Source organism: Eumetopias jubatus, unplaced genomic scaffold (genome assembly GCF_037043125.1).
Source record: "Eumetopias jubatus isolate StellerSeaLion01/CBP00866 unplaced genomic scaffold, mEumJub1_p1.0 scaffold_4, whole genome shotgun sequence".
Classification (NCBI taxonomy): domain Eukaryota; kingdom Metazoa; phylum Chordata; class Mammalia; order Carnivora; family Otariidae; genus Eumetopias; species Eumetopias jubatus.
Window position 1 is genome coordinate 90,943,884 of NW_028274810.1, and position 242,118 is coordinate 91,186,001.

General features: G+C 50.8%; 6 protein-coding genes and 1 pseudogene across 9 annotated transcripts; 3 read left to right on the forward strand and 4 right to left on the reverse strand.

Moving 5' to 3' along the window:
* Positions 1–16,019: 16,019 nt before the first annotated feature.
* CDC42 (cell division cycle 42) lies at positions 16,020–64,505 on the reverse strand. 4 transcript variants are annotated; one of them, XM_028090772.2, is made up of 6 exons: positions 64,421–64,505; positions 33,321–33,475; positions 30,762–30,834; positions 22,770–22,879; positions 22,227–22,424; positions 16,020–17,557 (listed from the first exon to the last, which is right to left on the reverse strand). In XM_028090772.2, the coding sequence occupies exons 2-6, from the start codon at positions 33,423–33,425 to the stop codon at positions 17,468–17,470; spliced, it is 576 nt and encodes a 191-aa protein (XP_027946573.1). In that variant the 5' UTR covers positions 33,426–33,475; positions 64,421–64,505; the 3' UTR covers positions 16,020–17,467. The 4 variants fall into 4 exon arrangements, with proteins under 4 accessions (XP_027946573.1, XP_087878699.1, XP_087878700.1 ...); XM_088022573.1 differs by lacking the exon at positions 64,421–64,505 and adding an exon at positions 63,572–63,588; XM_088022574.1 differs by lacking the exons at positions 33,321–33,475; positions 64,421–64,505 and adding an exon at positions 33,031–33,060.
* A 13,096-nt stretch (positions 64,506–77,601) lies between these two features.
* Positions 77,602–82,022, reverse strand: LOC114199064 (SCAN domain-containing protein 1-like). The gene is made up of 2 exons (XM_028090830.2): positions 81,879–82,022; positions 77,602–78,531 (listed from the first exon to the last, which is right to left on the reverse strand). The coding sequence occupies exon 2, from the start codon at positions 78,497–78,499 to the stop codon at positions 78,047–78,049; it is 453 nt and encodes a 150-aa protein (XP_027946631.2). The 5' UTR covers positions 78,500–78,531; positions 81,879–82,022; the 3' UTR covers positions 77,602–78,046.
* Positions 82,023–89,010: 6,988 nt separating this feature from the next.
* Positions 89,011–95,159, reverse strand: LOC114199048 (proproteinase E-like). The gene is made up of 8 exons (XM_028090791.2): positions 95,087–95,159; positions 93,889–93,974; positions 92,712–92,809; positions 92,455–92,589; positions 91,188–91,324; positions 90,666–90,808; positions 89,906–90,058; positions 89,011–89,028 (listed from the first exon to the last, which is right to left on the reverse strand). Exons 1-8 carry the CDS (start codon positions 95,157–95,159, stop codon positions 89,011–89,013), a joined length of 843 nt encoding a protein of 280 aa, XP_027946592.2.
* Positions 95,160–119,693: 24,534 nt separating this feature from the next.
* On the forward strand, positions 119,694–119,942 carry LOC114199067 (cytochrome c oxidase subunit FA4 pseudogene; annotated as a pseudogene).
* Positions 119,943–122,552: 2,610 nt separating this feature from the next.
* LOC114199035 (uncharacterized) lies at positions 122,553–123,398 on the forward strand. The gene has a single exon (XM_028090770.2). It carries the CDS (start codon positions 122,553–122,555, stop codon positions 123,396–123,398), a length of 846 nt encoding a protein of 281 aa, XP_027946571.1.
* A 9,885-nt stretch (positions 123,399–133,283) lies between these two features.
* HSPG2 (heparan sulfate proteoglycan 2) lies at positions 133,284–230,870 on the forward strand. The gene is made up of 109 exons (XM_088022859.1): positions 133,284–133,346; positions 148,979–149,071; positions 149,326–149,511; positions 150,685–150,692; positions 153,961–154,026; positions 160,009–160,107; positions 162,495–162,606; positions 166,235–166,370; positions 166,925–166,969; positions 172,823–172,932; positions 173,036–173,094; positions 173,376–173,536; positions 174,630–174,680; positions 175,084–175,212; positions 175,471–175,725; positions 175,820–175,939; positions 177,687–177,818; positions 177,966–178,110; positions 178,205–178,356; positions 178,452–178,598; positions 181,266–181,429; positions 181,873–182,052; positions 182,149–182,345; positions 182,454–182,601; positions 183,317–183,444; positions 183,912–183,998; positions 184,090–184,148; positions 184,328–184,395; positions 185,276–185,437; positions 185,555–185,728; positions 185,898–186,077; positions 186,199–186,317; positions 186,971–187,082; positions 187,262–187,375; positions 187,455–187,582; positions 187,925–188,011; positions 188,477–188,526; positions 188,855–188,949; positions 189,259–189,399; positions 189,786–189,977; positions 190,983–191,021; positions 191,534–191,635; positions 192,199–192,381; positions 192,978–193,061; positions 194,919–195,011; positions 195,326–195,406; positions 195,605–195,835; positions 197,426–197,539; positions 199,267–199,394; positions 199,502–199,588; positions 200,582–200,640; positions 200,833–201,000; positions 201,152–201,262; positions 203,228–203,328; positions 203,432–203,612; positions 204,371–204,496; positions 204,662–204,814; positions 204,895–205,037; positions 205,388–205,523; positions 205,612–205,766; positions 206,001–206,151; positions 206,865–207,031; positions 207,119–207,266; positions 207,686–207,837; positions 208,017–208,152; positions 208,250–208,401; positions 209,139–209,274; positions 209,423–209,574; positions 209,999–210,137; positions 210,235–210,386; positions 211,009–211,144; positions 211,262–211,413; positions 211,666–211,804; positions 212,495–212,646; positions 212,862–213,009; positions 214,050–214,201; positions 214,641–214,782; positions 215,040–215,191; positions 215,578–215,719; positions 215,840–215,980; positions 216,292–216,426; positions 216,672–216,853; positions 217,640–217,835; positions 218,093–218,272; positions 218,583–218,843; positions 219,040–219,244; positions 219,776–219,873; positions 220,274–220,540; positions 221,080–221,189; positions 221,390–221,537; positions 221,627–221,743; positions 222,110–222,127; positions 222,399–222,510; positions 223,207–223,351; positions 223,441–223,540; positions 223,699–223,808; positions 223,933–224,041; positions 224,580–224,678; positions 225,027–225,248; positions 225,545–225,789; positions 226,086–226,257; positions 226,349–226,471; positions 226,588–226,632; positions 228,335–228,410; positions 228,501–228,579; positions 228,724–228,794; positions 228,971–229,054; positions 229,434–229,537; positions 229,706–230,870. Exons 1-109 carry the CDS (start codon positions 133,284–133,286, stop codon positions 229,876–229,878), a joined length of 14,256 nt encoding a protein of 4,751 aa, XP_087878985.1. The 3' UTR covers positions 229,879–230,870.
* A 352-nt stretch (positions 230,871–231,222) lies between these two features.
* Positions 231,223–238,929, reverse strand: LDLRAD2 (low density lipoprotein receptor class A domain containing 2). The gene is given in 8 exon segments (XM_088022860.1): positions 231,223–231,440; positions 231,571–231,738; positions 232,741–232,816; positions 232,819–232,874; positions 236,461–236,507; positions 236,509–236,779; positions 236,782–236,877; positions 238,866–238,929. Coding segments are annotated over 8 exon segments (996 nt in total).
* Positions 238,930–242,118: the final 3,189 nt, after the last annotated feature.

The window sequence follows — 242,118 nt, forward strand, 5'->3', positions numbered from 1 at the left end:
CTCACCCCCATCCTGGACAGCGGCTGGAGCCACCTGGGAAGCTTCAGGAATGGCTGATGGTTATCGCGGCCAGGACAGGGCGAGTTGCTGCCCCTCTGATTCAACACAGAGCTGGAATAAATCCAGAGAAGTGACCAAGAGGATGCAGGGCTGCTGCCAAGAATTCAGACCGCTTCAGTCTTGAAAGAGGGAGGCTGAGAGAGAGGGTAGCTCAGTCATTCAAATCAGAGGGGGCTTAGGGGAGAGGACTTTAGGCTCATTCCTCAGAAGAGCAGGCACAGCGTGGTGCCAGAAGCCTGAGCACCAACACTACACTGATCTGGGAATGAGTCTCTTCAGGCCTCTTGTGTGCTGGGTGACCTCAGATAAGTTAACCCCCATTGAGTCTCCACTTCCCCTCCCCCCATGCCATGTCAAAGGCTGCTGTGGGAACTGAAGCGTAATATAGGCGGTGTCCAGTAAACAGTCGCCTGTCCCATTCCCCACTTCTGCCCTAGGACATGCACGCTCCCCTGCCCACCTGGCCAGGCAGCATAGCCATATGCCTGATGACAGCACCCCCACACACCCCACCCCTCTCCACTCAGCAATATGGCATCTGATTCTTGGTCCCCAAGCTGCTCAGGCACCCACCTGCAACCACAGCGAGCTTCAGTGGGATGGGGGGCCCCAGCATGGTGAGGAGAGAAGCAGGTTACTCCCCTCCAACTTGCCCTCAAGGGTCAGAACCCCCGTCTAGCTTGCCCAGAAGAGGCATCAGTTCATTAGCAGGAAAGGGGTTCTCAACCTTTAACCTATACCTCTTGCCTTCAGAGACAAAGCCCTTACTTTATTAGCTCTATCTGACATTTCAAAATAAATCTGGTTATCTAAAATAAGCCTTTCAAATTACATATGCTATTTGTCCACCCCAAGGGGGTCTAGTGCTTAAAAGCCCTGGAGTCAAGTAAGCCCAGCTCTACCATGTGCTAGCTGTGTACCCTGGGTAAATCATTCCACCTGCTTCCTCAGTTAGAAATTGAGCTACTGTGACAATAAAGCACGAAAAGCACTTAACACGCTGCCTGCCACACGGCTGGTACTGGGCCATCAAGCAAGCACTACTGCCGTGAACGCCACAGAATGCTCCTGCGGTCACTCCCTCGCCCATGATCCTAAGCCTGGCCAAGGCCAGATGTTTCAGGGTGGAACCCCCAACTTCCGCTGGGCAGAGGACACACTTTTCAGGAAAACAGACAGGCACCCCTTTTGCAGATCTGCGCTTCCCCTGAAGTATATGGCACACTGGGCCACACACACTACTGCTTACACTTGCATATCCTCCTTCTCAGACTAGGAGCTCCCGCAAGGTAGGATCTGGATCTTCTAGTTTATGTGGGCAAGGCGGGGCAGGGAAGCTTTATCATCTCCGATGTCACCAAATAAATTTCAAATGAACCAAGGCATACAATCCAGAAAATAATGCAATGCAGCCATCTGCTGGGCACCAGATGGGCGCAAGGTGGACTGCCTACCTAAGGAAGGTCTGCGCAGGAGTGGGCTCAAAAGCTCTCTACCACCACAGCTCTACGGCTGTTATTCTGGACTCCTTCTCCCGAACAAAAGAGTCAGGCAAAGAGACGAAACCATCTTCATCTACCACCCATGCCTGGACTGCAAGACCCCAATCCCCTTTCAAGGACCCAGAGAAGAGCCTCAGCCGGGGGTCCACAGTCCTGGTCCCTGCACAAGGCCTCCCCGGAGGGCCAGCCCATATGGCCTCATTATAAACGGTGCCCTGGACAGCCATCTGACCCACTGTCTCCTGGTCCCCTCATCCCTGAGTTCCTGAAGCCTCAGCCAAAGACAACAGTGTGGACTCGTTTCTTTGGGGCCCAGAGCGGAAGGCTCCCCAGCACCTGGGAGCAGCTGGAGGTTGGAACTCAAGGACTCATCGCCACTGGTCTCCCCACCCCGTGCCAAGTGCATCTGTAAACAAGCCTTCTCAGTGGCTCCCTGCAGCTGTTCCCAAGAGGACAAAAGGGGGAGAAAGCAGCTAGAATCAGGGCAGCCCATGGCTTACAAGTAAGAACTGAGCCAGGCGGAGCCTGGTCTGGAAGATGCTCCCAGGGCGCTGCTGGCCCTGTGCCCAGAGTCTCAGATGGATCCACCATTGCCCAGCATTGCTGCCCCAGCAGTGCCAGGCTGCTGGGACCCCCAGAGGCATGGGGCCTATGTCACACTGCTGTAGGTCCCACTGTTTTACAAGCTGGCGGAGAGAAAGAGCTTGCTGGGGTGGAGATGCCTGGATGCTGGGCTGTTGTGCGTGATCCTGTTTGCTATAAAACAGCCAGACATTCCGAGGACCTGGAATCGTGCCGAGGCCACAGAGCTAGCTTTCCCGGCCATATATCTCCAGGCAGGGACAGGCCTGAGACATCGGAGATAATAAAGACAGGATTGTCTCAGCCCTGGGGCTTGTCTCCCCTTTGTCCCAGGGCCCAGCAGCCAACATGAAGTTTAAAGACATCCTCCCCCTTCTCCTGGGAAAGTACAAATGCATCAGATTCTATCGCCCCTGGGGTGAGCTTCCCAAGAACCAGGCCTGGGATTCCTGCTCTCAGCTCACCAGAGCAGAAGGCAATCAAGGGTCCATCCATCGGCAGCACCCAAGAGAGACTGCAAATAACTCGGACGCACAACAGCCACTCGGGGACATGCTTCTCTGTGTACACATCTCTGACTCTCCCCAGCCCTACAACACAGCAACTGTGCCGCTTTAGGGATGAAGAAACTGAAGCTGAGAGAGGTTAATGGACTTATCCAAAGTCACAGCTGTTCGATGGCACAGATGGTTTGAAACCTAGATCTGTTCTACTCCAAAGCCTGCAACTTCCTTAGTAGCTCTAAAATTCCATGCACACACGCTTTTACATGTTCCTTCTTCCCCAGTGTCCTGCTTTTCAACTCCAGAGGGGCTGGTTTACCCTTTAACATCTGAAGAGAAAAGTGCAGGTGACTGAAGCAAAATGCAGACTCCTTAATCTGGAAACCAAGCCACCACCGCTGCCAGCCCACCTCAATATGACCAAGTGACAGCCAACAATTTGCCCCAAGGGTGCGTGGCTTTGCAGAAGGAAAATGGACAGGAGAGGTGCTCAGATGAACCTTACCCATTTTGTGAATTAGCGGAATGCCAGTCCCAGCTTTCCTAACCACAGAAGCCACTCGGTAGAAAAGGGGCATCATCCACGTAGAGGTAAGGTGCTCAAGCAGAGAGGGAGCACTGGACTCTGAACCAAAGGCTCTGATTTCCATCTGTGAAATCTTATAGAAGCTGAACTCTAGGCCAGTTTTCTCACTTGTAAAATAAACACCTGCTCTACTTGCCTCACGGGCTTTTCGGAAGATGAACATGAGATGGTATTATGACCCATGCGTTATTTTTTCCCCTGCTGGATTCTTCTGCATTCCTGACTTCCCCTCTCCTCCCCGCCTCTCTTCTGTTCAGTCATCTGAACTCACTATGTGCTTCACACCATGCTGGATACAAGGAGAGGCTCACACACAGGTTAAGAAAAGATGACAAAAAACATACGAAGATTAGACGGTAGGAGACCAGAGCCAATTGCCTGCCAGTGAACGGCTGAGGCTGGGCCACGGTCTATTTAAGCCTCAGCCTGACCAAGGCCTCTCAGCTATAAAGCCCCATCTGTCCACAGGAAAGGATATGGGCCACATGATCTTTCCAGGCTACCTTCCAGCCCAGGGTCCCATCAATCTGCCTCTCTCTACTTTTTCCAACCTCTACTCACGGGCCCTTGCAAATTGGGGAGCCTCAATTCTATTAGATATAAAAGTTCCCTCCTTGGAGGCAAAAGGGGGCTGGGAGAAACCAGTCAGTAGGAAATCTTTCTGAATGAGCCAGGAAAAAGCTGAAGATTCCCTGTGCTCACCTTTCCTGGCCATCTAGGCTCAGAACCGTGAGAAAACATGGAGGTCGTCTGGCCTAATGGCCCAGTCCCAGTGTACACCTGTAAGAGGACTTCTCTGCTTGCATACATTCCAACGAACCCAAATCTTCTCCATAGCCCTGAGGTAAACCAATTCCCTACAACTCCCACCCCACACATGGACACTTCACCCTTCCCCGGCAGCCTAAACTTGATGCTGCTGCTTGGAGGGACAGGATGTGTCCGTAACAAGAGATATCTTGGTCTGCAAGTTCCCCAAACACAGAGTCTGCACCAAAGCTTGGCTCATGATCCAGTTTTTTAAATGGGGAGAATAAGGACTGATGCTTGGCTGCAGGTGAACTGAAAGACACTCATTTATTTGAGAAATGGAAAGCAAGATCACTGGTCCTGGAGGGTGGTAATGGTTCTAAGAATTATAGTACAGGCTACAGGTAGGTGGGGGTGACAAGCGACTGCGGACCAGTGGGCTCTGTTCCCAGCAGTTTGAGTGTCTGTGCTCTTTTTCCAGGCCAATGAGAAAGACAAACTCAAGAAACCTTTCTAAGTCCCAGGTATACAACCAACCAGACTTTTCTTGCTATTTTTCTGCCATCTAGTGGCTCCTCTGGAGCATTACAGGTCCACCTCTGGCCATTTTCCTCTGCTCCTCCATTATCTTCCTAAATAATAGGAATTAGCCAATCAGGCATTACGCGGGGTGCTTCACCTCCGTCACTGCCGCTCTTCATAATACTGCAAGACAGGCATTAACGCCATTTCTCAAGTAGGAAATCCAAGGCTCACAGAAGTCAAGTCACCTGTCTAGGGTTGCACTGAAGGTCAGTGGAAAATGTGATACCTAAGTCCATCCTCATGTCCTTGCATTGTTATCACCTGTCCTGGAGGAACCGAAGGCCCCCAAACTAAAAATAATCTCAGCTTCTCCACAAGTCTCTACATGCATCAAACTCCTCACAGTTAGCTACCATCCTGGTCAAACAGATGACACCACAGCCTCCTCCAGCCCCAGGATACACTGGGAACAGCAGTGAGAACTGGGCAAACCACTCCACTCAATTTCTCCATCTGAATACTGGAAGGCCACACAAAAAAACATGTACACAACTGTTCGCAGGAGCACTAGGCTAACAGCCAAAAGGTGGCAACAACTCAAGAATCAATCAGCTGATAAATGAATTAGACAAAATGTATATCCATACAATGGAACATTTAGCCATAAAAAGGAATGAAGTTCTGATATATGCTAAAATATGGAGAAACCTTAAAAACATTATGTTAAATGAAAGAAGCCAATCACAAAAGACCACACACTGTATGATTCCATTTATATGAAATTTTCAAAAGAGGCAAATCTACAGCAAGACAAAGTAGGCTACTAGTTGCTTAAGGTTGGAGGGACAAGGGGCAGGGGGAGGAGGGTTTAGGAGGTGACAGCTAAAGGGTATGGGGTAGGTTTCTTTCTGAGGTAAAGATGATGTTCCAAAATATATCGTGGTCATAGTTCCACAAGTCAGTGAATAGATAAAAAACACTGAATTATACACTTTAAATAAGTGAATTATATGGTACATGGATTATATCTAAACAAAACTGTTGCACCCCACCCCACCCCCAAAGAAGTGAAAGGGTTGGGCTAAATAACCTCTAAAGGTCCTTCCCAGTTGGCTTTTCAACGGATGGAGCCATCCATCGTGTCAGTCCCAGCACTGGTGACTCAGCCTGAACCAACCCAAACTGGTATTAAGACTAGTCCCATCAAAGGCCACCTGAGTAACTCTGCTCCACGCCCTCCTCCCAAGCCCCCGGGCAGCCTCTGCCTCCAAGAGGTGGCTACACTGTCTTCCTACATTAAGGAACCCAAACCACCGGCATCTACACACCCACTGACTCTAGGAAAGAAAAACAGGGCAGATGCAGCCTGCCTCCAGTTCTGGTCTTTTCTCTTTTTACAGAGGTCTTCCTAAATTTAGTGTGGCTCCAGCCTGAGCTCAACCTTTCTAAGAATATTCATTCACATTTGCGGGGGGGGGGGGGGGGGGGGGGCGGTGGGCATTCTCACATATGGTGAGAAACACACTGGCTTTTGGAATCAGATAGATCTGGAGCTGAATCATGATTTCATCATTTTGAAGCTCTGACTTGAGCAAATTCCTCTGAGCCTAAATTTCCTGAAAAATGGTTATGCATAAAGCTCTCATTACCATTATGGAAACAGCATGTATATCATTTGGGGATAATATTATCACAAGTCAGACCCACTGTCCAAGACATCAGGAATACACCCTTCTCCCGTGAGCCCCGGCTCAGTAACTATATATTCTTTGAAACAACCTACTGGAAAGCGCCCCCTAACTGATTATTCCCCTCACTTACAGTCTTCCAAGCACTTGGGTAGAAAGTGTGATGGCCCATAACCTGTGGGGAAAAACTCCGTGTCTGTAGACTTTGTTTTCCTATAACGTATTAAACACTAAGTTTTGCTATTATTCTTCATTAACAAGAACTGCTCATCCAGTCATTTAAAAAAGTGAGTATAGGGCGCCTGGGTGGCTCAGTTGCTTAAGCAACTGCCTTCGGCTCAGGTCATGATCCAGGAGTCCCGGGATCGAGTCCCGCATCAGGCTCCCTGCTCGGCGGGGAGTCTGCTTCTCCCTCTGACCCTCCCCCATCTCATGTGCTTTCTCTCTCTAATAAATAAATAAAAAATCTTAAAAAAAAAAAAAAAGTGAGTATACTCTGGGACAGTTGGGTGGCTCGGTCGGTTAAGTGTCCAGCTCCTAATTTCAGCTCCGGTCATGACCTCAGGGTTGTGAGATCGACCCTGTGACGGACTCTGCGCGGGGTGTGGAGCCTGCCTACGATGCTCTCTCCCCCTCTTATCCCCACACCCAATGCTTTCTCTTTCTCCCTCTCAAAATTAAAAAAAGTGAGTATCCTCTGTTGTGAAATAGGAACAAAGTCCTGGACTGTATATACTGATCTAGGTTGGTTCTGCCACTAAATGTGCTTTATGTGACTTTGAGTAAGCACCCTCTATAACCTTAGATCTCTTCTAGGTATGTAAGACCTGCCCTGAAAACCTGTGATCGCTAACATCAATCAAACAATTCATCTAAGTAAGGTAGAAAAGATGTCTATAACGAGAAAAATGCTGTCAGGGTTAGACTAGCCACTTGCTAAATTTTTAGCCATATCACTGGTACCATACTACCAGACCCCACTCTCTGTGTGCTCTAAATTTTCCCCTTCTACAAGACTCAACACAGATTTGTCATTCTACTTTTAACGAACTCCTGAAGGGTGCCCTGGGTGGCTTAGTAGGTTAAGCGTCTGCTTTTGGCTCAGGTCATGATCCCAGGGTCCTGGGATCAAGTCCCACTTCAGGCTCCCTGCTCAGGAGGGAGTCTGCTTCTCCCTCTACCCACCTCCCCCTGCTTGTGATTTCTCTCTCTCAAATAAATAAGATCTTTTTTAAAAAATCAAAAATAATAAAAAAATAAACTCCTGGGATGCCTAGGTGGCTCAGTTGTTAAGCATCTGCCTTTGGCTCAGGTCACGATCCCATGCTGCTCAGCAGGAAGCCCGCTTCTCCCTCTCCCACTCCTCCTGCTTGTGTTCCCTCTCTCGCTGCCTCTGTCAAATAAATAAATAAAATCTTCACAAAAAAACTTTAAAATCTTTAAAAAGAAAAACAGTAACAAAAAAAAAAAAAACACCTCCTGAGCAGGTTAGTGTTACTATTATCCCCACAAGAAATATCAAACTTAAGTAACTCAGCCAAGATCACACAGCAGGTAAACAGTGGAGCTAAGATTTAAACACAGGCAGTCTGGCTTTAGAGTCCTTGTTCCTAATTATTCCTCTATACTGCCTCTTGCAAATGGACAAGACATAAACAAATGTTCCCTGAAGTGAGCAAACACCAATGAGTAAATCACACGAGGTGACTTACCTTTTGAACCTACTAACATAAAACTGGATGCTTTTCCATGAGAATTCCCTAACAGACCAATCTTGGTCCTTCTGTCTGACTGTATGTTCACTGGAGGTTGAAGATACATTATCCCCTAATCCTTATGACAAATCTGCAAAAGGTTAACAGGTATTACTGGCTCAATTTAAAGATGTGTAAATCAAGACTGAAAAATTAAAGCAGTTTGTTCAAACACAGCTAGTCAGTGACAGAATCTAATTCAAATTTACATCCCTCTACTCCAAAGTATATATACTTATCTTACTATTCAGTATTCCTAAATCCCTTAATATGAAACTGGCACTAGAATGATTCCCAAAACACAAACAACAGCAAATGTTCTATCTGCTCTATATAAATAGTGGAGAATGCCAGGATACTTGTAAGAGAGGTATCTGTAAAAGCATCTAGTTTCACTACTGAATTATATTAATGCTTGGATCGTACGGGTATTCCCAGAAGGAAGTGATACCTAAGAGAGGGAAATACGGTATCGGCCACTCTTAATTATTTATCCTACAAGCAAAACTAAGTCAGTCTTTACTGGACATTGCAACATATTAAAGCATTACAGACTGAACCAAACTTTAGAATCTCTCAAATATATCAATGAAAATCTAATTCTTCTTAAAGACTCAATAGTCTACTTGTACATTTCATATATACATTTTACAGATTTTTATTAACTACCTGTCAACAGCAAAAAAATCCTTAGAGCTGTAGAGATGATCCTGTACCAGTGATGTTCACATCTCTTGGTAGAGCCCCAGAAGTCCCACAGGGGGGCACAAAGCGTGTACATCTGCATTGGAGACAAGGAAGCAGTGGGAGAGCAAAACTGCTTGCCTGGCTTCAACCCCAGCATCTCTGTTCCGTAGGACACCTTTTCTATTCCCTTCATGGGGCCCTCCGTAAGATTTTATTTGAAAGAAAAGAGGTTTACTGCTAAAAAGACACAAACCAAAAAGGAACAGAAAATCAGTTTTACCTATACATGGGGAAACTGAGGCCCAAAGAGGTACAGCAACTTGTCCAAGGAAACTGCTGCCCCAACTAGAACCTGGGTTTCCAACTCCTAATCCAGAGAATTATATTACTATCAGGGAGAAACGGAGAGAACATCAGACACCGTAATGCAAGCTAAATGCAAAAACAGGACTCCATTTAGTCACGCTACATTTACCAGGGGCCAAGATCCCTGTGGGCTAAGGAAAGACTAGTCTTAGAGCACACTGGCATCTAAGACAGGGAAATTTCTGCAAACTCAGCGCCCTGGGGTGAAGTCATTCTCACATGAGGCAAGTGAAGAATTCACAGTGCCTACACACCCTTCACAAAGCTGCCAAGGGATGCACCGAACTCCCTAACACCAAAACAGTTGTAAAGTCCTCAAGTTATGGAGGAAAGGGGGCAGCTCTTCAGGGAGTAAGAGATCCAGAATCAAGCCCAAAATCTCTCTCCCATCAGACCAATGTAGACCTTCCAAAGCTTTACAAAGGAGGTTCAGAAAGCTGGAAATGAGGCTCCATTGTGGGTCTGGAGCTCCAAACAAAGGGCCAGCCCAATCACAGAGTTGGTTAAAGATGAGATGTCAGGGAGAGTAAAACAATACTCTCACACTCCCTAAAAGTGTTTTCCTATTCCTAGCAGGGGGTGCCGAGGGCCCCTCATTCGTATAGCAGCCTGAGACCCAAAAGCCAGCAGGGTTCTCTGGCCCTAGTATGAAGAGAGTTAATGAGGATGAGGATGACAATGGTGATGACACCTTCAATCCATTTCATTTACTGCCTAGTACCTACTACTTGCAAGCACTGTAAAGCTAAGTGCTTCACATACAGCATTTCATGTAACCCTCACAACTCACAGGTAAAGTTAAGTATAGCTATTTCCATTTCACAGAGAATGCAAGGCTCAGAAGGTTTAAGTTACTTGCCTAAGGTCAAAGGGTCAAATTAGTGACAGAACCAAAACTCAAATCCAAAGCCAGTTATGCATTTTCTATCACACAATGCCAAGTTGTCTAACCTCAGTCTTGCCATCTGACAAATTGTACCATCTATCCCACCTCCCTTACAGGGTTGTATTAAGGATCAAGTGAAATCACTAATACAAACATGATCTGAGGTTTCTGAGTCTACCACCTGAACTCCAGTGTGAAGACCCCTGACCTTTGTGGAAAGATGATGGAGATCCAGAATCCCAATCACTTCACTTTATTTGGGTCAAGCTAATGAGATTTTGTGACCTAATAATGAGGTTCCTTTCTCCTACTCATCAGGCCCATATTAAATATACGGAAAACAATGGTGCTTTTCTAAAGGCCATGCCATGGGATGGTAAGGAGAAAAAGGAAAGGGTGCCAGATTTCAGAACTGGCACTCCGATCATCCCCTTGGCCTTGGGTACTCACTAAGGTCCAGCTTTCTCATCAACAAACCCTCCTCTGCCAACTCACAGAGCTGCTATAATGAAAAAAAGAAGGGCAGTTGAACAGTTGAACTTTTCTCTTTCTACAAGACTCAACACGGATTCGTCATCCTTCCTGAGGAGGGCCGGGGTGGCTCAGTCGGTTAAGCGTCTGCCTTCAGCTCAGGTCATGATCCCAGGGTCCTGGGATCAAGTCCCGCTTTGGGCTCCCTGCTCTAAATTCTTCCCATTGCAGTGCAAATCTGGTAGCTGTTAATATTTTCATAGCACTTTCGCATTTATAAAGTATGTTCACCTATATGATCCCACTTAGTCATCACATTCACCCCTGAGATGTAGATATTACCATGATTCCTCATTTACAGATGAAGCAAAGGAGCTTAGGGACATTCACTGACTTACCCAAGATCACGTGGCTAGTAAGGCCAGAGTCAAGACTCAGGGCAATTATTTCACTACAGCAGACACCATCCAGAATTTTAAATTCTGATTGACTGTAAAGCCTCAGGCTGACCCTAAGAGCCTCTCCTAGATAATTCAGTCTCCCCAGTCCATCAGTATACTGACTCAGCCTCTACTCCTTTCTACCTCACCACTTTCTCCCCACCCTTCTGCCATCTATCAAAACCCCATAAGGAGTGGTGTCCTGATAGCAGGTACAATGTACCCTAGATTCAACTGCCAGTTTTAACTTAAATTTACCACTAGGTGGAGCTAATCTCAACAATCCAAGAAGCTCATGGGTTAGCTTACTGGCAAAGAGCAGAAGGGGCCAGGGTAAAATGTAGCTCAATAAATTGTTTAAAAGCAAGATATAGATGGCATGGTACTGGCACAAGCTTGCCCACCTTTTTGAGGTTATGCCCCAATAGCCCATGATCAGGGAGTTTAGAAAGAATTGTGCTTATGGCTCAAAAGCACTGAATTATCTGCAAACCCCTCTAATTCCTGCCTCTGAGACTGGCCATGGGACTCCATACCAATTTACAGCTCAACCACAAACTAAGACCCTATCCAATCAAATGTTAATTCATCGGTATCAGGCCAGAATACAAAGGGAGCCACTACCTGTTTAATCACTCAGACTTTGTTCAATCCACCCAGAACTAAATATTCACTAACAAAAGGGGGAAATAAAGCCACGTAACACTGGCCCACACCCTGCCAAAAAAGGTTAAAGGTTTGACGAAAGTGTGCACATGTGTGCTGGGGGGGCGGGAGGGGGGGCAGCGATGACGACACACAACAGAGGACATCTACATCAGAGGAACAAAGTGACCTTGCCTTGTTTTTTAAGTTAGCAAGAGACTTCATCTCCTACAAGTCCAATTTAGTCTGTTGGAATAACTTCAATTTCATACTCATTTCTAGTACTAACTTTACACTATTTGGAATATGGTTTGGTGTACTCTCTGCAGGTGAACTGGAATATTCGTGAGGGGAATGAAAAAGATACCCATCTCCAGTGAAATTACACTTGTCTTGAAATTATCAGGGAAATATAGCTCCCTACATTCTAGCTTTGAGTTAGAAAACCTTAGCTGATCTCCATAACTCAAGTAACTGCTCTCTCTCACACTGCTGCCTAAGAAATTTAATTACTTAGGCGTCTGCCCAAACTATCTCAGTGCCAGTTCACCAATAAATTATATGACAATGAACTCTCTACACGTTCTTTTCTGGTTAAGGAGTCAAGAACTGAATGCTGGTTGGAACCACAAGTTTGGAAAATCTCTTTCCTCAAAGAACAGTTAAACTGAAGACTTGCGACCCAAGATTACTCTAAAATTCATGCCAGATATAAATGAAACCTTAAGAAATCATTTAGTGACATCGTTCTCAAACCTGGAGGAACACTAAAATAATCTGATGAGATTTAAAGAAATGATGCCTCTCAAAACATAATGTGGAAAAAAAAAATTAAGTGATAAATTTAAGTGACCCTATCTCCAGAGATTGCCTAAAATGGCCCCAGGCATTATTTTCCTTTTTTAAAAAATTAGCTGCCTAGGTAACATTCACACCACCAGAGTTAAGAACCACTGAGGTGGGGCACCTAGGTGGCTCAGATGGTTGAGCGAACAACTCGATTTCTGCTCAGGTTGTAATCTCTGGGTCCTGGGATGGAGCCCCGCTTCACGCTCCATACTCAGCAGGCAGTCTGCTTGAGATTCTCCCTCTCCCTCTGCTCTCCCCCCCCACCTCCCCCACTGCATGCTCTCTAAAATAAATAAATCTTAAAAAAAGAAAGAAAAGGAAGAGAAAACCACTGAGGTGTGCACTGATCCCCAAACATATCTAACCAAGGTTCTACCTGGGAAGCTTTTAAAAATTAAATTGATTCCCAGGCCCCACCCCATACCTAGACATCAGAATCTCAGAGGAATTTTTTTTTTTTTAAGTTTCCCATTAATTGTTGACTAAGCAGGCAACGGACGTGTATCTGAGACCCCAATGATGACTAAATGCCTAATTATTTCACAGATCAAGAGCCTGGGAGAGTCCAAGCTCCCCGCCGAAGGGCGCACTGGCTTAGGGCTGTCCTGCCCCCCTACCTCCAGCGCCCAGGACGGACCAAGCCGTCTGACGACTGTGTGCCACGGGCAGGCACACACAGACAAGACTTTCACTTTCTCGAAAGCCATTCCAAGGGCGAAGAGACCAAATGGTTATTCAAAAATAGCTATCAAATTTGCAAGGAAAATTCCAAGTAGAAGTCAGGATCCCACATCTATTTTATTCTCTGCTATATCTTCAGGGCCTTATTAAGTGCTTTAAAAAAAACTGTTTTTGAATTTACTATATATGAATGAATGAATGAATAAGTGGTACAGACTTTAGGCTTGGCTATATGGAATCTTCTGCACAATGAAATATGAGAAATTAAATGTGCTTGACCTTGCACCCCCTTTGGCTCACCAGGCTCACCATGAGAAGTCCACTGTTAGGTAACTACTGCTCTCTGGAACCAGGCTCCAGCATGAGAAGCTTGGAGCCAACCTGAGCCAAAGCTGAAACCTGGAGGCAAGGCCCAACTGACCCATTAGTGAGAGAAAAACAAGCTTGTGGTAAGCCAGAGGGTTAGGGTGCTTTGTAATGCAGCATTAAGCAAAAGCTAATGAAATGAGGCTTAAGAAAAAGGGAAGGCACTTTGGAAAAAACTCAAAAGTAATATACTGTATAAACTTCAAAGTATTTAAACAGTCCCAGAAAGAAAATAATAAGGCAAGGTCTTCTGTTGTTCTACGTTGTTAAAGGATCATGCTCTGAAGTTGGGGGAACTCGGAGTAAGGCCTGCAGACAACAAGGAGATCTGAATTAGGAATGTGATTTCAAGCTACTTCCCTCAGATGTCATTCAGAGTTACCCTAACCAGGAAGAGCTCAGCCCCTCCCAAAAGATAATGAAGTCCACTTCCTGGCGAAATGTTGTCCCTTCCCCACAGGTTATACGCCAAATCTCCCAACAGTAGGTTAGCTGTACCCCGGGGGACTAAGTTCCAATCCTCCTCAAGAAGCAAGGTCCTCGTGCACCAGAGTTTCTTAGCACGCAGTACTCAAACACTACTACTATCAAAACGGGAGGAGAAAAAAATAGTGCAACCCTAACAACGAAGAAAAAGAAATACCGTTATTTTTACCCATTCTACAAAGACAGCAACTACGGTACCAGCAGGTTTAATGACAGCTTTTCAAAACCAAAAAAAAAAAAAAAAAATACTACATTAACTGTACAAATTTTAAGAGGTATTCTGACTACAACACGAAGACTGAGGACAAATACACCTTAGAATGAAGGAAATACTGCAACTGGTGCTTTCATACCATCACCCTCCCTTTCCCCTTGGAACATGCTCCCCTGCTGGCACAAAATCCAGCTCTAAGGGTACAACTTTAACAAAACACAAAACCTATTTCTAAGACCTTCAGTAAAACATCTGGTATTTTAGAAAACCAGTGACGTATTAGTGTCATATTAGCCTAAATGTACATTTTGCCACAAGCTAAGCCTGCTAAGGATTGTTTTAGACAATCCTTTTCCAACCTCTAGATCACACTCCCTGAGTAGTAGTAGTCACTAAGCCAAGATGACAGACAAGTCTGTTAAGTCAAACAGAAAACAGTATTTAAATACAAAACAAGGTTAACTTCATCCATTTGCCACACACGTTCTTCTGATATGTGGAAGTCAAATTAAAAATGTTTAATTAGGGAGGCCTGGGTAGCATCCCTAATTGATTTCAGCTCAGGTCCTGATCTCAGGGTCATGAGATCGAACCCCATGTCAGGGCTCCACACTCAGCAGGGAACCCGCTTGAGATTCTCTCTCTCCCTCTCCCCGCCAGCTCATGCTCTCTAAATAACAAATAAATAAATAAATAAAATCTTTATAAGAAAATATTTAGTTAGAAAACTGTTAGCTTAAATCAATCCCCTTGTCTTTGTTGTTGTTCTGATACATGGATGTTTCACTGACACAACCATGTGACCTTTATTTCACTCATTCATTCCTGAAATCATGAAATCATGTACCATCCAATGACTGTTTTTATTTTTTTAAAGATTTTATTTATTTGACAGAGAGTGACATAGTGAAAGAGGGAACACAAGTAGGGGGAGTGGGAGAGCTTCCCACGGAGCAGGGAGCCCAATGCAGGGCTCGATCCCAGGACCCTGGGATCATGCATGACCCAAGCCAAAGGCAGACGCCTAATGACTGAGCCACCCTGGTGCCCCCAATGACTATTTTTAGAGCTATCTCTCATGTGTCAAACACTACGCTAGGCCAGGGACACAGCAATAATCAGGATGGACCTATGTGCCACTGTACTAAGAACTAGGGATATACGGTCCCTGATCCTAGGCTCTCAGAGCACAATCCCAGTACCTCTCCCTAGCACGGTCAACAAGGAGCAAGAAACATTAGTTAAAACAGTAAAGCTTAGATCTGCCTCTTCATAACCCCTTCCCAACCAAGCCACCCAGCTTAGCTCCAGCACAGCACGGAATCAAGCCAAACTGATTCCACTTAGAAAACCACCAAAATGAGGTTACACTGTACCAACAGCTCTTAGTTTCTAAGGCTCTCTTACAGATCAGTATAATGCCCTTAAGGTAAATGAAAATGTGTCCCATATTCAGATTCACAGCACAGAATCTGGAATCTGATGGAAGCAGTCTGGGTAACAATCTAGGAGCAATGGTTCTCCAACGTGGCCGTGTTCTGGAAATACATGGAAAGCTTTCAAAAACTCATTGCTCAAGCTGTACTCCAGTAAGCAACAAAGTCTGAAAAGCACTGATACAGAAAACTTGAGAAAACAACTGGCCGCTTTCCACCTAAGCAATGGATGAGAGAGGTGTGCTGCCACTCCCTCCCAACAACATGAGCAGTGAGCTTCCTGAGCATCACCTTCACTAAGGACTGCTATGAATCCACTTGCCAAACTCGGGAGAAGGCACAAACCTGAACATACTGAGGGGAAACCACCACCTCAAACTGAAGGCCAGAAAGGCAATAAAGTACATAAAAAATAATAATAGTAATAATAAAGTTTTAAAATCTTATCCCAAAATTTGTTAGAAATTGATGTTACGAAGAGTCAAGTCCCCACTCCTAGGTATCTAAAGAGGCGGAGGGAAAAGAACAACCCCCAGGCTGGCTTGTGAAGGGTTTTTTGTTTAATACATCTGAAAAGAATGCATATACAAAGAATTGAGACATGAGAAAGCATTGGTTCAACACTAATGAATCTACAAGAATTAGGATTTGGGGAAGGTGGAGATTACCTAAACATTTTTAAAAATTGGAAACTGCAACCAAAATAAGTGGATAAAATCCCTATTAACACTTATGAAGAGTCTTCATAAGACTCCGTGATTTTTTTATTAAACTAGAGAGCCTTAACCAGCTACTCTAGGGTTCCTCATATGCAAAACAGAAATAAGGGGATTCCCCTGACTGGTCCCCATGTTGTTAAATGTTCTCCCCACCCCCACCCACACCCCCAGCTTCTTCATGAAGCAGGTCTCCATCCTCCCAACTTGAAAGAGGATGTGCATCATTCCATAGACATCTGTCTCCTAGCGCCACCCCTCACATTTCCTCAATTTACCAGGTCTTTAGCTGTGTTCTAGGAACACCGTATCATACACTATTAAGCTGGACATCTATGCTAAGCATATAAGACAATGACTGACAGGGAAAAAAAAATGTTTTTTAATTACGTACTCAATCCATTTGGTGTATTTCAAAAGGTGCAATACTTTTCTTCATTTATCAGTGAAAGAAGTTAGAAATTAACTTCAGGAAAAAAAAATCAGCAAATGGCAAACAAATTTCCTTGAAAGTCACAGTCACATATATAGTGCATCCTAGAAAAAGAGGAGGGGCAAGACAGGTTCCACCCACTTTCATGAGTTTCATCAAATACTGGGCCTACTCAAGGGTGGAGAGAAAAGGCAACTTTCAAAAAGGAGTATGTTATTAAATGAGGCATTTACTATACTCCTTCCTAAGAGCACCAGGTGGGGAACAAGTTTTCTAAACTAGATCTAGGAAGTGGAATGTGGAATCAATCCGTCCTCCTCCCCTTAAGGGCTGTCCAATGGTTAATGAATTTAAAAAACATGACTAAATAAAAACAAACCCCACACACACTCCCCGCACCCCACCTCCCTCCCCCGCAAAAAAAAAAAAAAAGAAAAGAAAAAAGAAAAACAAAACAAAACCTAAATGTCCCAGATCATTCTCCAGAGTGGATGGAGCCCAGGAGCAGCTTCAACAACCTAAATTAGTCTGTTACAGAGTCATCACAAGCATGCCTTGCTTTTAAACAAAACAAAACAAAAAAAAAAAAATTGAAACAACAAAACAAAAACTAGTACTAATCACTTTTCTGACAATACACAATTACTCAAATTAACTAGTAATGAGAGGGGGAAGGGGACCATACCTACGGGCCTTGTCTCACACGAGTGCATGTGGGTAGGTGCAGGGCATTTGTCATTATTGCAAAAACGAATTTTAATCTTTAATCTTTAGTTTGATTTAACATTGCTTTTAGTACGATGCTGACACCAGCTGTGCGGAAAGGGCTCTGGAGAGATGTTCATAGCAGCACACACCTGCGGCTCTTCTTCGGTTCGGGAGGCTCCAGGGCAGCCAGTATTGCTTCGTCAAATACATTCTTTAGGCCTTTCTGAAAAGGGGTAGAAAGAAAAAAATGGGCAGTCTGATTTTCAGTATAATAAAGCTAAGATCAAATTAAAAACATTCAAACCCCCAAGAGTCGGCAAAGAACAAAACGTTAAAACTCTGAATCTCAACACAATCATCCCACTTCACCAAGTTTTGTCCAGGAAGGACACTGGAAGGATCCAGCAATTCAGGAGCAGAGGAATGGATATTCATGAATGAGACAGTGGTCCTTCAAGAAAGCTTTTTGCAGACCAATGTATGTCACAAGAAGCGAACAAGCCACATGTGTCATTTGCTCATTCAATGAGTTGTGTAATATGCCGCTGAAACATTTTACATAAAAACAAGTGAAGCAGCTCTGCATTCCAATGAAACAGCGGAGTATGGAACAGGACCGAGGGGCCAGCAGCCGGCAGCGGCATCCTTGTTACATGGAAGGCGCAGGCAAGGATGGAGAGCGCAGCTCCCCCGGCTGCGTCAAAGACCTTCACTCTGAACTCCCTGCATCCCACCGATCAGAGCCCGGGGGGGGCTCAAGGAAGCAAAATGCGGGCACCTGATACATATGTAAAACTAGAACCAGTCAGTGCAACAGGAATAAAGCTTCATCAGGCATTTATACAAACAATTGTATATTTTTAATTTCAAAATTTGAAGGTAACCACAATTGTATGTTTCCCTCACAACAATAAAATCAGAAGCAGGAAAATATAAAGGTGGCAGCTTTACATCTCAACATTAACAAACCTTAAGTCAACTGTTAAAATGGATGCTATTCTTAAAAGATATGGTAACAAATGATTTCATAAAGCAGTAGCAGATACATTAATACCTTTCCCACCCCAGACTGACAAATACTCCACTACAGCACAGACAGCCAAAGCAATAGCAACACAAAGTTTCACTGCACAAAAGAAAACCAGAGAAGAATCCTCCCTTCCCCGTTACACTCTACTAGCAGGTCACCCTTTTTCCATAAAGTTTGTCATGCAATTACAATTACAATTGATCATAAGAGTAAAATGATGTTTGTGTTATTTTCTCCATCTAGAGCTAAGTGTTAAAACTCTTATTTTTTCCAAGAGAACATTCTTAATGCCACACCAAGTTCCCTTTTGCAATAGTAATCCAAACCAAAAAGCTCTGAGCATCAGGCAACTCAAGAAGCAGAAAGTTAAACAAGTCCAACTTGACTACTGATCACAAAAAATATTCTATAAGATATTGCATTCTTGATCAAAAACTAATACAGAGGTTGCTCTTAGGTGGTGAGTAAAAAGACGCAGAGGCTTTCAAACAGGATGGTTTTATTCCTTTGTTTTTAAATGCTCTTTCTACAGTAGTGGGACAGGAAGCAGCAGCATAGAGGGGAAGGAGAAAACAGTTTAGAATATACAGCACTTCCTTTTGGGTTGAGTTTCCGGAGGCTCGAGGGCAGCTAGGATAGCCTCATCAAACACATTCTTCAGACCTCTCTACAAGACAGAGGGGAGGAGAGAGAATAGCAGCCAGGTTAGAGGATTAGAAAGACCAGCAGATACAACAGCAGTCTGGATTAAATGGGCTGAATTCACAGAAGCAATGCGCCTTCAGAAAAATACATGCCAGAAAGCTAGATCTTAAGCCCATTATCAGGACAGGAGATAATTGAACAGAAACTTCTTACATAAAAAAGGTTAACTGAGCAAGAAAGTAATTTTTATGGAAATGCTGTATGTTGACTTCTAAAACAATCACACTTTGAAAAAACATTTTAATGAAAATAATGCCTGGAGAAAAAAATGGATATGTAAACAAAACACAGATGGCTTGGATAAGCCTTGTAGAACTCCTCAGTATTTCCAATGAGAAGAATGGCACACACATTCTGGAACTAAATCGATTACAATTTCAGACTTCTGTGAATTCAGCCCCTGAATAACTGAAGGACACAAACAGACTTACAGGCATGCTACATGTTTCTAGATTCAATGACATATCTGGATGGGATTAATCAGGATTTAGAGTATATCAGTTTCCCAGAACAAAATGGTTCAGACATTTAGAAAGAGTGTTAACTGTTCAACAGTACCACGTGGGAGAAGTTTAAGGAACAGACTCTAGAAACAGCATACACTTCAGTTATTCAGTAATGTTATTAGAGCAAGTAACCACCACCCAAGTCATAAGAAAACAAAGAATGGGGTCCTTGAATGAGTTTTAGCAAGCAGTCCAATGCTTTAAGATGTCTTCATGGATATCAGAGCATAAAGCATGGAGTGAAAACAAAGAATATTCTCAGATCTACAGGGATTAAGATGCAGAAACACACTTACACCTCAGGCAGAACTCCAACGTGACAGTGTGACTCAGTAGCACTGGTACCTTGGGCCCAGGTCTACAGACTCACCTAAACTCACCTAAATCTGAAGCCACAGGTTTACCACCCAAAGAGGTTTCACGTGTTCTTTAAGTCAATTTGATCCCAAGTAAAAATCTCCCCATAAGTCCCAGAACACAGCTCCAGTAACAAGTACCAGGTCCCAGACTACCCCAGGTATTTCCACCTCAACCCTAGGCATCCCAGAAGACTGGCACCCACACATCCCATAAGGTACAAAATAAATAAGAAATAACATTAAGTACTTAAAAAGAAGCAAAGAAGTTAAAAAGTTTTCTTCTACGTCTTTTACAAAGTAGAGATGTTAAACAAAAGTAAAGTTCCTATGAAATTCTTTCTACACATCTCAGGGCAAACTCTGGTAGTCAAATATAAAAGGAAAAGGGGAGGGTGGAAAGGGAAAAGCATTTTATAAAGGAAAAAAAGAAGAGGACCATGAGAAACTAGGGCACCCCTTCATAAAAAGCAAATCCTTTCTTGCTTACTGACAAAGATAATCCCCTAAAAACAAAACAAGTATTTGCTTTACCCATACTATCTGATACAGAGTTCAGTTTTAGAGGAACCAACAAACAGAATCTGGAGTCCTAAAAGTTCTATCTCCCAAACACAACCAGACACCCCATTTTCTATCTTCTCTTTTGACTTTTCCAAACGTCAAAATCTGATAAGAAAAATGTAGTTGCTAAGACCTTTTCAAATTCCTACTGTCTGCAAAATGAGTGACTTACTATATAAACCTGTTCATATTGTAAAAAATCTTAAATGGAAGCATCCAATTCTTTAAACTTCACCAGTGACCTAGAATTGGGTCCACATGGTCTATTTGCCTCCATTTCCCCCAAAGGCAACCCATACTTGGAGGAGAGGGGTATGCAAAGGATGCATACAGTTAGTTATAATCTGACGCACATGTTCAACATACATCCTTCTCCAACACACACACACACACACACACACACACACACACACACACACACACACTCTCTCTCTCTCACTTTACTGATGATGGTGTCAAAACACAAGCATCAGGCTTTTTTTCTTTTTAAATCTCAGTCAGTGCTGTGTGTGAGAGGATATAAGATCTTCTGAACTTTAAAATGCCTGCTTTTGCAACAGAACTGAACTGCCAAGGAAAACTGGCGGTGGGAGAATGATTTTAGACCTGAAAGTTATCATGTGGAATACCCAGCTAAGCATAAAAATGTTATCTTTAAATATCCAACCTAGCACTGAATTGGAGATTATTAAATTATGTCTAGGCCATACATACTAACACCTAGTACATACATAATAGGTTAATTATATATGCCATTTGCCTTAGTATACATATAATCAAGAATCCAGTAGTGTTTAAGAAAACTTAATAAAAGAAGCAATTACCTAAACAAGTAAGCATGATAAATATACGTGGATTTAATGTAATTATAAGAAGCCTCTTTAGCCCTACCCTATTCTAATTAGACATGTTTACTCAGTGTTCAAATCTCAAAGCACCAGTACCAATAGAATAAAATATTTCTGTGCTATTTCGATAATTTTTTCCTTTGCCCCCAGAAGAGTACTCAAAGGGGAGAATCAGTCAGTAATACCATGAGGGTGGAAAAGATGAAACCACACAGATCAGTTATAGCTCCCACTCTTAATAAATTCTAACACTGTTCCCTATCCTCAGCATCTGACGTTTCCCATCAAACTAGGAGAAGAGCTCCAGTTAAATTATTCAGAAATGGACAGAAGGACAGAGACGACCACACGAGGAAGGAATGTCTCCAAAAACACAAGAACTGATGCTTTTATAAAGCATGCTTGAGAAATAGCCAAGGCAGCTTTCTCTAAAATCAAAGTCTCAATTACTATGACTAATTCCCTATGTCATTTGAATTACCCCAGAAACTGTAGCATCAGTGGTCAGAACTGATAAGAAAAGATTCGATACATTTATATAAAAATTTAAGTGTCTGGGGGGGAGGGGGAACCATTCACATAATCTCTTGTAAATTAGTGCTAATCTGGAACCCTCCCATACAATTTAACACAATCCCTGACTACTACAAATGAATCAGTACAATATGGGAGCTCACCAACACAAGAGTTTTACTCAGAGCTTAATAATTTTCTCCATAAACACAGAACCTCTAGCAAAAGAGTATATACTATGCAGCTGGTCCGAGTCTTCCTGGGCAGCTTTCTTGAGCACTGCAGACCACTGTTAAAAATAACCCCGGAATCCTAATACTCTTAAGAAACTACCCAACTGTAAATAAACAAGGGGCTACACAGTCCTCACCTGTGTGAGTGCAGAACACTCCACATACTTGACCGCCTTCAGGTCACGGGCCAGCTTTTCAGCAGTCTCTGGAGTGATAGGCTTCTGTTTGTTCTTGGCAAGTTTCTCAATCGTAGAGGGGTCATCTCGGAGATCAATTTGGGTCCCAACAAGCAAGAAAGGAGTCTTTGGACAATGGTGAGTTATTTCAGGCACCCACTAGAGAAAAAGTATTTTAAAAAATACATCTGCATTAATCCACAAGCCTCTAAAGCTTTTATTTTTTTTTAAGATTGTTTTTATTTATTTATTTGACAGAGAGAGAGACACAGCGAGAGAGGGAACACAAACAGGGGGAGTGGGAGAGGGAGAAGCAGGCTTCCCGCTGAGCAGGGAGCCCAATGTGGGGTTCGATCCCAGGACCCTGGGATCATGCCCTGAGCCAAAGGCAGACACTTAACGACTGAGCCACCCAGGCGCCCCAAGCCTCTAAAGCTTTTTACAACAACTCAACAGAAGTTCTGTGGTCAGCTTTTTCAGGACAAGAGTATCTGACCAACTCACCTTTTCCTTCACATTTTCAAATGAGGATGGAGAGACCACTGAAAAACAGACTAGAAATACATCTGTTTGTGGATAACTCAGCGGTCGTAATCTGTCATAATCCTCTTGCCCTGGAGGGAAAAAATTGGAGAAGTCAGCAACTGAATCTCGGTGTCCTCACAGCATCAAAATCACGAGTCAGTCAACAGATTAAGCATGCAGCCAACAGCACGCTGACCATTACTGAGAAAGCAAGTTACTAATCTAATAAAATGTAATTTTATTTTGTAATAAAATACTTGATGAACATTCTTACTCAGCTAATTCTGTTTAGTATTTCAATCCCTGAAAACAGCAATGAATCCATTATACATTAGTTTTTATTACCAATTTGTAGTTTTCAATCTTTGTGTCCATCAGCAACCCAACGACAATGTAGTAAAAACAGTAAGCTATTGCTACACAAATGGTTAAAATCAATCCTACTCAGATTTGGTTAAGAAATAATCACAGTGAAACCATCTAAGGAAACAAAAATCTCAGTGAAACCCAGGTGACAAAATCCACTGCCCATCATGATTACCAAAGCATATTCACAGGCTTAGTTACTGTGTGCATTAAGACCAGTATATGAAAATGAGAACGCCTAAGAAAAAAAATAACTTGGCAAGAATCAATGGATGCCACATCTATGTGAGGATTATCCTAGTGAAAATTAGGATATTTGTATGGTCTTACAGACTGTTGATAAACCGCAAGGGGAAGAACGGAACTATATTGCCAAGAAACTGGACATCACATTGACTGAGTCATTAAAATTACTATCATCAGTGAGTGGCAGATGAATATCGTGTGCCCCTAGATTTATATCCTGAGAAAGACACATCCCTAATGTACTATTCCATACATAATCTGAACCTAATCATGAGAAAACACAGACCAAATCCAAAGTGTGGTATGTTTTATAAGGGGAGGAAAGGGAAAGATGCGCCTGTATCCTATAAAAATAATGTCATGAGACAAAAAGAAAAAAGGGGGGGGCTGAAGAACTGATCCAAATTAAGAGACTAAAAAGACATGACAACTAAATGCTATACGTGATCCTGTACTGAAAGCAGAAAATACTGAATTCGGCTAAGCTGACAAAGCTGGAATAGAGATGTTGGATTCAAGTTCTGTATCGATGTTAAATTTCCATAAGTTGTTTACTGTTAGACCAAGAATGTCTCTGTTCTTAGGAAATACATATTTATTTAAGACTAAATGGCTATGCTGTCAACTTACTCTCAAACAGCTCAGGGAAAAACAATTCATGTGCATATTGTATTGAAAGAGAATAATAAAGCAAATAGGGCAAAATGCTAATTGGTAAATCTGGTTAAAGGGTGTATGGAAGCTCCTGGTATAATTCTCCCAACTGTTCTGTAGGCTTGAAAATTATTTCCTGATAAAAAGTTTTTAAAATATCTATATACATTTCCAAAACCATGAGGGGAGGGGAGGAGTTGCCAGGACAGGGTTTAACACTCCAATTTCAAAAAAGGGCTACAGCAATCCTATGTTTTAAAAGAATGGTTAAGTACTAAGTGCCACTGAACTGTACACTTAAAAATGGTTAAAATGATAAATTCTATATTATATATATTTTACCACAATAAAAAATATTTAAAGGGGAGAAAAGGAGAGTTAAATATTTTGTATGCCAGTGAAAAATTTTTTTTGCCAGCATTGAGAGAGAATACAAGAATTTAGGGTAGCTATCAAAACATGATAATTAAAGATATTACTATTAATTGCCACTTGAATAAGCAACACATTGTGAGTAGACAATAAAGGATCTATCTTCGGACAATAAAGAAATTAAAATAAAAGTTAAACGAAAAGGGAAAAGGAAGGAGATTACAAAAAAATAAAATCGTCATCACCACCTCTAGTATTGATCGCAAGCTTACTCTTAATATTCTAGGGTCAGAGTCAAAGGCTTTAAAGGTATGCACTTACAAGTGTAACTTTCACTTCTTAAATTATAATGTAGAATGTATAATTACAGACATGGAAGAGATTTAAAAAGAAAAGAATGGGCTTAAAGAAAACAAAATTAGCCAAAACTCCGTAACTCTCTCAATCTAAACAGCCTGAGCTCTTAACACTGGCTGGAGCTTTGACACACTGCATACCAAAGCTCCAATAAAACAAAACAAAAAATAAATTTTAAAATAAGAAAAAGCTGGTAAGAACAGATACTACACTAAAGCAACTAACCAAGCCTTATTAAAAAAAAAAAAAAGTACATTCACACTTTTCTTAGCTTTATTCTCTATTCGAATGGAATGAATATATTTCAAAAAAATTAAGCCTAATATAAACTAGAAAAGGGCTTCATTTTTAGTCATTCGGCTGCTGCAATCAATCCGTGTTTGTGCACATCAAAAACAAATGCAACTCTACATTCCTGAGCACCACTAAGAGCATCTAAATGAGTGTCCAATGTGTTACATGCAATGAACCTTCTACTCAGATGAAGACAGAAAACAAATAGCCATTCTTTTTTGAATACTAGGTTCAAAGCAGTATTGGTCAGTCTGTTTATTTGTAATAAACAAACCCTCAAAGCTAGAAATTTCTTTCTTTTCCTTTCCCAAGGAGGAAAAAAATCAGAAATGAAATTGTTCAATAAACAGAAAGGAGGCTACCTTACCTCTACTTCTGCTTCAAGTGCTACATTTTTTTTTTTTTAAAGAATGTTAACTTCCTCAAGAAGGCAGTGCCTGGATAGGAGACTCAGTAGATAGTGAGGGTAGAGGGAGAAATTCAAGGCTGAAGGAGAGTTATGAATTACTGTGTTTTGTTCAGAGAACCATCAGCGTTTCACTGTTGTCAAAGCTGAATTAGGAGCAATAAGACTGGAAATATGACAAAGGGCAAGTTCACAGCACCCCTCGGATGTTCTGTTCCTCTGAAGCTGTAACACAGTTTCTCAGGACACCATTTTATATCCAGTGTGCATTTCTTCAAAAAAATAATAAATTTTTTTTCTCTTCATAATGCAGAAATTCCATGGTTACAATTTTTTAAAACCAGGTGCTTTCTTACCTGTTCAATATGGCTACCTACTAAGCCACCCACACACAGTCTGCCTTTACCATCCTTTCATATGTTAGAAATAACTATTGCCATATGTAACATGATGAATTACTTTAGACTTGTTGAGCTGGGATGCTACCAAGCTCTAGGAAGCCTTTGGATGAACCTAAGCCCAGTCTTCGAATTTTACTGGTTCTCTCTGCTTCCCTTTCTTGTAACCATTCTGTTGCCTTCCGACCTTTTCAAACCCCCCCCTCCCCTTTTTGGTGTCATTTCCCCTTGTATTATTCGTAGTGTAGTCGTTTTTCACTGCATATAGAAGAGGGACAGAGTATGGCAGTGTCAGTAGGAGCAAAGGCATGCCTGGGAGAGTCTGGGTGGGGGCACACAGCCTTCAAAGGGGATTTAGCATAACTGAGCGTGACAGTTTGAAAAGCTCCCAAGATGGTAAGGCTCCCACCCTTCCTTGACTTCCCCGACCCCCCTCACCACCCGCGAACCTTGAAGTCACTCGGTATGTTTGAAGTATGCCTTTACTGCAATCGTTTGAGGTCCCTGTGCGTGTGGTTAAGTGGCACAAATCTAAATGCCCTTGCTGCTTCTCTCCCCTCAGCCTGGAATCTCCATTTAAGGAAAAAGAATGAATGTAGTCCCTTAATATGAGCAAAATTCATTATCCAAGCATAATTTATCCAGCTAAAATTTATCCTCTAAGTATGTCACAAATAGCTGTTATTCACTTGATAGAGTCAATGTCATCACTGAGCATCCTTTAAGGTACACAACATGATCAAGAAAATTTCACTCTACGTCCCAGTCAGGTCTTGACTACAAGTCTTAAATTATACCTACTCCAACAGCATACCAGCTCACTGCTTAACTTCCAACATTTGCCAAAAAAAGCAGGGATACATCTCATGGGTTGCCGACCTTTCCCTTGTTTAGAATCTCATATTTAAAATGAAATTCAGGGGCGCCTGGGTGGCTCAGTCGTTGGGCGTCTGCCGCCGGCTAGGGTCATATCCCAGGGTCCTGGGATGGAGCCCCGCATTGGGCTCCCTGCTCCGCGGGAAGCCTGCTTCTCCCTCTCCCACTCCCCCTGCTTGTGTTCCCTCTCTCACTGTCTCTGTCAAATAAATAAATAAAATCTTTAAAAAAAAAAAAAAAGAACTGACAGTGGGGTGATGATTATACAATACAACAATTTAACAAGATAAACATGTTGAGTAAAAAAAAAGCTAAATACAGAACAAAATACACAATAGTACAACATGTGAAGGAAAAAAAAAGAAGAAAATAACTGTGGGGGGAACTCATGAACAAAAATTTAGTGTTGTGACCACACAGACAGAAATAAAAGCTGTGAGACAAGAGACAGAGTCCTGTCTGTGATCTTTTTTTTTTTTTCCTTTTAAGTAGGCTCTAGGGACACCTGGGTGGCTCAGTCAGTTAAGTGTCTGCCTTTGGCTCAGGTCCTGTTCTTGGGATCGAGTCCTGCATCAAGCTTCAAACCTGATTCTCCCTCTCCCTCGGCCTGCTGCTTCCCCTGCTTGCTCAGTGTCAATCTCTCTCTCCCTCTCTTTCTCTCTCTGACAAGTAAATAAAATCTTAAAAAATTAATAAAAAAAAAATATATATAGGGGGTGCCTGGATGGCTCAGTTAAGTGCCTGCCTTCGGCTCAGATCAAAATCTCTAGGTCCTGGGATCGAGCCCCATGACGGGCTCCCTGCTCAGCAGGTAGTCTGCTTCTCTCTCTCTCTCCCCCTCTGCTCATTCTCTCTCTCTCTCTCTCTAAAAAAAATAAATAAATAAATAAATAAATAAATAAATAATAAATAAATAAAATGAAATAAAATAAAATAAAATAAAAATTAAAAAAGTAAGTGGGCTCTACCCCCAACCTGGGACTTAAACTACCTTGAGGCTTAAACAACCCTGAGATCAAGAGTCATGCTCCACTGACTAAGCCAGCCAGGTATCCACCTATCTCTGATCTTAAATGGTATTAAATAAATCTGTCAGAGTTGCAGCCAGCACCTCCCAAACCTACATAAGCCATTAGCTTTGTTTAGAGACTTTGTATGAGAAGTATAGTTTCCCCTTGTCAGTTTTTGTTTCACACTGAAAAAAAAAAGAATTGTAGCCAGAGGTGAGATAGGAATGCTATAAAGAGAATTCAGAACAAAATGACAAAAATTAGGGGAAAATGACAGCAGATTAGGGGTGCCTGGGTGGCTCAGTCGTTAAGCGTCTGCCTTTGGTTCAGGTCATGATCCCAGGGTCCTGGGATGGAGCGGCGTTATCAGGCTCCTGGCTCAGCAGGGAGCCTGCTTCTCCCTCTCCCTCTGCCTCTGCCCCTGCTCATGCTCTCTCTCTCTGTATCTGTGTCTCAAATGAATAAATAAAATCTTTATAAATAATAAATAAATAAATAAAAATAAATAAATAAATAAATAAATAAATAAATAAATAAATAAAGTCAGCAGATTAAATACAACCAAACAGTCCGAGGCCATCTCAGTGGGGATGAAAGCTTTAGCAGAAAGAAAACTAAGTTAATGGCATGACTTGAACCAGGGACAGGGACTCTGAGATTAAGGCGTCTGCAGAAGGATACAAGTCTCCCCTTAAGTGTATCAAAAACAGAGACTCACTATGGATGCCTACTGCCCCAACTGTCCAATGCTTGTCAAAAAAGGAAAAAAACTCTGGCTTATAGTAACCTCAACAATGAAGATGGAAACCCCCCAACTTGCCTGGGCTGGTAAAATCATTTCCTTAGTGAATGTTTTTTAACCCCTAGAAAGATTCAGAATCTAATATAAAGATGAAATAAATCAAATACTATTATTGTTAATTTTCAGTTACATTTAGGAATAATCTATCCTTATTTAACACCCAGTGCCTATAATATTTAAAATAATCTGCCATATTAAAGAACATGATAAGATTTGTTCTCTGATTCCAATTTAAAATGTGTAACTGAGTAACTGATCTTAACCTTGGGGCTTTTTTGCTGAAAAATGTTAAGAATTTTATAAAGGTTATAAATAATACTGTTTATGATAAATTAAAACATAAATACATGAAATCCTAACTTATCAGGCTAACTGAGGCTATGTATATAAAAGCCTGGGAATGCTTCACTTGTCAGGTCAAACAAACTGAATTAAAACAGAAAACTGAATATATTAAATTTATAAATGCAGTTTAAAGTGCCAGAAGATATTTAACACAGTTGTAAATGAGGCTGATTGGGATTCAAGTCTTGTCAACATAAGCTAAATAAACCAATATTCATCAAAGGACCCTCGGCCACCTTGAGAATGATTTCTTAAAAGTGACTACTGTAATAAAAAACTTACTAAGTTGTACAACTAAATTTAAAGGCTTACCCACTCCAAAACTAAATACTGAAGAGATATAAAATATGTCCATACAAAGATTTGTATACAAATGTGCACAGCACCACTATTCACAAAAGCTTAAAACTGGAACCCAAATGTCCGTCAACTTGTAGACAGATAACCAAATTGTGCTAGATTCACAGTATGGACTACTACACAGCAATCAGAAAAAACTACTGACACATACAAATAGATGAATCTCAAAAACATGATGCTAAGTGAAAGAAATCAAGCACAAAAGACTACATATTATAGGATTCCATTTATATGAAATTCTAAAAGAGCAAAACCACAATGATAGAAAGCAAAGCTGTGGCTGCCTGGGGCCAAATCAAAAAGGGATTCTTAAAGAGCACAAGGACATTTTTTAGGTGATAGACATTGATTATGGTGGAGGTTACATGACTATCTAGTCAGTAAAATTAATCAAACTGAACACTTAAAATGACTGAATTCTATTCTATTTTACTTCCCTAAAGCTAAAAGAACAAAATACTGATTAAATACTGATTTGAAATTTAAAAATAAAATTTAAAATTAATTTTCAACCCCAAGAGGCCATAAATTATCTTTTTTCTGCATATAAATTGCCTCCAAGGGTACACATAAACACAGGAAAATCCCTCACCTATCATGAAGTACAGGTCATTATTTTTTCTATTTTCCAAGTTTCCTCCAATACACCATTACACTTATAATTCTTAATTCATAAACATTTTAAAGGCCTAAACCACCATTAGAAAGCCACTGATCTCTAAAATGAACTGCTTACTACTGTCCTACTTCCTCTCCATTTCACCTTCCCAACTAAATCTAGACAGTTCCTCAAAATGAGCAGTGTAACATACTCCATAAGAGCAGTATGTCAGCTGGCGGACAGGGAGAGAGTAACTCATAAAAAGTGAAGCACTTAAAATTCCTAAATACGAAAAGGTTACCTTTACTGAAATTTTCTTTTGGCTAATTAAGCTGATAATAACAGAGACTGCAGAGAGAGAGAAGTCAGAAATTCAGACGCACAGCCACTGCTAAAACAATGAGGAAATAACACTGAGGAATTGGGTATACTTAAGGAAGAAAGCAATTTATTCCTTTAATTTCAAAAGCTGACCACAAATGTCAATGTGAGCTAGGTATTGGTTCATGTTCAAAGCATTTTCAGATGTAGTATAAAATAACAAATTATCTCTATAAGAAGCATATATTATACAGACACAAATCCTAAATAAGCTTTCAAATTTCAGAGAGTGATAATACAGCCCTCCTAATATACTCTGCTCTCACCCTACTTTATTTCCTTCCACACTACCCACCCAAGGAACTCCAAACTCCTATTGCGACTCCAGGTCTGGGACTGCCTCTTGAGTCAAGCATCAGCCATCATAATATTCAATCCTACTAAGTATTAACAAAAGGCAAGTGGTTTGCTAATATGCTAGTTTCCCAAAATGTCCACAAAAAAAGACAACCAGCAACTTTAATAGTTATAGACTTAAAACACAAAAGACATCAAGTTTTCACCTGCAGTATCAAAAAGTCCAAGAGTATATGGCTCTCCACCAATCATAACTGTGACTGCATAGTTGTCAAAAACCTAAAAACATAAAAATACAACATCGTTAGTGTGCAAAGGGATGGTCAAAATGGGCTAGGACAACTCTTAAGTAAAGGCAGTATTTCTTCCCTAAAACTTAATCCTCTCTTAGTCATATGGTTCTTATATACACCAACCTTGCCAACTAAACCCTTGCATGAACTAAATGATTCTTGGGAAAAAGTGACAGGGGATGTGTTCTGGGAGGTCCGCTCTACCCCAGCAGCATGGATTAAAAGCCACAAAAAAGCTAGAGGTGTCACAGAAGCAGAGTCCCTGAGCTATACAAAACGATCCTCTTCAAGTTTAAAACTTTGAGACAATAAGTTTATAGTTTACCTTAATGCTCAATCTGATTTCTAAGAAATTAATTCTTCACAGACCATTTCATTTTAATCTAGAATTTAAATATCCTAGATCGATGATAATCTTCTTCCTTTCAGGGTTCAAGACAAGAAGCACCTTGTTACAAACAAGCCCATTAGAAAGAGAAATAAAGGGAACCCTCGAAGTCAAGGAGGTGTCCAAAACAAGAGTGGGAGATTATTTGTTGAGATTTCATGAATAAAACTTATGTTACTGGATACAAATCACATGACCGAAGAGATCTTCTGTGACTAGATGCTTTTATTTGCGAATACTGTAAAACCCATGATGAACTCAGTATATACTAATATTGGTTGTGCTAAATCATTTGTGAAAATGGGAGGTAATGGCGCTAAATGGAAAAAGACCCAACACAATGGGTTCCTCTGAATTGAAAATGAAAAGCAATCTTTCCAACTAGAAGAATGTTACATTTTCAGATCAGCCCAGCTTCATCTAACTTTCTGGCTCAGGCTTTAATGGATTGTTTAAATGTAAACAAGAGTGGAAGCAAGGGCATGGGGTAGTTAAAGGAAAGTCAGTTCCTGATAAGAACAAGAAAGGGGCACCTGGGTGGCTCAGTCAGTTAAGCATCTGCCTTCGGCTCAGGTTATGATCCCGGGGTTCTGGGATGAAGACCCGCTCCCTGCTTGGCAGGGAGTCTGCGTCTCCCTCTCCCCCTCTGCCCCCTGCTCATGCTCTATCTCAAATAAATATTAAAAAAAAAAAGAACAAGGAAAATTATAATGAATGTGGTTAAGCTCTCAACCACATAGATTATTTTTTTAAGTCATACCTAACCCTCTTTCAGAGACCCACATACAAACACATATATGAAACACCCGCTAGCCCCCCTTAAATAGAACACCTCATGACCAAAGTCATAACACAGACTCAAATCATGTTTACAAGAAAATAACTTTAATGCAGACTGAAATGCCAAAATTCCGATAGCTCTCCTCTGAAACAAGATTCATGTATCTCTGAAAGTCCCCTAAAAGTCCTTCACAACCTCAGAACTTTTCACTTACCATGTCCCCAAATGGGCCAACACAAAAATATGATTTTAGATTTAATTATACCTTCAAATTCTCCCCCTCCAAGAAACCTAACCTTCCTGCTTCCTACAGCCTTGGCCTACCTCAATCACTTAGTCTGCTTTGGGTTATTACAGATTGTCAATTCTAATTAAACATAATTACCAAACCCTTAACCTGTATTCACCCTCTTAACAATGTTCATGTTCATTAAGATTAACCTAAAGTAACATTTTCTTCCTTTTTACTTCCAAACAATACTAATCCCATATTAATTATATATACGTTCTTCATAACTCCTAAAATAACTCAACAGAGGTGGTCACTGCTGCAAGCCAGACCAACCCTAGCTCGGCCTGCATCACCGAAAGAACATCTGTGTTTAACGTAATTATACCACGGGGTTGGATCACCCAACTTGGGACAAACAGTGGATCCCCAAACACATTCTTTCACAAGTGAGTGTTACTCTAACTCTTCTCTCTCACTTCATTATCTTTATTATTCCCATTTTCCCTCTACTCTTCTAAGGAGCTGATAAAAAGCATTTGTGGGAGAGGACACCCAAAGGCTTCTGCTAATGTTCTCATAACAAAAACGGGTCTCTGCCCGTAAAAACCTATTTGGAGCTCCATTACTGCTAAGACAACAGCTCTATGAGATCCTCTTCTATCCCCTAAGGAGAGTAAGTGGAAACACATACTACTTTCTCTGAAGTTACAAGACCCCAAAAAGCATCCCAGACCTCCAAACACTGATGACTCATTGGTCAAGTTATCAAGAAAAAGGTCACCTCATTCCAAGCCATGGAGCATACTTCTCCAAACTGAGACCACCACTCTTTAGAATCTTGTCTATTGGAGTTTGGTCTCCCAGCACTTCTTGCATACCCTTGTATCACCCTTCTGACTCTTCACTGATTCTTCAGCTGTTAATTTTAAAGTGTGTATGATTTACCCATGAGAAGATCTTTAAAAACAGGACACAAAGGCAAACAACAGAAAAATTTCAGTACACACATAGTTTTCAAAAGATTTCCAAATAGAATACATTTCACTAACAGATGGAAGCCTTTATACTTACAGTTGGTACATACTCAGATGGAAATTTGTTTGTTGTGTAGGATATCAGAAGACATGTTTTACCAACGGCACCATCGCCCACAACAACACACTTAATTGTCTGCATTGCTGAAACAGTTTTGTATCCACTTTAAATATTTCAAATTCGATGATGACCTACAAAAAGATGAAGGATATTTGTTTCATTTGTAGTGATATATTTTTTTTTCTTCTACTAGCAGGAGATTCACTCATTCAGAGCAAGAACAGAACTAGCACCATAACTACTGTGGTTGAAAGAAACTAAAAAGAGAAATAGTGACTAGCTCAAAGTCACAAAAACAAGTAAGAGTCAATTTTCTAAGTTTCTGATCCCTGGCTGTTTTCAACGTGTTTTTTTAAAAGTCCAAAGTAGTGTATTTCTATAATGAGGTGCGGGGCACCTGGGTAGTTTAGTCAGTTAAAAATGTGTCTGACTCTTGATTTTGGCTCAGGTCATGATCTCAAAGTTGTGAGATCAAGCCCTGTGTCGGGCTCTGGGCTGACTGTGCAGCCTGCTTGGGATTTTCTCTCTCCCTCTCTCTCTGCCCCTCCCCCACTGCACATGTGCTCTAATAAAAAAATTAAAAATAAAAAAAGAAAGAGAAGAGGCTATTTCAGAATGAATCCCATGTAGTGTGCCAAGTATGACGGTGTGAAACTTTTCCTTCAGTTGTATGTGCACACATTTGTACATACACGTTGTATGTGTCCTAGACTGCAATACAGAAGTCACTGATTTAAAGAAATGTCCATTTATCCAATCTTAGAGCTATAATTACTCAGGTTGGTTATAGCTACAGAGCACCACCACCAACCCCTTGTAACAAAAGAGCAATATGAGGAATTGGACAAAGATCAGGGTGATCCCTGGTCTCAGCAGCTATTTTGACACCAGGTTGCCTAGTTACTAACTCAATATTCATGGCATGGAGAGGCCAAAACCATACATTTTTATAATAAAGAGTCAGATAACTCTAAAGCACACTGACTTATAAGCAGATATAATTAGTTTCTCTTATTATAGTCCTCCACTCTAAGAAGCTATTGACTACAAATGCACCAAAGATTTATTATATTTCATCAGTTCAGAGATGCTTGCTTTTACATTTAAACATCTCTAAAATCAGGACGCCTGAGTGACTCAGTTGGTTAAGCCTCTGCCTTTGGCTCAGGTCATGATCCCAGGATCCTGGGATGGAGCCCCACATTGGGCTCCCTGCTCTGTGGAGAGTCTGCTTCTCCCTCTCCCTCAGCCCATCCTCCTTAATGTGTGCCCCCCAATAAATAAAATCTTTTATAAATAAATAAACTTCTCTAAAATCAGAACATGTCTTTACCGTAGGATTCTTAAAATCATTAGCAGTCATTTTTTCCCCACATTTTGACATCTAAGAAATCAGAATAAATGGCATCTTAGAATCAATGAAAACTTTTTTTTTAAAAGATTTATTTATCTTAGAGAGTTAAGAGTGTGCATGCAGGGGAGGGGCAGAGGAAGAGGGAGAGATCCCTCAAGCAGACTCCCCACTGACCACAGAGCCCAACACAGGGCTCAATCCCAGGACCCTGAAATCATGACCTGAGCTGAAACCAAGAACCAGACGCCCAACCAACTGAGCCATCAATGAAAACTTTTTCCAGAAAAGTTTTCCTGGAAGAATAAAAAAGAAACACCATGCCCTGTATACCTACATTTTAAGATAAAGCCCTATCTCAATTAGAATTCTGAAGGGGTTGCAATTTCTTGTTGGCTAGAGCCGCCACCTTATTAAACATAAAAATGTCAGAACCACCTAACTGGGCTGGATGCCATGCCTACTTTGTCCTACAGTACCCATCACAACTCTTAATCATAATGAGTTATAAATGCCTGTTAACATCTCTGTACATATATTAGGAGTGACTTAGAAAATACACACTCTCTCATTCCGCATCAAAATCATCCTGATTGTACTTCTCTTTATTTAACCTCCTTTTATCTTGTTCCTTCCCTTTTCCTTATAATGCACTAAAGAAGCACTCATACTAATACAGCATTAAAGGTTAAAGATCTTAATCCCTAAACTAAATCAAAATTATTTATCAAAATAATTAAGCACACTGAGTACTAATTATACAGAATTACTCCTAAAGAATGTCTTTTACATAATAATAAAGATGAGGAAAAACTTTCTTCTCAGGGTTCCTGAATCTACCGCTGAAAAAAAGCATAATGTTCTGGAAAAAAAAAAATAATAAGGTCTTCTGTAGAATTTCTTTTCAATTCACAGTGAAGAAAAGAAAGGTAAGCAGAGAGTTCTGATCATTCTACAGAATATTTTCCAGGTGCCTACAAATCTATTTCAAGTTCAGTTCTTACACCTTCTATTTCTCCTATTATTACTGCCAGGTGATTTTATGTATAGTTTAATCATAAACACTGGGCAGAAAGTAATGGTTGACCACTGTGGCAGAGACTGCTAGTGGTCTGCCAATTCTTCCTTTCTTCTTTGGTAACAGAATTTTCACTTAAGCATATGGTCCCCAATAAAGACAGACTACATTTCCTAAAGTCCTCTGCAGCTGGACTGTGACCACTGTGATTAATGGAGTGGAAATGATGGATGCAACTTTCAGGACTAGCCTTAAAAGCAAGGGGAACAGTCTCCCTGTTCCAACCTGTAGGATGGAAGGCAGACATGATGATGACAGCTGAAGCAGTCATACTGAACCACAAGACACAAATTACATGTTAAGGATGAGTAACACAATAGGAAGGGCCAGCCCTGGATTGCCTCCAGGACTCTTAACACAAGAAAGAAACTTCTCTTTCATTAAAGTCCCTAGTATTTTGGATTTCTCTGTTACAGCAGCAGAACTAATATCCTAACTACTATATTTCATAGACTCTAAGAAGCCAATGATTTTTAAATACATCCTAAATTTAGAAGTGTTAAATGTGGGAGAAAAGTGTCTTAGAATCATTGAAATTCTAGTAATATCTATCAAGTAACTTTACAGTAAAGCTGACCACCTTTGAGACTGTCTCAAAAACACCTAAGATAAAGGTTCCTTCTAAATTTTAATTGTGGTTGAAATCAAATTAATTGCCACCATAACTATGAAGCTCCTTATCTTCATTCTATATCTGGTATTCACTTTTAAGACTTACAACCCATATTAACAAGCAAATACAAAATCAACAGGCCACTTAAAGCTTGAAACTTCTAGTGGAGGAAGAGCCACTGTTTCTCAAAATTTTTTTTTTAATTTTATTTATTTATTTGAGAGAGAGGGAATGAGAGACAGAGAGCACGAGAGGGAAGAGGGTCAGAGGGAGAAGCAGACTCCCTGCCAAGCAGGGAGCCCAACGCGGGACTCGATCCCGGGACTCCAGGATCATGACCTGAGCCGAAGGCAGTCGCTTAACCAACTGAGCCACCCAGGCGCCCTGTTTCTCAAAATTTTCATTAAGATTCCCTAGGGAATAAGAAAGAAGAAACTGAGAACAAAAAGTTCCCATGATCAGAGCTATGAATATGACTGCCTCATGTGTGAAATAACAACTATGACAAGCTGTGATGGACAAGGCTGGAGCTAGTCTAAAACATTCCAAAGAAGAGCTTTCATTAATAACTGTATTTAAAAAGAATAATTTAAATCTGATTCACACTAAATTCCCTTTTTTATATATTATAAATATATTTGAAAATTCCACCAAAATTAGCTGTCTTCAGCAGCCCATTCACAAATAGCAGTCTTAGAATACTGGTTCTTTCTGTGGAAACCTTAAATGTAGTACCTCTCTCTGATACCAGCAAGAATAAGGAAGTGTTAATGAGATCATTCTTGGGGTACCTGGGTGGCTCAGTCAGTTAAGTGCCCAACTCTTGGTTTCCACCCAGGTCATGATCTCATGGATTGTGAAATCGAGCCCTAAGATGGGATCCGTGCTCCACTAGGAGTCTGCCTGAAGATTCTCTCCTTCTGCCTCATCCCCCTGTCTGTCTCTCTCTCTGTCTCAAATACATAAATCTTTAAAAAGAGAGAGAGAGAGATCATTCTGGCCACCAGGAAACTTCCAACTGTAAAGTAAAACATATGGATACAACACAATTTGTACTAGAAAAATCTACAATGTAAGTTTAGGAAAAAAGGTAACACTATTTCAAATGGGCTCACAAATCTCTCAGCATTTTTTTTTTTTAAGTAGGCTCCACTCCCAGCATACCCAGGGCTTAAACTCACGACCCTGAGATCAAGACCCAAGCCTAGATCAAGAGTCAGACACACAACCGACTGAGTCACCCAGCTGTCTCCTCTCTCTGCATTCTTAAGCACAAATTCATTAAAACTAAATGACAAACTTTCTGAGGGCAATCTTTACGATTTTCCAATGGAAGGTAACAGATTCATGTAACAGAGATGTGCTCTGCATATAGTGTGGCTAGATCACTGAACAAACATTACTACTTTGAGATCTTTTAGAAGTCTGTATCTTTTCCTGTCCCAGCAGAAGAAACAGTCCCCAAGCCAACTGGGCCCTTCTCTGTGTGACCTGCCTAAAAAGTTGGAAAGAATATCCAAAATACATAAACTTCATTTATAAGTAATAGTAATTTTCTTAACTTTGAAGTCAGGAAAACTGGGTTTTAATCTCTGCTCTGCACTTACTAGTGACCCGGGCAAGGTTCTTAACCTCTTTTTGCCTTAATGTTGTCATTTGTAAAACAGAACTAATTATGTCAACACCTTGCACAGTTGTTATAAAGATTAAATATAAAAGGACCTCACAGCACATACTCAATACACATAAATTCATCTACCAAGTGTGCTAGTTAAATCGATCCTACTTCACACCTATTTTCATCCAAGTGGGTCAAAACTTACACTGGTGGATTAGTACCTAATCGAAACTTTTCACACTCTGCACATAATCGGTATGCCAAAAACGTAAGTTAAAATTAACTGAATGTATCTATTTAGCTAATGAAGCACACACAAAAATAAATGAAACAAGAAACCCACCCAAATATTTCTTCACCTGAAGACTTCTGTATTATTTCTTTTTATAGTTCCTGTATCTTATTTCTGTATTTCACAGAGTAGTTCCTAAAAATAAGTAACCTAACAGGTGTTAACAAAATAATTTAGTATGAGAACAGAGCCGATCACTATTGTTAAATGACGAATTAAATGTTTTTAGTTTAAAATCATCACTGCCTACATGTTTGAATTCAGCCTCTAAATCAGCAACTCCAAAATTATCAGACCCCCAGAATTACCTGGAATGGGTTTAACAATTCAGATTCCCAGACCTTCACCCCAAATCTAATAAATCAGAACTCAACACTCTCTACATGATCCTAACGTAAAATGAAGCTTGAGAACTACTATCTTACATGATCGCAAGACAAGGAATACCAGTTAACACAAGAATCTAAGCTAAGATAAACATTACTGGCATTTTAGATCACCTAGAAGTGAATTTCCTCAAGTAGAATCAAAATTACCAACATGAAATAGCTGTATCAACCAGGCATTTTACATATTTAGTAATGAAAAACTCACGTTAGATATTGAGAGAGCATGAACCAAGATACTTCAGAGGTGCTTCAATTACTAGTTTAACCTAAGTGTTCTCAAATAAGAATAACAGGAGCAAATACTTATATAGCACTTACAATGTGCTATATACTGTTCTACACATATTACACATTTTTGTACATTTCATCCTCTGAACAACCGTACGAAGTATATACTATATTATCCCTGTTTTGCAGGTAAGAAAAGTGAAGCTCAGTAAAGTTAAGCAGGCCAAGATTACTCAGCCAGTTAATGAATTTAAACCCAAGCGGTATGACTGCCAAGCCCCTGCTCTAAAACACCATAATAGTCACTACCTCTCCTGAGAAGTGACAGTGATTAAAAACAAACATGATCGGGCGCCTGGGTGGCTCAGTTGGTTAAGCGACTGCCTTCGGCTCAGGTCATGATCCTGGAATCCAGGGATCGGGTCCCGCATCGGGCTCCCTGCTCGGCGAGGGGCCTGCTTCTCCCTCAAACCCTCCCTGCTCTCATGTACTCTCTCTCTTTCTCACTCTCTCAAAATAAATAAATAAATCTTTAAAAAAAAAAAAAAAACATGATCAGTGCAAATGGAGTGGCAAGTATGTACCTATGACAGCTGCCAGCACTGGGAAGAGGAAGGGAGAGGAGGAAGCAAGAAACAGGAGCTAAGTTCATTTCCTATTTCTTCACCCTGCAGACAACTACGAGATTTTATTAGGAGAAGGGAAGAAGAATTAGTAAGACAGAGTTTGCTCTTCTTCTTTCTATAGTCCCATAAATCTTTCATTTCTCAGGCTTCCTGACCTAAGCTCAGCAACCTGTCAGAAACTGGTTTTGGGTCCCCTGTTAAAAGCATTGGTTCAACAAGTCAGGAACAGACAGATGTTGGCGAGGATGCGGAGAAAGGGGAACCCTCCTACACTGTTGGTGGGAATGCAAGCTGGTGCAGCCGCTCTGGAAAACAGTATGGAGGTTCCTCAAAAAGTTGAAAACAGAGCTACCCTACGACCCAGCAATTGCACTACTGGGTATTTACCCCAAAGATACAAATGTAGTGATCCAAAGGGGCATGTGCACCCCAATGTTCATAGCATCAATGTCCACAATAGCCACAATATGGAAAGAGCCTAGATGTCCACCAACAGATGAACGGATAAAGAAGATGTGGTGTGTGTGTGTGTGTGTGTGTGTGTGTGTGTGTGTGTGTGTGTATGAATTTTATTGGAAGATAAAATTGTGTGTGTATATATATACACACATACACATACACACACACACAATGGAATATTATGCAGCCATGAAAAAATGAAATCTTGCCGTTTGCAACGATGTGGATGGAACTAGAGGGTATTATGCTAAGCAAAATAAGTCAAACAGAGAAAGACAATTATCATATGATCTCACTGGTATGTGGAATTTGAGAAACAAGGCAGAGGATCATAGGGGAAGGAAGGGGAAAATGAAACAAGAGGAAACCAGAGAGGGAGAAAAACCATAAGAGGCTCTTAATCTCAGGAAACAAACTGAGGGTTGCTGGAGTGGAGCAGGGTGGGAGGGATGGGGTGGCTGGGTGATGGATACTGGGGAGGGTATGTGCTATGGTGAGTGCTGTGAATTGTGTAAAACTGATGAATCACAGACCTGTACCCATGAACAAATAATACATTATATGTTAATTTAAAAAAAAAAGCATTGGTTCAAGAGTCAGACTGGGTCTGCCACTCTATGTGACCTTAGGCAAGTTACATAACTTCTCTGTGGTTGTTTTCCCTTCTCTAAAAATGAAATAGTAAGACCTTCTTCATAGAGTATGTTGATTAATACATGTAAGGAATTTAGAACAGTGCCTGGCATACAGTAAATGCTTACTAAATGTTAGCTATAACTCTTGAATGATTAAAGGCACTTTTAAGTCAATATAAATTTTAAAACATCAACAATTCCAACCCACTTAGAAAAGAGCACGTAAATTTTTTTATTTCCAAAATAATTATAGTACTCATTGTTCTACAAAGGTAGTGAAACTTAGCTGTAACTACAAAGGTAGTCGAGTTGCAATTTAATTAAGACTATTCTACAAAAGCATTTGACATGTATTAAAAAGTCAGCAGATCTTGACCAACAGATGGGGAGGGAGCAAGCAACCAGGGAAAAAGACTTTGGCTTTGCAACACATACAATGCCAGCTTCAGCAACATGGAAATAACTAGGCCAGACATGTCTGTATCCTATGTTAGCTTCCTTTTTAAAAAATGTCAAATCACTATAGCAGCAAAAAGGCTATGTAGTACCAATTATCGTTTTGCTATCCAGAGTGGCTAGAAAAGTTATTTTACATCAATAACTAAACACTCTCTCTAATACTGAAGTTCAATCACACCAGCACTTAGAACTGGGGCTGGGCAACTTTAAGCATAAAAAGGGAGTGTGCCAATCATAAGCAAAATAAATTGTGAAATAAGAGGTATCTTCCACATTCCTTCCCAGTACCCACAGTTTCACCACACAGCGACACCAAAACCTGTCTCCTAGGTTCTTAAATGCTTTAGAGGTCCAATTCCCTGTTGAGAATCTCAGAACTACAGCCCCTTTAAGTTTTCTGGAGTCCTTGAGCTCTAAATTTAAAGAAGCCATGGAACCCTTTCTGCATTATCATTATTACTGGCTGGCTGCCCACTAAACTCCACCAGACAATCCAGCTCCTAGGGAAAAGATCTTTATGGGGGGAAAGGAGGCTCCTAGCTAGATGCCCCAAGCCCAGTGGTTCATTCTAGGCATAAAGCACAAACAGTGCATGAAAAGATTTGAAGATTAAGTTTTGCTAATAATGAGCATCTTTCATAAAAAATGTATATTCTCAGATTATAAAACTATGTCAAATATTAATGGTAAACAACGTGAATGAAAAGCAAGTTCAAAAAGGGAAAAAGATAAAAGAAAGAAAGAGAAAGAGAGAGAGAAAGAAAGAAAAGCAAGTAAATTTTTTGGTAATTTCACTGTGGTAAAAATAAGTTTTGGTCTTTCTCCTGGGTTCCTGGTACAGAGCTCCTAAAACCCCTGGAATTTCCTAGATGATAGGAATGTCTTTTGTCTTTCATAATGACCCCTTCCAACACAGAAGGTTTATGCTAATGTAACTTAGGGCCACATTAGGGTGGGGCCCCCAGGCAGCTTTGGGAAGGGACTGCTCACCAGAAAGACCAAGTGATTAAAGGCCTTGTAAGTTTACCAACCTCAGGAAGGGGCACTGAGAAGCCCACTGGAGATTGAGCTCTGTGAAAACTCTTTAACAAAGAGATCTGGAGCAAGGTGGTGAACACAAGTTGGTGAACACAAGCATGTGGAGGAAGAGTGTGCCATGCCTAGGAAGGACACAGAAGATTTGTGCCCCAACTCCACCCCACCCCTTGTCCTATACATCTCTTCCATTTGAACTACTGAGCTGTACCCTTAACAATAAATGAGTAAATATATTTTCTTGAGTTCTGTGAGTCATTCTAGTGAACTGTCAAACCTGAGGGGGGTCAGGGGAACAGGCTAGGCAGAAGGGTAGACAGCCTGAGCACCTCATTCACAACTGGTTCCTGAAATGGAAGCAGTCTTGGGGGATAAACTGTGGGGTCTGGACTCACTCTTAGAGTCAGTGTCAGAATTGAACTGACAGAAGTGGTATCAGAAAAAAAGACACTGTTTTCACACTAATGTGAAATACACCAAAAATAATACTGTTTTCATTCTAAATACATTTCTCCCCGAAGTAACCCATTTTCATACCTATGATACAGAAAGAAGAGGTACTACACACAACAAGACAAATAGTGACCCTGAATTTCATAAGCCTTCCTTACCTATCTAATGGTGTGGCTGCAGGATTAGACATAACAAACAAAATCAGCACCACTTGTCTCTCAATCTAATCCAGTCACTTCAGAGAATACTTTATATAACCTTTTGCTGTAAATTATAGCAGCACACACAAAGCGTAATTTTTTAAAACATCTGCCCATGTGATTAAGTAACCCAAAACAAAGTACTCAAAACTACAGAGATGTATCCCATGCATTCACGTGTATGCAGGTGTTCTAACTCATCATTTTGTTTGGTTCTCCTATTACACCTCCATCATAATTACCTTTCTCCCCCACAACAAACAATACACTATAAAAGGAATGTTTTTAAACCTTGAAATAAATGTTAAGCTTCAAACAAAATTTAAGAGATTAATTATATCAGTTCACCCAATGTTACATAAAAGAACCAAAATATAAATAATAAATTTTTTTTTAGAATTGAACTTAACGCCATCATTTTGCAGATATTCTGGCCTAAAAGCAAAGGACTTACCCCAAAACCAGATTGTTAACACCCATGTATCCTGATATTCTTTTCCAACTCTTCAGACTTCAAGCAAATAAAGAACAAACCACATAAAGACTGTTCTTTTTGAACTTTATAACTTGTTTTCAGAGTCCTTAGTAAACAGCAAATAATCTTAGAAAACTTTGGCATTCATTCAAAACCCAAAGCAATACAGCTACTGCTCAAAGTTATTTGCCCTAATAAAAATCCAAAAGAAGGGTCGCCTGGGTGGCTCAGTCGGTTGAGCGTCTGCCTTCGGCTCAGGTCATGATCCCAGGGTCCTGGGATTGAGTCCCGCATCGGGCTCCCTGCTCAGCGGAGAGCCTACTTCTCGCTCTCCCTCTGCCTGCTGCTCTGCCTACTTTGTGCCCTCTATCTCTCTGTCAAATAAATAAATAAAATCTTAAAAAAAAAAATCCTGGGCGCCTGGGTGGCTCAGTTGGTTGGGCAGCTGATCCTGGAGTCCCGGGATCGAGTCCCGCATCGGGCTCCTTGCTCAGCAGGGAGTCTGCTTCTCCCTCTGACCCTCTTCCCTCTCATGATCTCTATCTCTCATTCTCTCTCTCTCAAATAAATAAAATCTTAAAAAAATTTTTTAATAAAAATAAATAAATAAAAATCCAAAAGAAGCTTAATACGATCAGCAGTATGCCTCAGTTTTCAGTAAGTGTTATCCATTCCATTTGAAAAATAAAATTAGAATTCTGTAAAATATCTTTCAATTACTAAAAAGTAGACAACCCTGTGTTGGTAAAGACAGTCCCTTGTGGGTCCCTTAGGCTCCTATACATCTGGCTGGGTATGCTAAGAAATACAAGGTCCTGACCACCCACCCAGGCCACACTGTAGAGTTATGTTTGCAGGAAATGACCTGGAAAAATACAGTAATGTCTCCCTCTAGGACAAAGAGCAGGCTTACTTCCTGCTTGCTATTAAACAGCTCAAGCTCAACTTGAGCTCCTCAGCTGTGACACAAACCCACTGCATCTCCCAACTGAAGTCTTAGGGGCAAAGAGAAGCAATACAGACACTGATCTGCTGCTGGCTGTGCCTTTAGTAATTAAATTCTTTGTCTCTGACCCAGGAGTCTCATGTCTTCAGCCAGCATCCATAAAACAGTATCAGGCTAACATATTAGCCTGTAAGGAGAGTAAAATAAAATCCCAGACCTATTTACTTGATTGAGCTTTGTGAGACATCATCATTTTGTTGTGATTAAGTGTTTTTTTCTAAAGATTTTATTTATTTATTTGAGAGAGACAGAATGAAAGAGAGCACGAGAGGGAAGAGGGTCAGAGGGAGAAGCAGACTCCCTGCTGAGCAGGGAGCCCGATGTGGGACTCGATCCCAGGACTCCAGGATCATGACCTGAGCCGAAGGCAGTCGCTTAACCAACTGAGCCACCCAGGCGCCCTGAATTTAAGTTTTGTATGTAAGTGATATAGTTTAGTTTCTTACACTAATTACTAGATACACAGTCTTATATTTTATTCATTACTCAAATTTTTTCTTTATAGAAAATCCTCCTGAAATAATCTTAAAGTTTTTTTCCACCTTCTCCTGCTCAGTCCCAAGCCAGCTAGCACATCTTCTCTAGAAATAGGATGTTTTAGTTTGTTTACGGTTCCATCTTCTAGGTGTCTATTCTAACAGGAAGAAATTAGTGAAGGCCAGAATCCTACCATCAAGAAAGGGGGTAAGGTAAGCAAGGTGGTTCCTCATAGTGAGGATATAAAAATGAGGGAAATTATGTATTATTAATTTGTTTTGCTTTAAAGTAATAAGGCTAATAAAATTTTTAGCTTTAAAAAAAATACCTTACTTTGTTCTCTTCTATCCTTGAAAAGCTGTGAATAACATTTTCCCCAAAAATCCCACTTATTCACCCCTAGAATTAAGTCATTACAGAAATCTAAAGGACAAGGTCTTCATGGTATGTGTCCAAAAGCCCTGTTGCTTTTCTCTTGATTTTTGACCCAAGACTGGTGCATATATGCATAATTGGTAGATATTTTACCAAAAAACCGTCAAAAAAAAAAAAATCAGAGAAATAGACCCACGCGGAATGTAAGTGGTAACAGCACTACTACAGCTTTTCACTGCTGTGGGGGCTTCTCCCCTAAATGTACTTTTCAGATCGTGCATAAAACAAAAGTACTTTTGGGTTTTTGACAAATAGCATCTCAAGTTCTCTGTGCATAGATCACTCCCACAGAATGGCTGCAAAACTCCTAGTATCTCCAGGTGCCAAATAAGTGCATTAATATAGGGGCACCTGGGTGGTTCAGTCGGTTAACGGTCCAACTCTTTATTTCGGCTCAGGTCATGATCAGATTGACAGTGTGGAGCCTGCTTGGGATTCTCGCTCTCCCTCTCTGCCCCACCTCCTACCCCCCACCCCCCCACCCTCCCCCCGCCACTTCCCCATACATGCACACACTCTCTCTCAAAAAAAAAAGCATTAATAAATACAGAGTGTCAGATGGCAAATATTAACCACTCTAAAGCAATTATTCAAATTCCTCCATTTTCTGCCACTTGTGAAAGAAACTGATACATGTGAAATCACAAACTACATAAGAGAAAAAGGTTCTATGGGTCCTCGGGTTGACAAAAATGATGAGTTCTATGGCTCCTCAGGGTGACAAAGATGAAGCCACTGTAAGGGGAAAAAGTGCTTGAGAGCAGCACTCATAAAGTAAAAGATTACAAGTCTACATGGTAAAAGATGATTTCCACAGTACTAGAAGTTTGTTGTGTCAGCTTCATTTATGAAAATGACTTCATTCCAAAATGTCTGATCCAATAAGAACGTCAAGTCCTTATTTTTACTATATTGAGTTTTCCTTCCTCAAACTGGCAAAAACAAAGGGATATTAACCAGAGTGATCATCTTATATTATAGTGACCAAAAAAAAAGTTTGAAAATCCAATTAGCAAATATTTAAATAAGATACATAATTTTTAAATTTAACATTTCCAAAAAATTTGGTAAAACTGAAGAGTATGTAATAATGTATAAGAGTACTATTTAATTAGAAGAGAACTGAAATTACAATGAGATTTTCCCTCAAAATATTCAAGATTTGTAAATTTGGGAAGGGAGGAGGGGGACATCCAAAATTTGTTCTCCAACAAAACAGCATCAGCAGGTAAAACTACAGAAGTTGTTCCATAGATCATACATTCACAAGGCATTATTTGCTTAACTGTGAGAAAGCCTCTGGGTTTGTTCTCTGTAACGAGAACCACTTCACAGTGTAAACAGGTACTAGTAGTATTGTGTTCAACTTACAATTCCAGGAGGAAAGGCATAACTTGACAAAAAAAATTTTTTTGGATCCTAAGGTCATGTGCAATAACACAAACTTTTGATAACAGTCTTGATCTACTTTTCCACAGAGAAGGGGACTTCACTTAAAACACCTAATACGTGCCATCATTGTCCTATACATAGCCATATCCCCCCTCTGCCTGGGAACAAAGTTCATGTCCTCTTGGGGCAACAGCCCTAAGTGGAGTATCCAGACGATAAACAATAAGTAACACCTATACCACCACCACCACCCCCAAACACACAGACTCTTCCTTTGTAACAATACTGACACCCTCACATGCAATTTTCCCATTCTGGTCTCTTAATCAAGGGCAATATCATTCTCTGCTCTTAAGAAAGGGCAAGGAAATATTAAACACATTCAAAGTTCCCCTCAGTTTCATGCAAAGGAACGGATAACTGGGCTCCTGGCTGGATCAGTTGGTAGAACATGAGACTCCTGATCTCAGGATTGTGAGTTCAAGCCCCACGTTGGGTGTAGAGATTACTTAAAAACAAATCTTTAAAAAACAACAACAACAAAAGAACTGATAACTAAAGATAAGGGCATTTTGCTTATCCCAAATCTCAAATGTGAGTTTGTCATAGTTCTGAGGTCTAGACAGAGAAAAAAACAGGGAAAAAACAGGACCAAAATTGTTTAACCAGCTTCCATGCATCTTATTCTGCCCATCTAATCAATTGCCAATTGCCTGGTACTATTTAAATTATCCATTCATCTGTTGAAGGGCAACTCGGCTCTTTCCACAGTTTGGCTATTGCGGACATTGCTGCTATGAACATTGGGGTGCATATGGCCCTTCTTTTCACTACATCTGTGTCTTTGGGGTAAATACCCAGGGGTGCAATTGCTGGGTCATAGGGTAGCTCTATTTTTAATTTTCTGAGGCACCTCCACACTGTTTTCCAAAGTGGCTACACCAACTTGCATTCCCACCAACAGTGTAAGAGGGTTCCCCTTTCTCCACAACCTCTCCAACATTTGTTGTTTCTTGCCTTGTCAGTTTTTGCCATTCTAACTGGTGTAAGGTGGTATCTCAGTGTGGTTTTGATTTGAATTTCCCTGATGGCTAATGATGAACATTTTTTCATGTGTCTGTTAGCCATTTGTATGTCTTCTTTGGAGAAGTGTCTGTTCATGTCCTCTGCCCATTTTTTGACTTTACTATTTGTTTTTTTGGGTGTTAAGTTTGAGAAGTTCTTTACAGATCATGGATACCAGCCCTTTATCTGTAGTGTCATTTGCAAGTATCTTCTCCCATTCTGTGGGTTGCCTCTTTGTTTTGTTGACTGTTTCCTTTGTTGTGCAGCTTTTTATCTTGATGATGTCCCAAAAGTTCATTTTTGCGTTTGTTTCACTAGCCTTTGGAGATGTATCTTGAAAGAAGTTGCTGTGGCTGATGTCAAACATTCAACAGATGTCATTCAACAGATGAATGGATAAAGAAGATGTGGTCCATATATACAATGGAATATTACTCAGCCATCAGAAAGGATGAATATCCAACTTTTACATCAACATGGATGGGACTGGAGATTATGCTAAGTGAAATAAGTTAAGCAGAGAAAGTCAATTATCATATGGTTTCACTTATCTGTGGAACATAAGGAATAGCCTGGAGGACATTAGGAGAAGGAAGGGGAAAATGAAGGGGGGGGGAATTGGAGCGAGAGATGAACCATGAGAGACTATGGACTCTGAGAAACAAACTGAGGGTTCTAGAGGGGAGAGGGGTGGGGGGATGGGTCAGCCCGGTGATGGGTATTAAGGAGGGCACGTACTGCATGGAGCACTGGGTGTTATACGAAAACAATGAATCGTGAATCACTACATCAAAAACTAATGATGTACTGTATGGTGACTAACATAATAAAATAAAATTAAAAAAAAATAATAGTAAAATAAATTATCCTATATGGTTTGTACTTATTTCAAAGTCCAAGCCTTTATTCACATCATCTCTAAATCCCGGATGTCTGGCCTTACAACTCCTCTTATTTCTATCCTAGCTTTCCACCCCCAGGTCCTACCTTATCTGAGACACCTTCCCTAACTATTAAAACTGCCCCCAATCTCTGAACCCCCATGGCAAGGCCCTTCTTAGTCCTTAGATCTCATTTCATACTCGCTCCTCTTCACTTCCCATGCTCTAACTACACAGGCTTCTTTCTATTCCTCCAATATGCCCTGTCCTTCCTGCAGGTCTTTATACTTGCCAGTACTGTTCCCCCTGCTCTTAAAGCTGCTGACTTCTGCGGATCTCAGCTCAAATCATCCTCTTCTCAGAAAAGCCTTCCCTGAGCACCCTATCCCCAGTAATATCCAGCTTCCTCCCTCCTTACTTCTCTCATATTACCCTGTTTATTTCCTTTATAGTATGGTCATAATCTATAATTATCTTGTTTGTTATACTGCAGTAAAGGAGACATAAAAAATAAGGAAATCTTTATAAAGGTAGGGACTCTGCTGTGTTGCCAGAATACAGTTCAATACTGAACACACAACAGGCACTCACCAAACAAATGAATCACACAACTCAGTACTGGATCATGCTCGTTTTATTCACGTGTTTATTCTAATAGATTTTAAGCTCTCTGAAAAACTAAGCTTGCACTTCCCAAGGGACCTAATGCAGTACTGACCTTATATTAAGGGGAAAAAAATTTTTTTAATTAAAAAAAAAACTTTTAAAAATCTTGCTAAAGTTAATAACATGAAAAAAGCATGGGATTTCTAAAGACAAGCAAATATAGGTTCAAATCTTAGCTCCACTTCAGTATGTGTGATCCCAGCAAGTCACTTCACTTGTACACCGTAAGTTTCTCATCTACGGAGTAACATCTAACTTACAAAACCGCCATAAAGATAAACGATGTATAGGGGTGCCTGGGTGGATCAGTCGTTAAGCGTCTGCCTTCAGCTCGGGTCCTGATCCCAGGGTCCTGGGATGGAGCCCCGCATCGGACTCCCTGCTCAGCGGGGAGCCAGCTTCTCCCTCTGCCCGCCGCTCCCCCCTGCTTGTGTTCCTTCTCTCACTGTGTCTCTCTCTGTCAAATAAATAAATAAAATCTTAAAAAAAATAATAATAAAAGGAAATGATGTATATAAAGCAACTAATATATCACTTGGCACAGAATAAACACCTAATATGGCATTCTCATCCCCAACTAAAACTTGCAAAAACCAAAATGGCCCTAACATAAAGATCAGAACTACAACTGTTAAATGAAAGCATCGAAACACTATAAATAAGAGGAAACTCAGAAAAATCCTCACTTCTCCTTGACAGGCTTATTTTCTAAATTAATCCTTTCTAAAATCCCCATACTCTGATCTTGAACAGTTTAAATGTCATGTCTGTAGTCAGAGGATTCGGAATCTTACAGTAAGGGTTGTAATCCGACTCTATTTTAAGAAGAGATAAATTAACATAAGTTAATTCTACAAGTATTTATCAGGTCTCTAATATGCTCAAGGAAGACAATCTACTTGTCTAGCACAGAGCAGTTGTCAAGCACAGAGGCTTTCAAGTCAAGCAGCCCTGAACTCATATTCCCCTTCTTGTGCAACTTTGGGCAAGCTAGTCAACCCCTCTTAAACTGTTTCTCCAGGGGCGCCTGGGTGGCTCAGTCGGTTGAGGCTGAGGCTCGTCTGCCTTCGGCTCAGGTCATGATCTCAGGGTTCTGGGATAGAGCCCCATGTCAGGCTCTCTGCTCTGCAGGGACTCTGCTTCTGCCTCTGCCCCTCACCCATCTCATGCTCTCTCTCTCTCAAATAAATAAAATTAAATTTAAAAAAAAAAGACTTTGTTTCTCCATCCATAAAACAGAAATAGTATTAAGATCATAGGTTGTAAGAATTAACTGAGTTACTCTTCTGTACAGCACTTAACACTCAAATATGAGCTCTTTTTTATCATTGTAAAGTAACTCAAATGAGCAATCAATTTAGAATCTGATTATCTAGACAATCTTGTATAGGGGTTGTCTTTATACTCCATCAAAGTGCTAGGTGAAAGCCAATCATGTACTCTTCAAAACAAAATCTGGTTTTAGATTAGGACATAATACACAAGGCAAATTTTTGCTTTCAAATCAACAGAAAAATAAGAAACAAGGCTTCCCCATCTGGGGCAACACCTACCAAATTTAACATGTACATTCTTTGACCCTGCAACTCCATTTCTCCAAGTATGCAAAGAGGTAAGCATAAGGATATTTACCACAGCCTTGCTTACAGGAACAAAAACAAGAGACTACCTACATGTGAACTAACAGACGACTGGTAAGTTATAACAAAGGAATATTACACAACTATTAAAAAGAATGAACCATAGTGCCTGTTATAGACAAAACTGTGCCCCGCCCCAGAATGTTTATGTTGAAGTCCTAACCCCCAGTACCTCGGAATATCTGACAGTATTTGGACACAGAGCCTTTAAAGAAGTAATTAAGGTAAAATGAAGTCATATGGGTGGGCCCTAACCCAACATGGCTGGTATCCTTATAAGGAGATTAGTACACAGAAAAAGAGGGAAGATCAGATGAAGACACTAAGTCAGCTATCTATAGGGACGCCTGGGTGGCTCAGCACTGGGCTCCCTGCTCCATGGGAAGCCTGCTTCTCCCTCTCCCACTTCCACTGCTTGTGTTCCTCTCTCGCTGTCTCTGTCAAATAAATAAAATCTTTTAAAAAAAAATTAAAATAAATAAATAAATGTCAGCTACCTATAAGCCAAGAGAGAAGCCTTCAGAAGAAACTAGACCTGTCAACACCTTGATCTTGGGCTTCTAACCTCCAGGACTATCAGGAAATAAATTTCTACTATTTAAATCATCTAGTCTTTGTTATGGCAGCCCTAAGCAAACTAAACAGTGCCAACATGGAAGACCCCCAAAATGTATTAAGTTTTTAAATGCAGGGGCGCCTGGGTGACTCAGTTGTTTAGCATCTGCCTTGGGCTCAGGTCATGATCCCAGGGTCCTGGGATCACATCCCGCATCAGGCTCCCCTGCTCAGCGAGGAGCCTGCTTCTCCCTCTCCTTCTATGTGCTGCTCCCCCTACTTGTGCTCACTCTGTCAAATAAATAAATAAAATCTTTAAAAAAAAAGTTTTTAAAATGCAAAGTACATGGGGCATCTGGGTGGCTCAGTCAGGTAAGCATCCGACTCTTGATTTTGGCTCAGGGTCGTGGGATCAAGCCCCACATCAGGCTCCATACTTGGTGGGGAGTCCGCTTGAGATTCTCTCTCTCCCTTCTCCATCTGTCCCTCTTAAAACATTTGTATTCCCCTTTAAAAAAATAATTCCACTTTAGACAATTTATCCAAAATGAATAGTTTATCAAGAAACAACAGAATGTTATTTACAGTAAAACAGTTAATGCAAGAGACAAGTGATTAAGTAATAATATACACAGGATGAAATGCTATACATATTAAAAATAGTTGTTAAGACTACCAACATGATAACATGGTATTATTAAAAACTATTATTGGGGCACCTGGGTGGCTCAATCAGTCAGGCGTCTGCCTTCAGCTCAGGTCAAGATCCCAGAGTTGTGGGATCGAGCCCCATGTCAAGCTCCCCGCTCAGTGGGGAGCCTGCTTCTCCCTCTGCCCCCCTCCCTCCACTCATGCTCTCTCTCTCTCTCTCAAATATTAAAAACAAACATATATTATCACTAATTGTTAAAATTCTGAGTTCTCATGTGTTTAAAAAAAAATGCAAAAGGCGTTAAACAGTAGCTATGTTGGGCATGTGTGTGGGGGTCAGCTAAAGAACAAGACCCAAGCACCTAACAGATCTTATCCAATCTTCCCTCCATCAGGACACAAGTTGGGACTTAAGAGCATGTTACAATAGGCTTCTGTTCTTCCAAGAAACAACTCTATTAACTGTAAGTCAGCAAGATATTTAAGTGCCTGTTATAGCACTACATTGGGTAAGACAGAAACCCTGCCTTTAAAAAGGCCTTCAAAACATTTCAATAATGTACTGAATGCCTACTCTGTGCCAAATACTATGCCAAACAGCTTTACATACATCATATATCACATCATATATTTTACTGGTTATATAAAGCATTACAGGGGAACACAGTTATAGTAGTCTTGCTAAAAAATTACACTATAACTACAAGTGCCACAGATTTTCAAGAGTAATGATAAATATGGGAGAGTGGTCTAGAACAATATGAGAATAAACCTCTAGTTAAATGGAATATGAGCAGAAAGAGTACAAGTAGTGCCAACCTGCAAAGTGAAAGAACCAAAAAAAACTGGCTAAGTCCAAGTCATAAAGACTCTGAAAGCTTAGCAGAGGAGTTTTCATTTAACCTGGATAGGAAACTCATGAAGAACAGCTTTGTTTTAAACTATCAATCTTGTACCTGTATCCTAAGATGGACTGTCAAAGGTAACAAGATAAAGTAACTCAGCTAAGAAATTACTTTAATAATGAAGGATATGCACTAGGGTAGAAGCACGGAAAAAAAGAGTAGAAATAGTTGATGGGTTTGGGAGTGGAGGATGGGTTTAGGAAGATGGCAAATTATGAGGAAGTTTTTTAGTTTAGAAAATTAGAGGACTGGTTTGTACCCACAAATGGAGAAGTTAGAAGAAAAAACCTTAAGGTCAGGTTATATGTTCTTAAAGCCCTCTTGTAAGAAAACACACAATAGCCTTTTCACAATCGGTACACAGTAATTTGGTCCTAAGTCTTATCAAGGATGAAATCATGTGCCAGCCTGTATCAGAAATCCCACATACAAGCACACATTTGCAGCAAAAAATAAGTCACTATATTACCAAGGCAACATACACTGTAATATGAATGACAAGCTGAGAAACTAACTTTCCTTTGAAAAATTACCAAGTGAGATGCCAACTACAAAACTAACCATGACTTCCTTTGTTACATCTGATGAGGCAGAGGTACCTTCATTCAGATTCTCATACAATCTGTCTTACAAACCGCAAGCCATATTTTAAAAGAAGATTACCAAGACTCTAAATCAAAAGTCTACCAATTTCGATGCAGAATTTATTGTTAATGGAGTGAACTCTGACAGAAGCATTCAACCATATACTTCAAGGCATAGTTTGACAAAAATAATAAGAGCGGCTGTAACATTGGCACCAAAGTCCGTGTCAGTTTGGTTGCACAGATTAAGTGTATTTTATCCACTCTCAGAGAGCAAGAGAAACAAAAACAACAAAGAAAGAGTTGCAAATACTCTGAAAAATAACCAGTATGTGTTGGCAACAAATCTGCCTTTTCAAAAGCACTTTGAAACCAAAGCAACACCATCAAAGCACAAACTTCTACTTTGACCATCAATTGTTTCCATGGTTAATATACCGGGAAACTAAGCTACTAAAATGGTACTCCAAATGCATTATGAAATACACTTGCTTCATGTTCATTTTTAAAGATTTCCTATAAACTTAAGCATAACAGTACTTGTCACTGATTAGAAGCGGTTACAGCTGTTCCCTCTAGAATGCTCTTGCCGGCCCACAGGTCTTTGCTTCAATGTCATTTTGGAGAACTTTTTTTTTTTTTTTTTAAGATTTTTATTTACTTGACAGAGAACACAAGCAGGGGGGAGGGGGAGAGGGAGAAGCAGGCTCCTGGCTCATGCCTCATGTGGGGCTTGATCCCAGGACCCGGGGATCATGGCCTGAGGCAAAATCAGATGCTTAAACCACTGAGCCACCCAGGCAGCCCTCCTCTATCTAATTTTAAATTGCAGCCCAAATTCTATCAAACTCCGAAGCACTCCACTGTACCTTACCACCAGCCCTCCCTGATCATTCGCCCCTTCGTTTCTCTCCAAACTGATGTAAATCAAGAGCGCACAGATTTGTTTGGGCCTATTTCATTCACTGCTTTATCCCCAACCCCTGGAACAGTGACTGACACAGAGCAGGCACTCAAAGAGTCGTTAAATTCATAAATTAATAAGATAGTATGGGTGAATGATTCAGCAGGTCAAAAAACATGTTCTTTGTATTCAGAATATCCCCTTTAACGGGTCCTCTAGGCTCCTAAACCCTCTTCTGTTACTATCTGGATAAAGAACCAAAAGCAAACAAAAATTTAATTGCTACCCTTCTGAAGAGAAGCCTTATAAGTCCACAACCTGAACTAGCTGGAGTAGTTAACACCAAGTGTTTGAAGCTACCCAGTATTACTGTCAGGGATACTCTGTCCTCTGTTCTGGGAATGCCCAATTCTACCAACTTTTAAGCTAGCAAAAAAACAAACAAAACAAAAAACAACAAAAAACACCTCCTAAAAAAGCAGCATCCCTAAGAATTAGGTGTATCACATTGTGACTGCAACTGTACCGCAGTGAAATAGTTAACGTACATCTTACACTCAGTAGTTTTAGATAATGAAAATATGTCTAGTCTAATTTTGGAACAATTCACTTAGATTTAAATTAACTGAAAGTGTATAAGGAACTTAAGGAATCACAAAACTGCCAAAAAATTATCTCTAGGATTTAGGTCTTCATAAAAATCTTTACCATTAATTAGTCCATTTTAAAAGCTGCTCCTGGGGCGCCTGGGTGGCTCAGTCGTTAAGCATCTGCCTTCGGCTCAGGTCATGATTCCAGGGTCCTGGGATCGAGCCCCGCATCGGGCTCCCCGCTCAGCGGGAAGCCTGCTTCTCCCTCTCCCACTCCCTCTGCTTGTGTTCCCTCTCTCACTGTGTCTCTCTATCAAATAAATAAAATCTTTAAAAAAAATAAATAAATAAAAGCTGCTCCTATGTATTGTTTTTTTTAGAAAAATTTTTACTTGGTGTTTTTTTAAATATTTGTAAAAAATCATCTCATTTTCATATTAAAAACAGAGACTGAAAGCAAGAGAGACAGATTTATATTTTATAAGAGCAAAAATGATACTAATTTCTCCAAATGAAAGTAGCAGAGGTGAAGAATCTGGTTTCAGCAGAAAACAAACTTTTGTATCTTTAACACATGTCACATCCAGGACATGAATTAATCTTGTTCCTGAAGAAAATGTACTCAATTACTAAAAAATAGTGATTTTTTTAAAGAAATACCACAGCCCAACCTAAGTATCTAAACCTGACCTGGATATATAAAGTTATGTCTAGTTATATCTTTCCCCTCTCTCCCATCTCTGGTAGAACTAGCAACACAGTTGTAAGTGAAATGATTTTTCCTGACTCTGATTTAACTAGAACCACGGACAAGTTTTTAGGAGAATTTACCTTCACTGCCATGTAACAGGTCCAACACACACAAAAAAAAACATTCATCTAAAAGATAGGATCCGAGGTAGGAGTTTTCTTGGGGGCAGGGATGAGCAGTATGTGTGACAAGGAAGAGAAAGCAAAAGAAATGTCAAATGGTAAAATACAAAGACTTTATAGATTACTGTACAAGCTCCTAAAAAAACTTAACTTCTCATATATGTGAACAATTATTTTTTAAAAACGTCATAGAATTCTTTGAATCACAAATAAAAGTTATGAATTCTATGACTTTCAGGGGGTGCCTAGGTGGCTCAGTCGGTTAGGCGTCTGCCTTCAGCTCGGATCATGATCTCAGGGTTCTGGGATTGAGCCCCACATCGGGCTCCCTGCTCAGTGGGGAGTCTGCTTCTCCCTCTCTATGCCCCTCCCCCTGCTCATGCTGTCTCGGTCTCTCTCTAATAAATAAAATCTTTTTTTTTTTTTAAGATTTTATTTATTTATTTGAGAGAGAAAGAGCACATGAGAGGGGGGAAGGTCAGAGAAAGAAGCAGATTCCTTGCTGAGCAGGGAGCCGGATGCGGGACTCGATCCAGGGACTCCAGGATCATGACCTGAGCTGAAGGCAGTCGCTTAACCAACTGAGCCACCCAGGCGCCCTAAATAAAATCTTTTTTAAAAATAATAATAAAAGTTATGAATCCTATGACTTTTACAACATTAAAATGTTGGCTTTGAAATAACTGCAAGCTTTTCAGAATACTGGAAAACAGTAAAATACTCTAACTACGATCACTGATCCAAGAACAGAAGAAACTGGAGATCATGACCTCCATTTCAGAGGATTCACTTGCAGCCACTGGACAATCACTTCTCCAGTTCCTAATATTGGTCTGCTTCTCCCTTCCAATGCCCTGCCCCAGTTTTAAGTTGAGATGGAGCTACTTGCCCAGAGACCCCAAAGATGTGTTTTATATATAACATACTCGGTTCAATCCCAAGAAATTGCAAATTAGCAATTTCTATGCAACACCTCTTGAGTGGGGCTTAATAAACCAAAAACAGATCATCCGTGGCCTCTGCTGAAGTCTCTGTCACTACCATTCACGTGCCTCAGGAACTTGAGAAAATTGTTCCCATTTTTCTATCCACAGCAAGCATTGTTTGGCCACACCAACAGTCCTTCAATCTAATGGAGATTAATAAACCACCAGACACCATGCCTCCCAGTTCATTTTCCAAAAACTTTAAAGGAGCAGGAAAAAAAAGGGAGGGCGGACTCCATCAAACAAGTTTAAGAAACACTGAATTAAACAGACTCCTAACTTTTCTGAACCTTTAATAAACTTATGTAGATTAGGAATTTCCAAGATGGAGATATAACAACTACAGTTTCCAACCTGATGCCACACCCCCTGGAAACATCCCTCAGGTATTCTGAAACACACTAAAAAAACACAGGCATTACTCTTAAAATTAAAATTATCCCCGGGCGCCTGGGTGGCTCAGTTGGTTAAGCGACTGCCTTCAGCTCAGGTCATGATCCTGGAGTCCCGGGATCAAGTCCCTCAGCAGGGAGTCTGCTTCTACCTCTGACCCTCTTCCCTCTCGTGCTATCTCTCATTCTCTCTCAAATAAATAAATAAAAATCTTTTTAAAAAAATAAGTAAATAAAATTATCCCCTACCCCCATTACTACTGGTTTAGGAACCCTAAGAATGATCTAACATTCCCTTTGGCCCCGTGGTGACCACAGCAAATAAATAATATGACCTAAAATAATTCAAACATTTCCATAGCTTATATTTTGTACTATTTATTCTATTTGGACACTTTCTGAAACAAATGAGGGCATGAGATATTGATTTAAACCCTAGCACTCTAATATTCACAGAACTATTCATTTTTTTCTCTAGTTATCCAATAAATGAAAATTTACATTCTAAAATCTAATAGTTTGAGGTGCCTGGGTGGTTGAGCTTTGGACTCTTGATTTTGGCTCAGGTCATGATCTCAGGGTGGTGAGACTGAGCCCTGCATCAGGCTCCATGCTCAGCGTGGATTCTGCTTGAAATTCCCTCTCTCTCCCTCTGCCTCTGCCCCTCCCCCCAGGGTCAGCTGCACTCTCTCTCCCTAAAAATAAAATATTTTTAAAAATAAATAAAATCTACTAGCTTATTTAAAACCCGTTAATCTTAAATTCCATAATAAAAATATGGTTTTCTGGGAATCAATGAGTGATATATAGATGGTTTAATTCCACTTCAAAAGATTCTAAAATCAAGCTCCTCTCAAGCAGCATGCAGCTAGTGAAATAAGTACTAGTCGCTACAAAAATAGGTTGTATAATGAAAATCCCACAAACACCAACAATTACTTGCTAAAAAACTTTATTGAATTACTTCTCATTCCTCTTCATCTTTTTTTTTTTTTTAAGATTTTAAAAAAGAGAGAGAGAGTTGAGAGAGGGAACACAAGGAGGAGTGGGAGAGGGAAAAGTAGGCTTCCCGCTGAGCAGAGAGCCGGATGTGGGACTCGATCCCAGGACCCAGGACCCTGGGATCATGACCTGAGCTGAAGGCAGACGCCTAACGACTGAGCCACGCAGGCACCCCTTCATCTGTTTTTATTTTTAAGATTTTATTTTATTTATTTTAAGATTTTATTCATTTATTAGAGAGCAACAGAAAGAGAGCACAAGCAGGGGGAGAGGGAGAAGCAGGCTCCCTGGAACCCTGAGACCATGACCTGAGCCAAAGGCAGACACTTAACCAATGACCCACCCAGGCGCCCCAGCTCTTCATCTGCTTTTAAACAGATTTCAAAGCAAACCAAAATATACAAATACTCTTAAACTGCCTATCAACAAAACAAATGGATTGTGGCTGAAACCTCACTTCTGCTTTCTTCTACAAGCAATCTTCTTCTCATAATCCTTAACAAGAATTAACAGCCTCCTTGTATTCTACCTCCATCTCTCCCCCCTGGTTTCCTTTTCTCTTCATTTGGTCTGTTCTCAATCTCTTCTGTTCCCACAAGGAGCAGCAGTGATAATCTTTTTAGCTGAAAAGGATGGCTGTGCCTTAATACCCAACACCAGACAGCTTCATATTGCCACCTGAAACAGAATGGACGGACACAAGAGTGCCTGAGACACTGCTCCCCCAACTTTCCTGGGGTCTGCAACATGTCTAGCCAGCCAAGAGAAGCCTCATCCATTCACTTCAGTGTGGCATATGAACACTTTTCTACATCTGCCTTGATCTGAAAAGGATTAGAAAACACTACTCTAAAGCATATAGTGCACAAGGATAGTACTGGTGGATTTTTCCTACACCAAACAGTTTAAGGAAAAGTTATTAGAGAAAAACTCAATCTAGTCCTTTAAAAAAAGAATGGTAGCTAAATAAGACTAGATTTTAGTTATCAATATTTTCCCTTGAGATTAGAAATATGATTTCAGGAAAGAAAACAGAAAAGATTTGTTATATTTCACCAGCTAAATGCCAGCTTTGTAGTTCACCTGTTTTCATAACCAACAATTACAGGAATTATCCTTCATAACAATGTTTTCAATAAAACGTCATTTGAGTTCAAAAGTGTAACTGATATTCTAAACTAGAACTTAAGATTAGTTAGTACTAAGCGGTAAACAGTACTTTTAACAACTTTACATTCCTGATAGTGAGCACAGACATGGGGCGATTCTACACAGTAGGCAAGACACTATAACTCACTTCTTTTTAAAAGCCAAACCGGTTTCACCCACTTTCAGATTAGGATCCTTGCAATACATACTGCTACAGTGCCTAAAAGAAACCAGTTCATACTTAAGTAGGAGGAAAAATAAAAATAAAGCACCCAACTGCTGTTTCTGAAATTCCTTAAGACATCACTCTAGCAGTCTAAAGAGGATGCTTCAAACTTTAATGTGCATAAAAATCATGTGGGTGTCTTATTAAAATGCAGATTCTGATTCAGTGGGACTGGGATGGAACTCCAAGGTGATCTTATGCTGCTGGTCCATAGTCCACACACTGTATCTGACTCTACACCCTCGTTTATGTAACACTCGTTAAGATAGCAGACAAAAACTTAAAGCAGGTAACAATCTCCATTTAATAATTTTTATGGTTTCATGAGATTAATCTGGGGGAGGGGTGGTTATTAAAATTTTGATTTGAAAAAAAATTTGTTTTAATTTTGATTTGGGGGGAAAACCCAGCTTCTCAAACATGAGGGCCTGAGAGAGGTTGTAATAGTAACAACACATCTATAGAGTACTTAGTATGTGCCAGTGAATTGTCTTAAATACTTTACATAGATTAACTGATTTGATTCTCATAACAACACTGTGAGGTACGGACGACTGCTGGCCCTATTTTACAGAAGGTAAACCTGAGTCACAAAGACATTACTTAGACTGCACATTGATAGTAAATGCAGGATTTGAACCCAGGCAGTCTGGTTCCAGAGTCTACACGTTTAATTATGATACTAGCAGTACAGCTCTCAAGAGAGAAATAAAATGGCAAATCACGGGGCGCCTGGGTGGCTCAGTCGTTAAGCGTCTGCCTTCGGCTCAGGTCATGATCCCAGGGTACTGGGATAGAGCCCAAGTCGGGCTCCCTGCTCGGCGGGAAGCCTGCTTCTCCTTCTCCCACTCCCCCTGCTTGTATTCCCTCTCTCGCTGTGTCTTTCTCTGTCAAATAAATAAATAATCTTTAAAAATAAATTAATTAAATAAAATGGCAAATCAGAATGGCTTGCTTTTGGAGAAAATGATGCACGAGTTAAAGAGCTGAGTGAGCAACAGAGGCAACCAACTGCCAATTACTGGTGAATCCCAGGACTTAACAATATACAGTTCTTTCCTATATTAGAAACTATTTTGGACTTCAGCTAATAGCTAAATATTTGAAAAATATTTCTCTACAGTATTTTTTGTCATGTTTTATTTTATTTATCTGAGAGAGAGCGTGTGCATGCACGAAAGAGGGAGAAGGGGCAGAGGAAGAGAGAATCTGAAGCAGACTGGGCACCGACCGCGGAGCCCCACATGTGGCTCAATCTCACCACCATGAGATCATGATCTGAGCCAAAATCAAGAATCAGACGCTTAACCGCCTGAGCCACCCAGGCGCCTCTACAATATTTTTTTAAAGGAGGAAAACACCTGGTTTCGTGGGGTGCCTGGCTGGCTCAATCGGTAAAGTGTGCAACTCTTGATCTTGGGGTTGTAAGTTCGAGCTCCACACTGGGTGTAGAGATTACTTAAAAATAAAATCCTAAAAAAAAAAAAAAAAAAAAAAAAAACCTGGTTTTAACTTCATGCAATAAGCATTCTGAGACCAATGTCCCAAGGGCAACTAGTGAAGAAGAGTTTTAACATCCAAGAATTATAACAGAAGCAGTAGCAGACATAACTGAAATAACAAGTAATGAAAACTGCTTTAGCAAAAATATCTTGGGCTGAAAGGATGAGTAACTAAAAGTAGAAACTGGTAAGGGACAAAGCATAACATGACCAGGAATTTGATACTGTTGAGCAGAGTGGAAAAAGTGGCAAAAATAAGCTGCTATAGCAAACAAAAGAAAGAGAGGAAAGAAGCAAACATGAAGGTCTAAATAAGAACTGGTCATCAGAAAAAACTTTCTAAGCTCTGGTGAACAGTCCAGGCAGTACAGCTATGGAAGACACTGGACATACAGATGGATAAGACCAAGCAAGAGTAGATTAGTAATTATCACTTCAATGAGCCTGAACACGGATGTGGCGACCAAGCACAGGTCTCGGGAAACACAGTAAACAAGCCTATGGAATATGCAGAAAGAGAAAATGTTAACCCTCAGACATCATTAAATTCATTCATTTGACAAACATTTCTTGAGACCTACTACATATCTGGCACTATTCTAGGTGGTAGGGATACAGGGGTGACCATGCCAGGTCAAAGTCCCGCCCTCATATCACTTACATTCTGGTGGGGGACACTAATAGTTTTGAAAGAGAACAATGAATAAGACATTATCATAAAAGCCTAGAACGAAGCCCTTTAATATAGGAGGACACATGGAACTACTCATGGGACCTAAGTTAACAAAATAGTAATCCCTCCTTAACCCTTATAGACTGAAGTGCTTCTCATTGTGTTCCTTATCCTCTCAAAAAGACCCTAAAAACACTAAAGAAATGCATCTAAAATGTATCTAGAAATAAAAGGACAATATGACTTTTACTCCCAAAAATGCCAATAAATACTACTCCCAGACAGGCACAATAAATTATACTTCAAAGTTTTCCAAATGTGACAGCTCTTGAATCAAAACGTTTTATTAGTGTAACCATCTTAAAAATAACTAGAAATGCTTTTCTAATAGACCATAAAGTTCTAAGCAGAAAAAGTATCTGAATAAAGGAAAACCAATCTTGAAATTAACAGAAAATGTCAAGATTTGGTCTCGTTGGGCTTTAAGAATTTTACAGATGTTTGATTTAAGCCCCCTGACCTCCGCTGCTGTAACATGGGCCTTAGATTCACGAAAAACTAAGTTTAACTGAGTACAGGTTTTGGTTAGTATCAGAAAACATTTTAAGAAGATGTGATACCTTCTGGGTCTTGAAATTACTAGAACACAGCTCATTTTTAATACTCAGTTAACTATATCAATCTCTTATCTCCTTGCCTCAGTTTAAAAACTGTAAATTAAAACCATTCTATGTATTTTTTTCCATTCTGCTGTATTTTAAAAGGAAAGATGCAAATTGATGTATGTATATTTAAACTTCTTAAATGTAGAAGTCTCAAGAAATAAGGCAGCAGGGAGTGTGTTTAAAACAAAATACCACATTATGACAGATGTATTTCAGAAGATCCAAGCTCAATACCTATCCAATCATCTACAACACCTACACACCACGAAGTTGATTTAAACCTACCACTTCTTTTAAGTGTTTCTTAACAAGCAATGTTCTCTCTAAAGAAAAACAATAGGAAAGTACTTGTTTCAACATGAACTACCCTTATTACAATGCCGTTACACAATGGGATCTCATTTGCTTTACAATGCTAACATTTTTCTGTGCTATAACCCTGTAATCAATGAAGGATATACAATTGAGGGTGTGTGTAATATTCTGGGGAACCAATACTGTGATCCCAAAAGTCTGAAAATGTTACTTAAGTGTTTTTGGTTAAAAATCCGAAATTCGTTTTTAATTACAAAATTAAATTATCTAGCAAGCAAAGGTAAGGCCTAAAATGAACTGATTCTCTTTCCACCACACCCTTGCCACAAAAAGCGCACGTGAGCCAACTTAGGTCTGTACTGTGCATCAGTTAAGTCATAAGGGAGAAGTTAAAACAGTCTGAAAAAGTCATTTTGACCAAAGATACACTCTCACAAATCACTTCCTTGGACTGCAACAAGATCTTTAAAGTTACTGCCTACACAAGTGGCTGTAGATGCTGTCTTATCCCTGGCACAAACTAATCTTGAGATTTTAAACCTTCCTGGCTTTTAGATGCCTTTGAGACAGCCAAAAGATTTCAAACACGATGCGTTGGGAAGCAGGCAGGATGTGCCACTGAGTGCCCAACTGAGTCTGCAAAACGCTGTCTTCATTCGGTGAGTCCCTGACTTGTAGGAGTTAAACTCTCACCCCTTATATTGAGATGACGTAATGCTCCACACTGCATTTCTCTTGGACTTAAAGGGGAGGAAAAAACAAATGAACAAAGAAAATCTCACCCTTATAAGAGGAATTAAGCAAGCGGCAGAACGACAGTTTCGAGAGGTGGTTAGGTAATTCCCTGAAAGGGAAGCTTCAGCTGAATAGGCAAGGAGAATTGGAGAAGCAAACGGAAATGGTGCTAGGAACTCAATCTAAGGCCGGAATAAAGGAGCCTGGAGAAACAGCGACCCGGTCCGCCACACCGCTCGCCGGGCCGCTGGGCTGCGGAGGGAAGCGCGTCGCAGGCACAGCCCGGGGCAGTCCGCGAGCCGCCCCCTCCCCGGCCGCCACTTCCCCGCCGCGCTAGCGATTCCGCTCCCCTCCCCCCGCCCGCCGCAAAATGTCCGCGGCGGCGCCCGGAGAAGCAGGAAGTCCAAGCCGGGGCGCAGGGGACAGACCCGGCCCGGGAGCCCGAGCCACCCGCAAGCGGCTCCGCGGCCCCGGCCCTCCGCGCCCAGACCCGCCACCCGTCCTCGGAGCCCGCGGGGCCGGGCCGGGGGGGGAGGGGGCCCCAGGCGGCCGGGATGGGTGTGACCCCTTCCTTCCGCCGCTCCCGGTGACAGCCCGGCCCCGCCCGCGCCCTCAGGTCGGCACCCCGCGCCCGGGCCGCGCACCTCTCGGCGGCCCAGCGCCCCCGCCTGCCCCGCCGCCACCCTCTCCCCTCCGCTCCCCGACAGAACCCGGACCCGCGCTCCCCGGACGGCGCCGCGCGAGTCGGACACCCTTCCCCGCGCCCCACACTCCCAGGGTTCCCGGGATCCCAGAGGCGGGGTGTCCCCGCGGACGGGGTGAGGCCGGGGACCGCGCGGCGGGGACGGGACGGTGGGGGAGCCGCTCCCGCCGGGAGCCTCGGGCCCCGCACTCACCTCAGCTTCTCCGCCGGGGCGTTGGCAGCACTGCGCGGGGTCTCCTCGGCTGCCGGACAGGGGCACGCGCCTGACGTCAGCACGCAGGAAACGCAGGGTTGGGTGCCCGCGGAAGTGGGCGGGGCCCGGAGGCGAGTCCAGGCAGAACGGTTGGAGGCGGGGCCCGAGTTCATCCCCCCGCCCTGGCTCTGCCCGGTTACCGCGCACGCGCCGATCGGCACGGCTCGCTAGTTCGCTGCTAAGCTTTGCCCCTCTTTCTCCGACGGTTGTGTTTGCTACAAACAGTTATTTGCAAAGCGCTGCCACTAACAATGCTTTCGTTCCTTTCAACCTTCTGAGGCAAAGTATTATCATCCCTATTTTGCAAAAAAAGACGGAGGCTAAAAAAAAAAAAAAGACGGAGGCTTTGACTTGCTTGCAGGCAATGACTTGCCTGAGATCACCCCCCTTCCAAGCCTGCATTGGGTCCTTCGTGGCGCGCCACGCTTCTCATCTGCCTACACCACACTGTCCCTCGCTCCAGTCACTTCGGCAGTCTTTTGGTTGCGGGACTTCCTCCCTGCTACAGGGCCTCGCACTCTGTTTCCCCTGGCTTCCTCTTCTTTAGCAGCCTTTGGTTGGCTCTCAGCCTTCAAATGTCTCTGCCTTCCTGATCACCCTATCCTCACAGCACCCGTTTATCATCTGTCTTCCCTGCTAGTGTGCAGGCTTTGGGAGAATAGGAACTCTCAATCTTAGTCTCAGATGTTTCCCAGTGTTACAGGAAAATCGCTTATCTTAATAATACTTCATTTATTGGTGAGTACCACAGCTATTTGGCCAAGAAAGACACCTCTTTCCAATACATCCGATATATTTTCTTCTGAGTTTTTCAATTGCACAAGAAAAATAACTACATTTTTGAGTGTTTACTATAAGCATGTCGCTAACAGCTTTGCATGTAATAGTAGCTAATGTAATGTTCACAACTACTCTATCAGTTAAGAACCATTACCATTTATTGATGAATGAACTGAGGCTCAGAAGTGTTAAGGAACTTGCCCAAAGTTGCCAAGCCAGGCAGTGGCAGTGGACCCAAGGGGCTGGCTCTAATTGATCATACTACCCAGAAGGTGATTATAGAGAAATCAGAAGATAAGCTTCAGCTGTGGTCCTATCCCTACTGATACAAAATATTAACATTTTGGTGTACATATTTCCAGATACATAGAGATGGAGAGAGGTGTATACACATTAATTGCACAAAAACTGTACTGTTTTTCTCTTTCAAAACTACATTGTGAATATCTTTCCATCTCAAATGAAACATCATTTTTAAAGGTCATATTCTACTGTATGGGCATTACAATCTATATCTAATCAATCTACTATTGGAATTTAGGTTGTTTTCGGCTACTGTAACTTTTTGACTATTGTAAAATGCATCAGCTTGGTTTTTTAAACTTGAGGAAAAACTGTTGTGTTTTCTCCCTCTGCAAGGCCAGTTGGCAGTGACCTTTCTTTCATCCCCTCTCACAATCCCATGAATGTCCCCAGACAATATCTGCCCTTTCTATTAGCGACAATATCTTGATGGGGTGTCACCCAACTGCTTGGCTTTTCCTGCCTTTATTCTGAGAACAAGGATTCACTTAGCACTTTGTCTTTTCTCTTGTCAGGTTTTTGTCAAAATGGTCCTCCCCAACCTTTTCACAGCCCCAAAAGACAGGAGCGTTACTACTAGACCCAAGTCTACCCCTTCCCTTGCGGCCAGCCTAGGCCCCAGACTCCCTAGGGCCTCCTCCCCACTGCCCCTCCATTGGCAGCTGACTCATACTAACGGCAGGAACAGCCCGTGGGTCTCCAGCTCCCCTTCTCCTGTGGTTACCAGACCGGCGTCCATTCCTCCTTCTGGTAACACCACTTCCATTCCTGCACCAGCCCCTGCCCCCAATTCTCAATCCCTGTGGCTCTAGAGGAGATGGCTCCACCCCTAGGTTCAGGGACAGACACGTGACCCAGGCTTAGCCAGTCAGAGAATTATAGCAGCATTTCGGCGATGGGCATATGACCTGATGAGAACCAGTGAGATTCAATTCTGGAACTTTGGTCAGAACTGTCCAGTTGATGAATCTCTCTGCAGAGGGCTGGATGTCACCATGGCCCTGCTGGCAGCCATCTTCCCACTGCAAGGAGAGAAATTCCCTGAGAAGGAGACCACAACAGAGGGCAAAAAGAGAGCAGAGAGAAAGAGACAGTCAAACCAAGGCTCACCGGCATTGTTCCAGCCCTTGGATCTAGTCTTACTTCAGTTTTCAGTCACATTACCTGATAAATTCCCTCTCCTGCCTGAGCCAGGTTGAGTCGGTTCCTGTCACTTGCAACTGCAAGATTCAGCCACCCCACCCCTCCATGTGTGCCCTAGTGTGGTACTTGACACCACCTTCTAGATGATTCCCAAATCTCTACTTCCTCCAGCCCCTATTCCCACCGCCAAATTTCCAAATTTCCAGTTACTCACAAGTCCCATCAGCGCCACTGATGCCTCCAGTTCCCACCTGGTTCGGGTTCCACTGTGCCTCTGTCTGCTTTGGGCCCCTGCACCCTTGTACATCCAGGGGCTCCCAACCTTTCTGCATCAGAGGTACCACACCTGCAAAGTTAATGTCCCATTTCTAGAGGCTTCCTTTGATAATCTCTGTTTTAATTCATTTTATACAGCACAACCTTCGCCTTCCTAGATCTCAGCTCCTATTAAGTCACCTTCGGGCTCAGGAACTCCAGTGTTTTTTCCTTTGCCTTCAAAATAAAAGTCAAAGTCCTTTAGCCAGGCATTCTGTGTCCTCTGTCATCTGGCACCAGCTTGCCTTTCCAAAGTTATTTCCCTTTCCCTTCTGTATTGGTCAGGGTTGTCCAGAGGAGCAGAGGCAACAGGAGGAACAGGGGGAGGGGGAGAAGGAATGGGAGAGAGAGACTGATCTGCATTGGTTTGTATCTATCTATCTAAAAAGATGTATTCTGGGATGGCTAGGTGGCTCAGTCAGTTAAGCGTCTGCCTTTGGCTTGGGTCATGATCCCAGAGTCCTGGGATCGAGTCCCACATCAGGCTCCTTGCTCAGTGGGGAGCCTGCTTCTCCCTCTCCTGCTGCTCCCCCTGCTTGTGCTCGCTCTCTCTCTCTCTCTCTCTGATAAATATTTTTTTAAATCTAAAAAGATTTATTCAAAGGAATTGACTCACACAATTATAGAGGTTGATAGGTTCCAAGATCTATAGGGTGAGTCAACAAGCTGAGACTCAAAAGAACTGAGGGTATGGGTCCAGTCCAAGTCCTCAGGCCTGAGGACAAGAACTGATGTTTCAGTGGCAGTCCAACAGTCAGCAGGCTCAAGACCCAGGAAGAGCCAATGTTTGAGTCAAAAACCAGGAAAAATCTCTGTTACTCGACGGAGGGTCAGCCTTTTTTGTTCTAGTCAGGCCTTCTACTGCTTGGATGAGGCCCACCACATTAGGGAGTGCAATCTACTTTATGTAGATTCAAAAACAATTCAAATGTTAATCTTATCCCAAAACACCCTCACAGACAGGTACACCCAGAATAATGTTCAACCCAGTATCTGGGCCCCTATGGTCCAGTCAAGTTGACATTTAAAATTAACCATCACACTTTCCATCACACACCTTATATGTGTGTGCTGCAGCAAGACTGAATTACCTAGAATCGTGCATGTAGGTACCATGATTTCTTGCCTCCATGTCCCTGCTTATGCTATTCCCCTTGCCTAGAACACCTTTCCCGCTCATCCATGCTACCTATCAAGTCCCACTCTCCTTCCCACCATAAACTGTACCTTTTGCCAACACTGACCTTGTGTCCTTTCCCACCTCTGTGCTTCTGCAGATCCAGCAGTTCCCTTCCCTATCTGCCAAAGTCCTATTCTTCTCTCCTTCAAGGATTAGTGAGGACCTCAGCTCCTAAGCCTTGCCTGACAACCCCAGGCAACCCATCATTCCTATTACACTGTGTATTTAAAGCATACTATATTAAAATCATTTGTATCTGTGCTAACTAAACCATTAAGCCATAAGCAGGCAGGGATCTTATCATATTCATTTTTGTATCCTTTTACCTAATTTCCTGGCTCACTGCCAGCCCTCAAAACTGTTTGCTAAATAATGCATGAATGAGCATACTGCCACTTCTTCCACAAAGCCTGCTCTGTTTCTGGCTGCTAAAGTAATCTCTGTTTCTTTGAAACTCCCATAGCATCCACCTGAGGATTTCTTCAGGCCCTCTCCCTGTTCTGTCATGTTTATCCATGCTTTCTCGGTCCTACTGTAAGCTCCCAGGGGCGGACTCAGGTTGGGGTGCATTTTTGCACCCCTCACAGTGCTCTTCAGGTGCCTTAAACATTATGAGGGAGAGAAGCCTCAAAACAGCATTCTCTGCCAAATGCCGAAGACTGCAAATCCGCCACCATTTCCCCAGAGCCTGCCAAGATTTACTCAAGAAGATGAGGATCCACATTAAAGAGGCTCTCCTTTGTGGTCTTCAGTCATAGGATTTACATGAGAAAGTTCCAATTTAAGACTTTCCGTGTGAAAAAAAAAAAGACTCTCTGTGTGATTCATAGGCAATAAAACTATAAAGAAAAGCAAGGAAGTGATTATTATAAAAATCTGGTTGCCGGTAGCCTCTAAAGGAGTTTGTAATCTGGAAGAGATGAGGGGCGGGTATTGGCAGTGGTTTACTTCACGACCTCGGTGATGATTACATGGACGTCTGCTTTATAATCATTTGTTGTACTATATATTTGTTTTATGTGCTTTTCTTCATGTGTAATATTTCACAAAAATAAAGGTTGGAAATAAACAAAAATAGTCTCACTGTTGTAACTAAAGAGTTGCTGTTGTGTAAATTCCTATCGCTAAGAGGCAAGCCTACCCTTCCCTCCTGATTTACCAGCTAGGTCTTCCCCTCATCTGGCTGGTCATGGTCATGGCTCAGGCCATGCCAGTAGCCCCACTCTGCTGCTAGGACTCCAGATATGCTCCCAATCTGGCCTGTCACACCGTAAGGGGCTAGGACTGCTGCAGCTGCAGCTCTGCTCCATCAGCTACAACTCAGAGACCTCGTCCCTCTGAGCCCCTCCTGCTGCTGTCTCCCTCCTCCACTTTGTGCCACATCATTATGCTTGTCCAGGGACCTGGACCCTTCTTGGAGCCAGAGAAGGGAGAGGAACTGACCAAACCTGTTTTCTACCTGCCTTTTCTCTAACTGGCCCAGGCTTGCCTCCTTCATCTCTGTTACGATCTCTGGTGGAGACAATCTGGGTCACTGAAGAAGGGTGCATGAGATAGGACAGGGGAGGGGAAAGTCTAGAAATGACTGAGCAACTCCATCTGCACTGGTAGATTTTGGTAAGAACCCAGAGGCACATGGTACGGTGATGAAGTTTTAATTTGAAAATGATCTGAGGCTCGTTCATGTGAACCAATTGGTCATGGGCGCGTTGGGACCCATATTCAAAAGTTAGTGAGTGCATTAGGTGCTAGGCACCTCAGATGCAAAGATAACTGAGATCCTCCTGATTAACCTCTTCAATGGCTTCTCCTGGCTCTTGTCCACCTCTCTAATGTCCTCAGAACTATGCATTCACTCACTGGACTCCAGCCATTCTGCCTTCTTTGTCATTCCTCAGACAGAACTGAGCTTACTGTGCCTGCCTCAGGGCCTTTGCACTTGCTGCCCTGAGGGCTCCTGCTCTGCGTGAGCCTGCTCCTTTTCGTCCTGCATGTCTTTGCCCAAATAGCAACTCTTTAAGAAGACTTCCTCCCCACCCAGCTTAGAGTAGCAGTTCCAACCCACTACCATGGCACGCTGCTTGCTTTCTTTCATAGCCTTATCACTCTCCAGAATGATCTCACCCTTTTAGTATTCTTACTATCTGTCTCTCCCCAGATTCAGTAAATTCAAGGGCTTCTTTCACCACTGTACCCTCAGTGCTAGAATGTAAATGTAGTATATACTTAATAATTACCTGTTGAAGAAATACAATGAATGAAGACATAATCTCTACTCAAGGAGCTAAGGTCTCATGGTGAGACAAACAATAATCAAAACAAGTGCTAGGACAAGGGTTTGTACAAGTATCTAGGAGAATCAAAGAAAAGCAGACTCTTCATAAGAGTTATACTTAATGTTTGGGGCATCCGGGTGGCTCAGTCATTAAGCATCTGCCTTTGGCTCAGGTCATGGTCTCAGGGTTCAGGGATGGAGCCCCACATCGGGCTCCCTGCTCGGCGGGAAGCCTGCTTCTCCCTCTCCCACTCCCCCTACTTGTGTTCCCTCTCTCACCTATGTCTCTACCTATCAAATAAATAAATAAAATCTTTAAAAAAAAAAGAGTTAATGTTTACTAAGTACTTCCTATGCTCCAGCATTGTTCTAAGTATTTAATGTGTATTATCTCACTTGAAATTCACAAGAATTCTGGAACATAGAAATTATTGCCTTCAACAAAAATGAGGCATGAAGAGGTTAGTACCACTTGCCTAAAGTCATATAGCTGGCAGTGGAAGAGCTGAAATTCAAACCCAGAGCCGATAAGGAAAGGTTTCCCAAAGGAGTGAGGTCTGATCTAAATCTAGAGAACCAGCACAGGCTGGCCAGGCCAGGGTGGCGCGTGCTGACCACTGGCAGAAAGAACAGGCATGTCCAGGTACACAGGCATGGAAAAGCAGGAGGCTCAAGAGGTAGATGAATCTCATCGACACAATGTTGAACACAAGAAAACAAACACGAGAGGGTATACGCGGTGTGATTCCATTTGGTTCGGAAACAGGCAACACTACTCTATGGCAGTAGAAATCACAATAGCTTACCTTTTAGGAGATTAAAGACTAGGAAAGGGCCTGAGGGAGACTTCTGGGATGCTGGCTACTCTGTACCTTCATCTGGACCATGGTTACGGGGATATGCTCACTTTGTACAAATTCATCCAGTCATACAATTTCCAAGATGCATGTTATACTTAAATTTAAAAAAATTAAAGGTCACCTTAGCAATAGTATTGGCCTAAAAACCAAAACACTTGTGATTTTTAAAGAGCTGTAGAATATTTGTGAGTCTTGATCGTGAGCTTTAATGGCTGAGGATAAGAAAAGCAAAGAGGGGCAGCTGGCTGGCTCAGTCAGTGGAACGTGCCACTCTTGATCTCGGGGTTGTGAGTTCGAGCTCCACGTTGGGTGTAGAAAAAAAAATAAGATCTTAAAAAGAAAAAAGCAGAGAAACGGGATGGAAGAAATGAGAAGCTAAGAACAGGATTTAATGTGCAGAAATTAGAAATGGGAAGATGGAGAGTTCAAGAGAGGGGCTCGGAAGAAAAGAACAAGATCAAAGGGTCATCTGAGAAAGAATCACTAACTGAATCTTCCCCTAACTGGGCAGATTCAGCTACATTAGCATCTACTGGATGTTTCTGTGCTTCCGGTGCTGCGGGAGGGTGACCCTCGATGGGAATAAGACAGGAACAAGACAAGGTGAAGCTCAGGGAGGTGACACGACTTGGTCTGAGATCACACACTTCATCACCACTGGAGTTATCTTTGCCAGAACCTCCAATTTGCGCTAAGACAGGCCCCACTTGGGAGGCGGAGTTTGGGCTCAGAGGAAGTGAGGGGGAGGCCCTGGCTGTTTTGGTGGTGTGGGTGGCTTCCTGCCCGAGACACACCCAGCTTCTAAATCACCATTCTGGGCAGTCAGGTTGTTGCTAGGCACCCAGGGGCCCCTTGAGTTTTCAAGCACAGCCAGCCAAGGGCAGTTAACTTCACCTCATTGCAAGGTCGGGTACAGAATAGAGAGGGAAGCCAGCCACCTGAGTGAAGCCTTTCCTTTTTTTTTTGTTTTGTTTACCTCCATCCCCAGCCCTCCCACATGCCTCCTCCCATTGTCTCCCGTGAATTCTACTTGTTTGTGTTTGCTAGAAGGAAGAGGCTTCAACCAGGCAGCGATCGGGTGTCTCCTACAAAAATCCAACTGTTCCTTGAGGATCCACCACAGGCAGGCCCTGCGTTGGAGGCCAAGCACATAGAGGTTCCCTCTTGATGGAGCTCAAAAATCTGCCTGGGGACACAGCCTGGACGCTGTGCCACAGTGATCCCCAGAACAGGGTGTGGCATATCGGGGACACCACATACATTTGCTGAATGAACAGGGACTGTAACTAAAGCTAAGGTGTTAGAGGAGCTCACAGGGGGGCTTCTGATGCCAATTTGAGGCACAAATCAAAGGCGGCTTCATGAAGGTTGACCATGCCTATTTGCATCATAAAGAATGAGTAGGAGTAGGCTGGCAGAGACTGGGGGAGGCACAGGGGAGAGGCATTCCAGGCCAAGGGGAAAAGTCCAATAAATGCCTGACAGTGGGTGGAAAATGCTTAGCAAAATAGTCAAGCCATTGTCAAGAGCATTGCACTGAGCTGCCTGTGAAAAGTGACCACGCACGATGCTCCTGGAAGGGCCAGTTACATTTGAGTGCTCCAGCCACCACCGCCATCACAGTGGACTCCTCATGGCCCCCACACCCCGCTGAGCTGGCCTCCTCCCCGGCAGCCAGGCCCTGGCACCCACTCACTGCTCAGGGAGTAGCTGTCCAATAGATGACAGATTTTTCCATGGCACCAGCCAGTTGCTAGGAATCTCCTATTACCTTGTGGTCCCAACACTGGTTTTCACCAGCAGCCATCTGGCAGGCGCATTTTTCAAAAACTAGATGAGATTATTCTTTTGCAGAACTTGGGGGTCAAAATAATCACAAAAGGAAAATCCAACACGGGACAGTTGAGAAGGACTTCCCTCGGGCTGTTCTGCATTTCCCTCCTCCTCTGTCTCACAGAATTAAAAGCGTTTAGGGTTCTTTAGAACTAGGCTCTAGATGGACTCAAGAAATGACAAACATTCGTGGTAGCTGGGTCGTGCCGACTGCAAAGAGAAAGCACAGGAATCCTCTCGGGAGGTGTCAACAGAGATAAGGAATTACTGTCCTCTCAAATCCCCGGAGCCCTTGAAACTCTGGACTTGGTCTGCTATTTGATACCCAGGTGGTATGACCTCAGGGCAAGGGCATGGGGCTGGAGCCAGATGAAATGGAGATGGACTCCAGCCTCACCTCTTCCTGGGTTTGTCTGGGGCAAGGAACCTCATATGTAAATTCACTTCCATGGGAAAGAGCTGGGACCATAGGGTTGCCAGGAGACCGTGCTGGGCAACTGTGAATTGTACCAGTTCTGGTTTCAGGATGTGGAGGTTGAGAGGTTGAGTCGTGGCTCTGTCACTTACCTCTCTAAACCTCTTATGCTTTGGAGGTTTGACCCCATACCTAAATCCTCTCCCTTGTGTTTGTTACTGAAAGTATAAGGCTAGGTATTAGCCATATAAGGAACTACTCTGCAGCTGCTTAAAAAAAATTTTTTTTAATAAAGCAAATCTCTGTATGTTGACAGCAACAGACCCCAAGACTTACTGGGCAAGAAAAACATATAACCTAAACATACATGTATTTTGTGTAAATAAAAAAGGGATAAATGTGTGTGCACACACGTATGTGCTTACATCTGTGTAATTCGTGTTTTCTAGAAAGATATGTAACAGACTATTAATGGGAAGAGAGTCTTTAAATTTTCCTTTTATTCCGGGGCGCCTTGGTGGCTCAGATAGTTTGGCATCTGCCTTCGGCTCAGGTCCTGATCCCAGGGTCCTGGGATTGAGCCCCACATCAGGCTCCCTGCTCAGTGGGAAGCCTGCTTCTCCCTCTCCCCCTGCTTGTACTCTCTCGCTCTCTCTGTTGAATAAATAAAATCTTTTTAAAAAATAAATGTTCCTTTTATTCCCTTCTATACTGTTGGATTTTTCTATCCACATGCAAATATATCTTTTGCTTCGAAAAATGTCAATGGGAGTTCCCTAGAAGTGAAATTATGGGACATTTTTGTTTTCATATTTTTTCTCTATCAAATGAAGCTAAGAAATGTTATTCTAAATTGTAAGATAAGGCTCAGGTCATGATCCCAGGGTCCTAGGATGGGGCCCCACATCAGGGTCCCTGCTCAGCTGGGAGTCTGCTTCTCCCTCTGCCCCTCCTCCTGCTTGTGCTCTCTGGAGAGCTCTCAAAATCTTTAAAAAAAATTGTAAGATGAAGATAAAAGGAAAAGCAAAAGAAGAAACATCTTGCATGCAGGAGATTCTCAAGAGACGCTTGTTAAATTCCTACTTCCAGACATAATAGAAAAAGCCCAAGACCAGGGGGAAAGAAATCCCAGGCTTAGATCCCAGCTCCACTATTTTCCTGGTCATCTTGTGTAACTGGTGAACCTCAGTTTTCTTATCTGTAAAGCAGGTGTATTTATATGAATAGGTAAAGCCAGATGACAATAAGGATTAAATGAATCATGAATGCATCTATCCTAGCACACGGTAAACCATCTCAATAGAATGGCTGGAGTTGGAGGGGTAATTTTAATCTTTGTATCAAAGAACTTAAGATTTGCCAGAGTTGGTGACATTACCCAGACACATACAGGGAATATGAAACCCAATTTTTTTTAAAGATTTATTTATTCATTTGAAAGAGAGAGAATGAGAGAGAGAGAGAGAGAGAGAAAGGCCATATGAGAGGGGGGAGGGTCAGAGGGAGAAGCAGACTCCCTGCTCAGCAGGGAGCCCGATGTGGGTCTCGATCCAGGGACTCCAGGATCATGACCTGAGCTGAAGGCAGTCGCTTAACCAACTGAGCCACCCAGGCGCCCTGAAACCCAATTTTTTAACATTTTAAGTAGGCTCCATGCCCAAAATGTGGCTTGAAGTCATGACCCTGAGATTAAGTCACACGCTCTACCAACTGATCCAGCCAGAGACTCCAGTATGAAGCCCAACTTATACCACTTTTCCTATAGCTTTCTGAACTCAACATTAAGAGACCAGGGATCCAAAGGTAATCTGTGGCATATCTCCGATGAACTCTAAATCAGTAGTTCTCAACTAAAGGCTAATTTGCCCCCAAGGAATGTTTGGCAATGTCGGGAGACATTTTTGGTTGTCTCATCAGTAGGGTGCTACTGGAATCTGGTGAGGAGAGACTAGGGATGCTGCTAAACATCCTATAATGCACAAGACAAGCCTCCATGAAAGAGTATTCTCTGGCTCCAAATTGCCCATGTTGAGAAAATCTGTGCTAAGTTCACTCAACTCAGGACACCTCCGTTATCAAACCATAAAATCCCTAAGGTGGTTAACTTTCGGGTCCACCTGGAAAGTTGGCTCCTTTACTTGCACACTATATTCCAGATCATCGAAGCAGCTAAGAAACTGGTACAGGTCAGGAAATTCTTAACACCAGGAGTTCCTGATCTTTGCAGACTAAAGGAAATACCTTCATAATGCTCTGAACAAACAGAAGTATTAGAGATACTCTGACCCTCCCACGGTCACTAACTCCTTTGCCACTGTTAAATTTTACTCTCAGAGTTAGGAATAGAAAAGCTTCACCTATGGGGCACCTGGATGGCTCAGTCAGACTATGACTCTTGATCTCAGGGTTGTGAGGTTGAGGCCCCCATGGGGTCTGTAGGGATGACTTCATAAAAAATAAAATCTTTAAAATAAAATGGTTTTAGGTGTGCCTGGGTGGCTCAGATGCTTAAGCATCTGCCTTCAGCTCAGGTCATGATCCCAAGGCCCTGGGATCCAGTCCACGTCAGGCTCCTTGCTCAACGGGGAGCCTGTTTCTCCCTCTCCCTCTCCCTGCTTGTGCTGTCAAATAAATAAAATAAAATCTTTAAAAAATAAAAGGTTTTAAAAAGTTTAACCTAGTTAAGAAAGGGCGCACACTTCACCCTTCCGTATGTTTGCTATTCCCCAAGCATTCCCACTTCCACTCAAGGTAGGATTCTGTCCGGTGATCTCCCACTCAAGTTCAATTAAAATCTCACCTAACTTGGCTATTTCCTCTCTCCTCTGCTTTTAATGTATTGTTTTTTTAATAGGAACTGTGTTTTTGGGGTGCCTGGGTGGCTCCATTAAACGTCTGACGTTAGCTCAGGTCATTATCTCAGGGTCCTGGGATTGAGCCTCACATCAGGCTCTGTACTCAGCAGTGGGGAGGTCTGCTTGTCCCTCTCCCTCTCCCACTGCCCCTACCCCTGCTCGTGTTTTCTCTCAAATAAATAAAATCTTAAGATGTATGCGTTTTCTGGGCGCCTGGGTGGCTCAGTCGTTAAGCGTCTGCCTTCGGCTCAGGTCATGATCCCAGGGTCCTGGGATCGAGTCCCACATCGGGCTCCCTGCTCCGCGGGAAGCCTGCTTCTCCCTCCCCCACTCCCCCTGCTTGTATTCCTGCTCTGTCTCTGTCAAATAAATAAAATCTTTAAAAAAAAAAAAAAAAGTATGTGTTTTCTTAGTGCTATCTCAAAATCAGATACCAAAAGGAAGACTAGTTTTACTGGTGATGGTACCCATAGAACTCAACATCTTCCTCTCTCTTCAAAAACTATACACTCCTCCTTTATACTGGGTTTTGTATTTGTATCCTAGCATCTAGACCAGTTCCGAAGGCACAGGAAGTATTAACACACCAGCAGAATAAACAGGAGTTCCAGCTTGGAGCTAACCAATCCCTCTCCCAAAGATTAGTTTCTGAATTGGCAGCATATGGTTACAGAAGCAGATGCACAAATCCAAGAGCCAGGCCACAGAGGCAGAATGGTTCCTCGAGACTGGGCCACGCTGAGGAAAAGCAGCTGCTGTTTGCTCTTTGCCAGGCGCAACCACAGCTACAACTGCTCTGTCTCAGCGGTCACCCAAAGCACAGGTCCCCACACACAGAAAGCCAGAGTGACCTGTTTCAGGAAGAGCAGCAGAGAATGGTCAAATGGCTTTAGCGAGTTCTCTTGCGGGGGAGACAAGAGAACACACTATGGACCCAGGGCCATGGAAACAGGGAAAGAAAAATCAAACAGACCTAAGAGTTACTTACCTCTGTGGACCCTGTTTTATCCCCTTCTCAGGTTTGAATTTAAATTCTGACCGCACACAAAGGCCCGGCCTGTTCCCATCTTATCTCTAGCTCACGTCTACTCCTGATAATCATCTCAACTTTCTCAAATGCTGAGTAAAAGCTAAAAAGGTAAATCACCACAGGACATTGTGATTAAGGACCAAACTTTAATATTTCAAGGACATCTGAGTTACCGGTGGGGTTACAGAAGCTTCCATTCATGCCACCACCGCAAGAATCAAGAATTCTGAAAGTTGAAGCAATTACCTCTTTGGATACATAACAATATATTAAAGCATGTCAGAAAGTGCAAAAAAGGAGGCATTCAGCAGAGCAAGAACAAGCAACAGGCTGATTGTCCTAACACGAAGGTCCTAACAGAAGCTCTTTCTGGAGCTCAGTCCCAGAATTAGAGCTGCCTCAGCCAGAGAGAGGTCCAAACATGGGTTCTGATGGATTCTTATTACAACTAGTTAAAGGCAAGCTAAAAAAAAAACCCGAGGTTCACATTTCCCCATGACCGTTGTTGGCTCTTGCAACAAAGAGAACGTTTGGTTACTTCTCACATGTAGGCTGAGCAAGAACCCTGTGACAGGACTTAGCCAGTGATTCTGACCCCAGGCTGACATCTCTGGGCCCGAGCTCTCAGCTCCTCCGGCAGGACGGCCTGGAACTGCTCCTGCACCAGCATCTCCACAATCTGCTCCTTTGTGTGAATATCGGGTCTCAGCCACTGTCCAGCAAGCTCCTGGAGATGTCTCAGGACATCCCTGGGACCAGCTGCATCCTCATAGCGGAATTTCCGGAACCTCTGCCTGGAGGCTGCCGCGTTAGGAGGATTCCTTCGTGGCATGGTCTCAAGGTCTTCAAGAGAATCTTCATCGAGGCTCTCTGCTGGAAGCCCAGAAGGCTCTTGTGGAGCCTGGACCTGGGGAGCCGATATTAGGACAACTTCTGGCTCCTCAGCCATCATCTCATTTGACGGTGGCCTCATTTTATCATTCTGGACTTCTCTATTTCTTTGTGTTTCTAGGTACCCTTCAGTCTCCATTCTGGAACTCTGGAAAAGGAGGCTGCAGACTCCTAAACACAGAGAAAAGACAGGCTCAGCAGAAACAGACCAGAGACTGTTAAAACCACCTTGACCTCATGGATCTGATCCAGACCCAAGTTCCATCAGCATTCCAGTCTTAACAGGGTTTCTTAATAAAGCTATTAGAAATTCTATTTTTGTTTCCTCTGGATCAATTGACACAATTGAGAAAATGGGTCAGCAGTTTACCAAAATGAAGAATGTAGACTCTCAAAGTAGAAAGAATGAAGAACGCTGGCCTCGCTAACCAGAGAATCTTCTAGAGAATCTTTCATCCATCTTCCCTGCATTGCAAAGTATTTTACATTATGTTAAAACAAAAAACTATGTATGCACATGATGGGAAATCTTTAAAATCACAGGTGTTTGCTTCCTCCAATGTCTTTTATGGAGTTGTGTATATCCAAAAGCAAGTTATGAGGAAGTACTAAAATTTAAGAGATAAAGGTCTGTTCATTGACATCTACTGTCTTTTCTAACCCCATCTCTTTCATGATGAAAGAATAACAAGTGTTACAAAGTACTTTAGGGGGTGCCCCTGGGTGGCTCAGTCAGTTAAGCATCTGCCTTGGGCTCAGGTCATGATCTCAGGGTCCTGGGATCGAGCCCCAGGTCAGGCTCCCTGCTCAGCGGGGATCCTGCTTCTCCCTCTTCCCCTCCCCCCACCTATTGCTCCTGCTCCCTTGCTCACTCAAATAAATAAAATCTTTAAAAATAATTAAAATAAAAAGTACTTATGAGCTACCATCAGGGTTAAACCTAAACCCCCTCTTCACAAAAAAGAATAGAAAAGCCTCTATGTTAAGATCAAGATCCTAAGTTCCTCTAATCAGTCTAATCAGGGCCGCCTGGGTGGCTCAGCTGGTTGAGGTCTGACTCTTGATTTCAGCTGCAGGTCATGAGCTCCACGCTCAGCATGGAGTCTGCGGGAGCCCCCCCCCCCACCCCTCCCCTTGCTCGCAGGTATGTGCATGCACGCGTGCTCTCTCTCCCTCTCCCAAATAAATAAAATCTCTAAGTTCCTCTATCAGTATACGGGAAACTGAACTAGTCAGAATCCTAGTAGCATACACGTCCAACTCTGGATGCTTGTCAGCTCTAGGATTAGCAAACCAGCTGTAGTGAGGAAGAGGAGGAGGGGCACACTAAATACCTGTAAAATGCCAGAAAAAAAAGGCTTTGCTTCATTTGGGTTAGGGCCCCAGTGCAAGAGAAAGGTTACATATAGGAAAACCACAATCTATGTTATTAAAAAAGAGAGAGACAGAGAGACTTCAAGTGACAGTCAGAAATGACTAAATTAATTTCCACCTCAGGGTATGTCCAATCAAAGAGTACAACCACTATGATGTGGTCAGTTTCCAAAGACCATCTCTTTTTTTCATTGACAAACCCCCTCCCCCGAGAACTAAATTCCTCCCTAGTCCATAAAGCAGTAGTGTTGACATTTAAAATCCCTCCCACCTCCGGCGCCTGGGTGGCTCAGTTGGTTAAGCGACTGCCTTCGGCTCGGGTCATGATCCTGGAGTCCCGGAATCGAGTCCCACATCGGGCTCCTTGCTCAGCAGGGAGTCTGCTTCTCCCTCTGACCCTCTTCCCTCTCGTGCTCTCTATCTCTCATTCTCTCTCTCTCAAATAAATAAATAAAATCTTAAAAAAAAATTAAAAAAAAGAAAAAGATTGTTTAAAAAAAATAAATAAAAAATAAAATAAAATCCCTCCCACCTCAGAGACTGTCTCAAATCTGTTTCCTGGGTAACAAATGACAGAGGCCAACAATCACCAACACTGACCAGCTACCTTGCATTAACTAGTACTCAGCTCCTAGTCACCTCTTCTTCAATGTTTCATGACCCATTTTCTAGAAATCTTGAATTGATTCCAGACCCTGCAATTTGGGTATTCTTGGAATACACTTATTCTTCTCATATTATCTGGGTTTTTGCTCAATCAACAGCATGTACTCTTCCCCAAAAGTAAGCTGTCACTAGAGTGATGAAGCCCAAAGCAAAATATCCCCTAACTCAGGGGTGCCTTGGAGAAAAAGGAAATATTTAGCCAAGGAAAGGCTGGATGAAAGTGAGAAAGCAAAATCCTGGGAACAACCTAAGTGACCATCAACAGGGAAATAATTAAAGTATTGTCAGCCATTCAGCGGAATTAAGTGCAGCCTTATGAAGCATGAACTCAGCCTGTGAGCGCTGATACAGACGTCCATAACACATCACCACCTAAGTGGCAGATCACTATGTGTAATATGATCCCACCTGGGGAAATTAAAATACATACACAAACATGTATGACCAGATCTATCCACAAACACTACCTTCAATTGTATTTACTTTTGAGGGGCAGGGACAGAAGAAACATTTTTCATTCCATCTTTCTATATTGCTTTCTTTTTAACTACAACTATGTATTACTTTCCTAATTCAAGAGGAAGCAAACATTCTCCTCCTGACCAAAACCTTTCTGGGTGAAAAGCCCCTAACACACTTAGGAAAACACCCTTTTATTAATTCTTCTAGCTCCTAGCCCGAGGTCTTTACAACCCCGACTTCTAATAGTCTCAATTGTCAGGCCAGTTCTCAAGACTGGATCTGAAAGATGGACCAACTCCACGATTCGCCCAGTGTATAAATCCTAACAGTTTTAGAAGACCAATGACCAGACACAATGCTTACCCTCATCCATTAATAATGCCGACTTAACTGAGCACTTACTTCCTAGCTGACACTGTGCTGAGCGTTTTCCACTCTTCTATGTGATCCTCTCAGACACTCTAGTTAAAACTTTCAATACGACTCTCTACTGCCCCAGCTGTCTTATTAACAACAGCAGCAGCCGATGCTATTTTTTCAGTTGTACACGCCAGACGCTCCGCGGAAGCTTTCCCTCACCCAATCCTCCCGATAACGCAGTAGGACAGTTACTGTCATTTCCATTCACAAACAAACTAAGGCTTGACGAAAGGGGATTTGCCCAAGGTCACAAGACCAGGAGGTGGTGGGAGCACCCAGCTGGGTAGAAAATTCCCGGCGTCTAGGCGGCGAACTGAGCCGGGCTCCTCCCACCATATGGGCGCGGCTCCGAGGGCCTAGGTCGGACCGGAAAAAGGCTTCTGAGGCTCCAGGCCAGGACGTCCTCCTCCCGGGCTGAAGCGAAATCCAAGGCCACGCCAGCCCGAGCGGCCCGCAGAGTCCCCGTGTAGGGCTTCTCCACTACGAGGGCGGCCGCCACCGCCACCGCCGCCGCGGGGCCCCGCTCCCACAGATCGTGCGCCGGGAAAAGAGAGGCGGTTGGAAGGGATGGAGGGAAGGAGGGAGGGGGTGTTCACCTGCGCAGCTGCCACCTCGGAGGGTGGAGGGAACGGGGCGGGGGCGCCTCGCGAGCCGACTCGAAGCCTCAAACCAACTCCGAAAAAAGGAAACCAACTATCCGGCGCAGAGCTTTGTAGCCCGCCGCCGGAACCGGAAGTGGCGCCCCGCCCGGAAGTTGGAAGTGAAGGGGGAAACAGGGTGGAGTGGGGCGGGGCCTCTCTAGGCCTCGGCGGTTCTTCGCAGCTTCGTGGTTTTAACCCGTGGAGGGCTTTGGGCCTTTCTCAGTCCTCAGTTCTTTCTACCGTGCGGAGCTGTTGGTACCGCCTAGGTAGCTTCTCCGCTTCGGGGAAGTTCGCTGATTTTTTTTTAAGCCGCAGTTTGCCCAGCTGCAAAGTGGAAAGAGGTCGAAGCGGGAATTGAGACGCTCCAGGAGCGCGCCCGCTGCTGACTCAGCGCCCCACCCTGAGGTTACACCCTTGAGCCTTTGCACCAGAGGAGAGAAACCAGAATAGAGGGCTGGGTGGCTGCTGTTGGGAAACAGTGGTCCTGTGTGGCGCCCCATGGAATCACTCCATGGGAGGCAGTGGGCACGGTCTATTTAAAGTATCCCTGCCTCGGTGTACCCAGATGGAAGTGGGCATGTGTCCACGTGGGTTTGACAGACTGTCTGTCCTGTGTATGGAAGGCTCAATCTTAGCCCTGTGTGCTTTTCCTCAAGACTTTCCAATCGCTGATGGTTAAGAACTGAAGATTTGAAGTCACGCTTTGCTGGTTGAGGCTGGGTTTAGCTTGGATTTGAGTCAGGAGCACACATGTTAAAATAGCACAGTCTGTGAGAGGAAGTGCAAAGATGCTAACCGAGGCAGCCCTTCTATGTCCTTGCTCATAACCCTGCAGGGGAAGGGACTTGGCCTAGGGAAAGGCGTTCAGGTGGCCCAGCTGTCTCTCCACCCATTGGCCCTATCTAAATGGGACAGGCTAAGGAATTAAGAGGGGCACTTCCAAAGACCCCTGCTGGGTTGTCCCAACCCTCCCTACCCTCCACCCTAACCTCCCACACCCACCACTCCACCCCACCTCACCCCCAGCCAATGTCCCTGGGGAAGAGAAGATGTGCCTTTTGTCTACACTGCCACTGCCGGTCAGTAAACCTCTAGATTGGCAGATACTCCAGCTGATGGTTGGATAACCAAAGCTCCTTGCGGTGCCCTTAGTCCTACCTCCACTAGTGACTGTGGTCCTTCTCGCGCTCACTCTTGCAGGGCAGTTTCCACCTTTCGCCTCCTCTCAGCCTTGGTTTCCCCATCTGTAAAGTGAGAGGGTTGGACTACATTAAGGACTTCTAGTTGCCTTCCCCCCACCCCCATCCAATTCTTAGGTTCCTCAGGAATGCTTCAGAAGACTGCTGGGGTGGGGTGGGGTTGGGAGACAGGGCAGTGCTTTAGGTCCCAGAGCAGCTCCAAATTTAAAGGTTTATAAATTTATATGAAAAGTATTTATGTTGTGGCTCTGTGTAAGGTTATCATATCATTCAGGATAAAAATGTAAGCTTTGTGCTTTGCCCCACATTCCTCATCTTTCCCCACCCTCTTATTCACTCACTCTGCTCCAGGCACACTGGCCTTCTAGTTATTTTGCAAACCCAAGAAGTTCGTCTTCACCTCTTTGGTGATCTCTGCTTGTGGTGCCCTTTCCTAACATATGTTCATCCAGGTTCCAGTTCAGATGGAGCCTCTCTCGAGCAGCCTTTACTCTTGTCCCCCACCTCCTTCTAAAGGCTTCCATGCAGTCCCTTTGTAGCCTGTTACTCTGTATTGTTATTATCTGTTTATTTTCTATCTCACTCACTCAGAGCAGTGGCCACAGGGCCAAAGACCTTGATTATCCCATCACCATGTCTCTGGCAACTAAAACTGAGCATAGGCTGGATAGACATTTATCGAATGAATCAATGAGTGAATGAATTAACAAAGAAGGCTTGAATTTCATGATAATACCCACCTGGTAAAGACCATGAGGGACACAGGTGTAGTTTAACAAAGTTAGGATTATTAACTTGATGTAGGAAGCACCCAGAGAAACCATGGGTGTCTCATGAAATAAAGGAAGAAACAGGGTTACTGTAGGATTTGAGGGAAGATTGGAATTTAGGTGAAATTGAAATGAAGCAGTGTTGATAGGCTCAAGGCAAACCTGGCCCTGTAGAAAGGGGTTAGCATCTAGTTTGAGATGAGAAGTAGACTCATTGTCCTGTATCCTTGGATACCACAAAGTTAAGATAAATATGGACTGTCGTGTCCAAAAACCTTTCATTGGAAACTCTGCATCTGGCTTGGTAATCCAAATCTGGCTCTGACCCACTGGACAAGAGTGGAATTTTTCATCTCACTGACATGATCTCAAACAGTTTCTCAGAACTATGCCTTTGGTGTTCATTGACAAAACAAGGTGTGACAGAGTCACATTTGATAGGAATCGCTTGATGCCTCAATCGTCTGGATGTAAGGGCCATCTAGAGCTCAAATCTTCCCATTCCAAAGTGACTCCAGCTTCTTAGGCCCCACATCACTCTAGGCCTTATTAGAATACCAAGTCAAGCCTCCACCCCTGCTTGGGTGTACCTATCAGATTCCCAGCCAGATTCCCAGATCATCAAGGGCCTGGCCCAAGTTGGGGTCATTTTCCTCTGTCCATGCCTGCCACAGAATACCCATAGCTGCTCTCTATGCCCATCGATCTAACTGTTGATGGGTTTTCTGAACGTAAAGAAAAGGAAGTGGAAGGAGGCATACCAAGAAGATAGCAATAGCTGTGTGAGAGATGAGGGAATGATGTGGGTGGTGGTTTAAAATCTCCCAAAGGGGAAGTTCGTAAAATGCAGCCAATATGAATGTTAATGAAAAAGGAATGGAAAATGGAATTGTTGACTCTTTTAAGATTAAAAAAATTATTGACATGTTAATTAGTTTTAAATGAGAACAAAATTATTGACACCTTGTGATTAAGGAGAAGGCAACACAGCACTGATCCTTTATATTCTGAAGGGAATTAAAGTGTTGATGGGGCAGGGCGCCTGGGTGGCTCAGTTGGTTGAGCAACTGCCTTCAGCTCAGGTCATGATCCTGGAGTCCTAGGATCGAGTCCCACATCGGGCTCCCTGCTCAGTGGGGAGTCTGCTTCTCCCTCTGACTCTCTCCCCTCTCATGTTCTCTCTCTCTCTCTCTCTCTCTCAAATAAATAAATAAAATCTTTAAAAAAAAAAAAAAAGTGTTGATGGGGCTCCTGGGTGGTTCAGTCAGTTAAGCATCTGCCTTTAGCTCAAATCATGATCCCAGGGGCCTGGAATCCAGTTGCATGGGGCTCCCTGCTCAGCGGGGAGTCTGCCTCTCTCCCCGCTCATGCTTTCTCTCACTCACTTTCCCTCTCTCAAATAAATAAATAAAATCTTTAAAAAATTATTAAAAAAAATAGGGTGCCTGGGTGGCTCCATTGTTAAGCATCTGCCTTCGGCTCAGGTCATGGTCCCAGGGTCCTGGGATTGAGTCCCACATCGGGCTCCGTGCTCCACGGAGAGCCTACTTCTCCCTCTCCCGCTCCCCCTGCTTGTGTTCCCTCTCTCGCTGTGTCTCTCTCTGTCAAATAAATAAATAAAATCTTTAAAAAATAAAAATAAAAAATTATAAAAAAATAGTGTTGACATTGTGCTTTTTCAAAAGGTAGATTTTCTTCATGATTTAGAAAACAAAAAAAAAATGTTGGCATTCACACTCTAATGATTACTCAAAAAATTAAATTATTGGGGCACCTGGGTGGCTCAGTGTGTTAAGCGTCTGACTTCGGCTCGGGTCATGGTCCCAGTGTCCTGGGATCGAGCCCCACATGCATAGTGGGGAGTCTGCTTCTCCCTGTCCCTCTGCCCCTCCCCCTGCTTGTGCTGTCTCTCTCTCTCTCTCAAATAAATAAAATCTTTTAAGAAAATTAAATTATTGACTATATGGTTTTTAAAAGATTTGAAGCATCAAGACTTGGAGATTAAAAAAAGAACACTGAAGGGGCGCCTGGGTGGCTCAGTCGTTGGGCGTCTGCCTTCAGCTCGGGTCATGTTCCCAGGGTCCTGGGATCAAGTCCCACATCGGGCTCCCTGCTCAGCAGGAGGCCTGCTTCTCCCTCTCCCACTCCCCCTGCTTGTGTTCCCTCTCTCGCTGTCAAATAAATAAATAGATAAATAAATAAATAAATAACACTGAATTACTGATCAAATTGTTGACACTTTTAAGCAAGATTTCCTAACTCCCTGTTGCCCACCTGTGAGGAGGGTGTCAGCAGTTAGCCTCCCTCTGAGGCTGGGTGGAGGGCCCCTGAGGGTCTACCACCCAGCCACAAGTTTGAATTTTACAGGTCTTACTGCCCTTTATTCCAACACTATTTCAGGAAACTGTCCAAGGGTCCTTCCCTGACCCACTGCGAAGAAATAGTGGCCTGCTGTGGTCTGAGAACACCTGTTACATGTCACCTGGCACTATCCGTCTGACTCTACATGAATGATGATCTTATGCTGTTTCCAGAAGTTCTCTCATCCTCCCCCACACCCTTGTGCTGCAGAGGTCTCTGCTCTGCTTGAATTATTTCCTCCCTTATCCTCACTCGGGCCTTGTGAGACCAGTTCTTGGGCTTTTGTAGGAGCTGGAGTGGGGGGTATGGGCTGGAGGAGAGTTTCCATGGCGGAGGGTTGAGAGTCCAGGAGTGGTTATGGAGAAAAGTGGGGAGTCAGTTGTAATGCGTGGGGAAGGTGGTTGGGAAAAGAAAAAAAGAAGAAGGAAAATTTTACTAAGTATTGTTGCTGTAATCACTTTGGAGAGCAACTTGGCAATTGGTGAAGTTGAAAATGAGCACACCCTCCCCCGTGATAAACTCCATTTCTTGGAATATATCCTAGAGAAACTCTCACACATTTGTACCTGGAGATAAGTCCAAGGACATTCACTGAAGCACTATTTGTAATCATGAAAAATTGGCCCTGCTGTGAATGTCCATCCGGAGGGGGGAAAGGATAAGTAAATAGTGTTGTGCGATAGGATACTCTTCAAAACTCGCAGCAGTGAGCTAGAGATATATAAAGTAGCGTGGGGAGACCTCCAGAGACAATGTTGGGTGAAAGAACCAGGTTGCGGAATAATACATACAGCATGAAGCCATGACTGCACTTTTTTTTTTTAAGATTTTATTTATTTATTTGAGAGAGAGCACGAGCAGGGGGAGAAGCAGAGGGAGAGGGAGAAGCAGACACCCTGCTGAGCAGGGAGCCCAACGTGGGGCTCGATCCCAGGACCTTGAGATCATGACCTGAGCCGAAAGCAGATGCTTAACCCACTGTGTCACCCAGGCGCCCCACCATGCATGTACTTTTAAAAACCAAAACAATGTAATACGTTGTTTATGGATATTATGTATGTGATTAAAAATATATATAACGGCATGGAGTGGAAGGATAAATGCCCAATTCATTTAATTAGTAAGGATAAGTTAGGTCAATGCCACTGTAACAAACACCCCAAGTCTTAGTGGCCTCTATAACAACAGAGTTTATTTCTTGCTTGTGCCACATGTCCATTAGGGGGCACCCGAGGCCCTGCTCCACATGTCCTCACTCTGGGACCAGGCTGACCTGTAGCCACCCCTTGCCATGGCACAGGGAAAGAGAGCTCTGCAAATGGTCCCACCTCTCAAATCTTCACCTTGGCCAGAGAGAGCCACATGGCCAAACCCTTCACCGGGGCAGGCAAGAATGATCCTGCTATGTGCCCCAAAGGGAAACGAGTATTACTGGGTGAACAACCCCACAGCCAAGATGATGTCCTCTGAGTACAAAGGAGCTTCCACCTTAGTAATGTAGTTATTCTTTTAGAAAATATGAAGTAAAAATGTGGACTTTGTTAATGCTGGAGGGAGGCTACATGGGTGTCTCTTATGTTATTCCCCATGCTGTATCTTTTTAAACTTTTTAAAACTAAAAGTACAATTTTTAAGAGGAGGGGCAATGGGGCAAGAGTAATATTAAAAATGATAAACGTGGGGCGCCTGGGTGGCTCAGTCAGTTGGGCGTCTGCCTTGGGCTCAGGTCATGATCCCGGGGTCCTGGGATGGAGTCCCGCATCAGGCTCCCTGCTCAGCGGGGAGCCTGCTTCTCCCTCTGCCTGCCGCTCCCCCTGCTTGTGCTCTCTCTCTCTCTGTCAAATAAATAAATAAAATCTTAAAAAAAAATTATAAATGTATATCCTTGCTGGGTTCCTGTTTGCTTTCATGGTACCCAGGAGGAACCCAAGTGAAGGAATTCAGTTGTTTTTATGTTGCTCTTGGCTGGAGGGCAGCAATCTTTTGGACCTCAACAATAGCTCAGTGGGCTCCGACCCTGTTTGTGACATTGTGTGTGCCTCTGAGTGTGTGTCTGCTCCTGGCCGCAGCAGGGGCTCCCAATGCTGTTCTCACATCTGTACTCCCAGCTCTGAACTTGCCACAAAGAAGGTGCCTTGTAAATGTTTAATGAATGATATGCTCATTTCTATCTGAATAATGAGCTGTTTCAGGGCAGGAACCATGTTGTCCTCCCTCTCTGAGCCCTCCTCAGGAACAAGGAATGGATGCTTGTTGAATGAATGAGTGAATGACCACAGCCTTCCTTCCCTAGCCCATCAATGGAAGCAGAAAACACGTGGCCCTTGCCACGCCACCACAAGCCTCCCGAGGGGCTGGCAGGGTCAGTTTGTCTGCAGACTCTACCATGCTTTCACGCCTGCACTGAAAAGCCAAAGGTTGTGTGTGGCTATATAGGATGACCAACTTCTTGGGACTCTCCTACATTCACCACTGCAAGTTCTGTGTCCTGGGCACTCCTCCCAGTCCCAGGCACGTCCCAGGGGACTGTTGGTGGCTTGATAGCAAGTCCTCTCTTCTCTCAGGGCCTCATGTTTTTCTCATTCTCATGAGAGGGTTGAATCTGGTCTCACCTCTTACATATCAGATCTCCAATTTTAGGAACAGCCTGGAAGTGAACAGGTGAGTCAAAGAAAGAGAGACTCATGGTGGGATTTTCTGAGAGATCTTTATTTTTTACAAAGAATGTGGATCAGCACTGCCACCGAGGCCTTGGTTCTAGTGGCTTGACATGACCTAGAAAAAGTGGAGAGACCCAGAATAATCTGGTTAGGAGCAGATTCTGAAGCCATATGGAACTGAGTTCGATTTCCAGCCATGCCACTCATCAGCTGTGTGACCCTGAGAGAGTGACTTGACCTCTCTGAGCCTCAGTTTCCTCATCTGTATAATGGGATGTAATCATAGTACTCAGGCGGGCAGTTGATGACACTATTAACTAAAGATGTTTAAGTAGTTTATAAATGGTGGCTATTACTGTTATCACGCACAGTATTAACCCTCCCTGACCACTCATTCCCAGATAAGGTTAACTCTTTCACTGGGGCCTGAGCGTCCCAGTCATAGCTCCCCCCACATTTCATGATTATTGCTCATTTATTTTTTTTTTTAAAGATTTTATTTATTTGACAGAGAGAGAGATAGAAGAGCACAAGCAGAGGGAATGGCAGAGGGAGAGGGAGAAGCAGGCTCTGCACTGAGCAGGGAGCCCGATACGGGACTCGATCCCAGGACCCTGGGATCATGACCTGAGCCGAAGGCAGACGCTTAACCATCTGAGCCACCCAGGCGCCCGATTATTGCTCATTTAATCATCTCTTCCCCACAAGGCTGCCCTTTCACACATCACTCTATCTTTCAGGACAGGAAAAGACCTGGACCAAAGAAGACATTTCCTAAACACTTGCTGAAATAAGGCAATTCAGCCGTGGTTCAAAGCTCCATCCAGAAGCCATGGAAGTTGCTGGAGACACGCCGCAGCAGAAAACACCCCCAAAGCCCTCTGAGGGCCCCTCTGTTCCTGACCTTCTGAGATCCTTTCAGCTCCTCCTCAGGATCTGCTGTTCTCACCCAGCCTGGCATGCGGGCCTCCCGCTCGCCCTCTCCCGCTCACCTCCTCGATCCAGTCATTGAAGGCCGAGACTCGTGTGAACACTGTGGGCTTCTTGATGGTGTTGCAGCCGAAGGCAGATACAAAGCTTGTCACACCGTGGACCTGCCAGGAGCCATCTGCTGTGGGACAGTTGAGGGGTCCTCCAGAGTCACCCTAGAATGGTCAGATAGCGGTGGGGAGCTGAGCCATTTCTGAGACAGCAGGAATTGGTTCTCACCGTGGGGGTTTTGAGAACCCCCTGGGTGACTTGACCTCTCTAAGCCCCAGTTGGCTTGTTTGGGATGGGGACTAAGATCTGTCCTACAGGATCTTATGAGAATGAAGTGTGATAATAAATATATGCTCTTAGCCCAGCACCTAGCAGAGAGGAAGCAATCGATAAATGGTAGTTCCCATTATTATTACTACAGCCAGTTATCCTATTATTAACCCTCTTCACTTCTAATGCAATGATAGTACTGTTTTATCATAACTTCAGGACCACACAGTTGAAGGTGACTTGAGAGATCATGGTGTCAGTATCCCTTGCAGGGCTTCAGGGGAAGCCCGAGGACCTGGTCAAGCGATTTGCTCCAGGTCAGGCCAGTGTGAGCTGGGACCAGAAGCCAGAGGCCAGGGTGGTGTGTCTGGACCACACTGACTCCCTCCAAGTCCTGCCTGGTCTGCAGGCTGAATGGGGCAAGCAGGTAGGATTTCTCATCTGCCTCCTATAGGCAGATGGCGAGGTCCCCCCCGGGCCCTGCACTCCGAGCTGACTCACGTTGCACCCAGAGACAAGATCCCCGCCGGCGCACACCATGCTCTTCTTCAAGGAGCTGCCCCACCAGTCCCGCTTGGAGCAGTGCTCATAGTCCACCACGGGCAGCAGGGCCTGCTGCAGCTTGTCTGGGAGTGGCCCACCAGCTGTGGGAGACACGGTGCTCAGTGGGGTGGCATGGGGGTGCAGCCTTGGGCTGGGGCCTGCGAGTAGGCCTGGGAGCCTCAGAGTGGGGTGGGGGGTTGGGGAAGGCAACTCTTCTAGGCTGATGGGGACTCTTCTCCCACCAGAGGGTCTGCCTGCTTTGTCCACCATAACATCCCCAGCACCTGGCACGCAGGAGACACTACAAAATGCTCAATTGAACACACTGGTGTCTGGGCAGATGGGGGGAGAGGTGCTCCTGGAGGAGGAATAGGAGGCCAGTGCAAGGACCCATCCCGGTTGTTCAGTCCCCACCCCCACCCCCAGGCCCTGTCTTCCTGCCCACAGTCCCTGGGGCTGGCAGGAAGTGTCAGCACGCACTGGAGAGCCGGCCCCAGCCGCTGATGTAGCAGGGCGCCCCGTTGGGCAGGATGTCCCCAGCGGGCGGGAGGCAGGCGAGCTGGACAGCATCTCCCAGTTGGGCGCTGCGTGAGAGCTTGATGAGGGCGATGTCATTGCTGGGGAGGAGGAAGGAGTCAGGAAGCGTCAGGGAAGCCTGGTTCTCAGGCCAGACCAAGCCCCACCTTCCAGCCTTAGCTGCAGAGAGTTCACCTCCGGGATGTCCTCCCTGCTCCTTTCCTTCTGAATCACATGTGTTTTTAGGGCTGAGAACCTCCCCCACCCCCCTTGCGCCCATGCTGACCCTTGGCCTTCCTAGCTGTCCTCAGCTCTTACACCAAGGTTTGCACACTTCAACTGTGTCAGGATCGTGGAGGTCTCCTAAAAGATAGGTTGCTGTCCCACCCCAGGGCTCAGGGGGCGTGAGGATTCACATTTCTAACAGGGTCCCAGGTGATGCTGATGCTGCTGGCCTACGGACCACACTTCGAGAACCCCTGCTGTCAGTCTTCATCTGCTTGCTTGTCACTCAAGTCATTTCACCTGGGTCCCCTTTCCTTTTCAAGTACCCCAGGAGTCCCATGAGGATGGGTCAAGGTCATGATCATCATGGCCCCTCTCTCCTGCCCTGCACTTTCAGGGGTTCTGCACCCTTCTTTGACGTTCACCAGAAAAAATGCTGAGCCACGCAGACACATAATTTTGCACATGCTTGAGGGCCTTAGGAAGCCCTGCTTTAGTGTTCTTACCCAGTGATCCCCTCCCTGACCTTCAAACCACCCAGGAAACCCAGAAGGTCACCATGACATATGGTATAATTGAGGCCCCAGAAGGCAGTGACTTGCCCAAGCCACACAGCAACTTACTGCTGGAGCTTGACTTTCAGTATGGTGCTCCTCCCTTCGCCCACAGTGCCGGGAACCCAGGATGCACTGGATAAAGTTTGATTGAATGGAAGAACCCTTGGATTTGGGAAAGGGGATGCCAGAGATGTCCCGGGTTCAAGTCAACTAGCCAGGTGGACTTGGGGGAGTTCCTGGCCCTCCTGGGGCCCTGCTGTCCTTCCACAAGGAGAGAGGTTTTGTGTAGATGGTCCTTAAAGGCTCTCCTGGCTCTGACCCTCAGTGTGTAGGACCAGGGCCCAAGATGCTGGACCCAGCCCCACTGTTCCTGGGAGTTTCCTCAGAATCATCTTTGAGTCACGAGGGGACCAGTAACCTCTGGGTCCTAGACCTAAGCATTCACTCACCCACAGGCTACGCAGTTGGAGTTCCAGAGTGGATGCACGAAGAGGTCCCCGGCATTGATGGGGATCACCTGTTCGGAGCCCTCATCCTCAACCCGGTTATACTCGCCCAACACCACCTGGTAGGTCAAGGAGTTCCTGCCAATGGAAGTTAGGTCAGTCTAGGCCTGACTGGCTAGCATCCCTCCCCTCCCACAGCCACCCACTGACCCAGCCCTCCTGGTTCTCATGCAGAGACAGGGGCAACCAAAAGAATTTACGAGATGCAGTGGCCTGCAGTCATGACCCAGTCGGGGGCGATAAGGCTGCCGCCACAGGTGTGGTAGAAGGCTCCATTTTTCTTGTACTGCAGGGAGACCTGGTGGCAAGGGAGGGAGGAGCCTAAGTGGTCTGGGCCCCCAATAAGGGCTGATATTCACGGCTGTATAGGTTGTGCACTATACAACTCTAGAGGGCATCATTCACGCAGAATGGCATCCTCCAGAAATGTGCAGTGTTCCACCTACAGGACTATATCATCTATGGCTGCTTTCACACTACCACAAAGAGTTAAGTCATGCAATAGAAACCATATGGTTGACAAAAGCTAAACTATTACTCTCTGGTCCTTTACAGAACAAGTTAGCTGTCCCCTGCTGTAGACCAACACCATCCAATAGAACTTTCTTTTCTTTTTCAAGAATTTATTCATTTATTTTTGCGAGAGAGACAGAGAGAGCCTAAGGGGGGGGAGGGGCAGAGGGAGAAGCAGACTCTCCGCTGAGCAGGTAGCCCGATGCGGGACTTGATCCCAGGACCTTAGGATCATGACCTGAACTGAAGGCAGCCGCTTAACTGACTGAGCCACCCAGGCGCCCCCCGACAGAACTTTCTGTGTTGATGGAAAGGCTCTATATCTTGGCTGTCCAATATGGTAGCCACTAGCCGTATGTGGCTATTGAGAATTTGAAATGTGGCTAGCATTGAGCAACTGAATTTTAACATTATTTTATTTTAATTAATTTAAAGTTAAACAAACACATGTGGCTGGTGGCTACTGTGTGGGTCTAGCCCCCTGTGCCCCACCGACCTCTATAAAGCCCTTCTTTCCTTTAGTGCTCTCAGACCTTGTGGCCTTGTTGTATAATTCGAGGAGTCTAGAAATGTCTACCCCCAAATCTCCCTCCCCAAAATAGTGCCTAAAATTCCACTATTCGTGCACCAAATAAACATTGCCTTCTCCCCAGATTCCACTTCTGATTTGCCAACAGCCCAGGGAGGGTTACGGATTGGGTGGATAAGACTTCCATGTGAAGTCGACTGTCTAAGAGTCTCCTGGTCTTTGGAAGCTGAAAAGGATACTGGAAGCAAAGCAGTGGAGTCAAGACTGAATGCTTTGCAGTCAGAAGAGGGTGCAGAGCCCATGGTGAGAAATAGGGCCACTCGTATTGCTCTTACCTGCCAAGGCCAGCTGTAGGGGACTGCATCCTCACCATTGACAACGCGGGCGGAGGGCTGGCGGGAAGGTCGGCCACAGCCCGAGGCTGGAAGGGAGAGCAGAGACATCAGTCAGCCAGAGAGTCCCCCCAAAACAAAGAAGAGGCCTGGGTCTCAGTTCTAGATGCACCACACGCTGGCATGACCCGGCGTAAGCTCTTTCCCCTCCCTGGACCTTTGTAGCCACGTATGATCAGTGAGCATTTGGACTAGACCAGGGGTTTCCAGAGTCCCAGGAGGCTAGGAATGGAGATGTGACCTCCTTCCACAGCAGGATTGAAGGAGCTGATGCACTTAGAACAGTGCCTGGTGCCCAGCGAGCCCTTGAGAAGTGATAGCTAATTGTCATGAAAAGTGATGGCTTTGGAATAAGACTGCCTGTGTTCAAAATACAGCTCTGCCCCTGCTTCTAGCGTGGGCTACTTTACTTCTCTGAGGGTCAGTTTCTCCATCTGTAAAATGGGGATACTAATAATACTGATCATATGGGTCTGTTACAAGAAATAATTAAAAAAAAAATCCTGAGCATTCCGTGGCATATAGTAAGCACTCTTACATTATGAGAGATAATGTAAGAAAAGGATTATAAAAGATACATATACAGGATTACAAGGATTACAAGAGATAATATGAGAAAAAATCCTTAGCATTCTCTGGCATATAGTAAGCACTCAATAAACATTATCTGTTACTATTACTGTCAGTCAAGGGAGGCTGCTTGGAGGAGGTGGCCCTGAGCTGGATTATAATATGGCGGAGAGACTAGGAAAAGGCTATGGAGGCTAGCCTTTTCCACAGGATATGGAGTGGGGTAGGGGGAGGAAGAGGAGCGTTGGAGGGTTAAGCAGAGGAACAGAAATTCCAACACAAGCCCTCTAACCACAGAGCCCAAACTCTTCACAACCAGATTTTCTTTACTGCCCCCAAACGAGGAGTCCCACCACAGTGCTTTGGGTACTCCAGTCTTTTCTCCTGAGCTGTTCCATCCATGGCTCCTCCGCCATTGTCCTGCCCCAGCACCAAGCTGAACCCCCACAATCATGCCCGGGTACAAGCTGAGATCTCCTCCTGTGGAGCCAGGTGTTGGGTTCATGAGACTCAGGTTGGGTGACAGATTTCAAGGGTCCCTGACCCAGTGCAGCACAGGCTGGGGTCTTACCAAGGGCCACAAATAGGAGCGAACTGAGCAGCTGGAGCATCATGAGCCTTGAGACGACAGGAAAGACACACATAGCCTGTGGCTCTAATATAGGGCAGAAGGCGGATGGGGGGGCAGATTGGGCCCCATTCCCAGAACAGGTGGTGGAACGCCAGCTCTCTCATGGTCCAAGGCCATGGCCCCCGCCTCCTGCCCATGGCGGGGTGACAGCCAACAGCAAGACCCAAGGTTCCCACCAACCTGTGGCCACACAGGTCGCACTGAATGGTCAGCTGATAACAGGGGAGGCGGAAGGAAAGTTCTCATCGGAACAAGCCAACGTCTTCCAGGAGAAAACATGGGCTCTGGAAGTGGCCAGACGTGGGTTCAACTCCTACAGCTCTGCCCCTCTAGGCTCTTCATCCTTGGGCGCATGGCCTAACCTCTCTGAACCTCAGGTTTCTCATCTCTAAGTCAGGAGCTATATTAGGATCCACCTCAAAAAAAAAAAAAATTGTTGAGTGCTTTGTCCATATCAGGATGTTCTGGGGGATGGAGCCATGAACGAGACATGGTCCCAGCTCCCCTAGAGCTTGAGTCTAGTGGGGAGACAATGACAAATCAATAAAAAGAAATAAAGACTACTTGGTGTGTGTGTGTGTGTGTGTGTGTGTGTGTGTAGTTTAAAAAATAACAGTAAAATAAATACCTTTATTCTCACCACCCAGCTTCAGAAATAAAACATAATTCCTCTGTGTATCTCAACCCTATGACATTCCCTTGCTTTCATTAGATTTTCACATACATATGTATTCCTGATACATACATATGTATTCCTACTACCTTGGCTTTCCTTTTTGGCCCTCTATGTGAGTAGAATCACATAGTGATTATTCATTTGTGATGTCACTTTTATTTTGTGTTCAATATTGATTTCTGAAATCCATCCATGTTGATGCATGTAATTGATTTATTTTTACTATTTAGTAGTCCATACTTCAAATATTCCAAAATCTATCCAATCTATTGTTAATAGATGTTTGAGTGTTACTCATTCTTCTTTTTGTTGTTGTTGTTGTTGTTGTTACTCATTCTTTGCTTTTATGGAAGCGGTGCACATATATCTACTCTATGCCGTGGATAAGAATTAATGAAACATAGGGTATGCAATGGTCCAGCTGCACGGTATAATGACAAAGAGTTGATAGTCTCATTAACAGGGAATGACGGGTCCTGTCATTCCTCATCTGAGCCAACTTTCTTATTGCCATTCTTAATTGTTTGCACAACTGTGAGGTGTGAAATGGTGTTTCATTGTGATCTTCATTTGCATTTAATTTATCACAAATGAGATTGAGCATCTTTTATTTTGTGGTTTTTTTAAGATTTTATTTATTTATTTGACAGAGAGAGAGAGAGAGAGAGAGAGAGCGAGCACAAGCAGGGGGGAGTAGCAGGCAGAGGGAGAGGGAAAAGCAAGCTCCCCTCAGAGCAGGGAGCCTGATGCCGGGCTCAATCCCAGGACCCTGGGATCATGACCTGAGCCGAAGGCAGACATTTAACTGACTGAGCCACCCAGGCACCCGAGATTGAGCATCTTTTAAAATGTTCATTGGACATCCATATTTCATCATCCATGAAATGCCTATTTATGTCTTTTTGCCATCCTTTTTTTAAAAAATTTTTGTTTGATTTATTTAAAAATTTTTAAAAAACGGTTCACTCGTTTCTCCTACCCCCACCCCGCCCCCACCTTTTTTTTTTTAATGTTTTTATTTATTTATTCATGAGAGTCAGAGAGAGAGAGAGGCAGAGGCAGAGGGAGAAGCAGGCTCCCCGCCTAGCAGGGAGCCCGATGCGGGGCTCGATCCCAGGACCCCGGGATCATGACCTGAGCCGAAGGCAGATGCCTAACCATCTGAGCCACCCAGGTGCCCCCGCCCCCCACCTCTTGCAACCACAAATCTGTCCTCTGCATCTATGAGCCTGGGTTTTCTTTGTTTAGATTCTGTATATAAAATAGACCATACGGTATTTGTCTTTCTCTCGCTGACTTATTTCACTTAGCATAATGCCCTCAGAGTCCATTCATGTCCCAAATGACAAGATTTCATCCTTTTTTATGGCTGGATTACATTCCGTTGTACATATTTCACATCTATATCCGTTTATCCATTCATAGGTAGACACTTAGGTTGTTCCCACATCTTGACTATTGTAACATGGGGAGCATATATCTTTTTGAGTTAGTTTTTTCATTCTCTTTGGATAAATACCCAGAAATGGAATTGCAGGGTCATATGGTAGTTCTATTTTTAATTTTTTGAGGCACTTCCGTCCTGCTTTCCTTAGTGGCTGTACCAGTTTACATTCCCACTAATAGTGTACAACAGTTCCTTTTCTCCGCATCCTAGCCAACACCTATTTCTTTCTTTTTTTTAAGATTTTATTTATTTATTTGAGAGAGAGAGAGACACAATGAGAGAGGGAACACAGCAGGGGGAGTGGGAGAGGGAGAGGGAGAAGCAGGCTTCCCGTGGAGCAGGGAGCCCGATGTGGGGCTCAATCCCAGGACCCTGGGATCATGACCTGAGCTGAAGGCAGATGCTTAATGACTGAGCCACCCAGGTGCCCCAACACCTGTTGTTTCTATCTTCTTGATAATAGCCATTCTAGGCACACCTGGGTGATTCAGTTGGTTAAGCATCCAATTCTTGATCTTGGGTCAGGTCTTGATCTTAGCGCTGTGAGTTCAAGCCCCACGTTGGGCTTCACACTGAGCATGGGGCCTGCTTGAAAAAAATCACCATTCTAACAGGTGTGAGGTGATACTTCACTGTGGTTTGAGTTTGCATTTATGGTGATTAGGGGTGATTAATGATTAATTAATGATGGCAATTAATGATATGGAGATTCTTTCCAAGTACCTGTTGGCCTTTTGTAAGTCTTCTTTGGAAAAATGTCTATTCATATCTTCTGCCCATTTTTTTAAACGGACCTTTGTTGCTGTTGAATTGTATGAATTCTTTATGTATTTTGGATTTTGGGCCCTTATCAGAGATGTGATTTGCAATTATTTTCTCCCATTTGGTAGGTTGCCTTTTCCTTGAGGATCCACCGTGGGCAGGCCCTAGGTTGGAGGCCAAGAACATAGAGATTCCCTCTTGATGGGACCCATAGTTTGCCTGGGGACGCAGACTGGATGCTGCACCACAGTGTAATACTTACAACAGGGCATGACACATTGGGTACACATTATGTATTTGCTGAATTAACAGACTAAGACAGAACTCAAGCTAAGATTAGAGGAGCTCACAGGAGGGCTTCAGATGCCGATGTAGTCTTACTGGTTTATTTTTGCCTTTCGCTTTTGTTTTTGGTGTCAGATTCAACCAATCATCACCAAGACGTATGTCAAGATGCTTACTGTTTATGTTTCCGTCTAGAACTTTTATGGTTTCAGGTCTTACATTCAAGTCTTTAATCCATTTTGAGTTAATTTTTGTGTACAGTATAAGATATTGGTCCTGTTTCATTCTTTTGCAGGTGGCTGTTCAATTTTCCCAGCACCATTTATTGAAGAGGCTGTCCTTTCCCCATTGTATATTCTTGGCTCCTGTGTCATAAATTAATTGACTGTATATGCATGGATTTATTTCTGGACTTTCTATTCTGTTCCATCGATCCACGTGTCTGCTTTTATGCCAAGTCCATACTGTTTTGATCACTACAGCTCTGTAAGAGTTTGAAATCAGGGAGTGTGATGTCTCCTTGTTCTTCTTTCTCAAGATGTCTTCGGGTATTTGAGTCTTGTGGTTCCACACAAATTTTAGGATTATTTATTCTGTTTCTGTAAAAAATACCATTGGCATTTTTTTAAAGATTTTATTTATTTATTTGACAGAGAGAGACACAGTGAGAGAGGGAACAGAAGCAGGGGGAGTGGAGGCTCCCTGCCGAGCAGGGAGCCCGATGCGGGGCTCGATCCCAGGACCCTGGGATCATGACCTGAGCTGAAGGCAGACGCTTAACGACTGAGCCACCCAGGTGCCCCTCATTGGCATTTTGATAGGGATTGCATTCAATCTGTACATTGCTTTGGGTAGTATGGACATTTTAACAGTATTAATTCTTCCACTCTATGAGCACAGAACATTTATTTGTGTCTTCAATTTCTTTCATTAATATCTTATAGTTTTCAATATACAGGTTTTCACCTCCTTGGTTAAATTTATTCTTAGGTATTTCATTCTTTTTGACGCAATTTTAAATGAGGTTGTTTTCTTAACTTTACTTGTTGATAGTTTTTTATAAGTGTAAAGAAATGCAACAGATTTTTGTGTACAAATTTTGTACCCTGCGACTTCATTGAGTTTGTTTTTTTGAGTCTTTAAGGTTTTCTATATATAATATATTATCTGCATATTTTCACTTCTTCCTTTCCAATTTGGATGCCTTTTATTTCTTGGCTGATTTCTCTGGCAAGGACTTCCAATACAATGTTGAATAAAAGTGGTAGGAGTGGACATCCTTGTCTTGTTCCTGATCTTAGAGGAAAAGCTTTCAGCTTTTTACCACTGAGTATGATAACCACTGAGTTAGCTGTGGGCTTGTCATATATGACCTTTATCATGTTGAGATAAGTTCCCTCTATACCAGCTTTGTTGAGAGTTTTTATCATAAATGGATATTGAATTTTGTCAACTGCTTTTTCTGCATCTATTGAGATATCAATATCTTCGAAAGGATCGATTTTTACCCTTCATTTTATTAATGTGGTGTGTCGCACTGACTGATTTGTGGATGTTGAACCATTCTTGAATCCCTGGAATAAATCCCACTTGATCATGGTGTATGATCCTTTTAATGTATTGTTAAGTTCAACTTGCTAATATTTTGTTGAGGATTTTTGCATCTATGTTAATCAGGGACATTGACCCGCAATCATTTTTTGTGGCATCCCTGTCTGATTTTGGTATCACGTTATGCAAGCCTTATAAAATGTGTTTGGAAGAGATCCCCCCTCTTCTGTTTTTTGGACGAGCTTGAGAAGGATTCGTATTGATTCTTCTTTGAATATTTAGCAGAATTCACCAATGACATCATTTGGTCCTGGACTTCTGTTTGTTGGGAGGTTTTTGATGACTGGCTCAATCTCCTTGGTAGTAATTGATTTGTTCAGATTTTCTGTTTCATCGTGATTTGGTCTTGGTAGGTGGTATGCATGTTTTTACAACTTTATCCATTTCTTCTAGGTTGTCCAGTTTGTCGGCATATAATTTTTTATGGTAGTCTCTTATGATCCTGTATTTCTGTAGTATCAATGTAACATCTCCTCTTTTATTTCTGATTTTATTTATTTGAGTCCTTTCTCTTTTTCTCTTGGTGAGTCTAGCTAAAGGTTTGTCAACTGTGTTTATCTTTTCAAAGAACTGGTTCAGTTTCATTGATCTTTTCTTTTGTCTTCTAAATCTCTATCTCTTTAAATTTCTACTTCTGCTCTCATCTTTGTTATTTCCTTCTTTCTATTAGCTTTGGACTTCATTTGTTCTGCTTTTTTCTAGTCCCTTGAGGTGTAAACCTAGGTTGTTTGGGACTTTTCTTGTTTCCTGAAGTAGGCATTTATCACTATGAACTTCCCTCTTAGAACTGCTTTTGCGGCATCCCACAAATTTTGGTATGTTCCATTTCCATTTTCCTCTGTCTCAAAGTATTTTTTGATTTCTCTTTTGATTTTTTCTTTGAAGGAATCCATTGATTGTTCAGTAGCGTGTTGTTTAATTTTCACATATTTGTGAATTTAACAGTTTTATTCTTGTAATTGATTTCTAGTTTCATACCATTATGGTCAAAAAAGACATTTGATGTCATTTCAATCCCCTTAAATTTATTAAAACTTTCTTGTGACCTAACATATGATCTATGTTCCATGTGCATTTGAGAAGAATGCATATTCTGTTGATTTTGGAAGGAATGTTCTGTAAATATTGGTTAAGACCATCTGGTCTAACGTGTCATTTAAGGCTGATGTTTCCTTATTGAAGGAAACATCCTGTCTGGATGTGCTGTATATCCATAACCTAAGTGGGGTGCTGAAGTCCCCTACTATTATTGTATTGCCATCTATTTCTCCCTCTATGTATGTTATATTTGTTTTATATACTTAGGTGCTCCTATGTTGGATGCATAATGTTTACAAATGTTATATCCCCTTTTTGGGTTGGCTCCTTTATCATTATGCAATGCCCTTCTTTGTTCTTACACTCTTTGCCTTAAAATATATTTTTCAATATTTTATTTATTTATTTGAGAGAGACAGAGATAGTGAGAGAGAGAGCACATGAGCAGAAAGGAGGGGGAGAAGCAGACTCCCACTCAGCAGGGAGCCTGATGCAGGGCTCGATCCCAGGACCCTGGGACCATGGCCTGAGCCGAAGGCAGATGCTTAACCGACCGAGCCACCCAAGTGCCCCTGTTCTTACACTCTTTGTTTTAAAGTCTATTTTGTCTGATGTCAGTATAGCTACTCCAGCTTTCTTTCAGTTTCCATTGGCATGGAATATCTTTTTCCATCCCTTCACTTTCAGTCCGTGTGTGTCCTTACATCTAAAGTGTGTCTCTTGTAGGCAGCATATAGATGGGTCTGTTGTGGTCTTTTGTTTTGTTTTGTTTTGTTTTTTAAATCCATTCATCCACTCTATGTCTTGACTGGAGAATTTAGTCTATTTACACTTAAAGTAATTATTGATAGGTATGTGCTTATTGCCCTTTGTTAATTGTTTTGTAGTTGATTTTATAGTTCCTCTTGTTCCTTTCCTCTCTTGCTCTCTTCTTTTGTTGTTTGATTACATTTTTTAGTAATATGCTTATATTCCTTTCTCTTTCTCTTGTGTATTTACTATAGGTCTTTATTTTGTGGTTACCATGAGGCTTACATGTAATAGCTTGTATCTATAACAGTCTATTTTAATTTGATAACAAGTTAAGTTTGATTCCATTCTAAAGCTCTACATTTTTATTGGCAGCAGTCAGAACATCATGAGCCTTGAGACGACAGGAAAGACACACATAGCCTGCGGCTCTAATATAGGGCAGAAGGTGGATGGGGGGGCAGATTGGGCCCCATTCCCAGAACAGGTGGTGGAACACCAGCTCTCTCATGGTCCAAGGCCATGGTCCAAGGCCATGGCCCCCCCGCCTGCTGCCCATGGGGGAGGTGACAGCCAACAGCAAGACCCAAGGTTCCCACCAACCTGTGGCCACACAGGTCGCACTGAATGGTCAGCTGATAACAGGGGAGGCAGAAGGAAAGTTCTCATCGGAACAAGCCAACGTCTTCCAGGAGAGAACATGGGCTCTGGAAGTGGCCAGACGTGGGTTCAACTCCTACAGCTCTGCCCCTCCGGGCTCTTCATCCTTGGGTGCATGGCCTAACCTCTCTGGACCTCAGGTTTCTCATCTCTAAGTCAGAAGCTATATTAGGATCCACCTCCAAAAAAAAAAAAAATTGTTGAGTGCTTTGTCCATATCAGGATGTTCTGGGGGATGGAGCCATGAATGAGACATGGTCCCAGCTCTCCTAGAGTTCGAGTCTAGTGGGGAGACAATGACAAATCAGCAAAAATATATAAAGGTCATGTCTGTGGTGGTAGGTGTTCTGAGGAGAATGAAATGTGGGGGGCTGGAGCGAGAATGGGAGTAACACATGAAGGTGGGGACCAGGGAGAGGGAAGTTCTGGCTGAAAGGGTACTGTCTGATCCAGTCTTAAAGGGTAGATAAAAGCCAGCCATGGGAAGCCCTGAAGGAAAAGCACTCCAGGTAGGGAGGACAGAAGTGCAAAGGTCTGGAGGCTAGAATGCTTTGGCTTGTTCAAGGAGAGGGAAGTCAATATGGCTGGTGCTCCAGGAGGCTTGCACAAGAGGGTTACCAGCCCTGTCTTCAGCCCTCAATAGGAAAACCCTAGAAACAACTCAAATGTCCATCACGGCGAATGGATGAATATATGTAGGACAGTCGCAAGATGAAATATGAATCAGGAGTCAAAAAGAATGAATCACAGTGACATGCCACAATGCAGACAATTTCTAGGAATATCGAATTAAGAAGAAGAAAAAAACAGTCCCAGAAAGTTAAATGCTGTTTAATACCCCTATTACAGAGTTTAAAACAACTAAAATTAAAAATATACATTTTAAAGAATGCAAATATTGGGTGAAAAACACTGTAGAAAAAAGGCAAGCAAAGGTATGAGGAGCCTAGGGTTCTAGATAATGGTTGACCCAAGCCTGTGGTGGGCAGGAGGAGGAGCGGTTAGATGTTGCTAGGAGTTCTAGCTTTGCTTTGGTCATTTTTATTTTGTTTTGGCTTTCTTGAAGGTTAATTTTCATACAATAAAGTTCACCAGTTTCAACTGTAAAATTAGTAAGTTTTAGCAAACATACAGCTATAAAACCACCACCACAACTAGGACATAGAACACTTTCCTGACCCCAGAAATTTCCCTCCCGCCTAGTTGCTCTCTCTCCCACACCCACACCTGGCCCTTGGCAACCAGCAGTCTGTCCTCTGTCTCTTTAGTCTCATCTTTTCTAGAATCTACATACAAACTGAAATACACAATGCGTATCTTTCATTTCTGGGTGTCTTTCATTTAGCATAATGCTTTCAAGTTTCATCTGTGTCAGTACGTTAGACGTGCTAACATATTATTTAAAATAACTGTATGTCTAACTAAATAAAAGTAGCCCACGAGTAGCCTAATGATACCTGAAACTATGATGAGAGTATAGACTGAGGATTATGATTAATCCAATTCTGTTACTTGAAATCCCAATTGACAGAGAAAGAGAGAATAAGACAAAAAAAGAGAAAGAGGTGAGTGAGAACCAGACCCTGTAAGATCTCTTAGCAGGTCTGATAATAAAGACTTGGATCTTTATTCTAAGTATAAGGAAAAAGCCACGGGGCAGGGGGAGGCAATTGAGTAGGGCAAGGACCTAAGATCTCATTTACACTTTCAAACAAATGTCTTTCTGGGCGCTGCTGACAGTGGAGAATTATGGGGTATGAGTGAGGGGCGTCAGCTGGAGCTATTTTGGTCACAGAAAAAAGTGGGTGGGGCCTGGGGTGGTGGAGATGGAAATGGAGAGACATGGTTGGGATCAGGGTATATTTTGGAAATAGAGCAATCTCTGAGATCACCTCCGTGAAGAATGAAGCGCAGTGCCTGGCACTAAATCAGTGAACTTAATTCACATTAATTTGCAGAAAAGGGGCGCCTGGGTGGCTCAGTTGGTTAAGCATCGGACTCTTGATTGTGGCTCAGGTCATGATCTCAGAGTGGTGAGATGGAGCCCTGCATCGGGCTCCGTGCTGAGCGAGTGGAGCCTGCTTGAGATTCTCTCTCTCCCTCTCTCTACCCCTCCCCCCGCACCGTGTTCTCTCTCTCAAAAAAAAAAAAAAAAAAAAAATTGTAGGGCACCTGAGTGGCTCAGTCAGTTAAGTGTCTGCCTTCAAGCTCCGGTCATGGTCCTGTGGTCGGGCTCCCTGCTCAGCGGGAGTCTGCTTCTTCCTCTGCCCCTCCCCCTTGTCATGTTCTTTCTCACTCTCTCACTCACGCGTGCACTCTCTCTGCCTCTCTCATAAATAAATAAAATCTTAAAAAAAAAATTGCAGAAAAGACTTAGCACATCCTTACTGGCTGTTGGAAATAGCCTCCCTGCCCAGGACTAGCACTTAATAGGTGCTCAGTAAATGTTTGCTGATTAGGGCAAATAGGCTCCGCAGACTTTCCTGAGTAATCCCTGACGTCCCCCAGTGTCCCGTGCTCTAAGAATTGCCAGACTCCCTCCTGCTAGCATTACTGACTCAGTGTAGAGCCCTCCTTTGGGGCTCCTACATTTTGGAAGCAGGGGAGGAGGGCAATGCTCAGTAGTGTTATGGATTCCAAAGGGCAGATGTCAGGCATGAGGCGGGCAGGTTTTCTTTCAGGAGTGTTGGCCCTGCCAACACAGCCACGATCCTGTCCACTGCTCCGGTAGCCTGGCCCCTGGAAAGAGCGTGGGAACAATGGGAGCAGCTGTGAAAATCCCTCAAACTGAGCTAAAAATAACCATGGCCTCCCTTACCCCCTGTTCCCTATGGGCCTGGACATGTTTGTTTGCTCAGCTTTGGAGCTCAGAGCCATTCCCCAGACCCTGAGCTGAGGAAGAAAGACGGAAAGTCGGGGAGGCGGCAGGGGAGTGCAAGGGGCAGGTCCGAGACATCCAGATTCAGCCACAGAATGTCTGAAACTGAGACTGCAAGCTGATCTGACCCTTCTCTTCTCTTCTTTCTGGCAGATGGGGATTTGAGACCCAGAGAACATTGAGGCCTGGCTCAAGGCCCCTGGTTGGTCACTGCTTGACCTGGCAGAGCGTCACCGATGGTCTGGGGAAGGCCCACCTCCCCCACCGAGCTTCGCACGATAAACCGCCCAGCCTCTATCCTGCTGGCTTTGAGCAGCTCCCACTGCTCTGTCGGCCCTGCAGACAGACAGGCAACCACGCTGGCCTTCAGCTTCGTCCTGAGGGAGATGGGCCATCTCCCCACACAATCCCTGTCGAGGCATCTCGCCTTCCAGGCCCCATGGACGCTGTCAGCTATGCTGCTGCCAAACCTCTGGGGGCTTCTGGTCTAGGAGCAGCTGGAGCAAAATCCCAAAAGAGGACCCTCCTCCTAACCCCTGGGAAGGGCCAAATCTCCACCCATTAGGCCTTCGCAAGTCATATCCTGAATGGGAGGTGGACCTCTGTGTGTGCAGGAAAATATGGGGAATTGAGAAGGAGGTTGGGGGCGGGGGGTGCAGCTGGGGAGACTTTTTCTTAGGAGGAAGGTGTTTCCATTATTTCTGGTTCCCACCTGATGGGGAGTTCCATGAAGGTAAAACTTTCTCTTATTCATCTTTGAAGTCCCAGAGGGGGCCTGGCACATAGTAGGTACACATTAAAAAAGGCAAATAATGAATGAATGAATGAATGAAGCTAAAGGACTTGTCAAATGCCTGACTCTTCCTACCCTGAAAGTGGAGTTGACCCTGACATTCATGAAGGGCACATCTGGAGGCCATCGCCTCTATGTGTCCCAGAGATGCTCGGCAGCAGTGTTTGGATGGTGGTTCTGATGACCAGCCTTCTAGAGGATATTAGTAGATATTCCATGACAAATGGGCCCATGAGAATGGAGCTCCATGAGGTAGGGGTTTTCATATGCTTCGTTCACTGCTGTGGGCTCGGCTCTCAGAACAGAACCCAGCAGGAACACAACAAAGAAACAAAGATCTGATGGGATCTGGAAACATGAGATCAAAGTTCAAACAGTTCTTTCCTGTAGGACTTTTCAGAGCCTTTAAGGTACCTGTGTTAACTGTTAATCACGCATAAGGATCTTAAGTCCAGACTCTGGTGCCTCATCACCTTGTAGTTCCCCAACGACCAGCCCCACCCCCATAAGAGGGGGCAGCACAACCTCAGGGAGGCCCAGGATCAGGCAGGTGCCCCATGACAATGGTGCCAAGAAGCCACCACTGAGGGGACCCAGGACAAGAATGGCATGTAGGTGTCTCTCGCCCCAAGGAAGCCACTGAATCAGCTGGGACCCAAGAAGGCTGCTGCGCAATTGCACTGGCGAGGGGTGGGGACAGGGACAGGCTTCTTCCCAAAGCCAGGGCCATGCCTTCCTCAGGCAGAGCCAGGGTGGGGTGGGAGAACCCCCTGGCCCCTGTGGAGGGTTGTGAAGAGGAGACTGGAGGGGTGAAGCTCCCTCCCTCCCCTGCCCTCCTGGCACATACACATGCAACAAGTATTTGTGGAGCACCTACTGGATTCCAGGCACTGTCCCGGTCCCCAGCAATCCTTCTGCCAAGATGACAACTCACCGCCGGCAGGGTAGCGTGGCAGCAGGAATTCAGCGTCGGTCTGCTGGGTACTCTCCGTCCGCTCTCCGCCCGGCCCCGCCCTGCCCCATTGGCTGGCCGATGGATGATGGCATCCGCAGGCTCGTTTGTCCTCTGGGTTTGGATCAGTCAGGGGAAGCTACCAGCAGAGACCGAAGGACAGGAAGCGAGAGCAGTTAGGGTGTCTATTCGCTAGCCCCCTTTCTGCAGGTTTGCATTGGCTGCATTCCTCCACCAAAGGCCCTGGCTCCCAGCAGGAGGCCTCCTTTCCCAGGGGCTACTTCCTCTGGGCTCCAAGAACCCCCTCCTCCCTCTGGCCCTTCAGGCCTAGGTGTGGTATCAGCTCCCCGTTGTTGCCAGCCTTGGGGTGCCTCACCATCTCTTATTAGTTTCTCCAATCCTGCCTGCACTTCGATTAAATATTTCTCTATTACCCCTTGGGCTTGACCTCTGTTCCCCTCCCAGATCTCGGTTTCATTGAATGCAACAGAGATCCCAAATAACAGTGCATAAAATTAAGCTAGAAATGTATTCCCCTCTACCCACAAAGTCCAAGCTCTCCTTGCAGCTTTGCTCTGTGAAGTCATCTGCTCTTTCCATCTCGAGGTTCCTAGAGCGTGCCCTCATCCACAAGGCATTTGTAAGGGGTTCATTTGTGTCCCCCCAGATTCCGATGTCGAAGTCCTAACTCCTAGTACCTCAGAATGTGACCTTATTTGGACATAAGGTCGTTGCCAATGCAATTAGCTAAAATGAGGTCATTTGGGTGGGCCCTACTCCAACATGACTTGTCCTTATAAAAGGGAAATTTAGACACAGAGACAGACAGACACAGAGGGGAGACAGCCATCTCCAAGCCAAGGAGAGGGGCCTGTAACACCTCCTTCCATCACTACCTCAGAAGGAACCAACCCCGCTGACATTTTGATTTCAGACTTCCAGCATCTAGAACTATGAGGATACGTTTCTATCGCTTAAGCAGCCCCAGTGAGCGACCCCAGGGGACTCACACGCACGCAAAATGGCTGGTCTACCACACCCACATTCCCGACAGAGAGAGGGAAGGGCAAGCGGGTGCTTTATCTTTAAGCACCCAACCCGAAATTTGCATACACCTCTTCTGACCAAGTTCAGAAATCAGCACTTGGCCTCCCCTGGCTGCCCAGGAGCCTGGAAATGCCCTGTGCACAAGGAAAACATCTGTTATCATTAAAAAGAAAGGAAGAATGGGTAGTGGGGGCAGCTACAGGTCTCTGGCACCAAATGCCACAAACATTTTCAGATGTGAGCAGCAAGAAGCTCTGTCTAAGGTAAACAATTAGGACATGTATTCTCTCACAGGACTTGACTTCAAGTCCAGAGGCAGGGGGAAGCACGGGGAGGAACACCAAGGCTGGGGTTCGTTCCGGTGGCTCCGCCCTACACAGGCTGCTGGCTTCCTCCTCAGGCCGGAAGTCAGAAGGCTGTCAGTGTCTGTCAATGTCAAGCCAGAAAACAGAAATCTCAATTTCATTCAGGGAATCGGTTACCCAGGTGCAGGAAGTGTCGAGAAGCCAACAGGGAAGGTGGAGGAACCCAGAGATTAGCCAAGCTACTCCCAGGATGGAGGGATAGAGGAAGGGGATGCTGTTAGCTGGAGCTCAGGAGCCAGGGCCGCCCAGTCGAAGCTGGACCCAGCCCAGGCCTGTCCATCGGGAGCCACGGAGGAGGTATAGGGAGAGACTACCCTGATTTCTCTCTTCCCCCAGCCCTCCTGTCTCCCACCAGTGCCTCCCATTGGCTGAACCCAGCTGGAAACCAGCGGTCACAGGTACTGGGGAAACCCAGCTTATAGGACTCGATCTCCCCATCCCCCCTGCTCAAACTGGACACTGAGAAATAAACCCAAGGCTGGAGCTTCCGCGGAAGGGGAGGAGAGGGATGAACTGGAAGCCTCTGTAGGGAGGCATCTCAGAGCAACAGGGGCCTTTGAAGGGTTTTCAATAAGAGAGCAACATAATCCAATGCACGTTTTCGAATTCTAGGTTTTTCCGACTGCTGAGCAGAAAATAGACTAAAGAGCACGAATACCTTCTGAGAGACTGGCTGGGATTCTACAGAGGTTGTCCGGGTAACCAGGATGGGGGCCACGGATAAGCAGATGGCCAAGGACAAGGGAAGTGCTCAAGAAAGATGGAGCCTGGGTCTCATGGGAGAACCACGCAGGACACGCACAAATATGCCAGGTGACCCAATTCAGTGTCCCAGATACACAGCCGCTACACGGGGCTTGCACAGGGGAGGCACTCGCTCAGTGCCTCTGGTGAACAGGTGCCGCCACCATGTGCACACACACACACGCACACGCACACGCACTTAGCAGTGCCGCACCAGCGGGTTGCCGGCCAGCCCTTCACATGGAATATACCCGTGAAGACTACATATTCTTAGAAGGCTTTCAGCCACAAGTAACAGATGACTCCATTCAAAGCAACTTAACGGGCGCCTGGGTGGCTCAGTCGGTAAAGCGTCCAACTCTTGGTTTCAGCTCAGGTCAGGGTCTCAGGGGCATGAGATCGAGCCCGGCATTAGGCTCTGTGCTGGGTGTGGAGCCTGCTTAAGATTCTCTCTCCTCGGGTGCCTGGGTGGCTCAGTTGGTTAAGCGACTGCCTTCGGCTCAGGTCATGATCCTGGAGTCCCCGGATCGAGTCCTGCATCGGGCTCCCTGCTTGGCAGGGAGTCTGCTTCTGCCTCTGACCCTCCCCCATCTCATGTTCTCTCTCTCAGATAAATAAATAAAATCTTTAAAAAAAAAAAAAAGATTCTCTCTCCTCTTCTCCCCCTGCCTCTCCCGCCCCAACAATCAATCAATCAATCAAATAAAAGCGACTTGAAATGTAGGGCTTTTCTCACCTAACCAGATGGGGTGGTGGGGGTGGGACACTCACCATCGGCACAGCGGACCCAGGCTCTTAGGATCTTGCACTCTGACAGCCTAAGCCCATTGGCCTCTCCTCTGGGGTTGCCTCCTTCATTGTCCCAGGAGCAGACCCTGAGACAAGGATTTGGGTGCAGGTACTTGATTTAGGTGAGGACCCTGAGAAGCATGTGTAGGGAGCAGGGAAGGGAGACAGGGAAGGGAAGGGGGCCTAGACAAGGTGTGGTAGTGGACAACAGAGACCCGATCCCATGGGGAACTCTGGGAGCCAATGCCTCAGAGCCGTCCCGTCCACATGTGAGGAGCCTGCGCGTGGGTCTTCCTACTTGTATCCCCAGAGAGGGGATGTGTGCATGGGTTTCGATTACTCATATGCACAGCTCCAGCATGCCTGGGGCATGGCGTGCAGGCACGTGCTCAGAGTATGTCGACACACAGCCCCTGCACACACCAGGGCACACACGTATGTGATTCACATGCGTGCTAGAGAGTATACACCTCCTCCTTGTTAAAACAAACATCTGGGCCTTAATCTATTGGGATGCTGTAACAAAATACCATAGAGTCAGTGGCTTCAACAACAAATACTTATTTCTCAGAGTTCTGGCGGCTGGGGAGTCCAAGATCAAGGTGTCAGCGGATCCGGTGTCGTGGTTTCAGACGGCTATCTTTTTGTATCCTCACATGGCAGAAAGCTGCCGCAGACCTTCTTATAAGAGCACCAGACCCATTCAGGAGGGCTCTACCCTCATGACCTCGTGACCTCTCAAAGACTCCACCTTCTAATAACATCACACTGTGGAGTAGGATTTCCACATAAGAATTTGGGGGAGACACAAACGTTCAGTTCGTAACAATCTCTCACGGCTTCTTACTCTGGTCTTTGGCTTGGGCTGGGCAAAGGCTAGAGCATTAAGCATTTCTGATAAAAAGCCCACCCTTTGGAGCCCCACCTAAGGTAGAATGGCTGGAGGGAAGTGAGGGAAGCCATGGCAGCCCCTCCCAGGCGGCAAGCTGGGGTTCTCCAGCCCAGGATGTAATCTCTCAAGTTACCAGCAGAGAGTGCCCAAGAGCCATGATCGTGTTTCAGGGATGGGTGTGTGTGTGTGTGTGTGTGTGTGTGTGTGTGTGTGTGTGTGTGTGTGTGTGTGTGTGTGTGTGTGTGTGTGTGTGTGTGTGTGAGAGAGAGAGAGAGAGAGAGAGAGAGAGAGAGAGAGATTCTGGTAGGTTTCTTGTGTAAGGCTGTGTTTGTCTCTGGGTGTGTTTGAGGGAGAAGAGAGGTCTCAGGATTTCCTCATGGGAGTTGAGCTGAGTGTGATGGATGCACTCACCACCAGTGCTAGGGATTGCATCACCCAAGCTCCAATGCCTGGGCACAGTGTTGGGTGGAAGACTGGGAGAATAGAGAGAAAGAAGATGACTCAGGAGAAAAAGGCAAAGAGAGGAGAATCGGGAAGGAGGGTGAAAAGCAGACAGATGATGGTGGGCTCAGGGGAAAGAGAAAGGCTAAGAAGGTAGGCAGAGGAGTCAAGGGTGGTGAGTGAAGGGGTGCAGGGCCTACCTCGGTGCTTTAGCGGCCCGAAGTGTCTCTTCTCCCAGAGGGCCACCCATGCTGCCCGCCACAATGCTCCCCATCTTTCCAGGCCAGTTGGGGTTGGCACTTTCTTCAGGAAGGCCTCCCTGAGCCCTCAGGGGGGATCTGTCCCTCTTGCCTTTATGTTCCCACAGCTCTGGGAGATGCTACTTGGGACATCTCTGGTCCATTAAAACATGGGTGGTGAAGTCAGACAGACCCAGGTTAGGTTTGAATTCAAGCTCAACCATTGTTGTGTGACCTTAGCCAAAGAGACCTAACCTCTCTGCACCTCGATTTCCTCAGCCAGGGTAACACCAGTTGCTCCCTGATAGGGTTTTAGTGAGCAATTGAGCTAAAAAACACTTAGCACTGGGCTTGGCATATAGGGAGCATTGAACAGAAGGTGGCAATTATTACTCTTGCATTCCAGAGAGTCCCAACCTCAAATGATCTGCCTTGTCAAGTTGTTTGCCTTGACTTGGGTTCAGAAAATATTGTCATCAAAATGAATAGTGAGCACCACTGGTTAATGCATGTGAGCTCCCTGAAACGCTCATCTGTGCTTAACTCATTTTTTCACGTGTACAAGATTATCTGTTACAGTGTCACTTGAAATAAAACATAACTGGAAACAACCTCTAAATGTATATTGACAGGAGAGTGATGAATTACAGTATATTTGTAGAGTGCGATACTAAAGAGTGAAAATGATTGAACTAGAGCTACATGTATCCACATGGATAGATCTCAGAAGCGTTTCATTGAATAAAAAAGCAAATTACAGAATAATGCATTCAGTATCTCATAATATATATATATATATAGCATTTGAAAACATGCAAATCGATGATATGCCATATGGCAACGTGTGGGAACAGAATAAACAGGGAGAGCAATGATCATGAGAGATCAGGATGGTGGCACCCTCCCAGAAGGGAGGGAGCAGTGTTGGCAAGGTCTTCACGTGGCTTCAGCTGTATCTGTAAGTTTATTTTTTATTTCCTTGAATACGGTATGAGACCTTCTCTGTTTCGACCTTCACAATAACCCTGAGCATGAAGTATGAGGAAGAGGCTCAGGGAGGCAAGGTAAAGTGTCCATGCTTACTCAGGCTCCTGGAGGCAAAGGTGGGAATTGAACCCAGATCTCCTGATCCCAGCTGCCCTCTCTGTCACGCGGGCTGCTTGGGTTTTTACTGAACTGTTGGCAGTTATCTCAAGGACAAAAAAAAAAAAAAAAAGTGCCACGTTGCTGGGGCAGAGAAGCTAAACTGTGCTGGGCTGGACAAGGAGGATGGGCTCTGGCCCACTGGGCTCAGGGCTTGGCCTGTGCCCGGTAGGGTTTTGAGTCCAGGCCAACCGAGGGGGGGTTTCCCACCTTTCCATCCTTCCTGGTGCTCTCCTGGTTGGGTCAGATCAGGGCTAAAGCCAGCCTTGGGTAGGGCCTCTGTAGTGGGAGGTAGAGGCCTCCCAGACTCTGAACTGGCTCTTCTCCTGTTCCCACAGCCCCCCCTATTTCCCAGCACCAGTGACCCAGGGGCACAGGCGGGAGGATCACCACCAAGGGAGCTCTAGTCCTGAGGACACTCCAGGATGCCCAACCAGGACCTCATCCACAGACTCCAAACCATCCAGGGGCAGGGACGTTCCAACCATTCCAAAACATGGCCTGGCACTCATTCCTTCCCCCCTTTCCTCCCTCCCATCCCTCCTCCCTTCCTGCCTTCCAAAAACCTACGAAGTACTAGGGCCTGTGCCGGTCACTGGAAGACAGGGATGAGAGACAGACCCTCATTTCCAGGGGCTCAGGGTCTGCTTGGGAGGTCAGATGTATAAACAGATAAGCACCTAATAGACACTCAATACATGTTTGGATCCAAGTGAATGAGGCTGGCCCATGTGGCCCAGAGAAGGGCAGTGACCAGCTCAGGTCACACAGTGGTCCCATGGTGTAACTGACACTGGGGCCCAGGACTCCAGACACGGTCGAAGCTCCTTCTACTGCATCCCACCTCTGCTGTGTGTCTGTTTTTCAAGTTGATGATTGTGAAATATTTCAAGTATACCAAAAGTTTCAAGAATAGTATCATGCCAGGGCACCTGGCTGGCTCAGTCGGTGGAGGATGTGACTCTTTATCTCAGGGTCGTGAGTTTAAACCCCATGTTGGGCATGGAGAGTACTTAAAAATAAAATCTTAAAAAAAAGCAAAGAAAGAAAGAAAGAAGAAAGGAAGGAAGGAAGGAAAGAAGGAAGGAGGGAAGGAAGAAAGAAAGGAAGGAAGGAAGAAAGAGTAGTACCATGCCTCTTAGGAACCCACCATCAAGCTTTGTCACATCTTCCCATGACTGCAGGTGCCTCCCTTCCCAGCCTGAATCAAATGCTCTCCTTGCTTCCTGGGACATGTTTCTTTTGCAGACCCCACGTACGAGCTTCTTTAAACAGAGGCTGTGAGGTGTTTTCTGACACCAGCCAGTTCTCTGATACCCGCCAAGCATCCAACATTTCGATTCATTTCTGGCACTTTCTATCTGGTACTGGTGTCAAATCCCACCAGTTAAAGGACTCTGTTCCGTATGACTGTGCCCGCTTCAGACACAATCCTACCACCCCGTTCCTCTGGTTTGATAATTTGCTAGAATGTCTCACAGCACTCGGAAATACACTACTCATGTGTTTATTTGTTTGTTTGTTTGTTTAAAGATTTTATTTATTTATTTGTCAGAGAGAGAGAGAGGGGGAACACAAGCAGGGGGAGTGGCAGAGGGAGAAGCAGGCTCCCCGATGAGCAGGGAGCCCGATGTGGGGCTCAATCCCAGGACCCCGGCATCATGACCTGAGCCATAGACAGACACCCAATGGATTGAGCCACCCAGGCATCCCAAACACTACTCATGTTTACTAGTTTATTATATAAAGATTCAGATGAACAGCCAGGTGAAGAGATACATAGGGTGCACAACGTAAAGACTCGCAGATGCCATTCATGAGAATGGCAGGTCTGGAATGGCCGGTAGAGACTGTTCAGCAGCCCCTTCTTCTTCTCCAGTTGGACAAACTGAGGCCCAGGCCATGCAGCAAGTTAATAACACAGTTGGGCCTAGAACCCAATTTCCTCGTCTGTCAAATAATGAACAGCCAGTATTTATTGAGAGTCGACAACATGCCAAGGGATCAACCTTGGGGGGGCAGGTGTTCTTAGGATGCCCCATTTACAGATGAGGAATCTGAGGCTCAGTTACGGGAAGGAAGCTGCCCGAGGTCTTACAGCTGCTAGAACCAGCACCAGGCAGGAGGTCACTGGGAAATTGCTGCTCTCTGGGAACACAAGGTTTTTGCCTTGCTCTGGAATTGAAAGGATCTAAGTCATCTAAGCAGAGTTACAGGAAGCAAGAAATTGTCAGCAGCTGCTTCCACATCCCAGTGGGGGCAGGAGGAGGAAAACCCCTTCATATGGAAGGTGGCCTCCCCCGACCCCAGCTGAGAATCAAGGGAGCAGCTTTGTGGGGTACAGCCAAGAGCCGGAAATGTCAACCCTGCCATCAGCAGCCTGGTGGGGGGAGGAGCTGTCGGAGGGGGGCGTGCTCCAGAATGGGGGGAGGGGAGGAGGGGAGCCAGAGCAGGGTTTCCCACCAGCTTCATGGCGGGAGGCCTGAGTCTGAGCAGAGAGGAGGCCAAGAGACGTGAACTGAGTCATCACCATTTATTCCACGTGGGCTGCCTTTCGTCCCATGCTGGGTTGTCACCCTTCTGTCACCCTGTGCCTTTAGGAAAGTCTGTCACACACAGTCGCCGCATGTCTGTGGTGGCTGGGGGAACGGATAAGGAGGGAATAGTGGTCATGGTGGCCAGGAGGGGCGGGGGGGTGCCCCTGAGAAAAGGTGACAGCCAGAGAAGGCGGGGGAGCAAGGGGGGGGGTCTGAGAATTGGACCCAGACTGAGTGGTGACGGGAGACTGCAACAGCCTCCTGGGTTCCCTCAGAAAAAGTGGGAAAGGCTCCAAACTTCCCACGGCACACAGAATGGAGGTTTGAGCTGTCTTATTTGACTACTACGGGAAAAGGTACCCCAGAAAGCTGGAGGGCTTGGGGGTGTACCTGTTACCTGTGGAGAATGCTCAGGACAGTGTCTCCACTCAGTGAATGCTTCATCAAAGACAAAGCGATGGTGGCCCCTGTGGCAGTAGGTACTGCAGTTGGCAGGCAGAGGGGAGCCAGAACCTTGCCTGTGTTCCTTCAGGTGAGTTACTTCACCTCTGCCCTTCAGCTTCTCATCTGAAAAATGGGGGTGCTGGTCCTATCTACCTCGTAAGGTTGGAATGAGTGATAAATGAGTGAATGCGTATAAAGCACTTAGCACAGTATCATAGCCAGCTTCCCCAGAGCAACAGAACCAGTAAGAAGAAATACAGAGATGTCTTAGCCTATGTTCAGGTTATAACGCCAAAATACCACAGACTGGGAGGCTTAAAGTAACAACCATTTATTTCTCACAGGGCTGAAGGCTGGGAGTCTGAGATCAAGGTGTTGGCAGCCTTGGTGTCTGGTAAGAGCTTGCTTCCTGGGGCACAGAAGCATTTTCTTGCTGTGTCCTCACGTGACGGAAGGGGTGAGGATGCTCTCTGGGGCACTAACTCCATGAGGGCTCCACTCTCATGATCTACTCACCTCCCAAAGACCCCACCTCCAAGCGCCACCCCATGGGGGGTTAGGTTTCAACATACGAATTTTGGAGGGACACAAACTTTTAGTCTATAGGTACATAAATATATACGTGAAGAAATTTATTATTAGTATTGGCTCATGCAATTATGGAGGTTAAGACCCAGGAAAGCAGGTGGTGTGGTTCAAAGGACTGAGAACCAGACAACCAATCGTGTAGATGCCAAGCCAGGTCTGAAGGTGTAAGAACCAGGACTGATGGATTCCTAGCCCAACTCAGGCAGGCAGAGAACAAATGCAACCTTTTCTGTTCTCTTTTGGCCTTCAACAAATTGGATAATGCTGACCCACACTGGGGTCTGCCTCCCAGAAACACCTTCACAGACACACCCAGCAATAAGGTTTAACCAGCCATGTGGGCACACCCATCCAGGTGCCCCAGCCAAGCTGACACAGACAGTTACACACAGCAGCTGGGACACAGTACGCACTAGACACACATGGGCCATTATTATTATTATGGTTTTATGGATAAGGAAGCAGAAGTTTCACACAGCTGCCATGGTAGGCTGGTGAGCTGGGGCTCAGAAAAGAAACACACACAAAGAAACACACCTGATGTGTTGCTTTGCCAATCCCCTGGTAGCTTGTAATCAACCACCATGGCTGATTTCAAGCTACCAGCGATGTAACAACCCATTCCCCAAATTCTGGAATATTTAATAAATCGGCTCTGTGAGCCAGTCCGAGCTGACCCCAGCACGCCCCTGCTGCTCCCCCGAGCCTGCAGCGCACGAGGGCATTTCACAAACATTAGCTCGTCCTGCAAGCCAGGCAGTCTACAAGGTCCACTGAGAGCCCTCCCTCCCCCTTTTACAGAACAGCAGATGGAGGTTTGGAGAAGTTCAAGCACTTACCCAAGGTCACAGCTGAGCCAGTTACTTGCCGTCTTACTTCCTACGTCTTCTCCCAGCAAGGTGGTCGATAAACCTGCATATGGCCATGGTCCCCACCTCCCTTAGAGGAAATTTCCCGGGCCCCATGAAGACAGGAGCCCAGTCCTCCCCCACCTTGGCTGCTCTACCCCCAAATCCCTAAGGTGGCTTGGCAGGAGGGAAGTTCTTGTTGGCTGGGGTTCCTGTGAAGCCACACCTGCCCCAATGCTTCTGAGCTCAAATCCGTCCCGGCTTGTACCTGCCACATGTGGGTTTGGGGAAGGCTGTTTTGGCAGCTGGTGAGCAGAGGGCCTCTATCCTTGAGTTTGCTGGGGGAATGGGGGTGTGTGACTCACTGTGCTTGGGTGGGTGAAAGGCTGTAGCTAATGGGAGGGCCAGGACCCAGCCCAGTAAACATTTTTCAGCCCTGCAAGCAAGCTGGCAGGTAAAGGCTCAGGTGAGTCACACTGCTCATAGTGGCCTGAGGCTGGGCACAGATGTCCTCCAGGCAGGTTGGGACAGCCAAGAAAGTTTCATGGCTCTTGGCTCCTGCTGTCCCCTGGACTAACGTGGGGGTCTCAAGCCTGCAGCTGCTGAGCTCACACTCAGGGCTGCCAAGCTCCGCTTGCTCCTTATCTTTGATGCTTGCAGGAGCCATGTGACTGAAAGGACCTGGGAACACCTGTCCCCACCACCTCAGGCCCCAGAGGAGAAGGGTAACTGCTGAGTGGCAGACGCGGAGGTAGGGGGGCAGCGGGGGGTGGTGAATAAGCAGCATAGGTGCTAATGGGACGGTCTCTGGAGAAGGAGGCTATTCCCTCCATTCTGGGATAGCCCAGAGGAATGAGATGCCCTCAAACTCCTCATACCTGGGCTAGAGAAAGGGCCCCTGCTGGATGTAGTGGGACCCAAGAGGCGATAGCTAGAACTGCTGAGGCGGGCGGGAGGGGGAGGGGCAAGGGATGATGGAAAGCCAAGCTGGTTTGGTAATGGAGCTAAGGAGCCAAGGTTGGAGCTGGACCCGGTGGGGCAAGGGGGGGCACTGCGGTGGCTGGGGACTGTGCAGGGCACCCACCCAGGACATTCTCAGACCCTGACATTCATCCCTGCAGTGCTAGGGAGGGAAGAGGCAGCCGGGCTTGCTGAGTGGTGGGTGATGGGGTTTGGTGGGGGACAGGGCTTCAGCTGCCCACCAGCCTGTGTCTCCATGTTGGACCCCTCCCAACTCCACCCAGTTCCCAAGGTCGCCTACTGTGTCCTCACCGAGTGAGAGGAGTGGCCCCCTCTGGATAGAGCCAGAACACCAGGTTCTAGTTCTGATTGCCGGGTGAGCTTGGGTAAGTCTCTTGCCCTTTCTGTGTTTCAATTACCTCATCGGGAAAACGAAATACCTACCTCTCAGGGGTGCTGTGAGGATTAAATGAGAGGGTGGGAGGTCCTGGTGCCTAGCAGGTGCTCCACCCATGTCAGTCTCTTGGGGCTGGGGCTGGGGCTGGGCAAGAGGTAGGGCAGGCAGCTTCCCCATACCCTCCTCCTCATGTGTCCTCATGCTTGGAGTCAGCTGGTCCCTAACCAGCTGGCCTGACTCAAGAATGGACCCTGAAAGCCCAGGATCTAAGGACAGAACCTCCCCTCCCCACCCAGGGAAAGGGCATTCAGTCTCCTTGACCCCACTTCTGGCCCTAAAGACTTCTGCAGCCCCCAGAGTACTTAGAGATCCCTTGGAGCTAGGGAGGCCAGAGAGGGACATTCCTGATCTTCTGGGACGCAGCCTGGCTTTCTGGGAAGATGGAGGAATAGCACATTCCTCCTAAAATAATTGTCCTGGACTTATTTCCAGAGGCTCTTAGTGCCCAGGCCAGAAATGGCCAGTGATCCTGATGCCTGGGTAGCTTCAGGACAAACGGGACAGAGGCCCAGCCCTCTTGCTGGCTGCCTGCCTGGCCCCCAGCCCAGAACAGATCCAGGCCAGCCTGAGGCCCCACAAGGGAACTCTTAACACCACTTCCTTGGTCCACTGAGTTCCCCCCACACCTTTCTTCCTTCTTCTTGGGGGCCCTTTGATCTCTCCTCTTGGCTCCCTGTTTCAGCAACAATAACCACCCCACCCCAGGGCCAAAAGGCTCACTGGCTATGGGCTGGGGAGAGCCCACGCAGAGGTTTCCATGTTACACAGCACTTGATGATCCTGGGTCTGGTCATTCAGAAACACTGGATTAAACCCAGACTGGAGAACCCTCTCCAGAATGATGTGCCCATGCTCTTCAAACACGTCCAGGTCACGGAAGACAAAAAAGGGCTGAAGAACTGCTCCAGGTTGAAGGAAACCAAAGACACCTGAGAACGAAGGCCACGCGAGCTCCTGGCTTGGATCTTCCATGGGAAGAAGAGTTGCCTTGAAGAACGTCAGAGGGGCAATCAGCAAAATGTGGATGTGGATCGTATAGTAGAGGATCGTACTCTCCCATGGCCCAATGTCCTGTATTTGGTCATTGTAGTGTGGAGGTGTGAGATGTCCGGGCTGTCCGGGATGTCCCTTCGTCCTCGGTGTGGGGACTATTTCGTGCTGGGCCTCACAGATGTGATCTGTTCTTCTCCTGGACCCAGTCATGTTCTGCCAGATCCTGGGTCAGGCCACGAAGCATCCGAACTCCATCCTCCTCTTCATTTTTATTGGAGAAGAGGGTACGGGAGCAGTGCTGTATGTCTTGTGCTTGGTATTGTTCGATCCAGATGTCAGTTGGGGTAGGAAGCATAACCCAGAACGCTGGAACGAACGGGGTTCCTGTGATCGGTACAAGTTCTACTCGGTGAATGTAGATTACAGCAAACGAAAGAAGGTCCGGGCTTCTAAATGAAATATTTCACTAAAAAGCTGCTTAGAATGAAGGTCTTCCAGAAACCATCCGCACAACTTTCCGCTCATCCAGGAACTATCTCCCCTCTAAATGCATGAAATCATGTTGGTGCATTGTGTTGGGGTTTACACGGATTAAGAAATATCTAAAACTTGGAGAAAAAAAAAGAAACAAGAAGATGTCCCTGTTCGTTCGGTATGCAGGAGATACAGCCCCAAGTGTTCAGGGCTAAAAGATGCTGTTGTCTGTAACTTCCTATCAAAAAATAATAGTGTGTGTGTGTGTGTGTGTGTGTGTGTGTGTGTGTGTACGTAGTGATAAACATGGCAAGAGCATTAATAATTTGTGGATTTGGATGAGGGCTACATGGGAGTTCATTGTCTTATAAGTTTTCAGGAAGTTTGAAAAGTTTTCAAAATAAAAAGTAAAACTGTATTTTTAATATCTGAGAGAAGGACATGACAGAGGGAGGCTTTTCTTGGCAAATATGTCCTGAGTGCCCCCTAGGAACCAGGGCTGGGTAGAGGGCATGGAACTTCTGAGATTTGCTGGCTGAAGAGTCCTCAGGCTCCGGCCAGAGCCCACCGTGTAGGAGATACTCTACGCCAGGTCACTGACCTTGGCGAGGAAGGAGAGACCATGCAGTTATGCTCAAGAATGGGTTACTCGAAGCGACAGCACTCTGGGGAGACTCAATATGTGTTTGCTGAGCCAGTGAGAAAAGAGAAGTGACTGTTGTTGACCACGGCCAATGGAAGCCAGATCAGGACCAGTATAGAACTTCCTGACTCTCCGCATAATTAAACACCAGAAAAACAACAAGGAACACTGGAAAACATCCACCCCAGTCTCGTTGCAAAAATAGGGCCCATCTGTCCTGGAGGGCTTAGTGTGGCGCGGGCCTGGAGGCAGGGGCCTGGCCAGGATGACCTCTGGAGGCCCCTCCCAGCTCTAGGATTCCATGATTCTGTGACATGGCCAGCAGTCTGGAGTGGCGGCATGAAGGTATCCCCCGTGGAGAGCAACAGGAGGGCTAAGTCATCTACCCCCTAAAGGCAGAGTGAGCGTGGGAGAGGGCCCTGATGGCAGATGGGGCCCAGCCAGCCAGGAAGGGAAGGGTGGGGCACTGTGGGGGTCAGCCCTCAGTCACCTCCTGCATTTCCGGAGGAGGAGACAGGGTGGGGTTGGACCTGGAAGGAAAGAGTCAAGGGTCTGTACATTCCACTCGGTTCAGACCCAAAGGACAAGGGCAGCTGAGGGCCGTGGGCTGGAAGAGGAGCCGACAGCTGTTTTCTGGGTGGGACAGGCTCAAATACTGCTCTGTTCTCACTGCGCAGAAGTGGAAAATGAGCTCAAGCTGGCAGTACTGGGGGAGAGAAATCAGGCCTTCCCTCTGGTTGGGGGTAGGGGAGTATTGGGGAACCAGGGGACGGTGGGAACAAGGGGTGGGGAAGGACTCCACTACCCTTGGCTGGGACAGGAGATGGGGTTAAATGGCCTGAGCGTCTTCTTGGCCTGGGCAGGCCTTAGTCTCAGTGAAGCGCCCACGTTCAGACCGCAAGGAGTAGGAATCCCAATGCCCCCTCCTCTTGTGGAGTGGATGAAGAGACCCCAGATATCAAGATCAGATATCCTGGACGGCCGTGACCTTAAAAGGGCAGTCCCATTGGTAGACTTGTTGTACTACCTCTGCCCCTCTCAGTTGGGATTCCTAAAGTCAGGATCAACTTAACTATGGGGTTTAGCAAGCACCCTTGTCCATCTGGTTCTCCCCATTAGGGCCCCCATCCAGCAGGCAGAGCAGGTGTGGGGAGAACTCTTCCTTAAGAGACTGCGAGGGGGGCCAAAGTGACCCCGGCATAGCATTGTCTTTCAGAGATCATCAGACACACCCAAGATACTACCTCGGCCCCCACCACTTACAAGCTTGGAATCTGAGGCAAGTCACGTAATCTCTCTGAGACTGAGTTTCCCCATCTGTCAACCGGGAATAGAATAATGCCCGCCTCCTTGATTCATAGCAACAATTATACGCAAGACACAACCAAGGGGCCAGGCAAGGAGAGAGTACATATAGTATTACATCACTTCCCGGATACAATTTTTTAGTATCAGGTGCATTGTGTTGTTGATGATTAGCTATTTAATATTACCCGGAAAGAAGGTCTCTCTCTCAGGGCTTGGAATTTCCCCATTAGAGATTCAGTCCTTGGCTTTTGTGGTCTTCTGGAGTCCTTGCTTAAAAGGCAAATGGGAATTTCAGAATATGGGCGAGAGCTAAAGGAACAAGGAGACTGCCTCACTTTTCCCTAACGGTCCTCTGGCCTCGGTTGTTCTCGGGGTCTTGCCTTCATCCCCATCTCTTGCTTTCCGAAGAATAAGATGTCTGTTTTCCAGTTTGAAAATCCCTGGGCCGAGGAGGAGGAGGAGGAGTGGGAGAAGGGTGATGTTGGGGAGGCAGAGGGAACACATGCGGAGAAAGTGTGCAGGGAAGGGGGGCATGGAGCCAAGCAGAGCTGACCCAGCTGTCTTCCCCAGGCCCAGGTAGCCAGCCTCCAGGTGAGCTCACAGCAGGTCAGTGCCACGAAGCTCATCTGCCCAGCAGGGATGATGTCTGGACGTCTGGTGGGTCGGTCCAACACTTCCAGCTACTTGAACCATGCCAACAATGTGTCCTTAGCCCAGACTCCGGGCTGGCCCCACGGCCCCAACGTGACCCGGGCCAAAAGTCTCAAGTGCCCCCGCACCCCAAGTGGCTCGGAGTTCAGTAGCTGCAGGAGCCCCTCCAAGAAGTCCAACAGCCCCAGGTCCCCCAGACTCCCAGTGAGGAAAATCTGCATGGGCCGCCCCTACAACTCCAAGTGTGTAGAGACCAACCACCTCGCAAACCACCCCAAGGCGTCCAGGAGGCCCACTTGTCACAGCAGCCCCCACTGCCTGCTCTGTACGGATGGTCCCTTGGGCCGCTGTAGCCCCACCTTCCTGGACCAGCTCATCAAAGGCATCAACTACCTTGACAGATCCACCAATGCCTTCTATACCAACTGCCCCAAATCATCCCTGAGCCTGCCAAGGCTTGCCGCCAACTACCTGGAACGCACCGCCAACTCCATCCACCTGGACCACCCAGACCACTCGTTTCCCCACAGTTACTCCAACCCCAGCACCAGCATGGCTGCCTTTGACAACTCCGCCAACACGTGCATGGTCCCGTCCACCAGGGGTGTCAACACCGTGCAATGTGTGGATGAGTCTGCCAATGCCAGTTACTCACGCCAGCTTCAAAGCCGGAGACTCATGCCTGAGCTGCTGCAGAGGCCAGGGATGAAGCTGCCTGAGCTCCCCTTGTTTGGCAATGGGATCTTTTCCTTAGGCCGTCTGCCCAAGTTCTGGGAGGCAATCCGCTTGGGCTGGAGAGCCCCCGAGCCCATCTCCAAACCCTGTAGCTGGTGGTAACATCGACCAGGAAATGGGTACGTGTCCATCAGGCTGCAGTTGTAGAAAATAAATTGTCTGTGGCAAAATACTCCTTCCAAGGTTCTGTTGAGGGGGTGGGTGGGGGACAGCCATTTAGATTGGGGGTTATAAACTCAATGACCTATAGGGCCAGGAAGGTGGAAGTTAACAGGTGAACTGCGCTAGGTGGAGAGGAAATACTTGGTCTAAACCCAGCTCTCCAACGGGTTGTTTCTTTTTCAAAGGAAGCCAGGAATCTCATTTTTATATGCGAACAACAAACTCAAAAATGTCATAGTGCTCTGTGGGCCGAAGAAAAATACTTGCAGGTGGAATGTGAGGCCCACAGGCCTCAGTTTAGAATCCCTGGTTTATATATTGAATGGGTCACTGGGGAGTTTCCCCATGGGAAGAAATAGACTAGCTATCCATTCCCAATTCCTATTCCTCCTCTTGTGGTTTCAGGATCATCACTGATGTTGATTTCAGTACTGCCCAGTGTGAGCAGAAATGATGATGATGATGATGATGATGATAGTAAGAGCAGAAATTCCTAGAGCACTAACTATGTGGCAGGCACTGTTCTAGGTACTTTATATATATTCTTTTAAGGATGTGGTTTTAGCGACCAAGGCTTAAGATGGATGTAGAGGAAAAATTTTAGGATGGCGAGTGGGAGAGGCAACCAGGGATGGTTGCCACTGGAGGGCCTGCCCTTCCTGGGAAATCTCGGAAGAGTGGTTCTGTCCAGGCCAGAGGAGGGCTGGAGGGTCAGAATGAGGAGGTTCTGAGTTTCTCACTGCAAATGTCTGAGAAAATGTTCCCTGGGCCACCAAGGGGGGCTCCAAACCTTCAGAGACTGAACTGATGTGTGCTGAGAAGCCAGGCTCTACAAGGCACCCAGCTCTCCACCATCCTGCTGCTCGAGGGACTTTGGAGACTGGGATCCCAGCCTGGTTCTATCACCAGCCTATTGTGGGACCTTGGGTACATCACTTTCTCTCCCCAGGCCTGTTTCCCCTTCAGTAAGTGAGTAGGGTAGTTTTGATGGGTTCAAGGGGCCCAGACTCTGATATTTCTGAGTCTGTCCTCCTAGACCCAAGCCAGGCTTGGGCTGAGAATCAAGAGTGCCCCCCACTCCCACAACCCCTTGACTCTCCAGAACTCAGGCCTTCTGAGTCCTGAGCCAGCTTCACATTTCAGGCCTCAGGGCCATTTCTGTGTGGCTCTGAACTTCAGGCCCAGGCCCTTCTTGCCAGAGCTTTCCTGTCTCCTTGGAAATAGGAGGGCCAATGGCAGGTCAGAGTGTGGAATGGGGCTCACCTTGAAATAATGCAGAACCTGCGGTTCCACAAGATTCCATGACTCTTGGAGGGAGTGGCCTGCTCTAGCCCAGCTCTGTGGCCAAACAGAGAAAGTGGCAAGCCTGAATATCCCTATCATGAGGTGGAAGATATCCCTATCTCAGGAGAGGAGGAAGGAAGGGGGTATGGGACCCTTAGTTTGCTGAATTCACCCCCACTTCTGACATGCCCACTTCTATTTCATCTCTGGAGAACAAGAGATATCCTCCCTGGGTCCAAAGCTCAGCATGTAGCACATTCCTTTCCTTGTCTCTTGCATCCCTTCCCTCCCGAGGGAGAAGACTTTGGCCTTTGTCTGGTGGGTCCTCAGTTCTCCAGTGACCCATTCCCCATGTGAACATTTGTAGAAATACAGCTTATTAGAATCCACTTTGGCCCGACTCAAGGGAGGGTGTCCTGATTCTCAAATCCTCTGTCTGGCCACTCAAAGCCATCCCCTTCCTGCTCTAGGTCCATATTTGCATAAGATTTGACCCTGACTCTCCTGGAGATGCCCACCTCCAAAAGAGTTTAATTTCCCCTAACTGGAGTGTAAGATCCTTGTCTAGGGCACTGCTCTTAAGGTCTCCAGTGTCTGGCCCAATTCTGGCTCACAATAGGGGCTCAGTTACTAATACTGATGACGGGGCCATGTGCCCAGTAGGTGCTCAGCAATGGTAACTTCTATTGTCTAGAGGATAGTTAGAGTGTCTTGCACACGATGGATGTTTAATAACAATTCATGATGGTGGCCAACATTTATTAAGCTCTTAACTATACACCAGGCATTAAGTGCTTTCTACATAGTAACTCATTTAATCCCCACATTAATCCTTCAAGGAAGATATTATTGTCCCTATTGTATAGATGAGAAAGCTGAGGCACAAAGAGGTCAGGCATAAATGTTGAGGATAAAGATGATTACAGTGCATCCAACACAGTGGCTCTTCTAAAACTGGATGGCAGGGTCATTCTAGAGTATTACGTGCACAGTAGTTGCTCAGTAATTAACGTCATGATTGTAACATCCTTGTAAGTAGTAGGTGCTCTGCAAATATACACAGTGGAGGGTAAATATCATTACAGAGCCCCATACATAGTCGGTGCTCAGATGAAGTTTGACCATCGGTGGGGTGTTAGATTGTACGTGCAAGGGACAGGAGCTCTGTGTTTGGCCCCCAAAATTGCTCTTTTGCTTAGTATTTATTTACTTGGATACTCACGGCTCACAAATCCCTTTCAACAATCACTCAGCCCAAGTCCCGAGAAAGTAAGGCTCTTAGCTTAGCTTAGCTTAGAGAAGGCTCTCTGTTCCATGTGGCCACGCAGAGGCCACAGGAAGTCCTCCATGTCCACTGTTCAAGTCATGCATCTGCAAGGTCTGTGTAAACAGGAAGCAGCATGCTGGTGACAGAACAATGCCACGGCCCTAGTGTGCTGTCCGGCTTGTATACAGAAGAAGCGAGGTGTCCCCACAGCTGGGGGTGGCCGGGGAAAGTCCTTCACGCCTGCACGGGTACCTCATCCTTTCTTGAGCTCCCACACTATGTTCCAGGCATGCCACCAAGGCCTGAAATATAGGCTTTCAGCCCTCTCTGCTCCCTGTGAGGCTAAGTTTTAGTACCCCATTTTGCAGAGGGGGAAACTGAGGCTCAGAAAGAAAAAGTGACATGCCCAAGCTCCTCCAGTGGGCACGTAGCAGAGCTGGGATTCTAACCCAGGGCTCTGACCCTCAGCCAATGCTTTTTCTATCCAGATTGCTTTTTCTCTTAGTATTTATTGAATGGACTCCAAGAGAAAGAGGGGTAAATCTTGGTATCCAAAATACACGGTAAATTAGACAAAGCAAGGGTGGTGTTTAACTCCAGAGGTTTGGGCTGCCCCTCAACACCAGTGTTCTGAACAGGGTAGTGTTAACCTGGCATCTGCTCTCTCTGCGAAACCGGAAACAAAGGGAGAAATTTCCTCAAAGGTCACCTGTGGTCTCCATTGCCCAATCCACTGGTCCCTGCATCGTTGGGTCACTTTGGGGATAGGGGCGTGACATTAGAATTATTTTTGTATGTTTAAAAAAAAATCTGACATAACCCTTTCCAAACAGATCATCTGATACCACCATTCTATGATTCCAGAAAATACATGCGTATTGCCAAGGTGCATGTTGGAGCAACACACCGCCCCACTCTCAACTCTCACTCCCCCACCACCTTTCCCCATCTCTGAACCTTATGAACCTTGCCCTCCACCCCCTAACCCTCCCCACCCCCTGCTCATTCCCCAGGCCCGCCTTACCCCTCACTGTCTTTTCTGTCTGCCCCTGACCGGTTCTGCGGCCTCTCCATAGGAAGCCGAAAACTAGAAGGAGGGGATCCCCTCTTCCTCCCAAAACTGCATCCACATTGCCCTTTTTTAAGGTGAAATCTCAGTTAGAAACAAAGAGCCTCAGACGTGTGCTGTGCCTGAGTTGGTACCACCATTTTTGGCAAACTTAGCAGCCTCCTGGGCCCCTCCCAACAGGGCAGGAATTTATGGTGAACAATTGAACAAAGCCGGGAACTCAAGGGAGAAGGCACAGGACATTCCAAAAGGATTTCTCTCAAGCTCCCAAAGACAACATGTGGGGATGCTGCAGAAACCTCATAACCTAGCAAAGAAAAGCATGAAAGGGATGGAAAATCTGCCCGGTAGGAAGGGCCTTTTGGGCTGGAGGAAGGAACAAGGGGCCGCGGGTCAGGAGGCCAGGGTGGGAGGCCTGCCTCTGTGCCACTTATGACCCTCCACCTTTCTGGCCTCAGATCTGTGGTCCTTAAAAACTGAGGGAACCACAGAAGAAAACACACGGATGCCTACATAACTGTTCACAGCAATGCTTTATTCGTCACCACGACCTGGAAACAGCCCAAATACCCAACAACAGGACAGGGTTGATGAACGCTGGTGTGTTGAGGAGCCACAATACAGAATAATTATTAGAACTATGGTGAACAAAGTCAATCTGAATGCAAGGGAGCTGGCGCACAATTTGCTAACAGTTACCATCCGCAATCGAGAGTGTGTAGCCAGTATCTAAGTCTGTGCGCTGCTTCTAATAATGGAGCCCGTATGGCAAGAAAAAAGTTGTCAGCTGAGCGAAACGGAGTGCTTATCCATACAGATGATTTACACCCTAAGCAAGTTTCTTATCGCATCTGGGACTGCTAATAAACAGTTTGGGGACTGGCCCAGAGCCACAGAGCCATTTGTAAGTAGCCTGGTCTTTCCTGACACATAGAACCATGTTTCTGGAAAGAATGTTAGGCAGGAGAAGCAAGCCATGAACTGGTGCCCATGACAGTGATCCCGTGAGGTAAAATGCACGTGTGTACAGTAACAAAGGAAGGGAAATGAACGTTTATGGAGCACCAGCTATGGGCCCTGCACAAAAGTCTTTTTCTATAGCTGAAAACAAGAGTGCGTGGGCAGGAATGTGAGGGGGGTGTATGGGGGCCATAAGAATTCCAGCCTGGCTGGAGGAGGGGAGCATGAGTGACAAATTCAAATTATAGAGACCATTTATGGTCAGCTCAGGAGCGAGCTCGGCGGCAGTATTTGCAAAGTGTGTTATGAGAAACACCAGTCTTATGAGATGTTAAAAGATTTTTTTCATAAAAACAAATGGGCTCCTTTCTCAAGTATCTCGAGGAATGCTGGATAATAGAGTTGGGTGGGTGACTTTACTGGAGGCCTGCTCAGGAACTTTCCTGTGTTGGTGTCCCTTGAGATGGCCAAAGTGTAAGAAAGAGCACAGAGTTCCCAAACTCCTTGAGCAGGGAACCCCTTTTTGAAGGAGCATCCCAGAGGGCAGGTGGTCCATGAGGCACACAGTGGGAACCCTGCCCCGGGCCTGGGCCCCAGGGTGGGAGCTCAGCAAGAAAGTGATTGATAAAGACCGGGGGTGGTGGGGAGATATCTGGAGGGGGCAGAGGGACCAAATCCAAGGCTATTTTCAGACAAGTCACACTTCTGCTTGGGCAGAGTGGAGAACCCAGGCGGAGGCAGACTTGGATGTGGTCGAGAACGTGGGTTCTAGAGTCAGACGGTCGTGGATATGAATCGTGGCTCTACCTCCTACTGACTGCGTGTGATCTAAGGCAAGCCACATCATGCTCTGGAGCCTCAATTTCCTTGTCTTGAAAAGGGCAGTAACAAAATACTCTCACTTGCCAACTCCCCAGAACTGTGATATCAAAGGAGATTCAGTGTTCATCCAACAGCAAGGGGAATTTATCTGCCCCAAGTACAAACCAGAAAGGGGACATTTAACATCTTATGCCATGCTTCAACCATCTTGTTCTTTCCTTCAAGTGAAGTTATTCAAATGTCAGCGCCCTGCCAGGCACTGTGACCTTCACAGAGGATGTAATTGGGAACAAGACAGAAGCCAGATCATCACGCTCCCTGCCTTTATTATGTCTCCTAATATATTTTTAAAAAAGATTTTGTTTACTTATTTGAGAGAGAGAGTGAGCACAAGGGGAGGGGCTGAGGGAGAGGGAAAGCAGTCTCCGGGTGGAGCAAGGAGCCCGATGTGGGGCTCAATCCCAGGACCCTGGGATCACGACCTGAGCCAAAGGCAGATGCTTCACCGACTGAGCCACCCAGGCGCCCCATATGCCTCATAATATTAAATGATCTTCCAAATTATTGCAATTGTAAAAACGTTGAGAGAGAAGCTTGGGGGAGGCAGGTTGTGGGAAAGTACAGCAGGAGACATGACCGAGCCTGGGAGCGCAGGGAAGCCTCCTGTGGTAGCATGATCTAGCTAAATGCTAGAAGATAGTAGGATGAAGGGGGCTGGGTATTGGGTGGGTAAAGCACTCGAGGAGAAGGAAAAGGATGCGTAGAGACCAGGTTGGGGGAGGGATGTGGCTCGAGAAATGGGCAGGACTAGATCTTGCCAGACCTGGAGGGCCCTCTCCCTCTCCATAGGAACTTTCACTGCTTGCTTAGGCCTGTGTTCTCCTCTTCTTCATATCACCTCCAAGTTTCCTCTCTTCCATCTCCACCCCCTTTCAGTACCAATTTTCCTGTTCCACATTCTCACCCAAGGACATATCCTTACCCTGCCAGCATCTGTTTGCCCACACAGGCATTGGCATCTTTGTACAAAGTAGGTGTTTATTTCATAATTGAATGAAATTAATTAATTCCATAATTTCATAATGAAATTAATTTCATAATTGAATGAAAGTCCACAGTGAGCCCATACGGTGCCTTTGCTTAAATGAGCAAAAGGTCCCCCCTCGGGGCAGATAGTCCCAAAGCCGGGCCCACTTGGCGGTGCATACTTTTGTTCAGTGAACAACCTACCCAACCATTCACTGCAGCTCTGAAGGAAGGAAGGAAGGAAGGAAGGAAGGAAGGAAGGAAGGAAGGTGAAACAAGTGAGAAGCTCTGAGGCAGAGAAAAGATTTGGAGTGGAAGTGGAAGCCAGGAAAAGCTGAGTCCTGTCAATTTTTGAGTGGCAAACAAGAGGACCCACACACTCTGGCCACTGATTCCAGAAGGCACCCAACTCCTGTTTCGTAGAAGCCAGATTGTTTCGCTGCTCTTACCTATCCAAACTCTTGTTGTCTCTCCTTATCTAAGGCAACTTGTGCAAGACTTGAATTGTTTCTCTCCAAGGGGATGACGAGCACCCTGAGCTATGAGTACATACAGTGCGATTACAGGCGCCTCCAAGACTCAGCAAAGCCCAAAAGCCCTGCCTCTGCTTCTCTTCGAAGCCATATGAGGAGATAGCCAGATCCTAGACAAAGCAACTTGAGAACATTTACTAAAGATATCAAGGACTGCAAAAGAAAACAGAGCTGGCCAAATCCCTTAGTGGGAAGGAAAGGATGCAGAATAAATAGGTGGATGACCAATCCTCAGGGTGGGTGGAGCTACTCTGGAAGACTTTCTGGACAGGCCATATTTTTCTGCCCTCTGTGTCAGCCCAGCTCCTTCCAGTCTCCAGTCAACTTTACCATCTCTCTCCCCAACCTCTTTTAGTAAGCAAGACTTATAGCTTGGGTTTAGTCTTGACCAGACATCTACAAAGGGCTGCTTGTTCCCCTTTTCCCTTTGCTCATGAGCAAATCATCCAAGAAGCCAAAGCTCTGGGACTTAAAGGGCCCGAGGTGGGGAAAAGACACCGAGGCAGCTCACAAAATGTGATTTGTTACGGATGCTGACCCTCCACAGACAGGCAAGGCCTTGGAAAAATCCTGCCACCGAGGCTGGCCACCTTCCAACTCTGAAGTCAGTGGAGTTTTGTAGCCTTCTTCATCAGAGAGGGAGTTTCCCCAGCGCCAGGCTGCGCTCACCCACCAGACTGGAGGTCCAATGGGGTGAAGGCTGCATCTTGCCTTCAGATTAGGAGCAACACACTGGGTGCAGAAGCTGCTCCTCCAACAGACTAGAGCCCCTGAGGGCACAAGTGTCCCTCTCTTCAGATTGGGAGCTCACCCAGAGACAGCAGTAGGAGAAATGGTACCCTTTATTGAGTGCTTCCTATGTGCCTGAAACTGTTCTTTAAAAAAAAAAACAAAACATATTAATTCATCTTAGTCCTCAACAACACTGTGAGAGAGGTCTTAGTATTATTCTCCTTTTCCTATTTTCTAGACGATGAGACTGAGGCATCGAAAGGTTGACTAATTTGTTCAAGGTTGCACAGCGAGGTGGTAGAGGCAGGATTCTCCATCGGACTGAGAACAACGTGAGGATAGGGACTGCCCCTTGCCTCCCACCAGATTAGGGGTTCACTCAGGGCCAAGATCAGATGTCCCTCTTCTGTCTACCCGTATCTCCCTGTTTGGAGCAGTAACAGCCCTTACTCAGTGTTATGCCTGGCATCTGGGTTGGAGCCAGGGAGTTGCCCCTTACAGCTCTGAGCTCGTCCCCCAGAAATATGCCCCACAGGGTGAAGAACCCAATCTTTTGGGGATGGAGCATCTCTCCGGGATGCAGGTCAGGATGCCAGCAGTCTCTCAATTCCTCCCTGTGCCTGGGAGGCCACAGAGTGCCCGGGAGCCTGCAGGCCCCTATCACAGGGAACATGCCTTCCGGAGCCCGGCCTGGTGCCGCCCAATTAACTGGGCATTTCCCTCTGTCCACAGCTCACCTCACTCCTGGCCTCAAACCCAGCCCTGAGTCTCTGGAACCTAGCAACTCTCACAAGAAACAATGGAAACTTCAGGTTTTTTTCTCCTCCCTCTATCATTACTCAAAAGGTTTTCCTCTAAGCTACATGCACACACGCACACACACGCCAGTTTTCTCTCCACCCATCAGCCTGGGTTGCCCTGGAAATTTTCAGGCAGAACGGAGACCCGAGCGCAGGCGGAGAGGCCCAGTGGCATGGCCAAGTGTGCGGTTTGTGGGTCTGTGTCAGAGGTGGATCATCAGGGACTGGGATTTCCCACCCAAGCATCTGTGACTGGGGCTTTGGTGGGGTCTGTGTCTGGGCCTGCGTGTGCGAGCTGTGTGTCTCTGGCACCCGGGCTGTGATTTATGTCCATCCAAGTTGGTTTGTGAGTGGTTTACGGGGAAAATGGTGCGTGTGAGGGCCAGTTCAGTTCACTCTCGAGTGCGCACTGTAAGGCGCTGCGGTTAGTGCGGGAGAAAATGTAAAAAAGACAGGCCAGCATGTGCGGGAACAAACGTCCCCCTGTGTGTGAAAGGGAAGCGCCTGTGTGGAATTTGTGTGTGAAAACACGTCCTGACGCTTCGGGTCTGGGGATTCATACTTGTGATTCTGTGTAAAAATGCGAATAGGAAAGTGAGCAGCTCAGTGTGTGAAAGTCGTGCCAGCTGTGTCACCTGCAGGGTGACACTTTGGAAGACTGATCAAGTGTGTGCCTGAGTGGGTGAAGTCTGTTGGTGTGTGCCTGTTGGGGGTGAGGGCGCAAGTGTGAAAGGTCGTGGGGAGACCAGCGTGGCGTGAGTGTGAGCGTCCCAGGTGCGCGTGTGCAGTCCTTGTGTGTGAGAGCGTGGGGAGCTCTCGCGGCCCGAGTGAGAAAGGGGGTGTGAGCAAGTGTGGGTCCGTGCCGGGGTCGCATGGACGGAGAGGGGCTTGTACCGGGGTCGCGTGTGCGGGGAGGGGCGGCGGGGGCCCGCGCGCAGGGCTCCGGCCCCGTCCCATCCCACACTCCAGGCCGGGTTTGGCGGGGAGCCGGGCTGGGCCGCGGCCCGCGCCGAGGGGGTTGGGGGGACCCAGACAAAGGCCCAGTTGGCTGCGCTGCCGGCTCGGGCTCGGGCTTGCGGCGCCGGCGGTCCGGGGGCGGCCCGAGGGGCGGGGCCTGCCGCCGCGGGGCGGTCCGGGGGCGGGGCCCGGCGCCCGGGGGCGGAGCGGACGGCCGCGAGGGCGGAGCGGGGCGGAGCGGGGCGGGGAGGGGCGGGCGGCCGGAGGGGTGGGGGCGGCGGGAGCGGGCCGCGCCGTCCCGAGGACTCCGCAGGCTGGCGAGCGGGCGACTGCGGGCAGGCGCCGAGCGAGAGAGCGAGCGGAGCCGGCCGGGCCATGGGACAGCGGGCGGCGGGCGCGCTGCTGCTGGCGCTGCTGCTGCACGGGCGGCTGCTAGCGGTGAGTGTGCGGGGCGGCGGGGGGGGTGGTGGTGGCGGGGGGGGGTGGTGGCGGGGGACGCCCCGGGCCCCGCTCGCCGGGCCAGCCAACTTGGCTGGGACTCTGGCCCGGGACGGGGGCGCCCGCCAGGGACCCCAGGCCGGCACGAGCGGGCGCCACCCTCCACCGTGGGGCTGTCTGGGGGGGCGCCCAGGGAACCCTGCGTGGGGCCGGAGGCGGGGCCGGCCCTCGTGAGAGCCCGTGGGTCGCCCGGCCACGTTGCTGAGTCTCCAGTCGCGCTAGGCACGGCCCGGCCTGCCATTCCTGGGGACCAGGCGGAGAAACTTCGAGCAGGGCGGGAACTTGGCCGGGCAAGGGCACCCCTTTCTGTGCCAACTTGGAAAGGAGGAATTCACTGGTGATGGGGAGCCTATCAATCCTCACTGGAACTTTACCAGGCCGTCCGGCCCCTTGGGGAGCTAGTAACCAGGCAGGCACAAGTAAAAATCCATTCCGGACACAACTGAGGTTTGTGTGGAACACCCACGGGCTCCGGGGTCCTACAGTCTAGGACTTGAATCCATCCCTGCTCCTCACTGAGTAGCTATGTGACCTCGGGCAAGCCCAAAGGGAACTCAAAATGCATGGTCTCAAAGTATAGAGCTGGAAGCTGGTTGGCAGGACTGCATGGAAGGCGCGAGGAAGTACCTGGTACCGGACCTAGGTCTGTTTCCTAGCTCTCCTCTTCCGGGGTCCTCAGGTGCAGGGGGAGCCTGCCACTACAGCCCACTTCCCTGCTCTGAGCTTGGATGGGCCCATGCGGAGAAAAAGAATGCTTGACCAGGGAGAGGCTCTGAGGACCTGAGTGAACTTGAGAAGGGCGGGGCAGGGTCAGTGGGCAGGCAGCTGGTGGCAGATGTGGGTGGGGGCACATCTGAGGAGCTGGGTCTGCCCTGGTGAACCACAGAGCCCACCCCCACCGTCTTTGAGGTGGTCCTAGGCGGTCCCTGTCCCTACCCCCGCCCTCCACCCCCTTCTCAGAGCCAAGAGAGGAACTTTTCTCTAAGCCAGTGTTTACCCAGTGACTGAATCCCTGTTCTCGCCTGGCCGGCTGTGTCTCACCTCTGCCCTCTTGAGTCACTCCTGAACCCCCACCCCAGACCTGACCCCTCAGCTCTCTTTCCTGGCCCACCTAGAACCTCTCCTCCCCCACTCCCCATCTGCATAGGTTCCTTAATCCCCTCTCTCAGCCTCTCACCCCAGCAAGTCCAGCAGGGCCCATCCAGTTGCTTCTCAGTCTTGATCCAAACTTGATCTTTACTTTTCCAAAAAGTAGGCACCAACGTAGCACATGGGATGTCTTCCTTTTCTGAAACTCCCCCAGCTCTGCCCCCTGCTGAGGAGCTCCTGGATGCTGGGTCCTACTGTGGCCAGAGTGAGGAGAAGGGTGGAGTTATTTGCTGTGTACAGGAGGAATGTCCACAGAAATTCCAGACTGCAGCCAATCATTTCACTCACTTGTTCATTCAAAATATCTTCATTGAGCAGCATTCCATGACAGTCAGTGGGAGTTCTGGGGTTCCTTCATTCGGCAGATATTGCTAAGCACCTACTGTGTACCAGTGCATCTGGCACTGTGCTAGGGGCTGGGGTTTATAAGTGAGCAAGAACAGTTCCTGTCTTTGCTTTCCCAGAACTGAGATGTGTAAACAGGCAGTTCCAATCCTGTAGGATTATAGAGTCTCCTCAGCAACCACATCGAGGTCTTCGGTGTGTCCCACCCCAGGCTGATGGTGGAGAGCTAGAAAGAGCTTGGACCCAAGAAGTCTGAATCCCAGCTCTGTCATTTTCGAGCCTGATCTGGGGCCATTTCTTCTTCCTGGGCCTCAGTTTCCACATCTGTAAAATGGGGTAATAAGAAGTTTATTGTACGTTTTCAGTGACATCAGGTTCCTAGCCCAGTGCCCCAGCAAGCCTTGGGCTCCTGCTCACCCGCTGCCCTTTATCTTTTCTGCCCTTTGGTTCACATCCACAAGCCAATAGAGGACAGAAGAGGAAGGTAGGGTGGTCCTTAGGAAGCTCAAGACCTCACTGGGGGCAGGAGACAGAGAAGCAGTGGTCTGTGATTAAGTGTGGGAGTAATTTCAGTTCAGAGGAGGTGGCGAGGCTTGCTGGGGGTGGGGGCCAGGCCTGGGTGACTCAGTGCCTGCCTTGGCCTGCTGATCCCTTTTCTTCCTGCTGGGGCCTTAGCCCTTCCTTTCTTGGGGCCAGCCCTGCCAGGAGACAGGAATCTTGAGGGGGCTGCCACGATTACGGTGTTTTTCAGGGCTGAGGAGGGAAGTCGCTGAGATACCTGTTTCCTGCCTTGGCTGGGTTTTCTCACTAGGGAGGCTGTGGGCGGATGGGAAATGGAGAAGCTGGAGGAGCCTCCCCTTTCCTCAGGGGCAGCGCGCCCTCAGCCCTCCCCTGGACATAACTGGCTGCCCTGCCCACCCCCATGGCCCCCAGTCCCCAGCCCTTCTTACTCCAGACCCGCTTGGGGGGGGGTGTGTGTGCTTGTGAGTGTGCCTTGGGGACTTCTGGAGGGAGGGCCACAGGCCATAGAGGGAGGTGGAGGCTGGAAGGGGCAGAGGTGGACCCCCTCCCCATACACTAGGCCCAGCTTCCTATGTCTGGGGAGTAGCGGCCCCCACCTGGCTTGGCCCAGGCCTGTTCTCCGGCTGAGCACAGGCATGTTGGGATCTGTGGGTCTGAGGCGCAGCTGGGGAGAGGAGTGGAAGGAAGGTGGCAGAAGGTGACTGGGTTTAGGGCTTGGAGTGGTAGGGAGGGAGGTCCTGGGGTACCAGGCCAGATGATGACAAAATAATGTGGACGGTTCACATTTATTGAGTGCCACTGTTTGCCAGGCACAAAGTTTCTCAACAAATTCTCACATGTCATTCCCCTGCTCAGATCCTCCCTTGCATTCCCCCTGTTGCTCACAATCAGACTCAAGCCCCTGACCTAATATGGCCCACAAGGCCCTTTGGGATCCGGCCTCCCCCGCTCCCTCTCAAATCTCTCCTCTTGCCATCTTTCCCCTTGCTCACTTCAGCTACATGGGTCTTTGTTTCTTGAAGATGCCAAACACACTCCCACCCCAGGGCCTTTGCATCTTCTGTTCCTTCTACCTAGAACGTTTGTCCCTCAAATATCTATGTGAACCTCTGCCTCCCTTCTTTTAAGTCCCTGACTACTCTGCCCAACATTCTCTGTCCCCTTAGACTGCTTTATTTTTTCCTTCTTACTATCTGATAAGTATTCGTTTATTTATTTATCTCTCCCCTAACCCCCCCCCCCGAATTTAAGCTCCACAAGAGCAGGACCTTGTGTGTTTTTGTTCGCTGCTGCTGTATCTTTAGCATCTGGCAGGTAGTAAGTGCTCAGTCAACATTATCTGTTGAATGCATTAAGCCGTAGCTCCTGATATGGTCCCCATTCTCTAAGCAGAGGACATCCTGGGGATGCCTGTCCTGGCGGGAGCCTCGAAAGACCTAACTCCAGGGCAGCCATTTGTAGGATCACCTGTTTATTTGTAGGTTTGTTAATTTCCTCATCAAATATTCCCTGAGATCCTGTAGATGGTTGAATTAATCCCAGGGCTTTCAGTGGGGAGTAAGGGGGAAGAAAGGCTAGCCGCTGTGCTTAGAGCCCTCACTAGGTTCCCCTGGTTTTCCCCTGGGGGCTCAAGGTTTAGGGTGAGTCTGCAGAGGCTTCAAGGCTGCTTGGCCTTGTGGGGAGACTCCTAGGAGGGGGAGTAGGAGGGGCCGCCCAAGATGTGGAGAGACAGAGAGCCATGATTCAGAGGCTACTTGGAGGCCAGACCTGTAGGTTCTGGACCCTTCACAACTTGGGACGTGTGGGAAGGGCTCTCAGGTCTGGCCTGTGGCCCCCCTCCCCAATCCATCCCAGCTGTGAGGGATCAGGCTAGGGAAAGAATGGGTGAACTTGACTCCATCCCCCAGCAGCCTCCCAAAGATGTGACGAACACAGTGCCCGCTCCTCCCAGGGCCCACCCTGGCCTTGCCCCCATCTCCCTTCTTCCAGGAAGGGGGAGGTTGGGCTGAGGATCCTAGCCCTGCTGGAATGTTGCCCCCACCCAGGCCTTGGCCCCTTTGGCCCTGCTGCCCCCTCCTGCTCCCGGGGCCCAGCCGGGGCCTGCCAGCTGCCCCAGTGCCCAGAGCTGGCTGACTGAAACCTAGAAGAATGTGTGGAACTCACTTCGTGGGGAGCCGCCAGCCTCACTGCTGGCCTTGGGTTGGGTCCGTGTCAATAGTGGCCTTGGGAGGGAGGGGCTTGTGGCTGTTGGGGGTGGCTGGGCTAGGAGCACCATCACCAAAGCCCCAAAGCCCTGGGAACAAGGTGGCTCTTTGAGGCCTGGGAATGTGGGGCCTTCAAGTGTCAGCTGCCCCCAGAACCCCCCCTCCCCTGTTTTCCCTATGCCCACCTGCGCCAGGGTTGCAGGGACCTTAGAGCATCCCTATGGCATCCCTGAGGTGTCCTTAGGACAGCTCCTGGCTACCTACCAGAGTCCTTTCCCTGAGGCACAGAGGAGGGCACCCTGTTTCTCTGTTGCTCTGGATTTTTAGAGGGGGGCATCTGGTGCACAAAGGCCCACAGTGTGTGGTGAATGAATGAATGGACCAGTGATGGATGTGATTAAATATTCCACAAACTGGAGTGTTAGGTGCGTGTTAGACGTAAAATTCATTCAACAGGTATTTATTGAATATCTTCTAAGTGCCTGACCTTGTTCTAGGTGCTGAGGTCATGGCAGGGAACAAGTCAGGCTCCCTCCCCTCACATCACTTGCATTAGAGCTAGTGCGGGAGGACGGTATGTCGGTATGTCGGGAGGACGGTACGTCAGAGAGCCGTAAGTGCTCACGAGGAGAGATGAAGCGGGCAGGAGAGTGGGGACAATGATGAGGTGGGATGGGGCAGTCAGGAAAAGCCTCTGAGGAGATGATACTTGAACGGAAGCATCTGAAGAAGTGAGGGTGTGAGCCCTACAGATGCCTAGGGGGGGACAGGGCACTCCAAGCAGAGGGAACCAGCTAGTGCAAGGGCCCGGGGTGTCCGGCATATCCGCGGAAAACAAGGAGGCCCGTGTGTTTGGAGCAGGGTGAGTGAGGGGGGAGCATGGTCCAAGTGCTGCGCCTTGGCCATGGGAAGGTCTTTGGATTTGCTTCTGAGTGAGATAAGAGGTCACTATAGTTGCTGTGCAGAGAAGAGGATGTGGAAGGTCAAGGGCAAAAGCAAGCAAGCTGAGAGATCCCGGCCCGAGACAAGGGGAACTCATACCAGGGCGAGGGAGGTGGGAAGAAGCGGTTGATTCCTGAAGATATTTTGAAGTTAGGACTGACGGAATTTGCGGATGGGTCGATCGGGTATGGGGTGGGACAGAAAGAGAGGAGTCAGGGAAGTCTCCACGGTTTGTGACATGAGCATCCGGAAGGGTGGAGCAGACGCTAATTAAGTTGGAAAAATTCCGGGAGGTGTTGGAGGGGGAGGCCTAGGGATGGGGGCAGCATTGGACCAAGCCGGGGCCTCTACACTGGCCTGTGAAGTGGGTGCGGGGGGGGGGGGGGTCTTGCCAAATGTGCATCCTAAGGAGCTGCAGGCACTGGCCCCTGAGGACCCCACAGCCTGAGCTCATGCTTAGGTGTTTATGTGTTATTTAGAACGTACTGTCTTCCCCCTAGTGTAGCAGGGAAGCTCCACGAGGACATGGACTCAGAATTTTGTTCATTGCAGTTTGCCTGGTGCTAGGCAACAGTAGGTGAACATTTATCAAGTGAATATATTAATGGTGTTGGAGAAGCCAGCAGGCCAAGAAGGCCCGGGCTCCTTGCTGAGGATTGAGAAGGGGCTGCTTTGGTCCCAGCCACTGCTCTCTGCGGAGACCTGGAGAATGTGGCATAAGCCGGGGCGCCCACACTGCTGTCTTCCACTTGTCTGTTTCCTCACTGGACTCAGAGCCCTTTCTCGGGCACCGTGATCAAGGGAAAGTGTGAGCTCAAAGGGCCCTGCCTTCACGTCTTAGCGCGGCCCCAACTGGCCATGTGACCTTGGGCAAGTTGCTCTGTGTCTCTGAGCCTCAGTTATAAATAGGGATCATGATGCCCATTTCCCCGGTGGACTATGAGACCCTGCAGGTGCACCTCGTTCAGTGTGTGAAATGTAATAGGTGTTTGAAAAGTGGTGGCTGTTCTGTGAGAACTGTTCCTGCTGAGGACAAGGCCAGAGTGATAAATTTGACTAAGGGTCCCGAGGGCCCAGCACCGCACGCCTTCTCCTGATCAAAACTGCTGCAAACCACTGCCCCGGGCCCCGCGCTGGGCTTGTGGAGTGAATGACCGTGCAGAAGAAAGCCGTCGCTTCTCTCGCGCGCAGTCCAAGTGCGCTGGTTGTAACTGCATCCGATCTGTCACTGCCCCCTGCCCCCACTGCGCCCACAGCTGCAGGACAGAGTCCACCCTTCCACTCTGATTGCTCCTTCCTGGTGGGGGAGCAGGAGGGGGGCACACCCCAGGGTGTGGCCTGGGAAAGGCTGAAGCCTGTGGACGCGCTGTCCCCTTCCCAGATGTGTGCAGTTGGTGGGCTCTGAGCAACAAGAGGCGTGGCCAAGTAGCTCCCACGGGGGCAGAAAGGATGTTCCCGCATCTTAATGGATATGGCGCGGGGGCTTCCTGGGACCCCATCCCAGCCCCGTCGTCCTTCAGGCCCGCACTGGAGGAGATAAGACCTTGTCCAGGGAGGTCCCGAGGGAGCCTATAGCAGGTCAGTTGCCAGGGTTGGTGGGGCTGCACAGCTCTTTACTCTGACCCCTGTGGGCTCACAGAGAAGCAGCGGGGCGAAGGGAAAGAGACACACGAGTGCCTGGTGACCCGTCTCTCCACCCTGTGCCTTGGGCTTGGGCTGCTGGGTAGAGACCTGCCCCTTCCCCCACGAGGGTGTGTCGTGTCCAGGTGTTTGCTTTTTTCGCATCTGGCCTCTCTTTCCCCATCTTTCCCCCAGTCCCGGTCTGTGGGGAGGGGGAGGTGGCCTGGGGCTTGGCAGGGGGAGGACTTCAGAGGTGGCCTTGGGTGACCTCACAGATGGTCTCCTGGCATGGGGCTGGGAATTCCCAGCTGCCTCTGGCCCCTTCCCAACCCACTGCCGGGTCCCTGACCCCACCTCTCCCTTCCCTGCCTTCCCCTACTCACCCCCAAGGAGCCGGCTCTGGCCCCCACCTCCTGCTGCTGCTGGCCTCCCCTCCTCACCCCAGCTGACTCATCCCCTCTCCTTGTTTGGCGGTTTCCAGTTTTCAAATAGTTGGGAACTGGGATCATGCCTCTTCTTGGATGCCTCGCTGGGCTGGATGGATTGAAATACTGGCTTCATAAATCCTGGCCACAGTGGCCTCTGTCACTTCACAGACTCTTCCCCCTCTCCTGCTGTTTGCCTTCCTGTGACCCTTGGGCCAGAAGAACAGAGACCTCGGAGTTTCCTGAGGACAGACTAGTGTCTTCTCTGCCCTGGGACCTCCAGGGTCTCCTCCCCAGTGACCTCAGTCACCTAGACCGTCAGCCAATGCTCAGCGAGCACGCACACCTTCTCTCTTTTTTTTTTTAAAGATTTTATTTATTTATTTGACAGAGAGAGACGCAGCGAGAGAGGGAACATAAGCAGGGGGAGTGGGAGAGGGAGAAGCAGGCTTCCTGTGGAGCAGGGAGCCCGATGCGGGGCTCAGTCCTAGGACCCTGGGACCATGACCTGAGCCGAAGACAGACGCTTAACGACTGAGCCACCCAGGCACCCCACGCCTTCTCTTGATTAAAAACCACCACCCTACCTGGAGCCAAACCCCACACGGGGCTCTCTCCCAGCAAGCATTATTGCATATAATCCTCCCAGAAATCTCAAGGTTGGCATTATTATCTCCATTTTGCAGAGGGGGAAACTGAGGCACAGCAGGGGCATGGCTGGCCCAATTCATCCCTCTTATATGTGGCACAGCTGGGAGTGGGGCCCACGTTGTCTGCCTCCAAAGCTGTCATCCCTCCCTCTGTGGATCCAGCCTGTTGGGTGTAGAGAGAGGGCAGCCAGGGAGGGCTGGCATGGTCGGGACAGGCTACACAGAGGAGGCAGACTGGGCTGGCCTCGGCAGAGGGTACAGGAAAAAGCTGCACATCTGCCGTTTGGGCTTATCTCGTTCCTACTTCGCAGGCTTGGATGCCTTTTGCCCCTTGGCCTCCAACCCAACTTAGTGATGACATTCCCCCCGGTGGATGGATTTGGCTTTCCCTGGGACTGAGACCCTTGGGAACCTGGATCCTTCTCAGTCAGGTCCCAAGCTCCCTGTGGGACCTGCAGGTTTTGCCATTTGGAGTTAGTGAATTTTTGCCTAACGGGGCCTGCCTGGAGCCGGCCGTGTACCCACCTCCATCACGGGGACCTGGGTGAAATACGAGGCACAGAACCATGTGGCCCAGCTGGAAGGTGTAATCTACATTTAAGTCCCAAACTGTGTCATTTGAGCATCCCTCTGCAGTGGAAGAGTCAGGAATTTTCCCATTCATTCATGCATTGCCTGAGGACCTACTGTCTGCTAGCCATCGAGCTAGGTGTTTTATCAGCATTGTCAACTCTCCTGTGTAGTTGGGAGTATACCCCCATTTCCCATGAGAAGCAGCTCAGTGGAGAGCCGTGACTTGCCCAAGATCACAGAGCCAGGTGCAGAGGAAGGTAGGAGCTGAATCCACATCTGTCAGTCCTCCTGGGAGAAATGAGAGGCAGGGTCTCTCCTCTCAGGACCCTCTGGGTCCTGGATCCATGAACCATAAGCACCCAGTGCGACTCAAAGTGCAGACAGGAGAAGATTGTCAGGGACGGAAAAGATCGATTTGGCATGAGGTACCCGGAAGACTTTGTGGAGGCAGCGAACCCTAAAGAGCGTAGAGGATTCGGCTGGTGGAGGAGGAAGGCATCCGGGGCAGGGGGCCAGAAGTCATCGGTCCCCATTGTCCCTAGATTCACATTGTTGTCAAGTGTGTGGGCAGGAAGGCCCAGGCCTGCTGCTGGAGTCATTAACACGGGGAAAAGAATGGGAGGAAGCCACCAAGATAGCTGAGGTGACATCCATCCCGGTCCCCCACCCTTTACCTGGCCAGACCAGGAGGCAGGAGGTCAAGGCCCAGGCTGCCACTCAGTTGCCAGCCAACTGCTGACCCTCCCTCCTGGGCCTTGATTTTTCTACCCACAAAATGGACTCCTTTCTTTCTCTCTGGTCCCCTGCCGACCCAGAGGAACGGAATGTTGAGTTCTTGGCGAAAACTCCTGGCTTCCTCTCAGGGGCTGGTGCTACACCATTCTTCAGAGCCTACCGTGTGACCAATCCCACGTCTTCCTTCACTGATGCTACCAGCCCACAGGTGCCAGGCCCTGAACGAGGCAACCAGATGGAGGGGCTGCCTGCTCCCTTACACCTAACCTGCCCTTGCCTGCACGCCTGGGATCCCCCCGCAGTGGTCTGCCCACATGGGTCTCCCTCTGTGCCCCTCGGGGACCTGCAGCTGAGCGAACAGCTGGGGTGCTGTCAATGTGTAGTGAATGAGCATTAGATTCCGGGTCACGAGATTCCTGTACTCCCCCTGGCCCTGCCTGTGTGATCCAGGACAAGTCGTCTGACTTCTCTGAGCTTCATTTCCCCCAGAGGCAAGATGGGGCCATTCATTCATTCAGCAAACATTTATGGAGTGCCAGCCCTAGACCGGGGCCCTGTGTTAGGAATAAACCAGCGCGGGGGAGGGGGGGTTGATGGAGCTTTATAGTCTCAGGGGGAGGCCAGCTGGGTGGTGGACTAGTCAATACAAGGTGTGGGGACAGGGGGAGAGGTTTTCTGGGCCACTCGCGGCCTCCGTGAGAAAATCTGGAGTCTTTGTGACTTCGTCTAAGCCCCCATTTGTTAATAGTTACTTCACAGTCTATTCTCGTCATGGAAGGAGGGGACCTGGGGGCACGGCCCCCCTGGGCTAGGGCAGGAGAGAAGACCCACAGGGCTGGAGAAGGGAGCAGGCCAGTTTCGTTGGGAGTCTCAGATGAGCTCGTGGGTGTGGAAAATCACGGGGGCTATTTATGCTGAGCCTGATTATTTTAATTTAGAAGAAATGGAAGCTGCACGCAGAGTTCAGGTTTGGGGCTCTGTGACGTTGAGTTGAACAAAGAGGGTGGGCCCGAAGCTCCTGTTTTCCACCTTCGCCCTCTTTCCTCTCTCCCCACTCCTCTGGGGGAGGGGGTAGAGACCAGCCCTGGCCTGGCTTTGATTTCGGGAAGTGGAGGAAAGGGTTAAGTCAGCCTGGGTTTCCACCTTGTGGGGGGGGGGGAGGTGGGGAGCCAGGAAGGGAAGGCTGGGGCAGGAATGTGTGATAAGATCAAAGCTTTCAGCCTGCCCGGGCCTCACCTTGGTTTCACCTGAGCAACTGAAGGGAATTCTCTTCTCTGGGAGCAGGATGGAGAACTCCTGGGGGAGGGGGTTGCAGGTCCCACCCTCCTCCCTTGGGCACTCCAAAAGAGGTCCCACCCCCCCATCTTCCAGAAGGCTCAGCTCTTGCCCTGACAGATGCTGGAAGCCCCAGGGACCACCTTTACTTGGTACATCCAGATTGGGGGGAGGGGTGCCCTCCTTACCACCCCCACCCCGACAGCTCTCTCACCCCTGGGGCTTCTGGCCAGGACTCAGGGGGCTCATTCGGTGGCCTCTTAGCCCCCCGTCCGTTAATTCTGCTCCATTGAACTCTGCAGGTTGTACTTTGGGATAGTGTCATGGGCAGGAGGCACAGCCGTGAATTTTGTCCTAATTCCATCACTTACTGCTCTGTGATGCTGGGCTGGTGGCTTAACCTCTCTGAACCTCATCTGTCAGCTGGGAATGGTAATACCTTCTTGGTGGGATTTGGGGGAAGATTAGAGATCATATCGATCTGCAGCCAGAGGAGACAGTCGACAAATAACAGGAGCCATTATTTTGTGATTTTCTTTTCCCCCCTCTGAGGATTGCCTCTGGTACTTGGTCCTAGGTAAACCTGGAAGCTCCGTTTTGTTCTGCACCCTCCTCCCCCTGCCCTTTGAGAAGGCCCCAAGCCCCAGGGTCCATTCTTCTGTCCAGCTCTTCGCTTACGGGGTCTTCGCAGTGTTGAGAGGGGAGCAGGGCAGGACAGGTTGTGAGGGAATAGAGAGCTTGGGCTCTTGTAAATGCCCCCAAGGCACCAGCCTGGCCACCTGCCCTAGTGATACCTTGAGCTTTCGTGGCCAGCCCGAGTAAACCAGGTGGTCCAGGCCACCCCCTGGAGTACCAGGCTGCTCAGCACCCCAGCCACCGCCGGGACTCCTGCCTCAGCTCTCTGCCTTCGCTCTGCCACAGTTAATGATTATTCTGGGCAGCAGGGGCAGGGAGGCCCGCCCTCGAAGCTCCTTAACCACTGGTTGCACCCAAGGTATGTTAGCAAGCGGCATGGGTGTTCCCTGCTTTAATGTGGCAGTCCAGTTCTGAAGCACATGGCAGGGGGTGGGGAGCAGGTGGGAGGGTCTTGGAGTCATAGATTGACAGGCCAGCCTGTGGCCCTGGGGCCCTGAGGCCAGACTTAGGGCCCATAGGATCTGGGTGAAATATGAGCTAGGCATAATAGGCCCCTGTGGTTTGGTGCCAGCCATGTGAGCAGACCCTACAGTCATACACCAGGTGAGCAAGCTCGTCCGCCCCCGCCCCCAGCCCAGAAGAACCCCTGTGCTCCTCCTCACCCGGGCTCAGACCCTGCCGGGGAGTCCCGGCTGGAAGGCGGTGTGAGGGTTAGGGCTTTGGAGCCGCTGGGCTCGGCTTCTCACCCCCACTCTGGCTGACGCTTCTGGCTGTGTGACCAAGTCACTTCACCTTTCTGAGCACCCATTTCCTCATCTGAAACGAGAGAATACTAATCTCTACTTTGCAGGTGTCAGCAGGAGCAAGGTGCAGAAAGTATGTAGCTCACAGTTAATACCCGGGAATGGAAGAAATTATTACTGTTATAGTTTTTATTAGGAGAAAGTGAAAGTGAATCCTAGTCTTGGGTAAAACCAGGGCAGCGGTGGCCCATGGGTGTTGGGCCTGTGGCTGGGGGATTTGGGAGGAGGTGGGGCATGGGGAGATCCCAAGAACATGCTTGAAGAGGGCATGTATGAGAAGGCTGGCTGGCTGGAGAGAACAGGGCTTTGGCAGGCTCTCTGGGTCTCCTCCAGGCCCCCTCGGTGCCACCCCCCAGCTCCCTGTACCCCCCTCCCCCCCCGGGGCTGGGTCCTGAGGTTGGTGCAGGCTAAGTGGGGGAGGAGGGAGGATTGTTTATTTTGATAACATTAGGGCATATTCCCCCACTGGCAGCTGCTATTTTGAGAGCCCCAGAGAGCAGGGGCTATGGTTAAATTAGGTAATGTTGCTCCAGCAGGAATGTGTGAAGCCGTGGGGCCGAGGCCGCAGTGACAGGACAGTGGGTTTGCTTCATATAAAATTAACTGCAACTTGGAGAAGAGCTGCTCAGGTCACTTTATAAGGCGATGGAAGGGGGAGGCCGCTGGGGGAGTGGAGGTGATGGCCCAGGGCCTCGTCGGGGGGAGCCTGGGCCCCTGCCCAGAGCCCTGGCTGGCCCAGCAGGGGCTGGTGATGTGGCGGAGGGGCAGGGCTGCTGTGTCCTCAGCTCTGTGCCTCTGGCTCGAGGCGGGTGGGGCCCGGGGTGGCGTGATGCTTGGGTAGGATGGATCCGCAGACTTGGCCCCAAATACTGCTTCTGTGTCCTTCTAGACTTCTGTGCTTGGGCAAGTCACTCAACCTCAGTGAACCTCAGTATTATCAGTGGTGAAAATGGTTCCAACCCCCTGGGGATGTTTCTTAAGGATTAAAGCTCCAGAAGAAAAAGCAGAGCTAACTTTTATTATAACCTATGCAGGGTGGTGTTCTGACTCCAAGGATGGTCCATGCACCAGACGCTGGGGCCTCACCCAGACCTCCTGAATCGCCCGGGTGTGCTAGCAGTACCCCCAAGAGATCCCCTAGGAGACACATAATAAAGGTGGTCTCATTTTATCTTGAAAACCACCCTTGTGATGTGGGGATTACTGTCATCTGTTGTGAACACTGAGGCGTGGAGAGATGCCCAGCATAGAAGCTCCATCCGTGTTCATTCTCTTTCCCAATTCTGCCCTTTCTGCCCCTCTTTTGGGCAGGGCTAGGGCTGGGGAGAAGTATGTCAAAGTTCCTGGCAGGACTGGAGAAAATCAAGAGTATCTCCTGCCCTCTCTCTCTTTCTCTCGCTGACAAATAGATAAAACTTAAAAAAAAAAAAATAGAGTATCTCCTGCCTTTGAGATTTAATCAGACTTTCTTTTTTTTTTTTTAAGATTTATTTATTTATTTGAAAGAGAGAGAGAAAGAGAGAGCACAAGCAGGGCAAGAGGGAGAAGCAGGCTCCCCCACCGAGCGGGGAGCTCGATGCGGGGGTGGATCCCAGGACCCTGGGATCGTGACCTGAGCCGAAGGCAGACGCCCAACCGACTGAGCTACCCAGGCGCCCCTTAATCAGACTTCCTTATCTCCATGCGCCATTGGGCTTGGCACAGCTAGACAGAGGTCATTCCAAAGTCATTCCATACTTCCCATCCTTGGAGAAAGATAGGGGCAGGAAAGAGGTTCTCTACGATGTGCCCTGGGATACAGACAGTGGTCACTGCCCGACAGGTCAGGGGATCAGAGCAGGGGCTGCCCAGGATCACCCTGTGCATCACGGGTACATTTGAGACTGAGGTTATCTAGCAGCAAATATTTTGAGGAACACTTACTGTGTACCCAGCCCTGGGGAAGTATCCTAAATTTCCCCCCCATTCTGCAGACTCTTTATTATCCGGAAATAAAAATGTTCCTACTTATTACCACATGCCACACACTTGCATTATCTCTTTCATCTATTAAATTCCACTTCCTGTTTCTTCCTCTTCTATAAAATGGGGATCGTAATAATCATACCTAGCTTATGGGGTTGTTATGAAGATAATATCTGTCAAGTGCCTGGGACATAGTATTTGTTAAATACATATAATAAGTACAAATAATCTCCCAACAAAGCAGGTACTATTACTGCCTTCCATTTTACAGATGTGCAAATGGAGGTCCAGAGTAAGAAGGGGACTCGCCTGTTGGGATCACAGAACATGAGGGCAGAGCCATAAGAAATTGAGTCCGTAGACTTCTAAGCGACTAGTATAATTCAACTCATTTTGGCAAATGTTTATTATCCACTAGTTGCTGCTCAGCATTGGGACATCTCTAAAAGTTAAAATAGATATAAAAGGTGGGAAAACCCATCCTGGTGTTTGTCCCCAAGGAGCTTTGATTCCAGCAGGAGAGTAGAGACATTTACTCAAGTGGCTATAATTAAGACCAAATCCCTAGTCCTGTAAAAGGTATAAATTAAGTCCTGGGGGTGGGGGGATGTGTTGGGGAGAAAGATGTCTTTGGGGGGGGGTCCCAGAAGACTTCAGAGTGGAGGTGGTGATTTAGCCAGGCCTTGAAGGACGGATGAGTAGATCAGATTGGGAGGCATAGGAACAGCATTCTAGGAGGAGGGAACAGCCTTCATGAAGGCCTAGAGGCAAGAAATGTGCCCTGTGAGAGGGAGTGACATTCAGGGGCCAGGGGCTGCATGGGGTCTGCAGTGATGAGGCCGGGAAGGCCAAGTCCAGCTTTCTTGTCATTGAAGATTTCCAGTTTTCTCGAAAATTGGCTCCTCAACCAGTCGGGATTATTCCATCATCGTTTTGCCTTTTCCTCATGTCAAGAAATCAAAGATTTTGATAAATGGCCTGTCTGAGCTTCTGGTCAACGTGTGGTAACAGGCGGAGCTGACAGAATTCAGGCCAAAAGCAAGAGACTTGATGTCCTGATTAACTGGGCAGCCTTATCGCCCACACATGTACAATTTCCGTGAGTCTTTTCCAGCATTGACAATGACCCTGGGTGGGGAACACAGTGGAAGGGCCAGGCTGGGTTCTGATTTCCCCTCTGTGGCTTACCAACTGTGTGGCCTTCGGCAAGCCTCAGTTTCCTCCTTTGTAGAGTGGAGACAGCTCCCTCTAGGCTTGCTTTGAAGGATTGGTGATGGTGTAATCTGCACTGCCCAGTATGATGGCTCTAGCCACATGTGACTGTTTAGTAAATCTAAGATTTAACTAAATAAAATAAAATTTAAGTTTACAATAAAAAATTTCTTTTCTCCATTGCCTCAGCCACATTTCAAGTGCTCAGTAGCCACAGGCGGCTAGTGGCTACCTCATGGGACAGGGTAAACAGAACATTTCCATCACTGCACAGAGTTCTACTGGGTGGCCCTACACACTCAGCAAGGGTGGCTGTTGTCATTGTTACTGGTTCCCCGTCCCAGTTTGGAGACCCCCAGTTTGGAGACCCCTGAGCCTTGACGGAGGTGGACAAGATTTTCCCTCTGTGCCTTCCCCACTTTCTCCTCAGCCCCCGGGGAGCTCTCCCTCCCCTGACTCCACCCATGTTAAAAAAAGGCTCCCTTTCCCCCTTAATTTCCCACCCACTCCCCTCAGCTGTCTCTGCAGATCTGCCCATTCAGCTGCTGGCATCTGGAATCTCCACGTCCAGTCTCCGAGATTCCCAGGGCCCATTCTGAGGGCAGGGAGGTGAGGGAGGAGGCCTCCCCTGGCAGTCCCCTGCTCCCAGCTGAGGTGCCTGGGCCCCTCTCGGCAGGATGAAGATGATGGTTTGTTGTGACGGAGGCAGTGGGCAGCCTGCCCGCTCTAACACTCCCGTATCTGGGCGCCAAGCATGTTGTTTGCACTTGGCCGGGCCTCAGGGTCTGGCCCTGTGCCCTCGAGGGCGGCCTAATTTGGCACCCCTGGTTATGAAGGCTGATCGTGGGCCTCTGCCTGGTCAGGACAACCAGGAGCTCTTCCTGGGCCGGGTCCTGGGGATGAAGGGCATGTCTGGAGCTGGAGTGCAGGACAGATTCTCAGCTGTGACCGGGCCCCGGGCGCTGAGTGGGGACAAGGCCCGGGCCGGCATAGGCAGGATGGACACTCTTAGGGGCCAGGCAGGAGGTCACCCTGGGCGGTTTGAGTTGGTAGGGTCTACACGCGGCATTCACACCTGTCTGGGGAGGAGCATGGGGTCTGAGATGCCGAAGAAGCTCAGGGTCACCTCTGAGCATTATGTTCTGTTCTCCCCCTCCCTCATTAGCTGGGAGGTGGACAAACAGGCATCTGAGGCCCACGAGTGCTGAGGCCGTTGAGGCCCAGCAAGGAGGCATGACGCCTGACATCACACAGCCAGTCTGGAGAAGTCGGAACTCTGACTCGGACACTTTAGGAGCTTTTCCCCTTCCTGCCCCGCCCCATGGGAGCTCTGGGGACAGTAGCCCCTGGATATCTTGCTGGGAAAGACGGTTGGAATCCTGGCCCTGCCACTTTTTCTGTGACCTTGGGCCAGCCTCTCTGAGCCTCCTGGGCCTCATCCAGGGGCTGGGGATAATAATTATACCTCATTCTCGGGGCAGTTGTGAGGGTTAGGTCACTGGCCTCCTGGCTGTTTTCAGAACATTCTAAGGATACTCCTGCCCTGGGGCCTATAAGGCCGCTATTCCCTGTTCCCTGAGTGCCCTTCCACTGTGCCCTGGCTTCCGTCACATCGCCGTCCCCTTCCCTGACCGGCTCGTGTCAAATAGCAGGCCTCGCTGCGGCAGTCCCTGTCCGGCTCACCCTGCTGCATTTTTCTTCATAGCACTCTTGCCATTTGACAAATACTAGTTTATGGTCCCGTTGATTCGCAAGCCGAGTGTCACCTCCGTGAGGGCAGAAGGCGCATGTGGCGCATGATACCTGTGCACGTAACAGTCACTGGTTATCTTGCCTTCTCTTCCTGGTCCTTCTGATCGCCGCCATTTATCGGGCCCTGGCTCCGCGCCAGGCCCTGTGCTTGGCAACTCACCCTCAGCTCCGCGAATCTCACTGGGTGCCCGTCACAGCTTTGTCACTCGTCAGAGACGGGCGGCAGGAGGTGCTCGGTGACTTGCCCAAAGCTCACCAGCTGGAAGATGGCAGGGCCGGGCTTCCAGCCGGCTTAGTCCTGCCCCAAAGCTCCCTCTGCACCACTTCCTGTGTTGAGGTAATGAGATCAGAACTTTGACCCAGATTTGGAGTTCAGAATCTACACTTGACATGAGTGAATGGATCAGGTTTGTGGGTGGTTCTCAGTCTTTTGGGGGTGCCCCTTCCAGCCTTTTCTTCTCCTGCCCCAGAATGACAGGTACCCTTTGGCTGGGGAGCCCCAGGGGTCAACTGGACACCCCAGGGGTGGGGTGGGGACCCCAGGGTGGGCCCAGGTCCTGGGCTGTCCCTTCGCTGTCCGGAGGCAACTGGACAGGATGTTCCTGCGGGCGGCAGACATTCCTGGTCGGAGGTGGCAGGCCGTGGGAGATTTACCATTTCCGGTAACCCGAGTCCCTGAGAGATTGGAGTTCTCCCTGCCAAGGACGTGCACCCTTGGCTTGCCAACCCTTCCTGCCCTTTCCTCAGCCTTGGTCTGCCTGGGGCTTTTAGGACCTGCTGGAGGGACCAGCCGTAAGTCCCAGAGTTGAGATGGGGGTCTCAGGCCCTGATCAGCCCCTGAACAAAGACCGAGCCTAATGCCACCCTTCCGGAGCCCTCTTCTGTGGAGCCCCACACCCCAGCCTTGAGGAAGGAGGGGAAGGAGGTGACATGATGGAAGGAGAAGGGCCCTGTGTTAGGAGCCAGAGACCTGGGTCCTGGGTCTGCCTCTGCCATCAACTTGCTAGGATTTCTCTTCTTGGAGCCCCCCGCATCCTATCTGAGTACCCAGCACTATTCCAAGTACTCTGCATACACCAGCCATCTTATCCTTATAGCAACACTTGGGGGGCGGGGCAGGATCACTAAAATGAAGCTCAAAGGGGGAAAGTCACCCAATGGGCAGTGTCACAGAATGGGATTTGAACTCAGGCTCTTCAGCACTAGCTGGTCTTCCCTGATGTCCTTCCTTCCCGTCTCTGAGCTCTTTTTTGGCTTCCCCTTCTGACAAGTGAGGGCTTTGGGTTAGGTGATCCCTCCCATCCCTGGCAGCACGGGACCCAGGAATCTGTTGGAAGGCTTCCCAGGCAGGTTTCACTTGAGCCTTACCTCGCCTGGAGGGGGTGGGGGAAGCATTGCAGGAATTATTCTTCCCCAGGGGTTTCTGGAGAGCTCACTCTCTGGGCCTGTGAGCTCTTGGATGGGGACGTGGGGGTGGGAGGGGAGGAAAGGCAGGAAGTGACAGGTTGTCCTGTTAAATCTTCACAGCAGTCTTGTAAGGTGATCATTTTTATTCCTGTTTTATAGATTGGGAAACAGAGGCTCAGAGGGGTCAAGTGATTTGCCCAGGGCTACACAGCTCGGAAGTTGCCAGGCTAGGGCGTCCAGTTAGCTCCAAGTGGTGTGGAGTGGCGTGTGACCAACCCACATTTCCTAGGATAGCTTTGATTTATTAAGAAAAATAGTAGTCTTCCTGAAAACCATGAACATGCCCCAGGCTTTGAATACCTGTGCATCCAAACTACATCTCCCAGGCTGCCTCTGATACCTGGAAGCGGCCCAGGGATCCTTTGTTAAACTGTTTCTCCACATACGCCTCGGAAAATATGGCCAGGCGTAATTATAGGGATGCAAGAGTTCAGAGGAGTGAGAGCTGCGTGGGCTGGAATGAACTGGAAAGGGTTGGCACTGTGCTGGGAGCAGGACTGTGGGGCCAAGAGGGGCCTGGGGTGGAGCCAGGCAAGGCCAGGTTCGCAGGCTCCAAGAAAGCTCCTTGAAGGGCCTGCAACCCTGGCCATTTGCCAGGAACACCACGAGGCCTCTCTCGGGACCCCGTGCCCACTTGGCCCTGCCCATCCACCCCTCCCAAAGAGGGTCTCTGGGGCGCCCAGCCCCCGGGCAAGGCTTCTTCGGCCCACAGACCTTTGCTCCATCCCTCCCCCTCCCCCCCAAACTTCCCCAGGAACTGGGTAAAGGGCTGCAGGAATGAGGCCTGTGTCCTGGCCAGTAGGCGCAGCAGGGCCAGGGACCCTGGGATTTGAGTAGTTGACAGCCTAGGGACTGAGATGACCCCAGCCATTCTGCTCCCACCCCCCTCCTGCTGTGGGGCCCTTGGCCCTGAGGCCCCAGCAGCTGTCAGCAGGGAAGGGTGACAGAGGAGGGCCAGAGGTGACTCTTCAGCCCGTCCCTTCTCCTCCTGCTTGGACCAGGCCCAGAATTCTTACCAGCTGTTGTCAGCAGCTGCTGAGCTTTGTTCCAGAGCCACCACTGGGTACCCCCTCCCTCTCGAAGGACATCTTCCCACCGCCGTTCATAGCCACTGCCCCTGGGGAGGGGTTGGGGCTAATATGGGGGACATGGTCACATCCCTGAGTTCCTTTGATTCCACTAACAACACGAAGAAATAGGAATTAATGCCCCCGTTTTTATGGAAGAGAAAACAGATCCAGAGAGGCCAAGTGACTTGCTTGAAATCACACAGCTACTGAGTGGCTGAATCTAGACTCCTGGCTCCCGGCTCAGTGTCCACCCCACTGCCTTTCTTCAGAGTGTGTCGTGCAGGATGTTAGAGACTCTGAGGTTCCTGTCACCTTGGCCACTTAGTAGTTTTGGGACCCCGGGCAACCTTTTTTTTTTTTTAAGATTTATTTATTTAAGTAATCTCTACACCCAACACGGGGCTTGAACTCACAACCCTGAGACCCCAAGTTGCACACTCCAACGACGATGAGCCAGCCAGGCACTCTTCCAGGCAAACTCCTTAACCACTTGAAGTGGAACTCGCATGTTCTTGCTTATAGAATAAGAATAGGACCTACCTCTTGGGATTGTTGAGCAAATTACATGAGAGAATCAATGTTAAGTACTTAGCCGAAGTCCTGGAGTGTTCTAAGGACCCAAAATGAGATCTGGCAATGTTGTCCTCAGGGAGTATTAGCCACCTGGGCACCCAGCACAGTGACTGGCTCTACGGGGGTTACAGACACATTCCACAAATATTTATGTCGGGCAATAAATATTTATTCGGTACCTACTGTGTGCCAGGTGCAAGGAAAAGAGCAGTGACAAAATAAACAAAATCCCTGTGCCTGCTTACATTCTATCCCACGCGGTGGCTGGGGAGACACAGCTTCATCTTAACCACAGAAGCCGCCGAGCACTTGTACACACACTGCTGTGTTATCCCCGTTTTCAGATGAGAAAATGGGCTGACACCAGTGGTGGAGCAGAGCCCAGGACCCAGCTCTCCCGAGGGTCTTGGGCAGTGGCCCTGAGGGCTTCCTAGAGGAGGCGGCACTCGTGCTGTGTCCCTCAGGGCCTCAAGGCCTGGCCGGAGAGGTTGGGATGCAGCTACCACAGTCTGGGCAGCAACAATTTCAGGAAGGTCTTGCCTAGGTCAAGGCCTCTTGTTCCGCAGCGAAGAGACCCAGCCAGAGCTTTAAATACCCCATGCAGCCCAGAATAGCCCCCATTGTCTTGGCCTGCAGCTGGGGGACCATGGAGGATGCTGAGGGGAGGCTGATCCTGGAGCAGGAGGACGCCTTCCCTATATGGTAGGGCTGGTGTTTCTGGGAAGACTTTTCCATTTGGCTCCTGCAAGAGAGCCTGCCTGTGGGAAGGGTGGAGCACTGCCTGGTTCTGCGTGAGCAACGTGCTGGCTGGAGGAGGGGCTCCGTGGGTGGGGGACTCCCAGGGAGAGCTGTGGGCCTGAGTGAAGGTGCTCCTTTGTGCGCCAGGGATGTGCGTGCGTTGGCCCACTGGGTCGTCCACTCTGTGTAGGCCTAGCCATGTCCCCTGCCCGGGGCCTCCTGGCACTCTCTGGTGCTCTGGCTATTTTGGGCACTGGTTGTGTTCAGGTTTGGGGAGGGATGGGTAATCCTGCTCAGGGCCAAGGATGCTGGGGGCACACTCTGGACGGCCATCCCAGCCTCCTGGATCTTTGATGTCTGTAGCCTCTGCCCCTGACTTCAGGCTCAAGGGGTCATGGTCAGTGGACCCCTATGGGATGCCAGCCCCACTGGCAAGGGCAAAGAAGAGCGCCAGACCAACCTTGCCCTTGGGACATTCCCTGCTCTCGGTATCAGGAATAATTGTGCTTCCTCTAAGCAACGGGTTTATTTTGACCTCACTGGGACACGGAGTCCAGGGACTGGTCAGGTTTCCTTCCTCCCATTGGCCACTGGAAACCTCAGAGCCAAATGAATGGTTGCTTTCCCAGACCTCCAGAATTCAGCACACTCCAGACTGTCGGTCTGCTTTTGTGAGCTTCTCCTACGTATGTTTAGTTCATTCTCTCCTGCCGTTCCGGGTGCATCTTTGTAAGCTGCTTTGAGCTTTTCTGGAAGAGGGTGGCTGGAGAAGTATAATAGAAGTATAAATAGATGGTGATGATGGTGACCCCATGCTGGGCAGTCCCCTGCAGCCCCATCCTTAAGGCTTGATTCTCACTTTGTGATTCCCTCTGTGACAAGCCCCACCTTCTTTGCTGGTGGAAGTCATAGCCTAGAATTCTAGAAACCTAAGGTTTCAGGATGTCAGTGTCCCAAAATGTCAAAGCCAGAAGGAAGCTTTGGGATCATTTAAGTTGAGAGCTTTCAAACTTATTGAGCAGCGAAACCCTTATGCCAATCAAAATAATAGTACTTTGCTTAAATCCTGCAATATTTTGATAAATAACAGCACACACAGGACATTCACCATGTGCTAGAGCTATTTGTAGCATTTTACATCTTTACCTAATCCTTACAACAGTCCCATGAGTTAGATACTATTAATATGAACTATCATGCCCATTTTACAGATGAGGAACTGAGAGGTACAGAGGGGTAAAGTGACCTGCTCTCAGCTAACCAGGGGCTGCACCGGATGTATTATGCAGAAGATCATCATATAAAATGGAGAAGGGTGGATTTGTTTTCACTGAAGCAAGTATTTGGGAGAGGGGGTCTCTTATCGGTCCCCCCACCCCCTCAACCACTTTCTAAAGTGGCCCTCAAGGCTGCTGAGACCAGGCTGGAAAGCAGAGATCCTGGCCTACTTCATCATTTGACAGAGGGAACCTGAGGCCTGGAGAGGGGAAGGGGCATGCCCCAGACAGAGGGGTGAGCCAGAAGCCCTTTCACGGTCCCTCCTGGCCCACTTTGCCACATGGAAGAGCACCAGCAGCTGAACTTCCCCTTAGAACACTCAGCTCACCGTCTTTCGTGGGCGGAGAGACCCTCTGACCTTCTGCATGGTCCTAGGGGACCAGAAGTGACCAGGCACAGGGCCACCCTCTGTGTGTCCCCTCTGACAGGACTCCCCTCCTGAGAGGGCAGGCTGATGGCCAGGGAGGAAAGGGGCAGCTTCTGTCTGGCTTTTCTCAGACTCTGACAGTGTTTCTCCCTGAGGAGAGAACATAACCCTCCTGTCGCCCGGCCTGCATTTTCTCGGTCAGTCCTTTACTGCCTGGGGTCTTGGGGCTTTCTGTCTTCAAGAGCTCCCTTTTCAAAACCCCTGTGACGGCGGTGGGGTGGTGGTGGCGGCGGCGGTGGTCCGTATCTTACATCCAGAGCCTCACCGAAGGAGAGCTGGCTGGCAGCTAGCCGAGGGAAAGGGGTCGGTTTAGTGTGGGTGCTTCCAGTATGTGCTCTGTGGAACCCTAGTCCCTCCCATGAGGGTTCCAAGTTAAGCAAGTTTGGGAAGCAGTAAATAGTTGCCCCCTTCCCTCACCATGGCGCTCAGGACACTGAGGACTTAGGGAACCAGCTCAGCTTTGTATAACCAGCCTTTCCCAGATGTGTTTGTCTGCAGGAACCCCCCCCCCCCCGCGTGTCCAGAGTTCCTGTGCCTTGGAATGGACATTAGTCATGAGGACAGGGGACAGGGGCACTTCAAAAGGAAGGGGCCCTTCCTTTTATTTCCAGCTCTGTTGCCTCCCGCGCCCCACCCCCAGGCCTGTCTTCAGTCATGGGCTCGGCCCTGCTGGCCCCTTCCTCCCCCTCCGGGAAGCAGATGAGGAAAACCCTGGGGGCCAGGGGGAGCTGGCCTCCTTGGCCGCAAAGAGTGGCCGCTCCAGCCTGTTTTTTCCTGTTGCTGATACCCATGGGAGCAAGCAGAGTAGAGTCACCAAGGCCCGGAGGCCTGGCTGCTTGGGGCAAGGCCCTCAAGCTAGAGCCATGGCCCTGCTCGCCTCTGAGCCCCCACTCACTCCCTGGGATGCTAGTCTGGGCAGGGAGCAGGTCTCCGCTCAGTGACCAAGGGCAGCACCTTGTCCCATCAGAAATGGGCCCCCTGGCTAGAAAGCCTGAGGCGTCAGAGATGACAGGAGGAAGGTTCACGTAGTACAGAGTTCCTGGTTGGGAACCAGGGAGGGCTCTGGCTCCCAGTGTTGGCTCTTCCAGCTCTGTGACTCAGGGCAAGCCGTCTTTCTGGGACTCAGTCTCTTCATTTATAAACTCCGTCCATTCATTAACTTAAAAAGTGTTATCGAGCAGCTACTCTGTGCCAGGTAATTGGAGGTACTGGGGATATGGAAAAAGTCACTGCCTTTGTGGAGCTGATGTTCCAGTGGGGGTGACAGATGATAAACAGATAAATATGTAAACACGGGTAGAATGTAGGTGGTGAGGGCGCCTGGGTGGCTCAGTTGGTTAAGCGGCTGCCTTCAGCTCGGGTCATGATCCCAGAGTCCCAGGATCGAGTCCCGCATCGGGCTCCCTGCTCAGCAGGGAGTCTGCTTCTCCCTCTGACCCTCCCCCCTCTCATGTGCTCTCTCTCTCTCTCTGTCTCATTCTCTCTCTCAAATAAAATAAATAAAATCTTAAAAAAAAAAAGAATGGAGGTGGCGAGATGCTGTGAAGCAGGGCAAGGGAAGTGACAGAGAGCTGACTAATAGATTCTGGACCTGGGATGTGGTCTGCATCTCTGTAAAGGTGACATTTGAACAGAAACAAGAGGAAGAGGAGTGGGCACATCTGGGGGCAGTGTCCCAGGTAGAGGATGCAGCAAGTGCAAAGGCCGTGAGGTGGGAGAGAGTTAGGTGTGTTTGAAAACTATTGAGATAAGTGTGGCAGGGAATGGGGAGAGCACAGCAGGAGATGAGGTTGGAGAGGTATGTGTAGGTGCGTGTGTGTGTGTGTGTGTGCGCGTGTGTGTGTGTGTGTAAGCAGGTCACACAGGACCTGCTTACCCATGATAAAGGCATTTCTTCTCATCCTTTGGTGAATCAAGAGTAATGGAAAGGCCTAACCCAGTAGGTTCAGGAGGCGGTCCTTGTAAGTGGTGTCTTATTTCAACAAAAATTTGTGGACCCTTCCCTCCCCCATCCTCCCGTAAGCCTGGCACTGTGCTAGGGGCTTCATTCATGAAATCTGTGGGCATCTCTCTGGATGCCCAGGGAGAAATGGGCCGATGCAACAGGTTGCTGGGGCCTTGAAGGCCCACAGACACTCTAGCACTCCCAGGCAGCAGGGCCTCCTGGGTGCCAGAAAATCTGAGAACCACACCGGGCTGCAGGCAGGAGGCAGGCGCGTGAACACCGTGGGCGTTGTTGGCACCAGCCGTGCTTGGCAGATAATGTTCAAGCCCTGGGGACCTTCTTGCTGGGCGGCCCAGCCTGGAAGCCATTCCCACTTGCTCGCCTCCCCGCCGCACCGCCTTGGCGGTACCTGGCACTCGGGTGGGGCGGGGGCATTTCCCGGTGACTTCCTGCTGCTTCCCTCTAGGCTGGCAGGCGGCTCAGTCAATGCCAGGGGAGGCCCATTCTTGGGGTGTCTGTGGGGCAGGGACTCTGGGGGGACCGAGGGACTTGGGCTCTGTGACTAGCACCATGACACCAGCATAGTCAAGGGACACTGCTCTTTTTGTGGAAAAGGCCATTCAGGGCTGGTCCCTTGACCGTGCCGGGCACTTTCCCACCTCTGGGCCTAGGCCCGTGCCCTTCCTTCTGCCTGGTACACACACTGTGCCCCTTCTCCACCCTACTTAGGTGAGACCATCTTTCAGATCCAGCCGAAATGTCCTTTCCCCTGGGAAACCTTCCCCAAACTCCCACCTGCCTCAGTCAGTGAGGGGACCCTCCCCTGGGCCCTCCCAGCCCCCGGTCCTTCCTCTGTAGCGCCCTCTCTGCACTGTGTCCTCACTCGGTGTAATGGTGTGATTGCCTTAGGAACGCAGAGCTCTGTGAGCTCTGTGTCTCTTTACTTCCCAGTTTTATCCCCAGGCCCCAGCACATAGTAGGTGCTTGAGAAATAAAGGTCAAAGCGACTTGAATTGGACCTTATAGGGCAAGTTGGATTGATTATCCTTTTTTTTTTTTTTTTTTCCGGGGGAGGAAGCTGAGGCTGCCAAGCTAGGATAAGTGGCCAAGGCGGCCTGGAATCCGGGTTGTCCGAGCAGCATCTGCCCTCCGCCCCACTGGCCACGTCTCCAAGACTCATAACGTGCTCTTGCTTGGGCCGTGGTGGTGGCAGCCCCATTCGGGCGCAACCCCAGCTCCGTGCAGAGAAACCTTGAAGGCAGAGACCGTGTCAGGTCCACCTGGGAAAGGGCCAGGCAGCGTTCCCTGGCCACGCTTTGCAGAGCAGGTCCCCCCTCATTCCACTTGCCTCTCCCAGCAGCCCTGGGCTGAAGGCAAACCAGGCAGGGCGTTCTTGCACCTGTCTCACCCCCGAGGAGCCTGAGCGTGGAGGGAGTGTTGGCCGTTTCGGCGAGCGGGGTATCCAGGCCCCCTTTTCCCTTGAGACAAAGTGATGCGGCCTCCGTTTTAGTGATGGGGAACTGAGGCAGTGTGGCTCTTGCTGTGGTATCTCGAGCAAGTCCTTACTTTCTCTTTCTGAACCTCACTTTCTGCTTCCATCAGAAGGGCTAATTCCCACCTCGGGGCTGTTGGGCAGGTTCGCCGGCTCATTCATTCGTTCTGTCTGTGTCAGCAGATGTTAATTGAGCACCTGGTATGTGTCTTCTGTCTTGAAGATGCAGCAGTGATCAAAACAGAGGAGCATCCACCCTCCTGCTCCTTCCGTTCACATCAACACAGATAGCTGGTGTGGAGGCCTAGTGCGTTGAGTGGGTACTCACTGCAGTATGCGCTAAAAGGGAAGGGTGTCAAGGGGCTTGTCCAAGGCCACATGGTGAGTTTGGGGCAGAGCTGGGACAAGAGACCTCAGAGCTCCGTGCTCCCGTTCCCTTGTTCTCTGTTGAAGGCCCTGACCGGCCCTCCGCACCCTTCCGCGGCCCTGGCCGAAATGCAGGCTTTGCAGGTCCCGGGCCTTGGGGTCAGAAGCTGCTGTGCCCCCAAGCTAGCAGAGTACAGAAGAGGGGTCCCTGCTTTCACACTGGTTTCCCGCTGCCTTAGCTGTGTGACCTTAGGTAGGTGACTTCACCTCTCTGAGCTTCTTTTCTTATCTGTAAGCTGGGCATGGTGGGCGGTGGGGGAAGAGCCGGTATCTGCTTTACAGGGCTGTGTTTGCACGACATAAGCCCTGTGAAAACCTTATCTTGGCACCTGCGCCCAGGGAGGGCTTGCTGTGCCTCCTGCCATTCTCCTTATTCAGGGGATGGTGGTTCTTCCTGGGCAACGGGCTGGCGAAGGCCCTGCACCTTGGGAGCCTGACTGTGGGAAGCTGGCAGGCCTCCCGAGTGGCACGGGCAGGGTAGGCATGCCAGAAGAGGCTGTGGCCACCTCCTTTCCGGCCCGGCGCCCCTCTTGGCCTGCCAGGGGATTAAAGGCCTTTTGGCCTTTGTGTCGGGCTCACCCGCCCCTGGCAGTTTGCACAACAAAATGCTGCCCTGACAGATTCCTTCCCCTTTGCCGTCTGCTGCCCATAGACAGGGCACTGGGCAGTCTGGGGGTGGGGCAGGGCACCTTGACCCTGTATCTGGGGCCCGGGCTGTCACAGAGCCAGGGAGCACTCGTGGGGTGACCTGGGAGCCTGTATCGTGGCAGAGGGGAGGGGGATCTTCTCCAGGTGTGTGTCCTTCCCTGAAGATCCAGGGGCCCTGGATGGGGGGAAGGGACACTGAGGCAGGCCCTGTGTTGGCAGGAGGCAGGTGGGCAGGCAGGGGCTTGCTTGTCCCCCGCCCCCGCACAGTCTCTGGATTTCGACAGGGTGAGCTCACTCCAGCCCAGATGCCTGGAGCCTTGCCCTGGGCAGCTGCAGCCCCCCTGGGGACTGCAGTACTCAGACCTTCCCGCCCAGCTGCGGGGGTAGTGGTGGGCTCAGCCCAGGCCTGGGCCATGGGGAGGGGGCAATGGGCAGGCTGCCCAAGTTGAATGTGAATAATGTCTCTGGAGCGGCCCAAAGCCCCCCTGTCATCCCAGAGTCCGCCTCAGAGCCGGCAGATAACTTGAGCTTCGGCCCCAAGCTGTGTCGTCACCCCCCGGCCTGGGTGCCACCCCGCCAGCCAGCCCAGAGCTTAGGCAGCAGAGTCAGACCCTTCCCTTCACCCCAGACCTGGAGGCCGACCCAGGGCCTGAGCCCACGCCCCGCACTGCCATGCATCACCTCTTGTCCATACCCACCCTCTACTCTGTGCCCCCCGCATGGTACTAATTCTAACACTTACTGAGCACTTACTGTATACAGGGCATCAAGCCAAGCACCTTGCATGCCTTCAGTTTCATTTACACGGTGATCCTCTGTGAGCCTCCGTTTGCTCATCTGCCAAATGGAAATAATAATGCACCTGAAACCCTGGGAGTCAGAGGTGCTTTGGAATTCAGAAGTTTCCAGATAGAAGAAAGTTTACGTAGAACACGTGAGAACACTCGGTGGAGTCTGGGGCAACGCCCCATAATGAAACACAATCATATTGCTGCAGCAAAACCTACAACTCCTCACCCCTGAGTGGAGTAAATAGGATGTTAATAGCTTCCTGTCAGTTCAGGTCAGGACTTGGCACCAAACGAGCTTGTTATAAACTCATTTAAAAAAAAGTAAACGCTCTGAGTTTTCAGAGCTCTTTGGATTTCCCTTACTACAGACGAGGAGTAATGGCCCAGCAGTGCTGGCCCTGCCCCGGTTGCTGCGAGGATTCATCGAGGTGGTCCGTGCGGTGCTGAGGACGGGGCCCGGCCGGAGAGAGCCCTCGATGAAGTTGGCCCGCTCCTGTCATCTCCTCCCTGTGCCGCCACCTCCCTTGATTTTAGCAGCACCAGAAACTCTTATCTGCACACGTACCCTTTGCAAGGCCCACGGCCCTCACTTAGGAACTCTTTTAAAAAAACCCCAGACCCCGTATCCTGTATCCGTAGCTACACCTCCCCCCTCACCCCAGACCTTCTGTGCCCCTCTCTAATGGCTCCACCTTTCACCTCCATGCCGAGTTCTTCCCAGCTAGCCTTAGATCTGTCCGCATCCTCAGGCCAGGAGAGGAGGGTCCAGCCTCTGTCCCTTGTCCCAAAGGGTCTCTGTAGGACTTGGGCCCGGAACCTCATGTGCACCCTCATCCCCACCAGGAAGGCCTGGACACAGCCCAGCCTCCTGAGGCTGTCTCCCAGAAGTTCCCCACCTGTCTGGTGTCCCTCCTGTCTGGGTCCCCCCTGCCCCCCGCCCTCCACTGGGGGGGCGGCCACCGTGCCCACACCCCTGCTCCAAACAATTGTTCCCAGCACACTAGAACAGTCCTTTGGCCTTGGCTTGTATGAGTCAGCTGCTTCCACTTCCCCCACCAGGAACCTGCCAGGTCTGGAAAATCCCCCTCTCTGCTTGGCTCCTTTCGTCTCTGGCCCAGGGCTGCCTTCTGGACCCCTCCTCTCCGGCCCCGCCATCCGGCTCCATTGCCTGCCTGAGTACTGGGTTCCTCTGGGAGGAAGCTGGGCTTTCTCATCGCGCCGGAGATGGGCTGCAGGGCAGGAAACCTGGGTTCTATTTCTGCCTTTGACCTTGGAGCCACCAGTGGCCCTCCTTGGGACATTAGGCACACATTGCATGGGCTCAGGCCGCTGAGCTCAGGTGTCCTGTGGGCCATCCTGGGAGCCGTTTGGGTTGGGGATGGGAACTGGCCAGCCCTGGACGTCCTGGCCCTGCCCCCTGCTTAGGCCTCTCAAGGCCAGCTTGGAGGCCCAGGCTCAGCCCTGCCTCTTTCCTGATCAGCAGATGCAGAACCCGGAGGTCCTGGGTCTGTCCTGGCTCTGCCTGCCACTCACCTGGGCAAGTTACGTGGGGAAGCTAGGTGCTATTCCCTCCTCTGTGAAAGGGGGCCTTTCACACCTGCTCAGCCACCTCAGGGGTCATTGTCAAGGTCCAATGACACTGAGATTGAGGAAATGATCTGTAGACTGTGAAACAGCACTGTGGTTGAAAGGTTTTGTGGAGTGACTCTCAGTGACCTCAGTCAGTTCCGGCTCAGTGGCAAAAGCTTAAACATTGGAACCAAACCACCAGAGGTCAAATCCCAGCTCTCACCCACCTGCTAGATCTTCAAGCCGATGACCTGACTGCTCCATGTCCCCATCCCTACAGTGGGCTGTTTAACACCTATAACCTGGGTTAACATTTATAAAAATCCTTAAAGGAGTGCCTGGTGTGTAGTAAGTGCTCAATAAATGTTAGCTCTTTCTGTTCCCAAGTAGACCCCAGACTTTCCAGATCTGAATCCAAGTTCCCTTCTATGGTCAAGTCTCAGGCTCCTTTGGGCTCTTTCCAGTCTGGCTCCTTCTCTCCTCCCAGATGTGAAATACAGCTGCTAGAACCTTTTGATCTTCAGCTTTTCACAAATGAAGTCTCTGCTCTCACAGGGTTGGCCCTCGCTACAGGCCCTGATCTGACCCCAGAGCCTCAGGCCCTGGGGAGGGGGCTGCAAGCAAGGGCAGGCTGGCATGTGGAAGGGCCCATTCCCTGGAGTCCCTGGGGTGGGAGGTCTTCTATCCGGACCCAACATACCCTGGATTCTCTCACTCCTCTCACTGCAGATGTGTGTTCCTGACATTTTTTCCAAGTTGAATCTCACTTTGCTATTTCCTGTCCGGTCCCGACACCCCCCCACCGCCCCCCCCCCCCCCCCCCCGCCCCAGCTCCAGGCCTGGGAGAAGCTCTGGACCTTGCTCACCACCAGAGTTTTCCTTTCCAGACAGCAGTGTCTAGGGGATGCTGGGAATCTCTGTGCCCCATGCATGTCCCCCATGGCCTGGCTTGCATGGAGGGGGTGTGTGGCAGTGACAAAGAGGGAGAGCCCTCCCCAGGTGGGAGGGATCCAAGCCTGCCGCTCTAACCTCTTCTGCCCAGTGTCTGTGCCCCTATACCAGTCTTAGCCTCACACTTCCCTTAGGCCAGTCAGGACCTGCTCTGAAGCCCCCCTCCCCCGCAGTGGGAACATTGCCCTCTACCCGCAGCCAGGGAAGGAGGGAGAACCCCTCATGGGGATTGATCTTGTGGTTCTTAGCCAGTGAGTTAGAGTTCTCTGCACACATGCCACTGCATCCCTCCCACCTGGATGAGAAGGGGCCCTGGAATCTATTTCTCACCAGCTCCTGGAGGTTCTATAGTTCATTCCTGGGTACAGACCCTGTGGGCATGGCCCAGAAGTCCACTGGTCACCTAGGAGGGGGATGGGCATTTGTCCAGAGAGAGGGTGGGAAAGGGAAAGGAACAGGAGGAGGGGTGTGCCCCTGCGTTGGAGGGGAAGGGGCTTTAGGCCATGGCAGGGGTAAGTCGTGAGCAATGCAGACCTTGCACAAGGCTTGGTAGCACTGCAGACATAAAGGTGATGAAATGGCACCCGGTCCCTGCCCCCAAGTTGCTCCCAGCCTAGGAAGGGAGATTGCATATAGACTGCTTGGGGGCAGGTGGTACCTCCAAAGCAAGTCAGGTTCAGCAAACAGCTAGTATTAATAGGTGATGACATTTTTGACCATTCATTCATTTGTTCATTCAAGTAGTTATTGAACATGGGGTCCCTTCCTTCAGGGTGCTTCCGTTCCAGTGGAGATACAGGTGATTAGAGTGTGAGCCCAGGAACGCCCAGAATCCAGCCTGGGCACAGAGGGGACTGTGAAGGCCAAGTGTCAGGACAAAGTCTCCCAAAGGAAATTGTCTTTCTTTTTTTTATTTTTATTTTATTTTATTTTATTTTATTTTATTTTATTTTATTTGAGACTTTTCTTTTTAGTCATCTTTCTCGAGGTGCAAATTACATACAATAAAATGTACCCATTTTAAGGGTACAGTTCAATCACGAGATGTATATAACCAGGGAACTGTCACTCCAAAAGTTTCCCTTGTGTCCCTGCCCGGTCAGCCTGCCCACCCCTGGTCCCAGGCAACTAGTGACATTTCTGTCACTGAGGTTAGACCTTTCCCCCCTAGAGTTGCATCTCAGTGAGGTCACACAGTATGTTGCCTTCTGTGTCCAGTGTCTTTCACTCATCACGTGTGTTTGACTGAGCTTCAGCCGTGTTGCTGTGAATGTCAGTAATTCTTTCCTTTTTCTTACCTTGCTGTTAGAGGAGGTGACGGTTAGCTGAATTTTGGAGGGTGACTTAGTTAGCCAGATAAACAAAGGGAGGAAGGGCATTCCCGAGGAGGGACTAGCTCAAGAAAAGGCCAGAGGCTACAGGGACATGGGCTGGGCAAAGTTGGGGGCAGCGGGGGGAGCGGGTGTAGGGCGGGAGAGAGACTGGCCGGCTCATTGTTTTTCTTCTCCTGCTTGGGCCTCTTTCCTGCTGCCATCACCTTGTCTAGCCAGTGAGGGCTGGGTCTGGTTTTCAAAAGCGAGACCATTTCCTTCTGGCTGGGCTGGGCTCCCCAGGGAGGGCCGAGGCCAGGGCAGGGCCTGAGACACTTGCTCCAGGTTATCTGGGGCTGGACGTGCATTACGGGGCCACGGCACATCCGTGCATGCTGGTGCTTGGGGGCTCTGGGGTTCTCTCGGGCTCCCCTGGGCTTGTGTTTTCGTCCACGTTATCTGATAAAACTCTTTTGGAAACATCTTGATCTTGTCTGAGGGGCAAGAGGTGTTCACTGCCCCTACCCCGACCTGAGAAAGGTAGGCGTGAGGGCCGCTGGGGGCCCCTCTGTTCTGGCCTGTGGGGCGCAGGGTCTCAGCAGGCCCTCTGTGGTACAGGAGCCTGGGGTAGAACTTGTGCTAGGCTCAGCATCAGCCTGAGGTCACACAGAGTTGACACCATGCCTGTCCAGCTGCTGGGCTCCACCCCCGCGGCTGGGTGCACAGATGAGCTTGTCAGTGTGGCCACGAGCGCTGGAGCGAGTTGTCCAACATGGCTGGAATGTGTTTTCTGTGGCTTGGAGCTTTGGGGGCCAGGGACTGAGGCCGAAAGAGGGGCCAAGATGGCCTGGTGGGAAGCTGTCATTAGAGACAGCAGCTTTGGTGGACTCACCCTTGATTTCTGTCTCTGTCCCCTATCCACCCTGACCCTGGTCATCCTTCTTTGCTGGCCCAGGTCACCCTTTACCTGCCCGTGGCCCCCGGTCTACCACCTCGTGTCCTGGATGACCTTGCCTTCCCCGAAGGAAGACGAGTCAGTCGTCACTTACCAAAGTGATTTTAATTTTACTCTCTGGTTATTTGAGGGTTCACTCAGACTCAGTGAATTTGCAGGGTTGGGCTCTGAGGCCTCCCGGGGCAAATGGGGCTTTGGAGACACAGAGTCAAAAACAGCGGTTCAGCCCCAGCCTGACTCTCTTAGCCAAACCACGTCTGACTTAAGCACTCCGGGGCTTTGGCGGGGGGGCACTCTGGGTCCCCCTTGAAGTGAAGGGAGGGGTCCTGGGCTTGGCAGGGGCAGGTGAAGGTGACCTTTGGTTGTGTGATCTCCCACAGGTGGTCCACGGGCTGCAAGCGTATGATGGCTTGTCCCTGCCCGAGGATGCCGAGACTGTCACGGCGGGCCGGGCTGGCTGGAGGTACTCAGACCTCTCTGACGACGAGGACTTGCTGGCTGACGAGGCCTCTGGAGGTGAGCAGAGGGTTCTGGTGGCAGGGAGTGGAAGAGGTAAGGGGGTGGAGGTGGGGTTCTTCCCACTGGTCCTTAAAGAGGCCCCTGGAAGCTGGCCCAAGGGGGTGCCTCCAGAGATGGGCATCCTAAGCCCTGGTCCCAGTGACCCCCAGATGCTCTGCTTACAACCTGTGTGACCCTGGGATGGTGGCTGCTTGGCACAGCACAGGATGATGAGGACCGACGGGGAGGTGGTGGACAAGGCACAGTAGAGGACAGTTACCACCCCTTTCTGCACGCACTCCTGGCCTCCCCTGGTGGCCCGTGTGACCGGGCCCCTCCCACCAGCATGGGCAGACAGTCAAGCCCCCGGAGTGTGCGGCCTTGGTCCGCACCCTCTCTGATGGAGGCTTCTGAGTGGACTTTTCCCAGCCAGCCTCCCTAGGCGTGGGGAAGAGACGACACTTCTCGGCTTTCATGACCTGGCCCACTATGTGCCAGGTGCCCCGAACCGTGCCCGACACCTGGTAGGTACTCAACAAATACGCAACAATACATCTCTCTTCTGCTTGCAGATGGCCTGGGGAGCGGGGACCTGGGCAGCGGGGACTTTCAGATGGGTAAGTTGCTGAGAGCATAGGTCCCCTCCTGCCCCCTTGCAGAAGCCCCAGGGCAGGTTTTCCCCACCGCAGAAGTCCCATTTCGGGGGCTGAGGGCCTCAAGGGCTCCGTGGGCCTGCCGTGTGGGTGGTCTCATGCTTGCCGAGTGACAGTCATGTGGCCTGATTGGCAGGTCCCTGCAAGGTAGGGGATGGCCGGACTCTGGCTGTCTGTGCCCCAGGGACGAGGCTTAGGGCCGCAGGCAGGAAGTGCCCACTTGTAATAAGTACTGAAAGCCAGACACTCAGCATTCAAAGCAGAATTCTCATCTCCCAGCTCCACTGTGGAGTCCTTCCCTAGATCCCTTCTCGGGGGTGCAGAGCCGGGGACCCCGGGCAGGGGTGGCCAGGTAGAGGTGCTCTCTGGCATAGGACATTTGGGCAGGCCAACGGAGTGGGCAGGGGGTGGAAGTAGCCTCACCCTGGACCCGGGAGGGACCCTGCATTTAGTTTGGGTCACCTGCTGGGAAGCCAAGGGTTCCTGGGTTGGAGACGAGGGCTGGGCTTTGTGGAGAGAAGAGAATCAGGCCTCCATCAGCTACTCACGCTGCCAGCACTCCGTGCACAGTGGAGCTGGGGCCAGGCCAGCACTGGGCCTCAGAGTCCCTGCTTCTTCCCACCCCAGGATTCTGGGTAGAGACGGAACTACCGGGTAACAAAGCCCAGCAGCTCTGTATGGTTCCTGCTGCCTCCTCTGGAAGCCAGCACTGAGCACTCTGTGGTCAGGGCCAAGGGTGGAGCTCAGCTCAGGCAGACGACTGGGCGGCCACACTGCATTCAGTGCCTCCCACCGTGGTGGGCCTGCGCCTCTCCAGGGATGGGGTCACCTCCCTTTGACTGGTGCGTCGGGGGCATCCGCGTGCCGGAGTGCGGTGTCCTGCCTGGGCAAGTGCAGGTAGGAGGGTTGGCCCCTACGTGTCCCGGTCCTGACTGTGACCTCCCAGCCCCTGGGACTCAGACCCTGCCTGAAGCTTTTCCCCATGTAGGTCTTTCCAGGGCTGCGGGATACCTGGGAGCTGCCTCTTGCTAAGCCAGGCCTGTCTGCTGAGGCCCTGGTCTTGTCCCTGCTGTCCATTTGGAAATGTCTGTGGCCCCTCCCCCTGGGGCTATCAACCACGGCAGCTCTGCCCTCTATCAGGGGCCCTTGCCAGCCCACCTCCCCGTGAAATGCAGCTGTGAGGGCAGGAGAGGTCAGAGGTGGGGGAAGGGGCGGGGAATGGGGAGCAGCAGCCGGGCAGGGCCTGCTAGCAGGGCAGAGGCCTGTGCTTGTGAGTGGGGCCTATCCGTGGGAAGACACAGGGCCTCAGACCCTCCAGGCCTGGCCCTGGCACCGGCCTGCTGCCCTTGGGGCAGGTCCAGGCAGCCGGGCTGAGTCTGAGGCCTGGAGGCAGCAAGTGTGTCTCTCATTCCCAGGGTCTCCTTGCCCGAGAGCAGTGCCCACCCCGCGCTGGGAAGCAGGGGCCATCCTGACCAAGATGGGGCCACGCCGGCCATGCCCCTGGCCTGGGCTCTGGCCCGGGCTCTGGCCCAGCCCCACACCCTGGATCCTAGCCCCTGAAATGATGCCGCCCTCCCCTCAGGCAGGGCTGTGGCTCCCGCAGCCTCTGCCCCTGCCCGGTCCCACGACCCCCACCTTTTGTGTGCCGGTACCCCAACCTGGCAGACAGCTCCTGGCTCTGACTCCCCGTCTCTGGGACCCCCACCCACCCCCCCTCACCCAGTTTCTTCCCATCTCTCGTGTGTCTGGCCTGCTCTGACACCTGTCTCTGTCTCCTCCTCGCCTCCTCCCCTGCCTTGGGCCGTCTCTCTCCTTTTTGTCTCATCTGTGGGTCATCCTTCTGTGTCCTTCTGTGTCTTTCTCCGTCTCTCTCTTTCCCTCTCTCCCTTCCTCCTGTGTCTCGCACCTTGCTCTCATCTTCTCCCGCTTTCTCTCTGTGCCTCGGTCATTTCCTCCTGTCTGTCTGTTTCTGTCTCCTCACATCTCCATCGCTCCCTCTGCCCCCCTCACCTGCTGTCCGTCCCGGCCGCTCTCCCTGCGGCTCTACTCTGCAGGCCGCGGGCTGCCCCCCTGTGGCTGGTGAGGAGTGTCCTCCCAGTAAGTGAGGCCAGGCGGCCTGGGGGCTCTCTCTGCCTCCCTCCCCGTTCCCTCTCCCCCCTCTCCCTGCCTTGTCCTTTCTCCCTCTCCCCTTCCTCCTCAGCCTCTACTTAGTCACACACAAGGCTCCAAGGCACTTTCTTTTGGGGTCTGGGGGCTGGCCGGCCCCTGCCCAGGACATAGCGAGGCCCCATCTAAACACAGTGGGCAGGGGCCCCTGGTGTTCCCCCACCCCCGGCGCTGCTTGGGCAAGGATGAGTGCAGCAACCCCTTGGGGAACAAGGCCCTAGAGGCTGCAGGCAACTTGTACCCACCTCAGGACTGGCTGTTGCTGGGCCCACCCAAGGGACCCAGGGGCTCCCGGGGTTGGGGCTCCAGGGTCTGAGTGTGTGGCGGAGGAGTTCTGCAGCAGGGAGTTGGTGGGATAGTCTGCTTTGGGGCAGGGGGTGGTCACGAGCATGTTTCCCACCCCCACCTGGGTGCAAGCAGCTCCCGGCCTCCTGCCCCTCCAGCCTTTGGCTCCAAGTGAGCTGTCTGGATAGGGTCAAGATGAGGGCCAGGAGGGAGAGCGCTGGCCAGGGTAGGCACCCAGAGAGCATACCCGCTCCAGGTAGCTTCACTCTCTTACAACACCCTCAGCTCTGGGGGCTGGTTTCTGGAACAGACAGCGCTTTACCTTCTGCCCCAACCCTCAGGTACTGGCCGCAGGGAGGCAGGTCAGGGTGGAAGAGGGAGGTTACTCGCCCTGACCTACCCCTGGTCTAGGAACTTGCCCTGACCTACCCCTGGTCTGGGAGGAGGCAGGGGTGGGCTCAGCCTGGAGGGTCCGAACCCTTCCCAGGGCCTAGGAAAAAGGGGCTTTGTGGAGCCCCGGCCCCCTCCCCCCGGAGGGGGCACATTCCTGGGCAGAGGCCCGGCCTCCTCGCCCGTGCTGGGCCATGGGGCTGAGGCCAGGGGCTGGGGTGGGGGACTCTCAATGGGCCTCTGTGCCTGCTCACAAGGGGCCTCTGTGGCCGAGCTCATGGCCTCCACGCTCCGGCCCTCAGAGCGCCACCCACCCGGCCCCCGGGAGCCCAGCCCAGTGTGGTCCCTGCGTTTCAGAGCCGACAGCGACGCTGTCACAAGCACTCTCTCTCCGTGTAGGAGTCCACTCCTGCCCCATCCCAACACCCCAGGGCTTGCTTAGCCCAGGCCCCAGACGGAGGGGGTCCTTGCTCGGGGGCGTGTGCCCCTGTGGGCCTGACTGAGCGAAGCGGCAGGGGGACGGGCCTTGTAGTCGGGCCCAGCTGATACCACTCCCTGTCCTACCAGCCTCGCCCTGTCACTGGTCACCTCTCTGAGCCCACTTCCTCCTCCGGGACTTTGCAGCTGCTCTTCCCACTGCCCGGAATGCCCTTCTCCCAGATTCTTCTCCATGGCTCACTCTCTCCCTTCAAGGATCCCCTTTGAGGAGGGTCCTTCCCTGGCCACCCTGGGAATATAGCAACCTACCCCTACCCTAGCACACCCTCTCCCCCAGCCCTGGTTCTTTCCCCAGAGGCCATATATTTCTTGCTCTTGTTTCCTTTTTCCTCCCACTAGAAAGTGATCTCTGTGGGGACGGGAATGGTCATTTGTGGAATTGACGGCCGGACCCTCTGCCCTGAGAACACCACCAAGCACATAGTAGGCCCTCAATATAGATTTGTTAAAGGAATAAATGCCTCTCTCAGATGAGAGGTAGTAAAACCAAATCCATCCCTCTGGTGTGTTGTAAAAACCAGAGACGATGATTACAGCTAACCCAGGCAGCCCCTAGTATGCACCCGGCGCTGTTCTAAGTACTTTACGTTTCTGAACTTAACCCTTACAAGAACCCTCTGGGGTGGGCACTACTATTACCCCCCACTACACACATGAGGGCATCGAGGCACATCGTCGGTGGTTAAGTGTGTTTCACGAGGTCACAGGGCTGTAAGTGGCCATTTTGCTCCAGCAGCTAAGCTTTTTTATTAAACTACACGGCCTCTCGTATAGGAAGAGCTCACGTTATCTGGCACCTACTATGTGCCAGGGTCTGCCCTAAGCACTTGTACATATTTAAACACTTATAACTCATTAACTTGGCATTTATAATTAACACCTAAATTCATGAACGTTATAAGATTTAATGCCTGAAAAATCTTGTACATAGTAGGGGCTCAAGAAACCGTGTGTATGTGCGCGTGTGTGTGTGTGCACGCGTGCACACGCTAGTCTATGTGTACTGTAAGCACATGAGGCAGACTGATTCAGCATCTACCACATGCCGGGCTCTCTTCTAAGCACCGTGTGTATGTATGTGTGTGACTCATTCGCAGCTCATATTAACTCGTGTTTTTAACTGCTACATGAGCTCATGAACATTATGTTTACTGTGTATAAAACATTATACTGGGGCGCCTGGGTGGCTCAGTCGGTTAAGCGTCTGCCTTCGGCTCAGGTCATGATCTCGGGGTCCTGGGATCGAGCCCTGCATTGGGCTCTCTGCTCCGCAGGGAGTCGGGGTCCTGGGATCGAGCCCCACGTCCTGCTCCCTGCTCCGCGGGAAGCCTGCTTCTCCCTCTCCCACTCCCCCTGCTTGTGTTCCCTCTCTGTGTCTCTCCCTGTCATATAAATAAATAAAATCTTTAAAAAAAAATAAAAAACAACCACCACCACAAAACATGATACATATCACACGTATGTAGTAGGTGCTTAGGAAGCAGTCGTATGTGTATGCCCCCACCAGTCTGCTATGAATTTATTCAGCCATCACTTCTTGGGCACCAGCCATGTGCCAAGCACTACACTGGCTCTGGGGATGCAGGGGTGAATGAGATCCGGGGTTGCTCTCCTCTTCAGGTTCGCCATCCGGCGGGAGAGAAAGGGAACACCAGCTCCTGATTTCTAGCACTTGCTCTGTGCCGGGTGCCGCATCTAAGTGCTTGGGGAGATGGTGCGTGCAAGCATGATGTCGTTTATTCCTTCCAGCTCCCAGTGTGGTCAATGTAATTAATATCCTCCTTAGATTGAGGTGGGAACAGAAGCTCAGAGAAGTGAAGTCAGTGCCTGCGGTGTGGCTGACCTCAGAAGCCATGGTTTTCACCATGATACCCTACAGTCCGTGTGTAACTGGGCAGGATCTATGCAGTGCAGAGTGGAAGCTGCTCTGATGGGGGGACCCCGGGGGCTGGGGGATCCAGAGGAGGGGTCTCTAACCCAGCCAGGGTTGAGGGAGGAGGGCAGGTCAGGTGGTCTTCTTGGAGCAGGTGATGGCTGAGCCGAGCTCTGAGGGATAACTAGAACCAGCCAGGGAAGAGTGGGGAAGCATGTCTTGGTCACTCGTGCTGATCCCTGTACCAGCATCTTCTGGAAGCCAGCTCTTCTTGTCCAACTTCCTCTGTGCCACTGTGTGTGTGTGTGGGGGGGTGCCTCTTCTGCACCATCGCTTAGCTTCTGGATCAGGCTACGTCCCTGATGGTTGAAGCCCTTCACTGGAGGGTGGGGGGCTCGGCTTTGACCCTGGGCAGGCCTGCCAGGGCCACTGCGACCAGTGCTCATACGGGCAGTGCTGGGCATGGCTGTGGGCACACACAGGTGTCAGCCTGGGCGGGAGGCCGCTAGAGATCATCCCTGAATTTCCTCCCACTGGCCCAGCTGCCTGAGGCCACCGCCTACCAGGCCGGGCCCCTCGTGTTAACACCCCACTCCTCTCTGCAGTTTATTTCCGGGCCCTGGTAAACTTCACCCGCTCCATCCACTACAGCCCTCAGCTGGAGGATGCAGGCTCCGAGGAGTTCCGGAAGGTGTCCGAGGCGGTGGTAGACACGGTGAGGTGAAGGGGAAGGGGCTCGGGAGCTCCCCGAGTATGGGGGGCGGGACTGGGATGAGGTGAAGGTATCTGGAGGCTGACTGTGCTGTGTTGCTCACCAGCTCGAGTCAGAGTACTTGAAGATTCCTGGAGACCAGGTTGTCAGTGTGGTGTTCATCAAGTGAGAAGGGTCCCCTGGGGGCCGGTGAGGGACAGGTGGGGGGGGAGGGGGGTGACAAGGAGGGGAAGTAAGAGAACCCAAATGGAGTGGATCTCTGTTGGTGGAAGTTCAGAAATTTGGGGAGACAGTTTAGACCTTAAATTGCCCTGCTCGGGTCCGGGCTGTCCAGGAACAGGGAAAGAGGAGATCAGGCCTGAGCTTCAGGCAGGGGGCCGAGGGAGGAGCTGAGGCTGCAGGCATCGACCTCACCCTGCTCCCCTGCCCCCCTGCCCCATCCCTAGGGAGCTGGACGGGTGGGTCTTTGTGGAGCTGGACGTGGGCTCAGAAGGGAATGCGGACGGGGCTCAGATTCAGGAGGTGCTGAGCACGGTCATTTCTAGCGGTTCCGTTGCCTCCTACATCACCTCTCCCCAGGGCTTCCAGTTCCGTCGCCTGGGTACAGGTAAGCCCATCCTGGGACCTGGGGCACTTCCTCATTTCTCAGACTCATGTGGGTCCCCTTCCAGTTCCCCCACCATGGGCTCTTCTAGCGTGGGGCCTGTACACCACTAGGGACAGGGAGCTCACTACCCCATGAGTCTGCTCCATCAATCTCTATGCAGCCCTGTCTTGGCTTGAGTATAATCTGTCACCTTGAACATGTGTCCAATTAGACCCAATTTCTGCTCTTCCCCCGTCTCTAGACCTCTACACGCTGACAGTAGGTGATAATTCCCTTCTGCATATAGTACTTTCAGATCCAAACACTTTTGCATTTAATAATAACCAACAAATGTTTATTGAATGCTGACTGTATGCTTGGCACTCTGTCAGGCCCTTATATCCAGCCTCCCATTCAGCCTTCATCATTCCTATGAGGTAGCTATTCCTCCTGTTTTAGAGATTGGGGGACTGAAGCCCAAGACACGTGGCTTGTCCCAATTCACGTAGGCAGCCAGAACTGACACCGAAGCCCATGTCTGTACCAGTCTTGATGAGAGGAGATGAGAAGATGAGAAACTGAGGCTCAGAGAGGTCACGAAACCGGCCTCCAGTCACACAGCTATCAAACACAAAGGGGTGGCCTTCGCTCTCGGTCAGCCCGGGTTTCTTTGCGCGGCACCCCATCTCCTGGTTTGACTCCAAGGCCAGGCAGACCCCATTCATTCCCCACAGGCTCTGCTTCTCGGCTCCAACTCCATCCCTGTCTCTCCCCCGGGAAATCTCCCACATATCACCATCCCTGAGTCAGGGGACCCCAGCACTGAACATACTCTCACCCTACTGTGGTGTAGCCCAGTTAGAAAAAAAAAACAGTGAAACCCTCACCTCTCTCATACTGCACGTAAAACCCCAGTGAATGCACCTAAAGATCAAGGTGCTCTTGTGGCATTCCCCAGCCCCAGATCTGAAGACTGCTGGGTGCCCTGCCCTCTTCTCCCCACTTTTCAGAGAGCCTCCCTGGCTAGGGATGGTGGGATGGGCCTGGCTCAGCCCTGCAGCCCACGGCTCCCAAGCCCCAGAGGGGCCGTTGCTGATCACACCTTCCTTTCCAGCACAGACACCCCCGCCCCCTCTGGCCGCTGTGGCGGCCGCGGTGACACCAGGTGAGAGTGTAAGCCAGACCTAGGCCCAGCCGGGTACCTGGACGAGTTTCTGGACGGATGGGAAGGAAGGATGAGGGCGAGATGGCTGGGCAGAGCCCACAAGCCGCCCCTTCTGCCTTTCCCCTTGTCCTCCCTGGGCCAGCTTGCGGCCTGCATGTGTGTGATGTGGTGGTTGCATGCGTGTGGCTTGTTAACTGTGTGTGGGGTTTCCGGAAGGGGTGGGTGAGGCCACTGCCACACGGCCCATGCCCCGTGTTCCTCTGCCGAGCTGAAATCCGCCAGAAACCAAGTAGCCAGACACAGGGCACCAAAGCCTGCTCCGAGCCACGCAGTGCCTGTGCCGCCCACACACTCCACCCCGCCCCCCTGCCCCTGCCCCTCTGACCCCCTCCTGCCCCCGCAGTGCCCCAGGTCGCGAGAGTCTGCACCGAGGCCGAGTTTGCCTGCCACAGCCACAACGAGTGCATAGCCCTGGAGTATCGCTGTGACCGGAGGCCTGACTGCAGGGACATGTCTGATGAGCTCAATTGTGGTGAGGGGCCATCCAGGGCCACAAGTCGCCTGCAAACACCAGGCAGGGCCAGGGCACACCTGGGCCCCCAAGTCCACTGGGAGCTGTGAGGGTTTGGTGCCGGCAGGGGGCCCTGAGGGAGGTGGGCAGGGATACGGGAAGGGCGGGGGCAGCCTGTGTGGTAGGGAGGTACAGGGAGGGCCAGCAGAGCGTGGGGGCGAGGGGTGAGGAGCCACACACCGCCACCCTGTGCCAACACCAGGAGGGCTCTGTCCACAGAGGAGCCGGTCCCAGAGCTCAGCTCCGTACCCCCCGCTCTGGTGGAGACACGACCCTTAGCGCCCCAGCCGGAGGTGACCACCCCACAGCAGCTCCCAGGCATGCCCACTCCCCAGCTTCTGGTCCCCAGCCCAGGCCGGCCTCTGCCCTGTGGGCCTCACGAGGCCACCTGCCACAGCGGGCACTGCATCCCCAAAGACTACATCTGTGACGGGCAGGAGGACTGCAAGGATGGCAGCGACGAGCTGGACTGCGGTGAGGACCGGCAGGGTGGAGGTGGGGGAGGGCTGGGGGGCACAGGGGTGTGGCCAGGGGAGAGCCTCTGGGTGAACCTGGCCCGGTCTCCCAGGCCCCACCCCACCCTGTGAGCCCAATGAGTTCCCCTGTGGGAACGGGCACTGCGCCCTCAAGCTGTGGCACTGTGATGGGGACTTTGACTGTGAGGACCGCACCGATGAGGCCGACTGCCGTGAGTGTGCCCCGCCCCGGCCCAGCCCCCCTGCCCCAGCCCTGCCCGTACGACCGTCTGCTCTCCCTGGCCGAGCATCAGGGCACTGGGGACAGACCTGAAGGTTCCTCTCTCTCTGCCCCCGGTGGTGAGGGCTCTTAGCTCTGAGCTGAACTTTGCAGGAATCCGTGTGGCCAGACTGCCTGTGGCTAACGTCTCCTTGTTTCTCTTCTGTACTTTGTTACCATAGATCTTCTCTGCGTTATTTATGCTTGGGTAAAGGTCAGACAAGTGGCCAAGAGGCCTTGATAGCCCGGTGTCCCCTAACGACGTGACTCTTGGCGAATGTGGCAGTCAAAACCTTCCCCTTCTGAGTTTTTTGGACATCCATCTGCCCAGCTCTTCATCATCTCCCCTTTCCGTCGTCCATTGGTTCATCCGTGCATCCACCCATCCATTCACCCAACTCTCGGTCCATCCGCTGTCTGTCCACACAGCTCTTCATCCATCTGTCCACCCATCAACCTAACATCCTTCCTTTCTCCTAGCCATCTATCCACCCCATCCACCCAGCTGACATCATCCATCCCTCCAGTCAATGTTAAGCACGTCCTGACAGTTAAACGGGTGAGGCTAGAGAGTCAGACACCCTATTGGGTAGCATCTAGAGTGTCCTGCCCTGTGGGTGAAGCCTGGGGATTGTTAGTCTAAGATGGAGGATAATCTTCAACCCACTTCTCTGTGATCCCGGGTCACGTGCCTGGGTGCATGTTGACATTCCTTCTGTCCGCCGGTCCAGTTCCTCCCTGCCTTCCTCCACCTTCCCTGCCGCACATCTGTGCCAGAGAGAAGCAGCAGCGTGCCACAAACTGACAGAGTTTTATGATATCCTTCCTGTGGCTCTAAGCTTGCCTGACGAGACAGCCCCTTGGGAAGGAGAAGTAATTGAGGGCTTTTGTTGAAAAGCCCTTCTCAGCTGGGGAAAAAAATGGAAGGAGACCACGAGTCCTTTTTGGCAGAGCACAGCACCGAGAATGTGAAAGCTGAGTGGCCTTGGGAACTCCTAGAGTATTGGGACAGAGGCCCCAAGCTGGTCAGTAGAGGGCTGCCTGGCCTCCCCTCACTTCCTTCCCTGTGGTCTCTCCTACACCACTCTGCCTTCTCTGTCCCTGTCCGTGTGTCTGTCTCAAAGTCAGTCTCCCCGAGGAAGAACGTTGGTCACCATCTACTAGAGATGCCCAGCTGGGGGCCCAGCCCTGGTGCCAGGCCAACCCTAGGCTGCTGGCCAGTCCCCAGGTGGCACGCCTGGGCCAGTCAGCAAAGTTTGGGCTGTGGCAGGTCCCTCGCAAGGCCTTTCTGCTAGAGAACCTTGCACCAGGCACTACCTGGCGTCTAGGGATCCCAGTCACTTTGCCTGTGCCTTCAACGGAGCGCTTTGGGCTTCTGAGGCTGGCTGAGTGTGGAAGGAACTGAGTGACTGTGATGTGCCAGTATATCTCTGTTTTGGGGAGTGCAGGTGCCGCGAATGGTGGGGGCAGGGTAACGTGATGGCCATTTGATGGCCGGCTGGTGAGAGCTGGCAGTGTTGTGGCAACGGTGTGTGGGTCTCCTCAGGGCAGCTGTGTGTCACATGGGTGAGAAGAGAGAGTGACCTTGGGGACACCAGGGGAAGGTGGGCAGGGTCGACTGTTGGGTGTAGGTAGGGAGTGGGGGTGACCCTCCCCGAGGGCAGTACCTGCTGCCCACACCGCCTGGCTCTGTCCCCCAGCTGCCAAGCGCCCCGAGGACGTGTGTGGGCCCACGCAGTTCCGCTGTGTCTCCACAAACACATGTATCCCGGCCAGCTTCCACTGTGACGAGGAGAGCGACTGTCCCGACCGCAGTGATGAATTTGGCTGCAGTGAGCAGGGGCCGGGGTTGGGGGCGCGAGCCGTGGGCCCTGGGTCCCGGGGTGGGTTCCCGTGGCCCCGTCCAGTCTCAGCCCTGCTCTCCTCCCCGACCCACCCCTTTGCCCTCACACCCCTCACCCCCACTGTGGTCTCCCCAGTGCCCCCCCAGGTGGTGACTCCTCCCCAGGAGTCCCTCCAGGCTTCCCGGGGCCAGACAGTGACCTTCACCTGCGTGGCCATTGGCGTCCCCACCCCCATCATCAACTGGAGGCTTAACTGGGGCCACATCCCCTCTCATCCCAGGTACGGTTCTGAGCCCAGGGAAGGGCCTGGGAATATGGGGGACGCTGGGCTGGTGGCCCTGGCCTGACCCCACCTCTGTCTCGGGGCCCGCCAGGGTGACAGTGACCAGCGAAGGAGGCCGTGGCACGCTGACCATCCGTGATGTGAAGGAGGCAGACCAGGGGGCCTACACCTGTGAGGCCATGAATGCCCGGGGCATGGTGTTTGGCATTCCTGACGGTGTTCTGGAGCTCATTCCGAAGCGAGGTACGGCCGGTGGGCAGGCGGGCCCTGGGCGCGGTGGGAGAGCCAGGGCTGCCTGCTGGTGACTGGCTGCAGCCCGCTCTTGTGCCACCCGGCAGGGCCCTGCCCCGATGGGCACTTCTACCTGGAACACAGCGCCTCCTGCCTGCCCTGCTTCTGTTTTGGGGTCACCAGCGTGTGCCAGAGCAGCCGCCGCTTCCGAGACCAGATCCGGCTGCGCTTTGACCGGCCCGATGACTTCAAGGGTGTGTTGGTGGGCAGACAGGTGGGCGGGGGGTGGGGTGGCGCGCCAGGCTCCCGTGGGCCTAGAGAGACGGCAGAGGGGAGAGCAGCATGGGTGGGCGAATGGGGCCGGGTTCAAGGACGGGCACAGGGTGCTGAAGAAAGGCTGAGCCCTGTGAGAACAGCACTTCAGGGGAAACAGGTATTTTAGGAAAAGCCAAGTCCACACTTGATGTCTGCCTGCTTGGGTTATGAAGAGGATGGGCTCTGGAGCCAGATCCCTTGTGTAAATCCTGATGCTCCCTTACTGCCTGTGCCCTTGGTCAAGTGGCTGTCTTATGTCTCCATTTCCTCCTCTACAAAATGGAGATAAAATAAGAATTACCCCCCACATTGTTGGAAGGACTTAACGGGTTAACATATATAAACCACTCAGAACAGTGCTCAGTCCATGCTAAGTGCCCAGTACATACTCCCTGATGTCCTTGTTATCATCTGCAACATCCTCATCCTGAGAGACTCAGAGGTGCCAGTGTCCCCAGAGCCAGGCTTTGGCATCTTCTCAGCCTGGGGCTGACCTCCAGCTACACCCGTTACTGTCGGTGTGACCCTTGGCCTCTCCAGACCTGTTTTCCCAAACCTAAAGGCAGGCAGCTGGACTCCGTTGTCTCTGGCTCTGAGAGGCAGAACCGCACGGGCCCAGACATCACATGGACCTGGGTTCAAGCCCCAGCCCCCATTTGCTGCCCCACACCAAGCTGCACCCTGTCTCAGTTTCTGCATCACAAGGGATTCAATGCCAGGAGGGGACTTAGCTGCCTCCACAGTAAGCACTCGGCTGGTGCTGTGGCCTGACACACAGTCATCGGACAGCCAGTCGTCCTTGCAGGGTCAGGGCTGTTTTTACTCTTTTCACATGAGGACCCTAAGGTCCTCTGAGAGGCTGTGGGTCTTCCTTCCCTAGGGTGACACAGCTGTTGAGTGGGTGTTTAGAGCTGGACCCCAGGCCTGTCTGATCGGAGTCAGAGTGGTCAGGGTGGGCGGGCTTCCAGGCTGAGCAGGTGGCCTGTGCATGGATAGTGATTAGGATGTGGGGGACCCGAAAACATCCCTGCGAGGGAAGGAGGAAGGCAGGCATGGGGGAGCGTGGCCTGGTCTTCGGGGCTCTGTATGGTCATCCTGCGGGTGAAGGTGTGGACTCCTCCATGGTTACAGGGCTTACGTTTATGAGGAACGGGGCGCACACACAGATGTAGTCATAGCACAAGGAAGGAATTTCTAAGAGTCAGACGTGTCCAGGGTTGGGAGGGACTGCCTTTGGAGGTAATGAGCCTCCCACGCCTTAGAGCTGTTCATTGTGGTAGCCACTAGCATGTGGCTATTAACATTAAAATTGATCAACTCACTGGCCTGCCTGGGTGGCTCAGTCGGTGAAGTGTCCGCCTCTTAGTTTTGGCTCAGGTCATGATCTCGGGGTTGTGAGATGGAGCCCCAAGTCGGACTCCATGCCCAGCAGGGAGTCTGCTTATATTCTCTCTCTCTCTCTCTCCCTCTGCCCCTCCCCACCGTGCACACGGGCTTTCCCTCTCTCTCTCTCAAATAAATTAATAAATCTTAAAAAAAAATATTTAATTCACTTTCTCAGCCACGTTTTGAGCGCCCCGTGGCCACATATGGCTAGTGGCTACCATATTGGAGGATACAAGTATAGGACATGTCCATCCTTACAGATATTCTCTTGGATGGTTAGTGCTGCCCTAGAGATCTGGAAGCATGCTGTAGAGAGAATTTCTCCGTGTGTGTGTGTGTGTGTGTGTGTGTGTGTTGTGGGGGGGGCGGCGCAGTCGGGCTAGCCAACTCATCATAATGGTAGCAACCATAAACAGCTGGTTTTGAGCACTTCCTTTGTGCCATACTCTGTTTTAAGCATTTCCTATCAATTTGCTCATTTTATCTTCCTAATAACCTTCTGAAGCAAGCCAGTATTACTTCCATTTTACAGATAAGGAAACTGAGGCCTTTCTTCAGACTCACACATCTGGAGGGTGGTAGAACCAGGACTTGGCATCTGTTCGTCAACCCTGGGTAGCTCTCTACTGCCCCCTGAGGGCCGTTCCGACCCTGACAGTCTGGGGAGCTGTCCTCAAACAAAAGGCTCTGAGAGGGGCGCCTGGGTGGCTCAGTTGGTTAAGCGACTGCCTTCGGCTCAGGTCATGATCCTGGAGTCCCGGGATCGAGTCCTGCATCGGGCTCCCTGCTCAGCGGGGAGTCTGCTTCTCCCTCTGACCCTCTTCCCTCTCATGCTCTCTATCTCTCATTCTCTCTCTCTCAAATAAATAAATACCTTTAAAAAAAAATTTAAAAAAAAAAAAAGGCTCTGAGAAGTCCTGCTACAAAGAATCCCCTTGACCTTTTATTGACCCTGTGGTTCCCAAATGGTTCTCAGCCACCATTCTGCATCATTGACTTTCCCCAGAGCATGTTTTGGGAAATTCTGCTCCAAAACCGTAGGGAAGAAAAAAAAAACTGCTTTTTGTTTTTCTTTTTTGACTTGGGGAAAGACACTAAAGTTCTCTTTAAGTCACATTTCTCCCAGCACTTTCCCATCTTTCTGGACAGCCGCCTTTCGAGGCGGGTATCTCCGGCAGGCATGCTCTGCGGCCCTCACCCCTCCCTCTTGCTGCCCGCAGGCGTGAACGTGACAATGCCCGCGCAGCCCGGCATGCCACCCCTCTCCTCCACCCAGCTACAGATCGACCCTGCTCTGCAGGAGTTCCAGCTGGTCGACCTGTCCCGACGCTTCCTGGTGCATGACTCTTTCTGGACTCTGCCTGAGCAGTTCCTGGGCAATAAGGTGAGGGACCACCTGCTGCTCTGGATGGGGAAGGGGAAAAAGGCCAAGCCCCCCTCCCATGCCCAGACTCTGCTCTGGAGGAAAGGTGGACACTGGCTTATTTGTTCAGGGTAGGGCGTCTGGCCACCGTGCTCAGGTTGGAAGGAATGCTGACTCAGCCTTTAGAAAGGGGCTCCTCAACCATTCCCCCCACACCTGAGATGAGGTCGGTGCTCCTTCTCTGGCCTCCCTGGGCAACTTTTATTCTACCCCCCATATCAGACCGAGTACCACCAAGGCAGAGCCAAGTCCCACCCATCTCCGCTTCCCTGTGCCCAGCTCTGTGCCGGGCATACAGTGAGCCCCAGGCACACAGAGGGAAGGAGGAAGGGCCAAGTGAACACAGAGCAGGCATCAGGTCATGCCCCTGGCTTCCCTGCCCCAATCTGCCCTGTCTCGGCCAGGTGGACTCCTACGGTGGCTCCTTGCGCTACAAGGTGCGCTACGAGCAGGCCCGGGGCATGCTGGAGCCAGTGCAGCGGCCGGATGTGGTCCTCGTGGGCGCCGGATATCGCCTCCTCTCCCGAGGGCACGTGCCCACCCAGCCTGGCACTCTGAACCAGCGGCAGGTTCAGTTCTCCGAGGTAGACGGTGCCTGAGCTCTCAGGGCTGGGGGAAGGGGCTACAGGCTGGGCAGGTGCTAACGTGTGATGCCTCCACACACCTTCGTTCGTATCCAGGAGCACTGGGTCCACGAGTCTGGCCGGCCGGTGCAGCGGGCTGAGATGCTGCAGGTGCTGCAGAGCCTGGAGGCCGTGCTCATCCAAACGGTGTACAACGCCAAGATGGCCAGTGTGGGACTGAGTGACATTGCCATGGACACCACTGTCACCCACGCCACCAGCCACGGCCAGGCCCACAGCGTGGAGGAGTGCAGGTGCCTGACCTGGCAGGGCTCAGAACCACAGAGTCCGCGGCAAGGACAGGGGAGAAACAGCAGGGCCTCACGGTTCCTGTAACCACTGTCTTCGTCCTGCCCCCACAGATGCCCCATTGGCTATTCCGGCTTATCCTGCGAGAGCTGTGATGCCCATTTCACCCGGGTGCCGGGCGGGCCCTACCTGGGCACCTGCTCTGGCTGCAACTGTAATGGGCACGCCAGCTCTTGTGACCCTGTGTATGGCCACTGCCTGGTGAGTAGTGCCAGTTGGCATTTGAACACTGGCTAGGGGCAGGGGGCACAGACAGGGTTGGGAGGCCCAGGCTGAAGCTTCTTTGTGCCCGCAAGCTTAGCATGAGCCTCTAGAATGACTGTCGTGGCTGCTAGATAAACTGTCATGATCTCTGGATGCATTAACAGAGATATAACATCCAGATAAGGGAGGTGAAGGTCCTTCTCTCTTCCACCCTGGTCAGAACAGTCCTGGAGAGTACTGTGTTAAGGATGGTCCTTAGCAAGGCAGCCCTAAGGGGAAGAAGCCTGGAAATCATATGTACTTCTAAGGAATAGTGGAGGGGGCTGGGATTATGGAGCTGACCGAAGACAAGGCTCAAGCGGGGAAAGCTACCATCTTCAAATTCCTCAAGAGCTGCATAGAGTAAGAAGAAACAGATTCCAGAGGGCTGAAATGGCCAGTGAGTACAGGTTAGAAGAGGCAGGCGGGTTTAGGTCAGTATAAAGCAGGCATTTAGAACCTTCTGTGGAACAGGCTGCCCATGTGAGGTGCTGAATTCCCCATCAGGATGCGGCTGGATGCTCCCCTGTCTGCAGAGCTGTGGAGTAACTCCAGCATGATAGAGGAGGCTGGGCCAGCCGCAAAGGGCCACGCTCAGAATGCAGTGTGGCCCTACACTGGGGGCGGAGGCCTGCTCTGTAGGACCTGAACCGCTCCATCCCCTTCCTCCCAGAATTGCCAGCACAACACAGAGGGGCCACAGTGCAACAAATGCAAGGCTGGCTTCTTTGGGGATGCCACCAAGGCCACGGCCACTGCCTGCCGGCCCTGCCCTTGCCCGTACATTGACGCCTCCCGCAGGTCAGAGCCATTTCGGGGTGGGGCAGCAATGCTGGGTGGGGAGAGGGCAGTACAGCAGGCTAGGGGCAGACTCTGGGCCGGGAGGTGGCAGACCCGGGTTCAAATCCTAACCTGGTCACTAAATTGTTCTGTGCCCCTTGACCTCTCTGAGCCTCAGCTTCCTTCCCCATCTAATGGGCCCATCTGTCTTCCTAGTGTTGCTATGAGGCTGCAGATCAAGAATAGGTGGGCAGGGGCTCAGTCAGCAAAGCATGCGACTCTTGATCTCAGGGCTGTAAGTTCGAGCCCCACGTTGGGTGTAGAGATGACTTAAAAATAAAAAAAGGATAGGTGGGGAAAGAGACGGCATCATGCCTCACGACATACTTCGCCACGTGGGCAACAGTCACTTCCCAGGGTGGGAGTGTAAGCCCCGGCCTGGTGCATCACTGCAGCCCTGCCCCTCTCCTGCCACTTGATACCCACAGATTCTCGGACACCTGCTTCCTGGACACGGATGGCCAAGCCACATGCGATGCATGTGCCCCAGGCTACACAGGCCGTCGCTGTGAGAGGTAAGGGAGAGCCGGTGGGGACCGGGGCGGAAAGAGCTGTGCTGGGTGGGGACACGGAAGCGCCGCTGACGACCCTCCCTCTCTCCCCCAGCTGTGCCCCGGGATATGAGGGCAACCCCATCCAGCCCGGCGGGAAGTGCAGGTCCACCAGTGAGTGTCACAGCCGCCAGCCCCTGGCACCTCCCCGGGCTGCCCACCGGGGCCCCAGTCCTGGAGCCCTGCCCTAACCCCATGATCCTCGGGGAACCATCCCATTCTGCCACCGGTCTGGCCAGACTGGCTCTATCCCATTCCCGCCTGCCTTGCCAACACCCACTTTGTGCTTCCAGACCAGGAGATTGTGCGCTGTGACGAGCGAGGCAGCATGGGGACTTCTGGGGAGGTCTGTCGCTGTAAGGTACGTGTGCCGTCCCCTCCCCCACCCCAGGGGCCTCTGGCGGGCATGCAGCTGGGAGAGGGAGGAAGGAGACTCAACCTTCTCCATAGCTCCTTGTCTGGTGGGTGACAGCTTAGCTAGAGGCTGCTGAGCCTGGCTGGCTAGTCCTCCTTCCCCTCTTGAGAGGTGGTCTGGCATCGGGAAGGAGCCTCAGTTGGGGAGTCAGGTAACCTGGGCTGAAGTCCCAGATCCCTTGCCAGTCATTCTTCGTGTGACTGACTGCTGTATCTGTATTCTGTCTTCGCTTTCACATCCTCACGCTGCTGTGATCTTACGGGTATTAGCATCCCCAATTTACAGACGAGCAACGGAGGCTCACAGGAGCCTCCATCATTTGCATTAAGAGTGGAAGACTCGAGTGTCAGTGGAAAAAAGAACTGGGCAAATTTTGGAGTTAAGCGCCCTGATCTTAAATCCCAGAGTGGATTAGCAAGCCGAGGGGCCTGGTGTAAATCATTTCCCATCCCTGAGCCTCCACGTTCTCATGTGGAGCATGGAGGTATCACATATTTCTCGGTACTCAGGAGAATTAAATGAGCTGGTGGTCGAACAGAAACCAGCACAGTGCATAAAACACTCTACATAAAGAGTAGCAGTAACTTTTAACCAAATGGCTGTATTTCAAATCTATGCATGTTTGTGAGCCCCCTACCAGCCAAAGTGAAAAGGGGGAAAAGATTGGTTGCTGAAGCTCCCCTTAATCGGGAATCACTGTTCACATGGTGGGAGCCCTGCTTACAGGTGCTCTTCCCGTGGCTTTCCCCGCCTTGGGTCCCCATCTAGAGGGTGGGCAGATGAAGCTGGAAGCTCCAGGCAGCCCCTCCCGTGGGCCGTCCTGCAGCTTCCAGCTCTGTGCCTGCAGAACAACGTGGTGGGGCGTCTGTGCAACGAGTGTGTGGCCGGCTCTTTCCACCTGAACGCCCGCAACCCTGACGGCTGCCTCAAGTGCTTCTGCATGGGTGTCAGCCGCCAGTGCACCAGCTCGTCCTGGAGCCGTGCCCAGGTACCTGCGTGGGGGGGCGGGGAGACAGCAGGCGCCGGGGCGGGTGCTGAGCCCAGGGCCGACCGTGTGCCAGGCCCAGCCCCCAGCCCCCATGCCAGCCTCCTCTCCCCCTCCCAGGTGCATGGGGCTTCTGAGGAGCCGGGACAATTCAGCCTGACCAACGCCGCGGGCACCCACACCACCAGTGAGGGCATCTCCTCACCTGCGCCCGGGGAGCTGGTCTCCTCCTTCCACAGCCTCCTGGCCGGACCCTACTTCTGGAGCCTCCCCTCACGCTTTCGCGGGGACAAGGTGGGCAGAGGGGCTGGGAAGAGAAAAGGAGTCCTGGGCGGCAGGGACGGCACAGGCAGGCAGAGGCTCAGAAACAAGAGTGTCAGGGTGCCTTCGGAGCAAAGGGGGGAAGGCGTGGCCGGAGCAGTGGCCGGGCCTCCACTGAGCACCAGTCCACCCTGTGTCCCAGGTGACCTCGTACGGAGGAGAGCTGCGTTTCACGGTGACCCAGAGGCCCCAGCCCGGCTCCACGCCCCTGCACGGGCAGCCCCTGGTTGTCCTGCAGGGCAATGGCATTGTCTTGGAGCATCACACTTCCCAGGAGCCCAGCCCCGGCCAGCCCAGCACCTTCACAGTGCCTTTCCGGGAGGTGAGCCGCACTGCCTGCAGCCTGGTGTGGGGCGTGGGGCGGGCCCCTGCCTCTCTCACCCAGGGGCGTCAGTAGCCTGGGATGTCGGGGCTTGGAGGCACACATGTCCTCTTTTTGGCAGCAAGCATGGCAACGGCCTGATGGGCAGCCGGCCACACGAGAGCACCTGCTAATGGCACTGGCGGGCATCGACACCCTCCTGATCCAGGCGTCCTTCAGCCAGCGGCCAGCTGAGAGCAGGTGTCTGGGGCCAGGGCAGGAGGACACAGGGGCTCGGGGCCGTGGTTCCAGTCTCGGCAGTGTGGTACAGTGTGGCCAGACCACCAGCTCTCCCACAAGCAGGCTGTGGGGTCTTTCGTGCATCACTTTCCCCGTCTGTAAGATGGAGATCATGGGTCTGGGCTGAGGTCAGGTTCCCTAGGAGCAAAGCCTGAGATGGGGATTGGGGAGCACACAATTCACAGTGAGAACATGGGAGGGAGGGAGAGAGAGGACAGGTGGATGAAGGAAGTGGAAGTGGCCAGGCAAGGAAGCGGTTTCAGATAAAGACTAGCCTCAGGCTCACCCCACAAGGAGCTCTGCAGAAGCATTCTGCTTCGAGGCAGAGGGGCTTCTATACCCTAGGTCAGGCTGTCATTGGTCACCCTGGGAGAGCAGGTGGTATGTTCTGTCCAGGAAAGGAAGGCTCATTCTCTGGAGAGAGTTGCAGGAATAAGCCATTCACCATGACCCTCGTAGCGGCTGGGGCATGGACATCGAGCTGGGGGAGCCAGACGGGGCTCCAACACCACAGCGGGGCTGTTGGGAAAATTAGTGACGTAATCGCATGCAGAACTCCAGGGATGCCTGGCACGGAATGTGTGCTCATCCGGGGTGGGTCTTGTCACTCCCAGGGTCTCTGGTATCAGCATGGACGTGGCTGTACCTGAGGACACTGGCCAGGACCCGGCGCTGGAAGTGGAGCAGTGCACCTGCCCACCCGGGTACCGTGGCCCATCCTGCCAGGTGAGCCCCAGGCCCCACCCACCTGTCCACCAGCAACCTCCTTGGTGTTTCCAGCCTCCTCCCCCTTCAGCTCTCCTGTCCTCCCCAGGCCCACCCCAGCCCCACCACCCAGCGGGCACTGCCCTGAACAGGCTCTTCCCAGGAAGGCCCGACCACTGCCCAATCTTCTTGCCCCCCAGGACTGTGACACAGGCTACACACGAATGCCCAGTGGACTGTACCTGGGCACCTGTGAACGTTGCAGTTGCCATGGCCATACCGAGGTCTGTGAGCCTGAAACAGGTGCCTGCCAGGTGAGTCTCACCCTCCTTCCTTCCTACCTGGGGATCGGTGGCCTCCAGGGCTGCCAACACCAACCTCTGCTCCCTCCAGGGCTGCCAACACCACACAGAGGGCCCTCAGTGTGAGCAGTGCCAGCCCGGATACTACGGGGATGCCCAGCGGGGGACACCACAGGACTGCCAGCCGTGCCCATGCTATGGAGCCCCCGCCGGCAGCCAGTGCGTCCTGTACCTGCCCTTTCCTGAAATATCCCTTGCGCCCTTCCAGACTCCCTTCTTCCCAGGCCCTTCTGAGAGGCAGTGGTTAAATCCTGGCCTTGCTGCCCCCTCACTGTGTCGCTTTGTATAAGATACACTTGCCTCTCTGGGCCTCCACTTCCTCATCTGTGAAATGGGGAGACTAAGACACCCCACCTTGGCCACTCGTGTGAGAATTGAATGAGGGCTCTGAGCACGGTGCCTGGAACATCGCTCACTTGCCCACTCTTCCTCTCCCTTCTCCCCCAGACCTAAAGGAAGGGCTGCTGACCCTCTAACTAGAACTTTGCCCCCCACCGACAGGGCTACCCATACTTGCTTTCTGGACACTGACGGCCACCCCACCTGTGATGCGTGCTCCCCAGGCCACAGCGGGCGTCACTGCGAGAGGTAAGGCAGGTGGCGGGCAAGGTGGGGAGTGTGCAGGAGGACCTGCCCCAGAAGCCTCCCACTCTCCCCTTACGCAGGTCCCCGGAAGACACTCAGCTCTCCTCCCTGAGAGCCTGAATCCTCAGACATCTAGGCCTGCAGTTCACCTCCAACCACCAGCACCCCATGCCCCAGTGAGGGCAGGGACTCCCCAGGAAACCCCTCATTCTTGCTAAAGGTCCTGGGTGCAAGGCCCGCTCATGCTCGCTCACCGGTTCTGTGGCGTCGGGCCTATCCCTGCTCTTCTGCCACCTGTCCTCCTATCCGTAAAATGGGCGAGTTAGGCTGATCGGTTCCTTCCCACACTGTGAGGCCTGGTTCCAGTCTGAGTCTGATACAGGGCCCCCAAGCACAGTCCTGGGCTCACAGCAGGCTTGCCAGGATTCTGTGGTTCTGCCCACCCTTCATCCAGTGCTTTCTCCTTAGGTGTGCCCCAGGTTACTATGGCAACCCCAGCCAGGGCCAGCCATGCCGAAGTGAGTAGGGTTGGGAAAGCTTTTGGGGTCGGGCTACCCTGTCTCCCCCAGGGGTGGAGCCAGGGCAGACCTTAGTTCTCCTTCAGCCTGCAGCAAGTGACTTTAACCTTTCTGAGCCTCAGCTTTTTAATCTGTAAAATGGGTGTGGTAAAAAAAACCTCACCCATTTCAGAGGGCTGCTATGAATAGATGTAATGCCTATGTAGGGTAGGTGTTCAGAAATAGACACTCCCTCTCTCGGTGGTGAGTTTGGTGCCCGGAGGGTGGTGGAAGTGAGGGTGCTTGGAGGCGGGTTTGGGGTTCCAGCTGTGGCTTCCCTCCGCCTCAGGAGACGGCCAACTGCCAGAGCCCATCGGCTGTGGCTGTGACCCCCAGGGCAGCATCAGCAGCCAGTGTGACGCTTCTGGCCAGTGCCATTGCAAGGTTAGTCCAAACCCCCACTCTCTAGCGGGCCCTGCATGGCAGCCGTGGTGGTCGCCCTGGCGTTCCCTCTCAGTGCACCCTTATTGGGGCTGTCCCTGAGCCCCCACCACCCTTCCCCAGAGGCCCCATCGCTGCCCCACTGCCCGGGCCCTGTGGGAAATCAGGCAGCAGCTGACGGGAGCCGGGCCTAGGCCTGGGGGCTGCAGGGGCTCCCCCGGAACTGCTAGACGTGGCCAGGAGGCTGCCGGAGGTGCAAGAGCTCCCGCCTCCCACAGACCCCCACAGCCACCCTTCCATCCGTCCTCCCAGGCCCAGGTGGAAGGCCTCACGTGCAGTCACTGCCGGCCCCACCACTTCTTCCTGAGCGCCAGCAACCCTGACGGCTGCCTGCCCTGCTTCTGCATGGGCGTCACCCAGCAGTGCACCAGCTCGTCCTATGCCCGCCGCCTGGTAAGTGCACGTGCACCGCCCCTCTCCGAGCCCCCACTGGGGCCGGTCGCGAAGCTGGCCAGTGGCGTCCCTTCGGCCTAGGAGGACACCCATCCCCATGCCCCCGTTATGGCCCCTGTAAGCACAGATCCCAGCGACCCTCGCCCCTACCCTAATACCCTCCCTGGGACTCCAGTATCGCTTGTGTCAGCACTGAGCCCGGCACCCCTTTTTTCTCCCCGCTGGCCTCCCCATTCCCCTGTTACTTCTGTCCTCGCCCCCCGCTCTCAGCAACTCCCCATGACCCACCCAGATGCCTTCCCCTGCCCCTCCCCCACCAGAGTGCCCGCCCCCCCACCCCACCCCCCTGGGCCCGGGCTGACACCCCGTCCTCTCTCTGCTGCCAGATCTCCACCCGCTTTGCCCCTGGGGACTTCCAAGGCTTTGCCCTGGTGAACCCGCAGCGGAACAGCCGCCTGACAGGAGGCTTCAGCGTGGAACCCGTGTCTGAGGGCTCCCAGCTCTCCTTTGGGAACTTCGCCCAGCTCGGCCACGAGTCCTTCTACTGGCAGCTGCCGGAGGTGTACCAGGGAGACAAGGTGTGATCCCCCGCCCCAGCCTCCAGTTCTGAGCTGGCCCCCGCTGAGCCCCGCGGCCAGGGGGCGCTCCGGTCACAGGTTGACCTCAGAGCAGGCATCGGCCACGTCGCAGTTCAGCGTGTGGCCTTTGGGGTCAGACAGGCCTCGGTGTAAACCCAGCTCTGCCACTGACCAGCTGATTGCCTTTTGATAAACCTCAGCTCCAGGGCGGCTGGGAGCTTGAGAGATCGTGCCTGGCACACAAGAAGTGCCCTCCTGTCGATGATCATTAGCTTTCGTGCGGCCGATAGGTCCTGGGCGAGGCCCTGGGGACCCGGGGACAAATGAGACAGCACAGTTTCAATTTCACGCATTTGCTCCCTCCTCCTTCCCTCACTGAGGCTGTTGCCTCTGTGCTCGGCGCTGGGCGTGATCCTAATTCTGATGAGAGGTTGTATTTCTTGAGCTCTCACTGTGCCAGGCGCTGCTCTAAGTGCTCGCACGTGTGGTAATTCACCACTCCTGCCCCCTCTCCTGTGAGAAAAGGAAGGGGACACCCAGAAGGTGGTATGCTGCATTCAGAGCCAGGTCAGAGGCTGATCTTGGATACTCCACTGGCCAGAGATGAGCCGTGGTTTGTGGTGATGGTGGTGGGGGCTGCAGGATCCTAGAGGCAGACTCCAGAGCAGCCGGCCCGAATGTGCTCATCGAGCAGTCTGTGCCAACCCAGTGGCACCCAGGGAAAGATGGTCTGGGCACAGGAGGCCCCTGCTGGCCGAGGTCAGTGCTCAAGCAGATGTGTCCCCTCTCCCAGGGTCCCAGGGACACAGAAGGGTAATTGCCTGTGCTTCTTCCTGGGACAGACCCATGTATCCTAGCCTCCTCCCAAGGCTGACCTTCTAGTCCCTTCTCCCTCTCTGGTTCCTCCCGTCCTGGCTTCCCCGTCTGCCTCTCTCCTGCCCTGGCCTGCAGTTCACAGATCTCTCTCTCTGACTCCCTCTCTTGGCGTTTCCCTGCACCCCACAGAGGGAGGCATATTTTGCACAGATGCGCCGGGCTCACCAGGTAGGCCAGTGATCTGAGTGGTGTGAAATGGATGTGACACGGTCATGGTGTTTTTGGGTGCTGTCAGTCCCGCATGGGGAAATGCCCAGGCCCCAAGGAAGTGTGGGTCTGCATGAACCCAGGCAGTGCCCGATGGCCCCGCAGTCAGGGCACCGGTGTGCCCCAGCCCTGCGGTGCCAGGAATTAGAGCTAGGAGGGTGTGCGCCGCATCTGCTCTGGAGGGTGCCTGCTGGCTGTGGCCAGGGTGGTGGCAAGGAAGCTAACTCGATGCTAAACCACGTGACTGTCCCTTGCCCACCAGGTTACCCTAGCACTGCCTCCCCAGCAACCTCCATTAACCCTCCGTGTGCATATGTCCCCTCGGGAGCCTGGAGTTAACCCCCACGTGCCAGCCTGGAGAGGGGAGTCTGCATCAACCTCCCCAGTCAGTGTGGGCCTTTCTAGGGGCTCCCCGGGGCTCTGACGCTGGGGCCCGGGGAGGTCTGAGCTGGCCTGTGCCCTCCACCCATCAGAACCGCACGTCCCTCTTAGAGGAGCAGTTGCGGATGGCTGTGACAGCTGGGAGGACCATGCGGCCCCCAGAGAGCAGGGCCCGGGCCCAGCGGCTATCACAGGTAACTCAGGGCCTGGCCGGGACGGGCTGTGTCTGGGGCCCCATGCAGGCCAGAGAGTATAGTTCAAGCAAGAACCTTGAGCTGAGGCCCTGGCCTTCCTGAGCCCTTTGCCCCCATCCCAGGCCCCAGCCTAATGCCAGGCCACTCCAGTGTTGCCCTTGGGAAACATCCCAGAGCTCTGAATGGCTTGGGCTGGTGCTATGGGCATGGATGGTAAGTGAGGCCCAAGGAGTGGCCTCCCCAGCCCCAAAGGCCCCTTGGGCCGCCTCCAGCCACTCTGGTCTGAGCTGGACAGAGCCATCTGACTGTGTCTCGCCAGAGGGTATCCTCTGTACGGGCCTCTCCCCGCAGTCACCTGGGCCCATCCCAGGATAACCGCCCCCCCCCCCCCCCCCCCCGCCGCCCCGGTTCATAAGACCAGAAGGCCAGGCCCTTGTAAACAGTTAGCACAGAACTAGGGGCCTCACTGGGCCTGGTGCGGCCCGACGGGAGGCAAGACAGCATGGTGTCCTTTCTGTCCCTCCCTGCTCCTTTCCTCTGTCCTCCCTCTCCCGGCCCCCCAGGTGGATGAGGCCCAGAGGCGGAGGGATGCCGAGATCTGGCAGCTCCTTTCCAGCTTTGCTGCCCACCCCCAGCCCCCAGCCCCGGGGCTCTTGCCCCACCCCGAGCCTGCAGCTGTTCTGCAAGTAGCTCCACTTTCTTCCTCCTCCTCCTCAGCTTCTGCCCCATCCCCAGCAGGCTCTCAGGTATGTGCCAAGGCACCCACCAAGAGACCCCCCCCCGCCACCTACCGTGTTTTCTAGACCAGTTGTTTCTAAACCAATCTCACAACCTCTGCCATTTCTGCCCACTACCTGGATCATTTACTTCAAATTGCTCTTTAATTTATTTTTTTTAAGATTTTATTTTTTTTTAAGCAAACTCTACACCCCATGTGGGGCTCAAACCCACAACCCCAAGATCAAGAGTCACGTGCTCCAATGACTGAGCCAGCCAGGGGGCCCTCAAATTTCCCTTTAAATCAATCACATACCAACTCATTTGTGCTGGTCATACATTTTCCAGTACACAATACCCACGAGATTTTAAAATGTTTTCTGGCATGCCCTAGAAGTCATCGTGGGGTCCCAAGAGGCACACAGCAGACACGAGGAGACAGCAGCCCCACCACGCTCAGTGAGAGCAGTGGAGGTGGTGTCTGGGTCCAGGGATGGGGAGCAAGTTGTCCCAAGAGCAGGGCCAGAGCTTGAGCTTCAGGCTGGTGGCTCCTACTCCCGCCCCCCAGCCCCCCACCTCCCCTCCCCCCCCCCAGCAGTTCTCACCTCCTATCCTTCTGTCGTAGTTCTCTCTCTCCTATGAAGGCTTCTCTCTGCTTCCTGGGAGCCTCTATTATTGGCAACTGCCCCAAGCCTTCCTGGGGAACAAGGTAACAAGGAGTCGGGGGGTAGCAGGGTATCCGAATCCCACAGTATTCGAGAGCCCTTTGTCAAAGCTCTTTATGACCAGAAAGGGGAAGGGATTTGCCTGGGGTCCCACGTGGGGCTGAGACGGTCTCACCCACAAGGCTTTACCGTGTATCCAGATCACCGACCTGGCCCCTGGCTCTGCATGCGTTCCTTCAAGGAGCATTAATTTAGCACTTCCTATGCGCTGTGTTGTGTATGGACAGAAGACGACCCTGGCCCCCCACAGCACGCTGTTCATCTGATTGTCATTCCTGTCCTCAGCATCATCGATGTCATTGTTGTTACCGTTGGCTTTCATGTTAGGATTGACATAGGCTCCGTCTTCTTCCAAAAACAAAAGTGCCTCTTAAGAATACACATGATATGCAATAAAATATTCAAAGAAGCCAATAGGACAGCGTGGTCCAGGGGGAATGAGGATAAGAAAGATGGGCTAAAGCCGGGGCTGGAGCCGGGAGTCCTGAGAAGCTGACAAGCCTGCTGGCCGTGCACTGCATGGGCTCTCTGCTCAGGGCAGTGCTTTACACAACCTGTGTTACTTCATCTTCACGCTGCCTTTCAAGCTACTTTTTACTGCCATTTCCAGCTGAGGAAAGTAGGGCTCAGAGAGGTTAAGTGAGTTGTCCAAGGCTGCCCAGCCAGGACAGCTGGACTTGAACTTGAGAGTCTGCTCCCTGAGCCACCCTCCTGCACACGCATGCAGCTTGGTCCTGGATGTGGCGATGAACTTGCCCGCAGCCAAAGCAAGCGGGAAACTAGTTGTTTCGTGGTTATCCAGTTACACCTCTGAGTTCCTTACCTGACTCTGAGCTTGTAGAGAACATCCTCAGGATCGAGGTAGCTCACACCCGGCCTGGCATGTAGCCAGTAGGCATTTAATAAGTGCTCACCAACTGCATGAACACACGAACACATAGGCCAGGCCTGACACACTGGTGTTTTCTGAACATGTGCTCAGGTGGCAGACGAGAGAAAGTCCTGGGATAGAGCCAGGGCCTTGGCTGCCCCGTGAAAGCCCCCAGCAGGAAGCCCAAGGACTCTTCCAGTTATGAGCAACAGAAAACCCAAGTCCAGCTGGCTTGTATGAGACAGAGAATCTATCGGCTCCCATAACTACAAAATCCAAGGATGCTGGCATCAGGCATGGCTGGGTCCAGGGGCTCCTTAGGACTTTCATCTCAATTGGTGTCATTCTCTGGCTTCTAATCTAACTAGTAAAGGGAGTGTCTCTGTTCCAGTGGAAAGAGCAGGTTTTTGTGTCCATCCCCGACCGAGTGGAAGGGAGAGTGGTAGAATATGCACCTTCACCAGACCTGGCTCATGCCTGCCCTCAAACCTCTGGCCTGCACGTTAGGACAGAGCTTCCTTTAAAGGAAACCAGGGCTACGGTTTGCAAAAAGCGGGGTAGTGGATTCTAAGCAGACAAAAACCAGCTGCCCAAGAGACAAGACCTCTGAAGGCCCACCCTCAGCCCTAGCCCCATGGCTGGGAACTTTTGAACCTTCTGCGGCCTGTTCGTGATGGTTACTGTTAGTACCCCTGTCTACTCTATGGGAAGTTTCTTCAAGTGGAAAGGGGCTTGCAGCTCGTTTGCTGAGTCGTCAGGGCTGCTCAGGGTCCCTGCCAGCAGGTCCAAGACTGTGAAGGAACTGAGGGATGTCCTGTCTCCTAGGCAGCCAGAGGCCATGCACAAGGGCCTCTGGTTGAATGGAGGGGACAGCAGAGGTGCAAAACCACCTTGAGAGGCTCCGCCCACTGGCCAGTAGGGTCACTGAAGGCAGAGTCAGGCTGTGACTTCAGGGCTTGCCTCTTTGCAGGTGGCGGCTTACGGCGGGAAGCTGCGGTATACCCTCTCCTACACAGCAGGGCCGCAGGGCAGCCCGCTCTCTGACCCTGACGTCCAGATCACGGTGAGCACATGGATTCCAGCCAGGGGGGCACCCTCAGTGTCCTTTCAGCCCAGCCCCTTGCTGGCCCGGCACGAGCTGGGGGGCAGAGGCCCATGCCCTCCCACCCTCGCCGTCTGGTTAGACACTACCCAGGCAGAGGCCCAGCTGCTGGGAGAAGGGGGCAGTGAGCACGTACCTGATTCCTTTGGGCACGTGGGCTTGGGAAATGAGAGAGGTGGGAGGCTGGTGTGTCGGAGAGGCTGGGACTGGTGGAGGACTCCTCTGTCCCCAAGAGCCCCTTGGTTCCCCTCCCAATCCCGCTACTATCTCCCCAGGGCAACAACATCATGCTGGTGGCCTCCCAGCCGGTGCTGCAGGGCTCCGAGAGGAAGAGCTTCGAGATCGTCTTCCGAGAGGTGCGGGGCGCCCGACCACACCGTGTGGCTGACCCTCCCCCACCACCCACCCTGCTTCGGAGCCCGGCTCTGACGCCAGCTACCCCTGCCTATCCCCAGCCAGTGCCTGGAGTTCGGGGGTTCTGGTAGGGGGAGCTGCAGGAATAGCCCGCAAAGCCCAACACCCCTCACGCACACTTGCTGTTGTCCCCCACCCAGGAATTCTGGCGCCGGCCTGATGGGCAGCCGGCCACGCGGGAGCACCTCCTGATGGCACTGGCTGACCTGGATGAGCTTCTGGTCCGGGCCACGTTCTCCTCGATGCCACTGGCAGCCAGCATCAGCTCCGTCAGCCTGGAGGTGGCCCAGCCCAGGCCCTCGGAGGGACCCCGGGCCCTGGAGGTGGAGGAATGCCGTTGTCCCCCGGGCTATGTTGGTTTATCCTGCCAAGTGAGTGTGGCCAGCCCGGGTGCCTCTGCCTCTAGTCCCGCTGGGTCAGCAAGCTGGCCACAGCTGGTATCTCCATGGCCTGGGATGACTGCCGTAACGGTCATGTACCATGCGTGCCGTGTCGCATTTATTCTTCCTGACCACCCCCGAGGGATGTGGAATTATCCCCTTTGAACAGATTCTGTTTGAATAGAGGCTCTGAAGGGTGAGTGGCTTACCCAAGGCTAAGACCCAGCTCTTCCTCCCGGGGTACCCCCCAGAGAGAGGGAGACAATACCAGACACAAATTACCCTTGGCCAAAGCAGAGCATAGACGCCTCAAGGAGGTCAACAGTGTGGAGCAGGGTAGAGTTCTGGGCAGAAGCTCAGAAGGAGGAATGTATGGGGAAGTAGCCTGTGATGCAGAAGGATCCCCCCCTGGAAAGCTGGGGGTTGGGGGCAGGGGCCACTTCCTTAGGCCCAGAACAAGGCTCCGATCAGTAGGGCATGCCAGGCTGTGAAGGGAGTGCTATGATCTGTGCTGGGCCTCAGGAAAATTCCTCTGGCCTGGTGAATGACCCCAGTGGAGTCCTGTTTAGAGGAGGGCCGTGGGGGTGGAACAGAGGGCATCCCAAGGCTTTGGCTGGAGACCATGCAGAAGTTTCTAGGCACACAGCAGGCGACCGGTCCACACTGGATGAGTGAGCTAGGAACGGAGGAAAGGGGATGGAACGAGGGGAGGGGACAGAGCTGCGATGCCAGGTGGGCAGCCTGAAGGTCAAGTGTGGGACCAGCCAGCGCCCAGACTCGGGAACTCCCCTGTGGAAAGTACACACATCTCCGCCGTTTCGCATCTGTGCACCTTTGCTGTGGCCACAAGAACTTTCAAATCCAAATACGAACTTCGCATCCTTTGAAGTGAGAAAATTTCGCACATTTTGAAGGAGAAGCCCTGGGGAGAGCAGCATAATCCCGTGTGCACATTTTCTGCAGTGAAGCAACGCAGATTTCCAAACATCCCTTTGAAATGACTGGGGAGGGAGGGCGGCCTGGTGGGGTTTCAAGGGAAGGGTAGTGAATAGAAATTCTTTGTTTTCAGAACCCATGATTACTCACTTAGAATGTGTAAAAACATCTTCCATTGAATGTGTGCTGCCTCTTTCACTTTATTTACTGAATGTAAAGGTGAAGGTGAAGACCTCCAAGGGCTCATTCCAAATCTGGGTCCCCCGAACCTTGTGTTTTCATCAAAGAATTCAGTTTTTTGGTAGAGACCCTGCCAGAATTTTCAGGAACCGAAAGGGCAAATGGAGAAGGGTTCTCCATTAAGGGTGAACTGCTATTTCTGTAACTCCTGAGCGGCTGGAGGTGCCAGGCAGGATGGGGACAGACACTGCCCCAGCTTCCGGAGTGTTGAGAAAGAGCACACAAGGACAGGGAGGAAGGTTCCGGAGAGAGGAGGCTGTCGGGGAGGGGAACTGGGCCTGGGATTTCCCAGCCTAGAGCCAATGGGAGTCCAGACCGGAGAGCCGCTGGAGGGAGAGGATTCCGGTCTGTAGGTTCCAGATGGAACCACAGTGCAGATAGAGACCAGCCCCTCTCTCTCCCCAGGACTGTGCCCCGGGCTACACGCGCACTGGCAGTGGGCTCTACCTCGGCCACTGTGAGCTGTGTGAATGCAACGGCCACTCAGACCTGTGCCACCCAGAGACGGGGGCCTGCTCGGTAAGCCGCACGTGGGGCAGGGGTCACTTTGTCCGGGCCCGGGTGGGGCACCGGGGATGCCTGGGAGGCAGGGAAGGGTTGCCTTGGTCAGGTAGGCCTAGGTCCACGGGCAGGGTCTCAGGGCATGGCCTATGGACAAAGCGCCTGGACCAGCGGCCTCTTTGCTGGGGTGGGGGGGGGGGGCTGGCAGCCAGAACGAGGGCGTAACATCTTTCTCTATAAAGAAAACTTTGGTTCCTGCTCTGTCCTCTTACTAGAAGACTTGTTCTCTGTGGAGGCCTCAGGCTACAGAGACAAGCCAAAAAGAAAGTAAAAATCCCTTATAATCCTACCACCTGGAGGTAATCACGGGCCCCATTAGTGTGGGTGGAACTCTTTTGTTCTTTTTCTGGGCAAATATTTACACATATCAATATGCCTTTTGTTTTACAAATAAACATGGCATCATTGTGTTTGATGATCAGCTTTTTTGCTTACAAGTTCATGAACATCGGTCCAGATCATTAAACACTTGTCTGGGAACTTTTCAGAGTGGGGGGTGTGTGTGTGTGTGCGTGCGTGCGCGCGCGCGCGCGCGCGCATTTGTGTCTGTGTGTGTAGAGCCCCCCAGGGTCAAGGGCTGGGTGGTTGACAGACCCACAGCTAAACACAGAGCAAGGAACAGGCTCTGTTAATAAAACGAACATGGATCTCATTGGAGGAGAACATAAAACCCGCACATACTTTTATGATGAAGCAGGAATTACAAAGCTCTGCCCCCACCTACCCAGGTATATACCTTTACTTTTCTCTGATATCACAGGTGTTTGGGTAGAAAAATATAAGAAGTGCAATCAAGGGAATCTCCTTCTCCCTCTGCCCCTCCCCCTGCTCATGCTCTCTCTCGCTCACTCTCAAGTAAATAAATAAAATCTTTTTTTAAAATATTTTATTTACTTATTTGACAGAGAGAGGGAGGGAGGGAGAGAGAAAGCACAAGCAGGGGGAGGAGCAGAGGGAGAGGGAGAAGCAGGTTTCCCGCTGAGCAAGGAGCCCAATGTGGGTCTGGATCCTGGGATCCTGGGATCCTGGGATCGTGACCTGAGCTGAAGGCAGACACTTAACTGACTGAGCCACCCAGGTGCTCCAATAAATAAAATCTTTTAAAAAGTACAATCAACATCATCCTTTTTAAAAAAAAAATTTTTTTATTGGGGTGCTCAGTCAGTTGAGTGCCCAACTCTTGGTTTCAGCTCAGGTCATGATCTCGGGGTTGTGGGATCGAGCCCCGTGTTGAGCTCTGTGCTCAGCACAGAGCCTGCTTGGGATTCTGTCCGTCTCCCTGCCCCCTGCCCCTCTCACTGTTTACATACACTCGCATGCACGTGCATGTTCGTGTGCTCTCTCTCTCTCTCAAATAAATATTTAAAAATTTTTTCGATTAAATTTTTAATTTTAATTCCAGTATAGTTAACATACAGTAATATATTGACATCATCCTTTTTGATAGCTATGGGGGTGGATGTTCATTGTAATTCATCCAGTTCCCTGTTCATGTTTGTTTCTGGCATTTTGCTGTTATAAACACCACTGAGTTAAACATTCTGTAGTGAGATCTTTGTGCCATTCTACATTTCTTTAAGATAGGCTCACAAACATGGAATTTCCAGATCCAGGGATTACAAAATTGTATAGTTTCTGGTAAACGTGGCCAAACGGCAAGTGGCCGACATTCTTGTGCCCTGTAGCAGTGCCAGCACAACGCCGCTGGGGAGTTCTGTGAGCTGTGTGCACCTGGCTACTACGGAGACGCTACCGCTGGGACACCGGAGGACTGCCAGCCCTGCGCCTGCCCACTCACCAACCCGGAGAACACGTGGGTGCCCTCACTCAAGGCCCACGGAAGCCCTCCCACTGGGGAGCGGAGGGACCAGGGTGGAGAGTGGGCATCCCATGGCCTGACCTCTGCCTCCCCTCTCCCAGGTTCTCCCGCACCTGTGAGAGTCTGGGGGCTGGTGGGTATCACTGCACGGCCTGCGAACCTGGCTACACCGGCCAGTACTGTGAGCAGTAAGTTTGCAAATAGGATGGATTGGGGGGTGGGGGTGGGCCTTTGGTAGACTCCTAGATGAGAGCCCTGGATGGTGTTGCTCAGAAAGGTCCCAGCCAGGATCGCATCTCTCCCCTGCCCAAAGCCCTTCCAAGATTCCCCATTATCCTCGGGCCAAGCCCAAGCTCATCCCACTTTTGACACCCAAACCTACTGTAGGCGGGCTTAACCTCTTGACTTCTTGATGTTCAGGTCTTTCCACGTGCTGTTCCTCTACCTGGAACATTCTTCACCCTCAAGCCTCCCCTTTCTGGCTAACTCCTGTTTAGCCTTCAAAGCTCAGCTTCATTTACTCATTCAGCACGTTTTTATTGAGCATCTACTGTATGCCGTGTGGTGAGCCAAACTGTTGGAGATAAAGTGGTGAACAAAACAGATTCAGTCCCAGGCCTTAGGGAGTCTACCACCTGTCACGGAAGTCGGGGCAGCAAGTAATCATACAAATACATCATTACGGGTAGTGGGGAGCTCTCTGGAGTACAGTCTGCTCCAAAGGAATATAACAACTCAGCAGTGCCATCCTCTGGGGAGCCTCTTGATTCTCACGGCTGGGTCAGTGCCCCTCGTCTGTGTCCCTCACTCTCATTTACATAGTTTCCATGTTGGTCTCCCCACAACTGAGTTCTAGCTTCATCGTGTTCACTGTCGTATTTTCGTAGCCTAGCATCGTAGTCGTTTAATAAATGTGTGTTGAATGAATGTTTCCCTGGAGAATAAAGGCCTTATTAGCCCGGTATCCAACCTGCCGACATTGTCCTGTGCTCCCCTTTCTCAGCATAGTGAGGCCCCATGTTGGGGCCTCTTTGGTCTCTAAAGTCCTTCCAGAGTTGTGAGCCTCCCCACCCCACACTGGGTCCACCCCCATGGGCTTCTGGCTCCCCAAATCCACCGTGAGGCTCTGAGTCCCCTGGGGCCTAGGGCCTGACAGGGCTGGGCTTTGTTCCTCCTTACAGATGTGCCCCAGGTTACGTGGGTAACCCCAACGTGCGGGGGGGCCGGTGCCTGCCACAAGGTAAGTGGGATCGTGGCCCCCGGTGAGGGGGGTGGGCAAGGTGCTGAGCCTAGGGGGTTTGAGAGCTACTACATCCAGGGGAGACAGGGCTGAGGGTGGGGCATGCCAGTCTTTGGGGAGACAGGCAGACCTGACCCAATGCCGCATGCTGGGAGCCTCCTGCCTGAACGGTCTCTCCTGTCCTTCCTCCAGCAGATGCAACCCCGCTGGTGGTCCAGGTGCATCCAGCTCGGAGCATAGTACCCCAAAGTGGCTCCCACTCCCTGCGGTGCCAGGTCACTGGGAGCCCACCCCACTACTTCTACTGGTCTCGTGAGGATGGGCGTCCCATGCCCAGCAGCACCCAGCAGCGACATCAAGGTACCCAGGGCCCCAGGCCCCTCAGCCCTGTGAGCCACCCCAGTGGGAGGGGAGGCACAGGCCTGTTTACTGGGATCCTGTCCTTACACGCAGGGCCGGGTGGGAGAAGGGGTGCATCTGCCCTGACGAGCTCCCATCCGCTCCCCACCAGGCTCTGAGCTCCACTTCCCCAGCGTCCAGCCCTCGGATGCTGGCGTCTATATCTGCACCTGTCGTAATCTCCATCACGCCAACAGCAGCCGGGCAGAGCTGCTGGTCACTGGTGAGTCCCTGCTCCCCGCCTCCCCAGGCCTGCCTGTGCATGGCTGGCCTGTGGACACAGGCAGCGGGCATGTTCCTCTGCTGGAGGGGGTGGTGGTGCTCGGATGGGGGTGCTGGCCATGGAGATGGAGAGATGATAGAGTAGAGGCGAGCTTTAGAGGCAGTATTGGCAGGACGTGGTTGAGGTCATTGAGGGAGAAAGAAAGGCTAGGCTGATGCCCAGGGGTCTGGACTCCAGCAGGTAGGCAAATGAGGTGCCCTTTACTGAGCTGAATAGGCTCAGTAGGAGAGTGTTTTCCTTGGGGCTCCCTCAAAGTTGAGTCTGGGATGAGCATGGGCATGCCAGTAGTTTATCTGGGAGGTGAGGTGAGGCAGGAAAGAGAAGGCATCCCATAAAGGGCATGTTACTGAGCACGTTCCCACTGTGGGCAGTTGTTAAAGGCAGCCAAAGAAATTCTGGGAAACTCTACAGTAAAATATGCACCTTGGAGTCACCCTACCCCAGGGTCAATTGATCGAGGCCTCTTCTAGGAACACCAGATCCTCTGCATTCTGCACCACCTCGGGGGGGGGGGGAGGGGCACAGGAGTCTCCAGTGACCTGAGAAAGATGATGTCAGGCATAGAAATGCATCGGCTGGCAAAAGTCAGGCAGCTGGGCTCTGAAGTGACAGGGCAAGGGGACATGGGCGGGGCACCAGCAGCACCTGCTATGGACAGTTCAGAGAGCATCACAGGGTGAGTTTTGGACTCGTTGACCCTGGAGGAATTTGAGAAAACATCTAAGCAGGTACATCAGGCAGGTGTTTGGGAATGGGAGTCTGGAATTCAGGAAAGAGGCCCCGGCAGAGAAATGAATTTGAGAACTCTTGGCACAGAGGTGGTGTTGTGAAAGCCATGGAACAGAATGAAATTAGCCAGGGAGAGCGTGGCTCAAGGACAGGGCCTGCAGAGCCCCAAGGAGCTCCAGCTGGAACATGTCAAGCTGAAGGGGGGGACAGCAGGTGCAGCCAGTAAGATAGGAAGGGAGCAGGGGACGTGGTGTGTTGGGGGTCATGGGGAGAGGGGACTTCAGGGAGGGCGTGGTAGGAAGCCACCCCCGGGGCAGTCAGATGTGGGCAGAGAGGTGACCCTTGGAGGTCATGCTTTGACAAGAGCCATTTTCAGTGCAGAGGAGGGGTAGAAACCAAACTGGAGGGAGGCAAAGAATGGTGGGGAAGGCCAAACGTAGACAGCAAATATAGACAATGCTGTCAAGAGTCTTGGCTCTGAAGGAAGGCCAAGAAATGGGGCAGTAGCTGAGGGGAGTATGAGGTCAAGGGAGTGTTTTCGAAGGTAGGAAATTCTAGAATGATCCATGGAGAGAGAGAGCAGGGACTGATGTCGCAAGAGAGTGCACAGCCCCTGGAGGAAGTCCTGGGGAGAGGATGGAAGGACAGAATGGGGCTGCGTGTTGGGAGGGGAGGCTCTCATCCTGCAGGGACCAGGCAGAAGGGTTTGAGAAAATGGGCGAGGTCCCTCCTGGTAGTTTGGACTTCCCCAGCAAGTATGGATCGACGCCCTTAGCTGTGGAAGTGGAAGGGGGTGCAGGCCGGTGGAGAGGTTGGGAGGAGGTGTGAAATCGCTGGGGAGAATGGAAACTCCCACCGGACAGAGGAGCCCGGCTGGAGGCGAGCATGAAGTGTTAGGGCAGATCTGTGGTCTGGATCCTGCAGTGGAACCAGATGGGCTCGTGGCGTGGTGCTCCCTGAGCACAGCCTGTGGCTGCTCAGTGCCAGCAGGAAGGTGGACTGTGGGGCTGAGCCAGGCCAGGGGAGGGGGGCACAGGGAACACAGTGGAATGGAAGCTAGCCTGGGACGGAAGCACCTCCCAGACAGGATGATGGAGAGAGAGAGAGAGAGAGAAAGTGGCTCCAGGCCAAGGGCCCAGCCAGCACCCAGCTCACAGGGCCCTCCCGTCCCCGCAGAGGCTCCCAGCAAGCCCATCACGGTGACGGTAGAAGAGCAGCGCAGCCAGAGCGTGCGCCCCGGAGCCGACGTCACTTTCATCTGCACGGCCAAGAGCAAGGTGGGCAGAGCTGGGCATGGACCTCAGGGAGGGAGGCTCCGCCTTCCGGTGGCTCCCGGCTTCACCTCTGACCTCCAGTCCATCCTCCCGGCCCCGCCCACAGTCTCCGGCTTACACCCTGGTTTGGACCCGCCTGCACAACGGGAAGCTGCCGGCCCGGGCCATGGACTTCAACGGGATCCTCACCATTCGCAACGTCCAGCCGAGTGACGCGGGTACCTATGTGTGCACTGGCTCCAACATGTTCGCCATGGACCAGGGCACAGCCACGCTGCATGTGCAAGGTACACGGGTCATTTCCATGCCTGGCCCACCGCCCCCACCCCCCGCAGCCTTCTCCCATGCGCACCGGGTCTAGCGACCGTGTCTTCATTCAGCTGACAGTTTGTGACCATCTACGGAGTGCTAGGTCCTGGCTAGACTCTGAAGAAATGGGGGAGGGGACAAACGGGAGCTCTGCCCTCCTGCACCGGCTGTTCTGATAGGGATGCAGTAAGCCTGGGAACAAACGAGCAAGCAGTGTAATTTCACGTGGTGATGAGGGCTGAGCTCAGAATAGACCTCCCTGACGTGGGAGAAGGGTGGCTACTGTCCGCGGGGTGGTCAGGCTGGGCCTCTCTGAGGAGGTGACATCGGGGCCAAGAGCTGAAGGAAGTGAAGGTGTTCGGCCACTTGAAGAGCTGGCAGAGTGTTCTTGGCAGAAGGCGCAGCATGGGCAAAGGCCCTGAAGCAGGAGCATTTTGATGTGTTTGAGCCCTGGCAGGGCCAGCATAGCTGGAGCTACGGAAGAGGGGTAGGTGAGGAATGTAAAAGATGTGAGCAGAAGTGGATCACAGCAGGGAGTTCGGATTTTATCCTAAAAGCTCTAGGGGGCCACGGATGGGCCTGAAGTGGAGAAGTATGAAGATCCCATGGACATTTTCAAAGCTCCCTGTGGCTACTCTATGAACAGACGGCCATAGGGGGCTAGAGTAGAAGCAGAGAGAGCAACAAGGGGGACGTTCCCCACCCTGACTGCATCCTCCCTCTCCTCCCCCGTCAGCCTCGGGCACCCCGTCCGCCCCCGTGGTTTCCATCCACCCACCACAGCTCACCGTGCAGCCTGGGCAGCTGGCTGAGTTCCGCTGCAGCGCCACAGGGAACCCCGCACCCACCCTCGAGTGGACAGGTGAAGCCAGGCAGGACTGCCCTCAGGGCCCGCTGCTCCTGGATGGGGGCGGGGGGGGGGGGCAGTGGTCAGGGGCAGGACTCGAGGCTGTGGGGTCTGCAAGCCAGGGGGCCGGGCCTGGCCTTGCCAGTCCCAGTGGGTGCTGACCCCACCTCTCTCCATCAGGGGGCCCTGGGGGCCAGCTCCCTCAGAAGGCACAGTTCCACGGCGGCATCCTGCGCCTGCCAGCCGTCGAGCCCTCGGATCAAGCCCAGTACCTGTGTCGTGCCCATAATAGCGCCGGGCAGCACGTGGGCAGGGCCGTGCTCCACGTGCACGGTGAGGGGACAGGGCTGAGGGCGGAGCTTGGGAGCACCTGGGTGGTCCAGAGGGATGTTCTCACGGGGTTCTGTGCACAGGGGGCAGCGGGCCCAGGGTCCAGGTGAGTCCAGAGAGGACTCAGGTGCACGAAGGCCGCACCGTCAGGCTATACTGCAGGGCCGCAGGTGTGCCCAGCGCCACTATCACCTGGAGGAAGGAAGGGGGCAGCCTCCCCCCACAGGTGAGGAGATCTGTCTGGGCCAGGCCCGCAGGCTCAGCAGAGTCCCAGCACCTGCCACCTTCGCTTCCCGCCTTCCTGCCTCCATTTCCTTCCCCATCTCCTCCCCTCCTGGTTTTCCTCACGTGCAGAATGACAGCCTGCTCAGACCACCTGTCCAGTGTACCCTGGCCACAAGCAGCCGTCGGCCTCTTGCTTTGCCACCTGGCTCTGCCCTCCGTGTCCAGCTGGGCCCTAGTGTTGGCTCTGTGCTTGCCTCTACCTTTCATGCCCCCCTACCCCCCCCCTCGCTGGCTGGCCCTCTGCAGGCTGCCTCGCCCCCGCGGGTGGCTGACCCCTCTTGCTGTGCGCAGGCCCGGTCCGAGCGCACGGACATCGCCACGCTGCTCATCCCGGCCATCACGGCTGCCGACGCCGGCTTCTACCTCTGCGTGGCCACCAGCCCCGCGGGCACTGCGCAGGCCAGGATCCAAGTGGTTGTCCTTCCAGGTGCGGGGCCTCTGGGGACTGAAGGAGTGGGGAGGGCAAACCTCAGGGAGGGCTCCCCAAGGCCGACTCCATCCCCCTCTGGCCCCAGCCTCAGGCGCCAGCTCCCCACCCGTCAGAATTGAGTCCTCATCACCGTCCGTGACTGAAGGCCAGACGCTGGACCTCAACTGTGTGGTGGCAGGGCTGGCCCACACCTCCGTCACGTGGTACAAGCGAGGAGGCAGCCTGCCTCCCCACAGCCAGGTATGGGGGAGTCCCTGAGCCTCTGGCAGGGCACCTGGGGGTGATCCTTCACACAGCCCCGACGCTCTCCTCAGGCAGCAACCAGCCCTGATTTCCTTCCCTATCCAGCTCCCGTCATGGGGCAGCTCGGAGCGGAGCCAGGGAGAGCCTGATGAATGACTCACCAAGGCTCCGAGGGAGTGGTGACTACAGCCCTGCCTCATCCTCACCTCCCTCTGTCCCACCCTGTCCCAGGTGCATGGCTCCCGGTTACGGCTTTCCCAGGTTTCACCGGCTGATTCTGGAGAATACGTATGCCGAGTGGAGAACGAGTCAGGCCCCAAGGAGGCCTCCATCATCATCTCTGTCTTACATAGCACCCACTCAGGCCCGAGCTACACCCCAGGTGAGGAGCCAAGCGGGGCCAGGCAGGGGCCGAGCCCTAGGATCTCCCCACTGTTCCCAGGGAAGGTGTCTGTGGTCTCTTCGGTAAGATCAGGACAAGAAGGGGTGCTCTAGGCAGGCTTTGGGGATGTGAGGGGGCTGAGAGTGGGTAAGGTTGATGGGGCTTACCTGGGGCCTCACGATGAAGTTACTATTTCAGATTTCATCAGGAAGCGGCAGAGTCAGGATTAAACTGAGTTGGGAGTCAGGCTGACCTGGATTTAAATCCTCCTTCTAACTTTTATCAGTCTCGAACTAAGTTATGTCACGTTTTAGGGCTCAGTTCCATCATCTGTGAAATGGGGACAATAGCACTACCACGTGGTGTGAGCAGATGATAAACACTGTCTAGAAGAGAGTTGTAACGTTATTGTCTGCATCCGTTGGTCTGGCCTGGGCACTGAAGGGCTTTGGTTGCCTGTAGGCCGCAGCAGCTCATCACAGATCAGGAAGCCATAGGTGGACAAATGGGCCTTGAATTCGAAGCTGGAGGTGGGTCAGGGAAGGAGGGGCCTGACTGACCATGCTGAGATAGAAAAGCATGGTCCCAGCCTTAGAAAGGCCTCCCATCTGCCCTCCCAAGCTAGGGCTTGGTCCTATCCCAGGGCGCTCTGCCCCAGGGCTCCGGGACTGTGGCTCAGGAGCCCAGGCCCCTTACTAGTTCCTCTGTGCCAGTTCCTGGAGGAGGCCCTCTGGGCAGCTCCCAGCTCATCCGCATCGAGTCCTCCTCCTCCCACGTGGCCGAAGGGCAGACCCTGGACCTGAACTGCATGGTGCCCGGGCAGGCCCACGCCCAGGTCACGTGGCACAGGCGCGGGGGCAGCCTCCCCGCTCGGCACCAGGTACAGCAGTCCCCAGGACCAGCCTGCTAGAGGAGGGGTGGATAGGGCCCCTCCGGCCCCCTTCCAACCCTCCCTGTTTGCACGCAGACGCATGGCTCGCTGCTGCGGCTGCACCAGGTGTCCCCAGCCGACTCAGGCGAGTACGTGTGCCGCGTGGTCCTTGGCTCCGGGCCCCTGGAGACCTCTGTCCTGGTCAACATCAAGGCCTCCGGCTCCCCTGCGGGCTCCATCCCTGGTGAGTAACTGCCAAGGACAGGGCACGCAGGAGGGGCTGAGGGCCTTCCGAGGGGCTGAGGTCCTAGCGACTCTGCCTGCCATTGGGAGGGTAGGAGCAGGAGGCCCACGCCGGAGCTGGCGACCGCTTCTCTGAGCGACCCGCCATTTTCCGGTCACTTTCGTCTAGCCACTCGACTGCCTCCTCTTCCCCTCCCCCAGCCTCAACTGCCCTCTTCTCCCCCCACTTCCTTGCTCCCTTCTGCGAGGCTTGGCCCCTGCCCTGGCCCTCTGCTCGGGGCGGCTCAGCTGAGGACATCAAGCCCAGGCCACCAAACTGCCAAACACGTGAGAGCCTGGCCGGGCTGGCTCTCTCTGAGGTGGACCCTTCTGGTTCTGTCTTCTGGGGGGCATCCGCTACCTTTGCTTCTTTCCCCACAGCCCCAGGACCTGTCCCACCTGTCAGGATCGAGTCCACCTCCCCCACCGTGGCCGAGGGGCAGACCCTGGATCTGAGCTGTGTGGTGGCAGGGCAGGCCCACGCCCAGGTCACGTGGTACAAGCGCGGGGGCAGCCTGCCCGCCCGGCACCAGGTGCGCGGTGGCAAAAAGGCGGGAGGGGCTGGCCAGGCCCAGCTCTGGGAAGTGAGTTGAGGGGGTCGGGGCCCTGGAGCTGAGCAGCTGGCAGTTCCCAGCTCAGAGGAGCAGGGCAGAGGGGCATCTGCTAGGCTGTGGGGAGCCCTGTTCTCACACCCCTTCCCCTGGCTGCCCAGGTCCGCGGCTCCCGCCTGTACATCTTCCAGGCCTCGCCAGCTGACGCAGGCGAGTACGTTTGCCGGGCCAGCAATGGGCTGGAGGCCTCCATCACAGTCACAGTAACCAGGACCCAGGGGGCCAACTTCGCCTACCGTGAGTGGGGCCACCAGGTTGGGCTGGGACGGAAGACAGGGATAGGCGGGGGCGGCTGTAGAGAACTGGAGTGACCGCTGACCATCTTCTTTTCCAGCTCCGGCCGGCTCCCAGCCCATCCGCATCGAGTCCTCCTCCTCCCACGTGGCTGAAGGGCAGACCCTGGACCTGAACTGTGTGGTGCCCGGGCAGGCCCACGCCCAGGTCACATGGCATAAGCGCGGGGGCAGCCTCCCCGCCCGACACCAGGTACAGGCCTGGAAGATGGACAGGCCAGGAAAGGGATGGGAGGAAGGCCCTGGGTGGTGGCGGTCAAGAAGGGGGGGCACTGGAGGCTAGCTCCTCGGAGTCAGGGAAAGCCTTAGACCCCATTGCACAGGTGTCCAGTACAATGGTTAGAACCCAGACTCGAAGACTGGCCGGCCTAGGTGTGAATGCTGCTTCTACCGCTTACTAGCTTGTGACCTTGAGCGAGTTACTTAACCTCTCTGTGCCGTAGCTTCAGAGTCTGTAAAATGCTGTCTTACAGAATTGTCTTCAGGGTAAAGGGCCTTAATATATGTGCAAAGTGCTCAGAGCTCAGGCAGGTAGAAGTTGCTGAGCTGTTGTTCCCATAATACCATTATTAATATTACTGTGTTTTATACAGTTCAAGATGCTATCCATTGCAAGATGCATTATGATTTTTTGGTACCTCTAAGGAAAAAAAGCTGCCGCTTTTAATTGTAAAATTATTCACTATAAGATGCATCTTGATTTCAGAAACATTAAAAAGTGTGTCTTAGAATCGATGGAAGGTGATATTAGTGCTTGACCAGTTCACCATGGCTCCTCCTGGCCACCTCCTACTCTTGGGACAAGTCTCTCCCTAAGCAGGACGGAGCTGATGGTCAGGCCCCAGGGGTCAGAGAGTGAGGCAGGCATGCAGGTTATGGGTACAGGGGTCCCGTGGGGGCCCCCTCTGAGCTCACCTCCATTCCGGCCAGACCCACGGCTCACTGCTGAGACTACACCAGGTGTCCCCAGTTGACTCGGGCGAGTATGTGTGCCGCGTGGTGGGTGGCTCGGTGCCCCTGGAGGCCTCTGTCCTGGTGACCATTGAGCCTGCAGGCTCTGTACCCGGTAAGCAGTCCTGGGGGTAGGGCAGGGCTAGGGGCCCAGCCGTGGGAGACACTGGCAGGATCCCACCAGACCAGTAGCCCTTATCTTCACTCACAGCCCACCCCCCCACCTCCTAGCCACGAATTGACCCTCTGCCCTCTGTCCCCAGCACTGGGGGTCACCCCTCCTGTCCGGATCGAGTCGTCCTCCTCCCACGTGGCTGAAGGGCAGACCCTGGATCTGAACTGCCTGGTTGCTGGGCAGACCCATACCCAGGTCACGTGGCACAAACGTGGGGGCCGCCTCCCCGCTCGGCACCAGGTAGGAGGCAGGGAGCTAAGGGGGGACCTGAAAGACCCTGGTGACTACAGAGGAAAGTACACAGGCTTTGAATTCGGGCATATCTGAGTTCAGACACTGTCCTACCACTTGGCCTGCTGTGTGACTTTAGGCCGGTCATTTAACCTCCCTGATCCTCAGTGTCCTTCTCTGGTAGGTGGACTCACACTGCCTACCTCCCCTGCCCCAAAGCACATCAATGAATGTTGGTCACCCACTTCTTTTCATTGGGCCCAGTCCTGACACTGGGGCAGGGGAATCGACTGGTCACAAGGTGGTCTGTCCAGGAAGAGCTCCTCTCGAGTCCAGTTGACTCGACCGGGCTGGGAGCAGAGCCAGGGAAGGGAGCGGGAGTTTAGCTGAGAGCCCCAGGGCCTGACTCTGAGCCTGACTTCCTCCTGCCCAGGTGCATGGCTCAAGGCTGCGCCTGCCCCAGGTGACCCCAGCCGACTCTGGGGAGTACGTGTGCCGCGTGGTGAGCAGCTCGGGCACCCAAGAAGCCTCTGTCCTCGTCACCATCCAGCAACACCTTGGCCCCTCCCACCGTGAGTATCTCAGGGGTCACACCAAACGGTGGGGGGCTGCTCGAGCCACTCCAACCTCAGCGGCTCCCACACCCTGCCTCCTGTCTTGCCCTCCCAGCCCAGGGTGTGGTGTACCCCGTCCGCATTGAGTCGTCCTCGGCCTCCCTGGCCAACGGACACGTCCTGGACCTCAACTGCCTGGTGGCCAGCCAAGCCCCCCACACCATCACCTGGTATAAGCGTGGAGGCAGCCTACCCAGCCGGCACCAGGTATGGAGGCATTCGGTGGGGATGCAAAAACTGGGCACACTGGCCCTGATGGCATTCAGGAGGGGCTGTCAACATCTTTGCTGTGCTCATTAGTCATTCAGCAAACTCTGAGCATTCTTACTTGATTGGCCCTGGACTGATGCTGAGGATACACATATCCTACTGACCCTAGTTGGATCCCGTATTTTAACAGAACACTCTATGATTTACTCACTCACTGAATGTCCCTGAGAATCTACTCCAGGCCAAGTCTGTACCTGGCACTAAGGATTCCAAGTGGGTCGAGGCAGGTGCCTGGCCTCAGGGAGCTCACGGGCTAGCGGACGAGGCAGACACGCCTTGTGAGAGCAGTGTAATAGAAGCCATAGCCGGGCCCTGTGGAGTCACCAGGGATGGCCTCAGCAGGCTTTTGGCCCAGGTGACAGGTGAGAACAGTACAAAGGCTAGAGGCACGGTCCACCCCAGCCTGGAGCCTCAGGAAGGCTGCTGAGGGAGTTCTGAAGGACGCCCGGGTGGCGGCCAGCCCGGGCGAGACGGCGAGGCTCTTGGAGTCTGGGGCGGCAGCCCCCGAGATGTGGAGATGCTGCCCCCCACCCACTGACGGACACGTGCTCCCCCTCAGATCGTGGGCTCCCGACTCCGGATCCCCCAGGTGACACCAGCCGACTCGGGCGAATATGTGTGTCACGTCAGTAACGGTGGTGGCTCCCAGGAGACCTCACTTGTCGTTACCATCGAGGGCAGCGGTCCCTCCCACGGTGAGAGGGCACAGGGCAGGGGGTCCAGGCAAGTGGGTGCGGGGGGAGGCAGACTGGGCCCTGGCACCGTCACTGTTGCCTGACTCTGGCTATGTGGCCCATCCGTCTCTGTCTCAGTGCCCAGCGTCTCCCCGCCCATCAGGATCGAGTCCTCGTCCCCCACCGTGGTCGAAGGGCAGACCTTGGATCTGAACTGTGTGGTCGCCAGGCAGCCCCAGGCCACCATCACGTGGTACAAGCGTGGGGGCAGCCTTCCTGCCCAACACCAGGTAGAGTGGAGCCGGGCCAGTGAGGGCAGAACCCCTGCCCGCCGGGGTGGCATTGCAGGGACAGACCCCACGGGCAAAGAACCGGAAGTGAAGCCCTCGCTGGCAGTCCCGGGGCGGTCCTCCCTTCTGCCCGGGGTAGACAGTGGGCGGCCTCGGCAGGTCTGATGAGGGAGGCCTGGGAGGAGGCCTAAGCCAGCTGGTGACTTCTTGGCCCCTCCACCCCTCTCACACTCCTTCCCCATCTGCTCCCAGGCCCACGGCTCCCGCCTGCGGCTGAACCACATGTCTGTGGCTGACTCGGGCGAGTACGTGTGCCGGGCCAACAACAACATCGATGCGCAGGAGGCCTCCATTGTGGTCTCAGTCTCCCCCAGGGCCGGCAGCCCCTCCGGTGAGTCTGACAAAGGCCCAGGAAGGGACCAGGAGACGCAGGTAACAGGGCTCCCTGGGGAGTCAGTCAGAGGTCTCACATGAGGGTGGCGGTCCAGGCCAAGGGCTCCGCAGCAAGATACCTGGGTTCCAGTCCGGCCTGCGCCACTAAGAGACTTGAGGGACTTCCTCTCCTCCCTCATCTTCATTCTCTCGTCAGCAGCGTGGGGATGCCGGTCATTCCAGCCCCATGTTGGTGTCCACTGTGGTGGCCACTGGCCACACCCAGCTGCCGTGGTGGGCAGTGCAGATGAGTGTTTCCACGATCACAGAAAGTTTGTGAAATCTATGAGGATTCTTTTTTAAAGATTTTATTTATTTATTTGAGAGAGAAAGAGCAGGAGCAGAGGGGGAGAGCAGAGGGAGAGGGAGAAGCAGACTCCCCGCTGAGCGGGGGGCCCGATGTACAGCTCGAGCCCAGGACCCTGGGATCATGGCCTGAGCCAAAGGCAGACACTGAGCCACCCGGGCGCCCCAATGACTTTCATGAGGATTAAACGAGTTCATACACGTATAGTGCTTACAATGGTACTTGGCATGCCATATGTGCTTAGTAGGCGTTAACCATCGTTATTACCTTGGGCGACAGAGGTTTCTATGGCTGAGGCTCCTACCAGCCCAGTCGTTCCTAAATCTGCTTCTGTGCCCACAGCCCCTGGCAGTGCTGTGCCCATCAGAATCGAGTCCTCCTCTTCCCGTGTGGCCGAAGGGCAGACCGTGGACCTGAACTGCGTGGTCCCTGGACAGGCCCACGCCCAGGTCACGTGGCACAAGCGCGGGGGCAGCCTCCCCACTCACCACCAGGTATGGGAGTTGCGGGGCTGGATGTGGTGGGAGGGTGGCTGAATGTGGGGGCCCTGCCTAGGGGCCCCTCCCCCAAGATCTACTCAGGAAGGAGGCCGGGAGTCCCTAGGGGCACAGTGCCTGCCCAGGTCGGAGGTCAGACCTTGGCCCCAGCCTTCCAGGATTCTGCCTGCTCTCTCACTCTGCTCCTGTTTCCCCATCCTGCCCCTGCTCAGGCCCACGGCTCCCGGCTGCGGCTGTACCAGGTGTCCCCGGCTGACTCGGGCGAGTATGTGTGCCACGTGATGAGCGGCTCGGGTTCCCTGGAGGCCTCAGTCCTGGTCAACATCGAGGCATATGGCTCCAGCGCTGTTCCTGTCCCTGGTGAGGGTGCCTGTGGTGGGGCTGGGAGGCTGGAGAAGGGACGTGGCCGGGGGGGAACCAGCAGGCAGAGGTCGGGAGCCAGGTCAGGTAGGATGTCTAGGGCCTGAGAACTCGACTTGGGAGTCTGGCCTATGTGGGCTGGAGGCCCAGCTCCTCTCTCCACACTTTGTTGTGCAAAGGGACTCCGTGCCTCACCTTCCTCATCCATAAAGTGGGGATAGCAGAACTCTTGCAACAATACGTGCGTTCCCTAAAGGCTGGAACTGCACCTCTATGGGTACGTGAGGGTGATCTGGAGCGGGGGGCCCTGATAAAAATCTTTCGTATTACCAGTGGTATATTAGAGAAAGATAGCCACATATGAAACCCGCCATGCTTTCAGGGAAATCATTGTCTACAACGGGGCTAAGTATTTACGGGTTTTGTTAAGTGAATCGTTTGACAGGAAAATATAAAATAATTCGTATGTGGCTATGGCAGACACGAACATAGTTTGGGAATTGTTGAGAAATAAATGTGATCTAGCACTTACGAGGTGCTGGGCCCTGTTCTGTTTACACGTTTAACCCATTTCATCCTCACAAAAACTGTTTGAGGTTGGTGTGACTGTTCTCCCCATTTTACAGATGGAAAACTGAGACGGAGAGGTGAAGTCACTCTCCGAAGGTCCTACAGCTAATAGATGGCAGACCTGGGTTTTGAACCCAGGTAGTCTGGCCCCCAAGTCTGGGTTCTTAGGCACACATTGCTCAAGTTTGAGAAAAAGAGTGATCTGTAGGGAGGTGCCTGGCCCTGGGCCCCGGCCACTGGTGGTGCTGGGAGCACAAGAGGAGACGGTGGGGCCATGGTGTGGGGCGTGCCATTTCCCCCAGGCCAGCCCAGCTGCCCCAGGCTTCACAGGAATGGGCAGCAGGCGCGGACCGAGGCCATCTCTCCATATGTGGTCTGGCCCCTGGTCTGAAAATCTGGGTGCCCAGGGGGTCGGGACTGAGGGCAGAGAGGTGGGAGTTCCAGCTCACTGACCTCTTCCTGTGCCTCAGCCCCAGGTGGAGCCCCGCCCATCCGCATTGAGACCTCCTCTTCCCACGTGGCCGAAGGGCAGACCCTGGATCTGAACTGCGTGGTCCCTGGACAGGCCCACGCCCAGGTCACATGGCACAGGCGCGGGGGCAGCCTTCCTGCCCGGCACCAGGTACGGGGGCTGGAGAAAGCAGGATGTGGGCACTCCCCTACCCCACGCCACCCCTGCCCAACAGTCCTGCCTCATTCTAGCCAGGAGGGAAGGTAGCTCCAACTTCCGGGGCTTCGGGAAAATTGCAGCAGGAGACCACTGGGAGTCAGGAGTTCAAGGATAGGCTGGGTGCCGCAGAGCCACCCCCGGGCTCCCAGCACCTGGGTGCAATTAAAAAAAGGCACCTGTTACTCGGGTCGCTAGACTTCTCCTACCACAAAAGTGTCATAAACATATTCTGCAGTGTCTAAGGTCTCAGGGGTCGCCCTGCACATGATGCAGCCTTCACAACTGTACGTGACAGTCCTGGGGTGTATATAGCAGAGGGCTTGGGCATCTGAAGGCCGTGGCTGCCAGCCCCCCAGCTCACTGTCCCTGCCCTTGCCCTGATGCTGGCCAGGTCCACGGACCCCTGCTAAGGCTGAATCAGGTGTCCCCGGCTGACTCTGGAGAGTACTCGTGCCAAGTGACCAGCAACTCAGGCACCCTGGAGGCTTCTGTCCTTGTCACAGTTGAGGCCTCCAGCCCAGGCCCCATTCCCGGTGAGTGACAGGAGCGGTGGGTGATGCTGGGACGCAGGCCTGGGGAATCCCTTCCTGGCCTTGCTCTTCCCTGCTTTTCCAGCAGGGCTCTGGCTCTCTGCTCTGTGAAGGTCCTCCAGCCCCTCCCCGCAACCACGGGGGACCAGTCCTGGGTCTGGGTGGCATGGTCCCATGGCATCCTGCCACTGCCACCACCCTCAGTCCCTGCCTTCGTCCCTGGGAGTCCCACCCTTCTCACTCACCCCCTGTGCCCCCAGCCCCTGGACTGGCGCAGCCCATCTACATCGAGGCCTCCTCCTCCCACGTGGCCGAAGGACAGACCCTGGACTTGAACTGCGTGGTGCCTGGGCAGGCCCATGCCCGGGTCACGTGGTACAAGCGTGGGGGCCGCCTCCCCACCCAGCACCAGGTACAGGGGCCTGATGGGGAGCGTTCCAGGGCAGGCCGGGTTCAACCTGCATTTGCTCTCTGTACCCCAGACCTCATGTGAACCCTGGCTTCCTCTGGGACCCCAGGGGATAGTGTAGTTGTTGGAGCAGAGCTGCTCAGCGGGAGAGTGAGAGACCTGGGTGTTCTGGCCCTGCTGCTGAGTTGTCCCCGAGGCAGCTTCCTCCTCTGAAAAGTGGGCCAGGTGAACATGTAGGATCCAGTAAATGAAGATCCCTCATCCCTCCCAGCTGGAGCCCTGGGCTCCTGGGACTCAAGGGAGAACTCAGCCACTGGCACAGCGGGCTTGGGGACTCGCCCAGCCCCAGGTGCTTTGGCCTGATGGCTGTCCCCTCCTCGCTCGCACAGACCCACGGCTCCAGGCTACGGCTGCACCATGTCTCCCCTGCCGACTCCGGCGAGTATGTGTGCCGCGTGGCTGGCGGCTCTGGCCCCGAGCAGGAGGCTTCCTTCACAGTCACTGTCCCACCCAGTGCGGGGTCCTCCTACCGTGAGTGTGGCAGATGCCACAGGCAAGGGGCGGAGGGCAGACCATGGAGCCTCATGAGGCAGGGGGGTCAAGCCAAGCTGGCCCTCCCGAGCCCAGCCCCCTGCTTGCTTCATCCCACAGGCCTCAGGAGCCCTGTCATCTCTATCGACCCACCTAGCAGCACTGTGCAACAGGGCCAAGATGCCAGCTTCAAGTGCCTCATCCATGACGGGGCAGCGCCCATCAGCCTCGAGTGGAGAACTCGGAGTCAAGAACTGGAGGGTGAGCTGGCGGGGGCCGGGGCGGGGGGAGGGGATCCTGGAGGCAGGTGTGAAGGTGTGATCACCGCTGTGGGTGGGGCAAAGGCTGAGGGGGCCCCTCCCCTCTGGGGCCTCACTGTCCCCCATCTGGATGGGGAGGGGGCTGAACCCGGCAGTCTCCAAGGCCTCTTCCATCTGCCACCTGGGACTCTGTGAGCTAGACACACCCAGGCTAGAGGGGTCGGGGACATGGGGCCGAGCGGTACCTACTGGCAACGCAGAGGCATGAGGACAAGCTCACTGACCATACCCTGCCCGATGCCAACTCCACAGACAATGTCCACATCAGCCCCAACGGCTCCATCATCACCATCGTGGGCACCCGGCCCAGCAACCACGGTGCTTACCGCTGCGTGGCCTCCAACGCCTACGGTGTGGCCCAGAGTGTCGTGAACCTCAGTGTGCACGGTGAGCAGCGTGAGCCCGCGGGCTCTGCCTTCCTGTCTCCAGCCCTGCTTCTGAGCTCACAACCTCCAACTTTCAATCCTGCCTCTGCCAATGCCTCCCTCTTGGGCATTCTCCCTCTCGGCCTCAGTTTCCACGTCGGTGCAGGATAGTGCCCGGCCCAGGTAGTTACTGAGACAGGGGCCGTGACGGTGCATGTGGCGGGCAGAGCCCTGCACGCACATTAGCGATGTCGTTCCTCTGGGCAGGGCCCCCTACTGTGTCTGTGCTCCCCGAGGGCCCCGTGCGGGTGAAAGTGGGCAAGTCTGTCACCCTGGAGTGTGTCAGTGCTGGGGAGCCCCGCTCTTCGGCTCGCTGGACCCGGATTGGTGCCCCCACCAACGTGGAGCAGCGGATGTATGGGGTCGTGGACAGCCACACGGTGTTGCAGGTGAGGCAAGTCTTCTCCTAGGCAGAGGCCGGGGCCATTTCATCTCTGGGTCTGAGGCCCAGTCGGGGTCCATCCTTGAGCAGATGCTCAGAGGAAAGAGTCGTGGATGGGCGGATCGGTGATGAATGGATGGAGAGAGAAAGGGGAGGCATGGGTGAGTGGTTGGTGGGTAGACTGGAAGATGGGCAGTAAGAAAAAAGGTAAAAGAAAGGAAGAAAGAATGGCTGGAAGGATGGATGGATGGGTGGGTAGGTGGGTGGATGGGTAGGTAGATGGGTGGATGGGTAGGTAGATGGGTGGATGGGTAGGTAGATGGGTGGATGGGTAGGTGAGTAGGTGGGTGGATGGGTAGGTAGATAGGTGGATGGGTAGGTAGATGGGTGGATGGGTAGGTGAGTAGGTGGGTGGATGGGTAGGTAGATGGGTGGATGGGTAGGTGAGTAGGTGGGTGGATGGGTAGGTAGATGGGTGGATGGGTAGGTGAGTAGGTGGGTGGATGGGTAGGTAGATGGGTGGATGGGTAGGTGAGTAGGTGGGTGGATGGGTGGAAGGATGGGTAGAGAGTTGGATGGATGGATGTGTGGTGAGTAGGTGGGTGGGTTGATGGACAAGTGGATCAACAGACTAATGGCGGGATGTCTTAAATGTGAGTCCTCAAGCAGCCAAACAGGAGACCTGAAAGCAAAGGGAAGGGTGGAAGGGAGAGGGGAAAGCAAGCCAGACCTGGGGGTTAATGCCCAGGTGCCCATCCGTGCCCACTTACCCAGCATCCTTGCTTTCTTCCAGATCTCATCAGCTAAACCATCAGATGCAGGCATCTACATATGCCTGGCTCAGAACGCACTGGGCACAGCACAGAAGCGGGTGGAGGTGATTGTGGACACGGGCGCTATGGCCCCAGGGGCCCCACAGGTCCAAGTTGAAGAAGCCGAGCTGACCGTAGAGGCTGGACACACAGCCACCCTGCGCTGCTCAGCCACAGGTGTGGACAGGGGCTGGCACACAGGGCAGGCAGAGCAGTGCGGCCCTGGGGCCTGAATGGGAGACACGAGATCCGAAGATGATAGCATACCCGGGGAGGGGACTTTGTTGCTGGCATCACCCAGTGATGGCTGAGGTGCCCACACAGTGATCCTCATGAAGGGACGAGATCACCCAGTCGCCGCCTCACCATCCTTATGCCCAGCTCATCCCTAGGGCAGCCCAGTGACGTCTGTGGTCTTTCACTCCACTCCACAGGCAGCCCCACGCCCACCATCCACTGGTCCAAGCTGCGCTCCCCACTGCCCTGGCAGCACCGGCTGGAAGGTGACACACTCATCATCCCCCGCGTAGCCCAGCAGGACTCAGGCCAGTACATCTGCAATGCCACCAGCCCCGCCGGCCACGCTGAGGCCACCGTCGCCCTGCACGTGGAGAGTAAGACACTCGTCCACCCTCCTTGAGCTTCCCTCTGTGCTGTGCATGGAGCTCTGAGCCCCCAGCCGGGCTACACCCTGGACAGAGCCCCAGGAGTATCATGCAGAGGGCCCTGTGCCCCTCAGCCCCCCAGAGCCGGTCCTAGTCTGAGACCCATCCCACCCCCTGGGACCCTTGCTTCCCTCATCCCCAGTCCTCTGCTTCACCCTTCAGCTTCCCTGGTCCTCTGGCAAAGCACCTGGGTCCCACACCTGCTCCCACCCTGACCGCTGCTCTTCCGTGCCCTGACCTCTGTGCCCACCGCCCCCAGGCCCGCCGTACGCCACCACGGTCCCGGAGCACGCTTCGGTGCGGGCAGGGGAGACAGTGCAGCTCCAGTGCCTGGCTCATGGGACACCCCCACTCACCTTCCAGTGGAGCCGAGTGGGTGGCAGCCTCCCTGGGAGGGTGACCGCCAGGAACGAGATGCTGCGCTTTGAGCCCGCGGCCCCCGAGGACTCAGGCCGCTACCGTTGCCAGGTCACCAACAAGGTGGGCTCGGCAGAGGCCTTCGCCCAGGTGCTTGTTCAAGGTGAGCAGCCCTGGCTCAGGCGGGGCAGAAGGGGCTCCTAGGAAAAGAACATCCCTTGAATGTTAGGATGGCCATTTTCTGTGTCCTGGGAGGGGGAGGCATCAGGGATCTCTCTCTCTCTCTCTCTCTCTCTCTCTCTCTCTGTCTGTCTCTCTCTCACACACACACACACAGAACCTCGTATATGTCCCCACAGGCCCCTCTGGCTCCGTCCCGGCCACTGCCGTCCCAGCAGGATCCACACCCATCGTTCAGGTCACACCTCAGCTGGAGACCAAGAGCATAGGGGCCAGTGTCGAGTTCCACTGTGCCGTGCCCACTGACCGGGGCACCCAGCTCCGTTGGATCAAGGAAGGGGGTCAGCTGCCTCCTGGCCACAGTGTGCAGGATGGGGTGCTCCGGTGAGTCAGGGGGGCAGGCCAGACTGCACTTGAGCACCCCAGCCCAAGGTGCACGGGGGAACTGTTAAGATACCTGTCCTGTGGGGCTCAGTATGAAACCGTGTCCTTGGGCAAGTCACTTCCATTCTCTGAGCCTGAGTGTTCTCAGCTGTGCGATGGGTTATATGAGACCACACGAGATTATCTAAAGCACGTGGAAGGCCTTCAGTAAACAGTGGCTCGTATTTGTATTATCGGTGCTGTAGGGGAGAGGGAACGGGCTCTGGGACCGGAAAGATACACATGATCTCGTTCTCAGCTCTGCTGTTCTGTAATGGTGTGTGATCTTGAGATCTGACCACAAGGTCTTAACCTAAAATGGGTGTGGTGACATCGGTCTGCCTGCCTGCCTGCCCTACCTCACGCGGTTAGTGGGAGACCAGAAGCTTACATCGTGTGCTAATCTCTGGTGGCTTTGAACTTCCACGCCATCACAAAGCATTCTTGTCAGTTGTTTTTATTCACTGATGTCTTACTACTTTTTCTTTACAGAATCCAGAACTTGGACCAGAGCTGCCAAGGGACATATGTTTGCCAGGCCCATGGACCATGGGGACAGGCCCAGGCCAGTGCCCAGCTGGTTGTCCAAGGTAGGATGGTGGCTTCAGGCCTCCTAAGAGCAGGAGACAGAGACGAGGGGCACAGGGACTGTGTTCCCCAGGAAGCCCCTTCAATGCCTATGAATAAAGAGAATCACCTGATGGTATCTTGCTTGTGACCAGTGTAGCACAGGGGGGCTTGACAAATATCGCAAGGGAGGGAGGAAGAAGGGAGATGGGTGGAGCGAGTGGGTGTTCAGACCAAGCAGTGAAGAAGGACAGCAGAGGCCCAAGTGAGCAAACCTACAACCAAGAGCAGACGCGTGCGCGTGTTCATGAGCGAATGCACGAGAAAGCACATGGAGGCCAGGGGCTCCGGGGCTCACGTCCTTGGGCCAGGCCCACGGCAGGCTGGCCGGCCTCACTCTGCCTCCGCTTCCCTCCTCCCCAGCCCTGCCCTCGGTGCTCATCAACATCCGGACCTCCGTGCAGACCGTGGTGGTTGGCCACGCCGTGGAGTTCGAGTGCCTAGCCCTGGGTGACCCCAAGCCTCAGGTGACATGGAGCAAAGTCGGGGGGCGCCTGCGGCCTGGCATCGTGCAGAGCGGAGGCATCGTCAGGATCGCCCACGTGGAGCTGACCGACGCAGGACAGTATCGCTGCACCGCGACCAACGCTGCGGGCACCACCCAGTCCCACGTGCTGCTGCTTGTACAAGGTGAAGGCCAGCAGGGACCTCCGCGGGGACAGGGGGCACCACCAGCAAAGTGGACACGCAGTCGTCACCCGCGAGAGCACCTGCTCTGATGACGGAGCCCCACGGCCCAGTCTGATGGCAGAGACGACCTAAACACAAAACACAGACACGCGAGAGTGCAAACGAGCAGTGAACGCAGGGCCGACACGCATCTGTGTCGTCTTCAAATGCAGCTCCTTTTCACCCCAACCCCCAGGCCCTGCCCCCAGACTGACCGCTGCACCCTGCCCTAGTGCCTCCTCGGGTCCCCAGGGGGCAGCACAATGTTCCGCCGGGCTGTGTTGAAGAGTCTCAGGCTGCGGAGTCCAACGGACCCGTCCCTGAGCCCCTACTGCCCAGTTCCACGTGTGCAGCCAGCAGGGAGCCTCATCTGTGACGTGGGAACACAGTGCCTCCCTTCGGGGGCTAGTGTGAGGATGGAACGAGTCAGGACACAGGCTGGGCTCTCAAATGGTGGCCGTCATTGGGTTGATGGCCCATGTCTCCTTCCCCACTCCTAGCCTTGCCCCAGATCTCAACGCCCCCAGAGGTCCGTGTACCTGCTGGTTCTGCAGCCGCCTTCCCCTGCATGGCCTCTGGCTACCCCACTCCTGACATCACCTGGAGCAAGGTAAGTGCCGGGCAGGGGCGTGGCGGGCATGCCTGAGGGGCAGGGACCGGGTCTTCACGGTCTCGGTGCCCCCAGGACCTGGCCCGGGCTCGGCACAGGGTACGTGCCCAGTGTTTAAGGGTGGGCCTGCGGCCAGATGGGAGGCAGGCCCTGCGGAGGTGCGGGCAACGCCCGGCTCCAGACTGCGGGTGTGTTTGCAGCTGGATGGTAACCTGCCACCCGACAGCCGCCTAGAAAACAACATGCTGCTGCTGCCTTCCGTCCGACCTCAGGACGCAGGCACCTATGTCTGCACGGCCACTAACCGCCAGGGCAAGGTCAAAGCCTTTGCCCATCTGCAGGTGCCGGGTAAGACACCTTCCAGACTCCGGACTCGGCAGCGCCCTGCCCACTGCCGGGGGTGGGGCATGGTTTCTAGCTGTGTTCTCTGCCCGCAGAGCGGGTGGTGCCCTACTTCACGCAGACCCCCCACTCCTTCCTGCCGCTGCCCACCATCAAAGACGCCTACAGGAAGTTCGAGATCAAGATCACCTTCCGACCCGACTCAGCCGACGGTGAGCAGGAGGGGGCTGCCTTGGGGTGGGGATCTCCTGGAGTAAGCACCACCACTCTCAGAGCCCTAGTGGTCCCCGGTCCTACCCACCTCCCTCAGCTCCCTGTCCCGGGACCGCAGGCCTGCCGCCTGGGCCCTCTTTCGTGCCTCCTCCTGTCTCTATGCCCCACTCGGCAGTACCTCCCACCTCTGATGGGTGCACCTGCACCCAGCCTCCTGCCCCAGCTTCCTGTTCATTCTGTACTCCTCCTTCCCTCCTTTGTCTCCATCTCTCAGCCTTCCCTCTTCTCTCTCTCTCTCTCTCCCTCCCTCCCCCTCTCCCCCTCCCCCCTCCATCTCCTACGGCTCTCCGACTTTCCCTGTCCAGGCCTCCTTCTCTACTCCGGTGAGTCTCTGCCTCCCTGTCCTCCTTCAGGTAGGCCCTCCAGCGTGAGTGAAGCAAACTCCGCGTCTTGAGGGGCTCTGAGCCAGCCCTGTGTAAGGGCATCCGGAGAAAGCGAGAAGGCCCTGGCTGTGCTGGGCACGCAGAGGGAGGGGTGGGAGCTGGAGAGTGAAGGCTCCCCGGCTGCGGTCACTCATTCCCGGGGCTGGGCTGACAGGGAGCCCATGGCTGGTGGGGGAGGCCCTGACATGGCTGTGCTTCCCCCCCACCCCAGGGATGCTGCTGTACAACGGCCAGAAGCGGATCCCAGGGAGCCCCACCAACCTGGCCAACAGGCAGCCCGACTTCATCTCCTTCGGCCTTGTGGGGGGAAGGCCCGAGTTCCGGTGAGACCCTCGCCCTCCCCGTTTACAAGGGAAGGGGGCTGGGGGACCGGACTGCGGGGCTTCGGTCAGGCACACACTGCCCTGGACTGAGATGAATGGAGGAGGGAGGAGGTGCGGCCGTTACCCTCGGTGACCGCCTGGAGTGGGCGCGGTGTGTCGGCCAGGTGCAGGAGGAAGCCGCCTAGACTTGCACGAAACTGTGGCCGAGATGCTCGGTGATGCTGAGCGCGTCTTTGCTGGGTGGGACTCCTGCAGACCGGGCTTCGTTCATTCATTCGCTCAGAAACTATTTGCTGGACCCCTACTCTGTGCCAGGCACTGATACAGACAGATCAAGTTCTGGCCTTGGGGGAATAGATATTCTGGTTGCGGAAGAGCAGCCATAAAGGGGGAAAACAACAAGGTGATCTCCAGGGCCACGGAGCCAAGGGCTGTTAGCACCCTGGGGCCTGCTCTGGATAAGCTCTGGAGATGGGGTAGGGGGGTTGGGGCGGGGGAAGAGAGGATCTGAGGAAGGGGCAGGGTTGGGGCGAGCTGGGGGTGGGTGATAGGGTTGGGGGGACAAGGCAGGGACAGGAACTAGATCAGAACTGCAGGAAATGGTGACATCACCCCTTCCCAGGCTGGGCCCCCTGCCGGGCCCTTCTGACCAGCCCTGTATGCTCTCCCCTGCCCTGGCCCCATCCTGGGGAGCAGGTTTGACGCAGGCTCGGGCATGGCCACCATCCGCCACCCCACACCGCTGGCGCTGGGCCAGTTCCACACCGTGACCCTGCTGCGCAGCCTTACCCAGGGCTCCCTGATCGTGGGCAGCCTGGCCCCGGTCAACGGGACTTCTCAGGTGAGGCCCCACTGGTGCCCCCATTTCCAGCCCCCTCCCCCACCTCTGCCCAGCCCCTCTCCACCGTCCGTGGCTTCTCCACTCCCCAGGGCAAGTTCCAGGGCCTGGACCTAAATGAGGAGCTCTACTTGGGCGGCTACCCCGACTACGGTGCCATCCCCAAGGCGGGGCTGAGCAGCGGCTTCGTAGGTGAGCCCCGGCCCTGCCGCCGTGCCTGGCCGAGCCTCAGCTGGCTGACTGGCTGGCGGAGCCCAGGGGAGCCTGGGGGAGCGCTGCAGGGTGCGGGCTGGGGCTGGGCAGGCCTCCCGGCACTGCCCCCCTTCTCATTGTGGCTGCCCTCCGCCCAGGCTGTGTCCGGGAGCTGTGCATCCAGGGCGAGGAGATCGTCTTCCACGACCTCAACCTTACCGCGCACGGCATCTCCCACTGCCCCACCTGTCGGGACCGGCCGTGCCAGGTAACCCCATACCGCACGCGCCACCTCACTGCCCCTGGCCACTGCCCTCCGCTGGGGCAGCCCCTGTGGGAAGTGGGGGAGAGCCAGGGGGTTCTCCGCCTGACTTCTGGGGGCGGCTTCACAGAACGGGGGCCAATGTCAGGATTCAGAGAGCAGCAGCTACGTGTGCATCTGCCCGGCTGGCTTCACCGGGAGCCGCTGTGAGCACTCCCAGGCCCTGCACTGCCACCCAGGTGTGTGACCCACCCTTCCGATCGCTGCCACCCCTGGGTGCTTGCCTCTGTCCGTAGCTGCCCCTCCATATCCGCCCATCCCCCTGCTGACTGTACTTACCACACTCTCACCCAAGTACTCGTCCCTCCTCCCAGAGACTGACTTCCATCCCTGCCACCCTAACACCCACTCTGCTCCCCAAGTTCTCACCCCCATCACTGCTGCCAGGCAACCCTCCCCCAGCCTCTCACACCCCAGGTACCTACCACCTTCCCATCTCTCACCAAGGCACTCAGCCCATGACCTGCCTCCCAGGTACCCAGCACCCCACACTGGTACCCCATCACTCCTGCACTTCCCTCCCATGCTGTCCCCTGCCCGGCCTCCTTGGTGCCCCCCCTACCCCACCGTCATCCATTCCTCCTGCCCAGTCTCCTGATGCAGTCCTCCCAGGCTGGCCAAGGCCCCCGGGGTGCAGTAGGTAAGGCTGTAGCATCAGGACCCCACCCTCTCCCGGGCCACCTTATTGTCCTTCTTGCTGGCCCCTCTGTCCCCCAGAGGCCTGTGGGCCGGACGCCACCTGTGTGAACCGTCCTGATGGCCGAGGCTACACCTGTCGCTGCCACCTGGGCCGCTCAGGGGTGAGGTGTGAGGAAGGTGAGTGGAGCCGGACGTGAGTCCCTGGGGAGCCCGGGAGGCATGGGGGAAGCTGGGTAGGGACACTCTGAGGCCACAAAGGGCCCCGTGGATGGTAACATGAGTCCAGAGCCAGAGGGCCTCAGAGTCACCTGGCCAAGCCTCTGCCCAGCCTGAATCTCTCCCATGAGGGTCTGTGAAGCAACCCCCCTGCCCCGAGGCGCTTCCAGCCTGGTCTGCTGTGCCCAAGGGCAGGCGCTCCTGTGGTTGGCAGCTCCTAGCCAGCTGGTCCGGAGCCCCGGGGTCTGGGGCGGGCCGGGCAAGGACGCCGGTGCCCCCACTGCCCCTGGCTGAGCTGTGGTGCCGCAGGTGTAACGGTGACCACCCCCTCCATGTCGGGCACCGGCTCCTACCTGGCACTGCCCGCCCTCACCAACACACACCACGAGCTGCGCCTGGACGTTGAGTTCAAGCCTCTGGCGCCCGACGGCATCCTGGTGTTCAGCGGGGGGAAGAGCGGGCCTGTGGAGGACTTCGTGTCCCTGGCAATGGTCGGCGGCCACCTGGAGTTCCGCTACGAGTTAGGGTCAGGTGAGCACCGGTCGCTGAAGGCAGATGGGCTCTAGGTGCCAAGCTCTGCGCCCCCCTCGGCTCCCCAAGGCCCAAGGAGGGTTGGAGGAGTAACTTCCGGAGTCAGACCGACCGAAGTCCCTTGTTCGCTCACGTTCTTTCACTCTACGTGTGACTTTAAGCAAGTCCCCTAGCCCTCTGTCGGGTTCCTCCTGGACCACCCTATCCGCTCAAGTGCCCGTATGGGGCAGGGGGGAGGGCGGGAGGGGCCCTCCGTGCGTGCCATCCCCATCTGGCATTCCCCCCGCCCGCCCCAGGGCTGGCCGTGCTGCGGAGCCCCGAGCCCCTGGCCCTGGGCCACTGGCACCGAGTGTCTGCCGAGCGTCTGAACAAGGATGGCAGCTTGCGCGTGAACAGCAGAGCCCCCGTGCTGCGCTCGTCACCAGGCAAGAGCCAGGGCCTCAACCTGCACACCGTCCTCTACCTCGGGGGCGTGGAGCCCTCTGTGCGGCTGCCCCCCGCCGCCAACGTTAGCGCCCACTTCCGCGGCTGCATGGGCGAGGTGAGGAGCAGGGGAGAGGAGGGGGGGGTGCAAGCCGGCCCCTCCACCCGCAATAAGCCCAGACGGTTTCCCGTCGAGCCTCAGTTCCCTCCTCTGCGAAATGGGGGTAGTGACACCTCCTTCGAGGAGTGACCGTGCTACTGGACGTCCCTGGCACGCAGGAGGCATTCAGCTTAGGTTCCTCCCTCGCTGGCGCGAGAGTCCCTTCCGCTTAGGTTCCCAGCTCCCCTCTGCTGGGCCACTTGGCCTCTGCCCCCGGCCTGCCCAGAGCCCCCTCAGCGTCCCTGTGCCCACAGGTGTCGGTGAACGGGAAGCGGCTGGACCTCACTTACAGCTTCCTGAGCAGCCGGGGCGTTGGGCAGTGCTACACCAGCTCCCCATGTGAGCGCCAGCCTTGCCGGCACGGCGGCACCTGCATGCCAGCCGGCGAGTACGAGTTCCAGTGCCTGTGCGCAGGTGGCTTCAAGGGTGAGCCAGCCTGCCCGGCCCCGGCGGGGAGGGCACAGGGTGGTGGGTGGCCGCTGCGGCCCACACCCACTCACGGCTCCCCGGCCCGCAGGAGACCTCTGTGAGCACGAGGAGAGCCCCTGCCAGCTCCGTGAGCCCTGTCTGCACGGGGGCACCTGCCAGGGCACCCGCTGCCTCTGTCCCCCCGGCTTCTCTGGCCCCCGCTGCCAACAAGGTAACTGTCCTGGCTTCTCCCCACCTCCTGCTCGGGGCCCTGGGGGGCGGCACATGGGACCCGTGGTGTCTCTGCCCACCGACCGCACCTGCCTCTCCTCATAGGCTCTGGACAAGGCACAGCGGAATCTGAGTGGCATCTGGAAGGCAGCGGGGGCAGCGGTACGTACTTCCTGTGGCCCGAGAGGCTTGTCTCCTCCACGTCTTCCCGTCCCAGCCCCTCTCCCGGGGAGCCCACACTCTCAGTTCCGGCCTGTGAGCAAGACAAGGCCACGTGAGAGGCTCACTGGGCTCAGAGAGACAGAATAAAGAAGAGCCCTGCAACACGGAGCTGTTTCGGGCTAGCTGAGCTGGCTAGGCGGCCCGGCGTGCGTCCTTGAGCCACTCTGACCTCAGGTTCCTCCTCTACATTCACACATCCTGTCAACAAACCCTTGCGTGCCCATCCTTGCCCTGGAGGCAGGAAATGTGAGATGAACAAGGCAAGACCTTCCTTCTCGAGGATTCCACAGTCTATTTAAAAGCAATGATCGTTTCTTAAAAATCAGTGTTTATTGAACATTCGCAAATGCTGGGCCAACTGCTTTGTAGATACCCATCTTCTTATTTCTCATTAATGTGATAGGAGAGGTAGTGGTAGAGTGGCTAAGAACGTGGGCTCTGGATTCAAATCCTAGCCCTGCCATCTACTAGCTGTGTTCCCTTGGGTGAGTCACATACCCTTCTGTGCCTCAGTTTCCTCATGTGTAAAATAAAGAGAAATGACATCCTTCCACGAGGGTGGGATAAAAGTTTGTGTCAGGGTACAATTATTCAATGTACTCAAAATGCCTAGAACAATGTCTAGTCGACAGTGGGTACGGAGTGTTAGCTTTTGTTAACATCATATCTAAACCATAAGATTATTGTAAGGATCCCTTTAAATGAAAGGATGCTTCCCTGTGATGCTCCCTGCACGTTGTTTGGCACATAGCAGGTGCTTGGGAAATGTTCGCTGTTTGCATCATTGGGCGGAGGGTGGCCAAGTGTCCCCTACCCTTGTAGGCCCACAGGGACCAGCACTGGCCTGTTGGCTGGGTCCAAGCAGGTAGGGCTGGGGAGGCTAGAACCACACACAGTACAGACGTTGGGGCCCAAAGGTCCGGGTTGCCGTGCTGGCTTCCCACTTTCTGGGCAGGTCACTCACACTCCGCCCCCAGCCTGTCTTCACCTCTGTAGGATAGAGGGAACACAGAGGTTCTGAACCTCTTTGTGTCATGGACCTACGTGACCAGCTCTCCCGGTTTGCTCAAGACTGAGGGGTTTCTCAGGATGTGAACTTTAGGAACTAAAACCAGGACAGGACTCAGCAAACAGGGACGATTAGTCCCCTTATCTGGACCCTACTGACTACATAAAATAAAATACATAGGATTTCAGAGGAAACCAATTGTACTGAAATAAGGTTCTCAAATATTTAGAATTTTCTGATTTGTAACATACAAGCTTCTGTATGAACACAGTACATAACGAGATCGAGTGGTGGCCCTAATAGCTACCACAATTTCAGGAAGCTCTGAAGTATCTGTAACTACTGCCACGTGATAAGGAAATGTGTTAGTGTCCCACTATGGCTCCTGGGCTTTGCTGCCCACATGCATAGTGGAAGGGACTGCTACATTTCAGTGAGAAGTGAGTGAAGGTCGAGCTACAGTGTCTGCCCGTCCAAGTTCACAGGCCCCTGACTTGTGTCCATAGCCCCCCAGGGTCTCTGGAGACTGCAGAGGAGCACACGCTGGGGTGGAGGTGGGGGTCCGGGAGCCCGTGCGGTGGCTGCTCCGTGCAGACGAGCAGGGCCCTCACCATCCCCCACGTCATCCCGCAGATGCCCCTGGGCAGTATGGAGCCTATTTCCACGATGACGGCTTCCTCGCCCTCCCTGGCCGCATCTTCTCCAGGAGGTGAGGCAGGTGTTGGGGGAGCTGGTGGGGCCAGGGAGGGGAACAGGAATCTGCACCTTCTTCCCCCTCACCCGCCTCCTCCACTCCCAGCCTGCCCGAGGTGCCGGAGACCATTGAGCTGGAAGTTCGGACCCGCACAGCCAACGGCCTCCTGCTCTGGCAGGGCGTGGTGAGTGTGGGCGCCCGGCTGGGTCTCAGGGTCCCCAGCCCCCTGGTGGCCAGGGCCGTGAGAGGGAGGAGGGCCGAGGCCACAGCGGCAGGGGCCTCGGCTCTGCAGACCAGGAAGCCCAGTGACCCCACGCTTCCCTGGCAGGACGTGGGAGAGGCCGGCCGTGGCAAGGACTTCATCAGTCTCGGGCTTCAGGACGGGCACCTTGTCTTCAGGTGGGTCCAGGCACCTGGCCCTTCTTCCCTCCCCCTCCCTGGCCCCCCACACTGCTTCAGGGGCTCCCCCTCTGCTCGGTGCCACGGCTCCTCCCACGAGAAGCTGCAGGCCCCCAGCCGCACATGCCACCACCGTCTGCCCCAGCTCACGCTGTCTTGGGCCTGTGTGACTGCAGCTACCAGCTGGGCAGTGGGGAGGCCCACCTTGTCTCTGAGGACCCCATTGATGATGGCGAGTGGCATCGGGTGACCACGCTGCGGTAAGAGAGCCCGCCCAGGCCCTGGGGCGAGGGGCTCAGAGTTCTGCGGTGGGAGAGGACGCCGCCCACCACGTGCGTGTCTGGGAGACAGAACTTGAAGCCAGGGTGGATGAAGAGCCCACCAGCCCGAACACAGACTTCCAGGGCAGGACAGAACACCATGGGGGGGCGGGGGGCGGGGGGAGACAAACACCCGAGGGGACGGGTGACCGCTGGGGGAGGGGCTAGGAAGCTGTGTTTGTGGGGCCAGATCTCATCCAGTGGGGGGAAGGAAAGAGCGCCAAGCAGGGGCAGGACTTCCTGTCTGGCATCTCTGTGGCAAAGGGAGGGGGGACTCTTGGAACTGGTGGTGAGGGGCCCACCCCCGTTCCACCAACAGAGAGGGCCGGAGAGGCTCCATCCAGGTGGACGGTGAGGAGCTGGTCAGCGGCCAGTCCCCAGGCCCTAACGTGGCAGTCAACACCAAGGGCAGCATCTACATTGGTAAGTTCCGAGCTCGGGCCTCAGTGCAGGCCTCGGGCATCCTCCTCGGGGCAAAGGGAGGGCATGGGACCCCTGCAGAGCTAGGGCATGCCGCCTTCCTCAGCCCCTGGGCTCCGGGAGCTGACGGGCCCTGTCCTCTCCCCCCGCCCCCCCTCCACATCCCCGCAGGCGGAGCTCCCGATGTGACCACACTGACCGGGGGCCGGTTCTCCTCGGGCATCACAGGCTGTATCAAGAACCTGGTGCTGCACTCGGCCCGGCCTGGCGCCCCGCCCCCGCAGCCGCTGGACCTGCAGCACCGCGCCCAGGCCGGGGCCAACACCCGCCCCTGCTCCTCGTAGGCAGCTGCCTGCCCCAGATGGACTCCCGGGCAGCATCCCAGCCCCACGACATCGACTATATTATTATTAATATTATTATGATGAATATTTTGTAAGAAACTGAGGCAATGCCACGCTTTGCTGCTACTGCCCTGGGCTGGACTGGAGGGTGGGCACGCCACCCCCCCGTACACAAACACACCTGGGCAAAGCCGCAGGCTGGTAGGTAGGGCAGGTTGGATGAGAGCCGGTGCCTCAGAGGGCCGCCAGGACTTGCGGTCAGACACGGTGGCCGAGTGGGCTCCCACCTGTCACTACCACTCGAGAGCCCCTCCCCGCCACGGAGCTGGGCTGTGCAGTCTGGCAGCCCTCGGGCAGCCCTCAGTCCCATAGGAGCCAACCGCAGCCCGCAGCCTGGTGCCTCCCCAGCTCCCTTTGCCAGGCAGCTCACCCCTGGGCAGGCCAGCCCGCCACCGCCAGCCCGTGTCCCAGCCCCTTCCACCTCTGCCAAGCCAGCCGGGCCCCCTGCCCCTGGCAGCCTCCCCCTCCCACCGAGCCCTCCTGGCCCGCATCCCGCCACCCCCACCCCCACCCCCCCAACACCTGGCCCAGGGCCCCTGCCCTCAGGGGCGGCAAGGGAAACTCCACCCCAACTCTTCCCAGGAGCTGCTACAGGCAGAGCCCAGCACTGAGAGGGTCTCCCCACCCACACCAGGCCATACCCCACCCCCCCCACTGATCTGGAAGTGAAGGCCCAGGGGACATGGGGGGAGGAGGGCACTGGTGGTTGAAAAGAGTTAGTGCCTTGGGTGGGGATGCCTGGGAGGGACAGGAAGGGCACATGACAGCCCTGCCCCGTCTGTGGGGAGCCCAAGGGCCCATCTGGGGGCACGTGCCCTCCCCACCAGCAGCCCGCAGATGTGGGGTCAGGACGCCTGGACTCCGTGTCCTAGAAGGGACCCTCCTGTGGTCTTTGTCTTGATCTTTCTTAATAAACGGTGCTATCCCTGCCACAGCTGTTTCCTGCACCTCTAACTGGGGCTTGACTCGGTGGAACCCGAGAGGGGGCTGGACGGGGTGGCAAAGCCAGGCAGGTGAGCTGCGGGGGTGAAGCAATGCAGCTGCCAGGGAGTGAGGCCCCTGCTCCCCACCCTCCCCGGATCCAGCAGAGTGCCAGCGACCTCCCAAGCTTCGGGGCCACTTAGCCCCCATGTACCTCACGACAGCCACGAGGCAGGAGAGGAGCAGACTGAGCCTGCAGGTTTGGTGATGTGCCCAAGGTCAGGTGGCCCTCCTGGGGGTGGGGTGGAACCCGAAGTCTGTCTGACCCTAGAGCCCACTCTCCTGTTTCTGAAGCCACAGCCTCTAGGGATGTCCTCCCTGACCCTGGAAGGTTGGCCCACTGGGCTGCAGCCCCCCAGGAGCCACCCGGCCCGGACACAGGTAACAGGCAGTGCAGCCAGGGCAGAGGCCGTGGGCACCAGCCCGCCAGGCCAGCCAGCGGGACGAGCAGTAGCACCAGAGGAGGCCAGCAGAGGCTAGGACCAGCGAGGAGACCAGCGCCACGCCTCGGAGCTGGGGGCCTGCCAAAAGAAAGGGAAAGCCCACTTAGGCCCCAGCCTGGGCCTGCTGCCCCGTGCCTGTCATGTGGGGAGGGACAAGTGTGACCTTGGCGAGAGGAGTGGGAGCAGACAGAAAGCAAGAGCCATCTACCTCCCGGAGGAGCTGCTGTACCCTGCTGTTCAGGGGCCCGGCCTGCGAGGGGGGTCCTCTGGGCGGCCATCTGGAGAGTTCCTGCAGACCTGAGAGCCGGGGAGAGCATCGGGGGCTTGGACGTGGGGCCATCCATACTCCCTGCCTGGCTGGGCACCAGAGAGGGACCTGCAGTGGGAAATAATAGAGGAACACACAGAACTTTCCAGGGCTTGACTTGGGCTCCTTGAAGCTTCCCCAAACCTGTCTGAGTTTGTTACTATTAGTATTTCCATTTCACACATGAGGGAAGTGAGGCACAGAGGTTAAGTCACTTGCCTAGGTCACAAAGCAGGAAGTGCTAGGGGAGGACTTGAGCTCATGCAGCCCAGCTCCAGTGCCCAGGGTTTATAAATGGAGCTATTTCTCAAGAAGGAGGATGTGTCTGTACTGAGCATTCTCTGGGCACCGAGCACTGTGCTGGGTGCTGGGCTCCTTACCTGTGGTATTTCACTTAGTTTAGGACACTCCGAAAGGTTAGGTTTATCAGCCCCTTCAGCCAGGTGTTTTTTTGCAGTAAACAACCTGTTCAACAGTACATAGCAGCCCTGTTCGCAGGATGTGGCATCTTAGATTCCCAGGAAGCTCCTGGGTGGCCTATTCTGGTCCCCCTCTGTCCACAGAGGTCATTCCTGGTCATGCTACTCCCTGACTCTATGACCTTGGGCAAGACATTTCTCCTCCCCTAGGCCTCAGTTTCCCCATACATAAAATGTGGAGACAAGACTGGACAATGGTTTCCAAAGTAAGTCTTGAAGGTCCAACTCAGGTCCCTCGGTGGGACATCAGTCAGCCAGGGCCTGAGCCCCCAGGTCCAGTTAAATAGGGCATCTTCCCTTTTGCTGTCTTTGATCCTCTGCAAAATTTCACTTAGGAAAAGCTTCCACCACTGAAATATCATTTGGAAGCAGCTGGATTAGATCATCTCCAGCATCATTCCGGCTCTAACTTGCTCTGATCCTCAGATAGTCCGGCCTACACAGATTCCCCACTGCTGTGCTTCACCTTATTCTCTCCTGCCATGCCCCTGCCCCCAGCCTCCCCACTGAGGCCCTGCCCCCAGGGAAGGGGAGCTAGCCCCGGTTTCCCTCCTAGCTGCTCAGCGGGGCCCGGGCCGCACCCATCACTGACCTCTGCAGTCGGCTGGTGGCCAGGAAGCCTGGTCACTACCATCACCACAGTTGTCCACGCCCCAGCGATCGCACACACCAGGCTCGGGGGTATGCACCTGCCGTTCTGACAGCGGAAGTAGGCACCGCAGGCTCCTGGGGCCAGCAGGGGAGGCATGCGATGAGAACCCTGAGCCAGCCCGTGACACACAGGGACGCGTAGCCCTATAGTGAGGGAATGTGGGAGCTGCAGATGAAAGCATGGGTGGGTGTGTCATGGGAGACAGGTGTGTGGTCACCAGGATGATGCTGATGGCTGACATTTACTGAGTTCCTATCCCCGCGCTGGGCACGGCTCTAAGCACTCCACTCACACCCCAGCTCCTGAAGTTCTCACAATAACCCTACACAATAAACACTTTTACTACCTCCATCTCAGAGATCAGAAGACAGGCCCGGAGAGCTTAGTTCACTTGCCATCGGCTCTGCCTGGCCTTCTCTCCCCGAAGTAACTGCATGGTTCACTCCCTTCAGGTCCACACTCGAATGCTACCTGCCAGGGGCCCCTGAGCTCCACGTGAGAACAGCACGCCGCCCCCCCTCCCCAGCGCTCTGATCCTCCTTGTCCTGACTTCCATCCCTCTGCAGCACTCCTCACCTCAACAGAACATGGATTCACTCGATTATTTGTTTATGGTCTGAGTCTCCCTCATAACGTCAGCTCAGAGAGGACACGGACTTCTCTTCTGTTCATTGCTGTAGCCCTGGAGCCTAGAACAGCACCTGGCATATTGCAGGTGCTCCCATAACATTTGTTAAATGAATGAATATGCACGCAGGTGAACGAATTGTATGACTTGATGCGCAAGGTGTGCAGAGAGTTTGACTTACCCAGCATCTCATTCTGTGGAGAAAAGGTGTTGCAGGTGGGGTTGCCCAACACCCTGGCTCAGGGGTGGGCGTGGGAATCAGAGCGTTCCACTTCCTGGCCACGGAAGTGGACACACGACCCACATGACTAATCAGATTTGGCCCTGGCACTTTTGCTAGAACCATAAGAAAAGATGCTCACTCTCCATTTCGTTGAGGTTAGAGCTATAATGGTGACCATGGACTTGGAGCTGCAGGGTCATCCTGCTGCCAGATAGAAAGAGAAGCTGCCTGAGATGGAGGCCAAACAGACGCCCACAATGCAAAGACAGAGAACAAGGAGACAGCACCCAGGTGTCATTACTTGAACTGCTGGATGCAGCCATACCTGAACCAACACCTTAATATCCCAGTTGTAGGAGTCCCTCCCCATTCTCTTTTGGCTAAACCAACTTGAGTTGGGTTGCTTTTGTCTACAAATGAAAACGAAGACCATATAGCAGGTATGTAGATGTAAGAATGAATGTGAGAGAAAACACAAACAGTAGTGTGGTTATGTATGGGCCGTCATAGGTGGCTGTCAACGTAGGAGTGTGTGCATGAACCAGGCAGGCTGTGACTGCAGGTGTGAGTGACGGGGACTGTGCGTGTGGCCTAAGGATGTGAAATGAACCTTTCTTCATTCAAATGACAAACTGATCTAAGGAAGCCAGACCTGGGACAGAGCCTCGTCCCTGCCTCTTTTCAAGGAGTTCAATCCTGGGCGCCTGGGTGGCTCAGTTGGTTAAGCAACTGCCTTCGGCTCAGGTCATGATCCTGGAGTCCCTGGATCGAGTTCCGCATCGGGCTCCCTGCTCGGCGGAGAGTCTGCTTCTCCCTCTGACCCTCCCCCCTCTCATGTGCTCTCTGTCTCATTCTCTCTGTCTCAAATAAATAAATAAAATCTTTAAAAAAAAAAAAGAAAAAAATCTAAAAAAAAAAAAAAAGGAGTTCAATCCTGCTGAACACAGAGCAGCGGCAACATCCCGGGCTCCCTGGCTGACAGCTGCACCTTGCAAGCAGGCAAGGCCACAGGGAGAAAGAGAGCGAGGGAAAAGGAAAGAGAGGGAGGGAGGGAGGGAGGAGTTAATTCCCAATCAGCCAGTGAGAGCTGTTCGCAAAACATCGCAAAACATCGTAGGCCCCTGGGCATACTACAGCCTACAGGAGCCAGAAAGGAGACCCCAGGCACCACTGGTCTTGGCACTAAGGATTTAGACTCCAAATTTCATATAGTTCCTCCCAGAGCCAGAGACTAAGGGGGAAGAGAGAAAGAATCTAAAATCCAAAATTCAGGGGCACCTGAGCGGCTCAGTCGGTTAAGTGTCCAACTGTTGATTTTGGTTTGGGTCAGGATCTCAGGGTCCTGAGATGGAGCCACACAATGGGCTCCGTGCTGGGCCTGGAGCCTGCTTAAATTTCTTTCCCTGCCCCTGCCTCCCACCCCTGTTCTTGCTCGTGCACACGCGCTCTCCCTCTCTCTCCCCCCCCAAAAAAATGTGTTTTTAATTAAAAAATAAAATAAAATCCAAAATTCAGACCAGGCAACAGGCCAGGGGAGAAAAAGCTGGGGGCCTTGTCTAAAGAGACCATGGGACAGCCCGAGGGCTCTGCCCGACCAGCTCCATGTTAAAGGGCTGTCCAGGGCCTGGCTCGTTGAAGTCTAGTTCCTGGTGAGTCTGCTCGAGCCCTCACAGGGCCCCGCGCTCTAGTCTCAAAGTGCTCGCAATCCCACATTTAAATCCCAGCCTGGATATCTTGCCAACGGTGGCAATAAAGCTTCTCTGTGCTTTTGGCGTCTTCTGGGTTTTGACAGCTCGCCTGCTCGCCATCACCGGACACAGCCTCTGCTGCAACACAGGGGAGCGTCTCCGATCCTGGAGGAGCCTGCACGGGCTAAAGCCTTGAACTCAATTTGAACAAGAGGACGTGCTCTAGCTGCTGAAGCCCAGCCACTCCGCTTGTGAGCAGAGAGGCCTGGGCACTTTACCTAACCCCCCGAGCCTGTTTCCCACCCGGAAACATGAGCACAAGAAGACGGGCACGTGAGGCTGTGAGGAACTGACAGATCTGGCATGCCAAGGGCAAAGGCAATGCGTAATAAATGATCATTAACTACTATCAGTTCCCTTTCCTTGCTGAAGTGGGTATCTGTCACTTACAGTCACCAGAGACCCCACTCATCCCCTCTGCTTTCATCTGAAGGGCTGACCCAGGACAGAAGAGCCGTGTGTGAACTTGAGAGTGTGTAAGTTGTATCTAAGCGTGCAAATTGGCACTGTATGTGTATGAGGTGTGTGAGTGTGCAGTATGTCAGGTACGTGGGGTGTGTGTTGCAGTGTGTGAGGCACATGGGCGTGGAGTTGTGTAAATGAGTGCAAAGTTGTGGGCTGTATGCACATATACATGTGTGTGTGAGTGTGGGTGTTGGGGTGTGAGGTTTGTGGGTGTGGGGTGGTGTGAATGAGTGTGCAGGGCATGTGGGGGATGTGTAGTGTGAGTGGGGGGTGTGAATGAGTGTGCAGGGTGAGTGTGGGTGTGGGGTGTCAGGTGTGGGAGTGGGTGGGAGTGCGTGCGGGTGGGCGTCAGGGGCTGGTAGGGGGGCAGCCATACGCGGCCCAGGGAGTCAGATTTACGGGGTTGGCTCCGGGGGTCTGGATTGGCCCCTCCCGGGACTGCGCTCAGCCCGCTGCCAGTCCCCCTCCCCGCCCACACCCAGGCCCCAGCCCCCTAAACCCCCATCCTCTGGTGCTTCAGGTGCCACCCCAGTGACCCCAGCCCGCAGGTGCCCCCGGCTTGGGGGCCCCGGCCCCGGCCAACAGCCCCCACCCACCCAGCCGGAAAGAGGTGGCTTCTTCGCCCACGAAGTCCACGCGGGGCCAGGAAGGGTCGGGAGGACGCCACCGGGGCGGGGATGGTCAGGCCGCAGAGAGGGGCGCGGAGGGGCCTCGGCGCCCCCGGCGGGCCCTCGTAGAACTGCAGGTAGGACCCGGGGGCGCACCCGTCGGCCGGCGCGGGGGAGAAGGCGTTGGGCGCCGGGGACACTGGGGGCGCCCGGGCCGCCGCGGCCAAACTGTACACCAGGAAGAAGCGGAACTGGAAGGGGATCCTGTCGCCGGCGGCCGCCGCCCGCATGCAGAGCCCGCAGTCGTGTCTGGGGCCACGAAGTAGAACCTGCGCGAGGCGGAGTGCGAGCGCAGCCGCAGGCCGGCCCTCTGCCACGTCTGCCCGCAGAGGTCCACCAGGTCGGCTGCAGGGAAAAGCACGGACCCTGGAACCGCGCGGCCAGGTTCTGAGCCCTGCCCGCTGTGTGACCCCAAGTAAGTCACTCCCCCTCTCTGAGCCTCAATTTCCTCATCGGTAAAATGGAATGATTGCCCGACCTCAGAATTTTTGTGAGGGTTGAATAATTTAATTCGGGCCTCAGTCTCGTATTCAAAAACTCTAGGATGTGTTTCAGAATTTTCCAGATTTTAGAAAGATAAGGTGGGTAATACCGGAGATTATGTTGCAGCCCTCCATGATCAAGCACATTTTCTAGAGCAAGTCTACAGACGTAACCCTAAGCAGGACAAATAAATACAAGAACCAGACTCCTATCAGTTCAAGTCAAGTGTTGCCAGTAAATCAGTTAAGAAGGAATTTGGGCTTTCAGAGCTTTTCATATTTTGGAATTGAAACTAGAGGACTGTGGGCAAGTAAGGGTTCAGTGCTTAGGACAGTGCTGCGCATTTAATGAGTGTCACAGAAATGTTAGCTATTATTAGAATCTAATCCGAGGAGGGGTAGACTCAACCCTGGGCACCTGGTTGGGCACCTGCCCAACCCACAGCCTCTCCCTGTTGCTCCTTTTGATAAAAGAACCCCATTATCTCCCAGCTGTAGGTTGCTCTCTCCTGATCATTGGCTCAACCAAACTGCAATCCTAATTCAATTTGCAGGGTTTTTTAGGGATTGGCATGGGACCTGATTCTGGCCAATGAGATTGAAGAGGTTTGCTGAGGGCTCCTGGGAAAGGTTTTCCTTTCTGATTAAAAAAAAAAAGAAAGAAAGAAAGAAAAGGGAGAGCCATGTGATGAGGAGCCTCTTTCTTCCTGCTTTTGAAAGCAGTTGACTGAGGATGTGATGGCCAGCGCTGTAGTAGCCATCTTGCTAGGATGAGGTCATGAGACTCAGGGAAAACATTGACATGGTTGAGCTGCTAAATTAACCATTTCTGGAATCACTTATGGCCACTCTCCCTAATTGAAACAACAGATCCTTTTGGGTTAAGCTCTGTTAGTTTGGTATCTGTTACTTACATCCCAAAACATCCTCACTGCTGCAGAGTTGTTGTGAGGATTGAATGAGATAATGGGCAAATGATCAAACTAGCTCTGATTTTTGTTAAGGATGGAGAAGAGGAGGGCGCCTGAGTGGCTCAGTTGGTTAAGCGACTGCCTTCGGCTCAGGTCATGATCCTGGAGTCCCGGGATCGAGTCCCGCATCGGGCTCCCTGCTCAGCGGGGAGTCTGCTTCTCCCTCTGACCCTCTTCCCTCTCGTGCTCTCTATCTCTCATTCTCTCTCTCTCTCAAATAAATAAATAAAATCTTAAAAAAAAAAAAGGATGGAGAACAGAAGGTGGCTTTTCTGGTGCATGGTAGGGGCACCAGTAGATCTTGAGGACCAATCAGAATGTGGGTTTTGGGGAAGAAATTCACCATCAGGTCTCAGGATGTGGTAGCCTTTTCTCAAATCTGCACAGACCTGGTAAAGCCAGACCCTGCCCTGCAGGCCCACGGGGGAGGAGGGAGGTTTGGAGAGTGAATAAATTGAGCACCTTCTATGTGCCAGGCGCTAAATGTCTTACACATTTATCTCATCTTATATGCACAGTAATAATAGTCCCTTAAGGAGCAAGGGCCCTTATTCCAACTTTGCTGCTGAAGAAACAGACCCTGAGAGGTGGAGCAGTGATGTCACTGAGAGTGTGAACACAGACCGTCTGACCCCAAAGCCAATGGTCTTGTCCATTCCCTCCCCCCCCCCCACACACACACGCACACTCCAGACCCCTGTTTCTGGGTGACTTGGAGCTCCAGCCTCCCAGGGCGATTTGGGGTACCAAACAAGACTAGGCACAAGGCTTTCCAGCCTCTTCCAAGTCAAGGGGTCCCAGCCCATCATGGGGATACGGCGTCTACAGGTGGTAGGCTCTGACTCTCCTGCACACCCCAGCCAAGCCCCCTCCTACTCACCTGTCTCCAGAGTAGATGCAGCCAGGGCAGCCGCCCCCAGCAGAAGCAGCCTTTGGGGCTCCATCCAGGCCCTGCTGTGCCCAGCAAGGGGGCAGACCTGCAGAATCCTCAGTTTGGGGTCTTTGGGGAGACTAGGGTACGAGGGCCTGGAAGACAGGCTGGCAGGACACAAGGAGCAACGGGAGGGAAGTCCCCCAGCCCTCTGGTCTCTTTATAGTGATCTTTGTGCTCCAGATCCTTCTTCAGATCAGGATTGTGTCTAGGGTTGCCGTGGAGATTTGGGGCTGAGGCTGGAGCCCGGGGAAAGAAGGCGGGGAAGATGTCTGCTCACCCCCTGCCAGACAGGAACCGTGGAGACTCAGATCCGGTTCTCCCACAAGGCTTCTGGGAGGGGGACCCAGCGCCTCAGAGAGCTACTACTCTCTGGATAAGTTGACACCTTAGGACTGAGCTTGAGGGAGGCCCAGGACATCAAAGGGCAGCTCTGAGGGCCCTATAGAGGCAGCGAGTGGCGAAGAAGCACTAGACCAGGAGTTCCTACCCCAGGGCCTTTGCACTCACAGTTCCCTCCACCTGGAGTGCTCTTCTCCCATAGTGTTCCATGTCTGGCTTCTTCAGGTCTTTCAGGTTTTGACTCACATGTCACCTCCTCAGACCACACTTCCCAGATCACCTTTCCGTCTGAATTAGTACTTTCCCTCCTTGTCTCTCAGTCACATCTCCCAGAATTTATTATCTTAGCACTCACTCAAATTACTGGGCTGACTGATATCTTGTGTATATTATCTATTGGCCCCACTAAAATTGTATTCCACAAGGGTCTTGTTGATCTCTGAACCCCCAGGTCATAACACAGTGCCTGGCACAGGGCAGGCATCCAGAAAATAAGAATAAATAAATAAAAATAAAAATTTAAAAACAAATAAATAAAATAGAATTGAGCACATGACCTCTCTTTTGCTGGGTTCAACTTCCCCATGTAGAAAAGAAAGGACTTGGACCATTTCAGGATTTTCCAAAACTTGTTATTAGACCAATGTTTTTCATGGGACGTGGGGCCGGCTCAGTCAGTGGAGCACGCAACTCTTGATCTCGGGGTTGTGGGTTTGAGCCCCACGTTGGGAATAGAGATTACTTAAAAATAAATTTTTTTTAAAAAAAGGACAATTTGGGGGCACCTGGGTGGCTCAGATGGTTAAGCATCTGCCTTCAGCTCAGGTCATGATCCCAAGATCCTGGGATCGAGCCCCACATCGGGCTCCTGGCTCAGCAGGGAGCCTGCTTCTCCCTCTCCCTCTGCCTCTCTCCCTGCCTCTCCCCCTGCTCGTGCTCTCTCTCTCTCTCTCTCTCTATCTATCTATCTCTGTGTCTCAAATGAATAAATAAAATCTTTTTAAAAAATAAATAAGTAAAATAAAAAAGAACAATTTTTTCAGAAGTTTTCTTACATAGAACCTTTTTTTTTTAGATTTTATTTATTTATTTGAGAGAGAGTGTGTGCATGAGCTGGGGGGAGGGGTGGAGGGAGAGGAAGAAGCAGACTCCCTGCTGAGCAGGGAGCCCAGTGTGGGGCATCCCAGGACCCCAAGATCATGACCTGAGCTGAAGGCAGATATTTAACCAACTGAGACTCCCAGGCGCCCCTACATGGAACTTTTAATATATAAATGATAATTCTAACTTCATAGGTTTCTTGTAAGGATTGAGTCGCATTAGAATAGTGTCTGTCACATTGTAAAGTGCCCAGTGCATGCTAGGCTGAGTGATGACTCTTAATATTATTATTTAAACAGGTGCACCACATTTCAAGAAGTGCCCAGTTACAGCCTTTGAGATACCACCTCAGAGTCCCAAGACTCTATGGGAAGGTTAAAACCGCTGGCCCTGGGGCACTAAAGCGGCTCAGTCAGTTAAGCATCAGACTCTTGGTTTTGGCTCAGATCATGATCTCAGGGTTATGAGATCAAGTCCCGTGTTGGGCTCCACACTCAGCATGGAGTCTGCTTGACATTCTCTCCCTCTCCCTCTGCCCATTCCCCCACTTGTGTGCTGGTGCTCTCACCCTCTGTCTTCCTCTCTATAAAACAAAAACGAGGGCGCCTGGGTGGCTCAGATGGTTAAGCGTCTGCCTTCGGCTCAGGTCACGATCCCAGAGTCCTGGGATCGAGTCCCACATCGGGCTCCCTGCTCCTTGGGAGCCTGCTTCTCCCTCTGCCTCTCTGTCTCTCATGAATAAATAAATAAAATCTTTAAAAAAAAAACAAAACCCATTTAAAAAAAATAATAAAATAAATAAATAAATAAATAAAACAAAAACGAAAAAAAAAAAAAAAAACCCAGCCATGGGTCCCAAAGCTCTCTAACAGCTGTCCCTGCCAGAGCTGACATTCGATGCTACCTTGTACATCATCCCAGCCTAGGCCTGGGGGTTCCGAGAGGACGCGAGTCTGCTTCAGCAGAGGTAGATTTACCATGAAGCCTGTGAAGCTTAAGCTTTAGGACACTTTGGGCGCCTGGGTGGCGCAGTTGGTTGAGCGACTGCCTTCGGCTCAGGTCATGATCCTGGAGTCCTGGGATTGAGTCCCGCATCGGGCTCCCTGCTCAACGGGGAGTCTGCTTCTCCCTCTGACCCTCTTCTCTCTCGTGCTCTCTCTCAAATAAATAAATAAAATCTTTTTTAAAAAAAAAGGACACATTACTTGCATGGGGTTATATGTCTTATAAAATTTGCAAAAGTAAGATATTCTAACCACAGGGCGCCTGGGTGGCTCAGTTGGTTAAGCGACTGCCTTCAGCTCAGGTCATGATCCCGGAGTCCCGGGATCGAGTCCCGCATCGGGCTTCCTGATCGGCGAGGAGCCTGCTTCTCCCTCTGACCCTCCCCCCGTCTCATGTACTCTCTCTCATTCTCGCTCTCTCAAATAAATAAATACATCTTTAAAAAAAAAAAGATATTCTAACAGATCACTGTCTCTTTCCACCCCGTCTCCTCCAACACACCTCGCTTCAATGCCATGGGCGTTTTTGGACTCCCACTCGCTAAAGGAAGGTTGGTTTGGGTTTGGGTTTGGCGGATATATGAATGGGGTTCTAGCTTCTTCTGGGTCTAGTTTTATTATTTCTGGATGCTCCAAAATGGCTTCTGGGAATATTCCTCATGCCCACTGTACTGTCCGCCCCCATGTTGTGATATGGAGGTGCAGAATCAGAGACCCTTATCATGCCTGGCCTGTCTGCTATGAGGGTGTTGGAG

Bases quoted from the DNA above. Each gene is read 5' to 3' on its own strand.
- LOC114199048 (XM_028090791.2), bottom strand. From the start codon at position 95,159: ATGTGTGTCTTTCCTGTCGTCTCAAGGCTCATGATGCTCCAGCTGCTC. The intron at 91,325-92,454 runs GTGAGTGAATGC...CCTCCTCCCCAG, and splicing joins TCCAACTGCGTAGCCTGTGG to CAATGACATCGCCCTCATCA. The intron at 90,059-90,665 runs GTGAGTCAGCTC...TGACCATTCTAG, and splicing joins ATCTTGTCTCTGGGTGCAAC to GGTGACTCTGGAGGACCCCT.
- LOC114199064 (XM_028090830.2), bottom strand. From the start codon at position 78,499: ATGGAGACTGAAGGGTACCTAGAAACACAAAGAAATAGAGAAGTCCAG.
- HSPG2 (XM_088022859.1), top strand. From the start codon at position 133,284: ATGGGACAGCGGGCGGCGGGCGCGCTGCTGCTGGCGCTGCTGCTGCAC. The intron at 187,376-187,454 runs GTGAGTCTCACC...TGCTCCCTCCAG, and splicing joins CTGAAACAGGTGCCTGCCAG to GGCTGCCAACACCACACAGA. The intron at 228,580-228,723 runs GTGAGTGTGGGC...CTTCCCTGGCAG, and splicing joins TCCTGCTCTGGCAGGGCGTG to GACGTGGGAGAGGCCGGCCG.
- CDC42 (XM_028090772.2), bottom strand. From the start codon at position 33,425: ATGCAGACAATTAAGTGTGTTGTTGTGGGCGATGGTGCCGTTGGTAAA. The intron at 22,880-30,761 runs GTGAAAACTTGA...TTTTCCCTCCAG, and splicing joins TGGACTTTTTGATACTGCAG to GGCAAGAGGATTATGACAGA. The intron at 17,558-22,226 runs GTGAGGACTGTG...ACCCCTTTTCAG, and splicing joins AGTGTTCTGCACTCACACAG to AAAGGCCTAAAGAATGTATT.
- LOC114199035 (XM_028090770.2), top strand. From the start codon at position 122,553: ATGTCTGGACGTCTGGTGGGTCGGTCCAACACTTCCAGCTACTTGAAC.